Raw genomic sequence first — 209,431 nt, forward strand, 5'->3', positions numbered from 1 at the left:
AGCCTCATCTTTGCCTGTCAGTATTTGTGCTGCTACCAGAGTAATCTGAAAATTTGCAATCAGAAATGAGCATCTACAGAGAAAAGCCTGCATTCCTGGTGGGGCCACCAGGCCCTTCCAGGTCCACTCCCTCCTGCACCCTAGTCAGGGCGGTGACTCTTTGGCCCTCTCTGAGCTCATCACACACTGGCCCATCTGCTTGAAATGACTGATTTTCCTGCTGGGGCAGCACCCTGAAGATAAACTGCCCCTCCCAGTAGAAGTGTGGCACTCTCTGCATAGCTGGTCCTTCCCCACTTCCCCCCTTCTGCCGTGGGCACCTGCCATGGGCACCTGTCATGTGCGGTATCGTGGTCACGGCAGAGACTTTCATTCAGATTCTCAAAGTCCCTTCAGATCGCTGTGGAATTTGACAAAGCCGTTTCCTTAATCACTCAGTATTGGAACCCTCTGCGGTGCTGCTGTGACGGGGGATGGGTGACAGGGCAGGCATCAGCTTACCCATTTTAGATGGGAGGGGAGTACAGAGAGAAGTGACTGGCCCAAGGGCACATGGCTGACCTGCGAGCAAACAGGACCCAAGGACATGTGCTTGCTCGGGGCACGTTCCTAGTTCCACCTTACAACTCAGAAAAATAATTTTCTTTCCAACGATGCTCTTCCTCTACTCCTAGGCCTTGTTCCCATTCCACTTTGGCACCATTTTCACCGTCCCCGCATTGCTCATACCAGCTCTCTGCGGGCTGCCGCAGCCCTGGATCTTGGATGTCCGACACTACGTTAGTAGTTCTTTGCCGTTTACCACGAACAGAGATATCCCCAATGCCTTCACCGACCGAGCCACCCAGGCGTCCCTCAAAATCAGTGCTTAATTACCCGCTGCTGGTCGCAGCTGCAGGTTCCACTGTAGGACCACACGTGGCCGGGCCAGCTCCCAGGGCTCGCCCCCCGCCCCGCACCTCCGCCCCGCGGTGGGGGCATGTGAGGCTCAGACTCCTCGCATGTCTGGCCCAGAGAACCACATGTGCTTTGAACAAAACTCAACTACGTCACACCTGATAAATCAAAGTCCCACAACTATAAAACGGCTTTTACAAGGAAGGCAGCCTTGAGGAGAAAATGATGATAGCCACTTACTTCTTGATACCCGCCCGCAGACGACGAAAACGTACCGGCTGGAGCCTGCAGCTGGTTACGCACAGTTACGCAAGCTTGCAGAGACCGACTGGCGTGACCACGTAGTCCCTTTGAAGGAGCTCAGGCAGGGGACAGACTTCAGGCCCAACTCTGCAAAGGGCCGACGACACTGCACGTCAGACAGAACGACCCGATATTCATCTGCTCTGAATTCATTTCTCTTAAAATAGCTTCTGTTATCTTGGGGACCGAGGTAAACTTTTTCAATGTGCTTCTCACTATTTTTGTTATTCTTTTCTGATTTCTTTTAATGCTCCTCCTCATTAGTATTGATATATTTTGCTCATAAGAATTATAATACTTCACATTTTTTGTACATATATAGAGGCTTTTTTTTTTTTTTAGAAAAAGAAAAATTAAAAACTGATTTTGAGGGGCACCTGGGTGGCTCAGTTGGTTAAGTGTCTGCCTTTGGCTCAGGTCATGATCTCAGGGTCCTGGGATCCAGTCCCACATCAGGCTCCCCGCTTGGGGCGGGGAGCCCGCTTCTCCCTCTCCCCCTGCTGCTCCCCCTGGTTGTTCTCTCTCCTGACAATAAGAAGGATGGAAAGAAATTTACCGCGACCCCACAGAGTATGGGGGAAGGAAGAATTCTCAAAGACTCAGGAGACTTATTCCTGATGCAGTTTGATGGCTAAAGACAGTTTAATTGCTAGGACATTGGGCATGTTACATTACCTATTCGGAGCTCCGTTTTCTCTGTAAAATGAGGTTACAGCAGATGAGGACTCTTCCGGCTCCGTTGCCCATAATTCCAAGCGTGTGCCCTTCTTAAAGGCTGACTGGCATCTCCTTGCTTCACCTGTCCTTCATTATCCAGCTGAGTCAGGACTTTTTTTTTCCTGGTTGAGGATGGTTTGAGGGGTTAGGCAAACTCTCAGCAGCTGTCCCACCTCTGGCTGTCCTTCCTATCCAGGGCAGTCCCATCCTTGCCTTGTCCTTCACAAATGCTGTATTGGTTTGAAGTCATGAGAGCATTATCAGTACCCAGGACTGTGCTGGGTCCTTTCATCAGCAAGCATTCAATGTTTCCTTTTCTCCTGTTGGAAGGGGTTCTTGAAAGTTCTTATTAAAGCAGGCAGCTTGCTGAAAAACCCCTTTTTAGCCCTTCTCAAACGTTGGTGTCTGAGGTTTTCCTCTAAAGGGGACAGAACTGCAGAATTTCAGAGCAGATAGAGTATGTAAATTTCAATGAGTTCTCAAACTTGAGCAGCATCAGAATCAGCTGGAATCTCCTTAAAACCCAGCTTGCTGGTCCCCGCCAGTGGTATTTGACTTAGTGTATTTAGGGAAGGGCTCAGAAGGCTGCCTTTCTAATAAGTTCCCAGATGGTGTTGACACTGCCATTAACATGACCACACTTTGAGGTCCCCTTAACTAGTCCAGCTCCCTTAGTAGCAGACAAGGAGACTATGGCCGGGAAAATCGAGCCCAAGAAAAACTAAAACCCAAGAATTCTCATTCACTACCCAATGGCTTTCAGTCAAAAACAACTTTTTTCTTTTGGCTGTAGGCCAATAGTTTCCAAGTTTTTAATAATAAAAAAAAATCACTCAGGGCACCAGTTTACTCCAGGAACCGTTAGATTCTGACTCAATATACCCGAAGCAGAGGTTCTTCACCTGCAGCACGTTGGCATCAGAAATTCTGACGTCACTCATCCAGGTGTCGGGATTGTCAAACGCTCTGCAAATGATTCCATGGGTAGTACCTGGGAGAAGCCCTGGTCTGGAGGAAGGCCTGGGCATCACAGCTGCGGGCTGGCCCAGATTTTGTTGCAAATGCTTTCCTGGTCTTGTCTTCTGCTTTAGGGGCTTTAGGGGCCTTGAAGGAGTAGCAGTGGTGCTGGTTTGGGGTTTGAGGAGCGAATGGTAGAAGTGGGCGGCATCGACATAGAAGCAAATGTAGGCAGTCTGGGGGGGCGTGATCTTTTTTTTTCTGTGTATGTCAGCATTTATTCTTAAAATATTTATTCTTTTTTACTGAGATATCATTGAAGTATAACATTATATTTAGTTTCAGTGTACAACATAACGATTCCATATATGTATATATTGTGAAGTGCTCAACAAGTTAAGTCTAATGAACAACCACAACCACACAGTTAAAATTTTTCTTTCTTATGATGAGACCTTTTAAGATTGACCCTCTTAGCAACTTACAAATATACAACACATATCATTAACTGTAGTCACCATGCTGTGCATTACATCCCCAGGACTTATTTATCTAATAACTGTAGGTTTATACCTTTTGACTACAGTTGGTGTGTGGTTTTGATCCTTTAAACTCCCTTAGTCACCTTTCTTGGCTCTCTGTAGCTTCCTATGTAATATCCTGAGTCAGAAAGAAGCTCGCTGCCTGCTCCTGGTGCGAAGCATGAGAGAATACTTTGACTTTGACTCCTGAGGTGTCTCTTCTAGCCCCAAGACTCATTATGTGACCTGAGCAGTCAGTGTCTCCTCCCTGATGCAATTGTAATGCTTTGGTAATATAGGAACATTAGTATCTGCCATCTTTACCTTTGACAGACTTTGTGAGAACCCAATTTAAAGCACTGTGGAAACTTTATAAAGCACTATAAAAATGAAAACTATTATTATATTCACCAGTGACACAGACACGGAAGCTTAAGGTGAAAGAAATATCTCTTGACTAAATCATATCTGGAAATTCTCTTGGAATTTGTATCTAATTTGTCCTTGCTTCTAGGTGCATATATTCAAATTCAAAACCCAGAACACCTGAGTGTGCGATCATGTGAGCATTTTAATGAGATAAGTTTCTTCTCAGATAATGGGAAAACAGACCTTTTTAAAGATATCTGAGATGAGCAACAGCCAATTTTTAAGGCATAAAATCCCAACTACAAATTTTAGAAGTCTTGTGTTTCTTATAGCTTGAAAGGTGGATGAGGAACTTATGGGTTAGTAATGCAGTGTGTATTTTTAATGCAGTGTGGGTGTTTACAGTTTGGAAGTTTCTTATGACAAGAGGACCTAGAAATGCTTAGATAAAATAGTTTGTCCTAGACAAGTACCAATTAGCCTCACAAACTCTACATTGAGAGCCTGTGTCTTGTGCATAAGAGCCCATAAATTCATCACTCATAATTACATATTTTTCTGGGAGGAATTTTCCTACGTAAATTGGTCAGTCATATGAAATATTGAAAAATCCAATAGTAGCGATGAGGCAAGGTAGAACTCTTTCAAAAAGCGAGTGAAGAGTGCCCTCTGGTGGTTTTAAGGGTAACTGACATGCGTCAATGCTTGGTCTTTAATCAGAATTACTAAATTATAGTTTTACGGTTTCTTAAAGTTAGACTTTCATCCTAACCATAAAAAATTTTTACACTCCCAGTGATTCATTGTACAAAGGACTACATTAGGACATGCTGTTTATATTGTGTTGTGTTATGTTATGTAGGTTATCTTTTACATAAGCCCTAGAGAAAATTTTAGTTGGGACAGTGCTCCATTAAGAAATAGTTTTTAATTAGGGGCGCCTGGGTGGCATGGTCGTTAAGCATCTGCCTTTGGCTCAGGGCGTGATCCCGGCGTTCTGGGATCGAGCCCCACATCAGGCTCCTCCGCTAGGAGTCTGCTTCTTCCTCTCCCACTTCCCCTGCTTGTGTTCCCTCTCTCGCTGGCTGTCTCTGTCAAATGAATAAACAAAATCTTTAAAAAAAAATAGTTTTTAATTAAAAAGAAGCACCAGAGGTTGTTAATATGGCACTTCCAAATGAGGTATCTTAAGTAATTAGATCTCGGCCCACAGTTTGTTATTGCTTGCTTTTGTTTGTTTGTTTATTTTGTTTTTGGGTGGGCTTGGGGTTTGCATTGGAAGATTTAGCCATCGTGATGGGGTTCTAATGGAACATGTTGAAACTTTGGCAGGTTTGGGGAATAACTACCTGGGATAATCTGGTGTGATTCAAGATGGACACAGAATATTGGGCCAAATGATACTCCAGGGTCTCTTCCAACCACTCTATGTTGGATTTTCCCTAGCAATCTGATGTGCCGCACCAGTTTATAAGTGTCGTACAGTATTTATAAACAAAAAGAAAATTCCGACCTAGGGAAATAGAGTGGGCAGTGGCATACCCCCAGACTGCTTCAACAACAGCTCACACATTTCAGCCCCTCCTTTGTCTTTTCCAAATTTTCCACCTTGAGAAAGTTAATTATGGTCATAATTAGATTCTATTGTTGTTTTTAATGGATTGTTTTGAGTGAGTGGCCGAAGCAACTTTAACACAGGACTAGCTAAACTAATATCTGGACTAGCTAATGAGATTTATTTGTACGAAATTGACTTCACAAAGAAAAAGGGGAATTGGAAGCGCCGGTGAAGAGATAACTATAATGGCCTGAATGTGTGACGTGATGATCTAAATAAGTGATAAATAGAACTTGAAATATCTGACATGCTAGTAGTGAGGCCACGCTTCTAGAAGAAAACATGGAAGAGCAATAAGAAAGGACCACGTATCAATAATACCTCTATTTGAACCAATTCAAATGTAAACATGGTTTGATTCTTAAGTTGTCTTTCCTTGTACTCTGACTTGGCAGCACTGCTGTTACGATAACATGTACGTGGGAGTCCAGTTTTCTCGACAAAAGAGAAACAAAAACCCCAAGGTTGGAGTTAGTACTTTAAAGAAATTTTAAAACCGGAGCAGGCAAATAGCGACAGAGGCTAAACAGCTTAGAAATTAAATAGAAATGGAGGTCCTTGTCCTTCAGAAAATAAGTAGCATCTTCAAGAAACTTTAATTTTAGAACAAAGTGCGCAAATGTATCTTAGATAGAAAACTTCTTAAAGTAGAAATTTTGTTTTGTTTTTAAAGATTTTATTTATTTGAGAGAGAGAGAGAGAGAGCGTGCACATGTGCATGCACACAAGTTGGGTGGGGGAGCAGCAGGCAGAGGAAGAGGGAGCCTGAGGGAGAGGGAGCTGAGCAGGGAGCCTGACTTGGGACTTGATCCCAGGAACCTGAGAAGGCAGGCACTTAACTGACTGAGCCACCCAGGCACCCTGAAATTTTAAGAAACATGCAGGCTCAAAAACATTGACCATTTTCCAGATACTTAAAACCATTTCAGAAAGTGTGTGTGTGTGTGTGTGTGTGTGTGTGTGTGTGTGTGTGTATGCTGGGTGGGGGGAGAATTAAAAAGGATAACATACGCTGAATTCTAAATTGAGGATGACAGAAATTATTTGAGTAACAGTAAGAGCTTTTAAATTTCAATTGTTTCTAGAAAGTAAAGCAGACAAGAGACAAAAAGCATAGTTTTTAAGAGGAAAAAAATCAATTTTATGAAAATAATGAGAAAACAGGAGCAGAATCCATCACAAAATGATAGATTGTAACATAAGCAACTTTTTTATTTAGTAGCTTACTAAGCAAAAGCTTCATATAAAGTTTCTTATAAAAAGCTTATGTAAGAGGTGATAACCGGGGTAGGTAGTACAAACGTAGCTTTCTGTGTACACATAAAAAAGCCTAGAATTCTGGGTTTTTCTATTATTCTGCCTGTTCCTTATTACAAGAAAGGAAAAGAAATATCAATTACAGAAGCATCCTGGATTCCCTATATTTCAGTTGTCAGTCTCCTGTCTATCATTTAAGCACTATAACTTCATTCTTTTCCCCATTGTAACTCCCTGGAGAGGACAAATGCAGTGAACCATGCTTCTCCAAATCAGCATGTGGGTGCACCAGCATAAAATGCTTGTGTATTTCTAAACATTTATAAATGTTCAGATCACCTGAAGCCACAGCTTCTCAATGATGCTCTAGGGAGCTCTATTATCATACCAAAATTATCTTTGCCCCCCCTCAATGGCCACTTAGGGTCCTCCAAATGGCAACCAAAAAAGTGGCGAGAGGAAAGTAGTTCCATTCTTAGGCAGTCTTCTAGAACCTTCCATCTTTCTCCCCACTGGATTCCCTCTGCCTTCAAGTGTATATTTGGTATGCTTAAGAGTAAATGACAAAGTCATGAGAAGATGGTATTAAGGTATTGAAGCAAAGGGCTGCTTTTCTCTAGTATTACACTCAGTCCATCTTGTCTTTCTGCCTGCCTGTCTGTTTTATTGTCAGATTCACTAGGTTTCAAACCCACAATGAGGTACTGGGAAAGATATTACCTTCAAGGATAAAAGCAAAGAGCAGAAGTCCAACAGGGCTTCTAGCTCCCATTTTAACAAGAAAGTTGGGAGGCAAGACTATAGTAACATTGTAACAATTTTGTTAAGGAAGCTACTTTATAATTGTAGTAATTTTGTTGACACAGCTTTTCCACATTTTTTCTGCTATGTTGTGAACTTCCCCCTTATAAAACAAAACAGTTAACAACAACAAAAAAAGCCAGTCCCTTTTTTTTCATCTTGAAAAATTCTTAATTCTTACCTTTCCTACTTGCCGCATTGTGTTTATTCTCTTCCTTCCCATTTCAAAGAAGTGGTGTCGACTGTGTTGCTATTCTTTTAAAATCTCTGTGATTTGATTTCATCTGTGTTGCTCCCTTAAATTTTTTCTGTCCATTAATCTGGATACTTTCTATCGTCTTGTCTTCAGTCATTTGTTCTGTTGCTTTTAACCTGCTGTCACACCCATCTGTTGAGTTATTTTCAGTTACTCTCATTTTTGGTTCTAAAATTTGACTTTTATATCTTCTCTATTTATTTACCATAAAGGCCTTGTATAATACTTGCAGTAGCTGAGTCACCTTTGTTTTGGTGTCTGTTGTCTTCCTTTGTTTTCAGCCAATTGGTCCTATTTATTAGCCAGCTTCATACTTTTTAATTGAATGTTGGACATTGTCAATGAAAATTTGTAGAGGCTCTAGATGATATCTTCTTCCAAGGAGGGTTGTTTTCTTTTTGGGAGGTAGATTGTGTACCAGCTATCACCTTGGTCCCATCCAGGGTTCATTGTAGGCTTTGTTAGGGTGGTCTAGTTCAACTCTGCCCTTCTCCTAGTGTAGGATCTGTACTCTTAGGCCATGACCGTTATTCCTAGGGATTAGCTGTTCTGAAATCCAGACACCAAGCCTAGGTGTTTACTAAAGCCCATTTAATTCTGAGGCTTGAAATTCAATCTCTATTCCTCCAGCACTGGTTGAGGAGGAAAGCCCCACTCATTCCATTAGCCTCCCAGCCAGAGGCTGGACCAAGGTGAGACAAAGGAGGTGTTTAGGGCAAGGTACCACCCTGGACACAAGCACATCTCTAAATTTTATACTCTCAGCACCTCTTGCCTCATCCTAGTTGTGGCCCTGATCTCATCAGCTGCTGTTTTCTGCTGAGTGTTTTTATTCAATGACTTAAAAGGAATCTGTATAAAGATTTTGGGAAATCCCTTCTCTGTGATCTGGGACTTGTCTCTCAATTTCCTGTTGTTTTGGCAGTCCTGAATTTGTTTCCTCAGCTCAGGAAGAATGCCACTTCCCTTTGGGGTTTTATCTTTCTGTGGCACCTCAGAGAACTGGAAAAGCTGGCACTTTAGCGGAAAAGCTGGGCTTAAATGGGGTGCTCACCTCCTAGGCTTCTCCTTTCTTTTGAAGTTCGTGGCCCCTCAAGTTCCTGGCTACATTGGTTGGCCTACAATGCATTCATAAAGTTTCTTTCATAATTTATACCACCAAATTCATCTCTTCCCTGGTTGAGCATGAACTGCTAGTCTTGACTACGGTTTTTTGTTTATGCTGTTTCTTCTGTCTCAGACTCTCTTCCTTCACCATCCAAACCAAGCCCATCCCTCCCGCTCCACCTGAATCTCATTCCTCAAACCGCACGTGCAATTATCAAAAACACTGTTTTTGAAGAATTTTTATTGATAGGACACAACATTTAATGATGTTAATGGGAAAGTGTAAAGTTCCTAATTCTATTTAATAAAACCTAATTTTATTTTAAAGCTATACATTAATTTATCAGAAAGAGATTAGAAAGAAATTAAAAATATTAATGGGTATCTAGGTGATGAGATTATATATTTTTCAGAAGTTTTCCCAAATTTGAAATTGAAAAAAATTTCATTGGTTATTTCCAGGTGATGAGATTATGTACTATTTTAATTTTCTTTTCAGGCTCTCCATGTTCTTTATAGTAAAGTATATAACCATGCTCTTTTAATACTCTCTTAAATATAGTAAAGTATATAACCATACTCTTAATACTCTTTTAAATGATAATTATCAATAAAACATTTATGCAATCACTCTCTCATGAGCATGCATGAGATCTTCATATCCTAAAAATCACTGCTGCACAAGGTGGAATAGTTAATACTATTGAATTGGACGTTTAAAAATGGTTAAGATGGTAAATTATGTTTCTTACCATAATAAAAAAGAAAAAGCAGCAGGAGTCATAGTAGATACCACACACACACACACACACACACACACACACACACACACGAAAAAGAAAGGAAAAGTGAATCGTCCAGTGTAGAGCAGAAATGAAAATGAGTTTAATTGTCAGACTGGTCAATTTATAGAACACCACAGTTTTATCAAATTGTTTTTATAGTACGCCAATACTGTATACATAGTCTGATAAATCTACATTCACATTTTAGATATTTGGTACTGTTATAACCTGGCTTTGATTGTCCTTTTCAAATACTTCAAAATTATTAGGAAAATATTGTAGGAAAATTCTAAAATGGTTTTTCCAAAAGGGTTTGAACATTTTTGTTTTCAGGCCACTTTTCACGACCACACGAAGGATGTGCCTTGACTCACACGCCTGCATACTCCAGGTTAGCTAATGCAGGATGACTCCTTATGAGGACAGGACTCACCTTTCCTCATGAATATTTAGACTGAATTTATTCACCATCTGTATTGTCATAAGTTCCATATCTATACTCACTGATATCTGAAGGTAAGTTAAAACCATGTATGTTCAGATAGGTGTAAATGGCCTTTTATCCATTCCTTTAATTGAACGATCATACAAATCATGAAAAATCTCGAAAACTCATCATAAATGCCAACGTTATATGTTTTATTTTTTAATCAAGTAATTTTTTAAACCTCAAAAGATCCATAATTGACAGAGTAAGACATTAGGCATGAAATGAGAATATAAAATCCTTGGTCTGCAGAAAGGCAAACAGTACTCTAGTCCATCAGGATGACTGTACACGAATGAAATGCCATTCCGAACATCTACTCCTTTTTTGTCCTTTAAAAACATATAGTTCAAGTGTTTTTTATTTTCACTTGTAAACAACATGAGCCAAAATGGACAATGAGGTAATCTAATTACTACACAGGATAATTTAAAAACACTAGATAAAACACCATATTAAAGACATATAGAAATCAGTGTTCACTTTGGTCTCTAGTATGGTTAGAGTTGTTAATACCAAAAAGCAACACACACTAATGAAAGCCAGCTTGGCGGTGGGTGCCAGTGGTTGATAGATACTAAGTAATTCAAGAGGTAGTCAACACCATCATTTTCAAGCTGGTAACACTCACAAGTGTTAAGCCACAGATGTATTAAATAATTGTAATAGTTTCTCACAGTACAGTACTTTACCATAACTTCGCAGCTTTGTTCCAAATATAAAATTTAAGAACGATTCATAGGTCAACCTCTCACTCTAACTGAACAACTATGACACAGATCACACAACCACCACATCTCAAAGAGGCTGCTGTCAGCTATGTAAGACAGAACTTGATGCTCTTCATGAGTTGTTCTTTTCTAAAACAAATAAATCTCATTAAGACATCTAGAAAATTAAAGTCAGTGCAGCTGCACTTGTACACACTTTCCCAAATTTTATAACCAAAGGGGAAATACACATATATATTTTATGATAAACATTTCTTAGAGAAAACAGATAAATTAATTTAAATTAACTTTAAGACTTAATGAGATTTCCCATGTTCTGTATAATTCATCTTACAGTGAATGTTACAAAGTCTATTAACACTTATGGGCTTCTATTCACAAACTAAATACAACTAGCAGTAACTTGGGGCCACGCTGGTGCAAAATAAAACTGGGCCAGAACATTTGAAAATATTGGCATTAAAACAGCCTATGTTTATAGATGGATCGATGTTAATAACATGATGTTTCTTGATCTTTTTCCCTACATTGCACACCAAACTTCCAAGTTATAAGCAGGTAAAAATCTTTTAAAATGTTTCAGTTGTAAAAATACATCCAAACTCTTCTAGTAAAGACTAGAAATGCAAGTATAAAAAGGTTTCTACTATAATCTGCCATGTAGTAATGAATAGCTCCTAGGGCTAAGAGACTGGTAGCGCATCTTTCTTAGGAATTACATTTGTGTTGACATGGGGGTGAGATCAAGGGGCAACAAATTCACAGACCTCCTGCCCAACCCATTAGTAACCCCTGTAAACTGATGCTTCACACAGACCCTTCTCCTCAGTAGCTAGAAATGGCATTGCACGTTTACTCTATGTTCACTCCTTGGCAAGCCGGTGCTAGTTAGTTATGTGCCTAGGGCAATAATGCTGAACTATGCTTGGCCTCAGGGCAGCACAGACACAAATATGGAGATTGGCATCCTTTATACTTTTGCCCAGCACGAACGCACTCGTACACCAACCTCTTCTCCTGCTACCCCTTCCTGCCCTTGACCTCCGGGCAAAGCAGCTATTTCCAAATTGCCTCTGTGTTTTGTTTTGCTTAAGTGGAAGGGTGCCCATAAGTCTTTAAATTAAATACGTGATAACTTTAAAGAAATGCTTGGAGACTTTGCTAACTAAATGAGATGCGTCATTATTCACAAGTGTTTGTTAGCAACATAGTTGTGAATTGCTATCTATAATATAGATTAAAAGGTTTTGTACCAGAGAAGTATCAGCCAACTGTAAGGCTGGAGCAGCATAAAGGTGTGCTATGCATCAACTATGAGGTAGCCTTTTGCTGTAAACAGAATATTTCACCCATGTAAATGGACGTGTGCTCACATCAGTGATATTCACATATGCAAGGAGTTTGGGAATTTTGCTTTAATGTACTTTTCACGGGAAATAAAAATGGGAAAACTGATATCTGATATTCGGAAACTTTGATGAAACTCAGAGGTAGTTATGACTAACATCGGTACATAATACTTACATAAAGGTCTAAGTTATTTGGTTTGTTTTGAGTAAGCAGGACTGTAGACTATTCTGTAAAGAAACAACAACAACATTATATGGTATGTTCCCTGAGCAAAGTTCTTTGTCCTGAGTATGTTATGTAATAGTGACAATATTTTTATATAAAAAATAAACCCCAGCTTTTAATCATAAGATAGGTTTGGTATGTGCTCTTAGTTCAGTCTGGTAAGATGCTTAAAATGATTTTAAATTGCACCCATAAGGTCCAGTTATAAAATGCTTTTTTTTTTTTTTTACCGTGATCTTAGCTCTGAACTTTTTATATGTAAACAGGGAATGTCCAATTCTCGAGTCCATAATTTCCTATGTCTATAAAGTCAAGGAACTTTGGTTTGAATTTTCAAAGTGACTTATTATGTTTTGCATTTTTACTGTTAACCTGCTTCTTTTGCCTGCTAAAAATTAAGCAATGCCACTTTGATTTGTCTACATAATTTAAATAAGCTTACAATCCTCACATAAGGCAAGGAAGTACTTCTCTATAGCTATATATCACATTCAATATCGTCAAAGGTAAGCTTTGCATCACAGCACACGGATATTTCAGTATACACCATGGAGAGTCTCACAAACACTGTCCTGGAATTCAAGCTGAGCAAGAAATGACTGGCAGCCCAGCCTGAGGCATTTCCTCCTGATGCTGGGTTGCTCAAACAGCAGGAACTGCCTGAGACCCCTGGGCAGGACAAGTTGGGGAGGGAGCAGAAGCTGCTCAAACAGAATAGGTCTCATTTGACTCATGCTATTCTTTTCTTCTGATTATCTGAGCTTACACCAACAGGCTCGTACAAAACGTTGTTTATTGCCAATGTGAAGCATTATAACTAATTGGTGCCTTCTTGGAGATGTTTCAGACATTTACCCATAACATCTAGAACCAGGAGGACACCAACATTTTTTTTTTTAATGACTGAAACCTAAAGGGACCAATCCGAGGACTGGTCCCAGGCCAGTTTACTCACACAATGGAGGACCAACCTGAGAAGCGTCTCTATCCCCATTACTGAATGTCCGTCCTAAATCCACCATTTCGATTACTCCAGCATGAGTAATGAAGGGAACCTCCGTCAAATTCATCTTAATGTATGAAATTCTTGTCGCTCTCTGGTGGGAGAGGCTCCGGCACCTCCACCCCAGGCCCATCACTCCAGCTGTCTGCCACCAAACACTGCACTTTTTGATTTCCTTCACGGGGCAAACATATTGGGCTATGATGAACATCCACTTAATTTTCATTCTCAACCCCGGTATTTTATTCTTACCTGTGCTGTTTTGTTTTAGAAACAAGTCCGATAACTCTCTGGGGCTGGGGGGGGGGAACAGCCACCAAAAAAATACACCAAACGACTGGAGCTTTCCTCCAAAGTCTTCAGTAGTAAACAAGGAGGCCCCCTGCTTGAGGTGATGGTTTGGACTAACTTCGTCAAGGGAAGCTGTTGCCACAATGCCTTCAAAACTTGACAACATGTAAAAGATTATAATGAGCTGGTATCAAAATACCACTGAAAACAATCAAGTCACTACATTTATACATTGCCCTCCCCCTTCATTTTTCTGAATAGGCATCTAATTTACAATCAAAACGTATGAATTAAAAACATGGAAATATCGGCACAGAAATTACACATTCATTGTCTTTTCTGGAGTTATGTATCCCAGATTCAAAAAAGCTTATGGCAGTCAGAGGCATATGGAGTTAAGGTACTGCCTTCAAAGGGGGTTGGGTAGGGGGAAACACTCTACAGATATCAAGAAAAACAGGCAATCCCAAACTTGGGAAAACTGATGACTTAAAACCTTTAGTACCATATGATTGGCAGCTCTGAGATCTGAAGTAGCCTTTGGTTCACACAAAAGGTAACAGTCATGTGTTTATTGTAATGTAATATAAAGGGAGTGGTATTTCAAGAAAAAACCTCCAGGGGTTATCTTTGAAACCATCTAAAATGCTTCCTATGGGTTTTCAGTTCTTGGGGATGTCCAATTCCGTGAGGGAGGGTGTGTGCTTATAACTATAGACACATAAGAAAGACAAACCTGCTTTATGTATGTGTCTACATTGCTATATGGACTCCTCCTACACACACACACAGACTCAGGCTCTCTCCCTCTCACACATGCACATACAGATATACATAGTACTTCATTCTCTGAATAACGCAAAACATGACACCCTGCTCAAATGTAATTTGCTTAGAGTGATTTGTCTGTTTAAAAAAATTCACAGTTCCTCAACAGTAGTTAAAAATCCCAAGTCAGCTGCTGCTGTGAAATACTGCTCCCCTGTACTTGCATGAGGTAGACATCCCAACCGGGGAAAGAAAATGATACGCTTAGGAAGAAGCATTATGTCTTTTTCCTTTTTTGAACAGAAGGCCCCTTTTTGCTTGGTTCTTCCGGCGCTGCGGAGGACTTCGCGGAGGAAGCCTCTTGAGATGACCTGCCTGGCCATTCTGAGATCTCGAACCTCGCCTCCTGAGGAAACGGCGGTGACGTGCAGCCATGCCCTCCCCCCAGCTCTCGAGGAAAAGTCGAAGTGCATGGCTGTGCTTCTGCTTCCTGTCTTCCCTGAGAACTGGCGGGCGGCTGCGCCACAGTCTTATGTGGGCAGTTTGCCACCATGTGCGCGATGCTCTGACAGTAATGGCACTTCTTTGGCTGAGGAGGTAGACTACATTCCTTAGCATGATGATCAAGGCCACCACAGTTGTAGCATCTGCAACGAGAATAATGGAAACGTCTTAGAAGCGGGGAGCGTGTGCCATAAAATGCGTTATAAATAAATATATATATATACAAACTGTCAATGAGATCAGCCCCTTTTAATGCGCCCTCTTATTAAGTATGTAATGCTATTTTAAAAAAAGATTTTATCAATTTATTTGCCAGAAAGAGAGAGCGAGCACAAGCAGGGGGAGCGACAGGCAGAAACTGGCGGAGGGAGAAGCAGGCTCCCCTGCTGAGCGAGGAACCCGATGTGGGGCTCCATCCCATCAGGACCTGAGCGGAAGGCAGACGCTTAACAGACTGAGCCACCCAGGCGTCCCTGCAATGCTACTTTTAATCAAAGTTGCTTCCAAGACCATCTCCAAAGTGCTCTAACAAAGTTATAAAGCTAACTGTGCGCAACACAACAGTCAATGAAAAACAAGAGTACTAAACACGAAACCCTAGTCACTTCCACAGAGAAATGACTTTTCTTAGACTTGTCAGGTTCTTGTAAGAGAACAGTGTAGTCCACTAGAGGGCAGCCAATGTTCAACAAAAAACAACCAGCGAGCTTTAAGAAGATGTCAGTTAAAAAATAAAGCTGTTGACACGTAATACCCACTGGCAATGCACTCCCCAATTAGAAAATTATAGACCAAATTAAATTTCATTTCTTTAACATTTCTTTGTGTGTTAATTATGTTGACTGTGGAAACCAGTTGAACTGGAAGAATTTTTTCCTTTGTACAAATTGAGTAATGAAGTGAAATTTGATATGTAAGAAGTCAGAGAGCTATGGTGAGTGATATCTGGCAAATTACCAAGTAATTTTAGAGCAATACAGTAAGTATCTGAATCAGAAGAAACTATAAAAGAAACCTTCTAAATACTTAGATTGGGTTAATAAAGGTAGCATCAAGTTCATTTATTTTCTTTGTCCTTTGTAAGAAATCAGTTTCCAGTAAATTCTTCTAAATTGAAATAAACATAAATCTACCTTTAATATTTGAATGCACACCGGGGGCATGACTTTGTGTGAGATGTCTGAAAATCTGACTTAGTTTCTAAAAGCTGAACAAGTAAATCATTTGGGAGATGTATTTGCTCAATTTCAGTCAGATTTTCTTTCAAAATTTTATATTCAAAACAGGTGGAGAAAATAATATTGTATACTTAGAAAGGTTTTTAATCTACTTTTTGAGTATAGGATTTGCTTGTTTTGTCTCCAAATGAAATGTTTTAAGACCTTTCTATTTTAAATTTATTTTCAAATACATTTATGACTCCATAATTCTTAATATGAAGCACAGATGAGATAGGTCACAGGTTTTTTAAAGATAGCAAATAAGTGGTACTAGTGAGCATCAACTTAAGACTATTATGACAAAAATAATTATAATTAATTACATTTGTGTGTGTGCGTGTGCGTGTGTGTGTGTGTGTGTGTGTGTGTGTGTGAAAGAGGGGGGAGGGAGAGAACAGCAACCTTAACAACCTATACTACCATATATTTCAAAGACAAATGACTAAGCTACTACTAATCTACTGAGCAGTGTATGTAGGATAACTAGTATTCTATTTTCCAGGTCAAGTATGAAGAGTGTTCTGTTGTTTTGCTTTTACCTGGCAGAAACTAGGGTAACTATGGCCTATTTCTTCAGTTACTAATATTACTTTATAGATTTTAGAATAATGGATTCACAAAATGGGCTTTTATTCTTTGCAGTAATTAACAAGTATTTATCCCAGGGAAAAGGAATGCACCATATTTTCAAAATTTTAAGGGAAGAATCAAAGAAACCACTTTTTCTGATTATTTATTGTGCAATTACCTACCTTAATATAATAAATTAATGAAACAATATTACAATCCAGATTCAATACTGTTTCAGCCATGTGTTCTAAGAGATAATGCAAAATTAAAGAACAATAAAAATTACCAAAAAATGACTGAAATTCGGGCCCCTCAAATAATACTCAGAAATGGCATCTTTGAAAAATATAACCATATTACTTATCATAATGTTTTCCCACATAGTTCTCTTCTACAATGGATTAAGTGAATTCTTAAATTTGCACATCTATAAAATATCTCCTTTTGAATTAAATTCACTTCCTTGAGGATAACATCCACTCAGGAGCTCATTGTCGAAGAGGAGAAAATAGGTTAAAGCCTTCAGTAACAGAACAGGCTCTCCTGCGGACACATCAATTTCATCCGTCACTGTGGTATGCGCGGTGTTATCCAATTCAGGGATCCATTTTGCCCACTCATTTACCAAGGGCCTCACGTCAGGATTCCACTTTTACAAAGGGGGTCTTCCATCATATTCTGTATGTGCATTTATCATTACATTTGGGTTTTAAACGTTATTTTTAAGGGTACTGTATAGTTTCTTGTTTCCTTGCATTTTGATCTACTCCGTTAATTCACTCCCCTCGCTTTTCAGATACGTGCTATCATTAGGCCAGACTGTCTTCCACACTGAAAAGATTTGCATTCAGTGGATATGTGCTTAGTCTTAAAAGGGGAGGAGTGGTATTTATTCTCCTCTTCTATTTAATCATTCAGTGTCAATCACGCTTACTAAGAGTGCAGATCACACGCCATTATGAAACCCTGTCCTTCCCCAGGGACTGACACCAAAATGGAAATGTTCAACTACCTTTCAGCCCACAAATGATACCACACCACACACTCCCACTCCGTACAAGCTCTACGTGGTACTTTGGTACTTGTCTCCTTTGTTCACTGTCCACACCTCTCCCAATCAGCTGGCTTCTGTTAGTTTGAATTTTACATTTGATGTGAGCATAAAAATGGCAATGTGTGCCCTTGTATAGTTACATGCTTAAGAAATGTAAGGACCCAGACTCAGACGCAAAAGACTACACATGAAAAAAAACTATAATCATACTTCATTATACATTCCTATAGCCAACCATAAAAAGTAAAATCATTCATGGTAAGTATTTTATAAAATGATGAACCAATGGCACAAAGGATATTTTCTCACCTATTAAACATAAAGTAAATTAAAATGTTCAGATTAGTCTCAGAACTTTATCAAGTTCTTTGTAAAATTATAAATATTTTAATTCTAATGAGTTAGCACATTTTACAGATATTACTTCTTATTTAAGATGCTTTTGAAGACGGAAAATAACAAAGCAGAGCCAATTTTTTAAAAGATCATCAAAATAAGATGGACATTTTTAAATGAAACGAGAGTGCCAACAATAGATATAGTAGGATAGAAGCACATAAAATTGCAAAATAAATAAAGGCAAATCCTAAATTTAGAGCTTTAGAACTATATAATTATGGTATAAAATAAGTAATTGGGTGGGGGGAGTTCTTAATAAACTAAGCCCAAGCAATGACATTAGTTAATAAGTTAATCAAACATACGCAAAGTTCTGAGGATTCCAAAATAAAAATGAAAATTCTCATTGTGAAATCAGAATTAGATCTGCTATAACCCTTCAAAAAATTCTCATTTTTGAGGTTTAAGCTGAAGAATAACTAAATTATATTTTCAAATGATAATAGTAACAATGGTTAGAACTGAGCTCAATTGAAAACCATTAGATCAGAATATGGACGTTAATTTTTAAATAATACCCCAATGATTTAGATGAAAAAATTAATCAATCGTATGTTCCACCTGGATCTCAAAATTGATATTAAGTTGGGGAGAGGGGCGATGAATCACAGAGAGCCAGATTTGGCTGTCTAAAAGTGTAATGGAAAAAATAGAAGTTAGGCACTTCTAAGTATTTGAAAGTGTTAACTTTGTAAGAATTTATATGGAAAATTAAATCTACATTCTGGGGGACTTGAAGGGGCATTAAGGATAAGGATACAGAGATCTGTAACTTCTCAAGAACAAACAAATACTGAGACAACAGTGAGTCAAGTAGTATCAAGGAGAGAGAATAGAGAGGAAAAAGAAGTGTAAGCTATGGGCAGGAAGAAGGGGTGAAAACAGGAAGGGGACATAAAAAATCCTTGGAAAAGAAAGATGTGAAAAACAATCAATGAAGTTTCCAAATAGGAAAACAAAAAAGTCACAAATTGGAAAGAATTCCAGAAAGCAATTTGGAGAGGGGATAAGTGACTCTTTGAAGCGATTGTTTATTAATCCTGATACAGTCCAACTAAAATCCAGAAATGGAAGTCTATAGTGGTTTTTGTTTTGTTTTGTTTTGTTTTTAAAGATTTATTTATTTATTTTAGAGAGAGTGTGTGTATGAGAGTGTGAGTGGATATAGGGTAGAGGGAGAGGGAGAGAGAATCTTAAGCAGACTCCCTGCTGAGTGCAGGGTCGATCTCATGACCCTGAGATCATGACCTGAGCCGAAACCAAGAGTTGGACACCTAACCGACTGAGCCACCCAGGTGCCCCAGTATAGTTTTCGATTTTAATATGACTATACTTGTTATCTAATCCAATCGTCTGCCAATCAATCCAACACCTGGGAGTGTTAGATGCCAGTGTGGGAGTGGGAGGGAGAGGGTCGGCAGAAATGCCATCGAAGAACCCAAGAGAGCTAAAGAAAAGGAATGGGTCCAGGGTAGCTTTTGATGGAAGCAATCTGCCCACCCCTTACCTCCTGAGGGCCACAGATTCTTCCCGAAGGCCCCATTTTGTTTTGATAAAGTCCACACATTCTAAATTTACATCTGGGTGTAGTTTATTCACGTCACAGGATCTGCCCCAACATACCAAGAGGAGAGTTTGAAAACATGGATGAATCAGAGAGTTGGAAAAGCCTTCTAATAGTGCACCCATCTTCTGATCTCCAGCAAAGCAACCTATTCCTTACATGAGTCTGTTTCTTTTATTTCATTCTTCTTTTTTTTTTTAAAGATTTTATTTTTATTTATTCGACAGAGATAGAGACAGCCAGCGAGAGAGGGAACACAAGCAGCGGGAGTTGGAGAGGAAGAAGCAGGCTCATAGCGGAGGAGCCTGATGTGGGGCTCAATCCCATAACGCCGGGATCACGCCCTGAGCCGAAGGCAGATGCTTAACCGCTATGCCACTCAGGCGCCCTTTATTTCATTCTTCTTATAACCACTCCTAAGACTGTAAGCCAATTCAGCAATAAAATATTTTAGTAAGGTTAATTTTTAGAGATTTTTCTTAAGTATAGTGGTAAAAACATTGAGCTTTAAAAAATACTGGCTAGTGGTGATTTATGATTTTTAAAAAGTTTCTTATGGAACAAATACATATTAATACCAAAAAAAAAAAGGTATTTGGATCTTTTGAAATACAGAAGCCAGTATCCCTCTAAATTACCTTAACTCATGTGAAAAATAAAATGAGCTATACAGAGTATGGCTGTTAACATACTGTTAGCAGAATTAAAATAATAATAGAAATAATAAGATGTTTAATTCATTAAAAGCTTACTATGTTCCAGACACTGGGAAGAAGGTTTCTAATGTGTTACATAATTTAATCCTCCCCAAACCCTATAAAGTAGGTACTACAACATCTACTTTGTGTTGATGAAAAAACTAAAACTTGAGTTTACAAAGAAGGAAATTTTAATTGAAAATAATAAATTTCCCTTGCATTTTCATTATATGAAAAATTATACCCAACATTATTGATGTAAATTTTATTACATGTAAGTCTAAAAACTAGAGTCCTGAATTTAAAACAGCAACACACACACACACACACACACACACAGATTTGAAATAGATTATTTCCCAAGATTTGGCTTATTGCTCTGTCACTATGATAGGGGAACAGGAGTGTCCATCACTGAATGGTCTCATCTATACAATGAAGGTTGGGATTAATCTAGTCCAGAGTTTTCAATGCCAATGCCCAGTTTTATTTCTACTCCTCTTATACTTTGTTGGTTGAAAATTTTTGTCTAAAAAATTAGTAAATAATTTTTCCATTTTCCTTAATCATATATGTTTAAGACTGTAAGTCAGAACTTCAGGATGACATGTTATTATCAGAGCTATCAAACCAACTCAATAAAATGCCAGTCAAAATAAAGAACCCTGACATTTTAGTTAGCCCATGAAGTCGTATTATGATATGAATGATGTATATAGGCCTTGAAATAAATACTACAATGAGATCCTACTGGTTGGAGTGAATGTACATTAAGACAGCCTCTTTTGGAGGGCAATTTACAGTGTATTTCAAAATCTTAATGTACATACCCTCTCACCCAACAACGCCAACTCTAAAAATTTGCCTATAGAGATATTCTACTGTATTAGAAACATTCTAATATAGTGTTGCCCATATTGGTAAAAAATAGAAAAATTAAATGACATAATAGTAATACTACTTCTAATAATAATTGCTTATAATCAGAACCAGGTGGTCTGCTATAGAGTCGATGCTCTTTACCACTGAGCTACAAACATGTGAAGATGGAAAAGAAATTAGAGCCCACATACGTCAAGAAACACTGCAGATATTAAAAGAAATGAAGTAAAAGAATATTTTTTTTAAATGAGGTAGATCTGTGTGTATTCAAATGGAAAGATATCCAAGACAAATTAAGTAAAAAAAGCATACCACAGGACAACACAAAAATACAGTATACTACTACTTATGTCTCAAAAACACCGTATATGGTTATAAGTAATTGTACACATTTTTTCAAATGCATGGAAAAACCACTGAAGGATAAACAGTAAATTAGTAGGGGTTACATCTGAGAAGAGAGGTGTAATGGCAAGGAGGACTTTCATGTTTACTCCCTAATTTTTGTAGAGTTTCTTTTTTATTTATTTTTTATTATTGATTAATTTTTATTTTTTAGAGAGAAAGGGAGTGTGCGTGGTGGGGAGGGGCAGAGAGAGAGAGAGAGAGAATTTTAAACAGGCTCCATGCCCACTGGGGAGCCCGACATGGGGCTGGATCTCACAACCCTGAGATCATGGCCTGAGCCCACATCAAGAGTCTGACACTTAACCGACTGAGCCACCCAGGCGCCCCGGGCTTCTTTTTTAAATAACAGGAAAGAATTTATATGTTGTTTGTGTAATTAGAAAAAGAACAATTATATAGCTCCACCTCCATTTTGTAATTCAACCATTATTACTGTTTCTCACTGGACAGTGAACTTGTATACCAGCAGTTCTAGAATCATCTTGGAAGCTTTTAAAAAATACTTACACCTAAATGCTACTCCACACTGATTAAATTAGAATCTCTGAGGGTGGAGGCCCAGGCCTCAATAGTTTTTGGAAGTTTCCCAGGTGAGTCTACGGCCATACCACCCTGAATGCACCTGAGCTGGTCTGGAAGTTTCCCAGGGGATAGCGAGCCGCTTCTTGAGAACTACAGCTGTAGACAAACCCGAGTTAGCACTGACAGCCTTACCAAGAGATCCCTCATAATCCCAACCATAAGGAATGGGGTTCAAAACAGAATAAATCTCTCCAAACATTGTTTCAACAGGACACTGATGCCTCAGAAAATAGGAAGGAAGGTAAGGAAGGAAGAAAAAACTGTGTATGTATCTTATTTCCTTACTGGGAACAAAAAAGCATTCCCTAAAATTTCCGGTTGTGAGAGCACAAAAGCCCATCACCTTTTACCATCAGTGGTCCCTGCTAATTGTGGAAGTAAACCAGTGCAAAAAACTACTGAGTTTAGCTTTAGACGTAGTTTCTCTGCTTCTGAGACCATTATTCAATTCTGAGTTCATCAATCAAGGCTGGGTTCAATGTGTAGGAACCCATGTCATCAAAATGAGTGATAATTTACAGCTCTTCATCAATTGCTACTTTCTCTTAACTTCACCATCATTACCAATTAACATTTATTGATTTCCCATAATAACTCAAGTCTCCATCTTCTGCTGCTTGCATCTAAAATAATTCTCAAAAGCATATAAACTTTAGTGTAAATAAGACTCCTGCAAACATTTCTATGACTAATCTTTGTTGGCTATTACATAAAAATCACTTCCTCATGAATATAAATATAATACCAAGATCTCTGCTTTTTATAAAAATCTATTAGTCATGGCATTTTTAAAAACTCAAATATTCAAACTGCATTTTACTTGAAAGAGTGCCATTGGTAAAGTAACTACTGCTCATTCTGTCTTCTGTACTTGGAGAAAAAGAAAGTACAGGATAGATGGTTGAAAGAAAACTGGCTTAGTTAAACCACCTTAAGGGTAGGTTTTCAATATTTTTTTTATTTTTACTTATTTATTTATTTTTAAAAGATTTTATTTATTTATTTGACAGAGAGACAGCCAGCGAGAGGGAACACAAGCAGGGGGAGTGGGAGAGGAAGAAGCAGGCTCCCAGGGGAGAAGCCTGATGCAGGGCTCGATCCCAGGGACCTGGGATCACGCCCTGAGCCAAGGGCAGACGCTTAATGACTGAGCCACCCAGGTGGCCCTCAATATTTTTTTTAAAGCAAAATTTAGTGTAATTGCCATTCAGTTCTTTCTGGTGCATAATAAATGGGAGATGTCTGGATAGCTCTGTATTGTCTAGTTCTAGTGAGAGTAAGGGTCAGTCTGTTGTGACATAGAGCTAATGTGAATTCTAAACTCTAAAACTGCCTGCAGCGGAGGGGCACCTGGCTGGCTCAGTTAGAAGAGCATGTACCTCTTGATCTCAGGGGCTGTGAGTTCAAGTCCCAAGTTGGGAGTAGAGATTACAAAAAAGTAGAGTACAAAAAAATAAATTAACTTAAAAAAAAAAAAAACCTGTTGGCAGAGGAAATAAACAGGTCTCCTCCAAACTTCAGGTTTCAAATTGATCTGGAGTATGCACAGAGTTCAGAGGGTATTTCTTACTTACCAACTACTGTTCTATCCTCTTTTATCATCTAGTTCTATGATGGGAAGTTATCTGATACCTTGTCAATTAGTGAATTCAACAGCTTCTAATACCCATGTAATCATTTTCATTAATTGAAATGAAAAACAAAAAAAGCACTTAAAATCTACTATGTGAAGGGAGAAAATTATCTGAGAAATAATATTAAAAAGAAAATCCATACTAAAGGATGTAAATTTCCAGAATGAAAAGGAGATCAATTTCCCAGGGCAACCGATCAATTAAAAAAAAAAAAAAGAAATATTTTATTTATATTTCAGAGCACTAGGAATAAGATTATAAAAATTTTTCAGAAAAAGAAAATTATATCAACAGTAATAAACATTTGATGATCTTTAGATGTCTCAAGACTAATACTGGAAACAAGAAGAAAATTAAAAAGTGTCCTTAGCATTTTGGGGGAAAGCATTTCCAACATAGAAAAAAATACACTATAAGTGCAACTTTGCACTAGATAGTAATGGAATGTATGTAAATAGTGAGCTGAATGGTAAGATTTATATATTTACATATTTTATGTTGTTTAATGTCTTCTGACTGCTTTCTGAACCATCTTATGTTTATTTGTTTTGGGACATTCTCTCTGATAAATGCCATGGTCTCTCATCTGTATCGTAATAATGTCGGCCAGAAATGCACCAAAGTATCTTGACAACAGCTAAAGTATAGTAATTGCTCTATTTGCAAACCTTTCATCATCTTATGAAAACAAAACGCTAAGATGGAAAATGTGGGGGCAGGCATGTGATGAATGGCAGTGCTGGGTCTCAAGCAAAGCGGGGGTGGAACGCATAGCAGTTTTAAAAGAGAAGAGGACACGGAAGGGGAGAGAAATCATTGGAGAGATAGGGACAAAGGGAGCCTTTCTCATGGAAGGGCACTTCAATCAGGTATAATTATAAGCCAGACATTTTGGTATTTCATTCCATTATGGGTAGAAGCACTTGGTAGGGTTTGCGGCAATCCCACAGAACAATAATTATTTGTTCAGAGTCTGCTACTTTGTACCATAGCTTGAGAAGGAGCATAATAATGAATTCTAGGTCAGAAGTTAAATCTGTGTTTGAGATATAAATGTTATCTCTCTTGTAGGTAACAAACAACATTCCAGACAGGTAATCTGTTCTGGCTAATGGAAAAGTTGAAAAAACAAGGAGAAAGATGTATTTAAACACAGATAACTTAATGTTTTCCAATGTCTTGGAAGTAAAAGCAGTTTGTTATGAAATTGGATCCAATCTCACAGGCAGTGGACATTCTGCCAGCACGGCTTTTATGATCCAACACAGCTAAGGAGGAGTGTCCAGCTCAGGACGTCTCTCTCTCTCTCATACACGTATACATACACACACTCACGTGCGTGCCACAAGCAGCTCTGCAATGGTAGTGTGAATAGTGTGAAACCATCCAAACTGGATTTAAATTTATCCTTGTTGGAACCAAGTTCAGTTTATCTACCATATTTGGTCACAGTGACTTGTAGGTAGAGTATTTTTAGGTTACTGCTGGTCTCAAATATAAAGGAAAGGGAAGACATTCAATATTTAACTAGAAATGCTTACAACTGGATGTCTGCTTAGATGTCTGGAGAATCAGATTATAATATGCAACCTGAAAATGCTGGTTCATTTATCCATTATAGCCGTCTTGCCGAAAATTTAAAACCCCCAGGGCTGCTTGCTTTTCACTAGACCATTTCACCTCACCGGTGTCAGAGGTGTGACATCGGCTGTAAATAAGCATTGGTTCAGCCAGAAGAAATACAATTCCACTACTGATTTTGTGTCAACTTTTATAAATTTTTTTTTCTTGGTCATCACATGATTTCCCTCTTTGGCTCTGTAAACCAGCCCTATTTTTATGTTATTTTACAAGTCATTCTAAAGTGATACCTTTCTCTTTAGGTGTACGTTGAATCTTTTTTTTTTTTTTTAACTATTAAATCAGAAGCAATTTTAAAAGAGTAGATTCATCATGATTACTTGACACATGAAGCAATAATTTGTTATTTAGAGAAATGGATGTCAATGTCAAAATAATATATGAAAGAATTTAAATACACAATAAAAACACCTTAGGTATATAAACAAAGACTACAGAATAAAAATGACTAGCTCATCTTTTATCACACCTCACCATTAAAACACAGAAGGAAGAGACAGCACGAGAAATTTCAAAAGAAAGAAAGATGTACAGAGGTCAAGAATCAATTTCACTGGCATGACTGATGACCCACCCAGGAGAAGGTTAGATAATAGTTCCAGATTTATGCTGGTTGTTTGCAAGCTGGAGGCAACAAGAGGGCTAGATTAGAAGATTTTACCCAAGTGAGTTATTATTTAGCCAAATGGGTTATTGAAAGCTATGAAGTTACCATGACCGAGTTACTTTTGGTGCAAGTGTCAATGTTGGTATTTGAGTTTCTATGAAGATAGAGGGTTTAAACACCTTTCAATTGTGGTATTACTAAATTAATATTAACACTGAATTACCCCTATATTACTGAATTAGTAAGAACTATGTGTAAAGTTTCCAGTTTGACAGTGTTTATATGGGTGGCATTAAACATATTTATAGAGGGCCTACTATTCTAGAGTATGTTGCTTGGTACGATCTACCCAAAATGTACTCTCAGAATGAATTCATGTGCAGGAGGCAAAAGAAGACTGTGCTAAACCATCCGCATCTCTATGGCTACTCGGGAATCAGGAGTTAAAACTATTCTGCTGAACTCACCAGTGAAAGGCTTCTAAGGATCAATAAGTTTGATCTCCTGTTCCAGCACCAGCTAGTGTTGAGGAAAACGACGAAATACAGACAAGAAGTAAATGACCTCTGTCCACTCCCCCTCTAGCCTAATTGGTCTCTGACTATCTGTTGTCCTATGCCAAAAATTAGCAGTTCTTAAACTGTTCACCATGTAGGTAGGAAGGTGAAAACTGAATGCAGAAAATTGCGACTATGTCTAGATAACCTCCGTGAATGCTGATGTTTCGTCTCTGTATTAGACTGATCTTGAAAATTAAAGCTCAAGGTAAAGTCATGTAAGGTATTCTTGGCTTCGTGGCTACTTCTTTTTTTTCCTCCTTACTGGCTGCAGCTGCTCTTCATGTTATCCAGCTGTTTATATGAATAAAGCTTGATGGTCAAGCTGATAAGGCATCCCAGCAGATCTTTTCTCTGGTCACTGATCCTTTAAGGAATCTTGTTTCCCTATTTGAACATTTTAAGGCTGTGACCCTGTGAACACATGGCCACAGTTATGAAAGAAATGGCTGTCAAGCCAAGGATGGAGGTAAAAACTGCAGGTAGGCATGAGAAGAGCAGACAGGTCCTCGTCAGAGCCAGGATTGTTTACACATGTCCAAATCCTCTTAATCAGTGCTTAACATCAGGGCTAGATTCCACACATTTAACAGATTTGTTTGTACATACTCTATAAGCCAAAAAGTGGCTTGTCTTCAAGACAAGCTCTTGAGTATGTGAGCAATGGAATTTTCATCTCCTCTGGTCACCCTTTGAATTTGGCTGGTAGAAGTTTATATGAAGAATTTGATTTATTCCTTTAGTGACACAAAAGAAACAAAGCCACTGAGTAATTTTTTGATGTTTTTCTAACAAAAAAAAAATTGTGAAAAGTATGGCAGATGTAGTGAAAGGAGGTAAATTTGTTTGGGTAATACTTGATTTTTTTACTTAAAAAATATACATATTTCAGAAAAGTAAAAATTTAAAAATATGATAGCTGCAAATGGCAAAGTGCTATTTATTAATCACACTGAATGTGAAGTTCTCTTTAGATGGTTTATTTTTATAACTTAATTGAATACAACACAGGTATAGGGAGAAAGCTGTGCTTCAGTGGAAAACTGCGTTGTCTAGATCTAGAGCTCACACTTATGGATTACCTGATTCTGATTTAGGAGAGTAATTTTACAGCTCTTTACATTGCCAGTAACGGATACAGAGGCAAATTCTGTCCTGTCCTCTCCCACCCTGAAAGGAGCATGTTTTGCCCCCATTGGATATTAATTTCAATATTCCTGATCTACAAATGTGTCTGTTCTTTGGATCGTCCTTTGAACAGGTTATTACAGCTGCCTGTTTTCCTCATTTAACTGAATTAAATAGAATCTTTAATACTTGCTCATTTTGTATCAGAGCCAAGATATTACCGTTTTTGGAAATTATCCTTTAATTCTTATACAGTAAATATCCAACCACAGAAGCCACTGGTTGAGATCAAAGATCATTATGACATCATTAGGATCTTACTCTTTAAGTACCTAGAATCTAGAATAGAGATACAATAAAAGCACAACTAACTTTAATCCCTAGGGTTATTAAACCCAGTATTCGTTTTTGTGTTTTTTCTCAGTGATCTTAATTTTCCTATACCTTGAAACATTTGCTGTTTCATAATCCTGGGAATTACTTCCAACTTCACTAAAAAGGAGCTTAAAATTATACAAAAATTAAAATTTTTCCAAAGAAGACATGTAAATGGCCAACAGGTACCTGAAAAGCTGTTCAACATGCTAATTATCAGGGAAATGCAAATCAAAACCACAGTGAGATATCACCTCACACCTGTTAGAATGGCTTTATCAAAAAGACAAGGGATAGCAAGTATCAGCAAGGATGTGGAAAAAAGGGAATCCTTGTGCACTGCTGGTGGTACTGTAAATGGTACAGCCACTGTGGAAAACAGCATGGAGGCTTCTCAAAAAATTAAAAATAGAAATACCATATGATCCAGCAATTCTACTTCTGGGCATATATTCAACTGAAATGAAATCACTATCTCCAGGACATATCTGTATCCCCATGTTCACTGAAGCATTACTCACAATAGCCAAGACATAGGAATGAACTAAAGGTCCACGGATGAATGAATGGATAAAGAAAATGTGGTACACATACACATAATGGAATATTATTCAGCCATAAAAATGGAAGTCCTGCCATTTGTGACTACATGGACGGATCTTGAAGGCATTATGCTGAATGAGATAAGTCAGACGCAGAAAGACAAATACTGTATCATCTTACATATGTGGAATCTAAAAAAAAGTCAAAGTCATATTAACAGAATAGAAAAGTGGTTGCAGGGCTTGGGGGGAGAGAGAAATGGGGAGAGATTGGTAAAAGTATACAAATTTTCACCTATAAGATAAATAAGATCTGAGAATCTCATGTATAACATGGTGCCTATAGTTGATAACACTGTACTATATAATTGAAATTTCCTAAGAGAATAGAACTTAAATCTTCTGCCAAAACAAAAGAAAGAAAGATAAATAAGGGAGGTGATGAATGTGTTAGTTAACTAGTTAACTAGATAGGTGGAATCCTTTCACAATGTATACATATATCACATCATCACAAGTACACTGCAAATATTTTACAATTTTATATGTCAATTAGACTGCAATAAAGCTGGGGTGGGAGGAGAAAGAATATTTCCCATTCAGGCCAACATGATACCCTAACGGCTTTTTCTCTTACCTCATATTTTATAGAATTTCCCCTCAGCTTGCTGACTTTTCAACTCACTATGGTGGAAAACACTGAAACAAAGGTCAGGAATCTTTGGCTTTTCTTTTTAGCTCTAATATTAACTTTCCATCTCACTTGTAAGATGGTGCTAGGATTTGAATTCTCTCGATTCTCTCCCAACTATGATCTTGGTATCACTGTACCCTTGTAATGAGCACTCAGCCTGATTTTATAACTTTCTCCAAGAAATATTTGCTAGCCCAGTAGTGAGCAGGGCAATGGGAAGCAGAAAAGACCCAAATTTATGTAGAGTTGCTGTTGGCAAGGTGGGTGTTGGGAAAAGACAAGAGGGTGAGGGGGACTTAGTTCACTCATAAAAGCATTATTGAAATGAGCAGTCCAAGCTGAGAGGAGAGGCAACTGAGACTAGAAGGAACTCAGATGATGAAAAAAAAGGGAGAGAGGATTTCTAATACCTACACTCAAGAGCCTCAATCTTTTCTAATTTCATAACCCTAATATCAATTACACTACATGTTCATTTGGAATGAAGATTATCTAAATCATCACTCAACTGTCTCATGCAATACTGGAGTCCAAAACTATTGGCACAGAACTTAATCAGTTTAACTGATTCTGCACTGCCTCTGTAATATTCTATTAATTATACAATTAAATAATCTTCCGATCACTGGGAAATCACCACTTTGAAAATAAGGTTTTCACTGAAAAAAAATTTTTTAAATAATGTAATCACCTAGGGGGTGATAAAATAGTGAAATAAATCACGACTATTTCATCATCCTTCAGCTTTCTTACTGCATTGCCCAAACTCAGGAGACAGAATTTTTGTAGTCTTTTTCTTTTTAACCTTTCATTAAACACCATTGAGAATTCAGAATGTTTCATTTCCTGTCCATAATGGCAAAGAGAAGAAAATTGACAGAAGATTTTTTGCAGTTGTTAGACAAGTAAGAACATAAATACAAAAAGAATAGACAGCAGTACTCCAGACAAATGATGATGGTAAAACAAACTGTATAAACTAAATCTCAGATTATGAGTCATTATATAAGATAATATCCTAAATATATTTTCTCAAATTGAAAAATAGATGAGTGAGCAATGTTTCTATGGGCAACAATGAAATTTGTTATCCAGTTAGTCATTCTACAGGGAGGAGGATGTCTATTTTTTTGACCATAAATTTTTGCAAAACAGACATGTATTCTTTTACCTTTTATCAAGTTTGTACTAGGAAATTTACTTGCTATGGTTCATAAGTGGGCAAATGCTGAAGGCTCTACTGAATGGAGATAAACAGCATAGAAATGAAAAAGTTCACTGAATTGATCATTCAAATCAATATTATGAAGGTACTTTGCTATTACAGACTGAAGAAATCGACCATCATATCTTCAACAAAACTATGAGCCATGAAACTTTTCAAAACACTGCATTTTGTGGATAAAAGTGTAAGAACCAGAGGTAATAAAAAGCTGGAATCTCATAGAAATTTGTTTGACATCTGGATCAATATTTATAAGATGAGTATGTTCCAGACCATCCATGAGCAATTACTTGCATCTAAAGGATATTGCCCATTTTGGATACATGTATCTTCATGCCAGAAAAATACAAAATGAAGTTTTTTTGGTTACATTTAAATTCTTACTAATTTCCAATATAGCTATTTTTCACGACATCCCTTTATTTTTATATCTGTAAATTATTTGTAAAATGACTTTCAAAATGTGTTTTAAAAATGGTTCCTTGGACTAGATGGTAAATGGTAATGACTATTCTTCCTGGTGTTACTTGATTGGCTCAAAGAAAAGGAAAAGATATTATAAAAATCTTCACTGTCTTTTGTCCTTTAAAAACAAAATGGAAACACAAAGCTTACTCTTAGGTCAACTCTCTTAAATCTATGGACGGTTTCCTCAACTTCTTGTCTGTTTGGGGACAGATCCCCCATCTCCTGCCTTTATACCATGCTAAAGATCAATCAATCATGCTAACTGATACTTCAGGTACATCTCTTAGCCCATTTGGCCCACTCAATCACCAACCAGTGATGACCATATTAGTGTTACCTTGATTAATGTAAATGAAACAAACAAAAATTTATAAAATCAGTTACCCTGTATTACTTTTTTAAAAATAGCATAACAGAAGAAAAAAAAACAGTGAAAAGGATAACTATTATAAGCTGTTGGAACCTGGGGGTGAAAAGGAGAGTACAAAAAGGGCAGGATCGTTAAAGTAAGAGAGGTGTTGGGTGACTAATGTCAAAAAGATATAAAAGCATGGATTCCCACCTAACATACTTTTTGTACTGAATATCATAGTCATGGACTCTAGTCAATATCACAGAGTAACAGATACCACTGAGCTGTCATGTAACCCTATGGCAGAAGCCACATCTCCTGGGCAAAACCACCAAAGTCAGGTCAACTTCCCTTTATCTAGTCATCTTTTGACAAGTCCTCTTGGCTTTCTAAGTTTGAGCAGTCACTATTTAAGGAATTTTCAAAAAAGTAGTAACAGCAAAAGTTAACTATATGCTGATGCACGTCGCTGGAGACACCAGTCTGAAACTTGAAGTCACAGATTTGGGGAATATCACTGAAAGGACAGACAGTCCTAAAGCCATGGGAGGAAGGTCAACCAGCAAAGTGTGAAGAGTGAGAAGAGGACTGCAGACAAAGTTTTCAGAAATTCTTCTATTTAATAATGTTCAAGTGTTAGAACCAATTAGGCATCTAAGAAGGAAAAGTCAGAGAATTAGTAGGAAGGCAAGAAAAGAGACATTTCCCTAGTTAAAAAAGAAGATGCGGTTTTTGTACTGGAGAAAGTGGCTGAGAGTGATCAAATAAGATGAAGTATTAAAATAGGTTGATGGATTTCGCAAGCCGGAGGTAGTAAGAAGCCTCAGGTAGAACATACAGTGAATACAAAAAAATTAAGGAACTGTAATTGAACTGTAGTGCCAGTATTAAACTTCACTTCCTCAAAGTCCAACATGCATATCTTAGGAAAAATGGACTTCTCAGGGGATTCACTTCATTTCAGCCCTTTCCAAAGTTGTATATTACATATTCTTTTAAAAATCACCAGAGTCCAATAGAAAAACGTTCAAAAGACACAAACAGGAAATTCACAAATATAGAAAGAAAAATGACAAATAGTTTTAAGTATACTAGCAAAAACAAAAAAAATTTAAAAAATCAATCATATAAAAAAACAATGAATTATATACCTTTTAAAGCAGCATATAAAGTGTTCTGACCATATCACTGAAAACAACTAAAAATACTAGATAAAATATTTTTAAAACATCTTTTGAAATGCATTACTGATCAGGCAAGAAAATAGGGAATGCTTAGAAGTAAAAAACGAAGTGAAAGCAGGAAACTAGGGCAGTAAGTGGAGCATTGAAACAGACTCTCACCCTGGAGGCACCAGAGAATACTGCCAACCTTAAGCTTTCACTTTGGGAGGGGGGGGGAGTCACAGGGAGTAGAGGGGTCAGGAAACAAAGTCCAGGACCTGTCCGGAAGTTGGGAGTCCTACTGGAGATCCTGTCCCACAGAGTTGGAAACCCCCAAAACTGCACTCACAGTGTAAAGATAAATGAAAATAAGCTTGCCCAGAAGAAGGGGATGGCATGGAAACTTTTCTACCCCCAACACGATGTTGGGAGGAAGAGAAAACAAATCTCCCCTGAGAACTGATAACTATAAGCCAGACTGTGTGTGGTGTTACAGCTCAAGTGGGCATATGGCATACACCGAGAATTCATTATAAAATGGTTCCCAGTTGGTTCAGTGCCTCCAGGCACATGAGGAAGCAAAGACAAAAATTGTCTCTGGAAAAAATGCACCTTTCAAGCCAGGAGTGAAAGAATTCTTATAAATAAAAGTCCAAGAGATATGACTGGTTTAAAAAAAATCATAAAAGACAAAGGAAAATAGGGCACCATGAACGACAGACAGTAGAATCAGACCTAAAGACTTCAGACATTGGGTTGATCAGATTCAAACTGTAAAATAAATAAGTTTTGATATCTTTAAAGCAATGGCTCTCAACATTATCAGGCCAATATCTACTTTTGGTAGTAAGTGTTTTTAATGCCCTTATTCCTATCCTGAAAGAAATGTAAGATAATATAATCTATATACACACATCGTGCGTGCATATATATATATAATATATATTCCTTAACTATAATAAATTATATAGAAGAAAAAAGTAATTCATAGTAAAATAATACATATTTAATAAAATATGCAGAAACTAAACAATGCTAGAAGACAGATTACGTGTCTAAGGTAAGCAAATTTGGATTTAAGTGAAGCCATTCCATACAAGTACAGGAAAATAAAAAAAGAAGAGGTACAGAGAAATACTAGAATAAAAATTACTGTGAGTTCACCAACATACAATAAGAAAAAGGAAAATGGGGCACCTGGTGGCTCAGTTGGTTAAGCATCCAACTCTTGATTTCAGCTCAGGTCCTGATCTCAGGGTCATGAGATCTATTTTGGTTTAGGGTGAAGCCCTTCCTCTAGGGTATGGTCCCTACATATTCTATGTATTCATATTTTTTAATAACACAGAGATGAAATATCTATATTGAAAAATTACATGTAGAAATTATTTATTTGGGGGTTGCAAGTTACCTTTTCAGCCTTACTGTGATACTGTTTCCAGAAACAATTGTTTTATAATGTTTTCCAGTCCATCAGCTATTTCTCATCATCTATTAAAAGATATGGTCTCCAAGGTCTTTTTTATATGCTTGATACTGCATGTATGTCTCAGCATGTGGTAGAAATAAGTTTTTCCTGTACTTCATCATTATCATATGCCATGTTATAACATGAGGAATTAATCAGGCACTACACTTACACTTGAGGTCTAGCTCATTTGAAGAATATTGTATTTTCTCATTTTTTTATGTGTCGAGTGTTTTTTAATTTATTTTGAAATGTTATGCTTCTTTAATTAGGATGACTTTCCTTTTCTTTTTTTTTTTTAGGAGCGGGGGCGGAGGGCAGAGGGAGAGGAATAGAGAACCTTAAGCAAGCTCCATGCCCAGTGTGGAGCCTGACATGGGGCTCGATCTCATGACCCTGAGATCAGGACCTGAGCTGAAATCAAGAGTTGGATGCTTAACCAACTGAGTCACCCAGGCGCCCCATTTTCCTTTTACTTATTGCATATTGGTGAACTCACACTAATTTTTATTCTAGTATTTCTCTGTAGCTCTTTTTTTATTTTCCTGTACTTTAATCCACATTTATTTACTGACTTAGAAGAAAAACAAGGCTGGCAGAATAAAAATCTAGCAGTAATTCAAATGCCTGCCAGAACAACACTCAAGAAAGAAGATAAAGGGGCGCCTGGGTGGCACAGTGGTTGGGCATCTGCCTTCGGCTCAGGGCGTGATCCCAGCATTGTGGGATCGAGCCCCACATCAGGCTCCTCCGCTGTGAGCCTGCTTCTTCCTCTCCCACTCCCCCTGCTTGTGTTCCCTCTCTCACTGGCTGTCTCTATCTGTGTTAAATAAATAAATAAAATCTTTAAAAAAAAAAAAAAAGAAAGAAAGAAAGAAGATAAAAACCCAGACTCCCTACAACTTATCAGCCACAACATTCTGCATACAATAAAACAATTAATAACATGTAAAGAAACAGGAAAAAACAACCACATTCAAGGAAAAAAGTAGTCAACAGAAAAGACCCTGAAAAGACCCATATGTTTAGAGCTCAAAACAATTATGATAAGTCCGTTCAACCATATAAAGGAAAAGAAGGACAGGATGAATGAAAAAATGGGGAATCTTGGCAGAAAAACTAAAACCTATAAAAAATAAGCCAACTGGAAATTCTAAAACAGAAAGCCATATCTAAAATGAAAAATTCACTGATTAGATAACGGCATCATGGAAACTGCAGAAAAATTCTGTAAATTTAAAGACAAATTACAAAAGAAATAATACAGATTGCAGAGAAAATAAAGGACTAAAAATATGAACAGAGTCTCTGTGACCTTGGGGGTGATATGAAAGGGTGTGTTATAAATGTAATTAGAGTCTCAGAAAGAGAAGAGACCTACCTTGGGGTAAAAAATATGTACCATGGAATAAAAAAATTAATGACATTTAGTGTGTTCCCAGAAATAATGGAGGCCAGGTGATAAATGAACAACATCTTCAAAGTAGTAAAGGCAAAAAAAAAAAAAAAACCCTCCTTTCATTTGAAAATTCTGAACTTACAAAAATATGCGTCGGAAACGTGGGTCAGATAGTGCACTGGTAGTACAGTGGTGAGCATGGCTGCCTTCCAGAAATGAGGGGGAGATAAACACACAGGAGAGAACATGGCCAGCAGACTTCCACGAAGACACACTATAAAAAAAAATTTCTTCAGGGTGCCTGGGTGGCTCAGTCAGTTAAGCGTCTGCCTTTGGCTCAAGTCATGATCCCAGGGTCCTGGGATGGAGCCCCACATCAGGCTCCCCGATCAGCGGGGAGTCTGCTTCTCCCTCTACCCCTCCCCCTGCTTGTGCTCAGGCACTCTCTCTCTCAAAAATAATACATAAACGAAATCTTTAAAAAAAGTTTTTTCAGGCTCAAGGGAAATGCTACCACATGGAAATATCCATCTACAAAAAGAAGTAAAGAGGGGGCGCCTGGGTGTCCTCAGTCATTAAGTGGCTGCCTTTGGCTCAGGGCGTGATTCCAGGATCCTGGCATCGAGCCCCGCATTGGGCTCCCTGCTTGGTGGGTAGCCTGCTTCTCCCTCTCCCACTCCCCAGCTTATGTTCCCTCTCTCGCTGTGTTTCTCTCTCTGTCAAATAAATAAAATCTTAAGAAAAAAAAAAAGTAAAGAGAATTAGAAATGCAAGATATGTATGTAAACATAAAATGCTATTTTCCTCTCTTAAGTACTTTTAAGATAAATATTAAAACAAAAGTACCAACACTAAATTGTGGAATATATAAGTTAATTTTGAAGTAAGTATATGATACAATAGCACAAAAGATGACATAGGGGTGAATGAAATTATACTTTTGTAAGGTTCTTACATTTTATAGCACATGAAACATTATTAACCAAGAAGGCAGAAAACAAAGAATAGAGGGGAAAAACGAGAAAAATAGAAAACATAGCAAACTGGTACACTTGTATCTAAATATATCAATAATTAAATACAAACAGACTCAATTCGCAAGTTAAAAAGTAGAGATTGTCAGGTTTGATTAAAAAACAAAAAGATCTGCGGCCCCTGGGTGGCTCAGTCGATTAAGCATCTGCCTTCAGCACAGGTCACGATCCCAGAGTCCAAGGATCGAGCCCCGCATCGGACTCTCTGCTCAACAGAGAGCCTGCTTCTCCCTCTGCCTCTCACCCTGCTCATGCTCACTCTCCCCCACCCTTTCTCTCAAATAAATAAGGTCTTTAAAAAAAAATCTAATTATATCCTGACTATAGGAGACACACTATATATAGAGAGAGTCATAGGTATGTTGGAATTAAAAGGAAACGTAAAGTACTCCATGCACACAATAATCACAAAAAAGTTCGTGTGGCTAGATTAGTATCAGACAAAAGATACTTCAAGATGAGAAGAAATAGGAACTTTTGTAAACACAGAGGGTCAATCCATCAGGAAGCATAATAATCCCACTGTGAATGCAACTAATCTGCTACCAACAGAGTTTCAAAACAGGAAGCAAATACTGTCAGAAGTCAAAAAAAAAAAAAAAAAAAAGAGAGAAACCCACAATTACAATTAGATTTAACAACTCTTTCTCAGTAATTGATAAAACAAGTAGACACACACATCAGTAAAAATGTAGGCAATATCAGTAATACCACAACTCAAAGACATCATTGAACAATGCACTCAATATATGCAGAATATGCATTGGTTTCAAGTGCACATGGAACACTGTCCAGAATAGAATAATGGCTTAGGACATAAAAGAAGTCTCCATGAATTTCAAATATTGAAATCTTATAAAATATGTTTTCTGATCACAATGTAATTAAATTTAGAAATAAATAAGACATACAGAAAAACAAGATATTTTAGAAATTACCTAACACACTTTCAAATAGCAAAGATCAAAGAAGAAATCACAAGAGTAATGAAAACAAAATATGTTAAAATTTGTGCAATACAACTAAAGCAGTGCCTAGAAATTTAGGGCTTTAAATGTTTATATTAGAAAAGTTTAAAAAATCAATGGTCTAAGTTTTCACCTTAAGAAGCAGAAAAAGAGCAAAATAAAGCCAAAGTAAGTAATATGAATTAAATAATTGGGTAGGAATCAATGAAATAGAAAACAAACAATAGAGAAATTTAACAGAGCCAAAAATTGTTTTGAAAAGATTAACAAAATTAATGAACTCCTACTAAGACTGACCAAGAAACTAATTACCAACATCAGGAATGAAAGAAGGAATATTGCTACATCTTACAGGTATTAAAAGTATATGAAGTAATATTATAAATAATTTTATGCCAAAAACATTCCACAACTTAGATAAAAAGGACTTATTCTTTGAAAAAACACAATATAAAAACACAAAGAAAATCTAAATTGCCTTCTGTCATGGTTAACGTTATGTTTCAACTTGGCTAGGGGATTGTATCCACTTCTTGGTCAAACAGCAGTTTGAATGTTTCTGTGAAGGTCCTTTTTAGATGTGATTAACATTTAGTTCAAGAGACCTTGAGTAAAGCAGATCACCCTTCCTAATGTGGATGGGCCTGATCTAAACAGTTGAAGGCCGTAAGGGAAAAAGACTAAGGTCCCTTAGGGAAAGAAATCTGCCTGCAGGCTGCCTTTGGATTTGAGCTGCAACATCAACTGTTCCCTCCGTCTCCAGCCTGTTGGCCTGCCCTGCAAATTTGAACTTGTCAACTCCACAAGAGCATGAACTAATTACATATTACTATATTTATAGCACATACATAGTATATATACTATAAGAACATACTATACTGTATATAATATGTACTATATGTAATAAAATATGCTATATAAAATATAGTATTTATTATACTGGTTTTGTTTCCCTGGAGATGTCAATTAAATCTATTAAAGAAACTAAATTTGTAATAATTTGTAATAATAAAAAAAACTCCATTAAGAAAGCTTCAAGCCCAGATGGTTTCACTAGTGAAATCTATCAAACATTTAAAGAAAAAAATTTTAAACAAATAATACAGTCTTACAAAACCTCTTTCAGTATAAAGATAGAAACAATATGATCTAAATAATCCAATACCAAAACCTGACAAATATAAGAAAATAAAACTAAGTACCAGTATCCTTCATGAACACACAAATCATTAGTACAATATTAGCAAAAAGAGTCCAACAACATAAAAAAAATAATTATGTATCATGACCAAATGGAGTTTATCCCAGAAATATATATTGGTTGGTATTATCATCTGAAAAGTCAATTAATTCACAATATTAATAAAATAAAGGAGAAAAAAACACCTGATCATTTCGGTACCTCCAGATAAAAGCATGACAAATGTATATTCATTCATGATCAAAAACTCTCAGAAGAAAACTCCCTTAACCTAACAAAGGACTACCATCATCATTAATAGTGAAATACTGAATATCTTCCCCTAAAGACTATGAAGGCAAGGATATCCACTCTCACCACTTCTAAATAATATGTTACTGAGGTCTCTAGCCAGTGCTGGAGGCCAAAAAAATAAATAAATAAATAAAGGAAAGAAATAAAAGGCATAAAGATGGAAAAGGAAAAGGAAAATCACCTGCAGACATAATTGTTAAAATGTAAAATCATAAAGTATCTAGAAAAGATAACAGATTTAATGGGTAAATATAGTAGTCAAGAGATCAGTTATATTTTACCACTAGCAGCAAACAGTAAACAGAATTTTAAAAGTTTATATACAATAGCATCAAAATAAATAAAATACTCAAGAATAAATTTTAAAAAGATATGGAAGACTTTTTACACTAAAAATGACAAAACATTACTGAGAGAAAGAAAAGAAAACCTAAATATATGGTTATGTATTAGGTTAACGAATCTGAAGACTCAACATTCTTAACACGTAAATTCTCACCAAGTTATTCTGTAGATTAAATGCAATCCCAATCAAATTTCCAGTTGACAAGTTCATTTGTAATTTATATAAAAATGCAAAGGACCTTGAATATCCAAGACAATTTTCAACAAAGTTGGACTGATATTACATGATTTCAAGACTTAATATAAAGATACAGTAGGGTTTTTCAGTCTCATCACTATAACATTTTAGGCTGGATAATTCTTATGGAGGGTGCCATGAGCATTATAAGATTTTTAGCAATATCTCTAGCTTCTGGTCACTAGATGCCAGTAGCAACACCACTCCTCAGTTGTAACAACCGAAGATGTCTCCTCCAGACATTGCCAAATATCTCCTACAATGCACTATCACCCCCAGCTGAGATACAATAAATAAAACAGTGTGTGTGTGTGGGGGGGGGACAGTGTGGTATTGATGTTAGGAGAGAAAATTTGGTTAAATATAAGAAAACAGAACCCATAAACACGTCACTTTATGTGGCCAACTGATGCCAAGGCAAATCAGTGAAACAAAGAAAGTCTTCATCAAAAAGACACTGGAAAAATTAGATAAACTTATGGGGAGAAAATGAACCTCATCCTCTACTTAAGACCACGTATCAAAATAAATTAACTTAAGAGTAACAGCCTAAACATAAAAGGTACAACTACAGAACTTTTAAAGACAATATGAGGGAATACCTTTATAACCCTGAGGTAGGCAAACATTTCTTAGAATACAGCAATCACCAATCATTTAAAAAATTGATAAATTAGACTCTCTTAATATTAAAAAGCTTTTGCTCATCAAAAGATTGATATGAAGAGGAAAAAGATGAAACTCTGAGAAAATATTCTCAGTATATTATCTGTCAATGAAATTGTATCTAGAATAAAGAATTCTCATAACTCAGTAAGAAAGTGGCTACTCAATTTTAAAAAACAAACAAGCAAAAGAGAAGTACAAATGGCTTAAAGTATGTGAAAAGATGCTCATTTGTCATTATGGGAATGAAAATTAAAACCAAAAGGTGATACTACTCACTATACAATCCGTAAGAAGCCTAAAACTAAAATCACTGAAATTTTAAATATGAAGGGAAGATATGGAACAACCTGAACTCATAAACATTGCTGGTTAGAAAAACTGGTCGTTTCTCATAAAGTTTGGAAAGCTACTGTATAATTCAGCAATTCCACTTTTATGTAATTCCTTAAGAGAAATAAAAATACAAGTCTACAAAAAGACTTTTATATGAATGTTTATGGCCCCTTTATTTATAACAACAACACACTACTGATGAGCCAAACATCTATCAACAAGTAAATGGATATACAAGTTGTGATACATTCAAATTAAAAACTACACTCTAATTAAAATTAAAACACCTAATAATACACACAACAAATTAATCTCATAATCACTTGTTTAGTAAAATAAACATAAAAGTGTATACTGCATGATTAATTTCATTTATGTTAAGTTTAGGGAAAAGCAATCTGTGGGGACAGAAATCAAGTTACATATAGAAAGCAGAGACTGGCTGGAAAGAGGCACAGGGTAGTTTCCGGAATGATAAAAAACGTTCTATATATTGATGATGGTATTTGTTATATGGGTGTGTATTTTATCCAAACTCACCAAATTATACATTTCAGATGTGCATTTCTTTATATATAAACTATCTCAATTATAAAAAAATGGAAAAATTTTTAGTAATATGAAGTATTTTAAAATAAACTTACTCATGTGTATATGCTAATTTGATAATATTTGAATTTAAACCTGTTAAAATAAGTCTCAAATCTGCTCTGCAACATATTTACCTATGCCAACTACAAATACACACTGATATTGATGTCCTTTATTGGCCACTCAAATACTAACAGCGGCATTTTAAACAAAGTATTAAAAAAATCCAAAACAAAGTATAACTTTCCCTCAATTTATAGTGTAGTTTTATTTAAATAAAATTTGACATATATTATAACAGACGACAAAATATTTGTACTTAAATGTAAAACTGAATTTAGTTTGAGGCTCTGATATTTCTAAACAGGTTTTTCACCAATATGAGTGTTGGCAAGAATATTGAAAAGTCATAATGTAGATAGGACAACGGGTGGGTTTTGTGATACTGTCTCATACACTGAAATTATCTAGCATTCCTACACAACAGTAACGAACCTTTCCTTTCACTGATCATCATTTGTAGGGGAAATGACCAAAATCCCGTCCCCCCCAATTTCCAAACACCTTCTTTGTGATGGTATCATGCTGGTTGAGAACCACTAATTTAAAGAAATAACAAGGGCTTGAAAATATGGTCAGAAGCAAAAGACTCTAAGACATCACCAAGCTGATTTTTTCAAAAATAAATAAAATACCTAGAAATAGAAAAAACAAGTAATTGAAACTAAAAACTCAGTGAGGGGTGCCTGGGTGGCTCAGTCAGTTAAGCATCTCCCTTCAGCTCAGCTCAATGATCTCAGGGTCCTGGGCTCAAGCCCCACATGGGGCTCCCTGCTCAGCAGGGAGTCTACTTCTCCCTCTCCCTCTGCCTCTCCCCACCCTCGCTTGTGTTCGTGCACACACTCTCTGTCTCTCTCAAAAATAATAAATAAATAAAATCTTTAAAAAATAAAAAAATAAAGCTCAAAGAATAACTTAAAAAGATCAGAAACAACTGAAAAGAACATTAAGAACTGCTTCCAGCAGTATGACCAATTAGGTACCTAAAGAACATCAGGTACCTAAAACACACATTTCATGCACTGCTGGGCTTGCAGAAAATAATGGCAATAGTACCCTCAAATAACCTTGAGGCAAAGTTAGAGAAGGAGAGGCAGGGGTACCCTAATGGTGAATGATAATATTAGTACTATAACAGGTGACTAGACTGCATCATGGGGCCAGAAGCACCTAAACTCACTTCCACACCAAGGCAGGGATCCTTGAAATTAGTTACAATGGTCAAGGCAATGGAAACTCCTATTTCCAGGCAGAAGCAAACACAATTTCTTCAAAAGAAAAGTCTTCTCAACTTAGGCCAGCACTATTTCCATAAATTATAATCAAATATGTATGAGCTCATAATCAAAGATCACAAGACACTACGAAATAAACTACTATGAGGTGAGGATCACCAGAAACAACAAACTACAGATTTAGACTTCCAAAACGTTATTAGAAAAACAAACTATATTGGGGCGCCTGGGTAGTGCAGTCGTTAAGCGTCTGCCTTTGGCTCAGGGCGGGATCCCGGCATTCCGGGATTGAGTCCCACATCGGGCTCCTCCGCTGGGAGCCTGCTTCTTCCTCTCCCACTCCCCCTGCTGTGTTCCCTCTCTCGCTGGCTGTCTCTCTGTCACATAAATAAATAAAATCTTAAAAAAAAAAAACCAAACTATAAAATAGCTAGAGAATAAGAAACAAAGTTTTTAAAGAAATAAAAGCTGAAGTCATATAAATGAATAATAACCAACAAGAGGCCAGCTAAAATACCCAGGCACGTTTGAAAATACGAAATTCAACAACTATTTGACATTAAAATGATATTGTTGAGATTTAAAACTCAGTGAAATTACTAAACAGCAACTTAGACACAGCTAAAGGTAGGATTAGTGAACTGGAAAATATATCTAAAGAAATTACATGAAACAACGTAGACAGATAAGATTAAAAAATGTAAAAGTTAGGAAATATTAGTAATAAAGTAAGAATGTCTAACACACATCGTGTGAGAGAGAATACAGAGAGAGAGGCATTATTTGAAGAGATGATGGCTGAAAATTTTCCAGAAGGGATAAAAGTCTTGAACATACGTATAGAGAGGGAGTATTACATATACCAAGGAGGATAAATAAAAATGGACAAAAAGATCTTACAAGGAGCTAGAAAGAAAAGATCACTTGCAAAAAAAAAAAAAAAAGGCAATTAAGGTGATGGCAGACACCTTAGCCTGCAATAATGGAAACCAAGAATCATAATAATACCTTGAAATACTGAGAGAAAATATCTATTAACTAGAAATGCATATCCTGTGAAACTAGCTTTTAGGAACAAGAGTAGAATAAAGATTGATTCAGATAAAAACAGCAGAATTTACCACAAACAGATGTTTCCGTAGAAAATTTTAAAAGATATGTATTGGGAAAAGGGAAAATGATTGCAGAATGAAATTCAGACATGCAAGAATAGTGAGTATACAGTTTGGTAAGCATGTAGGTAATGATGACTGATACTATTACTAGTACCACTACTACTAATAATAATTATTTATAAAGTTAAAAAGCACAAATTGAAGCAGAGCCTATATGCTTGGAGGAGGAGGAGGTTCCTAGGCCTTCAAATATTCTACGTATTATTGTTTGATAGAAATGATCAACAGAAGTAATACTAAAAATATTTAACAACTATTACACCATGGATACCAACCAAATGGAATGGTCAGTAAAATAAACAGTATGGGTTTACCTGTGTGTAACTGCTCAATACTGGTCTCAGTTAAGTTGTAACTAACTGAATACTTTATTAATTTATGTAGTATGTAATACATGTAAACCATGATAGGATTTCAAGGGAACCACTGAAAGACAAGAAATAGACTGTATTACCTCTGTACAACTGGATATTATTGACTAAAAAAACAGCAGATTATAAAAGAACTGTACATTTTGGCAAATACATACTTACGCAAACACACACACAGATAGAAAAAAGATCCAGAAAACTACATGCTAAAGTTTTCACATTGGTACTCTGATGAGTGTATGATCCTTTTCCTTTTTTGGCTTATGGTATATTTTTAAGTTTTAATAATGCTCATGTATTGTCTCTATAAGAAAAATTTGTTTAGGGGTGTCTGAGTGGCTCAGTTGTTAAGTGTCTGCCTTCGGCTCAGGGCGTGATCCCAGAGTCCTGGGATCAAGTCCCACATCAAGCTCCTCTGCTGGGGGCCTGCTTCTTCCTCTCCCACTCCCCTTGCCAGTGTTCCCTCTCTCACTGGCTGTCTCTCTCTCCATCAAATAAATAAATAAAATCTTAAAAAAAAAATTTGGTTTAAAAATAAACAAACTGAGGGGCGCCTGGGTGGCTCAGTCAGGTGGGCATCCACTCTTGATTTCCATTGTGGTCATGATCTCAAGTTCCTGCGATGGAGCCCCCTGAAGGCTCCCAGCTCAGTGGGGAGTCTGTTATTCTCTCTCTCCCTCTGCCCCTCCTTCACTCGCACACACATCTGTACACATGTTCTCTCTCTCAAATAAATAAATCTTAAAAAAATAAACTGAGAAAGAAGCTAGGGGCAAAAGAGTATGTTATAGTATGCCATCCTTCATGAAAAAGAATGTACCTTTGCTATCAGTTGCATACAAACTAGGAGGTTAGAGAAAGAAATGTGTTTATATATAGGAATATATGCTAAATAGGAATATATGCTATCTTAGGGGCGCCTGGGTGGCACAGTGGTTAAGCGTCTGCCTTCAGCTCAGGGCGTGATCCCGGCGTTCTGGGATGGAGCCCCACGTCAGGCTCCTCCGCTAGGAGCCTGCTTCTTCCTCTCCCACTCCCCCTGCTTGTGTTCCCTCTCTCGCTGGCTCTCTCTATCTCTGTCGAATAAATAAATAAAATCTTAAAAAAAAAAAAAAAAGGAATATATGCTATCTTAAAGACAGTTGGTTATTGTGAGCATATAAAATATAGCTACTATTTTTAAATGAAATATTATGTATATACATATATGATTTGAGAAAATTTAAATATCAACACCAAAAATCTGAAAGATGCAGGATCTGGAAAAAAATCATCTAATCCAGTGGCCTTTTAAATGATAATAATTTGTTTTGATTTCAATCTCTCCCCCGCCCCCACCAATTCAAGAGTAAGACTGTATAGCATATAGAGAAAAATGAATAGTGAAGTGACTTTTCTTGCTAGATAAGGAAGTAGTCATCTAATCTCTTTTACCTATAAGCACTAGAAATACCCCTTTATTAAAGTCACCACTGACCTCCATCCTGCCAAACCAAATAGTTGCTTCTCATCTGAATTTCTCAGCAGTTATCAACAAAGTTAATCACTGTCTCTGAGACAAGGCTTTTGACAAACTATTCTCCTCATTTTCCTCACCTCTGTCTGCTCTTTTTTTTTTTAATACCCACTCTTTCTTAGCTGTACTTCTTCTTTTTAAGATTTTATTTATTTAATTATTAGAGAGAGAGGGAAAGAGAGAGAGAGAGGAGAGCACGAGTGGTGGGGGGAGTAAAGGGAGAGAGGTATAAGCAGACTCTCCACTGAGCGTGGAGCCTGACATGGGGTTGGACCTCGGGACCCCGAGATCACAACCTGAGCCAAAACCAAAAGTTGAATCCTCAACCTACTGAGCCACCCAGGTGTCCTTAGCTGTACCTTCTAATCTCAACATCTAAATTTTTCTGTCCTCAAAATGCTGTCATCCATCCCCATGGCTGTCAATAACGTCAGTACATCGATGGCTCCCACGTGTAGATTTCCAGTCTCTACTGTTGCATTGAACTTCAGAATCACCCAAGAATCACCCAAATATCCATTTGACATCTCTGCTGTAGAGTCAGGTCAAGGTTAGTATATCAAAACAGTACTCCTGACTCTCCAACTCTGCCTGCCCCCATCCTCATCTCAGTAAACTATATCATACTCCACTCAACTGCTCACACCAGAAATTAGGAGTCATCCTAATCCCTGTCTTTCTCTCATGCTTCATATCCAGTCGAACAAAAGTTCTTGTTGGTTCATTCAAATTATATCGAGAATTGACATCTTCTTTCCAAGTCCACGTCCCTGTCCCATTCTTCATCACTTCTTACCTGCCTGCATTATTGTAACTGCTTCCAAATGAGTCTTTCTGCTTCTGTTCTTGCCTCACCAAAGCCTGTTTTTCAAACTTCATAAACAACATGGCCTCCAAGGCCCTATTCAATCCAGGCCCTGCTAATTCCTCAGCCTTCATCTTGCACTTCTCCCATCAGTTGCTTCATTCCCTACCAGCCGGCTTGCAGTCCCTCAGACAGGCTAAATTCATTCCTGCCTCAGAGTCTTTGGACAGGTCTTGCCTTTTGAATAGAAATAACTTTTCCAGGAGCTATCCAAGGATTATTCTAGCTCTTCATTTAGGTCTCTCTGCTCAGATGTCATCTCCACAGGCATTTCCTGACCACTTGACCTAAACCAGTCCTGCTGTTACCCTCTGGCACCTTACCCTGCTGTATTTTTCTTCACAGCAAACACTACTACCTAACTTAACATTATGCATTTATTTGTATATCTGTTTGTCTATCTGCCTAAAACGCTACAATGTTTGCTCCAGAATGGCAAAACCTTCTATATCTCATTTCTGCTATATGCTCAGGACACAGAATGGTGTTTGACCCACAGTGAATAAGCAACAAAAGTTGGTAGAATTAATGATTTTATAGATGAGGGAACTGAGGCATAGGGAAAGTTAATTGCCCAAGGTCACAGCTACTTTATTCAAGAAACGTTTACTGAGGACTTATATACCACACTCGGTGCTTGGACCTAAATATACACATTGATAAGGAAGATCAGATCTGTCCTCATGGATTTTACATGTCAAAAAAACTCAGATCATAGGTCTCATGGCCTACTGTTTTTCTAGCACAAACACTTCTTTGAAACTTTAAAAACGTCCTTTGGGAGAACTGAACAAAGCTAGAATACAACATTCTTACGCAATTCAATTATAACTGGGTGTCCCCTGGATGCCTATTTCTTTTATTCGTTGATAACTGCATTTTTCCTTTTTTTAAAATTGAGGCAAAATTCACATACATTATATTGGTTTTAAGTGTACAAAATGAGTCAAAATTTGTATATATTGTGAAATGATCACTAACGAGTTTAGTTAACATTCATCACCATATATAGTTACAAAACTTTTTTTGTGCTAAAACCTTTTATGTTTTACCCCCAGCAACTTTCCAAATACAACTATGTTTGTTTTCTTTTAGATATACTTACTTAGCTGAGGTGAGCCTCATATACCTTTTACAGCATCATTTGTTAGGTAGTCTTGGGTATTTTATACCATGCCTTTAATTTCCTAATAAAACAAAGTACCACATTCAACATTTCTCAGATATTTTGGTGATCTGTCTGACTTAAACAAGAAAAAAAATGTAAGAAAATTAATGAAGCCTATAATTGGCCTGACTATATAAAATATAAAGTGATTTTAAAACATTTTAAATAATTTAGTACCAATTAAATTACTAATTATGAAAAATGCCATTTCAGAAAATAGAATGAAAATAGTAGATGTAAAAAAGAATATCTAAGCTTGTACATATATACACATATATGGTATTAGATAGCACATCATATATTGCTCATCAGGATAGAGACATGGTAAAGTTTATAGTTCTAAATTCTGGCCAGTTTTTGCTCAGCATCCCACCTATTGGACTTTCAAAAGCAGCCTGGCCATACACTACAGGACATCAGATACTTCCTTCCTGAGCCAAAAAATAAGTAATTTTTTTAGCCTTGTCCAACTATGTGCAGACATGATAGTTTTTTGATTTTTAAAGAAAATATAATTTTTAAAAAGTGGATTTAGGGTTATCCAGAATTAATTAAACAGGCCCACCTATATAAAATATATGTAGAAAGAACAAAGAGTTCCTTCAGGTATCCTTATAATTCTTCTTAGTCTGTGATCAGATTATTTATCTGCTTTTTCTATTACATATACCTGTAGCATTATTTTTCCCTTCTTTGACAGTACTTTTCTAATACATCATAGACTAAATTTTGCTTATTAACCAGTTATAAAATATTAAATATCAGAGGTAAATTTTTTAATAAATATGAATAGATACTAAACTGTTGCTGTTAAAATAATTTGCAATGACTACATTAATTCAACTCTTAAGAGTATGGAAAAAATAGATCAAGCTATATGAAGTAATAGTTTACAGATATGATTAGATTTATGGCTTTATTATGAAAATTAAAATTTCTATTTATAGTACTGTACTCAGATTTATGAACTACGAAACTGGTATTCCTGTACCACAGGAATTCCATGAGAAAATAACTAGAATTCTATCAAAATACCAATGGAATTCTTTTGGTACTGATGGGAAGACTTCACAAAGCGATTTTTAAATTCATTCAGAAAAACTAGTGAGAATCGTTACAAAAATATTTTAGAACGTAATAAAGGGAGATTTGCCTTCCAGGTATTAAAAGGTATTACAAATATATAAAAATTAAAACAATTGGTCAAAGAAAAAAACAGGACAAACTATACAAAATTAGAGAGTCCTGGAGCATACATACTAGAAGTATTATACAGAAGAAATCATATAACAAAAGAGATTTCATAAATCATGGAAAGAGCTCAGATAAGACATAGAGTATAAGGAAATTCAGGGTAAAGCTTCATATTACATAAAGTTATGAATTAAATTTCAGATGGACTTAAGAGTTAAAAGAAATAAACCAGAAGAAATACAGATCAATGTTTGTAAGATTCTGCAGATGGGTAAGAGACAAAGGCAGAAACAAAATGAAAGAACTCACCAAATGAAAAAGCAATAACACTGGACATGCCTAAAATTATCATAGATGAGGCAAAACTATTATTTGTAGGTGAAAATATTTTATACCTTGGAATCCACAAATGCATTAAAAATTATTAAAATTAATAAAAGAAGTTAGTAAGGTGGCTAGTTACAAAATTATATAAAATTAATCCTATTTCAAAAAAAGATTATAAAAATAACACAAAAGAAATCCCGTTTTCAACAACACACACACACACACACACACACACACACACACACACAGATAACATACCCCAAGATAAACTTTAAACATGTGTTCAGATGTACCCAACTTTTCTTTTATGTTAACAATGTATAGTTTTTGTTTTCTCCATTTAGCTCCTGCATATCTCTTATTAAGCTTTATTCCTAAGTGCTTTCATTTTTTTTGTACCTTTGGTAAATGGAATATATTCTTCAGTGAACAGAGGAAGATACAGAGAGGTTCCTTCCTCGTCCATCCATCCCTCCATCCTCCTATCTCCCTTAGCAGAAGGGTCATGGTTTGATAAGTTTGTTTACAACCAGCTCAGAAGAGCAGAAACTATACCTTCCACAGTTCAGAGATTTGCTTCTGCCCAAGAAACACTAAAAGCCAGGTCTGTATTCTTGTTAAGTGAAGAAAAACCATGACTGGAGAAAAACAACAATAACTCATAGGGACAATGTAACCTAAGGAAGAAAGACAGACTTTTAGAAAATGTAGCTCCCACTGAAATCCTCTGAAGAGAATTTTAATGTAAACCAATTAGATTCGCACAGGAAACAAAAAAGCTGTCTGGAACTAAAAACATGATTTCAAATTTTAAAATTGAATAGAAGAAAATAGTGACAGGAGATAGTCACACCTGAGAGAACTCAATATTCTGGAAATTCAAGAACAATCTTCTAACAAAAAGCAAAACAGGAGAAAAATGAAACAAAGATCAATCTAGAAGCACTAACAGCTGAATAACAGAAGGTCCAGGAGAAAAGGAAACAAGAAGAAACATGTAAACAAGTAACAGAAGATAATTTCTAAATTTCTAAGAAATGAATATTCAGCACAGGTGATATTGTTTTTGTAGCAAGACCTTCTCAGTGAGGGAAGTAACACGTGCATTTACATAATGGCACAAATTCCTCGTGTTGTTGGAAAGCAGAAAGAGTTTGTATACTGGCTTTTCCAGTGCACCTCTGTTTTATGAACAAAAGTTTGCCTGACCTCATCGATTATCTCTTTTCATAATAACACCTTGATTTGCTTTCAAAAGTCCTCCTTCCCCTCCTTGTCATCCTTGTCATTTGGATAGCGCTCACCTCACCCCTCGGTTCAAGGGCTGGGGAACTGACTCAAGTCTAGCAAATCAGAGTGTTACATTATAGTTTAGATCAATAAAATCAATCATAAACCTTTGCTGGAATTGCTCCTAATTCTATCCCTCTTGGCAACTGGATTGAGCATTCAAATCTAGATGTATGTGAAACTATTCTAATTCCTGGAATTATAAATTATATGAGTCAATACATTTCCTTTTTTCCTCCTTATGCCAGTAGTTCTCAGACTTCAGAGTACAACAAAATAACCTGGTGGGTTTGTTAAAAACAAAACAAAACAAAACAGATAGCTGGGATCCATATCCTTGGATAGGGCTGGATGAGGCCTGAGAATCTGCATTCCTAACAAGATCCCATGTGATGCTGGCACTGCTCCAGGGACCACGCTTAAGAATAGCTGCCTTAAGCCATTATGAGTTGGTTCAAATTACTTACACCTGAAAGATTAGGGACCACTATTATCTCCAGTCAGATGAAAAGCAATAATGCTCGAAGCTAAGTGAAAATTTAAACTGCAATTTTATGAGCTACCCTATGACCCAGCCATTGCACTACTGGGTATTTACCCCAAAGATACAGACGTAGTGAAGAGAAGGGCCATATGCACCCCAATGTTCATAGCAGCAATGTCCACAATAGCTAAATTGTGGAAGGAGCCGAGATGCCCTTCAACAGATGACTGGATTAAGAAGTTGTGGTCCATATATACGATGGAATATTACTCAGCTATCAGAAAGAACGAGTTCTCAACATTTGCTACAACATGGACAGCACTGGAGGAGATAATGCTAAGTGAAATAAGTCAAGCAGAGAAAGACAACTATCATATGATTTCTCTCATCTATGGAACATAAGAACTAGGATGATCGGTAGGGGAAGAGAGGGATAAAGAAAGGGGGGGTAATCAGAAGGGGGAATGAAACATGAGAGACTATGGACTATGAGAAACAAACTGAGGACTTCAGAGGGGAGGGGGTGGGGGAATGGGATAGACCGGTGATGGGTAGTAAGGAGGGCACGTATTGCATAGTGCACTGGGTGTTATACACAACTAATGAATCATCGAGCCTTACATCGGAAACCGGGGATGTACTGTATGGTGACTAACATAATATAATAATAATAATAATAAAAAAATCATTAAAAAAAAATAAAATAAAATAAAATCAACGTTTACAGGGAAAAAAAAAAAAGAAAACCTGAAGAAAAAAAAAATAAAATAAACTGCAATTTTAAATCATCTAGAAAATAATAAAAATAAGTAGAAATTCATATCAAAACCTGTGCAACAATAAAGTTTTTCTTAAAGGAAAAGGTCTAAGATCCTTATTATTTATAAAAACGAAGACTGAAAATATGTTAAGTATTCAACTTAGGAAAACAAAAAATATAACCAAATTAACAAAGAAAGGGGACTTTATACAGGTAAGATCTGAAAGTTAAAAAAGAAAATAGAAAAACCAACAAAAGCAGCAGAAAACATACATAAGATAGGAGCTAATTATTTGAAAAGGCTAATAATCCATGAGAAATCTAAACAGGAAAAAAGAGAGAAAACAGAAATGTAAAATGCTAGGGATTATTAAAGTTCACTTGCATATATGGAAGCAACTATAAGAATATGAGAATCTTATACCACTTTATGGCAAGAAACAAGAAATCTAAAGGAAGTAAATGATTTCCCAGCAAAATACACCAAATATGACCTAACAGGGAGCAGAAAAACCTAATAAATGAGATAAGGCTCTGGAAATATATAAAAGGCAAAGGGTTTAGATGTTCTGTAGCTTAGTTCTACCACCCCCTTTCAAAGTTGTGGGTTCCAAATTATTTTGATCATGCATACTTATCAGTAAAACAGTTTTTTTTTAAAGATTTTGTTTATTTGAGAGAGAGAGAACTAGACAGAGAGAGCAAACACAAGTGGGAGGCAGAGGGAGAAGAAGAAGCAGGCTCCCCGCTGAGCAGGGAGCCCGATGTGGGGCTCAATCCCAGGACCCTGGGATCATGACCTGGGCCAAAGGCAGATGCTTAACTGACTGAGCCACCCAGGTGCCCCTCAGTAAAACATTTTTGAACAGCCATCCCAATATATGTTTATTTGTTTGTATTTATAAATTAGATATGCACTAGTATACATTATAAAACAAAAAGTATAAAGCAAATAAATATAAAAACATGTAATTTTTTTTCATGTATAAAGAAATTGAATCTATTATCTTGTCCATCCTTGCAGTGTAGACTTTCCACTTTGGAGTTCATTATTTTAATTGTTATGTTTATTACATTATTCTACAACATAGAAAGAGACAGAAAACTGCCTAATACATAAAGCTAGAATAACCTTACTAATAAAACATGGTACAGGGGCTCCTGGGTGGCTCAGTCGGTTGGGCGTCTGCCTTCGGCTCGGGTCATGATCCGGGGGTCCTGGGATCGAGCCCCACGTTGGGCTCCCTGCTCAGCGGGTAGCCTGCTTTCCCTCTCCCTTTGCCCCTCCCCCTGCTTGTGCCCTCTCTCTCTGTCAAATAAATAAATAAAATCTTTAAAAAAAAAAAAACATGGTACAGAAAACACATTAAAAAGTCCAAGTATGTGTATGGCCAATAAATTATGAAACTAAACACATCAGCGCATATCATGACTAAGAAGGGTTTTGTCCCCACCCCCGAGGCATCTGAGAATGGTTCGACTTTATAACATCTACAGATGTAATTCATTTTATCAATAAAATAAAGTAGAAAAGTATAAATTATGTCAATAGATGCTTAAGACTTTTGATAAAGTCCAGCAGCCATCCACAATAACTCTGAGCAAAAGAAAAACGAAGTAATTAAACATGATGATTATTTACTGAAAAGCAATAGCAAACAGATTAAATTTGAAATGTTAAAGCCATTTTCATTAAATTAGAAGACGGATGCTTGCTGACATCGGCATTATTCAACGTCGTTTAGGAAATTCTAGTCCATTCCATAAGAAAAGAAAATGAAATAACAGATATACGTATTTCAGAAGAGTCAAAGCTACCTACCTCCCATATCCGTAACTTTTCTTTACAGCAGCAAGAACTAGTTAAAACTAAAGGAAAAAAATTCATTCACAATAGTGCTCAAAATTATAATACCTAAGAATAAACAACAAAAGGAAGGTATGGAATGGTACTGAAGGACACAAAATAACTTGAAAAAAAATGGTTCAACACAGCTTATATGCTCCTCCAAACCTATTCTCTTCTCTGCCTCCCTAGAGTAAGCACTATTGTGAAGGAGGGTTTATCATGTTTTTATATTTTTACCACACATAGAAGATTCTTAGACAATATCATTGGTAGTTTTAAAAAATTAGTAAAGATGAAATAATATTGCATGGATATCTCTGCAACTCACTTTATTTTTCAACATTATAGTAGGCTTTTTTTTTTAAAAATTATTCAGATTGATAAAGGTAGTTCAAATTTGTTCATTTTAACTCTGTACTGCCTAAGAATATGCTTTAATTTAACCATTCTTTTGTTAATAGACATTTAGGTTGTTTCCATTTTTTTGCTACGAAAAATGATGCTGCAATAAACATTTTTGTAAAATTTTCTTTGTGTACATGTGACCATGACCCACACTGAGAAAACAGTTTGCATTATGATTCAGTACTCTCTCTCTCTCTCTCTCTCACACACACACACACACACACACACAGCATGACCCAAAAAGTTTATGAAGCAATTACTTTTATGACATGCAATGCATTCTGAATTTTATTCTGTAATATTTCATTAAAAGATAATAATGCTGGTTATAACCCACCAAGTTAATATAAAGAACTAGTGGGCCCCAACCTACAGTTTGAAAAACAATGTCCTAGAAGTGGAATCACAGGATATATAAACAATTTTGATTCTACAAGAATCTCAATCTATTTTAACCAAATTCAAATTGCATAGGCTTTTCAGATTCATCAGAACAAAATTTGACTTGTACTTCCTTATTAATGGAGAATAAAGACAGGCTAGCTCAAAGGGGCTAACAACTTTGTAATTCCCTGGATTGTTACTTGGGCTTGGGGCTTAGGACTAGTATTTCAGTGGAGGGATTTAGCAGTGTAAAGAATGGAAATTTTTGGTTGATTAGTCTTCATCTTAATCAGTCCTTATTGGGTTCACACAGAAACACAGTGGATACCATAGCGGTTATAAACATGATGATTTATGTTTTATAAATTTAAAAGTGATACCCTGAACAATGTCATATGTTCATTAAAAATACACATACTTAGTATTAAAGGCTAAAGTAATTTCCTTTTTTGAAAGGATCTCCAAATTTTGAACAATTAGATAATTCTCATAACCCTTCTACTGAAACCATACTATGAATATTTGATCACACTTTCACCAAGACTACAGTCTAAAGGAAGAAAATCATATAAAGTTACTTGTTAAACCCACAATTTCTACTTGAAATATTATTAAAGTTGCTTCTGGAACATTTTCTTTTCTTCATTAGTTTACTATTTATTATGCTCAGAATAAAACAACAATCAGAAAATAAACCTAAAATTGTGATGATTTGCCACTTGGCTTCTGCCCATTCTCATCAGGCATCTGGGGAGACCTATGCAGCACCAAAGGAAGCTCAGCCCCACACAATGTCTTGTGCAGGGTGATGAGAATGGCACATTGTCTGCCCAGTCTGAACAGAGGTCACAGCAGGGAGAGCATCTGCTAAGATAATGTGAAATGAAGGAAACAACTATAATTGCCTCATTAAGAGATCTCTGGCAAAATAATCACAAGAAGAAAGGACTTGGGAAACCACCCTAAAATTAAGTCTACAATAAGGAAAATTTGGGGTAGAATAAAAAATGCTTAAGAATTAAGGAAATGTGGGTACTCCATTGGTTTTACTAATGCCCTTAGTCACTATATAGATGAATGGAAACTTCGATGCAAGAGTTCAGTTATTCAGCTCCAGCTCTTGCCAGTCATTAGTAGGAAGCAGCAGATGCAAATCCACAGCTGTCCAGGATACAAACAAATGTGAAATAAAGGGTGGTGGGGAATTGTTTACAAGGCACCAAAACATGGTAACTAAGATTTAAAGTCTGTATTTTGCAATTACAATGAAACACAATTAAAGGAACATTTTAAGAGGGAAAAGTAAAAAAGACCAAAGTCTAAGAAAGACAAAGGAGAAATTGTCCCTGCTTCACCAATTTACTTTCTTCTATTTTCTACCACCACCAATTAAAAGTACATTTTTCTTAAAAGTCAATAGTATATAATTCCAACTAAATCCTGTCACTTTCCAATTATCAGCCAATATAGGTACACATACATTTCATTCAACATTGTTGATAAACTAAAATTATTTCATAGTAAAAATGAAAGTAAATGTTATTTCAATTTAAACTTAAATTAAATATCCAAACTGGACACAAGACTAAAATGTATTGAAACTGACAAGTTATTTTGCATTTTCTGATATTTTGAGTTTAAGCTTGGTGAACTCAATTTGTACTATACAGTTAAAAATTCTTATTAAATGGAATCTTCAATTACGGCTACTAAATTTTTCTGATTCCAACAAAAACAGTAAAATTAGCTTGTTACACCCATAAGCCAGGTTTAAAATAAGCAAACTATTTGATGACTTTGATGTTTTGCACCCAAAATGTGCTGGCTAATTTTTCCATTCCATTTACCATTCCGGTCTTTAAACTGCCTTAATCTCCTGCCCTCAGATGTTGACCTTGTAAGAATAGGGGTCATAGGTCAGAATAGACAGACCTCAAAGGATCTGGACTATCAATTCATGCCTGAGAGATTTCTCTTCCACAATAGGAACCTACTAAACAGCAAATTCCTAAATCTAATCACACAAGTATCAGGGTGAAACAGTTATTTATTGGAATTTGTTGATTTACAGTTTTCAAACATCTCCAGCACCTAAAGAGCATTTTTCTTTTTCTTTTGGGACCAGGTTCTGAAAATAAAATCACTGAAGAACTTTTCATGTGAAACAGATATCCTTAATAAAATGGCATCATAAACTTAGGTAGATTTATTATTTTCAGTGATGCTATGTATGTAGATTTCAAAATAAAAAAAACACATAGCACTATAATTCCTAACTATAAAGTACCTGAAAAGCTTCAAGCTATACCACAAAGATAATGAGAGAAAGACATTATACTGCTGAGGGAGGTGGGGGAGGGGGTGGAAGAGAGTTACTAGTTAGTTTTGAGCTCACTTGCTCTAAAGGTAAATAAGGGCATTAAATAAATATTTTTTCTTTTTAATAAACAAATGAAAATATACAGTTTTTCAATGAGAAAAGCCTAAGCAGTTTAAAAAAAAAAATCTTATGACTTCCAAAACCTTTTTGCAAATTTAAGGAATTTGAAATAAAAAAATTATGGCCCTATAAAAATAACTTTACTATCATATATCTTCACTTTTATTTTTAAACAAAAGGCAAGGTAGTTCTTCCAAGCTGAGAATAAATTAGACATATATAATGAGATTCTGTTTATATTCACCTTGGTCTTTTTGACCATAAGCGTGCCATTCTAATACCACTTTAATACTGGACTATAAGGAATGTCAAATTTTATAATCAGTTTTTAAGTTTACACAAAGAACATCTTAAAAATGACAAATTAACAAATCTTTTTAATGTGATTAAATGAAAGGAATTTCCTACAATTCAATGTGAAAAGCAGTAATACTGAACATCATAACAATTAACCTTTTTAAACAAAATATATTAAAACTTCAACTCATGAAGAAAAATCAAAAAGCTTAATCATGTGCTAATACAGTGATGCAAATGAAATATTGCTTGAAATGAAATGAAAGCAGTAGAACACTGGTATTATATTTTGTTATTTTAAAAATCTCAGGTCAACATTGTTGAAAGGAACTGCATTATAATGAACAGCACTTCTTGGACTGTGTGGTTGTGTCAAAAGATGTGGAAGGTTTAGGAGAACAAAGAAAATAGTTACTACCCTAGAAAAATTTAGAAAAAAAAAAAAGAAGGTAATAAAAGAAACCATAAACCAAAAAAAAAAAAAAAAAAAAAGAAGCTTATATGTATATACCCAGTATATACATTTATCATGTATATACGCACTTCAAATGTTTTTAAAGCTTCCATGTATTTTTATTCCTTAATTATTAATGATTAAAATCACTTAACCTTCATAGAAAGATTTCCAGACCATCTGTTTCAGTCCACATCATTTTTACTAATACATTTGTTAATATAAACTAAAATTTTATTACATGAAACATTTAATTCTATATTATAGTCTGACATTATTATTCCATATAAATTCTAAAATTAATAGTGGCAAATAAAATAATCATTTTACTGTCTTTCCCCACAATTTCATTCTGTTAGAAGTTACTTCTTTTACTTCATAGTAAATTGTGGCTTTATAAAAAACAAAAGTTATCAAGTATAAGCTACATTTTGAGGGGAAAAATAAAGTTTTAAATTAACAACAACCTTCAATTTATTATAAAGAGACCTTTATAGGGGTCATTAAATCTCTACTCTTTTGATAATGTACATAAAAAGATAAATGGCAAAAATAAATCTGAAATTATTTCATTTGAAATTTTTCAAACACATTCTAAATGTGGAAGATTTAAAATAAGAGAAAACACACTACTCCTCAGTAATAACACTGGTAACTATATACTAAATTCAGCAGAATTTTAAGACAGAAAAAAAAAAAACCCACTTTCTTTTGTAAACAGTTTATGTAAAATTAAGATAGAATCCTTAAAATTATTTTATATTTCTTGCCACGAAGACATAAATCTTCACAAAATATGGTTCTATCATATATATATGTGTTATATATATATATATGTGATATTTAGAATTGAACAAATACTTTCTTTTGAGTGATAGAACCAAATTTCAAATTTGTTAAATATGTTAATTCCATGTAATAAAAATTTTAATTTTAATTTTAATTTTTTAACTTGAAATGAAAGAAATTAGATTAAATTTTGTAATTTCAAAACATTCCAGAAAAAAAGAGATTCTTTTGGACAGATGGTGTTTGAACTAAAAATTTATATTATTCATAAACAAAAAATGAGTCTGGATCTAAACCTCAACCTCATACAAAAATTAACTCTAAACAGATTGTTATGTAAATATAAAACATAAAACTATAAAACTACAAGAAGAAAACATGGGGAAAAAATCTCTGTGTCCTGAGGTAAGCAATAATTTCTTAAACATAACATCAAATAAATATGACATAAAATAAGAGATTGTTAAGTGTCCTTATCAAAATGTAAAACTTTAGCTCCTTGACAGATATTTAAGACAGTGGAAAAATAAGCCACAATCTCAGAAAAAAAAAAATTCTGTGAGTCATGTCTGACAAAGGACTAGTATCCACAATTTTAATACAATGAGCTCTCAAAATGCAACAATAACAAACAATCCATTAAAAATGGGCAAAAGGTATGAACAGACACTTCACCAAAGCAGATATAAGGATGACACAAAAACATTTAAAAATGTCAATATCAGTAGTCCTAAGGGAAATGAAAATTAAAACCATGTTGAGATCTCACTACACATCTATTAGAATGGTTAAAATTTTAAAAATTCTGATAATTTCAAATGCTGACAAAGATGTAGAGCAGCTGGAACTCATATACTGTTGGTTGGAATTCAAAATTGTACCAACACTCTGAAAAAAAAACAGCATTTTCTTATAAAGCTAAATACACTCCTATTACCATCTTATCCAGCCATACACTCCTAGATAAATGAAAACTTAGTTCACAAGAAAACCTATATACAAATGTTTGTAGAAGCTTTGTTCATAATTGTCAAACTGGAAACAAGCCAAATGACCTTCCACAGATGAATGGATGTACAGTGTTACATCCATTCAATGGAATACTACTAAGCAACAAAAAGGCATGAACTATTGATACACTCAACAACTTGGATGAATTTCAAAGCCATTACGCTGAGTGAAAAAAGCCAACTTCAAAAGGTTATAAACAAACTTAAGCCCAAATTAGTAGAAGGAAGGAAATAACAAAGACCAGAGTGGAAATAAATGAAATAGAAACTAAAAAGACAATAGAAAGATCAGTGAAACTAAGAGCCAGTTCTTTGAAAAGATAAAATAGAAAAGCCTGGGATGTCCTGGTGGCTCAGTCAGTTAAGTATCTGCCTTCGGCTCAGGTCATGATCCCAGGGTCCTGGGATCAAGTCCCACAGTGGGCACTTTGCTCACCTGGAAGCCTGCTTCTCTCTTTGCCTGCCATTCTCCCTGCTTGTGCATGCACTTTCTCTGACAAATAAATGAATAAAATCTTTAATAAAATAAAATAAAATAGAAAAGTCTTTAGCTATACTTACCAAGAAAAAAGGAGAGAGGATTCAAATAAATGAAATTGGAAATAAAAGAGGAGACATTTAACTGGTATCACAGGAATACAAAGGCTCAAAACAGACTATGAAGAATTATACACCAACAAATTGCACAACCTAGAAGAAATGGATAAATTCCTAGAAAACATACAATCTGCCAAGACTGAATTATGAAGAAATAAAAAATCTGAGGACACCAATTACTACTAAGGAGTAATAAAAAATTTCCGAACAAGGAAAAGTCCAGGACTGCTTCACTTCACTGGTAAATTGTACCAAACATTTAAAGAAGACTTAACACCAATCCATGTCAAACACTTCAAAAATAAGAGAAGGGAACACTTCCAAACTCATTTTATCAGGCTAGCATTACCCTGATACCAGAACTAGACAAGGATACCATAAGAAACGAAAATTACAGGTCAGTATCCCTGATGAATATAAATGCAAAATCCTCAACAAAATATTAAAAAAACTGAATTCAACAGTACATTAAAAGGATCATGCATCATTATCAAGTAGGATTTATCCCAGAATTACAAGGATGATTTAACATCTACAAATCAATAAATGTAATACATCATATTAACAAAATGGAGGATAAAAATCATACGATTATCTCAATAGATGCAGAAGAAACATCGGGCACAATTCAACATCATTTGTAATAAAATGGGTATAGAGGAAACACACCCTAACATAATAAGGGCCATATATGACAAGCCCACAGCTTAACATTATACAATGGTAAAAAGTGGAAAGTTTTTCTTTCAAGATCAGGAAAAGACAAGGATGATCACTCTTGCTACTTTTATTCAACATAGTACTAGAAGCCCTAGCCAAAGCAGTTACATAAGAAAAAGAAAAGGCTTCCAAATTGGAAAGGAGATGTAAAATTGTCTCCATTTGCAGATGACATGATATAGAAGCCTCAAAAGATCCCACCAAAACATTGTTAGAACTGATAAACAAATTCAGTAAAGTTGCAGAATACAAAATCAACATACAGAAATCATTTGGTTCCTATAGACTAACAATGAACTATCAGAAAGAGAAACTAAGTAAACAATCTCATACACAATTGTATCAAAAAGAATAAAATACCTAGGGAATAAATTTAACCAAGGAAGTGAAAGATCTATACACTGAAAACTACAAGACATTAATTAAAAAGATTGAGGAAAACACAAATAAATGAAAAGCTATTCTGTGCTCACAGACTGGAAGAATTAATACTGTTAAAATGTCCATATCACCCAAATTGATCTACAGATTCAATGGAATCTTTATCAAAATTCCAATGGCAGTTTTCACAGAAATAGTATACACACACCTAACATTTGGATGGAACCACAAAAACACTGAGTAGCCAAAGCGACCTTGAAGAAGAACAGAGCTGGTGGCATTACGCTCTCTGATTTCAAACTGTATTTTAAAAGAATAGTAATCAAACAGTATGGTACTGGCATAAAAACAGACTCATAGATCAAGAAATAGGGCAGAAAGATCAGAAATAAACCCACACAAAAATGGCCAATTAATTTATGACAAAGGAGCCAAGAATATACAATGGGGAAAGGACAGTCTACTCAATAAATGGTGCTGGGAAAACTGGGCAGTCACATGCCAAAAAATGAAATGGGACCACTATCTTACACCATGCACAAAAACCAACTCAAATTAGATTCAAAACTTGAACATGAGACCTGAAACCACAAAACTCCTAGAAGAAAACATAGGTTTCAGCTCTCTGACATCAGTCTTGGCAATGATTTTTTGGATTTGACAAAAAAAGCAAAAATAAACAAATCAACTAAACCAAACTAAAACATTTCTACACAACAAAAGAAACCATTAACAAAATGAAAAGGCAGCCTACAGAATGGGTGAAAATATTTGCAAATCATGTATCTGATAAAGGGTTAATATTAAAAATATATAAAGAACTCATACAACTCATTAGCAAGCAAGCAATCTGATTACAAGTGGACAGAGGAACGTAACAGATATTTTTCCAAGGAAAACATACAAATGGCCAACAGGTACATGAAAAGGTGCTCAACATCACTAATCATCAGGGAAATTCAAATCACAAGCACAATAAGACATCATCTCACACCTGGCTATTAACAAAAAGACAAGAAATAACAAATGTTGGTGAGGATGGAGAGAAAAGGGAACCCTTGTGCACTGTTGACAGAAAGGAAAGGAGGCTACATGTACAGCAGACTCCTATCACTGTTGCTCCTTATTTTCACTTGTATTACATTGTCCTGTATTTATCATAGTTTCTTTTGAACAGCTTTTTAAGTATTTGGGAAGTATATACTGCCATCCTCTACGTCCTGGTTCTCTGCACCCAACTGCCCCACTGTTGGTGGGAATGTAAATTAGTTTAGCCAAGATGGAAAACAATATGGAGGTTTTCCAAAAAATTAAAGATAGAACTACCATATAATCCAGCAATTTCACTTCTGGGTATATATTCAAAGGAAATGAAATCATTATCTCAAAGAGATATCTGCCCTGCTCCATGACCTCTGCAGCATTATTTACAATAGTTAAGACATAGAAACAAACTAAGAGTCTAGCGACAAATGAACGGATAATGAAAATGTGAGATACACATACATACACACACACGATTATTAATCAGCCATAAAAAAAGAAGGAAATTCTGTCATTTGGGACAACTTGCATGGATTTTGAAAGCATTATCCTGGGTGAAAGAAGTTAGACAGAGAAAGATAAATACTGTATCACCTTAACTCATATCGGAATTTAAAGAAACCAAACTTATAGAAACAGAACAGATTCATGGTTGCCAGAGGTGGGGGTTCGGGGCTGAGTAAAACAGGTGAAGGTGATCAAAAGGTAGAAACTTGCAGTCTTATCTTACGACTGCAATGTACAGTAGTGCATGGTGACTAAAGTTAACAATACTGTATAGTATATTTGAAAGTTGCTAATTGTATATCTTCAAAGTTCTCATCACAAGATAAAAACTGTAACTGTGAAGTGATTGGTGTTACCTAAACTTATTGTGGTAATCGTTTCCCAGTATATACATATATGAAATAATTACGTTGAACACCTTATTATATCTAAAAAAACTGAGGGGGGAAAAAGGTATAATTCCACTTCTATTCTATTTATGAAAAGACAAAATTATAGTGATAGAGAATAGGTCAGTGGTGGTCAAGAGTTTTAGGTGGAGGAGAAGTAACTACAAAAAACAGAGGGGAAAAAAAAGACAGAGGGTCAGGACACCTGGGTGGCTCAGTCAGTTAAGTGTCGGACTCTTGATCTCAGCTCAGGTCTTGAGTTCAATCCCTTTGCTGGGCTCCACACTAGGCATGGAGCCTACTTTAAAAAAAAAAAAGAACGAAATTTTGTGGGTGATAGAGTGTTCTGAATCCAGATTATGATGGTAACTACATGAACAGATGTGTGAAGATTCATAGAACTGTGCACTGAGTCAATTTTATTATATCACAATTTAAAAAATAAAATAAAAACAACTCTCTAAGCAAACAAAATACCCAGAAATATACCAATGCTTACTTTTTGAAATAGAAATTAAGTGGAATTCTAGCCAACACTTTAGCAAACCAAAGCAATTATTTAATATCATTATTTTAAATATTTTATAGGCTATGAGTTTGAAAGTATCATATGCCAATAAGTAAGAAGTACTCAAAAAATGATGAGGACATGTCAAAAGGACACAGAAGGGGGGGATGGGTATTAAGGAGGGTGGGTGATGGGTATTAAGGAGGGCACGTGTTGTGATGAGCACTGGGTGTTATGCACAACTAATGAATCGTTGAACACTACATCAAAAACTAATGATGTACTATATGCTGGCTAACTGAACATAAAAAAAATTTTAAATAAATAAATAAATAAAGGACACAGAAACCAGCTGGAAAGGGCTCCTAGTGATAGAATCTGAAAAATCTGAGCATTAAAAGAAATAATATAATTTATTGAAAGAAACAGAAACTCCTGATCCATATCGAGGCAATAAATATGTGAAAAATGGAAAGTCTGATAAAGAATGGGATATTCACATAGCCTCAAAGTATCTCATCACAAATTGCTAATTAATCACGAAAAGAAAAAGTAGTGGGAAAAATTAAAATCTTCTGCCATCTGATAGGGTACAATGAGGAGAATGCAGCATCACTTCCACGACATTCTTGTCAAAGATGAACAACCTCAATCTAATCATAAGGATTAGATTGAGACAAACTCAGGCTATGATCTGGATTCATTCTGGTGTTTTGCCACTTGTCCCTCTAACCCTTACATTGCCTGGAAACTGAAAGTTAGATTGAAAGGATTTTGTTGGTTCAAGACACACATTTTTGCATGATACTTCCAATGTAAAGGAAACGTAAGTGTTGGAGAAACAAGTTTAAAAACATTAGCATGAATCCCAATTATGGCACCTTCTACAAGATAGTTGGGTTAGTCTCTTTAACAAGTTAATATCATAGAATTCCTTCTTAAAAAGGATGTCTGTGTGTAGGGAAGGGCTGTTCTAGATTACAAGAGACTTAAGACATATAAAACTAGGGCTGCCTGGGTGGCTCAGTTGGTTGAGCAACTGACTCTTGGTTTCAGCTCGGGTCATGATCTCAGGGTCGTGGAATAGTGCCCCATGTCAGGCTCTGTGCTCGGCAGGGAGTCTGCTTGAAAGTCTCCCTCTCCCACCACCCCCCCCAAAAAAATATTTTTTAAAAAGACATATATAACTAACTGAAAGCCATGTTCCTTCACTGCATTCTGATTTGAAAAAAGCAGCCACAAAGAGAAGTTTTGGACAACTGGGGAAATTTTTAAATGGATCAGGTATTAGATGCTTAAGGAAGTACTATTTTGATAGGAATAATGAAGCATGATATTACACCGTTATGCATCTATAGTATACTTTAAAAAATTCCCACAATGTTTACAATTATTGAAATATAGATGTGGGTATATATGGGTGATGACCATACCATTTTTTCAACTTTTCTGTATTCTGAAAATTTTCATAATAAAAAGTGAAAGGGGGGGGCAGGACTGGCTGGGTCAGTCAGCACAGCATGTGACTCTTGATCTCGAGGTTGTGAGTTTGAGTCCCATACTGGGGATAGAGTTTATTAAGAAAAAAAAAAAAAAAAAAGTAAATGGAGCTCCTGGTTAGTTCAGTCAGTAGAACGTGAGACTCTTAATCTCAGGGTCGTGAGTTCAAGTCCCACACTGGGCATAGAGCCTACTTAAAATTTTTAAGAATTAAAAAGTAAAATGGAAGGAAATAGTAAGAAAAATCACCCAAAATATTAAGAAAAAACAGTGTAACATAAATTAATCCAAGAGCTGGTTCTTTGAAATAAAAAAATAGTTAAGGAAAACATGTAACAAAAATAATGGGAAGTGACTAAAAAATTGGAATATTTTAAGATTTTTGAGGCTATTTTACATAACTAAGCTAATAAACATCAAAATCTGGATCAAAGCACAATTTTATTCTCATTATTATGGCTTTCTCCAGAAGTGGGGATAGTTAATGACCACAGAAGAAACCAAGAAAGTTACCAAACATCTCTGAAGTCTTTTAAGCATAGGGAGCAAATCAGTGCCTTGGAAACTGCTGTGAGCATCAGTTAACACTGCCGCATCCTGCTCTCTCACTGCTTCAGTTTCTACACAGGAGTCTCTGTGCTTATTTGATTATTTTATTGCAGTTTGTCTCTGTCACTTTACAAAAACGGTGGCACACAGAAAATTGGAATTGCTAATCCTAAAGACAAAAATTATAAACATCCTGAACTACGCAGTTGGAAATCATTAGATACCAAATTGTGTAAAAGCTTTCACCACAATAAGAAACACAACAAACACGAGCTGTTGAAGTAGTTATTCACCCTCTGATCACCACCAACTTCTACCCTCTCATTCTTTCTAGCACCCCAACTGCAGCAATTCTAGGACTCTGTCTGTAACCCACATGCCATGAGCCTGCCACTTTTTCAGTGTCTTCACTCCAATCCATCATTACAACAGCTTCTTGCATATATTGTCAGTGCCCTCGCTTCTCTCCCTTTGTTATTCTCAACTAGGAAAGCCCCAACTCTAACTAAATCCATCTTTCTGCCTATTTCAGAGCGGTAGCCATGAAGTCACCAGTGGCTGGAGAAAAAACACAATCATACTGACATTACTTTAAATTCATGTCCCCTAATCTTCAGTGGGTTTTTGGTATAGCCTGGAATTCTACCTTTTCTACATAATGCCTTCACTCTTTTAATTTCCTATTTCAAATTTTAAAAAAAGATTTATGTATTTATTTGAGAGAGAGAGAGAAAGAGAGAGAGGGAGAGAGTGTGTGCACTCGAGCTGGGGGAAAGGCAGAGGGAGAGAATTGTTTAGCAGACTCCCCACTGAGCATGGAGCCTGACATGGGGCTCGATCTCACAACCCGTGAGATCATAATCTGAGCCAAAACCGAGAGTCAGACATTTAACCAACTGAGCCACCCAGGCGCCCCTTAATTTCCTACTTAATACAGTCTTTTTAAATCTCCAAAGCTCCTCTCCCAAACAAGGAAATCACTCCAGCAATTGTCCTCCTCTTTCCCGTATGTTCAATATTCCCTTTCTACTGGACCATTCCACTGACACATGAGCAGTTTTTTGCCTCAGCTGCTGCTTTATTTTTCTTCTCTCATTTATAGGAAAACTCAAAAAATTGTCTATACTTTGTCTCCACTCCCTCTCCTCTCCTTCTGTTGAACACAACCCACCTAGACTTTCACTCCCAACCGTCCACTAAATCCGAACTTGTCAACTTCACCAGTGACCTCCTTATTGCCAAATGCTCAAATCTTGGTGTTCATCTTAATCATTTCACCATCAGCACCATCACCTGCAGACCCTTTCCTTCTTGAAATACTTCTTTCGCTGACTTCTGAAACAAAATCCTTTTGATTTTCCTCCTATTTCCCTCCGCTTAACTCAATGGCCTTTGCCATTCCTCCTATTCTTCCTGATCCCTAAATGCTGGAGTGCCCCAGGGCTTAGTTGTCTTCTCTTTTCCATGCATGCTCACTCTGACAGTGATCTCATTCAGTCCTAAGGCTGTAAATATCTTTCTGCTGACTATTGCCAAGATTTTGTCTATAGCCCTGGAACTCCATACTCATGCATCCATCTGCCTGTTTTTCCATTGGGATGTCTACTCTAAATCTCCAGCTTATATATATCCGAGACCATACTTCTGATTTCCTGCTCCTTCCCTAGTCTTCTCCCTCTTGGTAAATGGTCCCTCCATCTTTCTGTCTGCTCAGGCCAAATAAACCTTGGAGTCATCCTGAATATTCGCTTTCTCTCACAGTCCGCATCTGATCCAACAGTAAATCCTGTTGTTTCTACCTTCACAATGTCAGGATTTTTGTTCCTCATCTCTACTGCTACCATCCCAACCTGAACCACCATTATCTCTTTTCTGCATTAATGGAACTGCCTCAGAATTGAGTTAAATTGTAGGACATCCAGCTGGTGTTATGGAGAACTGCTTGGTGTGGAGGTAAAATCTCCACACATTTGGTGTCAGAAACCAAGTGCTGTGTCAAAGTAAAGGAGATACACAAAAGAAAAATGATAGGGAAGAACTGGGTTTTTCATAGTGGGAAAGAAGAAAATGGAGTTCTTTCTTAAACAGAAAACTTACAAATCAATAATAGCAAATGAACACCTTGATAGAAACATGAGCAAAGGACAAGAAACATATAATTCACAGAAGAAAAAAAATGAAAATTGACATAAAAATATATTCAACCTCTAATCTAATCAAAGGATGCAAAGGAAAAAAAGAGCTGTATCTCTTAACCTATATCATTGAAAAAGATTTTTTTTTAAGATTTATTTATTTGAGAGAGAGAAAGAGAGAAAAAGCATGTGCACAAGCAGAGGGAAAGGAAGGGGAAAGGGAGAGAGAGAATCTCCAGCACAGTCCCCACTGAGCACAGAGCCTGATGCAGGGCTCAATCCCATGACCCTGAACCAAAATCAAGAGTCAGACTGCCCAACCGACTAAGCCACCCAAGCACCTTGGAAAAGATTTTTATTTTATTTTTTCTATTTTTTAATTTTTTAAAAAGATTTTATTTATTTATTTGACAGAGAGAGACAGCCAGTAAGAGAGGGAACACAAGCAGGGGGAGTGGGAGAGGAAGAAGCAGGCTCCTAGTGGAGAAGCCTGATGTGGGGCTTGATCCCAGAACGCCAGGATCACGCCCTGAGCCAAAGGCAGACGCTTAACGACTGCGCCACCCAGGCGCCCCATGGAAAAGATTTTTAAAATGACATCATTCAGGGGCACCTGGGTGGCTCAGTCGTTAAGCGTCTGCCTTTGGCCCAGGGCGTGATCCTGGGGTCCTGGGATGGAGCCCTTTATCGGGCTCCCTGTTCCGCTGGGAGCCTTCTCCTTCCTCTCCCACTCCCCCTGCTTGTGTTCCCTCTCTCGCTAACTGTGTCTCTCTCTCTGTCAAATAAATAAATAAAATCTTTAAAAAATAAATAAATAAATAAAATGACATCATTCAGGGTTGCCTGGCTAGCTCAGTTGATAGAGCATATGACTCTTGATCTCAGGGTTCTGAGTTCAAGCCCCACATTGGGCATGCAACCTACTTTAAAAAAAAATTCAGGAGCACCTGGGAGACTCAGTCAGTTAAGCATCTGCCTTCAGTTCTGGTCATGATCTCAGTATCCTGGGATCAAGCCCCGAGTAGGGCTCCCTGCTCAGCGGGGAGTCTACTTCTCCCTCTCCCTCTGCCCCTCCTCCTGCTTGTGATTTATCTCTCTCAAATAAATAAATAAAATCTTAAAGAACAAAATAAATAAAATAAATTGAAAAAACTGAAAAAACATTAAAAAATGTATATTTAAGGGGAACCTGGCTGGCTCAGTCAGTACAGAGTGTGACTCTTGATCTTGAGATTGTAAATTTGAACCTCATGTTGGGTGCAGAAATTACTTAAAAAAATAATAAAAATCTTAAAAATAAAATGACGTCATTGAATGAACAGTCTCATTTTTGAAGGGGTTGTATATTGGGCCTAACCATTTCTGGAAAACAGTTTGGAAATAGATATCAAACATTTTTAAATGCCTTGTTTTTGATCCAGATTTTTCAATATTTATCCCAAGGATATAATCAGACAATTTTTCAAAAACATACATATATGGATTCTCACTGTGATACTACTGATAAGGTCAAAATATTCAAAATAGCTTAAATTTAACAAATTAGTTTAGCCTTGTTTAAGTTCTGGTGCATTCAAAAAATAAATTCTGGTATATTCACATAGTGGAAATTTATGCAGGTGCTAATGAATGATATGAAACGTTCCTTGATATACTGTTAAATGAAAAAAACACAAGTTTCAAAAATACTGCATATATATTATGATTCCCATCTCAGTTAGGATTTCAAGTGATTTTTTTCCTGGCTTTTAAATAATTTTTATAGTTTGAATTTTTTATACATAAGTTATCTTTTATAAACAGACAAAACAATCAAGGTATTTTCATTTGAAAAAAACAGGTGAGATGTTAAGATGTACAGAGGGATAGTACTGTCTGTTGGGAACCCTGACTCCTCATTTGTGATCTCAGAACAATCTGGTGGAAATAGTGCAGAGTTCAAATTGCAAGACAGCCTATATTCCTTTTTTTTTTTTTTTAAGATTTTATTTGTCAGAGAGAGAGAGAGCACAAGCAGGGGGAGTGCCGGCAGTGGGAGAAGCAGGTTCCCCACTGAACAAGGAGCCTGATGTGGGACTGGATCCCAGGACCCCGGGATCAGGACCTGAGCAGAAGGCAGCTGCTTAATTGACTGAGCCACCCAGGTGTCCTGATAGCCTATATTTCTGATAAAGTTTATTCGACTACACAATGGTGGCATTTTATTTACTTTGGCTAGACTATATTAAGTCTATATTATATTATTATAGCATTATAATTATATTATATACTATTAACATAATAAAAATGAAATAAATTTTCAGAATTTTTTCCCAAATACAATAAACTCATAAACTAACAAAGTAAAATGACAAAGTAAAATGATTACCTATCTCCCTTTGGTTTTCTTTTTTGTAGTGTCTTCCCTTTGGGTCTTCTTTCGCTTCCTAAACAGGGGCTCCCACCAGGTCCAGTTACCCGTATTGATTCAAGGCCTTTGGAAGATTTTTTAAATGTGAATTCCACTGGTTCTCCTTCTTTTAGGCTTCTAAATCCTTCCATGAATAATTTGCTCTGTACAGAACAGGGGAGGGAGAGAGAAAGAGAGATCATGATTATCAATACTTTATAAGTTTTCTCTATGATTTTAAAATTAACTTTAAAATTAACTTTAAAATTAATTTTAAAATTAATTAATTAATTAAAAATTTTAAAATTAAAATCAATAGCAAGATATTCACTGCTATCTATAATGGATAGTATAAAGTCTTTTCTCTAAGTTCAGTAAAACTTATACCATCTTCAAATTTCCTGTTGCAGTGCTGAAATGGGAGATAAACTAATACCATTTTTAAAAGCAATTTGGCAATACTTACAAAAATTTTAATGTGCATATTATTTGACCCAGCAATTCCACTTCAAGACATACTCACACACAAAGGTTCAAAAACAAAAGCAGAAGACCTATATCAAAATTCACTACAGCACTGTCTGTTTAAAAAATTACAACTACCCTAATGTCCATCAAAGGGAAACCGATCACACAAATTACGGTAGAGCTATAATAATGTAGTATTATTGAGCCATTAAAAGATCTACACGTCTTGCCATTTGTGACATGGATGGACCTAGAGGGTATTAACCTAAGTGAAATGAGTCAAACAAGGAAAGACGAAACTGTATGACTTCACTTATATGTGGAATCTAAAAAACAAAACAAAGCAGAAATAGATCCATAATTACAGAGAACAAACTGATGGTTGGGGCAAAATGGATGAAAGGCAGTGGGAGGGACACAATTCCAGTTTTGGAAAGAATAAATCACAAGGATGAAAAGTCATAGGGAATATAGTCAATGATAGTGTAATAGCACTGTATGGTATCGATGGTAGCTACACTTGTGCTGAAGACAGCATAATGTATATACTTGTCCAATCACTACGCTGCACATCTGAAGCTAATGTACCATTGTGGGTCAACTATACTTCAATAAGAAAACAAATAATTTTTAAAAAATCTACACATATTAATGTGAAAAAAACCCATGTAATATTGTTGAGTAAAAATATATAGGGCAAAGAGTAGCATATCTACCATAATGCCATGTATGTAAATAAGTTTTTAAAAGATACATGTTTATTTATATAGAGAGGGGGTTTGACACAACAGACAGCAAATCACAAACATTTTTTCAGTCTTTTTTTTTTTTGGAAAGTGGGGAAGTTTGTTGATATATACATTATTATAATTTGAAAGGAAACAGGTTTTATAATTTGATTTTTGTGGGGGAAAAAATTTCCTGATTGCAAAAGTGTCACCTTGGTTACAAATATTAATTAGCTCTTTTGATCTAACTCTTCATCACAACCAATGTGCCAATTCAAAATACTAAAATAATACTAAAAATAATTAAATCATTAGTTTTATTTCTTAAAACACCTTTGTGGTTTTTATGGGTCTAATTTGGAATATCATCTAGTTTTCAAAGACTTTTATGAATTTGGGGGCAAAAGGAAGCAAAACTAAATATGATGGGAGCCCTTAGGTCAAGTCCATTTCTTTAAGTAAACAGCTATGCAGTTTCGAATGAGCCATTCCATCTCTTTTCTGTTTATCCGTAAATTTAAGGGATTTGAGTTTCCCCACGGGTGTTCTATGGCACAATGATTCTGAGAAAGACTCCATGAAAAAAGGATTTTGTGGTCAAATAAGTTTGTGAAATGCTCTGTCTTGTTCCTTAGTTGAATCACATTAGCATATTAAAGTCTTTGAGATTCTATACCCCTCCCCTCCGCCACCTAAATAAAAATCTTGTTTGACTGTGTTTATTTAACCTAGCAATTTCCTGACCAAATAGATCCGAGAGCCCTTTCTTTACGACTGCAGTTGTCAACCACATTTAGGGAAATACCAGACCACAAAGTCTGTATTCCTCCCAAGTCCATGACTCTAAAGGCACTGAATAACTACATACAACCAAATAATTATATGGAAGAAATAAAAACAACACTTCAAAATTCAAGACAAAAGGAGACTATTCATGGTGAAAGTAATATGACATATGAAAACGGGGTTTTTAACCAGTCATCTGATGCTTCAAAATCCTTCATGTGGAAGTCTGCAATTTGGCAGCACCTTTTTTGCGGTCTGATGCTATGCAGAAGCCAGGGGGAAAAATCACAACTGCCTATACTCTTTAAAATTTAAAAAAAAATTATTGTTTTTAAAGATTTATTTAATATTTTCAATTTTTTTTTTCTCCTAAGCTTTCTCTTCACTAATTATAAATAGTTATTTTGCTTTCATTTCCTTTCTCACTTCCTATTCAAGAAAGTGAAGATTATCAAATCAGATGAAGTGGAGCATACACGAGTCAACTATAGCAATTAAGAGAATGAAGGGACAACAGTTTTAATTAGAGCTATCACACATTCATAAGTTTTGTTGCTATAATAAAAAAAATTTTTTAAAGATTTTTATTTATTTATTTGACAGAGTGAAAGGCAGTGAAGAGAGGGAACACAGCGGGGGGGAGTGGGAGAGGGAGAAGCAGGCTTCCCGCTGAGCAGGGAGCCGGATGTGGGGCTGGATCCCAGAACACTGGGAACACGACCTGAGCCGAAGGCAGATGCTTAACAACTGAGCCACCCAGGCACCCCTATAATAAAAATTCTATCGCTTATTTCCTCACAGTTCCTAGTATATGGGTGTACTTCATTTTCTATTATTGTGATTTTTGATAGGTATCATTTATGAGTGAATTGCTTCTTCAAATCTAAAGTTAAATTCTACTTTTATGGACCACTAAGTTCTGGCTCTTCCTCATAGTATTCTTAAAGAATATTTTTTAAAATTCTATCTTATATTACTTCTTTCCCAAATTAATACATAAGGCAATTTAGATGAATACTAATTGACAAGAATCATTGACAAGAAACAATAATATCTCTAAGAAATTATAATGACTTTGCAAGAAACAGATAGGGATTTACAGAGAATATTGTATCTTTGTTACTATATCAAAATTGCTGCTACACAGGTGGGAAAGATTTGTTGTAAAGATGGGCAATTCCCTATTATTTCTTCACAAAAATCAACTACTCCCCTTGACTCAACATTTTTTTATTAAAGGTGCCTCTATTTTTCCAGTCACACTGACTCCAATCCTTAGTTATACCCAAACCATTCACTGAATCTTGTGAATTCTTACTTCATAATCGGTATCATTTGCCCAAACCATTTAATTGGATTGCCACTGCCCTACTTCAGGCCCTAACCTTCTCCTACCTGGATAACCGTCATGGTTTCTTCATTGGTATTTCAGCATTGAGTCTCCGCCCTACTCCACAGCATCCTCCATATCCATACATTCTCTCAGAATAAATCTTACCCTACTAGTCTCCTGTCTCAACATTCTACAATCTCTCTCCTAAACTATACGTTGAGACCATTCATAATCTTACTTCTAGTTATACTTTCCTCTTCTTTTCCCATTACTGTAAATCACAATTCCTCCATTAATAAAGCTGGCTGACTTGTAGTTCCCTGAACACACTTTATGTTTTCTCATCTCTGCACTCTAGCTTATGCTGGTGGGGATGCACACTCCTAGTCAGAGCTATCTATCAAAATCTTACTCAAGATTCCAGACACAGTTCAAATGATCCTTTATGTAATCATCCTCAATTGCTGCAAGTAGTAAATTCTCTCCTCTTTCACTTAATTGATTCTTCCATATAGTTTTCATGATACACTGCTGTGTAATGCAGATACTCGTTTATGTCTTACTTCTTATTTGCTCTTTGACTTTATCTTCTCCTGAGAGCCAGGGATTTTGATATATATTTTAGTATTTCCCAAAGGGCTTATTTAGCGAAATGCCTGAAAATAGATATCATTCAGTATGTACTTAAAAGAATTCTAGACTTAGCAACAGTAAGATCCTTAAGGGTTACTTAATCCAACTACCACTTGAAAAAAAAAGTTAATTTAACTTGAAGGAGTTAAGTGAATTACTCATGCAAAGTCAAATTTTCCAGCTCCTACTTTTACTACATAAAATAAATTCTCATATTTTTAGTGTCAAGGTGATACTGTGTATGGTACGTGTGGAGTAAAATACTTATAGGATTATAATGTTTCATGGTAATAGCATTATTCTTTAACTCCATTCCTTGTTCTTCCTTCTTCTACCCATATTCTCTAATCACCCTCACTGAGACGCCACACAATCCATCAAATTCTGCCTCTGGTGAACCAAGAATGCAGATTTATGTAGATTTTTCCTTAAACTACACATAAGACCTTCATAAGGCAAGACTTTGGTGTCATCTCTGACATTTATTTGGACAAAATAGAAGTTTATTCTCTATAGGAAAGAATCACAGTTATTGAATAAATAAATGAACAAAGGAAAGAAGAAGCATTTAGAAGAAGCTGCTGACATGTCTACTAAGATATTAGGCACTTACAATATGGACAGGCCAATTTTGAATGTGTTCATATTAAGTTAATTCATCTGACACTTTTCATTCATGTTCTTCTTCCTCCTTCCTTCTCTCCCATTTCCCTTTATTCCAAATTTTTAAATTCATTGTGGCTCAAATTTATTTCAGAATTAGAAAAATACTGGCTTTCAATTTCCTCACTATACTCCCTTTCCTCCTCCCAATCATTTTAAAATGACTTGCAAAGAATGGCAGTAATACGGAAAAAAATGAGAACAGTCCAACTGCTATACTTTGTTTGTCAAGTTCTTCTACCCAACCTTCCAGTTAGTAAGAGGATTACTTACCTCTCTTGCACATGCTATTTCTTTCCAACTAGCCTGGGAACGCCCTGAAGCGTTGCTACAGTTTTGTGTTTGGTTCTCCTTAGAAGAAGGAGTATATTTTCTTCTCTAGGAAGCTTAAGCTGACTTCCAGTTCAAGAAGGCAGGGTGATCAAATATATGCCTCATGTTATTCTTTAAAAGCCATCAAAATAACAGTAAAATAATAAAAAGAAATAGATTCACAAGAAAGAAGAGAAATAAGAGAGATGCCATAGGGGCACCTGGGTGGCTCAGTCAGTTGTGTCTGACTCTTAATTTTGACTCAGGTCATGAACAGGTCGTGAGATCAAGCCCCGTCTTGGGCTGTGGAGCCCGCTTAAGATTTTCTCTCCCTCTCCCTCTGCCTCCACCTTAAAAAAAAAAAAAAAAAAAAAAAAGATCCTCTCCCTCTGCCCCCCCCCCAAAAGAGGGGTGCCATCAACAGAAAGCAGAATTCAAGAAATTTCTGGAAGTTAGAAGCTGACTGGAGTGCCAGACTGGCTCAGTTGGAAGAGCATGTACCCTTGATCTTGGGGTTGTGAATTTGAACCCCGCGTTGGGTGTAGACTACTAAAAACAACAAACTTTAAAAAAAGAGAGAGAGAGCTGGCTGATTAATTAAATTGAAGAAGCCACACTCTAGAAAAACTAATAAAAGAGGATACAGCAGAAGTAGAAACCAATATTCCTAATAGAACCCAGAGAGATTGTGTTGAGACTCAACATGTACAATGAAGAGCAAGACAGAGAAGTGGGCTTGACACCAAGGGGATTAATGGAAGGTTTGTAAATGGACTAGATGCCCATTTTATCCTCCCATCCCTATTCCCATCCACACTCGTTAAAACAGGCAAACATTATCCCAATGCAAATATTGTAAGGCTGTTCTCTTAAGACACTGAAGGAAATATCTGGCCAACTGGTGAAATGATGGATCCTACACACAAATCCTTATTTATTCTGGCAATTTAGAGTCTGTTGGTACAAGTGCTATCTCTCTACCCACTCAACTTTCAATCATTCCTCTCTCTCATTCTTTTTTTTTTTTTTTAAATTTTATTTATTTATTTGACACAGAGACAGCCAGTGAGAGAGACAGCCAGTGAGAGAGAGACAAGCAGGGGGAGTGGGAAAGGAAGAAGCAGGCTTCCAGCAGAGGGGCCTGATGTGGGGCTCGATCCCAGAACACCAGGATCACGCTCTGAGCCGAAGGCAGACACTTAACGACTGAGCCACCCAGGCGCCCCCTATCTCTCATTCTTATCCCTCATTCATATATCTGCAGGGTCAACCAAGAATCACAAAACATAGAGCATAGTAAAAAAAAAAAAAAAAAAAAATCAAGATAAATGAGGAAACAAATGAAATTTCATGCACCATCTAATTAGTATTTCCAGAGATATCTGAAACAATATAATAACATCAATAAAACAAAACAACCACAACCAGAGAATTAAAAATGCACTCTCATAAAGTCAAAAATGATAGCTGAAATCAAGTGGGTTGTAAGTAAAAGGTTGGAAAATCACTCAGGACATAAAATAAATGGACCCCCCAAAATGAAATACGTGAGAGAATATTTCAGAAGTAGAGAGGGTTAATCTAAAAAGGAGAGATAACAAAGAAGATGAAGGAAGAAAAATGAAATATAAGAAAATTGCCCAGAGCTGAGGGAAATACCAAGGAGAGGCTTATATTGGGTGGGTGCATTACTGAAACTTGTACATGAGATGTATATTTTTGAGTGCATGAAGAGAGAGATTTTAATGGGGATTCAAGACAGTAATCCAAACTGAGCTAACAGTTCAACCACATCCTTGTGCTGCAGTATAGTTAATATATGTCTGTGATAACCAGAAGCTTGGTTCAAGGGTATTATTAAGGGGGTGACCAAGAATGAGGCTGGAAAATGCCAGTTAAAGCAGATAGTGGAAAATTTTAATTGCCATCCCAAGCATTTTATTCTAAAATAAAAATCTACTTGATTTTTCCCCCCTGGCTTTTTGAAGTAAGAAGATCGAGTGTGTGTTTTAAAAAATTTAACTTCTTTGGCAATACTGTGGATGTGTGGGGGATATGAGCAATCTATGTGGGGGTGCCTGTTACAAGGTAACTATCACAGTCTTAGCAAGAGTTTCTTACAACTAACCTGAAAGATGAAAGAAGGAATTGATTTTGCAAAAACACTTCAGGAATCATACATATCACCTGCTCTAAATTATTACTTGCCCCATGTAACAATTCACTGTTAAAGTGGATAGTGATGTAACAGTAATACAAACATCTTTACAAGACTGGTCCAAGAGCTTCACCAAGAAAGGATCATCTAACTCAGTTACTTGAGAGACAACTCTAAAAATAAAAATCTGACTTTTTTCTTTTTCTTTTACTACCATTCCTTGAACATGTCAATAAATATCTTGATAGTTGACTTTCTCTAACTACAACAACAACAACTTTAAATGATTCACTCCATTTTTAAGACAGCATAATGAGAATATAATTAAAAATTAAATTGTAGGGGTGCCTGGGTGGCTTAGTTGGTTAAGTGTTGGACTCCTGGTTTTGGGTTGGGTCATGATCTCAGGGTCCTGGGATCAAACCCGGCGTCTGGCTCCTGCTCAGGAGGAAGTCTGCTTGAGAGTCTCTCCCTCTCTCTCCCTCCTTCTGCCCCTCCCCCCATACTCACATGTTCTGTCTCTCTCTAAAATAAAATAAATAAATCTTTAAAAAATTAAATTATAGAAGAATTCCAGTCCAATAAAGCTGGGTGATAGAGGTATGTTAAAAAAGAAAAAAAAGATTCCTGAATAACAGTTAATATTAGTAGGTTAAGGAGCTGAAAAACTCCATGAAAATTCAAATATATTGTTTCTTTTCAATATCTTTATGAGGCAAAGACCGTTTTTCTCTAAATTTTTTTTTTAAAGATTTTATTTATTCGACAGAGATAGAGACAGCCAGCGAGAGAGGGAACACAAGCAGGGGGAGTGGGAGAGGAAGAAGAAGACTCATAGCGGAAGAGCCTGATGTGGGGCTCGACCCAGGCGCCCCTTCTCTAAATTTATTAGTGGAAAAATATACCATTAGTGAAGGGCAATTGATTATTACACAATGTACAGTTGTAGAGGTATTACACAACATGCATGAGTAATTCTGGGACTCCTAAAGATTATATACTTTTGATCTATATGTCAAGATACTCCAGGATAATTAAGCCTACACCCACAAGAACACAACAGAAAGATCACTAGACTAAGCAGGATCTACCCTTGCTTTCACAACTAAAGTGTGGTGCAACCATGGACAAATTGCTTACCATTGGGTGAGTCTCCACTTCTTTTTGTTATAGACACAGATCTCTATCCTTCGTTATAACCCTTCTGAAAAAAAATCTGTGACTTCACTGTCTTTGTAGATGTAAATGCAATATATTTTAGCCAGTGTTGAAATGTCCTTTTATGTATTATTATTATTTCTTAATTTATTGAAGAGTAGCAAGATTTTAGTTCTTAACTCAAATTCCTTAAGGAAAAAAAATAAAAGAAATATGGTAGCAGTGTCAAGTATACTCAAATAAGAGAATTAAAAAAAAAAAAAGACATATGCTGGCACTCTAGAAGTTGATGTTTACTGATCTTTACCTAAATAGATCAAATCTAGTTGAACCCTAGTCAAATCACTAAATTTCACATAACCAGAGTAAAAAATGGGATTTTTCTACTTTTCTTGAATATGAAAGGAAGCCTTCGGAAAGTCCCTCCATCTGGCCTGTCCTTCAAAACCGAGAAGGGAAGCACTAAAACTGGAAACACCACTGGGATGACATTTAAAAAGGCATCATGGAAAGCATACAGGGATTAAAGCTGGATTTGAATACTGGGTTTGAATCCTAATCCTCTATTTATAACCTCAAACATATTAAAAAAAAAAAAAAAAAAAAAAACTTGTGCCCCAGTTTCCTAATCAACCTATGATAATAATATCTTCTAGGAATAAAAACTATCTACTACAGTTGTTGTTCGATTCCAAATAATTAGTGTAAAATGCCTAAAACAGTGCTTGGCATTCTGAATAGCATTTCAATAAATAGCTTCTACTATTTTTGTAAGTATCCGATCTGCGCCTCCACCTGCTGACACAAGTATTGGAGAGGTAGGAGACAACAAACAGGTTTGAGAACCTATTCACAAACAGGCACTGTGCTGAATGCTTTCACCTGTTGTCCCATTGGATCCAACTTAATCCCACCTCTGACACCCACCTGACAAATGTATGCATATTAGTGAGTTTTGTTTTAAACATTATCTCAAAAACAAAACAAAACAAAACAAAAAAACAAAAAAACATTATCTCATCTTCAAACCCTTCATGACATTCTTGAGCAAATACAGGTACCACTTTTCCAGTGCTCCAATTATACATGGTATATATCACCATAACACTTATTATACTGCATTATTATGCGTCTGTTTTCTTATAAGGCTACAGACTTCCTGAAAGGAAATATTATAATTTTTTATTTCAACCCTCATGCCTAAAACCATCCCGGAAACACAGCAGGTACTCAAAATATATTAGAGGCAGGTGAGGAGAATCAGGGTGGTGGGGAGCAAAGGAAAGAGGAAGAGGGAGGAGAAAATAATTGTAACCTTCTCTCTTTCAGGTGAGGACACTGAGAGACCCAAAATCAAATCTGATGAATGCAAAAAAAGCCCTTAAAAATAGCATGATGCTTAGTGTAGCATTCTACAGAGTATTTTATTGTTCCCTTCATACCATAATCACAATATTAAGATTTAGAACACTGAAGCTATAGGCCTCCTCAATTCATTTTCATCTTTTATTCCTTGTTTTAATTCTTCTTAAAAATTATTCTGTAAAACTTCTTAGCTGATACAAAAAATTGTAGGAAATTAATTCTTATTGTAGGACATCTTATTGTACTGCCTCTCTTTGAAAATAAGAGATACTTGATACATGATGGCTACATAAAAAATTTTTTAAAAATCCCTATCAAATCTAAGCTTCAATGTTACTCATGTTTCACGGAACTGAAAGGACTATACATTTCAGTTAGATCTTACTTATTAAAAATACATCTCAACAAATGGTGCTGGATTAACTGACAACTGCAGGCCAAAAAGAAAAAAAAAAAGATTCCAAGCAGTTCTTATGTCTTTCACAAAAATTAACTCGGCATGAATCCCAGACTTAAATTTAAAACACAAACTATAAAACTCTTAGAAAATACCACCAGATAAAACCCAATGACCCTGGGTACGGTGATGACCTTTCAGATACAACCCCAAAGGCATGAAACAGAAAAGAAATAATTGATAAGCTAGACTTCAATAAAATTAAAAACTTTTGCTCTGCAAAACACACATCTGATAAGGAATTGTTTTTCAAAATATACAAAGAACTCTTAAAACTCAATAATAAAAAAGACCAATAACCCAATTTAAAAATGGGCCACAGACCTAATGTACACCTCACCAAAGAAGATATATGGATGGCAATTATGCATTAGAAAAGATGTTCCACATTACATGGTATCAGGGAAATGCAAATTTAAACACCTAGTAGAATGGCCAAAATCTGAAACACTGACACCACCAAATACTGGTGAGGATATGGTATGGTTCCTGGTAGCAACGGGACCTCTCATTCATTGCTAATAGGAATCCGGAAAGGGACAGTCACTCTGGAAGTGGCAGTTTTAAATATCTAAACAAATCAAACATACTCTCACCATGGGATCCAGCAACTGTGCTCTTTGCTATTTACTCAAAGGAGCTGAAACCTTGTGTCCACACAAAAACTTGGATATGGATATTAATAGCAGCTTTATTCATAACTGCCAAAACATGGAAACAACCAAGATGTCCTTCGGTACATGAATATCTAAACTGTGGTACATCCAAACAATGGAATATTACTAATCACTGAAAAAGAAATGAGTTATCAAGCCTTGAAAAGATCTGGAGGAACCTTAAATGCATATTACTAAGTGAAAGAAGACAATCTGAAAAGGCTACATACTACATGATTCCAATTATATGACTTTCTGTAAAAGGTAAAACTATGGAGACAGTAAGGAAATTAGCGATTTCTAGGAATTGAAGAGAGTGGAAGATGAGGAGGGATAAATAGGTAGAGCATGGAGGATTTTTAGGGCAATGAAAACGGTCTGTATGATACCATAACAATGGATAGATGTCATTATATATTTGACCAAACCCATAGAACATCAAGAGGGAACCATAATATAAACTAAGGACTTTAGGGTAATTATGATGTATCAGTGTAGGTTCATCAATTGTAACAAATGTACCACTCTAGCACGGGATGTTGATAATGGGCCCCAACCCACACCCCACTCCCAGCTCCGGGGAGTGGAGAGGGGGCTAGAGATTGAGTTTAACTGCCGATAGTCAATGTAGGTATTGTAGGTCAGTGTAGTAGGTTTTGTAATGAAACCTCCATAAAAACCTTAAAAGTCCGGTTTGGGGAGCTTCTGGGTTGGTGAACATGTGGAGGTGCTGGGAGAGTCATGTGTCTAGAGAGGGCATAGATACTCCATGCCCTTCCCACATACCTTGCCCTTTGCATCCCTTTCATCTGCCTATTCCTAGGTTATGTCCTTTTATAATAAACCAGTGATCTAGTAAATAAAATGTTTCTCTGTGTTCTATGAGCAGCTCTAGCAAATTAAACCCTAGGAGGAGGTCATTGGAACCTTGATCTATAGCCATCAGCTCAGAAGCACAGGTGACAAATTGGACTTGGGACTGCTGTCTAAAGTAGGCGGGGCAGTCTGGTACTAAGATCCCTTAACCTGTGGGACTTGATAATAACTCCTGGCTGATAGTGTCAGAATTGAGTTGAACTGTAGATTGTAGGACATTTAGGTGGTATCAGAGAATTTGCTTGGTGATGTGAGAATAAAATTCACAAATTTGAATTGGAGTCAGTATTTTACAGAACAACTAGAACTCTCATACATTGCTGCTAGCAAGGTAAAATGGCAGATCTTCTTTGGATTAAGTTCAATTTCTACAATTTCTACCAGAATTAAATATATACCTGTCCTATGACCCAGCATTTCACTCTTTTTTTTTTTAAAGATTTTATTTATTTATTCGACAGAGAGAGACAGCCAGCAAGAGAGGGAACACTAGCAAGGGGAGTGGGAGAGGAAGAAGCAGGCTCTTAGTGGAGGAGCCTGATGTGAGGTTCGAACCCAGAACGCTGGGATCACACCCTGAGCTGAAGGCAGATGCTTAACCACTGTGCTACACAGGCACCCCCCAGTATTTCACTCTTCGTTATTTATCCAAGAGAAATGAAAACACACATCCACTCAAAGACTTGTAGGTAAACATTTATAACAGGTTCATCCATAGTAGCTAAAAGATAAAAACAGGTTAGCCTTCAGTAATAAAACAGAAATAAATTGCGCTGTGTACATACAATAGAATACTACTGAGTAAAGAAAAGGAATGAATTACTGGTATACATATCACAATACTTCTCAAAAACTGTAAAGGGTCTTTGATTTTTACCTCAAATGCAAGGTGAAAACTTAGTCTGCTAGAATTTCACAGATGCTGGTAGAAAGCACAGTACTACAGAGTCAGAGACAAAGGACAGTTTATTAGAGCAATAACAGTAACAAGTAATCAGCACTTTTGTGCTGGTTCTACCAAGTCCTTATTCCCACAGGGTGATAGGAAGAAGGTCAAATGAAACCTACACATGGTGTGTTGCATTACAAGAGAGGAACACTGAGCTTAGGGAAGCTGAATTTTTCATAATGGGCACTAAGCATGCTTGCCCTTTACTCTGGAAGGAAACACTATCTCTATGTTCCAAGGCAGTTTGCTGTATAAACATCCTTGAAAAGGTAGCCCGGAACAAAGGAGAGCCATTGCCTCAGTCACAAGACATGCAGCAATCTGAGAGAGCTAGGGAAAATTGTCTTCCAACAATACTGAGTTGAAAGCAGCTTTATACAAGGAGTACAGACTGCATATTCCATTTGTTTGAATTTCTAGAACACACAAATCTAACCTATGTAGGAAAAACATTTAGAATAGTTGTTGCCTGTGGGGGGGGTGTGTGGACTGACTGAGGAGGGACACGCAGAATTTTTCTGGAGTGGTAATATTCAAGGTCTTAAGAATGGTTCAGGTTACAAAAGTATAGAGATTTGTCAAAGTTATTGAAAGGTACACTCAAAATTTGTGCATTTCATCATATATCAATTTCACCTCAAAAGATATTGAATTCTAGTTAATGATATGCATGATGAAAGATTTAGGGGGGAGTATATTGATGTCTGTAACTTCTTTTGAAATGCATCAAAAAGATAGATCAATGGATCCACAGAGACATAACAGAGGTAGAGTTATGTGAAAAAACAAGTATAGGAAAACGTTAATTATACAATCTAGATGTTGGATATAATGGTGTTCACTGTTAAAATTCTATCAACTTCTTTGTTTCAAATTAAAAAAAAAATATTGTAAAAATACATCTTTGACAGAGATACTTTATGGGTGAGAAATATCTTGGCGTTCTTCAATTTTTAAGAAAGTAATAAAAGGAAATTGAAGTTATCACTATTATATTTATAAAGTATCTAGTAAGAACAATGTGTACATGTTATTATACTGGACATTACCAACAAATTTCAGAAAATCAAATACTCTAGTGACTTACAATCTGACATTTTATATTACTTATATAATTAGAAAAGGGGAGAAGGCAAATGGTGGGGTGGGGGAAACTGAGAGAAGTGAATAAGAAGTAATAAATGCACATGAATGGGACTAAGAAAAATGAATAAAATTTTTATACTCATCTGCAGAGAGAATTTGCAGAATTAGTTTCAGACTGTATACTCTGGAATGCTGGGCTGATGCCTGAATAAGAAGGGCAGCAGGAAGGTAATTTAGGGAATAACACATGGGAACATAGATCATGAAACTAAAGCAACGGCTGAGATAGAGATCTTGCTTTCCTTTTAAGCATATTTTCTGAGGAGTTATACTTGATTCTTTCCTCCCAGATAATTTCTACCTTCTGTTTGGGGCTGATTTGGCTTTGAGGACAGTATGATATTCACTCTTTATTACAATGATCGGTGATGGGGATAAGTAAAGGGAAGATGAATCAATGAGAAGTGGGTCTACTTTCCCTTTAGAGCTGGCAAAAAAAGGAACCTTTCAAATGGCACATATAAAGATTTCGAACTTATCTTTTTGGCTTTATCCAATGGAAAAACAAAAACAAAAACAAAACAGAACACCAAATCAGCTATCCACAACTGATGCTGCTTGCCCCTCATCTGAAGCCCTATGAAAGAAAGATTTTTTAAGGAGGCTCCACACCCAGCATGGAGTCCAATACAAGCCTTGAACTCACAACTCTAAGATCAAGACCTAAGCCAAGATCAAGAGTTGGATGCTCAACTGACTGAGCCACCCAGGCACCCCTACACTAAATTTTTTACAAATTTAAAACTCTGGAGTTCAGAGAAATGCTTCGGTGATCCCAAAATTTATCTGAATTTTTACTTTTAAGTGTATTTTTAAAGTGCCTTAAAATCTGTAACAGAAAACAGTCATATTATACTCTTAATTAAGTCAGTTTGAATTGGAGTACGTAACCATAATGTTACTTGGCACCACGAGGTTTACAAATTTCATGTGTGTGTGCAGATTTCAGAAGCTTCTACTGCTATCTTTCAGTGAGTGTATTAACACTCCTGCTTTTGATTTATAGGACAATAGTATAGTTCTGTATTGCTCTTTCATTAAAGCTTTCAGCTTGTTCATGGCCACTTACAAAAACAAAAAACAAAAAACAAGTGCAGTTACTACTAGGGCACATGTTACATACACAAATGTAGCAAGACCCAGGCACATAATATAATTGTCAGTTCTTTAATAACAAGTGAACACATAACATGCTTTGTTATAACACTTTGAGAGTTCTTAGCTGAATTATCAGTGTATGTGAAATGAAAATAACTACCTTTAAAGCTAGAGTTTTCTATTTCTTGCCTAAAAGCAGGACATTTAAAGAAATGTGTTGAGGGGCGCATGGGTGGCTCTGTCGTTAAGGGTCTGCCTTTGGCACAGATCATGATCCCGGAGTCCTCCGATGGAGCCCCGCATTGGGCTCCCTGCTCAGCAGGGAGCCTGCTTCTCCCTCTCCCTCTGCCTGCTGCTCCCCCTACTTGTGCTCTCTCTCTCTGTCAAATAAATAAATAAAATCTTTAAAAAATAATAAAAATAAAAATAAAAAATGTGTCGAGGAATTAAACGCAGGATAAAACAAGTTCCATTACAATAACAACAAGGAATTCTTTACTTGTTTCTACTATGTGGACAGTCCCCAAATTTTCGGATACGATCATCACAGAAGAGCAAGTAAATATGACATTATTTGATGTTATGGTTCTTCTTTTTGAAAATAAAAATGTTTCATACATGTGCTTCAAATAATGAATTTCAGCAAAGTGTTTATATGATTGCTGACAAGAGACAATGTCATTTTCAAATACAAAGAATGAAAACAAAAATTTATTTTTAGTGTAAACTGAACAACTTGGTGATTTGGAATATAAAATTATATGATTTAAAATAACCTACTACCAAAAAAACCCCCCAAAAAACAACAAAAAAAATAACCTACTGAATTGAATAAGAGGGAAAAGAAGTAAGGACAGGGAAAAAGCTTACTGATTTAGCAATGTGGTTTTACACTGTTACTAGGCTTGTTACAAAGATGATGTCACCAATAAAGTTTGAACACAAAGCACAGAATAAAATACATGCATCTGAAATTTTATCTGCCAAAAAGGTACTGACATATTTGAAGTATTTTTGTAATGACAACACAGAATAACTTATAATTCTTAAAAAATATACTTACAATATCATGTTCATTTTCAACCAAGAAATACTATTTAAGATAGCTGATGTATCTGGTCATTTAAAACCTCCCAAGTAGACATTTATAATTCAAGAATACAAGTACTTATTCAATACTGCCAGTGATTCAACACAGAAACAAAAATGTCTTACACTTCTGTCAAGCAACTGAGTCTTTTTTTATTTAAAAGAAACCGCTATTGAGAAAAATAGCTCCCATCTTATAAGGAATATTAATGTTTTTATTTTTACTATATTTATTGAATACAGTAATTTTCAACAAGTTGTAAGGGGTGAGTGGCAGTTTCTAAGTCATACAGCCAGAGTGTTGAAGATGGAAGGGAACTTAGACTTCTTATTCTTGGAAGATACAAATATTATAAAATTTATTTAAATAATAACAGCATAAAGAAATTATAGAACATACGTAAGTGGAATGCCATTGTGGTAGCCCTTTGGCGCAAACAGTGGGCTTGCACCCTACTACTGCATTTTAAATTAGGCATGGCCATGTGACTTGCTTTGGCTAATGAAATGTGAGTATAAATGGTGTGGGCATTTTTCTGTAGAAGCTTTTAGAAATAGCACACAATCTGCCATATTCCCCTTTCCTGCCTCAACAATTCTAGAAGCAAGTTTCATAATGGAACCTCCATTTGTCTGAGTCCTGAAATGAGAACCATGGGCTACGTACTGCAGACCACATTGTATATGTAGTTTGAGAGAGATAAAAATTTCACTATGTATGCTATCAAAAATTTGAGATTGTTGGGGCGCCTGGGTGGCACAGCGGTTAAGCGTCTGCCTTCGGCTCAGGGCGTGATCCCGGCGTTATGGGATCAAGCCCCATATCAGGCTCCTTGGCTATGAGCCTGCTTCTTCCTCTCCCACTCCCCCTGCTTGTGTTCCCTCTCTTGCTGACTGTCTCTATCTCTGTCAAATAAATAAATAAAATCTTTAAAAAAAAAATTTGAGATTGTTTATTGTCAAACATAACCTAGACTGTCCTGAGTGGTACAGAAAAAAGAATCTAGAAGTGAGTTGAGGCCATATCCAAAACTTAAAATATCTGACATTATCTTACAGGTTGGTAAGTGGAAGGAAAATTATGCTGGATGGCAATCCATGCTATGCAATGGCTATGCATTTTAGTAAAACTGTCACATAATAAAATATCTCGTTCACTCTTAAAACTGGACAGCCAAGAATCACCAGACATGTCAAACTGAAGAGCCAAAACAAGCAAAAAGAAAAAGAGCCTGGAGAAAATAAGACAGTGTAGGGAGAAGAAATCTTAGAAACTGCAATTAACATCTTCAGACAGATAAGATTATATTGCATCCATGAAATCATTCTGGATTCTCCTAAAAACAAGAAAGAGCTCTTGAAAATTAAATATATGATTAGAAAAAACTCAATAGAAGTGTTAGAAAATTGACTGCACATTCCCAAAAGAGCACAAAGCAAAAATGATAACAGAGAGAAAGGCTTAAAACAAAATACAGCATTCACCAGTAGGAGTTAAAGAATTAAGGAAGGAGAAGGCTTTATTGAGAACAGTTCTAAGAAGAGAAGGACACAAGTTCTCACATTGAAAAGATCAAGTCATTTAAAAAAATCAATTTGAAAACCCTGCACATCACTGTAAAACCTCAGAACAACTAAGGTTTTGTGGGGGAAAGGAGACCTAAAAGCTTCTGAGGAGAACGAAAAAAAAGTGTGTGTGTGCGGGGGGTTCTTATGAAAATGAGTAAGAACCAGGATAGAATCTGACTTCTCAAAGCAACAATGAACATTAGAAGATAATAGAAAAATATTTTCAAACCTGATGAAAAAGCGTTTCTATATGAATTGTATACCTAGCCAAACTATCACAGAGTCTTGAAAACTTTACCTCCTTAGTATTCCTTTTCCTTAGAAGCACTTTCAGGAGATGCTCCATCAAGACAGGGAGAAAAACCAAGAAAGATGAAAACATAAGATCGAAAAATAGTAAAGAAGCAAATTCCCAAGACGAGAGTAAAGGAAAGCATGGGTACAACAGCTATCCAGCAGATCTGCAAAGAACAACAAAGTTTAGAATGGAGCAAGAATGTAGCGAGCTCTAGGAGAGATGCAACACGGGAAAAAAAGGAAAAAGGAAATTGGCGGATGATCTGAGAAGTCTGAAGCTACTGAGCAGCTTTTCGGTTCTGCTGAGAATTTTGGGAACATGCTGATGATAACATACATAGAAAATTGAGCAAAAATAAATAAATAAATAAATAAATAAATAAATAAATAAATGGTGATGATCGACTCTAAAACCTGTTTTATTTATTTTTTATTACTTTTTAAGATTTTATTTATTTATTTAAGAGAGAGCATGTACATATGCAGGGTGGGGGAGGGTATAGGGACAGGGAGAGGGAATAGGAGAGAATGCCAAGCTGACTCCACGCTTAGCACTGAACCTGACTTGGAGCTCAATCCCACCACCCACAGACCATAACACCTGAGCCAAAACCAATAGTCGGATGCCCAGCCAACTGAGCTACGAAGGCACCCCTAAAAGCTGTTTTTAAAAAAAGGAAAAGAGGGGCGCCTGGGTGGCGCAGTCGTTAGGCATTTGCCTTCGGCTCAGGGAGTGATCCCGGTGCTCTGGGATCGAGCCCCACATCAGGCTCCTCTGCTAGAAGCCTGCTTCTTCCTCTTGCACTCCCCCTGCTTGTGTTCCCTCTCTCGCTGGCTGTCTCTCTCTGTCAAATAAATAAATAAAATCTTTAAAAAAAAAAAAAAAGGAAAAGAAATCACAGTATACTGTGATTTCTCTGTAAACATGCATGTAGCTATAATAAAGTACTAAATATTAATTTAACCAAAAATTGTGAACTTTTAAGAATAAGGGAAGAGGTGGTATAAAAGATGTAAATCTTCATTTTCTTTTTCTTTTTTTTAAGTTTTTAATTCCAGTTAGTTAACATACAGTATTATATTAGTTTCAGGTGTACACTATAGTAATTTAACACTTCCATACATCACCCTGTGCTCATTGCAAGCCCACTCCTTAAACCCCATCTCCTATTTAACTTATCTCCCCATCCACCTCCCGTCTGTAACCATTGTTCTCTATAGTTAAGAATCTGTTTCTTGGTTTGCCTCTCTATCTTCTCTCTTTATTGCCTTTGCTTATTTGCTTTGTTTCTTAAATTCTACATATGAGTGAAATCATATGGTATATCTTTCTTTGACTGACTTATTTTGCTTAGCACTGTATTCTCTAGCTCCATCCCTATTACTGCAAATGGCAAGAGTTCATTCTTTTTTATGGTTGAGTCATATTCCATTGTATATATAAACCACATCTTTATCCATTCATCAGTTGATGGAGACTCGGGCTGTTTCCATAGTTTGGTTATTGTAGCTAATGCTGCTATAAACATCAGGGTGCATGTATCCCTTTGAATTAGTATTTTTGTATTCTTTGGGTAAATACCTAGTAGTTTATGAAATACAGCAGTAAATACCAGAAGACACAGCTAGACACTTTTCCTTTGGCTTCCTGTATAAAAAGAAAGTAGAGATGGAGAGGAAACGGACGTTGAATTGCTTTTCCTTTTCTCTTTCTAAGCCTTATAGGACTGTTGGATTTTTTAAACTATTTGATTTTTTTAACTATTACTTTGATAAAACTAAATTTAAAAAACAAAATCAGAGAGAGTGAGATCTAAACTCATCATTTCTATTGCCTCCTGATCCATTTATTCCTCAGTCCTTGGTAAAATGACTTCTATACCAAACTCTAAAGAAATGCTCTAAGGTCAAACTTTGGCTTCTTTGGTGCAAATCCAGAGGACTCCTTGGTCTTACCATATTTGTCAGCTTTATAGTGCTTGACATTAATCAGTCTTTCACTGCTTTTGGGACCCTAAGACCTAATCTTCTTTCTTATGCCTCTACTCACTCTCCCTTAGTTATATTTAAAAGGTCGTCTTCCTTGACTTTAAATTATCATTGTTCCCTAATGTTCCATCTTGGCCTTTCACTATATCCTCCTTTGGGATATTTTCTTTTCTTTCTTTCTCTCTTTCTTTCTTTCTTTTTTTTTTTTTTAAAGATTTTATTTGTTTGAGAGCGAGAGAGAGCATTAGCAGTGGCAGGGGGGAGGGAGAAGTAGACCCCCCACTGAGCCGGGAGCCCAATGCAGGGCTCAATCCCAGGACCCTGGGATCATGACCTGAGCTAAGGCAGATGCTTAACCGACTGAGCCACCCAGATGTCCCTCCTTGGGATATTTTCCATATTCCCTTTTCAACTACTACTTATATAACTTCCATTATGGTATTTCCAGCCCAGACTTCTCTACTGGGCTCTAGTCTCATATATTTAACTGCATTTAACATATTTCCATATGACTCTCCCTCATGTCTAAAAGTGAACTAGCCCATATCCTCTGCTATTACTGGTAAACACATACCATGCTTACGTGCCAGAAATTATTCTAAGCATTTCACACACATCAACTCGTGTAAAAAGCTAATGAAATAGGTGAAGGGGATTAAAGGCACCAACTTCCAGTTGTAAAATAAATAAGTTCCAGAGATGAAAAGTATAGCATGGGGAATAGAGTTAATAACATGGTAATAATGTTGTACGGTGACTATAAATATGGTGAGCACTAAATAAAGTACGGAATTGTCGAATCACTATTCTGTGCACTTGAAATATAACACTGCGTGTCAACTATACTTCAATAGCAAATTTTTTTAATGAAGCTAATGAAGGAAATTAAGGTACAAGAGACTAAGTAACACACCCTTGGCCACAAAGCTAGTGAAGGGGAAAGCCAGGATATTAAACCAGGCAGTTTGGCCTCAAAGTGTAGCTTCCTAAATACATATATTACCTCACCAGTCAACTCTTCTTAATGTATTCCTTACCCAGTGAAAAGTCACCGTCATCCACTCTGTTACTTGAGACAGAAATCTCCATCTTCCTCAACCCCACGTGAACCAATTAATTAATACTGATTTTACTTCCTTAACAGGTATAGAAACTGCTCCCTTCCTTTCATTTTCCTAATAAAATTCTTCATTATTTCTCACTTAAACTGGAAAAAAATAGCTTCCTATGATCTCTTTGCTTTTAATCCATTCTCTAGATTGCTGCTAGAGTGAACGTCCTGTAGCAAAGATTTGCTCCTTCTCTCCCCGTATGTTCACATTACTCTGTTCATAAATACAGGCTTTAAAGTTTTCAGTGTGATCCCACAGTGCTCTGCATGAAGTTTAAACTCTGAATCCTTTATTTTCTAGCCTTTCCCTATATTCCCAGGCTTAATTCTTACCATACTCTTCTACTTTTCTCTATGTTTTAGCTGTAGACCTCACATACCAGGGTCTCTGTGCGTACTACTCATTCTCCCTGGAATACACCCTTCCACTACTCTCTTCTCTTCCTTCTCTACCATGGCCAGGTCTCAGTTAAATATCCTTCTTTTCTGTTTTTATAATATGCAGTACACATCTATAACAAACTTTTCAACCCATTACTGTAATATTGTGTTTATCCCTCTGAACTGGATGCAAGCTCTAGAAGATCATGATAACACATCATTTCAACCATCCAACTGAGGCAGACAGGTTATGTAACTCACTCAATGTCACAGAGCTAGTGATCAGAGGAAATGATATCTAAATTCAGATCTGCATGACCCCAAAGCTATTCAAGGTCTTTACAGAGAAGGAATGAACATGATGAAAGCAGTACTTTATGATAAGCTGATACAACGTAAGACCAACAGAATCCTCATATTCCTTGGTAGCAGTTGCTAAATGCTAGCTTAAAATAATTATGTACAAGGGTAGGTTTCTCTTAGCAGCAGCATCATACCTTCTCTTTCTTTTTGTATTATCCCTTCCATTCAAAACCATAGGTGTTTTGTAAAATTTGTGTCAGAAAAAAAAAGTAATAGCAATTAACTGTTACAACAAGACTTTTAAAAAATATTTTATTTAAACCTACAATTTAGAGATAAAGAAATTAAATCCCAAATTAACTTTGGGAAATTAAATGCCCAAAGTCTTAAGGCAACAAAAGTAAAAATAAATGAGATTATATCAAACTAAAAAGCTTCTTCATACCAACACACACACACACACATCCCAAAAACAAAAACAAAAAATCAACAAAATGAAATGGCAACCTACTGAATGGGAAAAAATATTTGCAAATCATATATCTGACAAGGGGTAATATCCAACATAAACAAGGAATTCATAAAACTCAGCTGCAAAAAAAATCTGATTGAAAAACGGACAGAGATCTGAATAGACATTTTTCCAAGAAGACATACAGATGGCCAAGAGATACATGAAAAGATGTTTAACATCACTCATCATCAGGGAAGTGCAAATCAATACAACAATGAAATATCACCTCATACCTGTTAGAATGGCTGTATCCAAAAGACAAGAGATAACAAGTGTTGGCAAGGATGTGGAAAAAAGGGAACCCGTGTGCATTGTTGGAGGGAATGTAAATAGCTGCAACCACTATGGAAAATAGTATGGAGGTTCCTCAAAAATTTTTAAATACACTTACCATATGATCCAGAGATTCTACTTCTGGGTATTTATCAGAAAAAAACGAAAACACTAATTCAAAAAGATATACGCACCCTCATGTTTACTACAACATTATTTACAATAGCAAAGATAAGGAAACAACCTAAGTGTCTATCAACAAATGAATGTATAAAGGAAATGGGACACACATTATATATTTATATATATATGGTATAATATATAATATATATATAGGATTATTATTGAGTCACAAAAAAAGAATAAAATCTTGCCATTTGCAACAACATGGATGGACTTTGAGGGCATTATGCTAAGCAAAATAAGTCAGATAAGAAAAGATAAATGTGGGGGTGCCTGGGTGGTACAGCGGTTAAGCGTCTGCTTTCGGCTCAGGGCATGATCCCGGCGTTGTGGGATCGAGCCCCGCATCAGGCTCCTCTGCTATGAGTCTGCTTCTTCCTCTCCCACTCCCCCTGCTTGTGTTCCCTCTCTCACTGGCTGTCTCTATCTCTGTCAAATAAGTAAATAAAATCTTTAAAAAAAAAAGAAAAGATAAATGTGGTGATCTCACATGTGGAATCTTAAAAAGCAAACAAACAAAACCCCAAGACCACAGATAACAGAGAAGAGACTAGTACTTGCCAGAGGCAGGGGTGGGGATGGATGAAATGAGTGAAGGGGGTCAGAAAATATTTCCAGGGGCATCTGGGTGGCTCAGTTGGTTATGTCCGACTCTTGGTTTTGGCTCAAGATTGTGATCTCAGGGTTGTGAGATTGATCCCTGCATCAGGCTCCACACACACTGGGGAGTCTGCTTGGGATTCTCTCTCCCTCTGCCCCTCCCCAACCCCCATGCTCTCTCTCTAAAATAAATAATCTTAAAAGAAAGTATTTCCAATTATAAATTTCCAGTTATAAGATATATTTCCAGTTTTAAAATAAGTCAGTCATGGAGGGAAAATGCCCAAAGTCTTACAGAGAGTTAGTGGCAAAGTTGGGAGAAGATCACATTTCCTGTATTGAAAGTAAGTGTTCTTTTTCACTACCTACATAATGCTATCTTCCAGAAGCCCAACTTTAAAATATTTTACTGATTAACACAGTAAATCTCTATAACTGATTAACTTGAATGAAGCTTTCCTCATAGCAAAGTTAGCTAACTTTCAAATCCACTGTCATTATAATATACTGTCAAAGCTGGAAGAACCACCTCTGACTAAATTGAAAAAAATACGGTTATTTCTCTTCGATAAACTTACACTTTAAAAGACATGGGTGAGGCAACATCAATGACCTCCTCAAAAGACATATATACATATGTATATATATCTCCTCTAAATGAGTACAGACCAATAGAATTTTATGCAATGGAGAGAAATCTACATTTGCACTGTCCACGGTGATACCTAATAAGTAACCATGTGTAACTAATGAGCACTTAAGATACTGCTACTGCAACTGAGGACCCAAATATTTTGCTTAATTCTTATAAATTTAAATTTCAATAGCCACACTGAATAGTGACTACCATCTTGGATAGACAGTCCTAGAGTTATGTTATAAAGATCTGAGAAGTACTTTGCAAAGAAGGTTTGAAAATAGACTACATCTCTATACTGTTCAGTCCTATCAATGTAAAATAATTAACATAGAGTAATGACTATGAGATATTACATTATTTTGAAACGTTTTTATTAACTCCATGACTACCTCCATCTTTCAATCTATGTATCAGAGAGCAGGATGTTATATGCCAAGGGAGAAAACCTTTATGGCGGGTGCAAAGTTGGGCGAAGAATGAACAAACCCTCCACCTCTAAAAAAATCAGAGAATCTCTTGAAGTGCCCAGCCTGCTCCAATGATCACAGAAGGGTCACAAAGCCCCAGGGGATCTTTCCAGGCATGAAACAAGTTCCACAACTCAGCTCTAATTCTTTCACCGGATGAATCACTGGATACATGTAAGGCAAGGTCCCAGCTACACCAAATAACAATTTTTACATTACTACAAATTATACAACCAAAGAGAAAAGAAACACATGTAGTTTTAGGCAAGGGCTTCATTAATTTATGATTACATATGGATTTGTGTGCTACATATGGATTTTCTAATACTTAAAAACTTGTCTAAAAATTATCTTTCAGCTACGGATATGGATTTTTTAACATCAAGAAAAATGTGGAGAAGGGCTCATTTTACTCATAGGGATATCATAATATTTCCCTGATTAAGTCATCACCTTTTAGTAACACTGTTTTAATTTGTATATTTTCATTAGCACACTTCCCTGTATTCATTTTCTCCTGCATTCTCCATCCATTTGTTCAACATACTTCATTACCTTTGCTAATAATTTTTCCTTTCTCTTACACGACCCTTTTCCCTCAGAATCTTTCTAACCCTCATCAAACCTAAATAGTATTTCGTAAACGAACTATCTGCTGTTGAAAAAAGCACATTACATAGGGATTATTGGTCTCTAAATGCACTCAGTTCTCTCCTAGCTTTTACCTAGCTCTGTGAAGGCCCAAAGGGTCACAGAGAAAAGAATATGTGGATGGCTCAACACAATCTGTTACTACCATAAATAAGTCAAGCATAAATCTTGGTGACAGTGGGAAGTCTGGACCAGGAAATAATACCAAAAGAAATGCCATCTTCAAGTATAAAAACCCGTGATCTGTGTATGTTCCAAGGGCGAATGATTTGTATATGTTCCAGACACCCAGCATGTAGACATTGTACATGTCTGTATGTGTGTGGTGCTCAGCTTGTCTAAAAACAAACAGTAACTCAGGGCTAGGGCGATCACAAACAGGTTTCTAAAATGTTGTGCTTTTTTTTTTTTTTAAAGGTGTTTATTTATTTTTCTTTTTTTAGATAGGGAGGGGAGGGAGGGACAAAGGGTGGGGGAGAGAAAGAATCCTAAGCAGGCTCCATGCCCAGTGCAGAGCCCCATATGGGACTCAATCTCACAACCCTGAGATCATGACCTGAGCCTAATTCAAGAGTTGACACTTAGCTGACTGAGCCACCCAAGTAACACTAAAATGTTTTAATAAGCATGAGCATCTGATCAACTTAGAAGATCCTTTTGTTTCCTATCTGCATATGATGGTGGCAATGAGTGAAGTTATAGTAAGTCAAAGGCTTCTAACAGGATGAGATTTAAAAAAAATCTGAAAATACAAACAAAATACAAAATATATACAAACATGCAATATATCTATATATGTTTTCACATCTAGCACTTATAAACTATTCTTGAAGTTTATGGGAATTGGTAATATGAGCTGGGGTTTAACAAGATGGAATTCTTTGTAACCAAGAGGTAATGTATCAAGGTAGAATGAATCAGCAGCATGACTTTGGTCACATTATTTAAGTTCTGTATATATTAATAATACCTAACTAGGGTTGTTATAATAATTAGATGAGTTAATATATGTCAACTGCTTAAAACAGTGGCTGGCATATAGAAAATCTTAAACTTAGACCACATCAATATTAAAAGGGGACTTTGCATGTAAATGTGATAGCATTTTAAAAGTATTTATAAGTAATTGCTATTGCTTTTTTCTACCTCATCATACATAGCACCTGTTCATTTTATAAAATATAGATAAGAAAAACAGAGGGTAGACATTGAGCTGTGAGCTGTTCCAGGGGTGTCTTTAGGAGTCAGCACCATGGCAGAAGAAATCAAGACCAAAATCAAGAACTATTGGACTGCCCCTTCTGAGAGCCACTTCCCCAACCAGAACCAGACCAGGAACTGCTGGCAGAACCACGTGGACTTCCACCACTGTGAGAAGATAATGACTGATAAAGGGGGTGGTGTCTCCACGTGTGAATGGTACCAGTGTGTGTACAAGTCCCTCTGCCCCTTATCCTGGGTGTCAACCTAGGATGACCACCAACCAGAAGGCACATTTCCTGTCAAGATCTGAACCAGCTCTACTCCACCTTTCGTCTGTCCTCCATCTTTCTCCCAGTGGTGTGAAGGCGGGAGAAGGTACATGGTAATCCTCAACCTGGGATCCTGAACCATGGCTTAACTAATAATAAATACTTATAAAAAGAAAACAAAACAGGATAAAAATCACCTGAAATCCCATCATATCACTGTTGCCATTTTTTAATGATTTTGTTACCTAATTTATTACCATAAACCTCCATTTTCTCATATGCATAGACAGATGGAGATATTTTTTTTAAACATTGAGACCCAACTATACCCAATGTTTTATACTCTACTACTTTTCATTTGGCAAGGTCACTAAATATTTTTCCTTTGTATTGAACACTTCGAGGCTGTTTTTTTTAGCAGCCAAATGCTCCCCTTCCCACACTTTCTCCAGGCATACTCTCATTTTTTTGAAACTTCTATATTAAAAAACAGGGACAAAGCTGCTCTGGTTGAGCAGAATGAAGTTCAGCCTCCCCTTCTCCCAGTGGTCCTCAAAGTACCCCCAAGGAAATCAAAGACACTTCTGAATACACTTTAGCAATCTAAGTTTAAAAAACTGGCTACATTACATAGATATTTATAATTTAACTCATCATCTAATAAACATTTAGTTGTTTCCAATTTTTTGTTTTTATAAAAAGTTCTATGACAAAAATCTTTATGTACAACCATCCCTTTTCACAGGCTTTTGATGCCAAATTATACTGTAGAAACTTGCATCAGTATATATCTCTGCCGAAGGTACAGGAGACTATTTCTCTCCAGCTTCCACAACATCACAACATCAAGTATTACCATTAAAATTGTATTAATAATAGCTTGCTGAATTCTCATCTGTTAGATGTTGCTTTAAACTTAAATTTCTTTAGTTCGTATTTATACTTTTGTGGATTTCTATTTTCCTTTCCTTTGCCTGTTTTTGACAAAGATGCTTGTTTTTTCTTACTAATTCACAAGACTTCTTTATACTGCAAGGACATTAACCCTTTGTCTATGTGTTGTAAATAATTTTCTTACTTTGTACTCTGCCTTTTAATTTCCTAACAAGTTTCTCCAAGTGACTGAAGTCCGGTTAATGATACAACCAGTTAATATGAAAAAGATTCACACATATTTAATTTATACATAATGTACTCACTTGACTTAAATATCTGAGACTCTGATGTATAAATAAATTGTACTTTATAAAATTAAAATATATTTGGAATAAAAGGTTTCACTCATTATATAAACAGCCATCACTACTTTTATAAGTAATAGGTAATCTAAAATATAAATTGACTTTAAGTGTCAACAACAGTGAATGATTAATGATATTGGATTCTAAGAGGAAATGAACAAGCAAGAAGAAATTAATTTTTTATATATGCAGTTGTAACATGACACAGCTGTGAAGTCTGAAGAGAAAAAGCAGTTAAATATAAATGGTGAAGGTCAAAAAATTTTTTTAAATCACAAATAATAACTTAATTATTATTATCTAGATTTTAATAATTAAACTATTATGCTAACAGTAAAATTAGATGAAGTAAGTCATCTAATCCTAAATTATTTGGGGATATGTTCATTGTTAAGTATGTTCTCTGTTAAAATTTAACATTGAAAAACCTAAATAAAATGATAAAACGTGAATGAATTTTACATCCCTGAGAAATGTAGTCTCGGGATTTCAACTATATGGTAAATTATATGATAGATTTGGAGTCCACTGCAATGAACTTCAATCATTCCTAGGTTTTTCCCTTATGGAGTTTTATAATATGAAACACTTCTTGAAACTACAGACCATGAATTAGATATGTTAATTTTAATATTTTGCTATAGTGTGGTTTGATTTGTATTACACATCATATCTAAAATTATTTTACATATGGTTAAAACAAATGAGGTATAGTACATCTTTGAACTTTTACAGTATAAAAAGGTTTAAAACAGTCTTTCAACAAACAGGCTTCTCCAATAATGGAAGCTTTCTCTCCTTAGTTTATTATGGTGTATAAATAAGACATTTTTTTTCAAAGGCACCTAAAGAAGACAATCTTATTAAATAGGCACAAGGGAATAAATTAAGGATGAAAGGCTAGTGTTCCTTCCGATGAACACCACCAACACTAATGGGGATGCCAGGCATCTTAAACCCGGAAGCATCAGCCTTCACTAATGCTCTCAGACTAATTTTTACAGGATGTGAACCCAGCCACACGCAGATTATAAATTCTGATTTCAATGAGTATGAACATCTTACCACTAGTAAATTCTACCCTTATCATTATCTTCTAATATTTTTAAATTTTTTCTTTTCTGGGGCGCCTGGGTGGCGCAGTCATTAAGCGTCTGCCTTCGGCTCAGGGCGTAATCCTGGCGTTACGGCGTAATCCTGGCGTTACAGGATCGAGCCCCACATCAGGCTCCTCTGCTGTGAGCCTGCTTCTTCCTCTCCCACTCCCCCTGCTTGTGTTCCCTCTCTCGCTGGCTGTCTCTGTCAACTAAATAAATAAAATCTTTAAAAAAAAAATTTTTTTTTCTTTTCTAAGATTTTATTTTTAAGTAATCTCTATACCCAACGTGGGGAGCTTGAACTTACAACCCCAAGAACAAGAGTTGCAGCGCTCTACCGACTGAGCCAGCCAGGTGCCCCTCATCATTATTTTCTACCATCGTCACCAAATGTCAAAACTTCAACCTAAAAATCCTATATCATTTTAACAATCAGGTATGTTTTGCAGCTTTCAGGATACCTTTAAGAAATAGTGTTGGTGGATGTTACAATCTCCTGTTGATATTTTATAATATATCATCCAACTGAGAAACTGTATATAGATAATAGTTCAATTTTGTCTGTTTCAAGGATTCAGAATTTTCTATTCTTCTTTTCCCTTACTCCCAAACTCCCTTTGGTTATTTTGCCATGAATCTTCATAAGGTTAAAGGCAAAGAATATTCTACCAAGCTTTGGTGTAGTTTTTAATGACAAAAAGCTTCTTCGTAAAACGCTACAAGAAAGAGTAACTTTACAAGATGATCAGCTTATTGCTTTCAGAATTGCTACTTCTGCTGATGCTCCTAAGAAATAAGATTTAAGATCCTACCTTTAGTTTGTTTAAACAAATAAACAATGGCTGTTCAATAATAAAAGTAATCTTAATAATGCTAAAACAAACATGTAAAATCAGGGACTTAAAAGTGAAAGACTATTTTACAGCTTTAAAAATAAAACAAAGGAAGACAACTGTATAATCTCACAGTACAAGCTGATATAACCGATGTAGAAAATAATTTAGCATTTCTTAGTCAAATTGAAAATACACGTTACAACTCAAAAATTCTATTTCTAGGTTATATATTCTAGAAAAATTTTTGCATAGATGTACCTGAAATCTTGTAAGAGAATGTTCAGTGCAGTAGTTTACAATAGCAAAAACATTTAAAAATCAATTGATTATAATAGAATATAGAATATTCATATAATAGCATACCACACGACACTAATTATGGATATATGCATATCCATATATGAGTATGAACTATAGCTATATTCAATAACATAATCTTAAAATATTAAGTATAAAAATCAAATTTGAAATAGCAAAAATTATAATAAAGAATGTTTTAATTAATTTCTAACTTACTTTTAATCCATTTAAATGGAGAAACTATAGTGTGACTACTTTATTAGATAAGAATTTCTTTTTATATTTTTTAAAGTTTATTTATTTATTTTTTAGTAATTTCTAGACCCAAAGTAGAGCCCAAACTCATGATCCTGAGATCAAGAGCTGCACGCTCTTCTGATTGGGCCAGCCAGGCACCCCCAGGTAAAAAAATTTTTAAGTAAAAAATTAAGCTCACAACTACCAAACTGAAATTATTTCCTATAGAACAAAAGTGAAGAAATGAAGTCAGCACTGTCTAGTAGAACTTTCCATGCTGACGGAAATGTTCTGTATCTATATTGTCCAATAAGATAGTTACCAACCACATGTAGCTACTGAGGGCTTGAAATGTGGCTATTGTAGTAGAAGAAACTACATTTTTAATTTTAAGTAATTTAAAGAGCTATATTTTATAAGTGGTTACCATACTGGGAAATATAGCACTAAATATTTCTTTGTAGAAACATAACCTAGGGGGTGCCTGGGTGGCACAGCAGTTAAGCGTCTGCCTTCGGCTCAGGGCGTGATCCCGGCGTTATGGGATCAAGTCCCACATCAGGCTCCTCTGCTATGAGCCTGCTTCTTCTTCTCCCACTTCCCCTGCTTGTGTTCCCTCTCTCGCTGGCTGTCTCTATCCTGTCGAGTAAATAAATAAAATCTTAAAAAAAAAAAAAAAAAAAGAAACATAACCTAGAAGAATAGTTATACAATACATATTCCAAAATATCTAGTTTTAGCACCTTGATAAGTTGTTGATTTTCTTTGATAAAAGTCTGTTAATTTATAAGTCTTCTCCTTTTCTACTCTCACCATTAAATCAAACCTCAGATGTTGGATGTGTAAGTGCTTTGGTTATAAAAGAGGCATTTTAAGTATACTCTAGGCCTTTTTACATCTAAAATCTCCATTGAAACTATGTAACTACTAAAAAGCATACAATTAAATTTCCATTCATCCATTAAAAATATAATAGGAAAGGCTCTGCTCTCACAGATGAGAATACTAGCTCTCGCAATTACTAGTTCTAACTTCAGTGAAGTTTATTTAACCTTCTGAGCTTCAATCTTGTCATTTTAAATGAAATAATAAGTAACCCAGATGAATATAAAGATTAAATGAAATAAAATAATAAACTTGCATTATACAGTGTCTGACTCTTATTAGATACTTACTAAATGTGATGTACCTTTCCCACTTCCCCTTCTACCTAAATAAAAGGACTTTGCTTTCTCCAAAACAAACACACCATGTTATTTTTCTCTCATTTCTGAGTAAAAGGACATTTTCCTCTTTTCATTTTTTTATTCAGAGATTTGTTCTCTGAATAACTTAGAAAAAACATAATATTATGTACCCTGAGCATCAGAGAAATATTTAATGCTATAGTTTATACCATTATAACATATAGCAGTTTAACATATTTAAAAGCATTTTGTCAAAAATAATTTATAGGTATATGTCAAAAAGTCATAACAGACATGTAACACATTATGAAATGAACTCAGTAACGTTTTATAGATCACTAGAGTGTAAATATTGGGAATAGCTAAAAAAGGAAGGTGTTCAGCCTCTTTATAATTGTGATTAAAAAAAACAGAAAGAACCAATCAAAATTTATCTTTTGCTTTTCTTGTCTTTAATTTTTTCTATCCATATCATCAATAAAACTTTCTATCCATATCATCAATAACAAAACTAGGACCATATTTAATAAATTAAGTTTTACAGCACTTAACATTACATAATGAACATTCATAAGTCATTAGTTATGCTTCAAAGGATTTTTTTGATGGCTAATAGTCTATTCAGAGCTAAGCAAAATGTCTGGCACATAGGAGATGTTCAATAAATGTTAGATGAATGGTTCCAAGTTTTTCCATTGTATGAACATACCATAATTCAATCATAGGCCGGTTTGCCTACATTTTTATTTATGTCAATACTTGCAGTATCAAGAATGCAATAAATTTTGCCATAAATTTTTGCTTAGCTGTTTCCTTAATAAGCCCGGTTTTTCAATAAAGAATTTTTATTTACTATGAGTTTCAAGCTTTTCCCTCAACCTTGGCGAAACTCCCTCTTCTTGAGTAAACATATTAGTTGGGCTGTTCTGGAACAAGGCTCTGTATTTTTTACATTTCTATTAGATATATCATTTTCAGGTAATGTTTAGATATCTTTGAACTTATTTTCTTAACCAACCATTTAGGAGGTGTTCAAAATAAGCTGTGTCTTTATTTTACTAATAACTTAGACTTAAGAATTAAATATAATCTTGGGGCACCTGGGTGGCTCAGATGGTTAAGCGTCTGCCATCAGCTCGGGTCATGATCTCCAGGTCCTGGGATCGAGCCCAAAGTTGAGTCTGGCTCCCTGGTCAGAAAGGAGTCTGCTTCTCCCCAGCCTTCTACCCCTCCCCCTGGCTCCATGCCCTCTCTCTCACTCTCTCTTAAATGAATAAATAAAATCTATCTTTAAAATAAGAATTAAATACAATCTTGTCTTCACTATTTTATTTTATTATTTTCTAAATGTTATTATCTTTGCTCCATTAGCTCCATGCTAATTCAAGAGATTACATTTTTATGTATACCAGAAATCAATTTCTATTCTGAAGCAAATTGTTATTGGATCCAGTTATAAATTTTATTTTTATTTTATTTTTATATTTTTTCAGACTTTATTTCCAGATACAATTTTTACAATTTTATCACTAAGTTGAAACTTCCCACATAGCCATCATTATTATTAAATGATATATCTAGTATTTGTGGTGGACAGAATTCTAGGATTCCCAATTACCCTAACCTTTCAAAATTCCCTCCTTTGTCAAGATGACCAGATATCATTCCTATGATCATGATCATAGATATAATTAACGTTACTAACCAGGTGACTTTAAGTTAATCAAAGAGGAGATTACAAAGTATGTTTCTTGAACTCTATGTAATCATACTTTAAAAGAAAATTTTCTCTGGGTTTTGGGAGAGGGAAAAGTCAGAGAGATTTGAAGAAGGATTTGACTCACTATTGCTGACATGAAGACAGATGGGAGGGTCCACAAGGCAAGAATGTGAGTTTGGCCTCTGGGAGCTGGGAGTGGTACCTGGAGAACATCTGATAAAAACATGGAAGACCAGTCCTGTAGCCACAAGGAACTGATTTGTACCAACACCAGGAATGAGTCAGAAAGAGAACTCTGCATAAGAGATGAGAACACAGCTGGCCAACACCTGGACTTCAGGCTTGGAATAGTCTGAGCAGAGATCCCATTCACACTGTGTTGGACTCCTGATCTATAGACCATGAGCTAATAAATATGTGTTGTTTTAAGCCACTAAGTTTGTGGTAATAGGAAACTTAATTCAGTATCAAAGTGGGAGGAAGGAAAAGAGGGGCAAGAGGAATGTTTAAAAAAATGTCTATATATCCTAAACTGCAGGGGTAGTAGTCCTCAAGGCCCACCCAACAGCTGAGAGGTAACAGTCCCAGGGTAGTAGTATCTCTTACATAGCATCTACCGATCGATGCAGTGTAGAAGATTTGAAAGAAGGCCTACACAAAATTTAAAGTCTTCGAGATTTGTTTTCTAACATTCTTATCTGTGAGTGGCTCTCCTCACCCCTTCAGATTATAAGGTTCTGAAGACTAACAGTAACCTACTATCTCTACAAAACAGAAAAGTATCTGGGTGGGGGCGCCTGGGTGGCACAGCGGTTAAGCACCTGCCTTTGGCTCAGGGCGTGATCCGGGCGTTATGGGATCGAGCCCCACATCAGGCTCTTCAGCTATGAGCCTGCTTCTTCCTCTCCCACTCCCCCTGCTTGTGTTCCCTCTCTCGCTGGCTGTCTCTATCTCTGTCAAATAAATAAATAAAATTAAAAAAAAAAAAAAAGTATCTGGGTGATCACTGGTACTTATTCACTAAACTAAATGAAAAACAGGTTCATTTGCATGTTACTATACTACTCAGAGGACAGTGGTATCTAAACAGCTATGTAGGAACTCGACCTTTTAAACACTGTATTAAAGAAATGTAAAAAATAAGAAAACAGTTATGCTTGTAAGTTGACTTCCTTGGGGTTTTTCTTTTATTCAGAGATAATATGCCTCTCACAAAATGACAGTAATTACAAATAAATGTCCTTCCATGGAAAAACGGGCACTGTAGTAGTGTTCTGGAGCTCCAGAGATCTGACTGTTACATCTGTAGGAAGTCCATGAGATCGTTGTTAAAAACAGCCATTATTACAAATTAAATTGTAAAAAGATACAATTATATGAAAAAAAGGAATAAAAAAATGCTTAAAACTCATTACTTGCTAATTATTTTGCTATATTTTACTATTATCTTGAGGTTATTTACATTTATTGAATCTGTACAGTGGAATTACTACATAATGGTTATCACTGCGCATTTCTTCCCAACTCCACACAGACATCACACTGATAGCTTGAAACTAAATGGCAAATGCTACAAATCAGGGCTTTTAAATAAATTTTGTTGATTGTCTAGACACTTAGGAAAGTGATGGAGAAATGTTTTAATAAATGCAAATGATATAACAGTGTATCATATCTATAGCTGTTACACTGCAAATATTATAAAAACAGAGGAAATATTCTTACAGTATTCAAAAACTGTTTTCCATTCAGCAAAGAAGTCCCTTATAATAAAGTTCTAGCATACATCTTTGTCTTTGTCATTTAACTTCTGTGTTGTTACTCATTTAACATTAATGTAAAAACTACACCTGTTCATCAGTTGCAATCATAGTTTAGCTATAGACATAAAAGTTCCAGAAAAAAATAAAATCAACAAAAGCATTCTGTGAGAAACAATTGGCTACATGGAATTTATAATAAAGAATATTGTGTATGTACTATTATTATTTGTAAATTGTGTTCTGTATTCTTTATGTCACTAAAATGCATAATACATACAAGATGATTTTTGGAAAGCCAATTATTAAAAATTTACCAAATCATCCATTTTTTGAAATGTTTGCTGGTCCATAAATTACCAAAATTACCATCACTGATATAGAAACAGCATTTATATTTTTAAATAATTTTTTTCTCTCCTTGTAGAATTGTTAGCCCTCAGTAGGAAAAATTGCAGGCAGTTGTAAGCAGTGAGACATTTTCTAGTTGAGAGCATGGGTTGAAGTGGCGATAATCCAGTAACAGTGTTGGTGGGTCGGAGGATCAGTACTGCTGGTAAACTGTCCATTACGGGACCACAACAAGTATGTAACCTGAGGAAAGCATTTGTGCAAAAGTATTTGATCTGCACCAAATCAGAAATTTTAAAAATAAGAAAACAAAAAAAGCTTGGAATCACTGCTCTAGGACACCAACATCTGCCATGAAATTACAAATGAATTGTCCTCTTAGGTAACTGGGGTAAGCTACCTTCAAACAAAATCTGCTGCTACTCAAAAAAAAAAAAAAAAAAAAAAAAAAGAATAGCCCCGAACTATAGGCCAGAGGCTATTCCCTGAAGCTGCTAGTTAAAAGGCAACTGTGTACGACTGTGTATCACTTGTTTTTGTTTTCTTTTCCATCTGACACAGAATCTACCCTGGCCAAATTTCAACTTCCCTAATACCACCACAACTACCATTTACCAATCTTGAGCTATCATCACTCTCCTTTTAAGTTACCCAGACGCATGGTTGATGTTTTCCAATGCTTACCTGATTTTATCTCATCTGTTAAGCTATTTTCATATGATGAACCACTATCTGCCCCCCGCTTTTCTGGATGTCTTAAATATTATTTAGGTCTCTGTTTTTGTAAAATAAAAATAGATCACTAAAAATGTTTAGCAGATATTTAAAAGATCTTTAATCTTTTCTAATTTACTGATAAATTATAAGCTTATGAGTAAAGATGTTAATAGTGATTAATGCACAGATTGCTGGCCATCAGCCAGGAGTTTCTCAGTGCTTGCCCCCATGGAACCATGTCCCATGAGACTGATCGCACAGTATCATATGATAAGGCATTAAGAAATCATACATTAAATGAAGAAACAGGCTGAATTTGTATACCCAAGAATGTCCCAAACTTATTGAGATGGACTTTTTTTTCCTGTTCAAGGAATACTTAATAATATACCATGAAACAACTTATTTGTAAAATATGATTTGGAGCATTAGTCATCATTCAAATTAACTCCTTCCTATGATAATCCTGTCTATTATTTAATATCACTATGTGCAAACACCTTTATGTAATGCCTAAGAGATATTCCAAATACATTTTGCCTATTTTGTCAATTTTCTCTTCAGGTCTTATAACATAATTTTCAGGCTAACTTGGCTGTTCAAACTTGTCCATGACCTAAAGACACATTCTTTTAATTCTGTTTCTAACTATAACAGTATTTGACATGTTTAAAGAAATATCCCTATTAACAAAGAGCAATATAGTAACTCTCCCTGGTTTTTCTGGATTTCATTGTATTAGTTTCTACGATAGCATGATTTCCTTATAAGTGCTCTGGAATTGCTTGCCTTGGTTTTTGTAGGAAAGTCAACAAGAACTCGGGAAGAAATGCACTCATTTTGCTTTAAAGGCACTGTCTTTTGAATAGGAACAAGATTTATAAATTAAATTATGCAAGTATCAGAATGAATAAGAATCATTGAGGATATACGAATTCTACGAAAATGGCTCTTCACTCTCCATTACAAATGAGGCAATGAAAAACCAAGAATTAAAAGTTTATAATAAAAACGTAAGGTGATAGAGAAAGAAGAGCAGATATACGGGAGGCAGCAATGGGCAAATGATTGAAATTTCAAGCTAGTTTTCTTTTGTTAAAAGCAGCTCCTCCATAAAGAAAAATTGATTAATCAGAGAAACTGACAAGGATCACAGGAACCTGGTCAATTTCTCTTAACAGCCAGCTCCACTTGTTAAAGACTTTGAAGCAGAAAGACACCGATTGTCAATTTCCTACAGAAGCCCTTTACACCAGGAAGAGGGAGTGGGGGTGGAAGTTGAGAAAGAGGAGAACACACACACACACACACATACACACACACACACACAGTGGTGAGAGGGAGCAAAATGAGTGGAAGATTTTAAAATAGCAGTGTCTTACAAAAGATGGGAAATAATAACACAAAGGAAACAAAAGCTAAGGTGAATTTATAGCGTGGGAGGATATGTCCTGCATCCTTTGTGATGCTCTATTTTTGCTAGCTAAAATAAGATGTTTCAGAGCCTATTGTGGTGTCCAACCTCAACTCTAATTAGCATTATCTTAAGAATGGGCCAAGCACCCAGGAAGCAAGAGAAAATTTATAGCATGGAATATATAACAGAAAATGATAGCAATAGGCATACCTTTTAATATATGGCAGGAATACAGTTAATAACAGTAGATTAGGGATGGGCTGTTCCTCATGTTTGCATTGAGAAAATGAGTAGGATGGCCAACAATTTAAGTCGACATGATATGAAAAGGTTAATTCAGTCTGAGTAGAGAGGGGAAATCTCAGTGCATGGAGAACATACATGGGTGTGGATGACTATGCAAGTTGTGTGGATGACTAGAAAATGAGTCAATCACTTGAGAAAGGTATATATAAAGAGGGTATAATGGTTGTTTCCTTTCATATTAAATGAAAATTTTTCTTTTAACAAAGGCTTTTTAATTTCTATTATGTAAGACGGAACCTGAAGTATATTTGCCACTTAAATTTAGGTCAGCATATGACCTGTGTGCATAAAAAGGAATATATACATTTGTGCATCTCTGAAACCATTTTGGGTATTTAAAGGTGAGAAGGCCTCCTGGAACCTCCCTGTCAGAAAATTTTCAGGGGCCCCTGGGTGGCTTAGTCGTTAAGCCTCTGCCTTTGGCTCAGGTCATGATCCCGGCGCATCTAGCCCCACATCCCCGCTCAGCGGGAAGCCTGCTTCTCCCTCTCCCACTCCCCCTGCTGGTGTTCCCTCTCTCGCTGTCTCTCTCTCTCTCTCTCTGTCCAATAAATAAATAAAATCTTTAAAAAAAAATTTTTTTTTCAAACTCAAAGGACTGCTTCTATCATTTAACACCTGCGTCATTTTCCGTGCCCAGAATGCTTTTCTTTCTTGCTACGTAGCCAAACATCTTCCTTTTTGAAAGAAATAAAAATTCACCTTCTGCAAATGACACAAACAAGACATTTAATATGCTTTGCTTATATACATAGATTCATCAAAACTTGCATAAATCTGTAAATTATAGTAACAATGATTTCATGGCATTTTATTAAACTTACAATTATATTACAGAATTTTAAGTAATGTATTTTAGAAGTGAAACTCATTTCTAAATGTAGTTAGCAGAACTGAATTCCATTATCAGGAGAAAAAATATTAACTTGCCTATAAAACTGAAAAACTAGCTGAAGATTTCATGATGAAGGGTGCCTGGGTGGCTCAGTTGTTAAGCGTCTGCCTTCGGCTCAGGTCATGATCCCAGCGTTCTGGCATCAAGCCCCACATTGGGCTCCCTGCTCAGAGGGAAGCCTGCTTCTCCCTCTCCCACTCCCCCTGCTTGTGTTCCCTATCTCACTGCCTCTCTATGTCAAATAAATAAATAAAATCTTTAAAAAAAAAAAAGATTTCATGATGAACTAAATTTTTAAATTTTTTATACAAAATGAAAACAACTTTTTCTATACTACACATATGAAAATAAAAATGTATTAATATAATTCTCTTACTGTTTTTCCCAAAAGACAAAATTTCCCAAAGGATTTAAATTAAAAAAATAAATGTCTCACATATTCAGAGTTGTGAAATTATGAGTGGATTAAAGGAAGAAATAATATAAGTTGTTAGGTTTACTCTTATTTCAAAAAATTTACACTTCATCAACAAATATTATTTAGAATCTATCACTCAAATGCATAGTATATGTGTTTCTCTATACTTTCTTTTCTCAACTCCTAAATTAATTTGTAAATCCCTATTTTTCCTATTATAATTTAATTACCTTTAATCTCCTCTAATTTATAGTAATAATTTGAAAAAGGGAACTGAAAATTATTTCCCCGTTTTTAAAAAAATCTTTAGACAAAGCACATAAAAACGTAAATGACTCAAAACTAAAATTTAAGTTACAAAGAGAAGAAAAACAGTAAAACAAAATATAGTAAAAGTTAATAAGCAGTAATTTTCTCTGGGTGATGGGATAGTAAGTGATTTTTATTACCGTCTTTGTATTCTTCTTTGTCTAAATTTCCTATACTTAACATGTACTACATCTATACTCAGAACAATACATAACACTCAAACTTAAAATGTTAAAATGTTTCATATTTAGCTTTTTAATCCATTATGTTACTTAAATATGAACTTAGTGGTGGTAATTCCCTATTCCAAATGTCCAGGCTTTCTAAAACCATTTTAGACTATATTTCTGTCTAAAGGAAAGATTATAAAATATTAATTATGAAGCATAATATATTTGGTAAAGCACTTACCAAAGTCATTAAATCAGAGGTTCTTAAATGGTGGCAATTTTGCCCTCCAGGGGACATTTAGCAACGTTGGAGACATTTCTGGTTGTCACAACTAGTGAAGTGGGTTGAGGTCAGGGATATTGCTACCCATCCTATAAAGCACAGGACAGCCCCTTGCAGCAAAGAATTATCTGGGCCCAAAGGTCCAACCGAACCCAAAGTGCCAAGGTCGAGAAATTCTGCTGTGGATCATTAACCTATAGTTCTCCTTAACAATACTACTATATGAACCTCAGAGTATAATTTTTAGAATGCTCTAGAATTCAGACTTAGAGTTATCTCATTAGTATTATTTTTTTTCTGTTTCCCCCCAAATAAAACACCTTCTTTTACTTTCTCATACTCCAATTTTCCTGAGATTGATTTCCAGAGTTCAAATATTATTGTGAGGTTTTTAAGAAATTAAAGATGCTATATATTATACTTGATATGGTTAGTCTATGTTCCTATTTTTCACAGCAGAGATAGAAGATAGAAAGATGGGGGAGTGAGAGTTGGTGCATGAGGGCAGGTATTTTCCACTCATTTTGTTTTGCTCATTGCTATAGCTCACATATGAGGTGTTCAGTAATTTTTGTTGAATAAACTGATGGAGCTAAGTCTTGAATAGACCGCTTACCACTAGATTCCCTTTGAGGAGTGATCTACCTGCAGAAGTTCACCAGTAGAAGATCCTAACGTCAAGTCATACCATAGGCCAAAGCTTCTTTATCTGATATGCCTGACGTTCAGGCGCATGTGCTTCTAGGTACTAACACAAAAGCAGCCTAATCAAGACTGCCCTGATGAAGATCTCAAGTATAGATGATAGGAAGTTGTAGGGCATTTTAAGATTATTTTTTCTCCACTTTTTAAAAAAATTTTGATTGTTTTATTTCTATATATATATATATATTTTTATTTTGTTATATTAGTCACCATACAGTACATCCCCAGTTTTTGATGCAATGTAAGATTATTTTTAAAACTATCGATTGGACCTGGGGGATAAAGAAGAGTCATGAGTTAGAAATGACACTAAACATTTTTTTTAAGATTTTATTTATTTGACAGAGAGAAAGAGCAAGCACAAGCACGGGGAGCAGTAGAGGTAGAGGGAGTAGCAGGATCCCCACGGAGCAGACAGCCCAACTCGGGACTCGATCCCAGGATTCCTGGGATCATGACCTGAGCCGAAGGCAGACGCTTAACAACTGAGCTACCGAGGTGCCCCAACACTAAATTTTCATATCCAAGTAACCCAATTTGGTGGAAAGCCTGAGATGGAAGAGGGTGAGAGGCATGTCCTCCAAACTGGAACTCAGTACATATCAAAGGAATTGTTATTGGTGCAAGTTCTACCCAAGGAAATAGAATAAAGGGACAGAGAAGGTAAAAGTCACAGAAGTAAAAGAACAGTAAGTCTTTTAATAGTAAAATGTAAATAACAGCTCCCTCATGACTGAATAAGCCAACTTAAGTCTTATCCCTGCTCCTGGATTTAAAATAGTTTATTAGAGAATGCCAAGTACTTAGACTGATCAAGCTACCTCTTTCCTTAAAGGTGGAGTCATCTTTCCCAGGGACACAGAGAGAGGTGAATACATGAACCAAAGAACTGGGGTTTTGATCAGGATTGAAGGAAGAAATGGATGCTGGGTATGCAACCAACAGCTTCCACAACAAAAACCTTAGATCTTTTTCACACAAGTAGATATCAAGACAGACTAGCCCCATCCTATACTTGAGGAACGGACTTGCATTCATTATGTTCTTTACTTCTATTATGAACAAAGATGTAGATAACTGTATTTTCTCCATTACATTTTATAGTGTGTGGGTAGTCTCATTTATCTGCTAAGTGTGGGCCCTGCCATCCCTTATACCAGATATCCTTTTCTGCATTACTTCAATTGCGGCATATCTGCGGGTTTTTTTTACTTTAAAAAACAAAGAAACAAAAAGAGGAGAACAGTCAGAATACCTGGTACTCACTCCCCTTTCAGGCATGAGGCTAAACACTTAAAATACATTAACTCAAATCCTCGCAACTCTATAAAATTAGGATTGCTACCTGATTTCTATAGATAGGAAATCTGAGGTAAGGTAATGTGACAAAATTCAAACAGCTGGTAAGCACTGGAGCTGGGATTCAAACCCAGGTCTATCTCACTACAAGGTCTCCACTATTAACACTTAATATATTCTCATCTCCCTAATGATATTGCCACTTAAAACATTTATTGAACATCCTAGTCAGTTTTCTCTGGACTTAAGAAGAGAATTAGACAGGTAAGTCCTTCCCCTCCAATAAACTGCAGACACTTTAGACTTAGCAATAAACTATAGTAATAAATACAGTACAGAAGCCACCATCTTTTCTGCTAAGGGCTAGGGTAGAGAAACCCAAAAGCATTCTGGGCCCACAAGTGCAGAGTTTACCAGACATAACTCAACGTATAATGAACATGTACAAGTGACATAAAAAAATTATTGAAAATTGAAAATTAGCTGAACACCAAGATTTCTAAACAACGTGAGTTTGCATATGCTCTCTTGGTCAATATGAATTCTGTTAGTTTTTAGGTATTTCCAAGGCCAATATCAAATGGTCTCTATCTATGTAAAGCCTTCCCTGCTGCTAAAAGCATGGGCAATTCCTACCTTAATGCTCTTATCTTAGCATTTATCACTCTGTTGTAACTGTCTCACACACACACACACACACACACACCCGCAAGCTTCTTAAAGACAGAGACTGGATATTAATGATCTTAATAATCCTATAATGTCCAATAAAGTTCCATTTTCCCTTCTGCCTGTGTACAATTCCCTTCCTCTATTAGAATATTCTTTTCCTTGTTCTTTGTATACTCATTCCTCATCCCTCTTCACAAATTTACTGCTCCAAAGAAGCCTTCCTAACCCAAAGACTAGGACAGGTTCCTCACAGTTACAGACTTATAGCACCATGAACATTTTTTTCATAGCACTCAAAGCAGTTTTTACTTTATTTTCATTTTCGTGATCTGTCTCTCTCCCCTACTGTTCTTTAAGCAACCCGAAATCAGAATTCCTGTCTGCTTTTTGCTCACAATTCAATCTCCAGCACTCAGCATAAGATAAGCACATTAATATAAAATTTAAACAGTTAAAAATGTTGCTGGAACCCAGAGATTTAAGAGCACAACTCTGGAATCATACTGCTGGCTCAACCACATGAAATTAGGCAATTAGGCTTTCAAGATCATTTCTTCATCTGTAAAAATGAGACAATAATAGTAACTTTCTTTCAGAGTTGTGAAAATTAAATGGATGTAGAATGCTTAGTACAGTACTTGGCACATGCAAGCACTCTATGAAAGTTACATGATAACTATTGTTATCATTCTGTTACTGATATCATTGTTACTGATGTCATGATTACCATCATTGCTACAATACTGACAGGCTATAGCTGAAGGGCTCTCTAGTGTTGGCAGAACAGAAGAATTGGTTGAGGGGAGTTACACCAGTGGCTTTGGATGAATGTCGCATAGGATCAAATGGTAACAAACTGGAGTCTATCCCCAGGCATGCAGTAGTGGGAACTTAGTATTAGCAAGCAGCTAAAAAACAAAACAAACATAAATGTTTGTTTATCTAGAGGAGGACTGGACCAGTAAGGAAGAATATATGATTGCATTCTAATGATATTTTTAAAGTTCTTCTATCAAAAGATTGCCATTTTTATATTACCTAAATATGCTTGCTATTGTATTTTTGTATTTGCCCTTTAAGTAGATAATATTTAAAATTTTCAAGATATCTTTGGTTCATTCCTTAAGACCTAAGTATTATGTAATATTTACTTTTACATTTATCATTTACTATTACATTTATCATCTGTCAGATATAAATTAAGACTTCTAAAATCCTCACTAAGCTAATTGTGAGATTCCATGACCATTCTGCTTAAGTTTTTCAAACCAGGGTCAACAAGTAGAAGAGACTTTAAAAATGCCTGTGTAGCTAAGTAAGGGCTTACCCTTTAAGATGAGGAAATGGTAGTAGAAAGATCTCCAGTACAATAGAAGAAATTTGGGCCCTTCAACAATCTTACACTATAGTTTATAGTGTTTACCCCACTAAATCTGCATTTTTTACTCGGGGGGGGGGGGAAGATTTTGTGAACAACCTCTCTAAGGAAGTAAATAATTACAACATTTCTAGATCTATCAATATCAATTTATTTTCACTGTTGGCCTATTTTATGATTTAGTTTGTGAAATCAAAAGTCCTCCTCTAAGCAAAAACAGGTTACACACAAAAATATTATCTTTAGGGGTGCCCGGGTGGCTCAGTCGGTTAAGCATCTGACACAGAGTAAACATTTCATATACACTTGTTTTGGAAATTTAGGTAAATGCTACAAATATCAGTAAGTGTTTAGAAATTACCTAACCATCCATTGCTTTTGTTTATAACTCATCCTCTCCCTCAAAGTTAGGAAAATCACTGGCAGCAGCCATTAGATAAGGTATAAAAGATTTAACCAAAGCTAAGTAAAGAGAGGAAAAGTGAAGGACTAGGCTGGACTTCGCTAATGCCTAAACAGACAAAGTAGACTTCTTTTTCAGTAACAACAGTAATATCCGGTGTACCAAAAACAAATTTTAAATTAACTTAGAATAAATTCGAAACACTCCTATTATCTATTATTAACATTTTCTCAACCATACTCTTCTCTAAGGGATGATACTTCTGCTAAAGACAGACACTTTGTGCTGAGTGATTGCTTTTTCCTGGTATCTCTAGAGCTAGGGCCTCAGGCTTCCTTCCGAAGGGGCAAGAGGAGGGGGAGGGGAAAAACAGGGGAAGAAGGAGACTAACAAGAGTCCACTTAGGGCTTTCATAATTCCTAGTGGCAGATCAAATGATGTTAGGGCAGGGAATACCTTAGGAACATTATAGTGCTTTAATAATTTGAGTAATTTCTGTTTTCAATTTACAGCTAAAAATTTTTTAAATATAAGTCAAAATAATTAACTCTTTGGAATTAAAATCTTCCTCTGAAAAATACTTTCTTTTTTTTTTTTAGTTTTTGATGTAATGTTCAATGATTCATTAGTTGCACGTAACACCCAGTGTTCGTCACATCACGTGCCCTCCTTAATGCCCATCACCCAGTTACCCCCATACCCTCCACCTCTCTTCCCACAACCCTCAGTTTGTGAAAACATTTTATGAGATTTTTCAAAAATCATTCAGATTTTGCAAATTTGGGTAACTGAATAGATGTCAAAATTGAATTTCATAGGAAATTCTGGATTACCTTTACACATATTAATGGTTTAATAGTGACCAGATAGTTTTGAAAAGTAAAGGCAGAAAGGATGGAAAGGTGATCAACACCTAACAAAGCAATTTCCCAAATATTATCTGTTAACATTTTTAAAAATCAGAATGTCTTTACAAAAATAAACACACAACCCTAAGATAAAGAATATGTACTGAAACAAATGTCCATATTTATTTGGCCTTTCATGTATTTCAACTACTTAAAAAATTACTTCCTATTTATTATGAAGTTTATTTTAGGAGAAAGAAAATCCAGAAATCAAATTATTCATGAACTGTATAGTCACAATAACCCACATGAAAACCCCCAAATGATATTACTCCCACAAATGAGCCTTATACTTTCGAACAAACATGAAGTCCCTTAAAGCCATACAAATTCATTGTAAAAATTACTTTTCTCTGCACAAGTTAAAAAAATTTTTGCAGGAAAAAACAGAGTTATAAAAGGAAAACACTTAACCTTTCACCTTCAAATATTAAATTTTGTTTGAGGCAGGGGGAAAAAAGCACATAGTACATACACATACAAAAAAAAACCCCGGTAGCAATTTTTTAAAAGTAGGCTTTTGTTTGTTAATATTTTTATTTTAAACTTACAGTGATACTAAGATACCAAATAGATTATCTCAATGATCAATATAAATACTAGATTTAAATACTTAATAATAGCCTTGGTGTTTTATGAATAGCTTGCTATTCATAAATGTATATGAAGATCACAGAATTGGAAGATTTAATATCCTAAGCCTTTCCCAAAAGCAAAATTTGGTGACAATTAAAGCATTAAATAAAATGTCAATAAATAATTATGTTAGTTAATTAAACAGAAACTGAAATATTCAGTTGCAAAGCGCATGTAAAATAAATCACTTGGTATAAATTTTAATGTCAATAAAGCATGGACCAGCACATTAATTACAGACTTCATACCAGATCCTAGTTATTGAAAAGCTGATATATCCACTTTTATTAATAGAAACTTAAGAAGCTTTCCTATATATCAACAAATTTTTCATATTTTGAAATCTAATTAACCAAATTATCCAGGTTTGATAACAAAATCATAGGATTAAATATCATTGCTTTTTAAGATCTACAAGATGATAAAAATGAAACACCGCTTTTCTATGGAACAACAGTCTGGAACATTTTATTGAAATATAATATTTTAACTAAAAATGCATCCTAGATTTTAAAATAGTATTGTTCTCAAAAGTCTTTTAAAAGTATTTACGTGCTTGGAAGTATCATGTGCCAAAGAACACTATATTTTAAAAAACTTTGAGAAGATACTCTTTTAAAACTACAATTATTTCAAATATTTCACTTATTATTTAGTGACAACTATATTGTTTACTAAAATAGAATTTAAATATTTGAAAAGATAGCTTAAGAGCAAGTTCAAATAACCTTAAAGATTAAATATTTAATGATTCATACTAAATCATAACATAATGACTAAATAACCACATTAGAACGAAATATCAACATTTTCCTCACATTATCTAACTTCATAATAAAACATTTGACCATTATATTAATAGCCTAAGAGGTGCATAGCACTTTCTCCCAAACAGCTACCTACAATGCTTACTATTACTCAAGGTTAGACGGAAGAGGAACAAGAGAAAATGCAACCAATTAACTTCTTCTTATATTTACATGCAGTCCTGTAACACATTTCTTTTGTCCTACAAGCAATTTTTCCTTGCCAAATCATCCCAACCACCACTTCTACTTTTTTTACATTGTGAGTTCTAAGAAATAAGCTACAATTCAGAAACCCCAAATGATGCTAAAAGAAAATAGAAAAATAAGTACACTACGAAGGTACCACAATGTAGATAAAAAGAGCAGTATTATTTAAAAAATCTATTCAGTGACCTTTTTTGGCTTCCTAAAAAAACAACAGAATGTATGTAAACTGAGGTATAGTTGTTCAAAAACAAATATTTTAAATATGCATAAAACACATGAATTCAATAAATATTTCCATGAATATTTCATACAAACATAAAACTTTGATATCTTATTCATTTTGAGATTCACTTCCATCCTATCTGTAGCTAACCAAAAGGGAAGTCACATGACTTACACAATGAAAGAGAAAGAACAGTTTTCTTTCCTTTCCTTTCTACAGGAAGAAACAAAAGCTCGGTATTAGCTATCCAAGGCCAATGGGTGGGGCCTGCAAGCCAAAAAGCTGTAATGGATTGAGGTTAATCTTAATGGGGGCCCACTCGAACCTTATGAAAGCATCAAAAATGTGAAAACAGCAACCAAAGCTTACAGAAAATAAGAAGCATTTAATGTAAGTTAGTTTTCACAACTAGAAAATTCTATAGGGACCTAATTCAGTTTATAAACAACGTTGCTGTTTTTGTTGGGGTAAAATCACCTAACTGTGATTCCCTACACAGATACACACACCATCCCCCACCAGCACACAGATACTTCACAAGCTTCTTGAATAAATAGGAGTATCCAATGTCCAGGGTGATGGGTGGTCCTGAGGTCCTGAACCAGAGCTGTATACTTTTAAGGGATGCTGAGATAAGAACAAAGTGTTTTGTGTTTGTTTAAACCTGGCTCTATATTTAAAGTCTTCACACCATTATTGATACAGTTCATAAACTTGTACTATAATTGATTCAAGCAAATTTTAACTGTTGGTATAAATACTGAAAATTAAACATATCAAAACAAAATAAATACTTTGGGACTTTTTATAGATCTGATTGAAATTAACTAATTCAATTTACTGAAAAATAATCACTACATTTCAAAGCTGTAAAAATCTCAACCTAAGGTAGAATATCGTACCATCACACTTTCACTACCAACAGGGTGCTTTTGTAATATCTTATGAAATAACATGTATTTAAATAAAATTATATACAGCAAATAAGTTGCAATGCAATGAAAAACTTCTAAATTAATGAAATTAACCCATGCAGAGTCACAATCAAGCATCAACTATTATGCCCATCTTTATACTCCAGGCTTTATTATAGGTCTAAGAGAAAGAGATTTTTTACAGAGCAGAAAGGCAGGATTTACAAGTGGCCCAAGGAAAAGATAAGCAATGAATAGTTCTGACCCCAGCTTCTCTGGCTTGATCAAGTGGGTCTGCAACCTGAGCCAAAGGGCGCAAATTCCTCACCATTCAAAATTCTTCAATGGCATGGGGGAGGAAACAGTGAAAGGGGCAAACGTGCAAATCCAACTGTCCTTAGATTTAGTATTCAACTAAAAATTTTAATTAGAGAGCTAAATAAATGAGCTCAATACTGTGTGATTAAATTTCATATTCATAGTTTAACCAGTCCTTAAAAAAGCAGCTTTTTTTACTTGTTAAAATTGAAAAAAAAATGTATTCATTTATCTTCTTAAATGTATGACTTATACATAAATGTGTTAGGTATGTGTCTCTAATATCATTTAATCTATTTAAGGAAGTTGTTGAAAGTGGAATTAGTCTCCAAGTACCAGTGTTTCCATATTATAAGCAAAATGATGCATTATTGAAGTCATACTTTGTAAAAACAGTTGAAAGAATTCATTCCAAGCTCCACAATGTATCAAGGATCCATGAAGTTTTTAAAGCAATAGATAGAACCTATGTTGTCAGACTTCTGTTACAAACTGAAACTATGGATAAAGAATTCATCTGAATGAAGAAAGTGTTTAGATAAAAGAATTTAGTATTATAGTATCTGGGAACATTGTAGCTATGATCAGTAATGGCCTAGGTAACTGCTTACAATGCCTAAGGAAATAAATGGTCATGAAGAAATCATGGCCAGAGTAAAGTTAATTTGAATTTTACATAGAGTCTTTAGATAATATAGCACAATAAAACTGAACAAAAATCTTAAAGTTATTAGCAAACTTAAAAGATTTTGAAATAAATGCCAACTTTAAGATTAACAAAGTAATAAATTAAAGTGGGTTTTGATTTTTAAAAAGTGGATTGTTATAAAAAAGGTTAAAGCAGCTAATAAAAGTTAAGTGTGTTATTAATAGCACAGTAAAATGATTCTAAACATTGATAAAGATAGTTTCTACATAAGAAATCTGAAAACTATGTATTTTAAGACTGATAAGAAATCACTGTATTTAGCTCAAGATTTGAAAACTAACATTTATTATTTTATCATAGTTGTCCCCAATTTAAATGGGTAGAAGTTGCATAACTAGGTTTCATAAAAAAGTGAATGGCTGATGGGAAAAAATGATCCACTGCTTTTAAACCTCGTATGAAAAGAATGAGAATAGGAAAAATCTTATTAAAAAGTTTGCTAAAAAGAAGAAAATAATATATAGCAAACTGGAGAGCAGAACTCTTAAATCTACCATCTAACAGTGCTTTACATCTACTATGTGATCAATAAAAAAACACTTAAATAAATATTGAACCAGAAATTTTTCTAGAGTAACCATTTTCTTACAAGTTAGTACTTTTACACAATACACCATTTTGTCAATTTACACCTCTAAGAATGTTTACTCATTGAGATAGAAATTCATTAAATTTCTAACAAGAAATATGAATATCAATAAGCCTAATTATGCCCCTTAGGTAGGCAATGAGTTTACAATGCATGAAAAGTACCATAAGGATAAATGAAATTAAGACAGAAGATCAGTGAAATGCATACTAATTAATCTTAATTTCACAAACACAGAAACTACTAGTGAAAAAGCAAGCAGAAATAACTCTAAAGAGAAATGAAAAACATTAAAATAAGTGTGGGCTGTATTTGATAAAAGATACTGAATTGTAGCTTATGTCTAAGGTGACAAAGTTAAAAAGAACCAGATCAGTTAACCAGTTACTATGACATATCAATAATCATATAAAACAACAAAACCTTTTGTCTTCAAGGGTGACTGACTACAAATGGACACAAGGGAACTTTTTGGGGTGATGAAATGTTCCATATCATGCCTGTGGTGTTAGTTACATAATTTGTCAAAACTCATCTAAATGTAACTTTAAGTTGGTCAATTTTATTCTATATAAATTATACCTGAATAAAGCAGAGAATGCCAAAATATAAATGACATGAGCTCACTATCTTTTAAAAACTTTGACGGTTTTCATAGTGAGATTATTAATAAAAATATAGTGCTCAAAACAAAAATTAAAACTAAAACCTGGTATTGTTACATTCTTAAATTATTCTCATGTATACTACCTCAATGAGCACTTACCCTAACCCTGAAAAATGGAGAGGAAAGATATTATTGAACACATTTCATCTATGGGAACACTGAAGCGCAAAGAAAGTGACTAGCCAAAACTAAGACCACCAAGTGAAAAAGCCAAATCCAAACCTTCATTTCTGAAGCTTTATCCCTTAGTCTACCATACTATCACTTCTTAGTAATATTAACTATGTACAACAAACATCACTGAGCCCTTACTATCTCCTGGCTCAGTGTTAAATGCTTTACATGTGTAATAACATTTAATCCTCATAATAACCCTATACAAAAGTGGTTACTGTTTTGTCCCCTCCCTTTATGGGACCCTGAGACACTGACAAGGTAACTCACTTCCCCTACAAACAATGAACTGGGATTTGAAGACTGATCTATTTGGCCAGAAGCTATACTACTGCATAGTACCTCACAAAGATTAATTAATTAGTTATAGAACAAAAAGTATTAAATTATCACAGCAGGTCTATTTAAAATACTATTTTCTTTAGCTTATACTTAAGAATACACAAACTGGATATGTACAACTGAATACTCAGGTAAAACTCATGATAAACTATTAAAACAACCTGTATAACTAATTAATTTCCAAGTCTCTATTTATATCTTGATATTTCAAACAATAGTAAACAATATTATATGCCAAAAAATTATAATAAAATGCTTTGTAGTTCACTGTAATGGAAATTAAGCTATTAACATTATACAATACATTTTGCCCAATTTTAAAGAGAGCACATAAAAGAAGGTACCAATTTAATTTTCTACTATGACTATATGCCACTGAAAATAACTTCTCTGTGATTTTATTGTGGCAAGGACTAGGTTACATTTCAGTTTATTTATTAGACACACACTTGCTACACAATTTATATAACACCCTGAAAAGTTAGGTATTAATTACTCCAACTAGCTGCAGGTTATAAAAAGAAATATAAGAATAAATCTATCAATTATCTATAAATCTTAGGTTAGACAGCATTTCCAAATTGTCAAATGTTTAGACACTGGGTGGGGGGTCTGTAATTTTCAGATAATTTTCCAATTTGTTGCTAGATGGAAATAAGATCAATCCTGATATATCAAAATGCAATATAACAAATACTTTTGTTACTCATTCAATAGAAGTACTCATTAAAAGATAATTTCTAAATGTACCCCACTGATCTACAATGTATTTTCTTGAATATGTTACTGTTAACTTTTCAATATTAGAAGATGTTATAATCAAATTACTTTAGAGAAGAATATAAACCACTTAAGTTTCCTATGGACTGTATATGTTACAATGCCATAACCTATAGTAACTATATGTTGAACAAGCTGAATTCAGTGAGAAATATCTCAAAATATAAAGAATTGATAATAATAAAATAACTATATTTCATATGTAGTTCTAAATCAAGTCAAAAGAATATCATATTTTAAGTAATACATTTCCAGTTTAATTAATCAGAAATACCCTCACTTTATTTGTTTAGGTTATACTTGGATTAGAAATAAAAACACACCATACCATATTTATAACTAGTAATTTTTAGGATAATCACAATACCAAAAGAACGACTCAGTTAAGATACACAAAACTATCTGTAATATCTATGTAATTTCTAAACAGAAAGAACTCTGGCAAGTTTAAATAATAAGGCTTCCTTGCTGCCCAAAAGCAACAAAATTTACAACAATGATCTCACTTCTTATCCACCACGTTGAATGCAGGCAACAAAAGAAGTTTTTAACTTCTAATGAAACCCAAGAACTGTAAGATTCAGTTAAAGGTAGATTAAAGTTGTTATGCTAAATACTTGTAAGTGGTTTCTCACATATTTGTTTAAAAAACAATTCTTTGATTTATTGCCTTCATTTTTCTGTGAATAATCTTTAAAAAAAGAATAAGAGGAAAATATTTAAAACTTACAACAATAATCTTCATTCATTTTTATTAAAGTATAGTTGGTACGCATCAACAGTATTTAACATGAGGAAGACTACCTTAAATATGTGGCCAATTCACACTTCATGTTTAAATTAGAATAAAAATATCTTTTTAGAAGCAAACAAAAACAAAAACAAAAGGGTCTGGAAAATGGACCAGCATTTGAAAATCAGAAGTAAAGTATCTAATATCTTTCAAGACAATATAAGTCATAAAATTTTGATTTAAATGCCTTTACATGTGATTTTATGATTAAATAGCTATAAAGCATTTCATTTGGGATTCTTTCAAACTGGTCAAATGGGCAAATCATCTTGAAAACTTGGTAGCTTTAGGAACCATTTTCAAAATATTAAAATGCATAATTCACTAACAAATGGGCTGTAACTGTTAAATGATCATATTTTTTAATTTCTAAGATTTTTGCTTTGTCTAAATAATTTTTGACACTGACATTTTTAACAGCCCCAAGAATAATAATAATCACAACCATTCTGCATGTGAAAAATGTTTTCATGCTAAACTGATAAAAATAAAGATGGCTAATAATTTGGTGATGAAATATTATGAAAAAAATCCTTAAACATGAACATACTGGAGTAAATCTGTTTTCATAAATTGCATAATTAATAATCACTGAGATATGAACTCTCTGTTACATCAATTGAACTGTGTATAATACATAAAATTTTCATATATTTAAAAACTATTTAGCTCCAAATGTTTTCATATCCTATATTGTTAATAAAAATGCTTTAAATTTAGCTCAGTTACAGTAATTATTCTTATTTCTTCTATTTCCATTGCTTTGAGATGTTTTCTTGAGCAAAGTAATAAAAGGAATATAAAATACATTAAATCATTGTAATATGGACATTTGTGTTTTCCATTAAGATCAAAGTATAAACCAGAAATAAAGAGCATAAGAAGAAAACATCAATACTTGAAAGTTAAATTAAAAATTCAAAACCAAATTATTAATATTTAAGCCTATCAAGTAATGGTAGCTAAATTACAGTCATTTTGAAATTACTTTCTCTCTGGAAAAAAATTCTTACATAAATAGTGAAATAAATGAAATACATTTATGTTAAAAATTCTTTATACCATAGTTAATGGCAAAGAATTCCAGATATATAATCTAAAAAACAAAGAAAATATTATTATGCAAATGAGCTGAAGGGAGGAAAATAAAGAGGGTGGATTCTACACCCGCCACCAACAAAATAAAGTTTATTTTTTTCATTAGGTAAGAAAATGACTTTGGAAATAAATATCAAAACTTATGTAAAGAAAAACTTAAATGACAATAAACATCAATAAGTAGTTATTAGAGAATATTGCCCTTCTCCAAAAAGATCTTAACTTTAACTACCATGTGACTCATCTAAACTATCATTAAATATTTAAATTTTGTCAAAGTTTATAATATTTCAAAAGGTTGCAAGAGACCTATCCAGGTAATTTAAACATGTTATCCCACAATCTAACTGTAGGTGCCATTTTTTTTAACTTATCAGTAACAGTAAACTAAAAGAAATATTAATATTAGCACTTACAAAATAATTGTACTCTAACTGATGAAATCACCTTAGTAGCAACCTAGACTTCCAAGTCTGTATTAACCATGTATGTATATTCTTACTTCAGTTGAGAGATAAATCTCTGTGCTTTGCACTGGATTCTCAAGTAAGAAATTCCTACAAATATATCCTATTTACAAACTAAATCATCGTCAAAATTTTCCAATTTTCATTATTAAATATTCTAAGGAACAACTCAAAAACAATAAGCTGTAACAAAATTCAAAAATATAGTATTTATATATTCTTAAGTTTTTTAAAGTATTAAATACTATCAAGTCTCCATATTAGCATGTGTCAGAATGCATATATTCATTACCAATCTATAATCATATTATCATTTAAATCGCAAGTTAATATTAGGAAGTCAAATGAAGACTGTCATTTTTAAACCACCAATGGTCGCATACCATCCTCAAATAGCAGAATCTCACTGCATTTATCAACAAGTCTAAAGATAAGAAAGGTACAGCACCTCAGTCATGTTTATTTTTGAGAAGTTGGTGACATTACAGAGACTAGAAGAAAGTGTGATTGTATTCTTGCCAACAAATTTTAAATAGAATTATGTTAACTATGAATGTACAGCTCTATTTTAAAACTACACATGCAAATATTCTCTTCATTTCATAGCAACTAAATTGTTCTTGATGTGCAGTTTTTTGCAGTAGAGATTTTTTTTGCTATTCCTGTTTATTTTTATGTTTTTTTAAATTTATTTATTATTGAAGTAGATGTAGTCAATATTTTTTAAAGAAAAAAAAATCCTGGGAGCCATAGCATGAATTTTTAAATATTATGTTAAAATTATTTTTTATTTCCCCAGATATATACTATTAAAACTGTTTCATAATACTTAAAAAATATCTAGTGACACATGTACTTATGAAGACTCAAAAAAAAAAAAAAAAAACCAACCCAAAACTATTCCATGTACTTAAAATAATGAGTACAAATTGGTCCAGCTGAACATTTAAAATTCTTAATTACCTACAATGCTTATTCTCTCATAACAAAATAGTATATGGACATAATGGGGGGGAAATCTAATTTGAATTATACATCAAATATAGTATGCTTTCAAAAATTATCATACAGTAAAAATGGCAGTAATAATTTAAAAAGTATTTTAAAAACTTTTGTTAAATGGTTCCTGAATTGCAACCTGATTGTGTAAGTGATGCTGACATTATACCTGTACACATCATTTATGACCATCTAATTATTACTTGCAGTTTTATGGCTAAAATCTGTAGGATTCCTGCCTTGCTCAAAATCATTATTCATATGATTTATATGCAATTTACGTGAGCCCCAATATAATAGAAACTCCTCTACCAAGGCATCAAAATCAAGAAGAAAAAAATAAAGCAACTGAAATCTACATAATTGTGATATATTTCAAAAAACGAATACTGTAGCCATCAAAAAAATTCCCTGAAGAATCACTCTAATTTTAAAGAATATCACTGCCCTGCGTTTTTATATCACAAAAATGTTAATACTTAAGTTTTATCAACTTTTTTACATACTTCTTCCTAAAAATGTAAGAATACAAATGTACACATTTTATGAGAATATTTCTCTCATATATCATTTTAATACTGTTTTATTAGTAAATGCATGATTTATAACAGAAGATTAAAGCAAGTTTAATATTAATAATCAACATTGTACTCTAGAAACTGTTCACTATCCATAAATAGAAATTTTTCAGCAATACAGTATTTCATAATCCAGTGGATATACTTATGTTTACCAACATATAACCATTAAATGGCTTAAATTTGGATGTCTTGTGGTTCTAAACATTAATACTGGTTAATAAAATGTCTAATATTTGAAAGTATTAAAAGGTAAACACAGGAAACCAAATTATAACAAGGTGTGATCAAAGAAGAAAAGGGCTATTTTTTTTCATTCATCTATAAAACAAATTTATGAGATCATAAAGAACAATTTAACAACCTAAAAAAGGTTCAAAGTGGGGAAAGCCAGAGCCTGAGAGAAAATGGATTTGTCAGTGATTTCAGTCATTCAGTATAGGGAGGAAAAAAGCAGAAAATGTAGGTTCATTTTGTAATATAATGTAGGAGGCATAAAATCCAGTAGCCTGTCTATGGACTTCTATTTATGTATTTAAACCCTGTTTTAATTCACAGATTATGCTGATCCTTCCACATGTAAACAGCCAATAATGATGGCCAGGCCCTTAGGAAAGGAAAACACACCACACAGCAAGGTCAGGAAGCTACCAACCACCACAGGACAACAGATCAAAACAGAATGGTTTCATATGTTTCTATTGTTTATATACTTAATTTGAAGATGATATTCCTTGGGGAGTAAAGGAGGTTGTAAATATTACCAGCAACATGCAACACAGTATCAAATAAAATACATACTTTTCATGCAAATATACTAAGTATTTCCTGCATGTATCTATCTGTTAGTCTGTAGTATTGATAGCCATTCATTCAATTTTTTAAACTTAAATGTCAAGCCAAAATAAACCTCTTTGGTCTTAAATCCTGTTACTCCTAAGAATTCCTTACAGAGAATTACCTTCTTTCAGTGAAATAATCAAGCTCACAAAATGTAATTATTATTATTTTTTTTACTCTAGATTAAGCAATAGAGGAGTGAAAATGAGAGAGGTATTAATTCATCTGTTTTGGGGTTAAAATTTTGAAAATGATAAGCAATGACATTCTGTTTGGTATTTAAGCATCTTAAAAAATTACAACACAATATAAGCAATGGTGGAAATTACCCAAAGTAGCAGACTTGAACATTTTAAACACACAAACTAGAGCCACAGCTGGCCACATGTTTTTTGAGTTCAGTTTCTTAAAGAGACAGTATCCTTGGACCTATGCCCTAAAAGGGAGCACATTTCTAAAATATTTGATTACCAAACATCTTCTCTTGGCATTTCTTCTAATCCACAGTAGGCCAACAGTGTTCTATTTTATTTTACTGTAAAATCAAATTATTTTTATTTGAATCTACAAATGACTATCAGGGAGGCAGAAACAAAATAATAGGGGAAGCTACTGTGACTAAAGATATCTACAGTAAAGAGAACCATAGATTTCCTATACTAGCAATTTTTTTTTTAACTTAAAATGATCACGGTTTCTTCATTCATTTCCCCACTCATTCACCCAGCTTAGGCGACAGAGTATATTGCAACCGATAACACCGGAAGCTACACTACAGCAATTTCGCTGTCGAATGAAGAGGGGAACTGCTAATAAAGTCCACCAGCACCCAAACAGTGAAATTTCAAGGACTTCATTTTCTGTTTAGGAAAAGATAACCAGTAAGGGGCCCATACACATACCCTAAACACCGGATTAACTCAGGATAGTAAGAAAGATTTTCTCTTTCAGTGTAAGTCCATTGACAAACCTACTGACCAACTCCTGCACATGGAAAAAAGGAGAAGGGGGGAAAAGAAGTTTGGCTTACTTGGTGTACAAACACATCGACTGGAATATCCAAGGGGCTTCCCTCTCGGTTTATCATGGAGATGAATCCAAATCCCATTCGCACATTGAACCACTTACAGTGGCCAGTTCCGTGCAAAACCTGGGATTCCTCCTCTGCCTGCTCCGGCAGCTTCCCGGGCTCTTCTCCACCACCTTTGCTTGCCCCGCCTGAGTAGAACAGGACAAAAAGAGTCAGTTAGTCTGGATTCCTAAACTGTTCACTGAAAGAGAAAAAAAAAAAAAAAAAAGATTGGGGCGTGGGGGGAGGAAATAGAAAGAAACTCGAATAAATGGTTTTCTTCTACAGAAAATATTTAAAAGGAAAGGGTTAAAAGGGGGGAAGCGAGGGAGGAGGGAGCCACACTGTTCTATCGATCACATCAACTTCCACTTTTCTGTACATACGTGTACTTTTTCATTTAACTCCATTTTCCAGCACATATTATACTACAGCATGCGATACTTTACTTGCATATTGCTGATTTAACACTGATCCCATTTACAAAGAGGAATTTTCAGCAAACTATGCTCTCCTGAGGGCACGAGGAGGAAAGAGAAATCGCGAAGATGGTTAGAACTAGTTAATGCACATGCGGCAGCAGTGAATCCAGGGTTATTTGCAATGTGCATTCCCCTCCCCCCCAATAACTTTCAATTAAAGTTGGGGTGGTATGGGGGAGGGGGCAGGTGTATAAAAGTTTTCTTGGGCTCACTAACTGAAACTGCGCTTAATCACACTCAAACAATTCAAACAATAGCCCACTGAAAGCTTTTCAAGTTGTGAATCAGTGTGGGCGGTACAAAACATTTTTGGAGATCTATAACAATAGGTTGCAGAAAGCCCCATTGCGCGATGGGGAGTGGGGGTACTGCCCAGTATTGGGGTAAAAGGGGAAGGGGGGACGGCAAAGAGGGTGGGAAAGGGGGAGGGGGAGAGAAAGGAAGAGAGAAAATCACAGTAAAACAATAGAAAAGAAAATTAACCTTCGGCCATGTTGCCCCACGGGCCCTCTGCTCCAAACTCGTGAGATGAAAACTTTCCCTTTGGAACGGAGTGATCTTCTGCATCAATCTAACATCTTGATTTTGTGCGATCACAAATTTAGCTCGCATGGTCTAATGTGCTTTCCCTCTTTTGATTTTTTTCTCTTCTCTCTCCAGTTTCTGGCCCCCTGAGCCACGTGACTTTGTCAATTACATGCTTTCTTGCTACTAATTTCACCTCGGATCCTTAAGGGGCTGGCAAGAGGAAGAGATAACCAATCGCCATTTCATCTATGCTGACATCAAAATAATTTATGAATGAACATGAAAAACTCAAACATGTTATCTTAAAGACAATTTGGGACGCTTCTTTACGATAAATCAGAATGCTGATTTCGTGCTTTTACTTAAACACAATGGAGGGTCCCTGTGAATCGTCGATTTAGAAAAACGGCAGTCATATATGTGCACACGCGTGCCTTACACACAAGCCTGTCTAAATAATCTCATTTAGGGGGAAAAAGCCATTTAAATAAAGCAACCGATGTTACGCTTTTTTCCCCCTAAGAAGTCAGCTGCTCCATAATAGTAAACCTGCTTGGGGTGCAAATTTCATATTTAATTCAATTCTTAGAGGAAAATATATAATTTACAAACGATCTAATTAAACCTAATTGCATCGCCACGAAACTTTAGATAATAGTAACATACACCTACAATAAGACGAAAGCACACAATTACCTGATCGTGCCCCGAAATTTTTTCAAATTTAAAATAAGATCCTACCGGAAAAATCGCTAGCACCTTCATGCACTCAAATTATGTTTAGGTTTATCATTTCGGAACATTTTGAAGGGGGAATTGTACTTCACAGGTTTCTCCGCCATCTCTTTCCGGGGGAGGAGATGTGATTAATGACTTCCTAAATAACAGCCCAGTTTTCCAGCCTAACATAGAGTGAACCTCAATCAGTGGCGATTGTTCCCCAAGAGCAAGACGATGTACGGCAGGGAGGGGGAGGGGAGCGCCAGGCAGGGGAGGTGAAGAGGAGCCGCCAGCACAGGCGGCTGCAGAGCCAGAGAAAGAGGTGGGGGAGAAAAAAAAAAAAAAAAAAGCAGTCGCGGGCCGGGGGGAGGGGAAAAGAAAGAGGACAAGTGGGAGAAAAAAGGTAAATTCATATCATATTGATTGGACCGTGACATTTTAAAAGTCCACTACCAATGGATAGAAGAGTCGAATAAACGAAAATTTAATAACGGATTAGGCTCCTACCGTCCCTTCTCTGGCCTGGCCCCAGTTTAAAATGCTTACCCTTTACCTTTCAAATTGATTCAAAGGATTGTTGATTACTAGATGCTGACGCCAATATTACCACCCTCATCGAATACTACAATAAATATTATGGATCAACTAGAAATGCTGTACTTCCTTTAAAACCTAAAATATGACCCGTCTTTGAAACATTAAAACGCCCCACCACTCTTTCCCCCACCCCACCCCCCGTTTTCTTAAACAAGCAGTTTACGGAGAAACTGTACAGATACCACTTCCCTTCAGCAAAGCTACGGAGTTGACCCTCCCCCACCTTACCCGCAATCCCCCTCCCTGGCTCTTCAAACATGTCTACACTCCTAACTCTAACACTGTTTCACACAAACTAGAATGTGGGGATTCTGAATCTAAAAGCTTTTGAAAACCCACAGAGTGCACCTATTTACACCTCGTCCTCATATTAAATAACTAAATAAAAATTCATACTAATTGGTTCAGAACTGAAATAACTGGGTGTGTGTAAATATGTTCTTTTCAGCTGTTTGTGGTAAAAGGCATCAATCAAGACTGATCAATTTGGAAAGATTTTTCGTGTTTATTTCTTTTGTTGTTCCTCAGGAAAGGAGGCAAAGCTTTCTCATTTTATTTACTTTGGGGGAGAATAACCATGTTCCAGCTGGTAGGGAGGAAAGCAAAAGTGTAAAAATCCAAATGATTTTGCGAAAGTAACAAAAGTGCTCAAATTATTTGCTAACAAAACATTTTTAGACATTGTTTTAATAGTAGAAATCAAATTATTACACTGACCTATAATAAAGTAACTTTAACGACGACATTTCAGGTGAAACATTTCACATAATATGAAATAGAAAAAAACTAACTTAAAATAAGTTGTTCAAATAACTTATTTTAAGTTAGTTTTTTTCTATCTTAAATGAGAGAATTTACTTTTAAAAATCAATATCTGATAAAAAATTAACATCTGAAAAAAAATCAACATCTGGTAACAGAGAAAAATAATCTGAAAATGTATTCACGGAAATTGAGGGCAAGTGCTATTATTTATACGAAAGTAATTATCATAAAATTCACAGACCAGTACAGTCTAGTGTTGTCACCAACACACACTTAGGGTAAACAATATTTTATCTGTAGGTTTATTTTTAATTAGAAAATAATTTAATCATCATAAAATCAGAAACAATATATAGGTGGATTCTGAAACCCTTGTTGATTGTTAAATTCGATGAGATGCAAACCTATCGATCTATATATGAAAAGTGTGAAATACCATAACTGAACCATACTGAATGTTATGGTTATGAGATTCACAGCCTTGCCTGATTGGGGGCCTCCAGTATTAGTGGAATTAAGGTAGGGTTCACTGGACTGGTCACTGGTGTCAGAGGTTATCGACTCATTCATTTCCTGAGAGGGACATCAGCCTTTCAAGTTGTGTAGAAAGCTTTTTCCAACTGGGAACTCTGAGAAATCCTCTAACACTCATTCACAAAGAATTTAAGGCAAATAAGGGTACATACCTGGGGGGTGGGGAGGAAAGAGAGGGAGAGAAGGGAAGAGGAGAGTAAAAGAGGAGGGGAGGAAATTGGGAAGGGAGAAAAATGAAGGAAGGAGACACAGTGAGACAGAAAATACCACTACTTCAGGGATATGGCACTGTCGTTTAAATAGATTCATCTTTTCTGCCTACCTCCCCCACAATCTTTTGAGCCTAAGATCCTTTTATAAAACTGACCATAATCTCTTTAAGCTCTTAGAGTGCTTCTTTCACATAAAATAGTCCTATGAATCTCCTAGAATGCTTTCCAATTTGTCACCTTCCTGAAGTCTTCTGGTTTTAATTTTTTTCTCATTTCCTACTTGTTTTTAGTGCCAGAAAGACCTGTGCTTGACTCAAAACGCATGTTTCGTGAAAGCCAAATGTTTTAGTAGCTTGATTTATCATAGTTCTTTCAAAATGTTTCAAAAATGAGTTCAAGTAGTTACAAAGAATCATCAACACACTGGGGAGAAAAATTAAGGCATTAACCTATCATATGCCTGTTGGTCATCGCAATCTAAGATTTCTTCATTTAAAAAAAATGTACACATTTTATTGGCCATTTTTTCTTTCTTTCTTTCTTTCTTTCTTTCTTTCTTTCTTTCTTTCTTTCTTTCTTCTTTCTTCTCTTTCTTTGTCTTTCTTTCTTTCTTTTTTCCTCTTTCTTACTTCCTCTCTCTCTCTTTCTCTCTCTCTCTTCAAAAACTCCAAAAGTACAATGCAAGGAGCTGAAAGAGGTGCCAGAGCCACCGAAGTTGTTGTCAACTATAAGCGAGGAGTGACTTCTATTACAGCAGAAACAATGCTTTGGTTCTTAAAACTAGGAGGAGGGGCCGTGGCACTATGGCAAGCGACTCCACCAGAGCTCTCCTCCCGGCAAATGAGGCTGGGGTCTGCAGCCTCAGCGCTGCCTTCGCAGCCTAGAGTCTTCCCGCGCAGCTTGCTCCCCAGGGTCACCAAGACCCCAGGGCAGCGGAACCGCCCTGTCCCTCCACCTCCCACCCCAGCAACTTCCTTTCCCCTTTCTCTCCCCAGTCACCTTTCCCTTTATTCATCACATCACCACCTCCTCACCAGAAGTCAAACCCTTCCAAAGAAGGCTGGTGATTTCTCACTAATAAGGGGCTTTTAAATTTGTCGTTTTGTCTCCAGGAACACCAAACAAAACAAACGCTTGCCTTCACTATTATGAAGGCAACACTTGGCACAATTTACTACTTTTACTGCGTTTCCAGACTATAGCACTTATAATTTGGTCCCTTTATCTGTGAGATGTCAGTGTCTCCGCTAGGAGAAGTGAGGTCAAGGGGGACGCGAAATCAGAACCCCAGAGATTGACCAGCACCACCACCCCCACTCCCCCAACAGGCCAAACCTAAAATGGAGCTGTCTTCAGACAGAACCCTGGCGCCGTCCTTTAGGGAAGCCAGGAAAACGTGGCAATGAGCCTTTGGAGATCAGGAAAAGACTTAGGCGGGGAAAGGGGTGGAGGGGCGGCAGGGGACAATTTTAGGGAACCAGCTCTTGAGCCCCGGGTGAGGTTTCCCGCCCAAAAGCTGCGGACCCGCACGTCGGGCAGACTGTTCCCGATCCCTCCCACTCACTGCGTTTCAGCTAACTACTGGGAAATAACTTTTCTTGAAATTCTTACAATACGGAGTCAAATGAAGGAGTACTCGCCTGCGCGCGCTGGTCTTATAGTAGAGGCACTTCAGAATGGGGGGGGGGGGGTATTTTGTTTTTGTTTCCAAAAAGCAAAATTCCGTTCTCATTTAATTCCTTATCTGGAAGCAAAATGGTCTGGCTTAAACACAATGGTTCCAATTTGAGAATTTTTACACAGCTGTAAAAATCTCTTAAAATTTTTCCTTAAATATCTTTACACATTTCCCCAGGTATAATTAAATTATGGAAAAACAGGAACTGATTTGCATAAAGTTTAAGTTTTCCAGACAAATTGCCTTCAGATTTCAAAAACAAACAACTTTCCTTCCTTTTGGTCAGTTATGTTTCAGTAAAGTATTTAAAGCGATACAATTAATTCACAAAGGGGCATTAGTTTAAGACCACCATTTTGTATAAACTTACAAAAAAATAGCTGTAATAGAAAAAAATCTTACTCTTAACATACTTCTCCCCCGACGAAAAGGAGAAGTACAAATTTTGTTATTACTCCTCCCAAATATTTTCTGAATTGTGCTCAATACTTCCTTAAATGATTTTAATTGGAATAGTAATAGCTTTGAAAAATCATTTAGTAATAAGCATTACCTTACTCTGCCCAAAATAGCACAAAAATAAGTTTCATGTTTTATTTGAAAGATGAGTCATGTTTTTCACCTGTACAACTTGAACATGTATTCTTCATAATTTAAAGATATTTTTGCAGTGAATATTTTCAGTCTGTATAAATTACACTAAATAATGTAAACATACAAGTCTTTCCCTGTCTCCCAAAGTAATGAATGAAAGTTTATTCTTTAAAACTTAATCTCATCAAAAGAAATAAGCTGAAATAAGAGCATGGACTGCTTCTAAGTTATTTATTTTATTATCTTCACTTTGGGTTTATTTGGGGAAAGGGAACAGGTAGATGCAAAATGGAAAGTTAAGAAGAGAGCAGGAGTGAAAGATTAGGCAAGTAAGAAGAGATCTTCAGGCTTTAAAGATGCCTATATGAGAAGCAAATCCACGGAGAAAAAAAGATCTAACTATAGACTGGAGACCAGGAGTGCCTGGCTGGCTCTGTTTGGTAAAGCATGGGACTCTTGATCTCAGGGTCTTGAGTTTAAGCCCTATGTTGGGTGTAGAGATTACTTAAAATAAATGGAAGGAGGGAAGGAAGGAAGAAAAAAGAAAGAGAGAGAAAGAGAAGAAAGGAACTGGAGGCCAGAGTGCTGGACCCATTTAATGACTGTAGGCTAATCATTGAGCTTCTCCAGACCTCAGTATCCTCATCTGCAAAGTGAGGAGACTGAACCAATGTTCAAGTCTTTCAGTTTAAATGTAATCTCTGGAAATAAACTTTCTTTTGGTCAAAGTGGAACCTCTCCCTGGCCAACCCTTTTTTAATCACAAGGAAACACAGACATGAAACTTTATTACAGTCACTTAACACATTGGCATTAACATTATTTCCCAACAAAAAAGAAAAAGGTCTCTGACCGTCTCCAATCTGCCACCAGAGAAAAAATATAATCAGTAGTAAGGGGCAACTCACTGGTAAATTAATATATTGTAGCAACTTTTCAGAATCTTCTTTTTCATGACACTCATTAAGAGCTTCATCTCCATGTCAAAGGATTTACTCTACAGAAAAGTTAAGTGTTTGTCAAATGGCAGAGCCTATCAGTGGCTTCCTCATTAAAAATTTGATCCCTACTACTTCCTCTTGCTACCTGCAATCTTATATTTCTTAAGTTTAATAATAGAATAACAGCTTTTTATTTGTACTTATTAATGTTCATAAACTTTGTTGTATTAAGCTCTTTAGTGTTTTTCAAAGTAGTACTAATCAAAAGTAGACTCAAGACACTAAATTCAGCACAGCAGAAGCCAAAATACCTTATTATCAAATAGAATTGTTACTGAAAAGTGTTGTAAGTTTTCAGTTAATTTCAGTAATAAAAGAAAATATTTATATATCAAAAGTCTAGGTTTTACAGCACCTAAATAAATAAAAGGATATATATTTTTAAAAGTCTAGGTTTAAATTATTAAAAGTTCAAATGATTTATTTTTGCAGTATAATGAGGAACAAATTTCACACATGTTCATAAAAGGCAAAATAAATGGAGCTTCCTAGATTAAGAAAATTTCCTGAATCCCTGAAAAATGTTTAACAAACTGTGTTATGGTAAATTATCTGGAAATAGCACCAAGTGTCATCTTTAAATTAATTCAAACAGGAATCTGTAAGTTCCTATTTTGATATGGGAGTACAAAAATGAACAAGCCGCCAATCTCCACAAGCATTTAAGTATCTATTATCTATCTTGCATGAGTAATGGAAAAGGAAATCACAAAATCCAGTACTGCTAAAATCAGAAGGAAAAGGAGTTAATTAGAATATTTCATCTATGCAATTCTGGTGGGAGTATCAGTTTATAGATGAAATCATCTGGAGTACAGTAGGATACGGTACCCATCTTGCCAAAGTGGAGAATTCCTGAGGGTTGTCAAGTTTTCTTATATGCCTCCAGTAACCTTTTAAAAACCTTAGTTGAGTGAAATATTTAATTGGGGAAAAAAAAGTAAAAACTAACCTGGGGCTGATGAAACCTGGTTGAATGACCTCATCGTCTTCTGAAGAACCTAAAATCAGAGAGCTCAAGTCAGTACTGCATTAATTGCCTATTTAATTGCCTCTTCTTCAGTTTAATGGCTTATTAGAAAGCAATAAAATGCCTAGGTGTTTGACTCTGTGAAGTGACCTGTAAACTTTTTTTTTTTTTAACAATCTAAGACTCACCCAGCAAAATCACATAACCAATTAGCATAAACTTGCCTTTCATTCCTATTAAAGGACATTGGTTTAAAAAACATCTTAAACAAGACCATTAAGATTACTCTTAATTGTTCATGATCCAATTTCATAAAGAGTAGTTTTAAATTTTTTTAATGTTTTACACTGTAATTCAAAAATCCCATTTTTTAAAGCCACCATTAAAAATCAGCCTAACTTACAACATTTTATTGATGAACTTATTTGGCTCTTCTCTTCAGATATATTTTAGAAGATAAATCATGAGAATATAATTGTGGTACTATACCATTCATATTGGGTCCATTACATTCACAGACTTTGTGAGAAAAAAATTGCTATAATAGTAGCACACTTTATCATTAAGCATGCACCTACATTTTAAAAAGCAAAAACAGTTCTTGTTTCAAAAATATAAGTATTGATGTTTCTAATATATCCACTGGCAGATGTCATGACACAATAAAACTTGAAATAAAGAGGTTATCCAATAATGAAGTATAGCAATTGGAAGAGAAACTCCTGCTGACCACTGAATTATCATTTTTTCCCTGGGTTTAGAGTTATGGAGGTTTGGAAAATAGATGGGTTTGAACATGCATCCACTCACCTGCTACCACCCAGGGTTGTCTTTCTTCCCTTAACTAAGTTTTACACACTATATCTACTACATCAACTCACGAAAAATAAACCATTATGTGTAAATTCTTTAAGTTGCAATCTAATTTTCTTCTCAAAACGAAATGGAGGTTTTTCCAAGTTCAGAGTTCTACTGAATGTTGACCCAAGATTCTTCTTACAAAGGATGACAATCCCACTGAGTAAGATTTGAAAAGAATAGAGGAAGAATGTGAACAAAAGGCACGTGAACCTCTGTACATTAAATCCTTCAGTTATCCTGTGTTTACAACCAAAAGACAGAAGACAATGACAGACCCTAAAGTTAACAAAATTCATTATTAAAACTTATTGAAATAGTTTTCCTTTATATTGAACCTATATTGTTTTAATTTATACATTTGCTTTAAGTGGGAGTGTATTTAAATATTGTACATAAATTTCAGCAAAACCCTAGCTCATGTTTCCCTATTCCAATAGCCCAGAGCCTATGCTTAATCTTCTCTACATGCTTATAGTTACAGAAAAGTTCAAACCAACGTATTCAAAAGATGTGTAAAAACAGTCAATAGGGATTTGTCTAAAAATTTAATAATTTATTTAATTATAAATGGTAGCTTTAATAAAGAGAAAATCAAATGGTGTAAGAAAGTTAGCTAAATAATACTATAAATTTGAGTGACAGAGATGTTCAGATTTTTCACTACCCAAATTTGTCATATGATGTTTTTTGGTTATTGGCAGTTTTAATATTATCATCCCTTTCAAAAAAAAAGTAAGATGGAAATTATTTTGACGTTAATATATTTCATTGATGTTAAGTAACGGTTTAAAACTTTTCAAAAACAAGAGCAGGTAAAAAAAAATTAGAATTAAATTTAAAGATGGATATTAAAATCTGTCCATCCAGTGTTTACTGAACAACTATCTTACGAATGAGATAAATATTAAATGTTCATATCTTTACTACAGACGACTATTTTTTGACATGAAGTAATAATAAAGAATAAAAAATAAGCCTTTAAATGCATGAATACTCCAGCTTTTTGTAATTTCATAGATGGGTATTTTCATTTGATACTATAATTTTTGGTAAGTTTTAGAAAACAAAAATCTAATTAAACTGTGATATCCTAAAATATGTTTCTCTGCTCCTTCACTAGAACAATCTCTGTTAATCATTTAAATCTCCACTTAGATCTCTTTTTGTTATTGTTCCATACTGAGTACAATGCCTCTACCATGTAATACTGTAATGTAATTGGCTGTAATAGCCCATGAAAATGTTCCCTGTCACAACTTGACGCTATGCTTTATGGTGGTGAGGGTGGAGGGGGCTGTGTATATTTAGCTCATCATTGTAATCCTAGCATTCTTTAGTGTCCAATACAAATTTTTCAATGAATCAATGACTTAGTGAATTTCTGAACCCCAGCTGACTATTCCTAGGATGGTTTTTATGAATTAAATGGACTTGTATACAAAATTTTCTTAAAACCATCTTTTCATAAAAGAGAATGTGATAGGGAATTAATCACTTGACTATTGCTAATGTGAAATATATACATGTGAAGTGATTTCAATAATTTTATTTTAAATATACACTATTATAAAATTGCTTAACTTATAAACACTATTCACTACATTCTTAGATTTCACAATTCCTCCTATTAAAATATGTAACAGTATTCTTCTCAAGTACTTTATATGTTGCTATTAATCCACTATTGTAACTATTCAATGTAAAAGAAAATGGTTACTATTCTGTACTACATGCTGTAATTTATTTAAAAATTGCCAAGTTCTTAAGCCCAAAGAATTGAGTAGTAATAAATAAAAATAAAATGCTTACTACATATTATTCAGAACTTTATTTCAATTCAATTTACATCATGTTAGTTTTTACTTCTAAAAAAACAAAAGTTACTTTAAGTTGGCAAAAAACAATTTAGCAATAAAAAATATTCACTATAATAAAAGGAAAATTATTTCATTACTTATTCTCATCAATCAACTACAATTTCTCAACATTTAAAAAGATATCTAAAATAACAAATTTTCTCTTATTATAAGTATTTTCCAAAATAATGTAAGTATAAAGTACATTATAGTTTACTAAATAAAATATTCACTTTATGGCTTATAACAAAAATTAGTCTATTTACAATATGTCTCAATTATCATTGACTAAATACATTCTTCTGAAAGCAAAATAGGCAACAATGTGACTTTTCCTTTCTAGAATATTTAGGAGAAAAGGTTTTTAAAAATGACTACTTAAGATCATATAGCAAACATTCTATACAAACAACACAGTAAAGCCTAAAGCACAATATTTATTACATTTGTGGTAACTTAAATATAACATATACACATTTGAAATAAAATATTAGATGTAGAAGTTCAATATTAAAGTTAATGTGTATGCTTCATGAAAATGTTTTCTCACTCTGTCCTCTAAAGGAATGGTAATATGTATTAAAACCCTTCACTGTAATTTTTTTTTTTGCAAATTGAGTCAATAGACAAATCCAAATGCTGCTTAAGTAAACTTGGGATAAATCATTTTGTAATTTAACTGAACATCCTATTGTAATTTTAGATAAAACTGAAAATGCTATATTTTCACCTACACAGATACAGAAAAATTAAAGAAAATAACCTACTTCAAACTAAAGTAAAACAAATATTTACATGTGACTTGATACTGTTGAAAAACCATTGGTATTGGAATATTAACACAGGAAAATTCACATTTACTAAAATATTTAGAACCTCATCTTGAGAGAATGGAAAAATTTATATTACTTTAAGAAAACATTTTAAAATTGTATTTTTATATTTATGAAGTAAATTATAATACATTATCTTTTATTATTTATAATACATTATGTAAACACTTAATCTTAGAGGCCAATATTTATAATACAGCTGAAATACAGAGATGAATTTAACTTTCTCAACCATTTTACAAACTGCAATTTTATTGGTTTTGCATAAGATATGAGCAGCTGTAGCATTCTCTTCAAATACTACAAGTAAAAAAATTTTTTTTCTAGAAAATAAAAAACTTCAATAAGTAATAATTTAATTCAACTGGCAAACTGTCATGATTGTTTAAAGGCACTGACTATGGCACAAATGTTAAATGTTACTTGGTAAACAATTCTTTAACTTGAATGTGAATGTTGTAACACAATTAAGGCACAGCAGCTGGTTCTGCTAATGAAAACTGTATTTTTCACCATAAGAAAGAATAGTTTTATATAATAAAGCTCATAGTTGAGTCACTGCTGAGGTTACACTGAGTAAAAGAAAATAAAAACAGTAGTGATTTTAGATTAAACAGTCAAAATAATGGCAAAATTACTGTCTTAATGAAGTTAATCACATATACTTTGAAGGTCCCCCATAACTGTAAGATGAAAACTTTAGAGTAGCTTCTTGATATGATAAACAAAAATGACCCTAAATAAACCTGAACACTTCTAGTTAATTACAGTATTAACAAAACTATTTTATTTGATAATACATTTTAAGTTTTAATATACAACATGAATGATTAAAAATTTGTATCACAAGAGATTAACAACTAAATGAAAACTCTCAGTGCATTTGAAATACTTTCAATAAACATTTAACAAAGATCAAGAAATGTTTTAGAGGCTGCTCACCCTTACATCACTGCCAGTGATCTAATGGTGTAACAAATATAATACTAAATAAAAATAACAGGATTTTAACTAGCAGAGAAGATTATATACTAAGAGGCTAATACAAAAAGATAAAACATAATTTACAGATTTTTCCCCAAAATTTTAAAACTACAAAAAAAGCAAAATCTGTTTTTAGCCTATGCAGCATAGAATATTTTGGTTGAAATGTTTTTGTAGAGTCTGAAAAAATATACTACATAAAAGAATTGTTTGAAAAATATAAAAGTAGCATTTTGGCTCTTGCATTCCCAAATAAAAAATAGTGATTTGAAATATGTAGCAAATTTAAAACATGTTTTTCCACCATTAGAACTGGTCATTCAACACTAAGTCCTTTTTTCTATATAATTAAGCTTTTGTTCAGCCATGAAAAAACTAGAAACTGATTGCTTGAAAATGAGCTGCATGCCCTTTGTCCTGGTTTGTCACCTTTGACCCTTAATTTGATGATCCTGCATATCAACCCATTCTATTTTTAGGAAAATAATGTCAAAGTTCTATGCCTAAAATAGTACTTTTTACTGAAATTTTAAATGTATTACAACATTCCTTTTCAGGTAATTTCTACAATGGTTTCACATCAGTGTTCATTTCACAGAATGTAGAACTCAGTAATATTGTAAGCAATGACAGCCTTGTGTTTATCTTGCTTCAGACAATAGAAAATTTCCCTCAAAGTGCTAAATCAAGATCATTATAATTTCAAAATTTATATTTTTCTCTTTATCTAGAAATTGCTTATATTATTGTTTCTAAGTAGAATTTAGTCATGATTTCTAACTTTATTAATTTCAATAATCACATGTTGTCATGTTGATTTTGACAGTGCCAGAATATAAACCTGAATAAAAACACAAGTATCAAGTTCCCACTCAAACTTAAATAGTGGTATCAACTAAAAGTGTAGTTTTTGAGAGAACTCATTGGTTGGTTAAATTGGTTTTAAAAACCTTCATCTAAGTGGCAGCTTTCAAAGAAAGGAAAAACCTCTAGCATTGATCCTATTGATTTTACTGACATTGAATAAAATCAATTTTATACAGTAAATTAATATACTTAAGAAATAAAATTTCTCTATCACAATTTTTGGTTCATTCCAATGCAGTTGGGTAAAAAGAATACATAAAAAACTATGCATGAAATATAATGTATATATTTCCTACGATGATGAAATTGAACCTCTATACAATTTCTGTGTACAGTTTTCAGTCAGATTTAGCAGTGACCAATATGGCTGTCTTGGTTCAGCACTATGGTCAGCGACTTCATAGAGTCATTGTGTCAGAGAACTACAACAGTGTACACATGTACACAGTGGGCAAACTAATGTGAATCTATATTTCATATATTCCTAGATGTGTTCATATGAATCAATTTTAAGTTTTTTAATGTGAGGAATTTTCATTGTTCTGAGTGGCAAGCTAGAAATTCTTTTTTTCTTGTGGTTCATCAAAATCTGTACTTCTTTGAAAAGATAATACAGTGTCTTTAAAAGGCAAGAAAAATTAGGTACGGGTTCTAAGCATTTAAACATTAAAACTTGAGGCATTTGTGGACTTAAGAATTGTAAAAGGAAATAGGATTCCCTTAAAAATTATCAAATAAGAAAACTCTTCAGCTGACCAAAATTTTTCCATGGCCCTTTCATAATCAACAGTTTTAATTACTTCTGAATTGTTTCGTCTATGAATCTCCACTTTCCTTTTTTTAAAAATCAACTCAACTATGGATTAAGATAAACGTTTATAGGTCATTTTCTGACTGGAGCCTTCTAATATAGTCCCCAAAATTGGTACTTATGAATAGCACTTTAATTATTTTAAAGAGATATCAGTCCTAAACCTGAGGGCTGTTTTGCATATATGTTTTATTTAATAACTTATTTTTCCTTTAATCATAGTTCATAAATTATGATAGCAGTGTGTTACAAATACTAAAAAAAGTTACATGATCAGATAGCAAACTATCAAACTATCAGAGAGGTAGGATCTGCTTACTCTTAATCTTCTCAGAGTGAATAGGATTAAAAAAACTTCAAAACAACTATATTTACTAAAATCCTGATTTTTTTGGAATTTACATGCACAACACACTTTAAGTCATTCTTTAGACTTTGAGCACTATCACATTAACACTCAGTCTGCTTCACTTACAAAGTATAGTTAACTGTATTTCCCCCATAACAGATTTTTTTTAATATGCTGATTAATTTCACAACAAATTTTTCATTGTTTCTGAAAGAAGTTTGGCACAGACAGATAATAAGATGCTACAACTGGACAATGATTAGTGAGAACTGATCCTTGAATCATTTGGTTCCAGATCTGTTAGCAGAGAAGCACCTATAAACAGTTCTTATAACCAATATGTATTACAAATTGATCCAGATACTTAAATTCTTGACATTTTATTATCAAACAATGATTAGTTGATCCTAGAAAAGCCAAATAAAGCATTTTGTTCATTTGTAGTATCTTCCCCTCCTTATCAAGTACTAGAAAGAGGCCTGTGTGAGTTTAATTCCTAAAACTGTTTAGTAAATTTAGGCATGCTGTATTGTCCTATTTCATACATTCAGAGATAAAGAATTTGGGAAGCAAGAATTCTCCCCCAAATGGACAAGGGTCTAATTATTAATCTAAATGGAATACTGATTATTATATGTTCTGTTGTTAACTTATAATATGACTTCTCTCTCAGATATGTGCACATCCATAGCAGAAAGAAAATGGCATAAATTTCATCACAAATTTATATTTTGAAAATCACATAAACTGGCATAAATTTTCAAGAATTTAATTTTAAATTTTAAATTTTCCCTGAAATCTTTTACAAAATCAAATTGTGATGTTTCATAACTTATTGTTGGACCAACAAATACATTTCAGAAAGCATTTTTACATTATCACCTAGCTAACTATGGTAATAATCTGGACAAAAAAAGAAGCATGAGGATTTTTTTGATCAGAGTAAAAATCACTTTCAGTCACACTTTCCAATGATACTGTAAAATATTTTAAATTCATTCTACATTAGTTGTCATGTATAATTTTAACTTCCACAATATTTGTGACTAAGAAATAAAAACAATAAAACACAAGTATAATTTATTTTTCCCTTGCATTAACAATTGTAGATATAATAATCTTCACTGGGGAATTTAGTTCTATGAACTGTAATCATACCTGGTAACCTTAAAAACCTATGGATGAAAACAAATCCACAGAAAGAACAGAAAGGAACTCAAAGAAACACAGGAACCTAAGATTTCAGTCTGTGTTACATGAAACAATTCAAAATGGCGGACTATTACTTACATTTAAGAAATTTCCGCAATGAGGACACTAAATACATACTGTAAGATGTTACTCGAAAACACTCAATATTTACCAACGTGCAATTAAAAAAAAAAAAGTTTTGGAGTACAAATCCTCGTAATGCACCCGCTTCCGATGTTCCAGTCAGTAGTCTGTTAATGCTCTTGCGAATGCATCGGGTTTTTTTCTTTTCAAAAGCAACCTAAATCCAAGTGCGTTTTTCTCCGTTCTCCTCAAATCCTTAGTTTTAATTCATTAATTTACACCACCACTACCGGAGCAAAAAGGATCCCCGACGCCTGCCTGCTACAAAGCAGCACCGCTGGCGGAGTGCGCGAAGGGCAGATGCGGACGCCCTCTGCTGGTGCGGCCCCGCGTGTCCGAAGAGCCAGCACCGGCCGCGGGAACCAGCCGCCGGGACCCCAGCCGGCTCAGCACTATTGCGACCCGAGACGCCCGCGCCCCCTCCTCGCCCGGCCTTCCCGCTTCCAGCTGGCTCTGACCGCCGGGCGGCGACCGCGGCGGAGAGACTGGGCGACTGCGCTGGCGACGCAGCGCCGGCACCGAGCGCCGACCCAGCTGCACGGAGCAGGGAGAGAAAGGTGTGAACCCGGAAGTACATCGACCGCCCGCATCTCAGTGGTAACACGGGGGCAATAAATCAGGGCCCGCGAAGGAAGGACGCGGCTCCGGCTCCCGCACGACAACTTGCTGCGAGACCTGTCACTTCCCCACCTTGCCCTGTCCTTTCCCCTCCCTGGCGCTCGCGCCTCCTCCTTTCTTCCTGCTCCTCGGCACCGAGCTCCCCTCGACGTTGCTCACGTGCCAGACCCGGGGCCGCGAGCGGCGTCCGCACCCGCGCGCACACCCGGCCCCACTCGCACTCGCCCCGCTGCAGTGCGCGCTGCTTACCTCCGGGGCCTCATGGTCGCGTCGCTAGCCCGGGTGTGAGCGGGGGAGAGGGTGTGAGTACGTGAGTGGCGTTCAGTCCGGGGGGACGGGGCGGAGGAAGGGGCCTGGAGTCTGTCACTTCCTGAGGGAGCGCGGCGGCCGGAGACCCGGGATGCGCGCGGCGGGGCCGGGAGGGTCAGCACATTGTGAGCCAGAGGGGGGACGCGGTGCGGAGGGGCCGGGGAGCGAGGGCGGCGCTCGGCTGACGGGCGCGGAATCTGCTGTAGCCGCCGCTCCGCCGCCGCAGCCCGGCGGGTGGCTGGGCGCGGGGAGGAGGGGGCCGGGCCAGGGGCGGATGGGGGCCGCGGGGCGCGGCGGCGGCGGCGGCAGGCTGCTCGGCTCGAGCCCTGCGTCAGGCGGCGGCACGCGCACACCTGCCCGCCGCCGCTCCCGGCCGCGTCATTGGCTGCCCGCGCCAAGCGCGCGAGATTGAACTTTCCATTCATTCTTGGGCCGGGCTGGCGTGCACGGCGGTGGTGCAGCTTTCCCCGCCGGCTCCGGGGGACGCGCGCAGCCTCTCACGGTCCCAAGGGCGCGTCCCCGCGCGGGGTGGGGACGCGCCCGGTCGTCTCCGCCCGCTGTTCTAATGAAGGCTTCAAGTGTCCGGGCCTGTCACTCTGATCCCACAGCGCGCAGCGCCTGATCCTGGGAGAGCCTTAGCTGTCGGTCTCTGGGGATGCGCCTGGAAGGAGGCGGGAGCGAAACTGTAGGAAGGTATCAAATCGTATCCTCAGCCCAAGTCGTCTGCTGCTTAACTAACAAACGCTCTGGAGGTACCATGCAATAGTGAACTGCTAACTGTGCACTTCCAAGTAATAATTGTATGTATCTCAGAATCCATTGAGTGTCAGAAGTTTGGGGAACCTGCTATCAGCTGTGTTCCATATTGTACTTTAGTAAACAGTAATTACTCAACCTCAAATTGAATACAAACGTTAATTATCTCACAAAGTACCACAAGATCTGTGGCCCGAAATACTGTTATGTGCATACCTAACCATGGTGTTTTGGTATATCTTCCCAAAATATCACTGCCTTCTCTCCTATTGTTTTCTGTTTCATGACTTCACAGTTGTTTCTTGTCAGAGTTTCTCTTTATACTCTCAGAACTAAATAGTCCTGGTCAACCACTGTCTGACACATAGCCTGTGATCTGTGATCTGGACTGATCCAATATAGACTACAGACAGTCCCTGACTTACAATGATTTAACTTAACCATTTTTCTTTCGACTTAAAGATGGTGTGGAAGCAATAGGTATTCAGTAGAAACCGTTCTTCAGAATTTTGAGTTTTGATCTTTTCCAGGACTAGGGTTGTGTTACAGATTCTCTCTCCTGAGGGTGGGCAACAGCAGCAATCTTCAACCCACCCCACCCCCCACCTCCCTGTCAGCCAAGTAATCTCAACGGTTAATAACAGATTCACTTATAACCATTCTGTAACCACACAGCCACTGTGTTTTTCATTTTGAGTACTTCACTTTTTCACTTTCAATTTGAGTAAATTACCTGACATATTCAACACTTTATTATAAAATAGGCTTTGCGTTACATAATTTTGCCCACCTGTAGGCTAATGTTTAAGTATTCTCAGTACGTTTAAGGTAGGCTAGGCTAAGCTATGACGTTTGGTAGGTTAGGTGTATTAACTGCCTTCTCGAGGGGCACCTGGGTGGCGCAGCCGTTAAGCATCTGCCTTCAGCTCGGTGTGATCCCAGCGTTCTGGAATCAAGCCCCACGTCAGGCTCCTTCACTGGGAGCCTGCTTCTTCCTCTCCCACTCCCCCTGCTTGTGTTTCCTCTCTCGCTGGCTGTCTTTCTCTGTCAAATAAATAAATAAAATCTTTAAAAATTTCTCGAATTACAATATTTCCAACTTGGAATTGGTTTATCAGGTCATAACCCCATTGTAAGTACAGGAAGAGCTGTATTCTGTGCAAGTGATTAAAGGGGTTAAATCTTTCAGTAAACTAAAAGACAGATGTGTTTAAAAAAAGCATATATGGTATAAAAACAAAAGTGGAAAACTTTGAACATGACTACTAAAGCCCAGTTAGCTGGATAACCTATGACTAAAAAGCAAATCTCCAAAGCATTACTGTATAATGATGACCATATTCTCCCTTCCAATGCCTGAGTTAGGATTAGGAGACCAGTTCATTTCTCAGGGATAACCACAGTCTAGAAAAAATGTTTCTGACCTGGGGATGAAGTAAGTGCAGACAAACTAATCAGAAGCAAAAGCCCGGGGTGCCTGAGTGGCGCAGTCGTTAAGCATCTGCCTTCGGCTCAGGTCGTGATCCCAGCGTTCCGGGATCGAGCCCCACATCAGGCTCCTCCACTAGGAACCTGCTTCTTCCTCTCCCACCCCCCCTGCTTGTGTTCCCTCTCTCGCTGGCTGTCTCTCTCTATCAAATAAATAAATAAAATCTTAAAAAAAAAAAAAAAAAAGAAGCAAAAGCCCATTGTGACTCCCTAAGAATTTTCCAGACTTGCTACTTTTGGCAAATTCCCTAGATGGCTACCGGACTTTCCATTGAGCCTGTGTAGAATGTGACTGACTTTGAAGATGCTTTTTCATTGGCAAGTACATAAAGTAGTTCTTACATTACTCACTGAGTAGTGCAGAGTAGTACAGAGGATTCTTTTAGATGCAATTCTTAGTTATATCCATTGTATCAATCGATTGCAATTGATTTGTTATAATGCTATATACTTTACACTATGATTCCAAATATAATTTAGTGGAAAAGGATGCAGACATTGATCACTAGAAATGAAAAACAGCAATTAATTATATATCACCATCTGAAATATGATATACTTTGACTTAAAAGCATTATAGTAATTTTTTATTTATGAGTAGAGCTTACAAATGATGCACTTATAGAGTGGGCTTTATTTTCTTTTAATAAGTATGTCTTTTAGATGCTTTATTAGACTTTAGGTATGTTTATGTAATACCTACGTGAAGCCCTGAGAAGAATTGCAAACAGAAAATAAAAATTAAAACATTGAAACACAATCTAGAGTCAGTATCCCAGACACATCAAGAGGTAATTTTCCTTTTTGATTTCAAATTAATTATCATCATGGCATCATGCTGCTGTCACAAAAATGAAAAATAGGACATTATAATATTTAATGTATAATTTCATATCAGGTGCCAGGAAGGGGAGATAATGAACTTTGATAGACTAAGCACTTGCTAAAGAATATCTTAGTATGATTACGAGTGGATGAAAAGCTATAAGAGAAAGTTAAAGGCAAATGAATTTATTATTTGTGTATGGCTCTTGGCAATTTCTCTCTAAAAACTTTTTTTTTTTTTAAGATTTTATTTATTTGGCAGAGAGAGCATAAGCAGGGGGAACAGCAGGGAAAGGGAGAAGAAGACTCTCTGTGGAGCAAGGAGCCCTACGCGGGACTCCATCCCAGGCAGGACCCCAGTACTATGACCCAAGCCGAAGGCAGACTTTTAACCTACTGAGCCACCGAAGTGCCCCTAAAAATATATTTTTCTACCTGGGGCCATGTTGATAAGTTACTTTACTCTTACAATTATGTCTGATAATTACTCTCTAAGAGAACAGGCTCTATCTTACTATTCTTAATATTTCCAGCATCTGCCAACAGTGCCTGGCGCATGGTGGGTGAGAAAGAAATATTGTTTTTTATTTTTATTTTTTATTGAAGTATAATTAGTATACAGCATTGTATTAGTTTCAGGAAAAAATGTGTTTTTCAATTAATTAATTTATTAATTAATTTATTTATTTTTAAAGACTTTATTTTTAAGTAATCTCTGTACCAAATGTGGGGCTCAAACTCACAACGCTGAGATCAAGAGTCATGTGCCCTACCGACTGAACTGGCCAAGGGCCCCATTAGTGCATGAAAATGCTCCCTGATTACATTTTCAAGCAAATAATTAACAAGATATTTAGAAAATACAAATGCAGTTGCAGTGTCTTATCTCTCATCCCCCCCCCCCCGCCTTTTAAATGACTGGAGTATAAAGGGGTACCTGGCTGGTTCAGTTGGTGGAGCATGCGACTCTTATTCTCCGGGTTGTGGGCTCAAGCCCCACTTTGGGTGTGGAGATCGCCTAAAAATAAAATCTTAAAAAAATAAATGACTGGAGTGTATGAAAGTAAATCCTAGATAGCATGTCCTTTTGCTTATGAATTACGAGTATTGAGCGTTATAATACTGAAAACTAGTCTCTTTATATATTCATTCTCCTGTTCTAAAACTATTTTTATTTATTTATTCATTTTCTAGGATTTTTATTTATTTATTTGAGAGAGAACTAGCTGGGAGAGGGGCAGAGGAAGAGGGAGAAGTAGGCTCCCTACTAAGCAGGGAGCCTGACCTGGAGCTCAATCCCAGGACCCTGGGATCATGACCTGAGCCCAAGGCAGACACTTAACCATCTGAGCCATCCAGGTGCCCCACAAACAATTTTTAAAATAGAGTTTAAGAATAGGAAAGAATAGTATTGTATTTGTTTGCTAGAGCCCACCCTAATGACCTCATCTTAACCTGATCATCTGCAAAGACTGTTTCCAAGTAAGGTCACATTTGCAGGTATTGGGGGTTAAGACTGCAACATCTTTTGGAGGGGAAGCAATTAAACCCCTAAGGTATCATTTTTAGAAGTAGATGATTTTGCTTCTTTGCTGAAAAATGAGTATCTTTCTGGGTGCCTGGGTGGCTCAGTCGGCTGGGTATCTGACTCTTGGTTTGGCTCAGGTGGTAATCTCAGGCTCATGGCATCAAGCCCCGTGTCAAGCTCCATGCTCAGCATGGAGTCTGTTTGAGGCTCTCTCTCTCTCTCTCCCTTTCTGCCCCTGCTCACACGTGCTCTCTCTCTAAATAAATAAATAAATAAAATCTTTTTTAAAAATAAAAAAAGAGTCTATTTCTGCAGAGAACTGATTAGATCCACATCAGTTTTTTATAAACTCTTGTGTTTTTTTTAAGTTTTAGGGTTTTTTTTTTTTTTAGTATTTTCTACACCCAGCACGGGGCTTAACTCACGATCCTGAGATCAAGAGCTACATGCTCTTGGGATGTCTGGGTGGCTCAGTTGGTTAAGTGCCTGCCTTTGGCTCAGGTCATGATCCCAGGGTCCTGGGATTGAGTCCTCCTCGGGCTCCTTGCTAAGCTGGGAGCCTGCTTCTCACTCTGCCTTCCTCTCCCCCTGCTTGTGCACTCTCTTTCTCTCTCTCTCTCTGACAAATAAATAAAATCTTAAAAAAAAAAAAAAAGAGTTGCATGCTCTTCCACCTGAGTCAGTCAGTTGCCCCTCACATCAGTTTTTTCCCCTATTATTATAGAAAAAGAAATAACTCCAGTCACAAATGTTTGCTTTAGAATTCTGTATACCTATCATAAATATAATTTATCTAGTTTTCAAAATTAAAAGTTTATAAAAGAATCACTATCATCCAAATTATAAGGTATCTACTGGACTCTCCCTCACATATAGAAGAGAAAAATGAAAACTGGGCAGAAAGTTTAGCTTTCATAAAAATTATGACAAATTTGTACTTGCCTATTAACCTGACAAAAATCCTCTGGTTTGACACTGTTTGGACAAGCCACTATTCTCATACACTGCTGTGGGAGTGTAAAAAGGGCACAACGTTTAGAGAGGTGAAATGAAATGAAAACAGAAAAAGTGGAGATTAATAGATTTATCCCTATTCCCTTACTTCTGGAAAACTAAAGTCCAAGACTTAATTATGGTGCATCAGTAGTGTCATTTTCGTATATTGCAATGTAATTTAGTTTAATCCCATGAGGAGGTGTTTTTCTTGCTTTTATACTTGGGGTAGGTACCCAATAAATAGCTGTAGAATAGATTGAATAAATGAATGCTTGCACTACTTTCATCCAATTCTCCCAAGCCTTGAGGCAGAAAAGGATTTATTAGTACTAGCCACAAGAGAGTCAGAAATCAGGGTCTTGCTATATTTAAAATGGCAACTGCATTTTCACTTCATAGGATAAAACATAAAAGTTTGTAAAGGTTTGGCTAATTAAAAATTGGTCTTGGAGCAGAAGCTAAATTAAACGAAAACCTTTAGAAGGATTAAGATATCTCAGAACAAAGATCAAATTAAGGATATGGCACCCATGCATTTATATTGAGACATACTTAGAATATATCTGAATATATAAAAGCAACAAAAGAAATACAAAACAGTGACCTAAGTAAAATTTAGTCCACTTCAATTCCAGGGGCTGGATCCTTGGCCTGGTAGAGTAAGTGTGAGAGAAGCATTTACCTCTGACCACTGCCTTCAGTCTATACTCTCTCCCAATGAAAATCACTTCCCAACCCAAAGATACATTGGAAATAATGTGTTTGAAGTTTTAAGCCACTACATCTTGGGGTGGTTTGTTACACAGCAAAATTGATATGAAAGTCTGTCTGCGGGTCCTTTTCCAGCTTCAGTCATATGATGTCTCCAGGTCATGGGAACCCACTTGTCCACAGTCTAGAGAAATGAGTCAGATCATTTTTGCATGGCCTCTTTCTCACCCTTCCATTTTCATCCAGAACCACTTGCTCTCTGATGAGAACTAACCTGGTAAATAAACTCTTTGTGCACATGTAATCATAGGCTAGTATTTCTTATGTGGCTTCTCACACAATTTTTCCTATTTTTTCTTTCTAACCAGGACTTGGGGGAGAATTTCCAGGGCAGGCAAATTTGTTCTGAGTCACTTGGAGGAGTAAGGAGTGGTATTTGGGGAGCAGAGATGGAGAACACTTTGCTAACCTTCAAATTGCGCCCATCTTCTTTACCTAAAATCATTACTGACTTGGAGCGCCTGGGTGGCTCAGTCAGTTAAGGCATCTGCCTTCCAATCAGGTCATGATCCTGGGGTCCTGGGATTGAGCCCCACGTCGGCTCCCTGCTCAACGGAGAACCTGCTTCTACTTCTCCCTCTGCCACTCCCCCTGCTTGTGCTCGCTCTCTCTGACAAATAAATATTTTTTTTAAAAGGGGGGGCTTTGTGAAATAAGACATTTAACCCCTCAGTGCCTCATTTTTCTCTTCATAAAATTAATTTCATATGCTAACATCTATGCCTTAGTTAATAGTAAAGTTATATTAAAGAAGGAAAAAGACAGGGCTCTTTCAATACTTGTTTTAATTTCCTCAGGCAGCCAAAGACCATCTCTGTATCTGCTGCCCTGATATCGCATCTCTGTAATGAGAATTTATAAATTATAAGAGGTACTAATATGGTTCAAGGTTCTGTTGTATGATCATTGTTTAATCTAGAAAAGGAGTACCTGGAATCATCTGCTTTTAGTTTTGTCAGAACCACAACGTATGAGGCAATACATTTAAAGTAATTTTTGTAATGCTTTTTTTTTTTAACTGGAGACCCCTCTCCCCCCATCATGGTTGTAGGTGGTGATAGACATGAAGAAGATGTTTCTGCTAATTTTTATAGTCCATTTCCAAGTTTTATTTCATTTGTGGTTTTTTAAAATATTTTATCTATTTATTTGACAGAGAGGGTGAAAGATCAAGCACAAGCAGGGGGAGCAGCAGAGGGAGAAGCAGACTCCCTGCTGAGCAGGAAGCCTAATGTGGACCTTGAACTCAGGACCCTGGGATCATGACCTGAGCCAAAGGCAAAAGCTTAACTGACCGAGCCACCCAGGTGCCCCATTTTCAAGTTTTAGATATGAAATATCTCCCCCACCAAAAATTCATAGAGTTTAAGGATTGTCCATAAAAATAGATCTATTGAGAAAAGGAAGCACTGGATTTATTTCATTGCAACATGTTTCAAAATGTCAAGAAAAATGGAGGATGCCTCAAAACTTTGCAGATTAACACACAACTTTTCTTATTACTTAGCTTTAACATAGATTATGTTAAATGCTTGATTTTTAAAAATCATTCTGGGGCACCTGTGTGGCTCAGTCAGTTAAGCGTCCAACTCTTGATTTCAGTTCAGGTCATGATCTTGGGGTCATGAGATCAAACCTCCATCAGGCTCCATGCTGAGCATGGATCCTGCTTGGGATTCTCTCTGTCCTTTATACCCTGCCCCTCCCTCCCCCATTCAAACTCCTCTCTCTCTTTCTCTCTCTCTCTAAAAGAATAAAATAACAAAATAAAATAAAACAAAATGAAATAAATCATTATAGAGTTAGGCCACCTGGCTGGCTTAGTTGGTAGAGCATGCAACTCTTGATCTCAGAGTAATGAGTTTGAGTCCCATACTGGGGATAGAGTTGACTTAAAAAAATAATTATAGAGTTGATGGGTAAGGAATTCCCAACCAGTGATCTGCCTGGAGTCATTCTTCCATTAGTCTTACCTTAATAACTGAAATTGCTGTGCTTTCAGCCCTACAAATCAAGTCGTGGAAAGATAGTGTTAAAGTACAAGTGGTATGTGGGGCGCCTGGGTGGCACAGCGGTTAAGCATCTGCCTTCGGCTCAGGGCGTGATCCCAGCGTTCTGGGATCGAGCCCCACATCAGGCTCCTCCGCTATGAGCCTGCTTCTTCCTCTCTCACTCCCCCTGCTTGTGTTCCCTCTCTCGCTGGCTGTCTCTATCTCTGTCAAATAAATAAAATCTTTAAAAAAAAAAAAAAAAAAGTACAAGTGGTATGTGGTATTTAAGATAGTGACAAACAAGTTAGCTCAAATTATGGGACAGAATTAAAATATTATAACAGCCATCTTGATTTTCATGTATTAGGATATAGTATAACAGATGTTAACCTGGAGCAGGTGGTAGACCAGTCAGTAAAGCTATTCAGAAATAAACCTAACGGAACACCAAAATACATTCATTGTGATTTGATTAAGTAGGGAGAAATTATATTGTAATCCAGCGTTTGTCCTTTTTGTATAGTGGAAAACAATTTCTAAAATAGGAAGGGATATGGAGTGAAGAATTAACATGTGTTGAGTCCTTACTTAGTGCCATTTATATATCATAAAAAAGCCTATGAAGTGAGCATAATTATTTTCATTTCCAGAGGAGGAATCCTTTTTTTAAAAGATTTTATTTATTTATTTATTTATTTATTTATTTATTTATTTATTTGAGAGAAAGAGCAAGCGGGGGGGGGGGGGGGGGGGGAGGAGCAGAGAGAGAGGGACAAGCAGACTCCATGCTGAGCTTAGAGCCCGACTCGGGGCTGAATCACAGGACCCGGAGATCATAACCTGAATTGAAATCAAGAGTCAGAAACTTAACCGACCGAGCCACCCAGGTGCCCCTCTAGAGGAGGATTCTAAGACTGTTTACTTCATGTTTCTCAAAGGGTGTTCCGCAGATCATTCACATCAAAATCGCCTGAAGAGCTTAATAGAAGTTTAAATTCCTGGACCTCGGTTCAAATTCCCCTGAAACATGATTTCTGGGACACTTTCAAAAGAATGATTGAATTAAATGTTACTAAATTTCTAAAATACATGAAAGTTTTCTCTTTTGGTGGGTGGGTGTTAAAGTCATCGTTTAACCTCCCTCTGTTCATGATAAAGTTGTTCAGTGACCAGTATCTGTATCTATAATTACATTTCTGTGCAATCAATGGTCAATTACTAATTTTTTGTCTGCACATAATGGCGGCATTATAAAGAGGAAAGAGGTCAACATTCTAGACTTCAGTCTACTGAGTCTCTTCAATTGGCTGTCAGGAATAACACTGAAAGCAATTGTTAGTGCCATTCTTACCACTTTTAGTTGTTTTAAAAATATATTCTTCCTTTGTTGTTATTTTGCTTTTCTTATTTCAGTTTTTTTTTAAAGTTATTTTGTTTTTATATTTTTATTTTTAGAATTCCTCTTTTAAATTTTAATTCCAATTAGTTTATCTTTTCTACTTTCTTATTGTACATTAACTTTTCTTCTTCCCTTGCTATGCCTTGGGTTTGTCACCAATTTCAGATGATTTGGTAAGGCATTAAATAATACTCCATTTTCCTTTTCCCAGTCTGAACCAGTAATGATAAGCAGAGGAGCAAGACAGATTGAGACTAAACAAAAAAGCTAGATTGAAAACTAGGGCTTAGATCAACAACCAGTCAGGCCTCCTAATACTTCTCACCAATTCTAGACTTTGGAATGACCCGCTGACTTGGAATCACTACTTCAAATGTCAAGCCCAGGGAGCAGTAACAAGACAAGTAGTAACCTTCAGCCATATTTCTAGAAGATTGCTTTAAGTTAGGTATGGTTATTAGTACATTTATATTGGGATGTATTTAGAATACATATGAATATAAATAAAGGCAACTTTTTCTACAAAATGGGGACCTAAGTAAAATTTAGTCAACTTCAGTTCCAGGGGCTGGATGCTTGACCTGGGAGAATAAGTGTGGGAGAAGCATTATCTCTGACTATTGCGTTTAGCCTATGCCCTCTCTCCCAATGAGAATATACAGAAATAAAATAATACCATACAGATTTCCTACCAGGTTCACCTTGCTTGAAAATTCACCTTGCTTGAAGAAATTTAAAAAATCATATAGAATCATGATCAATTAAGTGAATTAATTTTGCTACATCATCCAATGGGAATTAACATATGGTTCAAGAAGTCACATAGTGTTGGTTAGAAATGCAGATGCCCAGGCTCCAATGCCAGTCCTCTGTGACTCTGAATGGGGTTTTGAGAAATAAAGAGCCAGGGATATCTCTACTGCCTCCTGGTATATTTGGTGATATCATAATAAAGCAAGTATGGGATTTCCCACCAAATTAGAAGGCTGTTGTGACAGTGTTTTTGTAGCTATGTAGCAGAGAGTTCCGGTTAGAGAGGTATAACAGAGTCTATGGCAAAGGTGGTGGCAATAGAAACTGTGAAAAGGGGTCAGTCACTTTCAGATAAAGACTCCCAAAATGGTATACAGAGATGATTAAGACTGTCCTGACCTCACAAAATTTATAATTTAGTAAATAAAGGATATCAGAACAACTTAATTCGATGATAAAGAAGAGTGATAATAGCCAACATTTATCAAGTGCTTACTATATTCCAGGCACTGTTGAGCAACACAGTTGATCTTTCCACAGAATCATGATATAGGTACTAATATAATTCTCATTTTATAAATGGGTAAACTGAGACATGGTTGTGGGGGGGGCTGTTAAATAGTTTACTCATGGACACACAGAACGTAGGTCCTTAAACTAGGATTTAAACTCAGGAAAAATAATGTGTGAAGTAATATAAACGCAAAACTCCATTAATCAGACGGAAAGAGAGGCTTAACTGGGGAGATGCTCAGTGAGGCTGCTGCCTGTTCCCTTTTCTCAATAGACCATTACCTTGCCTGGGATACAATAAGCACTTGTTGAAATTTATTTTTTAATAACCATATGAGCTTGTCGTGAATTTGGGGGAAGGAAGTGGCAGGAGCCACATTTCATGATTTGTCATTTGTGTCCATGTTTTCCTGTTATTCTCCCTGTCTGAAGAGAGCCAGGAAGGAGTGGGTTTAGTGGGCAAGCTTCAAAACAGAATGAAGCCAAATCTGACAAGTGAGAGAAGTGCCAAGAATTCAGGTCTCGGGGATTATGGTGGATTCAGGGATAGATAGCTAGGGCAATTAGAATATGCAAGTAATTAGCCAGAGCTAATTTGTTAACAACAGACTTCCCCTAAGCTCTGAAAGCCTAGTTACAAAGCAGTTGAAACAGCTAAAGTAGGGCTTTAGATGTCAAAACTGTTCCCAAAGCAGAACATACAAATTGAATCAGCAGGCATAAGTGCGAGCAGTTTCAAAACACCATAAGGAGAAGATTTGTATTTTCCTGGGGTGCCTGGGTGGCTTGGTTGGTTCAGCGTCTGCCTTCACCTCAGGTCGTGATCCCAGAGTCCTGGGATCAAGCCCCATGCCGGGCTCCCTGCTCAGTGGGGACCCTGCTTCTGCCTCTGCTGCTCTCCCTGCTGGGTCTCTTCCCCCCGCTCCAGTACATAAATAAAAAAATCTTTTAAAAAACATGACTTATATTTTTCTTAAAGGTAGCAAAGAAAACCAAAGATTAAGGAGTCATTGATAAAAGTTAAGATTTACTCCGAAAAGGATATGACTTATATACCAAAAAAAAAAAAAAGTTTCTTTTATACTTCTTTTTGTATATTTTTTAACTTTGTATAATGAGTAGCTAATTTATAATATCTCAATAAAAGTTTATATATTTAGATATAAGCATTTACTTTGCAGATTTACAGAGCTAATTTCTAGAGTTCAAAGGATTATTATAGATAGATTCCAGACTGTGCTTCTGAGTGCTGTTGGGGCAGCCCAATGCTGTCTCATCTGAGGAACCATTAGAAATGTCTGTTGGATGGGAGGTGGAAGGATGCAGAAAGTGACATTGATTGTTAATCTACCCAATGAGAGCCTTGAAACAGATTACAAAATTTCCTTTTTGCTTAGAGTCCCAGGAGCCCTTGGTGAAAGCTTTGGGACTGATAGCTAGGTAGGTCCCTGTGATAATGAAATTAGGATAAAGAAGGAAGATGAAATCCATCCAGCTGGACGGGAGTGGGGTTTAATGCATCAGAATGGGAAACAATTCACCTCATAGCAAAAGAGGTTCTTGTTGATCATCAGGGAAAGGGTATTCTCTTCATGAAGTCTAGTTTCTTTTTTCTGTTATTCAGATTTGGTGAATTCTATTTATGTTCTCGAGTTTACTGCTTCTGTCCTATCATCTGCATTGTACAATTGAGCCCATCTAGTGATTTATTGATGTTGGTTATTGTATTTTTTTCAGTTTTCTATTTTCCATTATTTTAAACACCTATTTCTTTACTGAGATTTTCTACATTTTCCTTTGTTTCAAGAGAATTTGTATTTGCTTGTTGGAGCATTTTTATGATGGCCGCTCTATAATCCATGTCAGATAATTCCAAAATCTGATTCATCTCAGTGTTGATTTCATTTCATTGTCTTTTCTCATTCAGGTTGTGATTTTCCTGGCTCTAGGTATGGCAGGTGATTTTCCATTATAGTAGACACTCGGGCTGTTGTGCTAGGAAATTCTAGGTCCTGTGTACATCTTCTATTTTAGCAGACAGTCACTCTGTGTAGGTTTAGCGTGCAGGTCACATTCTATTTATAGACTGTGGTTCCAATGACAAGTTAATTTTTGGACGCTTTGCTGTGTTATTTTGGTCTGCTTGCCTCCCCTGGTGCCACTAGGGTTCCCACTGATCTCTGCTGTTGCCACTTGTGGGGATAAAAGGCACTTCCTCAGGCCAAGCCCCCTGTGCCTCTAGGTGGCAAAAGGAAGTCTTCAGCCCACAAGGATGAAGAGTAGTTCCCCAGGGCCACTTGTTTTCAGAGGAGCTTCCACTCTGTCTTCCTTGTCAGTGCCCCTTGACCTGCCTGATGTTATTGCAGGACTCCTATTTGATCCAGGGGAGGAATGAGCCTACCTGGTCCATCTTTTGCCACTAGGTTGGGGTTCAGGGGACATAGGGTCTGGGTTGCTTTCTGTTGCTGGGTGAGGAGGATAATTAAGATGACTGGCCGCTTTGTTTTTCCTCTAGTCTTGGGTCCCTAGCCAGTCTGCCTTTCCCTTTTCATTTTTCAAAGTCCTCCTATGATTGCCTCTTTCGTCATTTCCAGGGTGTATATCTGTACTTAGCAGGAGCAAGGAGAGAAGTCTATGCCATCTTGTCTAAAAAACAAGCCCACCAGAAAGGATATATTTAAAGTCAGTGTTGTCATTTATATCCTCTCTAGCCAACCCTTGAAAGACTTAGTCCATTCATTGAACAAATATGATTGAGCACTTACTACGTGCCAGGAAGTATCCTAGAAATATGGATGGTTTGGTGCCTGCCTTCATGGAGGGGACATTTCAGTAGAATGAAGAATCATTTCATAGTGAGAGTTACATTTGGAGACCAAAAGAGTATCATAGAAAGCAAAACAAAACAACAAACCACTTTATCAACTCTCTGTCTTCCACTGTGGGGTCAATACAGCAAAGACCAGGGGAATATTGTGGCTGGAGATGCAAAGGCCTGTGCCAACATCAGGATGATAGTGAAAACAGTAGCCCAGAAAGCACTGCCAAGGAACAGAATCCTGCAGTGTTTACCAAAGAAGAGCATGAGCCAAATGGGCTAGTCAAAGGAATGGACTTTACCCAATCCTGATAGTGGGTAGAGGCTCCAGCAAATTCTCATTGCCTCCTAGAACCACACTGGGCAGAGATGTAGAGGATGGTATGACTATCCCAGTGGTTGTTTGGATAATAATAAGACACACAACCATGAGACAACTGGGGCTGTGTTTCACACAACTAGTAAGCAGGATTGGGACTAAGATAAGACTATGATATTGATTCATAAAATGTTGTTTTTCTCTAACGACCCACTTCACTATAGTGATGCTTATCTTCAAAACAAGTCTGTGGGGCAGTTAGCCATAAAATAAACAGCTGGTTCAGAGGGGTATGGAAGTGCTCAAATTCCTTAGACTCTCAGGTTTCTGCAGGGTTCCTCAAGGGCTTGGAACACAGGCACCCCTACTTAGATGAACAGGTGAGTTGGAAGGGGTTTGAATAATAATTAGTGCATTGTGAGGGAATTTTCTGGTTCCAATTATAATATCCATGTGTGAGAGAGCATCTATAATATAATCACTGTCTCATAGAAATACCTGAAGTTTGTTTTAAGGGCTTGTGGTTGATGCCTACGGCCTACTGAAGTGGGATAGTTTTCATGATAATTGGGAAAATCAGTTGGAGCACTTCTATAAATGCAAAAGCACTTTTAGCATCCTCAAATGTTTTAACATTTCTGAAGTCAGTCAGTTAATTCCATAAGCAGCTCTGGACCCCTTTTCCTTCAATATTTTCTTCAAATTGATATTTAGATTATGCTGAATACAATTTTCATTACATTTCAATAAAATTAGTGCCCTTCCTCAGTCCATGTACTTGCTCTGGTGTATTTATCTTCATTTGGAAAAAAAATTCATCACTGCTACTTCTTTAATCATAATTGTATCTACTTTTTCTACAGACTGTTTTCTTATTAGTTATGTATGGCCATGCCATATTTAAATTTCCAGTGTACTAAATTTTATTTGCTGCAAAATTAAAGCTGACAAATTTTTAAAAACTAGTTTTTTTAAAGATTTTTTATTAATTTATTTGACAGAGAGAGAGAGCACAAGCAAGGGAGCAGCAGAGGGAGAGGGAGAAACAGATTCCCCACTGAACAGGGAGCCTGATGAGGGAGGGACTCAATCCCAGGACCCTGGGATCATGACCTGAGCCAAAGGCAGATGCTTAACCATCTGAGCCACCCAGGTGCCCCACTTTAATCTTTTTTTAAAAAAGATTTTATTTATTTATATGTCAGAGAGAGAGAGAGAGCACAAGCGGGGTAGTGGCAGGCAGAGGGAGAAACAGGCTCCCTGCTGAGCAAGGAGCCTAATGCGGTACTCCATCCCAGGACCCCAAGATCATGACCTGGGCTGAAGGCAGATGCTTAACTGACTGAACCTCCCAGGCATCCCTGAAAACTTTAGTCTTAAAATTATGGAAATGAGACAAGTTAATTGAAAAAAAATTAGGACATGATAGGGTCCATAATGTAACAAGTAGAATTCTCAGAGTTAAGAATTTGGTAAATGCTTGGGGCTCCTGGGTGGCTCAGATGGTTAAGCGTCTGCCTTCGGCTCAGGTCATGATCCCAGGCTCCTGGGATCGAGCCCCGCATTGGGCTCCCTGCTTGGCGGGGAACTTGCTTCTCCCTCTCCCTCTGCTGTTCTCCCTGCTTGTGCTCTCTCACTCTCTCTGTCAAATAAATAAATAAAATCTTAAAAAAAAAAAAAGAGTTTGGTATATGCTTTTCCATGGCATCAACAAAGCATTTCCCTACTTGAGGTCATACAATGTTATCAGAGGTAAGTTATGGTAATAAGGTACCCACCCTTTTGAAGATGGAAGACTAAAAGAATGGGAGGCAGTAAGAAAGGCAAAGACCAAGCCTCCTAGAGCCATTTCTCCATTGCAGAGTTTCAATTGTAATACACCTGTGGCCACTAGCATTTAAAAGTTTAATCTGACTCCTTAATCAGGATGAGGGAGCTCTGAAGGATAAGAGGGGATTCTATATTGGGAACTAAAGTTGCAGCAGATGAACATCCAGTTGGATGGAGAAAAGGATAAGCTGACCTGCAAAAGAAAAGAAAGAAAGGGAAGGAAGGGAAGGAAGGGAGGGAAGGGAAGGAAGGAAGAAAGAAAAAGAAAGAAAGAAAGAAAGAAAGAAAGAAAGAAAGAAAGAGAGAGAGAGAGAGAGAGAGAGAGAGAGAGAAGGAAGGAAGGAAGGAAGGAAGGAAGGAAGGAAGGAAGGAAGGAAGGAAGGAAGGAAGGAATCATGAGCTGTCATGCTAACCTGATTTTTTACCAAATTCTGTAACACACCCTTAAATTACAGAATAGACCAACATCCAAGGACATCCCACTGAATAAGAAAGATAAAACATTTTTTGTAATTTGACATCAGTAGACACTGGTAGAGTTGTTAACATAAAGCCCTAATACTGTGGGTTACCTATAGCTGTGGGTTTTTACACCCACCCCTCGCCCCCCTAGGCAACTAGGGAACTAATTACAAAATAATAGCATTGAAATGAAACTTCCACATCATATTCTAAGGTAAGGATTCAAAGGGTCTCCAAATGAATAAGAAAGCTATTAAGATAATTCTATCACACTATTTTTTTAAAAGATTTTATTTTATTTATTTGACAGAGAGAGAGACAGCCAGCGAGAGCGAGAACACAAGCAGGGGGAGTGGGAGAGGAAGAAGCAGGCTCCCAACGGAAGAGCCTGCCTTGGGGCTCGATCCCAGAACCCCAGGACCACGCCCTGAGCTGAAGGCAGAAGCTTAACGCCTGAGCCACCCAGGCGCCCCGTATCACACTATTTTTGACAGGTAATAAGAAACACCTCACATGGGACCTGTACAGAAAAGCTGAAACAGAAACAGAATGAAGTAGATGTATATTACAGATGAAGAACACACTTCAAAAGAACAAAATTTTACTTAATTGCCTTGATTCCCAAAAAGATTAAAAAATATGAAATCTGCAAAATAAGAAAAGACCATGTGAGATACCTTCTCTCTGACCCATCATATAAACTTGACTGAAACAAATAAATAAAAGCCCTTGTGTGTGTGTTTTTTTTTTTTTAACATAAGCTCTACACCCAACACAGGGCCCCAACTCACGATCCCAAGACTTGGTCACACACTCTACCGACTGAGCCAGCCAGGCACCCCAATAAAAGTACTTTGAAACTTTTTTCTTTATCTTTAAAATGTAAATGAAAATAAATGATCAAGTTATGTAGGAAAAGACCATCAATACACATTGAACTCACTTAAACACAGAATTAAGTTTAAATAAGTCTGGCAGTTATAGAAAGGAGAATATAAATCTTATTGAAAGAGAATCTTAGTGTATAATAATTCAATTATAATAGTCTAAGACCAAATTCTTAGAGCATGCAAACAAAAATTTGAAGTTGGGAGAAATGAAAAGTAATATTGGTGCCTTATTTTACTACTCTGTCATAAGGCACCATGAATAGAAATTCTAACTTTGGGGGTACCTGGGTGACTCGGTTGAGCAGCTGCCTTTGGCTGGGGTCGTGATCCCGGGGTCCTGGGATTGAGCCCTATGTCAGGCTCCCTGCTCAGCAGAGAGCCTGCCTCTCCCTCTCCCTCTGCCCCTGCCCCTGCCTCTGCATGTGTGCTCTCTCTCTCTCTCTGTGTCAAATAAAATTAAAATCTTAAAAAAAAAAATTTTTAATTAAAAAAAATTTAAAAAAGAAATGCTAACTCTGTGATGTAGTTTTACCATGTTTTTTATTTTTAAATAAGAATAACAATTTTCACTTTCTTTAAACTAAGTGCAGATGGTATAAGAAATGGGCTATTTAATTATTCTCCTGCATTACAGAATTTCAATATGGAAGAACTCTCTGAGGCTACCTATGAAAGTATCTAATGGCCTAACAAATTCTATTGTTTCATTTCAGACTGTGATCCAAATGATGCCAGTCCTCTGAGCCAAGTGTGTACATTCCTCGCTCAACCCCAGACAGCTTAATAATGGTTCATTAAGCAGCTAATTAGACTTGCATTACTCTCAGCCACAAGCTCACAGACCCCGCCCTGTGGACACACCTTTGCCATACTCCTTGCTCTTTTTTTTTTTTTTAAAGATTTCATTTATTTATTTATTTATTTATTTATTTGTTTGTTTGACAGACAGAGAGAGAGAGAGAGCGAGGGCATGCACAAGCAGGGGGAGTGGCAGGCAAGGAAGAGGGAGAAACTGACTCCCCGCTGAGCCCAAGGCAGACGCTTACCCTACTGAGCCACCCAGGTGTCCCGCCGTACTCCTTGCTCTTGATGCATCTTACTTTGTTTGCTATTCAGAAACAGCCAAAGAGAGACTTTTGTTTATTTGTTTTAGGAAAAAAACAAAACAAGTGAACAAAGGTTTGTAATTTAAAGGGCCTGTCAGTGCACTGATTTTGATATGTTGAATGTGTTTCAAAAGCAAAGGGAATTTGGGGCGCCTGGGTAGCGCAGTCTTTAAGCGTCTGCCTTCGGCTCAGGGCGTGATCCCGGCGTTGTGGGATCGAGTCCCACATCCGGCTGCTCCGTTGGGAGCCTGCTTCTTCCTCTCCCACTCCCCTGCTGTGTTCCCTCTCTCGCTGGCGGTCTTTCTGTCACATAAATAAATAAAATCTTAAAAAAAAAAAAAAAGCAAAGGGAATTTAATGATTGCATGGCTTATATTTAAAAGGAGAAACTGGGATGCCTGGCTGGCTCAGTGGGAGGAACATGAGACTTTTGATCTTGGAGTCGTGAGTCTGAGCCCCATGTCAGGTGTAAAAATTACTTAAATAAAACTTAAAAAAAAGGGGGCGCCTGGGTGGCACAGTCGTTAAGCATCTGCCTTCCGCTCAGGGCGTGATCCCAGCGTTCTGGGATCGAGCCCCACATCAGGTTCTCTCCTGGGAGCCTGCTTCTTCCTCTCCCACTCCCCCTGCTTGTGTTCCCTCTCTCACTGGCTGTCTCTCTCTGTTAAACAAATAAAATCTTAAAAAAAAAAGGAAACGGAAGAAAGTGGATCGGTGGTTGACAAGAAGCAACATAGAAAATGCATGTGCAGGACCATAACTGGTATGGTTTTGTGAAGAACATCTTGTCATGATTTGAAGACGATCCTAGATGCATAGATTCAAAGTCCACTTCTTTAGTTCTTGAGATGATAGGGTATTGGCTGTGGGAAATCCTTGCATGTAGAATCCTGTCCTGATCTGTTTTGGCAAGGTACCAGTTGGTGAACCTCCCTCCAGGATTTGCAAAATGGTCACTTAAAATGTTAGAATTGTCACCATAATTGCGTTTATTATTTTCTAAACATATTATTTTATCTATTTCAAGCAAACATTTCTCATGTTTTCCAGGTATCTTTTATTATAAATCATTATCTTGAAAACAAAAAATTAAACCGACATCAGAGACATTGATGGGATTACAGTTCTTAAGTGCTGACATCTAGTGGTTGTTGCTCTTCTTTGACAAAGAACTTTCCAGGTACTCTTCGTGGGTTCTGTCATAAGTGGTTAAAAAGTAATTACTTTGAAACATAAGTAATTTCATTTCTCCTTATAAAACTCTATGCATTTAAGATCCTTTGGTTAAGAAAAATAATTCTCAAACCTTCAAATTCAACAGAATTTTCAAACATTTTCCCCCTGCAAGCGTATCATTCACAAGTGCTTTCCCATCATAACGTCTGCTATATATAATGATTTTCAAGAGAATCATGGAAGAAACATGGGAAGTCCTAGAGTACAGGTAAGGAGTTGCTTAAACCTTTTGAAACTTAACTAGTTTTCAGTTTTTCTTTAGTGTCTGATTATGAATGCAGACAGCATCAGGCATGGTCATAATGCTTAAATTAACTGGGATTTTCAGGAAGCTTAGATCTGTTTTGGTGATCACAGCACTGAGAATGAAAACATACACTTATTAGTTGTGTGCTATTCCCAGACAAGCCCTAGGGATGCAAAATGAATTTTTCTGGACCCTAACAGTAAAAAATTTTAAGGTAAGGAAAACGAATGTGTCAATGAGATCATTGCAATTTATTATGATAGGTAGAATTTTTGACTATGGTAGGTTGAAAAGCGGAAAGGAGGAAATTATTAGGTGAAGAAAAAATGTCATATAAGAATGATCTCCAAGGGCACCTGGGTGGCTCCGTTGGTTAAGCGGCTGCCTTCTGCTCAGGTCATGATCTCAGGGTCCTGGGATTGAGTCCAGTGTCAGGCTCCTCGCTCAGTGAGGAGTCTGCTTGTCTCCCTCTGCCCCTCCCCCTGCTCATAGTCTCTTGCTCTCTCTCAAATAAATAAAATCCTTAAAGAAAAAGAAAAGAATGATCTCTAAAACAGGTTTTGAACACTGAATTAACCAGGTGGCAAAAGCGAGGCTTCTACAGAGCCATTTATTCATTAGCCATTCATTGAATATTTATTGAGCACCCACCATATGCCTGGATACAGCGTGTGCAAAGCCTAGAGAGAGAAATGGTACTTTAGAGTATGTTATTGCTGAAGCAGAAAATAGAAGAAATTAAGGGAGTAGTAGGAAATGCAGGTGTGTAATGGGAAAGACAAATCTGAGTTCCAATCTCATATCTACCACACTTAGTATGTAAACTTAAGCAAGTAACATAAGCTCACTAAACATCATTTCTCCCACCCGTACAATGCAAAAAAAGACTTTCACAGATTATTGAAAGTTAAATGAGCTAATAGGTGTGAAACTTCCTGGCATGAAATAACAATAAATTTTAGTTATTGTATCCATCAGTTTTGCTGCATAATAAACAACCACAAAAAAATCTTCACGACCTCCAACAATTAGCATTTATTTTCGCTGGTCTGCAGGTCAATGGCAAATTGGCTGCGGTAGCGTTGGCTGAGGGGCTCTGCTTCACGTTATGGGTCCAGCCCACATACTCCTTCTGGGCTCGGGTTATAGGGACAGAGGCTATCAGGTATGTTCTTCTTATAGTGATGGCAGAAATGCAAGCCTCTGCCCATGTCACATTCCTAACATCCCGTTGGTCAAAGCAATCACATGGTCAAATCGAAGGTCAAAGTGGGAAAGCACAAAATGCCTCCATGAAGCCATGACATCGGTATGATGTGTAATACTACCGAGGGGAACGAGATTTGGGAGTGATTTATTTTGCTAGCTGTTTGTTTGTTTGTTTGTTTGTTTGTTTGTTTGCAGAGGCCTGTATATCCTAAGAGGCTTGGACTTCATCCTGCAGGTAATGTGAGACACCTGGTCAAGGCTGTAATGTTAGAAAGCTCATTCCCTTGATGCCATGGAGGGTAGAATTGAAGAGGAACAAGTTTAAAAACAAAAATACCAGTTACAGTAAGTTTTTAGAGATAACAAAGGCCCGGGCTGGAAACATGCTCTGGGCTGCATAGAGGCAGGAGACTATTGAATGAGGAGAGTAGTATAGTTCATTGAATCCTGCGTCTGGATCCTGAAGCGTTTATTAGTTTTATTTGCTTTGTTTTTAAAAATTGCTGAATAACTCTGACCAGAGTTGTTCTTCTTAGGGCCATGGAATTTAGACTAGATAAACTAGAAGTAATCTTAAATTGTATAAAATAATGTGTATCAATTGATGCAGAAAGTGAAGTTCAGGGAGAGGTGTGCTAGCCTACACCGGCTTGTGAGAGCCAGTTGTTAAATTTTCAGGAAGTTTGTGGCCACGTAATTTATTCAGCCATTATAAAATACTAAATTGTGTAAATTTATACTGAAATAAATTATACTAAAAATGAAGGTAAGCACTTTTGCTTCCAGCCAAGATGAAGTAATAGGAAATAGATTTACTTGTCCACCTGAAAAAAAAATTTAAGACTCCAACAAAATACATGAAACAATTTTCTAGGCACTGGACATCAGTTAACAAAAGACAGTGATCTCTAAGAGATGAGAAACAGTTGCCCCCAGCTCACCTCCTTGAGAAAGGTTCTAGGCCAGGAGCAAAGGGGGAGAATGTGGGCAGAGCCCAGGACTCCCTAAGTTGAGGAGACAGAGCTGAGAGTCCAGGAAGACCAAGGCAGCTAAAGTTCTCAGGACAAAGTACCAGAAAGGAGAGAGCTGCAGAGAGAAAGCATCTCAGAGCTCTGTAGGGTCCCTCTAGGGTATTCTGCAGAGTACCATCAACACACGCCTTAAGGAAATCTCTTGAGGCCTGCCAAATAACTATCTGAAAGGATTAGAGGAAATAGTATTCTGGGCTCACACATGATCTGACATTGTGCCTGTTCCCACCAGCTGGAAAAAGTCATAATTTGGGTACAATACTCAGAGGGGTCTTGCCTCAGTAGTGGAGAATAATTAACTCTTGACTAAATGCTGCTGTGGCCTCACCCTAAAAAAATCTGAAAATTGAGACCCAAAAAAATCTGTTTTCAAGTAACAACTACTTCTCAGAAATAGCTCAAGAAAATACAAAGGAGCATAAAAATATGCAGTAGCCAAAAAAGTAAAATTTACAATATACAATCTAAGATTAAGAAGCAGGAAAGAAGCTGTAAGAAGAGAAATTAATCAATTAAAACCTACTCAGAACAGATACAAAGGTTACAATTAACAGAAGAAACTGTATTTTATTTTAACTATATTATTTACTTATTTTATGTTTTAACTCTATTATTTATTTTAACTATATTCTATGTATTCAACATTTAGGTAGAAACTTGGGAGATATAAAAGAAGACCCATATAGAATTTCTAGGGATGAGAACGACACTGTCTGAGATGAAAACACACTAGATTGTATTAACAGCTCATTAGACATGACAGAACATTGGTGAACTTCAATACACAGCAATAGAAACGGTCTATCATGAAAACCAAAGAGTAAAAAGAATTTTCTTCTTTCTTTTCTTTTTCTTTGCAGTAAAATATTTCTTTTATTAATCTTATAGAAGGGGGCTTATAAGAAGGAACTAAAATAACCTATATGATAAGTAACCGCAAGTAATCTTTTTTTTTTTTTTTAAATTTTGGTATTTCTTGTTTTGGTTTCTTAGCATCTTAAAAGAGCATAATGGCCTCACATATTAAAGCCTAATTATATTGGACTGTTTTGACCAGATTTAACTGGGTTTTTTTTTCCAAGTTTTTATTTAAATTTCAGTTTGTTAACATACAATGTAAATTTAGTTTCGGGTGTACAATATAGGATTCAACACTTCCACACATCACTGTGCTCATCACAAATGCACTCCTTGATTCCCATCACCTATTTAACCCTTCCCCACACCCACCCACCTGCTTCTGGTAACCATCAGTTTGTTTTCTATAGCTAAGTATCTGTTTCTTGGTTTGCCTCTCTTTTTTCCTCCTATGTTCATTTGTTTTGGTTCTTAAATTCCACATAGGAGTGAAATCATATGGTATTTTCTTTCTCTGACTGACTTATTTCATTTTGTGTAATACTCTCTAGCTCCATCCACATTGTTGCAAATGGCAAGATTTCATTCATTTTTATGGCTGAGTAATATTCCATTGTCTATATATACCACATCTTCTTGATCCAGTATCAGTTGATGGACATTTGGGCTCTTCCCATAGTTTGGCTCTTGTTGATAATACCGCCATAAACATCGGGTGCATGTATCCCTTTGAATTAGTATTTTTGTATCCTTTGGGTAAATACCTTGTAGTGCAATTGCTAGATCATAGGATAGTTCTATTTTTGACTATTTTTAGAAGATTTGTTTATTTATTTTACAGAGAGAGAGAGCCCCAGAGGAGGGGGAGGGGCAGAGGGAGGAGAGAGAGGTAAAGAAGCAGACTCCCCACTGAGCATGGAGCCAACATGGGGCTTGATCCCAGGATCCTGAGATTATGACCTCAACTGAAACCAAGAGTCAGAGGCTCAACCGACTGAGCCACCCAGGCGCCCCTCCTTTTAACTTAATGAGGAAATTCCATACTGTTTTCCAGAGTGGCTACACTGGTTTGCAGTCTCATCAATAGTGTAAGAGTGTTCGCTTTTCTCCAAATCCTTACCAACACCTGTTGTCTCCTGTGTTGTTAATTTTAGCCATCCCGACAGGTATAAGGTGATATCTCGTTGTAGTTTCAGTTTGTATTTCCCTGATGGTGAGTGATGTTGAGCATCTTTTCATGTGTCTGTTGGCCATCTGTGTGTCTTCTTTGGAAAAATGTCTATTCATGTCTTCTGCCCATTTTTTAACTGGATTATTTGTTTTGGGGGGGTTGAGTTTTGTAAGTTCTTTGTATATTTTGGATACTAACCCTTTATCAGATATGTCATTTGCAAATATCTTCTCCCATTCCAGAGATTGCCTTTTGGTTTTGTGGATTATTTCCTTCACTGTGTGGGTTTTTTTTTTTTTTTTTTTAATGAAAAGAGCATCACTGAACTTCAGGATAGAAACAACCCAAACATCAATAGATGGGTGGAGGGGTGCCTGGATGGCTCAGTCAGTTAAGTGTCTGCCTTCAGCTCAGGTCATGATGCCAGGGTCTTGGGATCGATTCCCACATAGGGCTCCTGCTCAGTGGGGAGTCTGCTTCTCCCTCTCCCCACTGTTCGTGCTCTTTCTTTCTTTCTTTCTTTCTTTCTTTCTTTCTTTCTTTTTAAGATTTTATTTATTTATCTGACAGAGATAGAGACAGCCAGCGAGAGAGGGAACACAAGCAGGGGGAGTGGGAGAGGAAGAAGCAGGCTCCCATCGGAGCAGGGTGCCTGATATGGGGCTCGATCCCATAACGGTGGGATCACGCCCTGAGCCGAAGGCAGACGCTTAACCGCTGTGCCACCCAGGCGCCCCGTGCTCTCTCTTTCTTAAATAAATAAAATCTCCAAAAAAAATGGATGGGTGGATATTCATACAATGGAATACTGCTCGGAAATAAAAAGGAATAAACTATTAACATAGACAACATAGATGTATCTCCAAGTAATTAGGCTGTAAAAGAAGCAAGATAACAAAATATACATAGTTGTGATTCTACTTATATAAAGTTCTATAAAATCCAAACTAATCTCTAGTGACAGCAGATAGTGGTTGCCTGGGGATAGATGGTAGGAGGAACAGGAAAGGGATGATTGCAAAAGGGCACAAAGAAACTTGGGAGATGATGGATATGTTCTCCATCTTGATTTTGTTGATGATTTCATGGATGCATACATATGTCAAAAATTATCACAGTGTACACTTTTTTTTAAAGATTTTATTTTTTAAGTAATCTCTACACCCAACGTGGGGGTTGAACTTACAACCCCAAGATCAAGAGTCACACGCTACACCAAATGAGCCAGCCAGGCACCCACCAGAGTGTACCCTTTAAATATGTACTGTTTTTTTTTTTCTTTCAAGATTTTATTTATTTATTAGCATGAGCAGAGAGAGAGGCAGAGGGACAAGCAGACTCCACGCTGAGCGCGGATCCCAACGCAGGGCTCAATGCAGGGCTCGATCTCAGGACCCTGAGATCATGACCTCAGCCAAAGTCAGACACGTAACTTATTGAGCACCCCAGGCACCCCTAAATATGTAGTTTATTCTATGTCCATTATACCTCAATGGAAAAAACAAGCTGACCCACAGTGGTAATTCAATGAAATTTAGCTCCTATGAACACACAGACACACACACACAGACACACACACACACACACACACAAATGCAAACACATAGGTAAGAAATACTGGGAACTCATCATTTGCTAATTATTTCACTACATTTTATTATCTGGATTCTTGGGGTTATCTCCACCTACTGCATCTGTATGGTGGCAGTATTATATAATGATGTGCCACTTCACATCTCTTCACAACTCTGTGTTCACTGGCATCATGCTGGTACCCTGAAATTGGTTACATTGGGGATATTTACATCATGAAAATTAGCAAATACTACAAATCATGGCCACTCCTCTCCCCCACCTCCCACCCCCATCCCAACAGCCAGTTAGCTGGTGAGAGAGACAGGTCTAAAACCCCATGTCCTATTCCCAACTCCAGGGATTCTTTCACCAAACCACGCCCCCATCTCACCAGCATAACTACAGACTGCTGAGAGACACACTGGGGTGGGGGGTCTGAAGCAGAGACTCAGGGGGTCATTTCCTCCTGCCCTTCAACCAGAGGAATAGTACTAATTAAGACTGTGAAGCAAGTAAAACTAGAAATAATATACACTCTCCAGGCTTGGACTTTCAGAAAAAAAAAAAAAAAAGTCTGTGAAGCACAAGACATGTTCCTCATTTCTTCTCATTTTTACTTCTTCACTAGCCCTTCAACTCCCTTCATGACTCCTTTTTCACCTGATAAAGAAATGGACTATATTATTTATGCTGGGCCTCAGCAGTCAATGAAAATGTTTGTTCTCTGATGATCACATATGAATATGGTAACTATATTTCTGCCCCCAAATCAGGTATATAGTTTGAAGATGACACTTGTGGCTTTCCATGGTTTTTAGATAACACGGGAAGAATATTTGAAATCTGGATTTTGCCAGAAAATCCATATAAGCTAATTCCTCAGTCTTCACCAGCCTCTGGGTACAAATGGACTTAAACAAGTGATTGATCAAAATCCACATCCCTGCCCCCTCCCACTGTCACAGGGCTTCCAGCCTCCCTTGAACTTCCCAGGCCATGCCTCGCACCAGCTTGGGAAGCCCTCTTTTTTTTTTTTAAGATTTTATTTATTTATTCGACAGAGAGAGAGACAGCCAGCGAGAGAGGGAACACAAGCAGGGAGAGTGGGAGAGGAAGAAGCAGGCTCATAGCAGAAGAGCCTGATGTGGGGCTCGATCCCAGATCTCCGGGATCACGCCCTGAGCCGAAGGCAGACGCTTAACCGCTGTGCCACCCAGGCGCCCCGGGAAGCCCTCTTATATGCTCTGGAACTCTGGTCACCTGGTTAACGTGCTGCTTGAGAAAGGAAGCCCCTGGAAGTGGTGCCTTCCTTTGTAGCCCACATCAAATATGATACTGAATCTGTTAGAAGTGTCATCTTTCATTGCTTTCAGAGCTGCCAAATATGATGCCAGGTCATGCTGTACTGTGAGAAAACGTGGAGAATGCCTCCTTTCTTGCTTATATCCAGCTGTGTTCCCTTGGCTCCTAGAGTGCCATATAAAGTATTCCTTGGAATTCTTTTTGTAGCTTCTCTTTCTAGAGGATTCCACTAGCCATCAATGGAGCTGAGCTAGAGCTATGTCATCTAAAACATGACATACTATTTTCTCCATCTTTGGCCTCTGGGATGTGACTTGGGTGGCTGGGGGTGGGGTGGTGCTGTGCGGGGTGGGTTGCTCAGGTATAGGAAATGGCAAGGGAGAAAAGAAAAACAAGTTAAAAATCAGGTCCAGGGACGCCTGGCTGGCTCAGTTGGTTAAACGTCCACCTTCTGCTCAGGTCATGATCCCAGGGTCCTGGGATCAAGTCCTGAGTCAGGCTCCTTGATCAATGGGTAGCCTGCTTGTCCCTCTGCCTACTGTTCCTGCCACTCCCCCTGCTTGTGCTCTCTCTCTCTGACAAATAAATAAAATCTTAAAAAAAAAAATCAGGTCCAGACATGTCTAAATGCTCTTTTTTTTTCTTAAGGGTTTAAGTTTATTTAAGTAATCTCTACACCCAATGTGGGGCTTGAACTCACAACCCCAAAATCAAGAGCTGCATGCTTTTCCGACTTAGCCAGCCAGGTGCCCCTAAATGCTGGTTTTGACTCACGAAGGGCCTACTATATCCAGTCATGTGAGTAACCTTCATTTATTCCTACAGTGGTAAAAACTGGTCGTATTTAAACTCTCTGACCTAATTCTCATTACAGAGATGCGATATCAGGGCAGCACATATAGAGATGGTCTTTGGTTGCCTAAGGAAATTAAAACAAGTATTGAATCATATTGCTCAATAGCATAACTTTCTTTTTTAAAATTTGGCCAATGATCTTTCTCATTCTGTTACTGAATCTGGTATTTTTATTTTTGAGAAGACTGAGAAGAGTGCATTTGAAAGGCAGGGAGAAGTGCAAAATAAAGAACCCTGTCTTTTTCTTTCTTTAAGATAACTTTACCGTTAACTGAGGCATAGATGCTAGCATGTGAAATCAATTTTATAAAGAGAAAAATGAGGCACTGAGGGGTTAAATGACTTATTTCACAAAGCCCCCCTTTTTAAAAAAAATGATGTATTTGTCAGAGAGCGCACGCACAAACAGGGGAGCAGCCTGCAGGGGGAGAAGCAGGCTCCCATGCTGAGCAAGGAGCCTGATGCATGGGCTCAAGCCCAACACCCCAGGATCATGAGCTGAGCTGAAGGCAGATGCTTAACCGACTGAGCCACCCAGGTGTCCCTTCACAAAGCCCCTTATGGCAGAAATGAATTAAGGGTCTGTGTCTCTTAACTCCTAGATCAGCAAACCCTCTGTGTTGGCTGCTTATCACCTTATATTATCTATTCAAATCATAAAGTCCTACCTGCTGATAAATGTTATGGAGGACCATCTTAATGCTACATTTCGATATTTGTTCATGACTGCAGCCCACGTAGTTGTTGAGGGTTTTCACGTTCAGAGCCTTTCTAGGATGGGTATTAGGGAAATCATGAAAGCCTTACAGAATGGGAGGATCTTTTGCCAAATCATAAACCTCTAGGAATGCAGTTTTGTTAGTGTGTTTTTATATCTCTTATAATTCTCCAGAATGTAATTATATTTACATCTCTTATAATTCTTGAAGAAGACTAGCAAATACGTGAAAATTAAAAACTCCAAATGTTTAAAGTCACCCTTTAAGTTCCAAAACTGCAGAAGCAATTGGATGATTTAGTTCAGGCAGGGGGTTTGTAGGGCTTGGTTCTAATATTAGACAAATCAGTTCACTCATCTCTAGCTGACCTATTTGTTCATCCATCCAAGTCATTACCCTAATCTCTCTATAGCTTCTGTGCTCTATAAGGTAATTAGCACATATGAGAATCATTTGTAGCAGGCAGTGTCACCTCCTCGACAATTTTTTTTATTTTACTTTTTTTTTTTCACATGGGCTTGAACTCACAACCCTGAGATCAGACCTGAGCTGAGATCAAGAGTTGGATGCTTAACTGACTGAGCCACCCAGGCGCCACTCTTTGACAGTAAATTTAATCTAAATATATACATTTATGATTGCACGGAGCACTGGGTGTTATATGCAAACAATGAATCATGGAACACTACATCAAAAACTAAGGATGTACTGTATGGTGACTAACATAATAAAAAATTAAAAAATATATATATACATTTATGAAAAACTTCCTCTTATAAGAGGAGCTGCTGATTTATTAACGGAAATGGGTGTGATGTGCCTTGGCAATGGTTGTTGAACAAGTGTAGAAGAACCCTCATCACTCTATCTATGAGTACTGCTCTATAAAATGACACTGGAGGGGCACCTAGGTGGCTCAGTTGGTTAAGCATCTGCCTTCAGCTCTGGTCATGATCTCAGGGTGCTGGGATGGAGTCTTGCATGGGGCTCCCTGCTTAATGGGGAGCCTGTTTCTCCATCTCCCTCTGTCCTCTACCCCCATCCCTTCACCCCTGCTCATACTTGCTCACTCACTTTCTTTCTTGGATGCTCTCTGTCTCTCTCGAATGAATAAAATTATAAAAAATAAAAAATAAAATGACACTGGAGACCTCTTTGCTACATGAATGTGTATGTCCTGTGTCTTATCGGCATGGGAGGCAATAATTGACAAAACTAGTTAACTAGATGTCTGAGCAGTAACCATTCCTACTCATTCAATTATATTCTATTAGTTCCCTTATATATCTTTTGAGATTATATATGTGTTTTGTGTTCTGCAAAAGTAGGACCTGTGAACTAGATAAAATATATAATTGTGTTTATATATTTATTATATATACACATTTTATAAATTCATTATTACATACGTAAACATGCACATATATTTTTATCTATTTCCTAAATATATACACACACACATCACATACAGATACTTTCTACATAATATGGAAGGAAAGTTTTCTTTTAAATTGTTGCTTAGGGGCACCTGGTTAAACATCTGCCTTCGGCTCAGGTCATGATCCCAGGGTCCTGGGATCAAGCCCTACATCAGGCTCTCTGCTCAGCAAGGAGTCTGCGTCTCCCTCTCCCTCTGTCCCTCACCCCTGTTCATTCTCTCTCTCTCTCAAATAAATAAATAAAATCTTTAAAAACAAAACAAAAAACCAAATTGTTACTTAAATAGTTGATATGAGGAAGAAAATAGCTGATACGAGGTAATGAATATTCCACTTGAGTTTGTCAGAAGTGTTTCTTACAAGTTTACTCCAATGAACATCATTGCTTGTGTGGAATGAACAAGCCATATCATTTTCTAAGCGGCAAATTTGTTTTAGTTGTCAAAACCAAAACATAGATGGCATTCCTTTGAAAAAAATAGTATCACTTTTTTTTTTTTTTAGGAAGTTATTTATGTTTCTCTGGTTCTATTGATGAGACCTCATCGTATTCCTTTCTTTAGGTCAGGTAATTCTAATCTTCTGAACTTTTTCTTGCAGAAGTTGGTAAACTATGTTCTATGGGTCAAATCTAGTTTGTAGTCTGTTTAAGAATGTTTAATATAATATATATATATATATATATATTTTTTTTATTTGACACAGAGAGAGAGCACAAGCAGGGAGAACGTCAGGCAGAGGGAGAGGGAGAAGCAGGCCCACTGCAGAGCAAGGAGCCTGATGCAGGACTTGATCCCAGGACCTTGGGGAGACAGATGCTTAACCAACTGAGCCACCCAGGTGCCCTGTTTTTTATACTTTTTTAATTACTAAGAAAGTTTATTTATTTTTTTAAACATGTATCCTTTTTTTTTAAAAGATTTTATTTATCCATTTGACAGAGAGAGAGAGCGCACAAGCAGGGGGAGCAGCAGGCAGAGTGAGAGGGAGAAGCAGGCTCCCTGCTGAGCAAGGAGACCGACGTGGGGCTCAATCCCAGGACCCAAAGGCAGACGATTAACCAACTGAGCCACCCAGGTGCCCCTAATTGTTACGAAAGTTTAAAAAAGAAAGGAGATTATGTGATCGAGAAGAATATGTGGCCCACAAAGGCCTAGAAATATTTACTATCTGGCCCTTTACAGTAAAAAGTTTGCTGACCCCTATTCTAGAAGTTCACTCAAAGCCCCTAATCATGGTATCTACAAAAGAAAAATCATTATGGTCCAAGTGTGGCCCTTGATCATCCTAGATATTAGGCAAGACCTGAATGTGCTTTAAGCAGAAGTATAGTTTTTTTTAAACATATCTCTGAACAAAGAATAAGTCTCTTATCTAGAAAGGTATTCTGTAACCAAAAAAGCATACATTTGGGAAAAGTACACATGGAGCACTGAAGAAGTTTGAGAACATCCACATAGTCACATCATACCAAATCTATTGTAAAGGCTGATGAAGAGACTTACCTTAGTGCAGATGACATTTGCACCCGTGATAATTATGCCAGTAATGCAGCAAAATCAAGTGGGTATATGGTCTTCCACTACTTCTGCTTGCTTCTTTGCCACTCTCAAACTTCTGTTTACAATTTCTTCCCACTAAGTGGGCAGCATTGTCGATCTCTGAGAAAGGAATCTCTGATTTTAAGAATCTTACCCACTGTATCCTTGGATTGTTTTCTCTAAGGAGTCTGTCCTTTATTTAGTATACATTTAGTAAGTTTAGTATTTAAAAAGATAGTGTAAGGAATCTCTTGCTCTAAAGTGGTGCTTTTCTTCTTGAGTGGAAAAAAAAACTTTATATACAGTGTTTAACTGTCCATTTCTCTCAGTTGTGTTGGCACCCCTTTATATGTTTTGGATAAAATCAAAACAAAATTTCTCAATTTATACACACATGTACGCATACACACAGACACACACGTTGTTTTCTTCCTAAAGGAGTTCCATATTAAGTCACTTTTGACTAGAGAGATTGAAAAAAGTGTTAAAATGAAACACCTAATAAAAGGGTGGGGATAATCATGTCAGTATTCATCAGTTTCCCCTTCCCCAATGACCTCATTCTTCTTTTCATTCTGTTTTCTTTATCTTCTCTGAGTTAGTGCTAAAGAATTGATGGTGAATTAAGGTACTGTTTCCAGATGTCAAGATCTTGAGGCTCCAGAAGACCTAGGTCACAGGTATAATCAGTAGCATCTGTTCAATTTTGTTTATGCCTCTGAGCAGTGAAAATCTGTAGCTCTTATCTGTCCACACCAGGATTACTGCCTAAAACCATTGTCTCACTATTGGTGTGCATTGAGTGCTTGTGGATTTGAATTAACTTGAACTGAATTCGGATCCAAAGGCAAGGACACCTTACTCTAGTTGCATTGTTGTGTAGATCTTGTTTCCTGCTTCTATACCTGAAAGTGCTGTTTCTAGTCTTCATCTCTGAATGGCTTCCCTTTTCCATTGTATTCGGCCTTATCTTATACTCCACTCCTTTTTTACTTCAAATTTGACTTTTTATTTCCCTGAGTGTGATTCCTGCATTTCTGTCTTTGGATTTTAAGGCCTTTACCAAGGCTTTACCTGGGCTCTGTTGACCCTAGAATGGACTCTGCAGTTGGCCTCTGAACCTAGCCTGTGCCTTAGCTCTAGCCACTCCTAATACACATATACTTCTACCACTGGGATGGTAAGAGAGGAGAGAGCACCACTGTCCATGGTTCTGAATCACCATTGCACTGAAACACCAGGTGATTACAGTCCATTCAGCTTGCTGTCCGGCCTAATGCGTGGTCTCGATCTCTGAGTTCTACTCTGTCTTGCATTGGAAAAGAACCCTATTTTAACTTGCAAAGCACTCCAGGAGGATGCTATGTGGAGCCACTGAAATAGTGAACTTGGCTTGCATCTGCCACCTGGCTTATTTTCATTGAACCAAAAGATGCTTAAAACCAAAGACCATGAAAGAAAACGTTAAGTGTGGAAAAACTTTTAGGTCATTTCCCAGATTATTTTCTTTTCTGATCCCCCCTATTTTACTCAACTCTTTATCTGTCAGTGCATCTGATAGCTTTAAATACACAATTACCATTGTAGTTCTTTGCACAGGATTTTTATATTTTTGAAATGTCACAGGGACAGAGAAAATCTTAGGGGATTTAGATTTTAAATAAGTTTGCCCCAGATAGTTGTGAAACTCTGATAAATAGCCATGTTATTAACGGAAGATGATTCTAAAGGTTAATTAAAGTTGTTGAGAATGGTGAATGAACCAGAGTCCAGATTTTCATGAGATCTCTTCTTCATCTTTAGATAAAGATGATTACAAAGAAAAAGAAGTTATATGAGTAGAGAAAACGAAGTTTTCATTTAGAAAAACCAGTTTTGCCATAAATTGATAATTATTGAAGCTGGGTTATAGATACTTGGGGGATTCTTATATATATGCTATCTAATTTTGGTTTTGGAAAACTCCATAATAAAAAAGTTTTTAGGGCACTGGGTGGCTTAATCGGTTAAGTGTTTGCCTTCACCTCAGGTCATGATCCCAGGGTCCTGGGATCGAGTCCCAAGTTGGGCTCCCTGCTCAGCAGGGAATCTGCTTCTCCTTCTACCTCTCCCCCCTTAGTTTTTAAATTGTTTTAAATAGTTGGAAACAAAATAAAAGACTTAAGAATAAAATTATACTGTATCTGTATAATAAAATACTAGATACATATTAAATTACTTCTAGACTGTGTTATGTAACATGCTCATAGTATAATTGTGTCATAGTATCAGAGCTATTAAGGGCATGAGAAATTTTATCTTGCCTGAGTCAAATTCTGCTCTATCAAGTCACAAGGGTTTTTTTTGTTGTTGTTGTTTGAACTGGCAAAATTGATACTTAATACAACTTGGGATATTTTTGGCAAAAACTTTATATGTCTCTATATTTTTTTTAAGTATAAATTGCTGCATGTGACCTTAATTTTTCTTCTCTCAATATGATGTGATGATGCCATTATTAGGTTTATGGGTATTAGCCTTGTGACTTTTAAAAAATGAATTAATATTGATGTATAAATGTATGAATATGTAATTATATTACATACATATATGTTGTGTTATGTAATGTTTTTCTGCCAATTGATTTTTAAATTTAAGTGTATTTGAGACCTAGCAATAGTCATTAAATAGGTATTTACTCCTCTATTTAAAATACCTGTTGCATCTGTTAAATAACAAAATTCAGCCAAGTAAATTTGAAGATCTAATTTCTTTATTAAATGAATGTATGAATCAGGCCACACCCCATCTAGGAAGTAGTGAGGTGCTCCAAGGAGTTGTAGAAAATGAAAGGTTTTTAAAGAAGGAGAATAGAGGCAAGAAAGTTATTAGCAAAAGAAAAGGATTGTCCCAGGTGAGGCCACTTTTAGGGGGAAAAGCAAAGTGTCTAAGTGTCTTATGCAGATTACCTCATCTTTTTCCGTGAAGTGAAGAGGACCCAGGCGGCAGATTCACAGATGCAGGTTGAAAACTTCCAGGCTGGCCAGTTAAGAGTACATTTCTGGAGGAGGTTGATATTGCAGTTAGATTATATATTAAGCACTGGTTTGGGAACTTGGTCTAAGTGACACCATATTGGGCCTGTGTTTTGGGGTTTTTTTTATGTTTGTTTGTTTGTTTGTTTAAACACATTTTAGGACTAAATCTGTTGTCTCATTCTAATGACAAGCTTCTGAGCCTTCCTGGTGTAGAGAACAAAACAAAGGATGAAATTTCAAAGATAAAAGAAAATATTTATTGCCTCTTATTACTGCAGTCCATGTAGGTATGATAATTTGTTAACCTGAGATTATAAAACCCCTGAGGCACTAGTGATTTGGAAATATTTCTTTAATTTTCCAGGAGCTATGGTACAGAGCTATAATTAGACTTCTAGTCATGGTGGATTCTGCTCTGATCTTATAATTATAGCCTCACATGCAAAATCTAACAACTTTGTTCTCGGTCATCCATACGCTCACGGCTGCTTGTCAGTTGCTTTCTGTTACTTTTATTTAATGTATTTAATTTATTTATATACTTATATATTTATTTATTAACATAATCTTTACACCCAACGTGGGGCTCAAACTCACAACCCCAAGATCAAGAGTCACATGTTCTACCGACTGAGCCAGCCAGGCACCACTCTTACTTTTATTGAGCAATTACTACAATTACAGCATCAAAGCACTGGAGGGAGTATAAATAATAATCTGATTTGCTTAATAAGAGAGATAGAACAAAGCCACACCATTTTATTGACAAGTCAGTGCCTTAAAACTTTACTTGGTTCCTTAAAATCCAGATTTTTTTCTTTGCATTAGCTTTTTTATTCCTTTATTGAGATGTAATTGATGCATAACATTGTGTAAGTTTATGGGTGTTGATTTGATATATTTTTAAATTACAAAATGATTACCACCATAGTATCAGCTACCACTTCCATTCCATCACATAGTTAACCATTTCTCTTTTGTGATGAGAATATTTACGATCTACTCTCTTAGCAGTGTTCAAGCATATGATACAGTATTAGCTCCCCAAAGTTGTTCATAACTGGAAGTTTATACGCTTTTGCCAATATCTCTTCAATTTCCGCATTCCCCATGCTGTACGTTAGTTCCCCAAAGTTGTTAATCTTATATCTAGAAGTCTGTACCCTTTGACCAATATTTCTTCAATTTCCCCACTCCCCAATGTGGTGTCTCTTCCAATCAGATGAGGGCCCCCAAAATGTGGGGCAACCCAATCAGGTGGAAACTGGTGGTGCAGGCAGTGAAAGGATTCACCTGAGACAGAACAAAGGAGATTATTGAATACACCTCAAGGGAGGTGTGGGCAGGACAGCAAAGGAGAGAAGGCCACAAGGCAGTTGGTAGGGGCTGTTTTTAAAGGCGGAAGGTGAGGAGTATGGGGATGAATGGAATTTTCCCTTATTTGGAAACTGCTGGTTGTAAGTAACCCATTGGTTAGTTAGGGCCTATGGATATTTTGAGGTGGATTGCCTGATGGGCCTGTCTGTATTCAGCCAGGGGGACACTGTGGGCCCTTTCTACTTTCCACTGCTCAAGCCTGTTGCCTAAAAGAGATCTCTCTACCCAACACCTGGTAACCACCACTCTAGTCTCTATTTCTCTGAATTGTCTTTTTTAGATTTCACGTAAGTGATACCATACAGTACTTGTCTTTTTGAAAACCCAGATTTTTGCCTTCACATAAGTACCATCATTTCAAAGATTTCTAAGGCAGATCAGGTGACTACATTATAAGATCATGACTTTTAAGTACTTTATGATGGAAAGAGTTTCTATGTATATGAAGTCAATACAATTTGGGTAACTTTTTCTGAGGTGCTATATAGTCTCTTACTCATAAGAGTTGCTTCTGGGGCAATATTCTTGAATATTTTCTACTTAAAATCATACGTGTCCCTTCCATATGTAGGGGCAAATTTCCAGAATCAAATCTGCAGTGAGATTTTTGTAAAAGGCAATATGCCTTTTAGAAGGGAAGTTGTAGTAGAGAAGAGTGAGTAATGAGTTAGGTATTAAGAATTCTAGTTTGGGGGTTGGGTGCCTCACTATCTCAGTTGGAAGAGCAGTCAACTCTTGATCTCAGAGTCATGAGTTTGAGCCCCAAGTTGGGCATAGAGATTACTAACAATAAAAAAGTAAACTTAAAAAAAAACCAGAATTGGGGTGCCTGGGTGGCTCAGTTGGTTAAGCATCCAACTCTTGATTTCTGCTCAGGTTGTGATCTCAGGGTTGTGAGAAAAAGCTCCACATGGGTATGGAGCCTGCTTAAGATTCTCTCTCTCTCTCTCTCTCTCTCCCACTGCCTCCCTCCACCCCGCAACTCTCTGAAAAAACAAACAAACAAAAACAACAAAGAATTCTATTTGGGGGCCCCTGGCTGGCACAGTTGGTAGAACATGAGACTCTTGATCTTAGGGTCATGAGTTTAAGTTCCATGTTGGGGTTAAAGATTACGTAAAAAAAATAAAAGAATTCTATTTTTTGTTTTGCTACAACTAGCTGTACAGCTTTGGACAACTCATCCAATCCACTTAGATCTCAGTTTCATCTGTCCAACGTAAACTTCTTTCTTTTCTGCTTCCAGTGATGTTTTTTGTTCCATCACCAAATATTTATTGAATATTTAAGACAGTGAGGATATAGAGATAGCAAGACTCGACCTCAAAGAAATCACTAGTAAGGGAGACAGACAGTAAAGTAACCTAACACATAGTGATTAAGCTGATGTATGTGTATAGAATAAGCTGTGTGATCAGAGAAGGGTGAACCCCTAACTCATCCAGGGGAGGGATGAGCTGAGTCTTGAAGAAAAATAGTACTTAAGCAAGTAAATGAGGTTGGAAGGACATTCCAGGGAGAAGCAATAGTATATGCATAGATGTGTGAGAAAGCACTATGTATTTGGAGAACAAGTATTTTGTCGTGATTGAAGTGAAGGGTTCACATAGCAGAATGTTGAAAGAAGATGAAGCTGAAAATGGGGCCTCAGAAGGGCCTTGTATGCCATTCCAATAGTCTGAACTTTATTCTGAATGTGATTAAGACTGCTTGACAGACTTTAATTCGGGGACTGATACAACTGTGTATTAGAAAGACATTTGTGTAATAACAGTGTGGAAGACTGATCGAGTGGGGGGTGAAGGCCTGGCTCAGGGTAACCAAGCAGGACACAATAGCAAATATTGCAGAGGAAATGATGAAGGGTCAATTGTGGCCATAGTAATGGGGATAGAGGTAAAAGGCAGATAAAATATGCTTGATGGGGAGCAGGGGGATGGTGAAGATGGTCAAAAGGTACAAACTTCCAGTTACAAGAAAAAAAGTTTTGAGGAGGATATAAAGCATGGTGACCATAGTTAACAATACTGTGTTGTATAGTTGAAAGTTGCTAAGACGGTAAGATCTTAACAATTCTCATCAAAAGAAAAAAAATTTTGTAACTATGTAAGATGATGGATGTTAACTTAAACCTATTTTAGTAATCGTTTTGCAATATACACATATATCAAATCATCATGTTGTACACTTTAAACTAATGCATTCAATACATCTTTTTTTTTTTTTTCTCAAAAATCCTTGAGGGAAAGAAGAAATGCTTGAGAGGCGGGGGTCAGTGAGATGCAATGAGACCTTATTGGGTGAAGTGGTAAACAGTTCAAAGATGCTGCCATGATTTCTGGCCTATGCATTTGGATGGATATAGATTAAGACTGAGATAAGGAACACAGGTAAATAGCCAAATAGTGGACATCTCTTGTTTTTGTGGCTGCCCAGCAGGAGAACTCCCTTATTTTGGGGGTACAACTCCCCATAAAATAGTCTAAGCTATAGTCAGAGCTCACTTTCCACCCTAGAAGCTAAAATGACACACTCACTTTCCTAGCCTTCTTTGCAGCTTGGGCAGAATCACATGTCCTAGGCTCGCCCAATCAGACAGACGCTCCAGCCCCAGAGTTTAAACAGGAAACCTGTGATATGAAGAATTGACTCTCTAATCCGTTCTTATGGTAGTAGTGGCAGTAGCCAGAAGCTCTGCGGTGGCATCCAGTATTTGCTCTCAGCTGCTAACAGCTGATAGTAGCTATGTGGCTGTGACGCCTGGCATTCGTCAGCAGTCACGTCAGACTCGTTCTGTGGAATGATCCCAGTTGTAACCCCGGTTGCTGTTCAGACCTCCTTGCCTGGTTTTCAAGCCTGGCTGTATGCTTCCTAATGACTCTTCAGCTTAAATCAATGAGAGTAAGATTTTGATGCTTGCAATTAAGGTCCTTGCTGGATACTAGCAAATTTGGAGGGTAAGATGGTGGGGGGCTGTAGAGAAAATATTTTTAGGTTTCTGCACAGCCAGGGCTTTCTGAACAAATGTAAATGAAACATGGTTCCAGCAAGCACTGAAAGGTAACTTATGACTAATTAGATAATGAGAGACTTCCAGAGAGATTTGCCTCACAGAGGCATGTGTTTATAGTTGTATGTGTGTGTGTGTAGGGGGGGTGTTGTGAAAGCCAGAACCCTGGAGGCATCGCTGGGTTTTAAAGCTGAAGACAATGATCTTATCTTTCCCCTGAGAGATTTATTTATAAGAGAATCGAGTATCCTCTCCATCCCATCTCCAAGGGGACTTTCAGTAGGGAAGGGGACATCTGTCTCTCTCTCTTTTATACACATGTCCAGATTCTTTTGGGGGGCGTTACTCTGCTACAATAGAAGCCCTGTATTTATGGAGTCATATCTAGCTTTTATTTTATCATTCCAGGGGAAAGAATTGGGACACGGGATACCATAGGGGAGTTATTTGCTTTTAAGTGAATAATAACAATCTGTCTCTACTCTAGGAACCTAGTGTGTGTGCATTCAGGATAATATTAGTAAACACAGAGATAGAGGAAGAAATAGTCAATATGTTCATGTATCTTGGACACATTGATGACCTGGAAGCAGCAGTTTTCAGGACGTCATTGAGGAAGGACAGGGGGACTACGAATTTAAAGTGGTAGCAAAAGATGAGAAATTGGATCAAAGTTGCATTTCAAGAAAAAAGTTGTTCTGATCAAGAACTGATAGTTGGGGAGAAATAGGAGCAAAGGATTAAGGGCTCAACACCTAGAGAATGTATGTCCTCAGGGTCAGGGTCTAATCCATTAACCAGGAAATTAGAGTAGGAGTGCTTTTCCCCTGAACCTCAGTCTAGCCAACAAATACTGTGCTCCTACCCTTGACAAGTATTATGCTAGGTTCTGAGGATATAGCAAAGAACAAAAATAAACAAAGGTCCTGCCCTCAAGGAGCATACATTCCAATGGGGGGGGGGGAGTAGACAGATAAACAGCTATATGTGTCAGGTGGAGATAAATACAATGAGAAAAAATAAGACAGCATAAAGGGTCTAGAAAATGGTAGGAGGGGTTGGATGGATACTGTTAAAAGATAAACTGAGTGTATTACAATTTTAAGGTTTATTTGAGCAAAAATCTATTCAAATTTGGCACCATCCAACTGGAGGTGGCTAGAAGTGCTCCACTAATAGGAGTTAGGGGAAAGACTTTTTTTTTTTTAAATGATTTTTTATTATATTATGTTAGTAACCATACCGTACATCCCCAGTTTCCGATATAAAGTTCGATGATTCATTAGTTGCATGTAACACCCAGTGCACCATGCAATACGTGCCCTCCTTACTACCCATCACCGGTCTATCCCATTCCCCCACCCCACCCCCGTGAGGCCCTCAGTTTGTTTCTCATAGTCCATAGTCTCTCATGTTTCATTCTAGGGGAAAGACTTTTATAGAGAAAACATGGAACCAAGCAAGGAAATTTGATTGGCTATAGCTTAAATGGTTTCCTTATTTGGGACAGCCTAGTTGGCTGTTCAAGATTGGTTGTCCTTAAGTTTTGATTTCTTGACCTTGAGACATTTACAGTCTTAGTATCTGGTTTTCTTACATAGGCTGCTAAGGCATAAGAACCATCTCTGTCTAATGGCCTTCTTGTTTAATTAATTTAACACTTAATTTATATAAGATGGTGGTCATAGAAAAAGAAAGTAGAAGAGTGTTGCTGGGGACTGGAGGGAGGGGGAAGGGGAATTATTGTTTAATGGGTACAGAGTTTCAGTTTTGTAAGATGAAAAATGGTTCTGGAAATAGATGGTGGTGATGGTTGCACAACAAAGTGGATGTACTTAATTCCACTGAACTATTCACTTAAATATGGTTAAAGGTCATAGATTTTGTTATGTAAGTTTTACCATAATCTTTAAAAATTACCTTTATGTATGTTATTTTGTACATATTCATGTAAATCTACAGATTAAATTCCAAGTTGAATTGCTAGGTCAAAGACATGTGCATTTGAATTTTGTTAGCTACTGTCAAACTGTCCTTTAAATGAATTATATGGATTAACACTCTCTTCAGTGATACAGGAAAGATGTTCCATTTCTCATTAAACCCATTCTAATCAGGTTTTACACTCGTCACGCCAATAAAACTGCACTTACCAAGAACACAAATGACCTCTATGCTGCCTCATTCAGTAGTCAATTTTCAGACTTTTTACTCTCTCAGGTGCACTTTAAATACTTTCTTCACTTGACTTCTGGTCTACCAACTCTCATTGCTGCTTCTTAGACTGCTTTGTTAGATCTATCTACCTCTTCCTATCTATACATGCTGCATGGCTTATTACCTCAAATTTCTCTATCTACAGTCATTTCCTAAAGGGTCTCATTCAGTTCTGTGGTTTTAATACTACAATGCTGATGAGATAGGTAATGTAAATATGGTAAAAAAAAAAAAAAAAAAAGGCATGTGTCTAGTATTGACCTCCTTCCTCAACGCCAGACTCATCTATCCAGCCTTCTCTTAGATGTTTCCTCTTAGATAAGCATCTCAAATGTAAAGGACTCTTGATTTTTCCCTGCCCCAACCAGCTCCTCCTCCAGTGTCCTCCATATCAATAAATAGCAACTTCAGTCACCCAGTAACTTGGGGCCAAAATCCTTAGGTTCTAAATCTTAGGCTCTTGACTTCTCTTTTTGTCTTAAACCCCTCATCCTACACACCAGAAAAATCTCAAAAAACATATATCTCACCACTTTCACTGAATACTTTTGGTTCAAACCACCACCATTCCTCTACTGAATTATTGCCGTGGTCTCCTAACTGACCTTCTAGCTTGTCCTCTTGCACTCTTATACTTTGCTCCCTACTCAGTAGCTAGGCAAATATTTTTAAAATATATATGAAATTATATCATTCCATTGGTTCAAATCATTTGGTTCATCAGACTATAACTACCTAACCCAATACCTGTTTAAAAAAAAAAAAGATTATTTATTTGACAGAGAGAGAGAGAGAGAGAGAGAGCGCACACAAGCAGGGGAAGCAGCAGGCAGAGGGAGAGGGAGAAGCAGGGAGCCTGATGTGGGGCTCAATCCCAGAACTCTGAGATAATGACTGGAGCCGAAGGCAGACGCTTAACCGACTGAGCCACCCAGGTGCCCCCCCCCAATACCTCTTTGACCTTATGTCCTACACTTTCTCCTAAGCTCATTGTATTCTAATTACACTGGGCTTTGTCTATTCCTCAAACACCCCAAACTCTTTTCCACTTAATGACTTTTGTACTTGTTCTCCTGCCTTTTCCCCCCAGCACTTTTATATAGCAAATATCATATTATTTACTTTTATTTTTATATTTTAAGTTTTCTCTACTAGAGTGTAAACACACAAGGATAGGAATATCCTTGTTTATTGCTATATCCCCAGTACCTAGAGCAGCACCTGGAATGGAACCGATGCACAATAAAAAGGTGCTCAGTGAATTAAAATGTGCATGTCTTAATCTGTTTTCTGCCATGTATTTGACCTCTCCCCTATGTCCACCACCAGTTCTCACTTGTTATTTTTTTATCGATTAGAACATTTATATTTATCATGATCTCTTTTAGCATGAAACACAAGTCTCTGCACTTCTTTCATCTGTTGAGCACATGGTGAAAATCAGAATTTGGAGAAATAAGGAGGTGTCAAAGGATGAAATGCTATTTCTTTTAGCCACAGTCTGATGATATCTTCCAAAAATGATGAAGTTATAATCAACCCAATTATGAAAAGCTATTCAGAATAGACTACTATGCTGTAGCTATTATACTAGCTATAGTATTATAGTATAGCAGCTATTCTGATAGCGGTAATAGAAGAGTGCAAGCTCTAAGTAGGACATGGCCATGTGGGTCCCTCAGTGAAAATCAGACCTAGTTTCACCTTCAATCCTCTTGGGAACAATACCTTCCCGAAATGAGGGAGTCAGGGGCATGTAATCCTCTAACAGGAAGCTCTTCCAAGTATCACTGGGTCGGAACATAGGAATGCAGATGATCTCCCCTCCCCCCACTATTTCTCAGGCATCCAGTCTAGAACACCCACTTCCCCCTTTATCTGTCTTCTGCCCCCATCCCAGCAAACCTTTCTCTGTAATGACCCAGGAAGTATAACTGGATCTATTGTGTTGAAATTCCGAGATACTAAAGATCCTTCATAGATTTTTTTAGGAAGATAAAAAAAAAAAAACAGCCCTCTCCAATTGATTTAGTGATCATCTAAGAAAGTACTGTTAAGCATCAAAGATTTGCTACATTCTATTTCTAAATCTATATACATGCATTTACAGGTATCCACATTTTAGGTAATTATGAAGAAAAGATAGATCCAATATTGTTTTCCTGCCAGGATTTCCATATGAAGCCAAGCCCTGCCTTTGTGAATGCTATAGGCGTACTAAGTTGTAGATGTGATTTGAAGAACCAGTGCCCAAAATGTTGAAATGCAGGGGTTAAACTGTAACTGTGGAGTTTGGTAGGAAGCAGGTTGGGGTCCAAAAGTCAATGGTTACTTAGGTAGAGCTGAGGTTAAATAAGGACTTTGGAGCTGTAATATGTGTCCAGGTAAAATAAAGCTATAAGCTCAAGTTCTACTCTTCCCTTGATAACATGAAATCTACCATTTCCAAGGCTCAGAGTGGAGAGCGGATCAAGTATGCTTGACCCTGGGGTGCCTGGGTGGCTCAGTCGTTAAGCATCTGCCTTCAGCTCAGGTCGTGATCCCAGGGTCCTAGGATCAAGCCCCGCATCAGGCTCCCTGCTCAGCGGGAAGCCTGCTTCTCCCTTTCCCACTCCCCCTGTTTGTGTTCTCTCTCCTGCTGTCTCTCTCTGTCCGATAAATAAGTAAAATCTTAAAAAAAAAATATGCTTGACCCTGTCCCAGATGGCCAGTTGGGGTCAAGAGAGTGGTGAGAGGGCAGTCTTCCACAGGGGCTATTGTGGAGAAGAGATCTGGCAGATCAGTTCAGTGTACCTGTTTTCCTAAAGGCAACAAGTGCTGTGAGAATTCCTGGGGGCGTGGTAATGCTAAAAATGAAGGATTCAGGAGATAAATGCAAGGCTGGAAGTACAAACAAAAGAAGCAAAACATTTACAGAACATTTTGGAAGAATAGATGTCAAGGATGTGCCCAAAAAAAATGTCATTTCCCAGACACAGACTTTTCGAGTTGAATAAATAAGTCCACATCCTCTGTATTGGCCAAATTATTTCATTTTATTTTGCTCCTATTTTTTGGGAAACTATATCTCTCATGCACATGGTTCCTAAGAGAGCAGCCTATTAAAATAGCTTGACCTTGCACCGTGGTCTGAGAATGGGCCATCAAGGAAAGCTGTAAGATGTGAAACTCGGTTTCCTACTGTGAAATACAGAATGAAGTAAGTGAAGTAAGACAGATACTGTAATCACTCCCATTTTGCAAATGATGAAAACGAAGTCCTCCAGGGGTTGGGGAAGTTTTTTTCACAACACATGGTTAGTAGGGATTGACCCATAAGTTCTAATCACAGCTTGTTTCCCTCTGGGACAAATCGTGGTTGCAGTTAAGTGCTCAACAAATGCAGACAATTATTAAAAGAAGACTGAAAAGGTGGTTTGAAAACAGATTGTGTCAGGTTTTGAATAGCATGCTTAGGAGTTTAGACTCTAAATTATGGAGAATGGGGAAAAATGCATAGATTCTGAGGTGGAAAGTGAAATGTTTCGAGTTGTTCTCTAGAAAGATAAACCCAAGGGAGAGCAGAGAGAGTTCTAATGGTGCTTCCTCCCATGGAGGTCTATAAGCCATCCTCTTGTGTTAATAAACTCCTTATTTAACATAAGCCGGCTGAAGTCACATTTCTGTCACTTGCAACTGAAAAAGTCCTGATTAATAAATCTCTGTTTGCAGATGAAGAAACTTGAACCCGGACAGTTTGAAGGAATCACAGTGTTCTGGTGTTCGTGGCCACACCAGAATGCCCACATCTCCATTCCCAGTCCCAAACCACTCTACTCGGGCAAATTAGACCCTTTACTTTTTCATGGCACAATTTGGCTTGAAGAAAAGGTGAACAAATCAATTCTTCTTCATGGTGATTTAAGGTGAGTTTATGTAAATTGAACACAACTGACACGTGGATGTGGAAAACCAGTACTCATATGACAGATGCACTTGTTACATGTCTCTTTAGATCATCCCATACTCCAGACTCAGTCTTGAGAAGGCTCTTCAGACTCTGCAGTCTAATGATTTGGAGCTAGAGACACAGCGTGTGCACATAAATAGTAAGAAACATGGTAACACGTGCTTGTCAATAGGCCACTGCACAAGTGAAAGGGAGACAGAACCAAACATACATAACACTAAATTTGGATGCCTGAGACCTAGCTTAATGAGAAATGGATGACTTGAATTTAAAATAATTGTCTTCCTTTGTGAAAATCTGTTTAAAAGTTTCGACAACTTTTCTTTTAAAAAAGATTTTATTTTTATGTAATCTCTACACCCAATGTGGGGCTCAAATTTACAACCCAGAGATCAAGAGTTATACACACTACCATCTGAGCCAGCCAGGTGCCCTAGTTTTAACTTTTTTTTTTTTTTTAAAGATTTTATTTATTTGACAGAGATAGAGAGAGCCAGCGAGAGAGGGAACACAAGCAGGGGGAGTGGGAGAGGAAGAAGCAGGCTCATAGCAGAAGAGCCTGATGTGGGGCTCGATCCCAGATCGCCGGGATCACGCCCTGAGCCGAAGGCAGACACCCAACTGCTGTGCCACCCAGGCGCCCCCCTAGTTATAACTTTTGAACGAGCTTTTCTTGCTCAAAAGGACTTGCTCCTGATTACCACTAACTTTGGAGTCATCTTTAACTCTTCTCCATCTAGTCTGCTGCCCCTCTAGATTCTAGATTCCGCATTCTGTCAATCTGCAGTATGCACATCCATCTTTTTTCTTAATACAGTGTTTTGTTTCCACTCACCTGTATAATTGTAGGTCCTGTTAACTCATTTACTTGTTGCCATTCTCTTCTACTACCATGTAATTATGTTGCTCCTCGCTGCTTGCAGAACTGGCCTCTTGCTCCTACACACAGTATCAAGGCTAACTAAAATCTGACCAACACATGTTAGCCTTAATTCTCCAATTGCCCATAAGCCTCAGCTAAATCAGCTGTTAATGCTCAACAATTATCAGCTATTATAATTTGTTGTTAATCAGATTGTCCTACTTGTTTCTATTCCCCATGTGTTAATGTGACCTCCTTTTGGGCATGAAAATTTCCTTGATTCCATTCCCTCCCTGCTATGAAGTGATCATTCTCCCCCCTCACATCTCCAGGGTTTTTGGCACAACTTGAAGGACTCTCCACAGTTTGCCATGTATTACTATCGTATTTGCACATGTCAGAACTTTCTAGACATTGAACTCCTTGAGAGTAAAATAAAAAAAAGTTTATTCTTTATTGTATGTCCACCTTCACCTTGCATATAAATATTCGTTTGCATCGAATTTGGGACTAAGTTGTTAATGATGACACAAACTCACCAACATCTTTTGTCTAACCCGAACTGAATGTTTAAAAAAGGCAGAATTTTACTGAAATGGGAAAAAACAATAAATATAAAAATGGTTTCAAATATACACAAATTCAATGATACTAGTTTCCCTGACACTATTATTTTTTGGTAGGAAACATGATCTTTCATGCTCTCAAGTGACCACTAAGGCCATTAAATTACTACAAAATTTCATAGGACTAATTATTGATTTAATTTCATTTATTATGAAATTCAGAGACTTGTGCAAATGCTTTAGAATTTTGAAATCTTAAAATTCTCAGAATGAGTCTCATTTTGGAGGTTGCCTATCTCTATTTATATCCTAATGCCTCACTTTGGAAGACATAGGACTGCTTTTAACATTAGCATAAACCATGAAATTTTTGCAACAGTTATATGAAGGTTTTAAGCATCAAAATTATTTTAGTCATAGCTTCTATTACCAAAAGCTTCTACTTTACACAATCACAATTTATTTTTGGGATTTATGGAAATCCCATGATTTACGTCTCTCCCAAGAGTGAATACATTTTTTAATCCTAAATTTCATGTAGGCTTGCAATAATCTGCTCCCGAGAAAGTTCTAGTGCCTTGCAATTTGTATCCATGAGCAATGGCTGCTGTTGGCATGTACTTACCATGGTTGATATGTGAAGAAGAGAACTGGTATCTATAGTGCTTTGAATTCATAAAGTTAGGTATGGATTTTTAATATATATGTCCTCAATATTTGTAGTATGTATCTCAAGACTCAAAAAAAATTATTTTACTACAGTTAGGGTTTTCCAGGACTAATTATCTCCCATATATTAAGCATGAATGTTGTCTGGAAAGGAGAACATCTCCCACCCTATTCCTGTATTATTTCATTTTAGTCTTAGAGAAGAAGCCTCCTGCCTTATTAGAATAAATACTAACTTTGTATGTCATAAAAGATGTAAGAATGTCTTTCTATCTCAGGGCTGATTATTTTCTGAGAGTACTATAGCACAAATATCTCCAATTTATTAGGTTGTCTTTTATTTATTGATTTTAAAAAACATTTTTTTAAGCAAGCTCTATGCCCAATATGGGTCTTGAACTCACGATCTGAGATCAAGAGTCTTCATGCTCTGCTGAATGAGCCAGCCAGGCATCCGTACTGTGTTGTCTTTTAATTGGTAGGAGTTTTTCAAATAGAAATTCTTTTTTTTAAGATTTTATTTACTTGTTTGTGAGAGAGAGAGTGCATGAGCAGGGGGGAGGGGCAGAGGGAGAAGGAGAAGCAGACTCCCTGGTGAGCAGGGAGCCTGACTCGGGACTCGATCCCAGGACCCTGGGATCATGACCTGAGCCAAAGGTAGATGCTTAACTGACTGAGCCATCCAGGCACCCTCAAATAGAAGTTCTTTAGGAGGGGTGGCTGGCTGGCTGGTTTGGTTGGTACAGCATATGCCTCTTGATCTTGAGGATCTTGGGGGTCATGAGTTTAAGCCCTAAACTGGGCAGAGAGCTTACTTAAAAAGGGGAGAGCACCTGAGTGGCTCAGTCAGTTAAGCTTCCGTCTCCTGATTTTAGCTCTCATCATGATCTCAGGGGTCATGAGATTGAGCACTGTGTTGGGCTCCAACCTGGGGGTGGAGCCTGCTTAAGATTCTCTCTCTCCCTCTCCCTCTGCCCCTCCCCCGGCTCCTCCACCTGGCACACATCAGCTCTCTCTCTCTTAAAAACAAAAACAAACAAACAAAAAACAACAAAGAAATTCTTTATGAGCTATGAGATACGTGCTTTGTGAGTATTCTTTCCCAAGTTTGTTTGTTTGTTTTTGTTTTGTTTTAAGTAGGTTACATGCCCAGTGTGAAGCCCAGCCCGGGGCTCAAACTCATGACTCTGAGATCAAGAGATGGAGGCTTAACCGACTGAGCCATCCAGATGCCCTCCCATGGATAATTTGCCTATTCATTTTCATAATGATATCTTTTAATGAGCATGAGTTCTTAACATTGAAAACATCAAATGTTTGCTTTTATGCTTTTTGCTTTTGGTGTCCTATATAAGAAATCTTTGCCTTCTCCCAGGTGATGAAAGTAGTCTCCTATATTTTCTTCTTGAAGCTTTATAGTTTTAGGTCTTATTTGCAGATTTATGATCCTCCCCAGATTAATTTGTGTGATGCGACATAGAGATTGGGATTCTTTTTTTGTCTCCAAATGAGTATTAAATTATTCCAATACTGTTTTCACTGATTAGGACTACTAGTATAATGAAGAGAAGTGATGAAAACAAATATTCTTGCCTTATACCTGATCTTAGGGGGAAAATGATAAATATTTTGCCATAAATATGGTACCAGAGAAAGAGAAGGAGATGGGGTGTGGAGAAAGAAAGCATACACGAAGTACTTGAGTTCTGGAGGCTTCCTTAGAAGAGTGAGGAAGCTTCTTTCCTGAAACTTTTTAGCAACTTTTTATTTCTCATTGGTCTGAATTCTGAACTATCAACTATCAGTAGTGGCCTGGGATGAGATTACATCTGAGCCACATGGCCCTAGAGTCAGGGATGGTGTCAGCACATGGGCTGCGCAGAAGTTTGGACACCTGAATGAAAGTAGGAATTATAAATAAGTGTTCAGGAAAAAGAAAGGAAAAAAAAAAAAAGAGGAAGAGGATCCTATAGAATAAAAGAAGCTTTTGTACCATATCAACAAAATGTGATATGTGAGCATTATTCAGATGCTGATTCAAATAAACCAATTGTTGGGGCACCTGGGTGGCCCAGTCAGTTAAGCGACCACCTCTTGGTTTCAGCTCAGGTCGTGATCTCAGGGTTGTGAGATTGAGCCCCACATCAGGCTCAAAGCTCAGTGTGGAGTCTGCTTGAGATTCTCTCTCCCTCTCCTTCTACCCCTCCTGTTCATGCTCTCTTTCTCGAATAAATAAATAAATCTTAAAAAAAAAACCAATTGTAAAAAATGTCTAAGATATATATATATATTTATACATATACACAGTGGAATATTACTCAGCCAAAAAAAATGAACGAAATCGTGTCATTCATGACAACGTGGATAGACCTGGAGAGTTTTATGCTAAGTGAAATAAGTCAGAGAAAGAAAATACCATATGATTTTACTTATATCTAATACAACAAAAACAAACGAACAAACAAGTAAAATCAGAACAGACTCATAAATACAAAGAACTAACTGATGGTTGCCAGAGGGGAGGGCAGAGGGAGAGGTGGGTGAAAGGGATTAAGAGTTACAAATTAGGGGCGCCTGGGTGGCACAGCGGTTAAGCGTCTGCCTTCGGCTCAGGGCGTGGTCCCGGCGTTCTGGGATCAAGCCCCACATCAGGCTCCTCCGCTATGAGCCTGCTTCTCCCTCTCCCACTCCCCCTGCTTGTGTTCCCTCTCTTGCTGGCTGTCTCTATCTGTGTTAAATAAAGAAATAAAATCTGAAAAAAAAAAAAGAGTTACAAATTTATAAGTCACAGGGATGAAGAGTACAGCATAGGGAATATGGTCAATAATATTGTAATAAGGTTATATGGTGACAGATGGTAACTATACTTATGGCAAGCATCAGGTAATGTATCAGTTTGTCAAATCACTATATTGTACATCTGAAACTAATATAACATTATATGTCAACTAAACTTCAATTTAAAAGCTATGTCTAAAGGACACCTGGGTGGCTCAGTTGGTTGACTGACTTCGGTTCTGGTTGTGATCTTGGGGTTCTGGGGTTGAGACTCATGTCCCCTAGAACTCAGTGGGAGTCTGCCTCTTCCTCTCCCTTTACCCCTCCCCCTGCTTGTGTTCCCTCTCTCTCAAATACATAAATAAATAAAATCTTTAAAAATAAAAGATATATCTAAGACAATTGAGAAAATTTGAACATCATCCGGATATTTGACAATATCAATGTATTTTTGCAAATATTTTATATACAATAATAGTAGTATAATAATTTTTTGGAGTCCTTTATCTTTTAAAGATACATGAGAAATGTTTATAGATAAAATGTTATGATGTCTGAAATTTACATTAAAGTAATTCAGTGTGACGCCGTGCTGCTCTGAGACTGATCCAGACTGTCTCTTGGGCCCAGCCAGGAGGCTTATCCTGTTGCTGCTAGTTTTGGCAGTGGTTCTGTGGATGGTTTTGGAAGGCCCAGCTCTGGCCCAGGTAGCCTCACAAATCTCCAGAACCTTGGATTGCATCCCTGATAAGCTGACGGAGTTTGGTAATGGCCTGGAGGACAAGGCCCAGGCAGATATTGAGAGCATCAAACAGAGTGACATTCCTGTGAAGACCCGGAACTGGGTTTTGGAGACTTTCAACAAAGTGAAGGAGTGGTTTAACACTATCTTCTCCTGAACACCAGGAGAGCCGCCCCTCCCTTCTGCGGCTGTGCCCCTGGAGGGGGCTCCAAGATTTCCTATGCCCCGTCTCCTGTGCCAAGAACTTAATGATACCCCCATGTTTGCCTCCACCCCCCCAATAAAAATCCCACAGAGTGGGGGAAGTAATCCAGTGTGAGGGCGGGGGAGTAAATGGGAATATTGACAAAACAAGATTGGTTGGGTGATGAGTATATTGGGTTTTATTTTGCTATTTTCCTTACTTTTATGTAAAAAAAATTCCTTAATAAAATTTTTAAAATCCTCTACCTTGGAAAAAAAATTAAATACGGATTGTCATAAAAGAATAGGGAGACTGAATGTTTTGGGAGCAACCACAGTGCTCCCTCTATTAATACTTTTCATATATATAATTGTTTCTTGTTGTTTAAAATTATTTACTATGTTTATTTTTACAGTGTTGAATAAGAAATGAATTTATAGAGGTCAAAATTAGGAAGATTTGCAAAGGTATACAGTGATAAGTCTCCCTTTCACTTAGTCTTCCATTCCCAGAACCCCCCTCCCACCTTGCCCTTCCCAGGATCAATGCAATCCTTTTCTCATACACACCATTTTTAATGGCTGCAAAACATTGCATTATGTAAACATACTGCAATTTATTGAAAATTTTTCTTATTGTTGAACATTTAAGTAGTCCGCATTTGTTTGTTTTATTATTCATTTATTTACAAAGCTCCTTGTGATTTAAATCTTACATCATTGATTAATCCTTATTATGGACCAAATGTTTGTGTTCTTCCAGAATTCATATGTTGAAATCCTAACCCCCAAAGTGATGGCATTGGGAAGTGGGGTCTTTGGGAGGTGATTAAGTCATAAGGATGAAGCCTGGTAAATGGGATTAGTGCCCTTAAGAAAGAAACCTCACAGATCTCTCTAGCTCTCTCGGCCTGTGTGAGGGTACAAGAAAACAGCAGTCTGCAACCTGGAAGAGGGCATCATCAGAACCCCACCATGCTGGTACCCTGATATTGACCTTCCTGTCTCCAGAACTGTGAGAAAAAACTTTCAAATCACCCACTCTCTGAGATTTTTGTTATAGCAACCTGAATGGACTAAGACTTTCTTTTTTCTCTGAAAAATTCAAGTAGTTTCAACCAGAGCGATTAAAACATCTTCGATTATCTGATTACTTGAAAACACAAAACAAAACCTTCTCTCAACCCCACATTCCACTCCAGCTACCTCTCTGTTACTCTTTGCCCTGCACACCCTGATCCAACACCTCAATATTCTATTGGGGTAGCCTACCTTTACCACTCAGATTTATCCAGTTTCCATTGAGCTTTTCATGAAGATGGCTCCCCCTCTGAGAAGTCAAGCTGCAGGGATCAATCATGGCCAAATTAACTCTACTTTTCTACTTTATACTCTTTTCTTTTTTTACTTTATACTTTTTTTTTTTTAAAGAGTTTATTTATTTATTTGACAGAGTTAGAGACAGCCAGCGAGAGAGGGAACACAAGCAGGGGGAGTGGGAGAGGAAGAAGCAGGCTCACAGCGGAGGAGCCTGATGTGGGGCTCGATCCCATAACGCCAGGATCACGCCCTGAGCTGAAGGCAGACGCCCAACCGCGGTGCCACCCAGGCGCCCCTACTTTATACTTTTAACTTAGGTTTCAAACACCATCTATACAGTGATATCTCCAAATATTTATCTCTAGCCCAGAATAACTATATATGTTCAATTATCTACCTGATTTCCAAACTTCAATACCTCAAAGATACTTCAAACTCTCATGACGTGATCACCTTCTCTAAAGTTGGTTCTGTTTCAGTGTTTTCTGTTCCAGGCAATGGTACTATCAATTATGCAATTGCATGAGCCACCTTTCTCTTATTTCCCATATCAATCCATCATCAGTTGTTATTTAATCAGCAAAATATTTCTCAATCCAGCCTGTTCTCTCTACTTACAGTCATAATGCTAGTCCAAAAGACAATTACTTCTCACTTAGACTAGTATCCCTAACCAGTCTCTCTTTACCTACTCTACCATGAATCTAATCCATTCTTCATACTTTAGGTGGAGAGATTTTTTTTTTCCTTCTGGAAATGGTTCTGATCATATTACTCCCATGAGCTTACAATTCTTTAATGCCTTTCCACCACTGTTATGGCAAAGGCCCTACCATGGCCTTCAAAGCCCAGTGGGGACTGCTTCCTCTCATGTTTCATCTCCCAGTGTACTCCCTTTTACTCCTTAGCTTTTAGTGACATAACTGAAAGACAACTTTCTTCAGGGTTCTTAAACATTCCATGCACCACAGTATCTTTTCAAATACCTCTCTCTCCATCCAGAATGTTCCTCGCCACCATTTCTCCTATGTGTAGATATCTCCTATTCATCTTTTGATTCTTAGCTTAAAAGTCTGTTTCTTTTTTAGGTCTCCTTTTTAAAGTCTGTTTCTTTTTAGAAAGGAAAGCCTTTCTAAATGGCCTCAGTCTATCACAGAATGGTTTTCCTTTCTTTCAGAACATTTATCTCTATTTGTAATTATATATTCATGAGTGTAATTATTTGAACAGTATTATTTAAAGATATATGGTATAGTGCTTGGATGTGGGACATACTCAATACATACCTTTGAATGAATGAATGAACATATTTATCTTTAATTTTTAAAAAAATTAAAATATTTATTTGAGGGAGAGAGAGAGGAGAGAGCATGAGTGGGAGGAGGGGCAGAGGCAGAGGGAGAGGGACAAGCCGATCCCTGCTAAGTGCAGAGTCCGACACGGGGCTCAATCTCAGGACCCTGAGATCAAGACCTGAGCCGACCTGAGCAGACGCTTAACTGACTGAGCCACCCAGGCACCCCTGAATATATTTACTTGTTAATCTTTGTCTTTATTTCAGATCATTTATTTGGGCTATATTTCCAGAGGTGAACTGAATGGATTAAAATGTGCACAACCTTTTTTTTTATTATTATTATTGGCTTAAAACAACATTTATTATCTTGGTTTCTGTAGGTTAGGAGTCATGGTGCAACTTAGAGGAGTTGTCGGCTTCAGAGTCGTTCACATAGCTGCAGAGTGTCAACCAGGGCTGTGGTCACCTGAAAGCTTGACTGGAGAAGCATCTGCTTCTGAGCTCACTCACGTGGTTGTTGGCAGGATTCAGTTCTTCACTGGCTCCAGGCTGGCCTCAGTTCCTCACCACACAGGCCTCTTCATCAGGCAAAAGGTGCACAACCATTTTTACATTTTACATTTTTTCATTGATTCATTTGAGAGAGAGAAGTAGAGTGAGAGCAAGAACAGGGGGAGCAGAAGGAGAGGGACAAGCAGACTCCCCGCTGAGCAGGGAGCCCAATGCAGGACTCAATCCCAGGACCCTGAGATCATGACCTGAGCCGAAGGCAGACACTTCACCGACTGAGCCACCCAGGTGCCCCAGAGCCTGAACTTTAATTTAAAAATTCTGTTGCTTATAGGGATCTCTTCTCTTTCTTCAAAAAAAAAAAAAAAAAATAAAGATAAAAATTCTGTTGCTTGTGTGCTAAATGAGAGAGTATGGCTTAATGAGACCTGTAGCTGCTTCCTGTGGCTCAGCCCCAGAGTTAGTTTTTCTGGCTGCTGTGTTCTCTGCCTTCCTTGACCCACACGCTGCTTCATTTTCCTTTGATAACTGCCTCTGTCCACTCCATTCCTCGGGGTTACCACCCTACCCTAGTCCAGCTTCTCTCATGGTCTCCTTAGTTGTGTCCTGATTGATACTGTTTGGAAGACAAGCACTGCTGCCCTTTGTGTTTTTGTAGATGTAACTTAGGTACTTTAAAATAATGTGTATTCCTTTTATGTTAGGGGAATGAATATTTCACCAGGCCATTCATGAGGCTTGTATTTCAATTTTCTGAATCTTGTATCTCCTTACCTTTCTTTTTCTTCTAGCTCTATCAGTTTCTGAGAGAAGGGTATTAAAAATCTACTGTTCAGGGAGTCTGCTTGGGATTCTCTCTCCCTCTCCCTCTGCCCCCGCCAAAATAAATAAATAAATCTTTAAAAAAGCGGGGGTGCCTGCGTGGCTTGATTGAGTATCTGACTCTTGATTTTGGCTCAGGTCATGATCTCAGGGTCGTGGGATCAAGCCTGTGTTGGCTCCTTGCTTGGCAGGGAGTCTGCTTGGGATTCTTTCTTACCCTCTCTCTCTTCCCCTCCCCCCCTCAAATAAATAAATAAATAAATCTTTAACAAAATCTGCTGTTGGTGGTAGAACTTATTTTTGTAATTCTGTTGAGTGTAGATATATTTTTAGTCTGTGTTATCAGGTATAGATATAATATGATTATAAACATCTTGGTGACTCTCTTTGACTCTAATAATGTTTTTTGCTCTAGAGCTCATTTTGCTAATATTAATAGTGTTTGTGATAGTTCAGTTTATGTGTCCATTTGGAGGATCTTTTTGGATGAGATTAACATTTAAATCAGTGAACTCTGAGTAAAGCAGATTGCCCTTCATAACGTGAGTGGACTTCATCCAATCTCTTGAAGGCCTGAATAGAATGAAAAGACTGGCAAGAGGGAATTCGTTGGCAGACTTCCTTCAGACTTGATCTGCACCATCTGCTCTATTGGGTGTCCAGCCTCCCTGCCCACACTGCAGATTTTCAACTGGACAGCTTCCATAATCACATGTGCCAACCTTATAATAAATCTCTTTCTATATATGTACATACATCCTATTGGTTCTGTTTCTCTGGAGAATCCGGACTAATACATAACAAAACCAGTTCTTTAAAACTTATTAGGTATATCTTTTTTCCCACTTCCTCTTGGAAATGGTGGTCTCCTGCAAATGGTGGTCTTTTATTTTTTTATTTTTTAAATATCTTATTTATTTATTTGAGAGAGAGAGAGGGAGTGAGAGAGAGAGAGAGAGAGCACACAAGCAGGGGGGAGGGGCAGAGGGAGAGGGAGAGGGAGAAGCAGGCTCCCTTCTGAGCAGGGAGCCCAATGTAGGGCTCGATATCAGGACCCTGGGATCATGACCTGAGCCAAAGGCAGACACTTAACTGACAGAGCCATCCAGGCGCCGCAAATGGTGGTCTTTCAGAAATAGGAGATAAGTATTTTGTTTTACATTTTCATGCAATCTAAGACTTCTGTCTTTTAACCATTAAGTTTCCCCTGTTTATGTTTTCTGTGACTATGGCCATGGATGTATTTGGATTGATTTCTACTGTCTTATTTTTGTGTTTTGTTTTTACAATGATGTTCCTTGTTCTTTGCTTTTGTTTTTGTTTTTTTCCTGCTCTCTTCCTGCTTTTTGTTGAATTGATTGTTTTCTTCTTTCAAATGGAGAAATTTAAGCTTGGGTATCTCCAATAAAACCAATTTCCAGGGAGAAAAAAATATTCAGAAATAGAAAAGTAGAAAGTTGAAACGGGGCCACAGAAAATTCTGACTTTTTTTTTAGAGAGGGAGGGGGGTGTGTAAGGGCAGAGGAAGAAGGAGAGAGAGAATCTTAAGCAGGCTCCACACCCAGTGCATAGAATGATGCAGGACTCTGATCCTACAACCCTGAGATCATGACCTGAACTGAAATGGAATTGGACAGTTGACTGACTGAGCCAACCAGGTGCCCCCGAAATCTGGATTCTTACAAGTAAAAAACTCTATGCTTTAATAATAGAACTTCTGATAAAAAATGACCTTTAAAATTTTTTCATTTGATATTATTAGGTATAATTAGGTATTGACTTCCACACAAGTGAGAAAATCTTCAGCTAATTTGATTTTTCTGTTGTTGTTATCCTTCTTGATGTGATAAGCTGCTCTGTTCAATATAGAAGCCACGAGGCAGATGTAGCTATTTAAATTAATTTAATTAATTACATTTAAATACATATCTATTTATTTTTAAAGATTTTATTTATTTATTTGAGGGAGAGAGAGAGTGTGTGTGCTCAAGAGCAGGGGGAGGGGCAGAGGGGGAGGGAGAAGCAGACTGCCTGCTGAGCAGGGAGCCTGACACCACACTCAACCCCAGGACTCCGGGATCATAACCTGAGCCCAAGGCAAACACTTAACCAACTGAGCTATCCAGATGCCCCTTAAGTATGTACTTAAAATTCACTTGCACTACCCATATTTCATGCACTCAGTACCTCCACTTGATTAGTGGCTACTATTTTAGACAGTGCAGATTATAGAACATTTCAATCTTTGTTTTTTAAATTTATTGGGTTTTTTGGGGCGGAGGGGCAGAGGGATGTGGGAAGAGAGAGAATCTAAGCAGGATTCATGCCGTGTGGAGCCTGACACAGGGCTTGATCTCACAATCCTGAGATCATGACCTGAGCCCATATCAAGAGTCAGACGCTTAACTGACTGAGCCACCCAGATGCCCTGAACATTTCTATCTTTGTAGAAAATTCTATTGGACAGGAGGTGATAAGCCTGTAATCGTATTGTAGCTTCATACACCTTGGAGCTATTTAAGAGACTGCATTGTGTTGCAGAATTTAGGCCTGACAATCTATAACAGCAATCTTCCAGCATCTTCTGCTCTTATAGAACAGTGACCAGCATGGGGAACAATGCCCCCTGTGGAGATTACTGGGCAATCCTGCCCCTCAGACTTTCAGGCTTGGTGCCCACAGGACATTGGAAATAACTTATATAGAGTAACAGCTTAGGGAGTAGTAGTGATAACAGGGGCTGAGGTATTAACTTCTGTACAGTAGTAGTCGTACATTGACCTGAATGGTAATGGGGGGGCCAAGAAAGGCTGAAGCATTTCCTGTTGAAACCAAGTTGCAAAGGGTTGGGCATGACCCAAACTGGGCTGTAGCATTTGGGATTCCTTTGAAGCTTTGACCTCCCAGTCTTGTTAGACTGGTTTAGGTTTCATCTGAACCAACTAGTTAGGAGGTCTGCCCTGAGCCTGTTGCACGGCTGACAAAAGTGACCAATAGCTGCAGTTTGAAACTGATTTAGGTTGGCATTGGCAGGGAACACCATGCCAGCTACCATATGCCCCTGCATATCCTGGATGGGCAGATGAGACTCTTTCTCTAGGTCAGCCAACATATATCATCAACATACCTGTGCCCATTCATTGCAGGAACAGCTTTGCTGCTTTTTTTTTTTTTTTTTGAACAGCTTTGCTTCTTTGAGGGAGAAGTTGAGAAAGTCCCAGCTCTTTTGCTTCTCTATTACTTCAGCATCCAAGAAAATTCCTCCCATAACTTTTGTCAGTGGCGTAGCCAGGTTTGTATTTATCTGGATTAGATTCTTTCATGTTTCAGCTGCTCAAATTTCTGTTTTTACTTTGGCTTGTGCTCAACTTCGGTGATGAGCTGACAGATATGATTTTTCCCCACTGATTTCCTCATAATTCATTTCTTCCACACTTTGTTGGTATTGTCAAATTTTTTTGCAACTCACAAAATCAAAGTCTGGATTCCCCACTGGGATCTGTCATCACCTTGACAATTCGGCATTGTACCAATAAAGCCAAAATTTTCTTTCAGGATGTCATCATCTAGATCTTCCTTAAAGTTTCTTCTTTCTGTCAAGTGGTAAGTATGGGAGTACGAGACACAAGATAGAATGATGTTTTGCCCTCATGAAGTCGCCCCAAAGGGGAGACAAATAATTAAGCTACTTGCAGTGAGAGAAAATATGTATTCTGCTTTGCATTTGTTTGAGTTTATTCTTCTTTAAGTTTGACATATGAAAATATACTATTTCCACAGTTCATGAATCTGGGAAACAAATGTACCCAAACTAGAATGAGGAGGAGGATGGATTTATATTAAGAACATCTTACAGGGGGGCGTGTGTGAGAGACCTAAGAGCGAATGTGTGTTGGTGCGCATTTGTGAGATTGTGAGTGTGTGTGAGACAATGTACATTAAGAGACTGTATGTATGTGTGTATGTGTGTGAGAGAGATTGTGTGTGAAAAGTCTCTGTGTGTATGAGATTGTGTGTGTGTGAGACTGTTGGAGTGTGGAGTGATTATGTACACAATACACTGAGAGGTTTTTAAGAGATTGTATGTGTGTATGTGAAAGTGTTAGAAAAGGAGTGTGTGAGAGAGACAGTGTGTGTATGTAAGAGTGTATTTGTGAGGGAGAGAGGAGAGAACGTGTGTTGGGGTGTGTGTGTAATACACAGTTACACCCCAGCGGGATGCCTCTGTTCTTCCCTGGCGCGGGAGCTGTTCCTCGGTGTGCTGCTGGATGCCTGTCCTGAGTAGCTGTCCATCCTTTGCAAGAGTTGGAAGGAAGTACCTGCAACCCATCTCTAGAAGATTGCCCCCGTGTCAGGAAACTGATTTTACCAAATAGTAGACTGGATATTAAAGTTGTCACACATGGACATATGGAGAATGGAAATGTGAGGAGAGGTTACACCACACTTGAGAAGGGAAGCACCGACACTTGGGCCCATTTCTCCTTGAAATACCTCCTGAGGGAGAGCCCGCACTTGGAGGGAGGAGGAGCCGGATCCAGGGACAGCTGGTCCCGAGTGGAGCTGGATATCTACCAGACCATCCTGAACACCCATGAATTCAGCCTGAGATGTAGGAAGATACATCTGGATCTCTGCAAACGAACATCTCCAGCGCTGAGTATTGAGGTGCAAAGCGGGGAGCCGTGAATCCGCACACAGATATCAGAAGATAAATGAAAGGGGGAGGGAGCTGAGTGCTTGGGGCCGGGAAGTGGTAGCCACCTGCACTGGGGAGTGGGCCGGACTCGAGGACCGGCACCAGCGAGAAAGCAGACTGAGACCGTGAGCCCGGGAATGTGTGCGACCAAACTGAAAACTGGAGCTCTGGAGCGCTCCCTGGAACGGGACTGAAACCGGGAGCTAGGGAGCACTTGCGACCAGACTGAAAACCAGAGCTCCAGAGCACGCGCGAACCACACTGAAACAGGGAGCTCGGGAGCACGGGTGGGAACGGGGGGCGGCTGGCAGTGTTAGAAGCACAAAGGGCAGAGACATGCCAGCCCTGGAAGTGAGCGCTGGGAGAGCGGCTGTGGGCGCACATCCCTGGACGCTGTGGGGTTTTTAGCGGCACCGAGGGAAACAGAGTTAGAGTGGCCAGTAGAGCTCAGTGGAGACCAGATTGCGATCTCTCTGTTCTGAGACAGAGGCTAGGATAAGGCCACTGCTGCTCTGACTCTCAGAAGAGCCACAGAAAACCGCCAGGGAAAGCCGCCAGAGAACAAAAGCCCGGAAATACCGGTTCACATTGTACCCATCCCCATCCCCCCTTGCAGGGGACAGGGCAACTCTACCCAAACAGGGCTGCCTGAGTGTCAGCACGGCAGGCCCCTCCCCCAGAAGGCAGGCTGAAAAATCAAGAAGCCCACATCCCCAAGGTCCCTATAAAACAAGTACACACTGTGTGGGTCCTCGTCAATAATTTGGGCTCTGGGCATCCCTGCAATCTCTCCTCATCAGAATGACAAGGAGGAGAAACCCTCAGCAAAGAAAGGATGCAGAGACTGTGGCCTCTGCCACAGAACTGATGGATATGGATATAACCAAATTGTCAGAAATGGAGTGCAGAGTAACAATGGTCAAGATGATGTGTAGGCTTGAAAAAAATATTAATGAAAACATTAACGAGAATATAGAATCTCTAAGGGTGGAAATGAGAGCGAATCTGGCAGAAATTAAAAATGCTGTGAATCAAATGCAGTATAAACTAGACTCTCTGAAGGCCAGGGTAAATGAGGCAGAAGAACGAATTAGTGAATTGGAAGATGGGATGGTAGAAGAGAAAGTAAAAATGAAAACTTGGCTCAAAAAAATCCAATCTCAAGAATGTAGATTATGGGAGATTACTGACTCAATGAAACATTCCAATGTCAGAATCATGGGTATCCCTGAGGGGTTGGAGAAAGAGAGGTCTAGAAGAGATATTTGAACAAATTGTAGCTGAGAACTTCCCTAATCTGGCAAAGGAAGCAAGCATTCATGTCCAAGAGGCAGAGAGGACCCCTCCCAAGATCAATGAGAACAGATCTACACCACGTCACATCATAGTGCATTTCACAAATATTAGATCCAAGGATACAGTCTTGAAAGCGGCCAGGGGGAAGAAAATCCTTATGTATAGAGGGAAGAATATCAGAATAACGTCAGACATGTCTACAGAGACCTGGCAGGCCAGGAAGGGTTGGCAAGGTATTTTTTTTTTTTAAGATTTTATTTATTTATTTGACAGAGAGAGGCACAGCCAGCTAGAGAGGGAATACAAGCAGGGAGAGTGCGAGAGGAAGACGCAGGCTCCCAGCAGAGCAGGGAGCCCGATGCGGGGCTCAGTCCCAGGACCCTGGGATCATGCCCTGGGCTGAAGGCAGATGCTTAACGACTGAGCCACCGAGGCGCCCTGGTATTTTCAAAGCTCTAACTGAGAAGAACATGCAGCCAAGGATCCTTTATCCAGCAAGGCTGTCATTCAGAATTGATGGAGAGATAAGGACCTTCCAAGATTGGTAGAAACTGAAAGAATTTGTGACCACCAAGCCAGCCCTACAAGAGCTATTAAGGGGGGGTTCTATAAAAGTAAAAAGGCCCCAAGAGTGATACAGAACAGAATTTTACAATCTGTAGAAACAAAGATTTCGCAGGCAACATGACATCATTAAAATAATATCTCTCCAGGGCGCCTGGGTAGCGTAGTCGTTAAGCATCCGCCTTCGGCTCGGGGTGTGATCCCGGTGATCTGGGATCGAGCCCCACATCAGGCTCTTCCGCTGGGAGCCTGCTTCCTTCTCTCCCACTCCCCCTGCTAGTGTTCCCTCTCTTGCTGGCTGTCTCTCTGTCAAATAAAAAAAAAAAAAATCTTAAAAAAAAAAAAATCTCTCAATAATCACTCTCAATGTGAATGGCCTAAATGCTCCCATAATGCCACAGGGTTGCCGATTGGATAAAGAGACATGACCTATCCATTTGCTGTCTACAAAAGACTCATTTTGAACCTAAAGATACACCCAGAGTGAAAGTGAAGGGATGGAAAACCATTTTTCATGCCAATGGACCTCAAAAGAAAGCTGGGGTAGCAATTCTCATATCAGACAGATTAGATTTTAAACTAAAGACTGTAGTTAGAGATACAGAAGGACACTATATTATTCTTAAAGGATGTATCCAACAAGTGGATAGACAATTATGAATATCTATGCCCCCAACAGGGAAGCAGCTAGATAACAAGCCAACTCTTAAACAGAAAAAAGAGACATATAGACTAATACGTTAATATTAGGGGACCTCAACACTCCTCTCTCAGCAACAGACAGATCACCTAAGCAGAAAATCAACAAAGAAACAAGAGCTGTGAATGACATACTGGACCAGATGGACCTCATAGATATGTACAGAACACTATACCCCAGAACAACAGAATACTCATTCTTTTCGAATGCTCATGGAACTTTCTCCAGAATAGACCATATACTGGGTCACAAAACGGGTCTCAACCGATACCAAAAGACTGAGATTATTCCCTGCATATTCTTAGACCACAATGCTTTGAAACCGGAACTCAATCACAAGGAAAAATGTGGAAGAAACTCAAACACTTGGAAACTAAGAACCATCCTGCTCAAGAATGATTGGGTAAACCAGGTAATTAAGAAGGAGATTAAACAATTTTTGGAGACCAACGAAAATGAAAACACATCGGTTCAAAACCTATGGGGCGCTGCAAAGGCAGTCCTAAGGGGAAAATACATAGCCATCCAAGCCTCACTCAAAAGAATAGAAAAATCTAAAATGCAGTTTTTATATTCTCACCTCAAGAAGCTGGAGCTGGAACAGAAGAATAGGCCTAACCCACGCACGAGAATGCAGGTGATCACGATTAGAGCAGAGATCAATGAATTAGAAACCAGGAGCACAATAGAGCAGATCAACAGAACTAGAAGCTGGTTCTTTGAAAGAATAAATAAGATCGATAAGCCACTGGCCAGACTTATTCAAAAGAATAGAGAAAGTACCCAAATTAATAAAATTATGAATGAAAGGGGAGAGATCACGACCAACACCAATGAAATAGGAGGGATCATTAGAAACTTTTATCAACAGCTTTATGCCAATAAATTAAACAACCTGGAAGAAATGGATGTCTTCCTGGAAACCTATAAACTACCAAGACTGAAACAGGAAGAAATTGATTATTTAAACAGACCGATTCATTATGAAGACATTGAAGCAGTGATCAAAAACCTTCCCCAAAACAAGAGTCCAGGCCTGACGGATTCCCCGGGGAATTCTACCAAACATTCAAAGAAGAAATAATACCTATTCTCCCGAAGCTGTTTCAAAAAATAGAAACAGAAGGAAAATTACCAAACTCATTCTATGAGGCCAGTGTTACCTTGATCCCCAAACCAGGCAAAGACCCCATCAAAAAGGAGAATTACAGACTGATTTCCCTGATGAATATGGATGCCAAAATTCTCAACGAGATCCTAGCTAATAGGATCCAACATTAAAAGGATTATCCATCATGACCAAGTGGGATTCATCCCTGGGACGCAAGGGTGGTTCAACATTCGCAAATCCATCAGCGTGATAGATCATATCAACAAGAAAAGAGTCAAGAACGATATGATCCTCTCAATTGATCCAGAAAAATTATTTGACGAAATACAGCATCCTTTCCTGCTTAAAACCCCCCAGAGTGTAGGGATAGAGGGTACATTCCTCAATTTCATAAAAACCATCTATGAAAAGCCTATAGCGAATATCATTCTCAATGGAGAAAAGCTGAAAGCCTTTCCCTTAACATCAGGAACACGACAAGGATGCCCACTCTCGCCACTATTATTCAACATAGTACTAGAAGTCCTTGCAACAGCAGTCAGACAACAAAAAGGATAAAAGGTATTCAAATAGGCAAAGAAGAAGTCAAACTGTCTCTCTTCACAAATGACATGATACTCTATATGGAAAACCCAAAAGACTCCACCCCCAAATTACTAGAACTTATAGAGCAATTCAGTAATGTGGTGGGATACAAAATCAATGCTCAGAAATCAGTTGCATTTCTATACACGAACAATGAGACTGAAGAAAGAGAAATTAGAGAATCGATTCCATTTACAATAGGACCAAAAAATCATACATTATCTCAGAATTAACTTAACCAGAGAGGTAAAGGATCTATATTCTAGGAACTATAGATCACTCTTGAAAGACATTGACGGAGACACAAAAAGACGGAAAAATATTCCATGCTCATGGATCGGAAGAATTAACATAGTTAAAATGTCTATGCTACCCAGAGCAATCTACACTTTCAATGCCATCCCGATCAAAATACCAATGACATTTTTCAAAGAACTGGAACAAACAGCCCTTAAATTTGTGTGGAACCAGAAAAGGCCCCGAATTGCCAAGGAATTGTTGAAAAGGAAAAACAAAGCTGGGGGCATCACAATGCCGGATTTCAAGCTATACTACAAAGCTGTGATAACAAAGACAGCATGGAAGTGGCACAAAAACAGACACATAGACCAATGGAACAGAATAGAGAACCCAGAAATGGACCCTTGGCTCTTTGGGCAACTAATCTTTGACAAAGCGGGAAAAAACATCCAGTGGAAAAAAGACAGTCTCTTCAATAAATGGTTCTGGGAAAATTGGACAGCTACATGCAAAAGAATGAAACTTGACCACTCTCTCACACCATACACAAAGATAAACTCCAAATGGATGAAAGACCTCTATGTGAGACAGGAATCCATCAGAATCATAGAGGAGAAGATAGGCCGCAACCTCCTTGACATCAGCCACAGCAACTTTTTTCATGACACATCTCCAAAGGCAAGAGAAATAAAAGAAAAAATGAACTTGTGGGATTTCATCAAGATAAAAAGCTTCTGCACAGCCAAGGAAACGGTAAAAAAACCTAAGAGGCAGCCCGCGGAATGGGAGAAGATATTTGCAAATGACACTACAGATAAAAGACTGGTATCCAAGATCTACAAGGAACTTCTCAAATTCAATACACGAGAAACAAATAAACAAATCAAAAAATGGGCAGAAGATATGAACAGAAACTTTTCTAATGAAGACATACAAGTGGCTAACAGACACATGAAAAAATGTTCAAAATCATTAGCCATCAGGGAAGTTCAAATCAAAACCACATTGAAATACCACCTTATGTGTTAGAATGGCTAAAATTGACAAGGCAAGAAACAACAAATGTTGGAGAGGATGTGGAGAAAGGGGATCCCTCTTACACTGTTGGTGGGAATGCAAGTTGGTACAGCCACTTTGGAAAACAGTGTGGAGGTCCCTTAAAAAGTTAAAAATAGAGCTACCCTATGATCCAGCAAT

At 36.9% G+C, this 209,431-nt stretch overlaps 2 protein-coding genes across 3 annotated transcripts; one reads left to right on the forward strand and one right to left on the reverse strand.

Annotated features, from left to right (window-relative positions):
• Nucleotides 1–14,720: 14,720 nt before the first annotated feature.
• LIN28B (lin-28 homolog B) lies at nucleotides 14,721–135,285 on the reverse strand. 2 transcript variants are annotated; one of them, XM_057311162.1, is made up of 4 exons: nucleotides 135,252–135,285; nucleotides 127,150–127,337; nucleotides 70,022–70,206; nucleotides 14,721–15,090 (listed from the first exon to the last, which is right to left on the reverse strand). In XM_057311162.1, the coding sequence occupies exons 1-4, from the start codon at nucleotides 135,283–135,285 to the stop codon at nucleotides 14,721–14,723; spliced, it is 777 nt and encodes a 258-aa protein (XP_057167145.1). The 2 variants fall into 2 exon arrangements, with proteins under 2 accessions (XP_057167145.1, XP_026367510.1); XM_026511725.2 differs by lacking the exon at nucleotides 135,252–135,285 and adding an exon at nucleotides 128,154–128,163.
• Nucleotides 96,148–96,366, forward strand: LOC113264790 (cytochrome c oxidase subunit 6B1-like). Its single transcript, XM_026511726.3, has one exon. The coding sequence runs from the start codon at nucleotides 96,148–96,150 to the stop codon at nucleotides 96,364–96,366; it is 219 nt and encodes a 72-aa protein (XP_026367511.2).
• Nucleotides 135,286–209,431: the final 74,146 nt, after the last annotated feature.

Source organism: Ursus arctos, unplaced genomic scaffold, assembly GCF_023065955.2.
Source record: "Ursus arctos isolate Adak ecotype North America unplaced genomic scaffold, UrsArc2.0 scaffold_13, whole genome shotgun sequence".
Taxonomy (NCBI): domain Eukaryota; kingdom Metazoa; phylum Chordata; class Mammalia; order Carnivora; family Ursidae; genus Ursus; species Ursus arctos.

What these genes read in the sequence shown, in the direction of transcription:
- LOC113264790 (XM_026511726.3), top strand. Translation starts at nt 96,148, where the DNA reads ATGGCAGAAGAAATCAAGACCAAAATCAAGAACTATTGGACTGCCCCT.
- LIN28B (XM_057311162.1), bottom strand. Translation starts at nt 135,285, where the DNA reads ATGAGGTCATTCAACCAGGTTTCATCAGCCCCAG. An exon ending in CCAGGTTTCATCAGCCCCAG is followed by an intron (nt 127,338 to 135,251) that starts GTTAGTTTTTAC and finishes TGTTCTACTCAG; the next exon opens with GCGGGGCAAGCAAAGGTGGT. An exon ending in TCGATGTGTTTGTACACCAA is followed by an intron (nt 70,207 to 127,149) that starts GTAAGCCAAACT and finishes TGTTCTGTACAG; the next exon opens with AGCAAATTATTCATGGAAGG.